At 40.7% G+C, this 288,358-nt stretch overlaps 2 protein-coding genes across 8 annotated transcripts in view; both read right to left on the reverse strand.

Annotated features, from left to right (window-relative positions):
* Positions 1-7,843: 7,843 nt before the first annotated feature.
* DGKZ (diacylglycerol kinase zeta) lies at positions 7,844-135,995 on the reverse strand. Of its 7 annotated transcripts, XM_083367292.1 has the most exons (33): positions 135,588-135,995; positions 102,968-103,066; positions 66,850-66,958; positions 66,106-66,201; positions 61,839-61,916; positions 61,362-61,418; positions 60,043-60,111; positions 59,472-59,543; positions 57,764-57,880; positions 57,450-57,521; positions 55,946-56,041; positions 55,766-55,848; positions 52,883-52,943; positions 52,154-52,267; positions 51,870-52,010; positions 47,827-47,905; positions 46,250-46,305; positions 45,574-45,636; positions 44,744-44,817; positions 44,505-44,616; positions 39,448-39,647; positions 37,903-38,003; positions 37,416-37,495; positions 33,894-33,938; positions 33,530-33,599; positions 23,749-23,789; positions 23,239-23,420; positions 22,057-22,088; positions 19,209-19,252; positions 16,832-16,952; positions 15,803-15,839; positions 14,817-14,916; positions 7,844-10,968 (listed from the first exon to the last, which is right to left on the reverse strand). In XM_083367292.1, the coding sequence occupies exons 1-33, from the start codon at positions 135,794-135,796 to the stop codon at positions 10,852-10,854; spliced, it is 3,027 nt and encodes a 1,008-aa protein (XP_083223418.1). In that variant the 5' UTR covers positions 135,797-135,995; the 3' UTR covers positions 7,844-10,851. The 7 variants fall into 7 exon arrangements, with proteins under 7 accessions (XP_083223418.1, XP_083223420.1, XP_083223419.1 ...); XM_083367294.1 differs by lacking the exon at positions 102,968-103,066; XM_083367293.1 differs by lacking the exon at positions 33,894-33,938.
* Positions 135,996-198,563: 62,568 nt separating this feature from the next.
* Positions 198,564-288,358, reverse strand: part of CREB3L1 (cAMP responsive element binding protein 3 like 1) — a 102,390-nt gene continuing 12,595 nt past the window's right edge. Inside the window, exons 2-12 of the mRNA XM_083349561.1 lie at positions 255,565-255,793; positions 248,616-248,776; positions 242,228-242,306; positions 235,705-235,862; positions 234,569-234,718; positions 229,920-229,978; positions 224,666-224,734; positions 214,340-214,439; positions 211,516-211,633; positions 201,084-201,348; positions 198,564-200,155 (exon numbers count right to left, since the gene is read on the reverse strand). Of these exons, the coding sequence (XP_083205687.1) occupies positions 200,119-200,155; positions 201,084-201,348; positions 211,516-211,633; positions 214,340-214,439; positions 224,666-224,734; positions 229,920-229,978; positions 234,569-234,718; positions 235,705-235,862; positions 242,228-242,306; positions 248,616-248,776; positions 255,565-255,793 (1,425 nt within the window). The 3' untranslated portion in view covers positions 198,564-200,118. The remainder of the gene's footprint in view (positions 200,156-201,083; positions 201,349-211,515; positions 211,634-214,339; positions 214,440-224,665; positions 224,735-229,919; positions 229,979-234,568; positions 234,719-235,704; positions 235,863-242,227; positions 242,307-248,615; positions 248,777-255,564; positions 255,794-288,358) is intronic.

Genomic DNA, 288,358 nt, shown 5'->3' on the forward strand with positions numbered 1-288,358 from the left:
ACATTTAGCACAAGCTTATTATCAACTCCCAATTCTGCAAGTTGAAGTCCACATAACTTAAAGTTCACAAGGCTGAGATACACTAATTGAATCAGTTTACTGTGGACTGAATAATTCAATGTTGGGAGGTGGGAAGAATTCCTAATCACTGTATAGTTAAGCTGGCCTTAACTAGGTTTGTGTGGAGCCCCTGGATCTTGCAAGATGTTGTGATAAACAAAACATTGCTTGTGTTTTTATCTTTGCACGCCATACAATACTAGCCCTTGCAGGTTTGCCATTGTTATAAACATTGTCAAATGTGGATTATGCAGGTTAGAAGTACATTCCATCGTGATTTTTTTCCCATTTTATGCAGAAGTTTCCTTGATCTGAAAATTATTTAAAAGTTTCCTCCACGGTAAAAAAAAATCTTGAGAAGGAGTGACCTGAACCATGCATAATTCTATTGGCAGACCTTTTGTTAGAGTAGATCAAAGAACCTTAGCAATAGAAGGGAATGTTTTAGCACTGAGACTGTTTACTTCTGAATGAAGTATGTAAAGTTTCTGAGTTATGATGTTTTTTTCTTGTCTTCAGGGCTTCTGCAAATGTTGAAAATTTAACTTTTGAACTTTCCAATTGTATATTTGGAAAGGAGCATATAGGTCAGGGGTGTCTAACTGCCGGCATGCGGGCTGGACGCGTCATGCCGCAACTGCACCCACCCCATTGCCGGCAATGGGGAAAAAGTCGTGATACATCGTTTGACACCCCTGATATAGGTTAATCAAGTACAACTCCCTACTAGATATAGGCCTCCAAAGTATCCCAGATAGCTGACTCTCTGCCTCAATTTGAATATATCCAGTGAAGTGGATATGTTTACTTCTTATAGTACTTGGTTCTGCTTCCAAATTGCTTACCTAACATTCAACCTGAATCTGTCCTCTTCAGGTTTCCATCATGTTTAAGGTACTGAACAATTCAGATGAAGTGTGCCTTCTATGTGTCTGGTTTTTTTTTAAAAAATGTATCCTTCCTTTATTTTATACAACTCAAGATAGTATACATAATGGTTCCACCTTCTATTTTCCCAACAACCACCAGCCTGTGAGGTGGGGTTGGGCTGAGGGCGAGTGACTGGCCCAAAGTCACTCTGTTGGCTTTCATGTCTAAAGGAAGGACTGGAACTTGCAATTTACTGACTTCTAACCCGCCACCATTTCCAGTTGCTGCATTAAACCAGCTTTTTAATCTTGTCTGCACAGGACTTGAAAACTGCTCTTATGTTTTCCCTCAGTTGTCTTTCTGGAGGGTAAACATACCAAGTTGCACTTGATAACTTTTTGTTTCTCGTCCCTCAGCATTGTTGTCCCTCTGTTTTGCAGCTGTTCTACTTTCTCTAGTCTAAACCTTTAAATAAATGTGCCCAGAATTGGACATAATTTGATCGAGGAGGAGCATGCGGACCTGGCTTGCATCACGGAGACCTGGTTGGGCCAGGCATCAACTTCCCTCCGTCCAGTGCGCTCCCACAGAGAGGGCCTCCTCAGGGTGCCTCCGATCAGAGAATGTCGATTGGTGGCCCCCAGGGGGAGGGCCTTCTCTGTGGGCGCGCCAGACCTATGGAACCGCTTGCCGGTTGAGCTCCGGATGGCCCCCGACCTTCGCTCCTTCCGGTGCGATTTAAAAACTTATTTATTCGAACAATCTGGCCTCGTTTGATGGGTTTAGGGTTGGATCTAATTTTTACATAGTTTTAAGCATTGTATTATATTGGGCATGATTATTTAATTCTTTTAATTTCTTTTAACTTTTGTATTTATATTTTGATATTTATGGCCCTGTACACCGCCCTGAGTCCTTCGGGAGAAGGTCGGTATAAAAATTCAATAAATAAATAAATAATAATAATAATAATAATAATAATAATAATAATAATAATAATAATAATAACCAAGGTGGAGTCTGAACCATGCAGAACAGAGTGGAACTATTCTCCTGATTTAGAAACTGCATTTCTACTGCTGCAGCCTAAAATTGCATTGGCCTTTTTAGTAAGCCTATTGAGCAGGGGTCTTCAAACTTGGTGTCTTGATGACTTGTGGACTTCAACTCCCAGAATTCCTCAACCAGTGTGCCTGGCTGAGGAATTCTGGGCGCTGAAGTCCACAAGTCCTAAAAGGGCCAAGTTTGAAGACCCCTGCTATTGAGTATCTTCTTTAGAAGACGAAGGATAGTTCCATCCATTCCACCCCCGCCCCCCCACCCAAACTAGGAAAGTGAAAGATACATCCTTTAAAGATATCCAGGATGATAAAAGGTAATTTTATCATTATGAAAAAGAAACATTGGAAAGTGTTCCAAGACTTGGGAAAACCACCTTTACAGCTTCATTGTGTGAAAGAAGAGACATTCAGCACTGATGACAGGATTGTTGAAATAGAATACTTTTTGGCTCTGCTAGAATAGCAGATGGGCCTTTTTTTTTTAAAGTGTAGTTTAATCCTGCAAAGTTTGAAGAAAAATAAGATACATATTCACAGTATATCTTACTTCAAATAGCATCTGTACGGATGTGCTATTTGTTCGGTGCAATGATTATAATAAGCCTCGGTTTCTGTATCCTGAATATGAAAAAGGAGAATTCTGATCTGTTTCTCTCAAGCCTATTATGCCATTCGTTTACGGTAACTTTTCCAGCCTTTAATAATAAAGCTGCTGGCAAACTGCCTTTCTGTGCTGATTAGCTTGGCTTGGGTGGTTCCATCTCTTTCCCTTCACTACTAATTTATTCACCATCCCCCCCACCCCCTAGTTTTGCCCTAAACCTCAAAAGTCTCCCTGGCACAATTTCACAGACTCTGCGGTAAGCCTTAGAGACGCAATGCCATGTTTGAAGACTGATACAGTTTTCCCTAGAGAATGCTTGCTGTCATACTATGAGAACAGAATTCCAACCTCCCAGTAATTGACCACAGAGAAAATAGAAAACCTGATGTCCAAAGTTGGGACATCTTTGCTAAGGTAAAAGTGGTTTTCCCCTTAGTTTCACAATACTTGCTTCATTCATAGCACAAGATGCACTCTTCCTTTCTTTGCCTGTTGCTTACTGTTCAGAACAGTGGTTTAGATTCCTTTATGATGATGTTGCCTGCAATAAATCAAGGGCTGCTGACTTCCAGGTGTTCTTGGTCACCAGAGATGGAGCAAAAAAGGAACCTCTTCTAGCTAGATAGTAGGGCTTAAGGCTTCTTCCCTGTTCCACGGAGTATACCTGTTTAACCTATTCATTCTAGTCAAAGTAATAATTTTCCTGGTTTTGTCCTCTGAATCCGGGCGCATAAGCTGATCAGCATATCAGCGGGAGGCAGCAGCTCAGAGGCTTTGAGAACAACCTAAGAAATGGAGAAAGAGTCCAGTGAGACCTGCAGAGGTGGTAGAGCTGGGAAGAAGCGAGGGGCAGCGCTGGCTTTGAGCCCATCCATAATGTAGCAGAGCTGAAGTCCATTCAGAAACCCTCCCTCCTCCATAGACTAGGCATGCCGTGCCAACTGCTGGGGCTCTCTGGCAATGTGAAAGAACACCCTTCCCAAGAGGAAGGAATGCTGGGAGACAGCCTGGAAAGCAAGTTCTCACAGTCACAAGCAAACAATCCAAGGCCAAATCAACCTGTTATCCTAACAAGAAACAAACAGAAATGATTGATTTTTTTGCTCCATTCCCACCAAAATGGCTTCTAGCTGTTACGTGGGACGAAAAGACACAAGAATGTGAAGCTTGATTTTTTAATTTAAAACAGGCTTGCATTTCAAATTCTTTCATAATGGCTTCATTCACTCTGCTGCAATCAATCTACTCATCAGAAGTCGCTTGTAGTTTGATGGAGCTGATTAGGGGTCAATCACTGTCAGAGACTAAAACGTGGAGACTAAAACATATGAAGAAGGGCTGCAGGATTTGGGTTTGTCTAGACTAGAGAAAAGAAGGACTAGGGGTGACATGATAGCAGTATGGATTAGGATTAGGATTTATTAAATTTATATGCCGCCCTTCTCCCTAAGGACTCAGGGTGGCTCACAACAATAAAAATTAAGAGACATAAAATACAAAAATTAAAAAAGAATTAAACAATGAATATAAGAAATACGGGACAATTTACACAATAAAAACCAAATTAAAAACCATGGTCAGTCCAGGCCTACTTGTTAGAACAACCATGTCTTCAGGTCACGGCGGAAGGATCGAAGGTCATGGGCCATCCGCAGCTCCGGAGGCAGTTCATTCCAGAGGGTCGGCGCGCCCAGAGAAGGCTCTCCCCCTGGGGGTTGCCAGCCGGCATTGCCTGGCCGACGGAACCCTGAGGAGGCCGACTCTGTGGGAGCGAACCGGGCGATGGGAGGTTGACATTGGCAGCAGGTGGTCTCGCAAGTACCCTGGGCCTAAGCCATGTAGGGCTTCAAAGGTAATTACCCCTTTATCATTCCGGTATTTGAGAGGTTGTCACAAAGAGGAGGGGGGGTCAACTTATTTTCCAAAGCACCAGGGGACAGGACAAAAAACAACGGATGAAAACTAATCAAGGAGAGAAGCAACCTGGGATTAAGGAGAAAGTTCCTAACAGTGAGGACAATTAACCAGTGGAACAGCTTGCCTTCAGACTTGTGGGTGCTTCATCACTGCAGAATTTTAAGAGACTGGACAATCACTTGTCTGAAATGGTATAGGGCAGGGGTGTCAAACTCAATTTCATTGAGGGCCGCATCAGCATTGCGGTTGCCCTCAAGGGGCCAGGTGGGTATGGCCTGGGTGGGCGTGGCCTACTGGGTGGGCGTGGCTAGAGTGCATATGGCTTACTGGGTGGGCATGGCCAGCTCTACATCGTTCACATCAAGGGTGCCTATGGGGGCCTGGGCAGGAGTGGGACAGATCTGAGGGTCTCTGGCAGAAGGAGGGTCTCTGGGCCAGGGCCAAGGCAGTGGGGGCTGTTCCCTCACTGTTTCCAGGATGGCTTCGCGGGCCACATGAAACCACTTTGCGGGCCAGATCCGGCCCCCGGGACTTGTGTTTGACATGTCTGGTATAGGGTCTCCTGCTTGAGCAAGGGGTTGGACTAGAAGACCTCCAAGCTCTGTTGTAATTGAAAGCAAGCAGAGGGCACAGGAGATTGTTAGTTCCCAGAATCTTTCTCTCCCCATGACAGGTGAGACATTGTATGATTTGGGGGCACAAGAATGCTTCAGAAATTGAAGGGAATGAGGTACAGACTTATCCACAACCCAGTGGTTACTTTGGACACCCAGTGACATTATCTGAAGTTGTGAAAGACATCCAAGAAGTCCTAGCCCTTGCATTTCTAGGGTTTAGGGGAAAACAAATCTAGTCTTGTTCTTATGTGTACAAGGAACAAGTTACATGGACTTTTCTGCCAGCCCTTACTAGTTAGTAAAGGAGCAGCAACTTCCATCCGTTCTTTAGAAGCCAATATTCTTTTCTCAAATATGGTGTTTCCTGACACCTACAGTGTTACAATCACGTTAAAGATTGAACAATATATATCATTGAAAAATACACGTATTAATACACATTCAACAATCTGGAGAAGCTAAAAGACTACACGTAGTCTTTTAGCTTCTCCAGATTGTTGAATGTGTATTAATGCCATGGCACGTTCTAAAATGCCTATTAAGCATACATAAGGTCAGCAGTGTGTGAAACTTTCTAGCACTGCAGAATTCCCCCACCACACCCCAGGCTTAATGCTAAACCAAGTACAAGACTGGAGAAAAGGAGGTGGGGTCAGGGTAGATGATCTTTAAAGCCACAGCATCTGTATTTGATTAAACTTTTAAGATGGAATGTGCAGCTACGGAATAGCAAGTCTTTTGATGAGATAGTCATGTCTAGGACACTGCTTTAAAGGGACACCTCAAATTAACATCAGGAGTTTTTCCTCAGAATATTCATTTGCCTATGGAAGTCAGGATTTTTATCTGCCTACAAAGGAAAAATCAAGAGGAAATGATGTATCACTCCCCTCCCAGTTATGAGTCAGCAAGTGAAAATGGAATAGAATTAAAAGCAGACCTCAACTTTGAAACCACAAATTCTTTAGTAGATAGGAACAGGCAGTTTATGGACGCTGTTGTAGAGCAAATGCCAAACAGGGTTGTTTTAGGGTTTCCAAATGAAACGTGCTGATTAAAAATTCCAAGTGATATTATGAACAGGCATTAAATCTGTGGTGATTGAAAAGGTTTATGAACGCAAGGCTGTTCTTTGAGGCCTGCAGCCCTGCCAGAATAAAATTGATGTTATAGCCATCAGGGAGTTTCTACAAAACTAATCACCTCAGTTAAGCAGAGACAGCTCCACCCACCCCACCTCACTATTGGGTGTTGAATTGCAGCTGTAATCTGAAGTAAATTGATACAGAAATAAGTCCTACTCAACCACATATGATTTATTCAAGAACAAAAATGTTTAGAAATCATATGTATAGAATGCAAATATGGGACACTCACACAGATATTCCAAGATGTCAATAAGGTTGAAGCTTTTAAAAGTTATTTTAAAAATGCATTCTTGATCATAGAAAAAACAAATCTTGGTAAAACTTTGTCCCTGCTGAAGGATTACCTGTTCTAAACATTTGTTCCTCTCTCTTTCATCAGTTTGAGTCTAGTACAGGGGTCTTCAAACTTGGTCCTTTTATAACTTGTGGACTTCAACTCCCAGAATTCCTCAGCCAGGCATGCTGGCTGAGGAATTCTGGAAGTTGAAGTCCACAAGTCATTAAAGAGCCAAATTTGAAGACCCCTGGTCTAGTATAACATCTAACAGAGGAAGGGCATTTCACAGGCTATTCTAGCACCCCCAAATCATGGCAAAAGAAGTAATGGCAAGGTAATTTGGGGCACAGTGCAATTTATTGTGTTCATTTTACATCAGCCTTTATTAATTGTCCACAAAATTGGAAAAGTGGTACATTCCTGCTGAATATACCACCTCATTACTCAAACCAACCTCTGAACCTTTAGAGAACAAAATAATGAGAAAAATAATGCATTCCACTTATCAAAAAAAGGGGGGAAGGGGCAGTGTCTGTCTGACCCTGACCATATGCCAACTCCTATCAGTGAGGATGGCAAAGCTGAAAAGGGAATGCTTTCAGTTTGATTGTCTGTTCCTAACAGCAACAGTATTTTTGCATTATCTAAGAAGGAATCCAAACAGGTTGCTGGGTCAGATGAGAGATCGAGGGATGTGTGTATAAAAGGATATACCACAGTTATTCACAGCATTTAAAGAAAAAACTGAAAATTTGATATGAATAAGTATGGATGACTCTATGCATAGGAATGAAGTCTTTAGGGCAGAAAATGAGCAGAGATTATAAACCTGCATTTCTGAATCTGGTTAAATAAAAGTTGCTATAAAATCTCCCTTTATGACCTAGGGGAGTTACTTCAACTGAAAAGGTTTTCCATTCCCGGTTCTTGAAATCCAGTATTTATACGACTGTTCTTCAAAACCTCAGGTCTACCTGAATGTCAGGAAACACCCCTGCCTCTATCGAGTTAGTACAAAACTCCATGTCACAATATATTATTAGTCTTCAAAGATACACCAACATAGTTGCTTTTTCTGAAACATCATCTTTTTCCTCCAGGAAGTCTTCTTGAGGTTCTGCTACTCAGTATGTTAAATGACCAAGTAAGCATACATTTTAAATTGGAATATTTGTTGGAATAGATACCAGCATCTGTGGTTCAGCACTGGTGCTGGAATGGAAGCTAAAAAAAAGTCATTGTCATGTCATTTTTTTTCCTTTTTACACTATTTGAAACATTAGTTAAAAAACAAAAGGTAAAATACCTGCTGAGCCCACTGCATCCATCTTTTGTGAAGACAAAAATTGAGTAGAGAGGCAGCTAAATTCATTCTGTGGTTTTCACCAATGCTTAAAAATCATTTCCAACACATAGGAATTGCAAAATAGGGTTAGCTACTACTTTTTCAGGGGGGAAAAAGGATATTTTTATTATAAAAACCATGTATGAGAAAGGGATGCACTTTGAAAAGAAATAAGAGAGGGGAAGTAAAATGTTCATCCTTCTATTTTAATGGCAAAATTCAACAAAACATTTAAACTGTCAAAGAGAAAGTCAGAAGCGTAAGCTTCCAATGTAGTTACATTAAAAACAAAAAACAAAAATCCAAACCCAAACAGTCAAACCAGAAGTGTCCTACCAGTCTGAATCTAGGAAATGGGAATCAGGTATTGCACAGGGGGAAAAACACTCTCAAACACACTCCTTCCCCCTTGGAGTAGAACAAGTCAAGGTTTGAATTGCACAGCAACTCAGCTCAGGACCACACACATGCACAAACAAACATTTAGAGATGAGGAAACAGTGTGCTTTTGAACTACCTGTACAAAGTTTAAGAAGACATATAAAAGGGAGGAAGAGAAGCTAGCAGGCCTATAAGGGCTATAAAACAGCTTGTATATAGAGGAATGTTTACAATTTTAAAAATCCAGAGCATGAGTCCCCCTAGTTTAGAGCAAAGCGTGGGGCATTCTCTTCGGTTGACCTACAATAGCCATCGTCATGCAGGATGGGAAGTTGCCATTATTGGCACGGCAGTTGGTTGTACAAGGCCAAAGACCTAGCTGATCCAACCATTTAGGCTTCATACGGTGCAGCTGTGAGTCAGCACCACCCTCAGATGCCCAAATGTTTCGGCTGTTCTCTGGAGAGGAAAGAAGGGGCAATGTCAAAGAGACGACAGTGCTTCTGATTTAGAACAATTCACATCTTGCCTGGGACCTGTGCTCAGAGCGCAGTCTGCTCTGGGGTATTATCCTTTGCTTAGTGCCACATTTAAAGGACAGGGACCTAACCAGATGGAAAAACCAAGCTCCCAGAGTGGGTTCAAACGGACACTTGGCCATCTTTTCAAGTTTCAGGTGCTATCAGAGATATTTAGTATCTCAATCTTAAAAGCATTACAGAAAGCAGGCAAGCTCAGCCTTGAAGGAGGACAAGCTTCCAATTTGTGATCCAGTGTCCTCCACAGAAAGCTACCTATTTTCCAACAGTTTGAGAACAGAACCCATAGCCTCAGTGAGATTTAAGAATTCTTGCCCACACTGGAGAAATAAATTATTAAAAAGCTTTGCTCCAGTTTCAGTCCACTCTTCCTGACCAATTAGAGCTCTCAAAGTATTTACTCTGAACTGTTCAGGTAGAGCAGCATGAGTATATGTTTGTAAACTCAACCGCATGACAGCTCGATTTCATTAAGTCCCTGGCTCTATCGAGTCAGTTGGGTATCAATTCAATCTATACACAGGTTGACTACGTATCACATTCTCTGAACATAAAGTGTTGGGAGGTTTTGGACTGCTTTATTTTAGAAAGCCCCCCCAAAATGGATGATGGGAGACCTGGGCAAACAACACATCTTAGGATGATAATTAGGATCTGCCTACAATCGTGCCCATAGGATTTGCTCATAGTTAAGTCTCTGCACCAAATTATTATCAATTGATGTGAGTATCCTGTTCCTGTGCGTGAGTCTAGGAACTAACTGCAGGGACCACTCTTATTTAGGCAAGGAATTAAGATGGCTGCACGGGAACTTTTCCCTTTATTACTACTACTGTCAGTACAAGTCCCTGGATCAAAGTGTGCCATTAGTGCTACTTGACAGGAATAGTTCCCTTTATATTGATATATACTCCTATCTCCTTAAAACGAAAAGGTAATTTCCATACTGATAACGCTTTATCCTTAAAAATGACAAGTACCAATGGCCTTTTTAGATGAGATCTTTCCCCCCCTTTTCAGCAGACTTCAAACTTTCCACACATATTTTGAATACAATTACAACCGGCTATTTCCTAAATCAGTGAATGTAAAAAGCAGGAAAAAAGGTAATATATGAGAATAGAAAGAGGGGGGAAAAAAGAAACCTGGAGAGGAGGCACTTTGCTCAAAACACTTAGTGCGGCAGTCTCAAAACTCAGCTTGCAGCAGCTTCAATTGGAGGGGGTGGGATTTGACCTGGTGTCCCCTGTTTTTACAAGATATATAAACATCCTTTACAGCATGGGGCTTGCAATACAGGGTCAACACAGTAAAGGGGGAAAAAAGGGAGGAAGAGGGATATATTGTGCTGAGAGGATGCAAACCAAGCCCACTGCTTGCTTTGGATACTTGGATTGCTTGCCAATGTGACTGTCGCCCAGAGTTTACACAAGTAATTGAATTCAGTGCCTGAATAACAAGAAAGGACTACAGTGAATAAACGCGGGTCTTTTCTGCATGCCTTCTCAAAAATTGTGCTAGCAAATTTCCAGTATAGAATATACCAAGACCATGGGCATTGCTACCGCTGTAAATATTGAGAACACTCACTGCTGGGAATCAGCAGAATCGGTGGGATGAAGCTTCAGAAGATCTAAAAGGGTTGCAGATGCTGCCTTTAGGGAGATGACACAAGGTTGCATAAGGGTGGCGTGGGGGGGGGGGGGCAGATATCTGAACTGGAGCTCCACCAATAGCTAGAAGGAAGTATTTTTCCTGCCTTGGGAGCAGCAACAATGAGGGTCAATAAAACTTGGAAGCAGATAGGAATGAAACATCGGGCAGCAGTATCCATCCATGGAATGTGGTGGTGGTGGGGGATGTGGCAGTCAGCATTGTTCAACACCCACTACATGAATAAATAACAGCACCGTGGCCAAGCCCAAACGAAAAGCTCTGGATCCTCTGTGTGATGGACCTTCAAAAAAAGGCTAGCCAGTTTCCCGTGCTGCTCGGTTTCTGTCCCCAGGAAAGGATGAAGGCATGCCGAGTGCTACACGGCCGTTTCCTGATCCTCCCGCTGGATCATCTGATAGTGCTGTCGATTTTCGAGGTAGGCAGCCAGGTCAGGATCATTTGCCTTCTCAGCTCTGTGCTTGGGCGTATCTCCCTGTGAGAAGATGAAACAAAAGTGGAGAGTGGAGCACAAAACTGTTTGATTGCCACAGAATTTCACTCTCCTCTTCGTTTTGAACTCCTCAACTCTCTTGTGATCCATTAGATGTTTGGCACATCTTAATGGTTGGCAGTCTGAAGGGTTAATAGTCTCACTTAGGATTTTAAAACAAATTAATTTGGGTATGAATGTGGAAAATATATTTGAAAAAAAATCATAGATTTGTAAATCATACTTACATAGCTATAGGCATTACATCACTTATAAAAGTGTCCAAGAAATTTGTAATTTAATTATGATTTTGGGCTCCATGTCACTCCACAGGCGCACACACACACACACACACACACACACACACACACACACAATGTTTGTACATTGGGGCAAGTCTTTGGAGCAAGAGACAAATGAATGCATAAAATGCATATTTCTCTCCCTTTTTGTATTACAGATGCACATACACAATAACAAAAAAAATAATAATGCCTCTGTGACCTGCCATATCAACTTTGAACTCTGTGACCTGTGCATATTATTTCCCATAAATAAGGATATCTATATTAGACACACCTACTGGTTATCCTAAGAAATCTGTATTCACATGCAGCCCTGAAAAGGAAAGGGCCCCAAATGTAAGGCTGTAGCTACATACACAGATTCCAGTCTTGCCTCAAGAGATATGGGAAAAGCCGTAAGACTGGAAGAGCCTGCCTGGATGGGAAGCTTTGGGGTTTCTGGAAGATTAGCAACCGACAGCTACATAACTCCTCAAGGGCCTGTTTGTATACCCACCCCATTCCTCTTACTGGATATTGGGGGGGGGGGGAAAGGGGGGTTAGGCTGTGTTTCCATATCCTTCCACTCCAAGAGTATAAACAGGGAAAGTGAGAAGTTTTGATATAGGCTTGTCTTTCTTGACTTCATAGTTTGTCTACTCATTCTGAGAAAGTATAAAGGAGTGTGTGTGTGTGGGGGGGGGGTTTGCTGGCTGGGTGAGGTATATGCCTGGGGAGGGCCCTGAAATATCATCTTCACAGCCTTACTAGTTCTCCTGATCCCCAAGGAAGCTCATATTTCTCGAACGGTACTGCAGCCATCTGGACTGTGTCCGCTAATGAACTGCTGCACTCCATAAAAACTAAATCTGTTAACAGTTTTCAGCCATGACTCCCCTCTCCCCACAGCACAAACTCTCCCTCCCTCTCATTCACAACCCCCACACTTCACCAGCATTGAACAAACATGCTGCTGAGAAAGGCCAAGAAAAACTGGCTAGTTGCCGCCTGTACTGAACGTCTCCCACTGTGGCCCTCACCTCCTAGCAGAAAGCAAGCAACAGAGGAAGGAAGGAAGGAAGGAAGGAAGGAAGGAAGGAAGGAAGGAAGGAAGGAAGGAAGGAATGAATCCTTCAGAAACAATGGCTAATTGTATCTCAGTGGAGCCACAGATCTCTCTCTCTCTCTCTCTCTCTATATATATATATATAGATAGATAGATAGATAGATAGATAGATAGATAGATAGATAGATAGATACTGACTGATGAAGACTAATGAGTCAGAAATGCATATCAGCCTCCCTAAATTCTTTGTTAGTAATTTACACACACACACACACACACAGATAGATAGATAGATAGATAGATAGATAGATAGATAGATAGATATAAACAGACAGACAGACAGACAAGTTCTTAGCTTCACTTCCTTCCCATTATTTACAGAATTAGAGCTGGAAGAGACCTTGGAGATCTTCTACTCCAACTCCCAGCTCAAGCAGGAGACACTGACTATACCATTCCAGAGAAGTGGCTGTCGAATCTCTTCTTACAAACTTCCAGAGTACCTGCGACTTCTGGAGGCAAGTCGTTCCGCTGATTAATTGTTCTGACTGTCAAGAAAGTGCTCCCTATTTCTAGGTTGCTTCTCTCTTTGGTTAGTTTCCATCCGTTGCTTCTTCTCCTGCCCTCAGGTGCTTTGGAGAATAGCTTGACTCCCTCTTCTTTGTGGCAGCCCCTGAGATACTGGAACGCTGCTATCATGTTCACCCCCCCCCCACACCCTCGTCCTTCTCTTCATAAGAAATAAGACATATCCCGTTTCTGCAAATTCCTACTACAGCCATTTTTCAAATGAAGAACAAAGCACACGCATGAAGCCATATACAATGTTCACACACAGGTACGACCCAGAGGTTGCTCCTTCACAATCTCATCATTAGCATCGTTCAACTGCCTGTTTTCTCTTGCAACAAGAATAGCAGCAGAGAAATCCCCTCCTTAAAAAATGCACAGAAACTGAACCTGAAGTCAGGTCTCCGAGGCATCCCCCCCTCCCCTGCTGCTGGAGATTGTGATCCAGTATGTTCCAGCCAGTTCACTATTTCGTTTAAGGAACAGGGAACAAATTGTATTTGACTCACGCGGGCATTGGTTCAGAAAGAAGGTTTGAACACTCTCACAACACAGTTTACTCTCTCCCTGCGTAGGCAAAATTAAACCATGTTATAGCACAAGCACTCAACAGTTGGCAGGAAGTTAGGAAGACACATTTGGAAAGGTATGGAGCACTGGCTCTAGCTGCGTTGCTGTTCGAGTCTTGTTCCAAATGCAGAAAAATATATTAATAAAATCACAGATTCAGTAGCTGTCAGGAGCTCAAGCCCCCAATGCAGGCACTAAAGCAGGGGTCCCCAAACACCAGTCCGTGGACCGGTACTGGGCCACGGCATGCCAGCAACTCGTCCTCACAAACAAGCCAAGCCCCATTGGCAGGATGCAGGCAGCACACAAAACCACGCCCCCTCCGGTCTGGGGGGGAAAACCTCTCTCCACGTAACCGGTCCCTAGTGCCCGAAAGGTTGGGGACCTCTGAACTAAAGCAGGCATTTAGGACTGTGAGGAAGTAAAGGGACAATCTTACTTTGCAAATTATTTTTCATAGTGTAATCTCACATGGAGCCTTCTCCATTTAAAGTGTTGGCCGTTCCAACTCTAATTCCAGCAACTGTTGTTTGGTCACATTAATGCTCCGTGGCACTGACCTAAAGGTTAGTGTTTAAGGAGCTGCCAGAACTTGCTACAAAAATCTTCATGCAGCTGGCAAAGGATTTTATTGCTTGTTTGAAATGCTCCGATGTTTTTATAGGCCATTAAGATCTACTCTAGCAAAATGAACTCACATATGATAGGCCAGCCATTAGGGTTAGGGTTAGGTTCGGATTAATTAGCATCAGCTTGACAATGCTGTTCAAAGTTGGAAAAAGTTACAGTGAGGCAATTTTGCAACAAAGTTAGGAAAAGGAAAGGGGGAAATGAGGTGTTCTGGATTTACATTTAGGGAAAAAAAACCTCTGCAACATTGGCAGCATAAGAGATCAGTCAAAACTTTTTGCCAAGCTGTTATCTTAAATGCAGCAGACAACCACCAGATCTATCTTCATCTAATACACAGGCTACTTTTCCTGCTGATTATAATTCATTTCCTTCCTGGCCAGCATCTTTTCAAGATCCATTAACTCCCAAGTGATGATGGGATTACAGTTTCCAGAATTCTCAACTCAGATGAATTCCAGTTCTGACTTTGGGAGAAGTCTGATTTACACATTTAACACAATTGTCAAGGGTAGCTAACAGTGTGTTAGTGGCACATTTACAATTCCCTAGACTGAAAAATTGATTAGCTAGCATGATAGGAAGTCACCGAGAATCATCCTTTCTTGTGGATGATTCTACTCCACTACATAAAAAGATTTGTTATTGATTCTGAACTCAGAAACTGAACATGTAAATTTCACTCCCCTTCATGTATTCCCAATGCTCCAATTGCTCACAAGAAATTTTACCTGCAAATCTGTTTTCATCAGTGAAGCTCCAGCCTCCACGATGTAATGGCAGATGGTCCGCTGGTGAAGTGCTGCAGCCTGATGCAAACTGGTCTCACCACTAACAGGAAGATTAAAATGGAGAACTAGGATCAAAAATACATACCCTCTTCTGCTATGTTTCAAAAGGCAAACAATACATAAAGTTTCGACACAGCCCTGGCTGGAACCAGGCTGTAACACAGGTTCTTGTATGTTAATGTTTGCATGGCCTTAGTAAGACATGGGGGACCAGTTCTTACATCAGCTAGGAAGAGAGGCTGAGCGACAGACAACAAAGAGGGAAAGTCCTCCCTAACAAGTCAGACGTAACATTTTCTTTTTTGCTCCCTGGAGACCTCAGTGGAAAGGGAAACAGCAACGGAATAGTAGTGAATGTGGCATTAAGCAAGGAAAGTTATGCAGAAACAACTGACTCTGGAGAGGGTGATTTACTGAAGTTCTTCTGTAATTCCCTTGCACCAGGATTCTCTGATGACCTGCAGCCTGTCCACCTTTTCTACAGGTGTAGCTGCTGGTAGGAAAATAAAGCTTCCACTGCTTCTGCAAATAGATCCACAGACACAATTCCTGTTTCAAATAGTCAGTTCTAAGTAGCAGAGAAAGCTGGAATTCTAGAGGACAGGGGTGACGAAAAAGAGTAACCTTCTACTTGTTTTTTTTTAGACGTGAGAATTTATGCTTACAACACAACCTATTCAGAATGACAGCTCTCAAAACCATGATCCCAAAGGACAGACTGCGAGGTTGAGCTATCCTTCTCTACATCCAAGACTGTTCCCTGTTTAGAGTCACTTGCTGGGGTGGGTGGCCATACAAATTTGAATGAATGAACGAACACATGAATAAATACGCAGGCACTCACAACTGGGTCAACTGGGGGGGGGGGGAAACAGTACACAAGTTCCCTTGTGATGTTCTGCCACCATAACTGAGAATGGACTTACTTTTCTTCTTCTGCCACATCCAAAATCTCTGCGGGAGCTGGAATAGAGAAAGCACGAGAGAGAAAACAAGATCAATCTGCATGATACGATCCACGCCACTATTTTCCCTGTCTACTATGGATGGAGAATCTATTTTCTTCCCCTTAGAGAGAAAATGGGACACACATTTCTCATAAGTACTGAAACCATTCTGCGAAATGCGCAACATTCATCTTCTAATACTTAGTATTCTAAATCTGCTTTTATATATTTTTGTATTTATTTCGTTATATCCCGTCTTTATTACTTTTATAAGTAACTCAACATACCTAATGCGCCAGGGTTCTTCAAACTTTGCCCTGTTATGAATTGTGGACTTCCAACTCCCAGTATTCCTCAGCCGGCGTAAGTTTGAAGACCCCGGTTGCACGCCTTCTTCCTTCTACTTTCCCCACAAGAGCCACCTGGTCAGATGATTTGGGCCGAGAGAGAGAGTGACTGGCACCAAGTCACCCTATCTGGCTTTTGTGCCTAAGGCAGAACCAGACCTCACCATCTCCTGGTTTCTTCTGTCTTCTAGCCTGGTGCTTTAATCACTAGATCGGCTCTTTTCACAAAATCTATGGATGCCACATTGCCATATTGATTTACACAGGTTCACTGATTCTCTCAGAAAATAAGAACATCAGAAAGCTGCTTTGTATGCCTATCTGCTCAGAGAAAAGATAACCGTCAACTGGAATAGTGAACAGCGCTGGATGAAGCTATGGGTTAACTGGGCAGGGATATTACTAGTTGGCTTTCTGGTAGACAAGTGTTCTGTGATTAGCCAGGCAACCAGTTTCTAATTGGCAAGCCTCAATTAATGTTTGAAGAATATCTGCAACATGAAACTTAAGGCTGAAGTCACTATAGCATTTTACACAGCCGTACAACACTGCAAGAATCCAAAATAAAAGTAGCATGTTGAAATCTATTGTTGATTAGTTTCTTACACCGATTAAAATAATCATAGCTAATAAGGTCATCCATTTTGCTGACCTGACTTACCATTTTCAATTATGTATTTCACAATCTCCTTACTCCCTGATTTCACAGCATGGTGAAGGACAGTTTGGCCCGTGGGATCACGCATCATCAAGTCTTTGCCAGCCTGGTGCAATTCTTTGAACTAGAGCAACACAGAATCACTTGAAATGAGCCACAATACAGACATTATTGAGGTAAGCCTCAATCAAAGCAATTTATACAACAGTTTAAAACAAGCAGCAACAAAAGGAGATTACTGGAAAAAAGAAGTTAACAGTTAATCACTTGGATTGTGGCATGAGCCAGAAGCAATTAAAAAGGCCTTTACAGCAAAAGGATGTTTCAGTCTCCCATTCAAAAGAGAGTATTACTGGATGTAATCAGAGGCAGCTGATCTGATATATTTAGAGAATCTGTGAGATAGTGTTCTTCTCTGCATTCACTGTTTCACATAAAAGAGTAAATTTGCAGCCAAATCCTATTTCTGTGCTGGTAACAGTGAGGGACATCTGGCTGATGGACCTAACCAGGTGCTATATCCATATCAAAAGCATTGCTTTATCATCCAAGAGAGTCCAGTGGCCAGGTCTCTTCTACTCTATTCACTGATTGCTAAATCTGGGTTAACTAAAAACAATTTCCTTTCACGTACGAATGAACAATATTATGGTGTAATCCCTTAGTTATTATACACCATGCTAAGATGATGGCTGCAATACTGTAACACACCGAACCACACATTATCCAACCCATTTCAGCCTGAAATAAGGTGGTATGCAAGCCCAATCATAATAACAGGATTGATCCTGATGCACCAGATTTACGAGGCCCTATTCTGATTTATAGGGGACGCGGTGGTTAGGACGCTGAGCCTGTCGATCAGAAGGTCAGCAGTTTGGTGGGTTGAATCCCGGGTGCCACGTAGCAGAGCGAGCGCCTGTTACTTGTCCCAGCTTCTGCCAACCTAGCAGTTCGAAAGCACGTAAAAATGCAAGTAGAAAAATAGGGACCGCTACGGTGGGAAGGTAACAGCGTTCCATGCGCCTTTGGCGTTTAGTCACGCCGGCCACATGACCACGGAGACGTCCTTGGACAAGCGCTGGCTCTTCGGCTTTGAAACAGAGATGAGCGCTGGCCCCTAGAGTTGGAAATGACTAGCACGCACGTGCGGGGGCACCTTTACCTTTACCTTATTCTGATCTATAACAAAAATATTGCCAATAGAATGTGAAAAATATTATCATTGCAGATCATAAAAAGCACAGAAGTTTACACAAGAGCTGAACTGAACAGCCTACTCATAAATTAGAAGGATCCAAAGAGTTAATGCTCTATAAATAGTAATTACCCCGTTTCATCACAATTCTTCCTGTCTTCTTATCCTCTATCATCTTAGAGGATAAGAACACAATTAAGAGACATTAATAGAGTAATCTGATGGGCTTTTATTTCTCTTTGTTGCAGCAAGCACTGTCTTAACTTACAGTTGGCTCAAGGAACCCATTCTAAATCTCCCTGTAATACAATGTAATAAAAATTGCATTATAGGTATTTCTGACACTGAATATAAAACACTGTGCCAAATTGCTCTGACTTCTGAAAGAATAGATACAGAGAGGACACCCGACATATTTCTAGCAGGGATCATTATGGACAAGTAGCTGGATTTAAGATTCGCACCTGAATTCAGCAAGATTAGTTAGTTCTGCTGAAGTAGTTTGGTCTAGTGGCTAAGGCAGCAGGCTAGAAAACAGGAGACTGTGAGTTCTAGTTTTGCCTTAGGCATAAATCTAGCTGAATGACCTTGGATCAGTCACTCTTGCTCAGCCCTAGGAAGCAGGAAATGGCAAACCAGTTCCAAAATCTTGCCAAGAACATTGTAGGGACTTGTCCATGAAGTTGCCAGGAGTCAAAACTATGGATCTGTATGCTTTTGTGTTAGTCAGATCCATACAACTGGAACTCATTTGAGTTCCTAGAAGTCTGTCATACAAATTGAAAGTTTTAAGTTGTAACTTGTCTAAACATCTTTATTGGAAAATTAATCACAGTTCTCCTCATATCTTCTAGGTGTCACAATAAAGCTCTGACAGAAATAGGAGGCCCTTAGTGAGCCTATTAGGAATTCACTGGATGAAAGGGCCACCTGGCTTAAAGGAAATTTGCACTGCTGCTGAAGGTTAACAAGCGAGCTGAAATCAACAAGTCACTTGGCACCACTAAGAGATTGGGAAGAGACTGAGAAGTAATGCAAATAGCACTGTTACATACAACCCTAAATAAAACCACTATGGATGATAGTGGTGTGGCATAGTTACTATTGCTGTGGCATAGCTACTATATTCTATTATATTCTTCTCAACTTTGCAGCTTGATTTTAACACAACAGAGCTGTTACCTTGGAAAAATTGTTATTCTTGGCAGCATCTATCAAAGCATCATCTGTAAAAGAAGAGACAGCAGTGTGCAAAATGAAGTAGTTGACAAAAAGAAGGCAAGACATGTGAGGAAGACAAATGCCAAAGAAACAGCAACTGGTGGGAGGGCTGACAATAATTTTGCTTGGGGACAGAAAGTGGCTAATGAAAACAGAGATAACTATCCAGAAAACAGTCATAAAATTACTTGTGAGTTTTGTGTACTGCTATGTTCATTAGGATAACTCTCAGTTCCATCAATTTCAGACAAGTTGCAACTCAAAAATTCTGGAGGTTTTAATCAGGAGGGGGAAGCCTGCAATTGTTATTCTTATTCAGAAGTAAGAACAGAATCCTAGTGTGAACAGGGAGAGAAAAGGCACAATGTTTTGCTTCTTGTGGAGATTCTGAATTGGATCCCTCACTATGCTTGCAATATACATGGGGGGGGGGAAGAGAATCTCTCAATTAACTGAATGGCAGCTTCATTCCTATGGAAACCTATAGACAGGACTTGCTCACAGAAGGAAGAAGAAAGTGATGGGAATCCCCGCATTAGGGCCCCCAATTTACATATTAAAAATAACCAACATTGGTTTTATGCATGCAAACTTTTCTGACATGGAACGTAGGCTCCATTGGGTGTGTCTGGAAGAGGAAAGATAAGCCCCCCCCAAAAAAAAATTTAGATGCAAAATATGTGTTGCTGTGAAGGCAAGATACGGTAATTTATACCAATTCATCATTTCCTGAGTAAATGTTCTTCTACTGTTTACATTTCAATAGAAGATAATGGCTTGAACTGTGGAGTCCTCGGTGCTCTCTGAGCTTGGTTGTTTGCTTGCAGATCCTGTTTACTACACAACTACAGTGCTAATGATAGTTCCTTGACTAGGGTATTGTTTTTTACTTGAGCTACCAAGGAGAAAACAGCTCCCCCACCAATATGGGCAGGATAAGCTGCTGTATATAAACAGGGAGCAAACCCCACATTTACTAGCACTTGTATTTTACCTAGTCAGATAATGGAATGTCTGTAAACAAATCAACCAAGCTCAGAGAGCCCCCAAGGACTTCATTGTTTAAGTTTCACTGCTCTTAGATACTCATTTTTATAGACATAGATGCAGTGCTTTTTTTGTAAAAGAAAAAGGTGCCGGAACTCACACACGTCATACAGCCCGCCTTGCCTACCCTACAAGGTTCCATCCAAAAAAGGTGCCGGAACTCGGTTCTGAGCGTTCTATGACCAAAAAAAGCCCTGCATAGATTTAGTACAAGGGATAAGACTTGTGAAATACTCTGATCTTCGCAGGTTGCTAGTATTCCGCTTTCTTTTTTTCCTGCAACTCCAAATCTCACACACAAACATCCAACCTAGTACGTAACTCGGATGGAGAGAATTTAAGAAACAAGGTATGGAGGAATGAAGAGGCTGCAACCAGGAAAGTGGAGGGGGGAGGGGAAGAGAGGGAGGAAGGCCACAGGATATGGGAAGAACAAAAATATTCAACGAGAGAGAGAAAACCGCATGACTCGGATCTCCAGTGTGAAACGCATGACGCCTCTTTAGGTGCTCACAATATGTCATGCTCTTCCCAAGGAAGACAAAGTCAAGAAAGAGAGTAAACCAGTTAAAATCTGTACTTTTCAGCTCCCTACTCAAAATGTCCTAAGGAGATACAGGAATGGAAAGCGGGATGGGGGAATAAATCACACAGCTTCCCAGTGTACAATTTTTTTTATGAAGGTATTACCTAGAAGGTTTCTATATTTGTCTTAAACCCCCTCCCCCACCCATGGATGACCAGGCATTTTTAAATTTGTACATTTTTTTTGTCTAAGCCTTTTTCCTATTGGCATTATCATTTGCTCTCCTGAGAAATAGGCATTTTATCCAACATGTCTTTTGTAACTGATTTACTTAAGGAAAGAACTTGCTCGATGCCATTAGGGTAGTCCTCAGGGCAGCCATTTTGTGATGGTTTTTTGGACACTTTTTTGGCTTTATGGCAGAAAAAAACCCCTGCAGATTCCTTTCATAGCATAAATGACTAGTCAGCATGAAAAGATGAGGAGAAAAGCTGAACAGGGAAGAGGAAAGCAGATGCCCTCAAGGAAATGGTACCTGGAAGTTGCCTTATCAATGGTTCATATTTTGAGGAATTACACTCTAGTCAACTCTAGGAAATACTTTTCATTTGTTCAACTGAAAGAGGCGCCAGACTGGCATCTGGCAGACCTTAATCCTGCTGCTTTTCCTTGCATCCCATGCTGCTACAGGTGGAAGATTAACTTTGTATCACTGTGACATTTTCTCCCAAATGTTGTGAGTTGAGGAAGGCAGTATGCAAAAGGTAATGCTTCTTGCCTTGGAAACAATCATCCAAGCAGGTGCTCTCCAGAAAGAATTCCCCAAGCAGGATTCCAGCAACTTTAAATTCCTGTTGCAGCAGGGATGAATAAAACTTTAATTTTTCTGCATTAGAGAACATTTGCATAGTGTTCTAGCCTGGCTTCTGCTTGTATCTTTGTAGTTCTGTAATGCTCTTATATCTAAATGTCACCAACCAGATGCTAAAAGTAAACTCTACTGCAAGCTGTACTAAAACACTCGTTTTCAAATCTGGACATATCCCAATGTGAGATCTCACCTGCATGAGCAAGCACATTGGTGATGAAACGTCTTTCCCCGAGTGTGAATATTCAAATAAATATAACTGGACACAGCAATGTTGCTTCCCACTTCCATAGATTGTATCAGTTATGCTAAAAAAAAGTTAGCAACCAATTATACTGCAAGTCCATATAGCGAACAAAAGGCCTCACCTTTAAGGGTCTGGCTGCTGTCCACTGCTGAGCTGGAAGAACAAAACAAGAAAGATTCAAAGCTAAAAAAACAGGTCCTTGCTATCCAAAGGCCCCCCCCCACCTTCTGTAAGAATTCCTCTCTATTTGCCTAGAATCAAAGAGACAGAAAAGGGAAGATCCTGCTGTTCCTACAAATCGGTAATTCTGATTTGTGCTATTTAAGGAATTAAGCCGTTTGAAATAAGTAACTGATCCAAGACGTTTTCAGGAATTCACATCTTCTATCTTGGCTTGTTCACCCAGTTTGAACCACCATGCCATTCTGTTAAAATTCAAGTAGATTTTCCAATATTCCAATTATTGAAGCTATGGGTATGGAGAGTAAGGAATATGACCTTGACGCATGTGCTGTTGCCCAGGCAAAAGGGACTAATACGCTTTTTAAAGTCCAGAACATTCAGATAACCTTTGGAAGTGGCTCAGGCTGACACTTCTGTAATTCACTGAACTACAAAAATGAAGAGGAGGAGGAGGTATAGCGCAATCAGACTTGCAAAATGTTGTTAGTACAGTCAATCTTCCCCTCCGCCCCGTGCGTTCCCACAGAGAGGGCCTCCTCAGGGTGCCTCCGGTCAGAGAATGTCGGCTGGCGGCCCCCAGGGGGAGGGCCTTCTCTGTGGGCGCCCCGGCTCTGTGGAACCAACTGCCGGTGGAGCTCTGGATGGCACCGGATCTCCGCTCCTTCCGGCGCGGGTTAAAGACCCATTTATTCGAACAAGCTGGCCTGGCCTGATGGGGGAACGTCTGGGTTTTTATGGGTTTTTATATTAACTGTTTTAATTGGGCAATTTATTTAATCTTTTTTTAACTTTTGTATCTCTATTTATATGCCCTGTTCACCGCCCTGAGTCCTTCGGGAGAAGGGCGGTATAAAAATCCAATAAATACAAATACAAATACAATCTCAACAGAGGTTGTTGTAGCCATCCTGTGGAGTTGATTTTATAGCCTGGTATTTCTAGTGGAGCTGACAAATAACACACACACACACCCCGCTATCCCAATCTGAAGATCCAACTCACAAAGACTGAATTCTCATTCCCCATTTTGTATAAAACCTTAAGCTATTTTTCCTTGGGGGTCCTTCCCTTAATCTAGCCTGGTCTTTCTTACCTCTAGTCCCCAAGCAGACAGCCTCACCTGGAGACTGGTGTAGACGGTGGCGAAATTGGGAGAGGAAGGTGTTGCTTTGTAGGTGTTGAGGGAACATCAACAAGGTCAGGCATGGCAGGAGATGTGCCCACTGTTTGAGTAAGCACTAGTTCTGGGTCTAACACAAACAACTCATCCTGGGAGATCTCTGTTACATAATTAAGATGTTCCTGGAATTATATAGATAAACAATTTTAGGGACAGAATTTTTCTACTATTATTATCTAGTCAGGACCTCAATCAATATCATTTGATAATATGCAGAAAACCACTACAATTGCTTTTGTTCTATATAAATACATCAAAAACAAAACGTAGCTGGAGATAATAACTATTTCTGAAAGTAGTACTGAATATTTAAAAAACAAATTAAAGCTAAGATATATGTAAAAAAGTCATATGATATTTTATAAAAAAGCATGAAAATATGCTTTTTTATTTTTTATTTGTTGGAGAAGCTCATTGTCCACTCTCTTTGGACAAGAAAGTAAAGCTCACCTGGGCACGGTCTATTCTATAAAAACGATCTGCTGTGGTTGCTGTAAAAGAAATACATAAGTTACTTGGTATTTATACAGAATTCCAGAAAGTTATTAAGTGCTTTCGTTCATTTTCTCAATAATTTAACTGATATTGTCTGCTAAGCTTGTAAGCCGCCCTGAGTCTTCGGAGAAGGGCGGGATATAAATGAAATTAAAATAAATAAATAAATAAAAATACTTCCCAATATATCTGTGTAGCAGAAATCCCTGGAATTTGCCTTTCCAAAGAGACAACTGAAAGATGTTGAATTCTGAACTCAAGGCAATATTCCATGATTGAATGCTGAATACAATAAGCCTGTCATATAGCGTCAAGGATGTTAGTCACTTCAATAAAACATGACTTACTACATTAAGGTAAACAGATCCAATTATTCTCTTATTTCTAGTCATCTTGCTTTTGAGTAAAAATAAAGAAACCAGCTTCATTAAAATGTGCTTTGTTTTTCTTGTTACATGGTTGCGTATGCTAAATATAGTGAGTTTTGACAAAATCTCATTCATTCTGATCCAACATATATACGTGTCATACTGAATATAAAGCTCACTTTCATATCTTGACATTTAAACTGATAGATTATTATCATCACTATCTGTTAATCAATGAAAGAATAATTAAAACTAAATAAAATCCGTTAAGTGCCAGGGATTCATGTTAGCAGGAGTTACTCCCATCTTTGACAGTTTAAGCGACATAAAAAGTTCCATGAGGAGTAAAGCAAGAACTGGCTGCTCCTAAATGCTCACATGCACATTTCTTTCTCCACCAAGATCAGTGAATGCATACACACGCACAATTAGTATGATGTAAGGGCACTCCGGCTAGCATTCGCATAGACCAGGGGTAGGCAACCTCGGCTCTTTTATGACTCATGGACTTCAACTCCCAGAATTCCTGAGTCAGCTATGCTAGTATAGACTTTCGGAATATGACTGCAACTGTGTAAATAATTTGCTGCTGTCTAATTTAAAAGGGCTATGATTTTCCAACTTTTCCAGAAGGTTCCTGACTCATTTCACCTAAGGCTAAGGTAGATTAGCAAGTAGATAGGACACAAGCCATGATACCAAGACAACTCTTTGGCATTGCTGGTTTGTAAAGAAAATATAGAGGTATTCAGTTTCCCTGTTTGGAGCCCTCCTTCTGATATGTTGTTGAACTTCCAATACATCGAAAGGACGAGAGAAGCACGTGGCTGAGCTATATGGAAATGGAGGGGAAGTGCTCACTCCCAATAGATCAGAATCATTAATACTCTTTAGTGCTATTGGGTGCTCACACCCAATAGATGAGAACTTTTGTTTTGCCTCCATGTGTCTGTATTAAGGCTCCGGGCATAGGAGAGCATTCAGCCCATAGGAACTACAACCCAGGTGACTAAATTTTGTTGACTTACAGAACTCCCTTTACTTCTTTTGGATTTTCAGAATGCCGTGGCCAAGCAGAGGTTGCTATGGCTGGATCCTAGAAAGACTGGGGAATTTTCTTTGGGAAAAGAGCAGAAGTGATGGGGAAGGGAGGGGAGCTCATGACACAAGCCAGAGCAGATTAGAAGACTGAAAGAGCCTCGTTTATCCTGTCCCGGGGAGAGATTTACAGTCGTGGAGCTGTTGATGAAGGCCAGTAATTCAACCATTTTAATGAGCCTGTGTTGCCCCTGAATACCACTCCAGCTTTTCCCCCCCCCCATGACACATTTTCCTCTTATTTGGAACATGCTGCTGGGAAACTGGCAGAAAAAGAGGAAATAATCTGCAGCAACAATATCTGGGAACAGGATCCTCATACAGGGGCACAAAAGGGATGGCCTCTTCTCACTGGGATCCCATAATCAGATGGGTCCCTGTGCCTGTATGTTGTGCATCAGGACTGGCAATTTCATTTCTTTATTTGGAACAAGATTATACAGTGATATACATTTGGAAGGATAGTTTTCTCTTATTCCTTGTGAATAAGGGATGGGCCGGAGTGAAGGAGAAGCTAAGTAATAACTGACCTACTGACACTGGCAGAACATTAGTATCTTGCGGTCCCTTGGGGTGTAAGAGCATAAGGCTCCCACCCTGGGCCACGCCTCCTTCACCTCTCGCGTCCGCCCATTTACCTCCAGCGCTCCTCCTTGGCTGGCTCTCCTCCACCCCCATTCTCCCTGGCCAATGGGACCCTTGCCCTCCACCCCGTGCCCTTTGCCCTGGCCGTTTCACAGAGGCACCCTTTGTCCTGGGCCTTTGGCTGCACGGGACAGACAGCCGCCAGCCAATCGGGTGGGTGGCAGGCAGAAGCCATGGTGCTGCAGGCAGGAGCCATGGGCGATCGCAGGGGCTGCATTATGGGGCGGCAGGCAAGCAGCATGCAAAGAAAATTAAATTTTAAATGCATTTAATTGGCAGGCTCGACTTCACAAACATATGATAACCATATGTCTCTGAGACAGACATTTGGTGATTTGGTTGTTTAATACATGAGATGAATGTGCCGGATAATGCGTCAGTCTCCTGCTGCCCCACACCAGGCCGCCTCCCCCTTGCAATGGCAGGAGGTATGCCGGCCCTGCCATTCACCTATTCACCCCCCCACCCCACAATCGGGAGAAGCCGTGCAGGCCCTGACATTCGCCTGCTGCCCCACAACACAGCCCCTGCAATCACCCACCGCACGCTGCCCCCTTGCAGCACCATGGCTTCTCTGTGCCACCCACCCGATTGGCTGGCAGCTATCTGTCCTCCGCAGCCAAAGGCCCGGGACAATGGGTGCCTGGGTGAAGGGCACAGGGTGGAGGGCAAGGGGCCCATTGGGCAGGGGAGGGCCCTGCTGAGGAGGAACGCTGGAGGTAAAGGGGCGGAAGCTCAAGGCGCGAGGTGAGGCCAAGGGTGGGAGCCTAAAGGTCTCATTCCGAGTTCCCTGAGAGAGTGGAGACAGAGGAAAGATTTTAAAAGTCCACACAAAAGGGAGGGAGGGAGAGAGAGAGACGGGCAGTTAAGAAGTATAAAAAAACAAACAAATGGAATCAGGAAAGCAGAAGAAATCAGCGAAATAAATTACTCTTTCTTTCTCTCTTACACACCTTGATTAGAAGGAAGAATATAGAATAAAGTTCAATCTACCAGTATTATATAAAAAGAACCTGTAAGACATGAATCTCTCCCAGTGTCCTCTCCTCAGCCTTCATTGCGGCCTGTCCATTTTTTTTTTAAACTTTCTGCACCCTCCAGTATCTATCCTGGTTAAATCCCACTGTATCGCATGTTGTCCCCGTCTATTAGATCTCTAGAGCTTTGTTCCAATTTCCCACTATCACCTTATTGAAGGGAGGCCCGGAGGGATGTGCTGTGTCAACAGACTCCAAAAACCATGCAAACTGCTCCCTGTGTGTTTGGGAACTTATTCCAGCTTTGCTACAGGGGGACAAAAGCTCCCATTGTCTGAGCCTGTGGGAGAGTCTCAGAGCCTTGCTTAAGCTAAAACCTTAAAAAGAGCTGAAGCGTGCTACTAAAAGTGAAAAGTACAGCTGAAAGCTTTAGGAAGGCCTTCAGGTAGGGGGCAAATTATAGCTGGGAAAGAAGTTGGAACAAAACTGTGTTTGTAAACAAGTTTCTGCTGTTCTGCCGAGCGCTTGGGAATTTTTGCAAAACACAGCTGGTTGGGTCACAGACCCAGCAAGGGGGAAAAAAATAATAGCAATGAAATCAATTGTTATTGCTTTGCCTTCTCTTGTCCCCCCCCCACCACCAAAAAAAAGCTATAATTGAATCTGATGCACAAAAGGTAACTTTTTAATGCAGCAAAATCATTGGTATTCATTGTTTCTGGGAATTCTTAGCTAGGTTATGGTGAAACTGCTTTATTTTCCTCAGCCTTTTCCTGTAGAGCCATCTGCTGGCCAAGGAGTAATCTCATTCAGGCATTCCCATTCAGTCCAACAGGGAAAAATGGCCACAGATGGCAACGGTGTAAAGTCCTCCCTCAAATTGTGGATAGCCAAAAGGCTCCGTAACTGAATGAAAATGAAGCTTGTTCAAGACATTTCCTTGAAGCCAAGGGTCTATTTTTTTTTTGAAACACAAAAAGCCTTCTTATATATGCTGTTAATCCAACTAAATGGACCCTGATATTTATATTGTAAAATGACACTGTTGTATATTAGTTCTTTTTTCCTTTTTATTTTTATTCAAAATATAAACCTTCAAAATTAAAAAAAAACTAAGAAAAAACACAAAACAAGACATTAAAAAAGTGCATTAAAGAAAGAAAAAAACCTTAACAAATTATCCCCCCAGTCGAATACTGCTTATTACAATATTAGTTTCCCACCCTTTGTAAAACTGCCCCCCAAATTTTTTAAAACTACTAAATATTTTTGCAAATCATTAACCTGTCATCTATCTACTATATTAATGTCAAAATAATTAACAAGAACAACAATAAAAAAGACAAAGTTTCAAAACCCTCTGTTAAGAAACTGTTATTGTAATCAACCTGTAGAAAATTTACCACATCTTATCTCTCCCAAATTGTCCCAAGAGTTAACAGTCCAACATGGAGAAATGGCAACATATGGCAAGGGTATAAAGTCCTCCCTCAAATTTTGGATAGTCAAAAGTTCCGTAATTGTATGAGAGTGAAGCGTGTTCAAGACATTTCCTTGAAGCTAAGGTTCTATTTCTCTGAAACACAAAAAGCCTTCTTAAATATGCTGTTAATCCACCTAAAAAATGGACCTTGATATTTATATTGTAAAATGACACTGTTGTATAATGACTGGCATTTGTTCTTTAATTCGGACCTAAGTCCGAACCAAGGAATGTCCTGAACCAAGGACATTCTACGAACAAAGCACAGGTTCTATTGCTCAGATGCAGACCTTCCCTAACTTGGAGTTTAAATGAATGGCTTATTCCACAGGTCTGCAACCCGCGGCTCCGGAGCTGCATGCGGCTCTTTCAGCCGTCTCCTGCGACTCCCAGTCCTCTGCCATGTGCAGTCCAAAAAAAAAAAAAAAAAAAAAAAAGTGGGACTAAAAAAGTTCAACCAATCAATTCAAATATGCAGGGTAGGTGCATATCTTGCCTTGGCTCCACTCTTCAGTCAAACCCTGTTCTGCGCATGCGTGCATGTACGCGCATGCGCACACATTTTTTGCAGCTCCCAGTTTTTCCTTTTGTGAGGGAACCGGTTCCGAGTGGCTCTTTCACTGTTTCAGGTTGCTGACCCCTGGCTTATTCCAACCTAGTAATCTAGAACTCAAATGATTTAGTGAATTGCAATGAGAGTAAAGTGAATTATGGCTTCTGGCTAATTACAGCAATGAGCTGGAAAGCTTACGGGACCAAACGTAAGAGTAGATTATTTTATGTTTGTAGATGTCTAAGCATTTTATGCAATACTTATAAAGAGATTTTGAAGCTGCCTCCTGCTCTGATGGTGCTATAGTACTTTACCATCCATTGGAGAGAAAAAGAGGTGGGGAAAGGGTGAGTGGGTTGTCCTGTCCATTTCCAATTCCGGTTTTGCTGCAGCTGGTACACAGATCGAGATATCCTTTCTTGAAACTAGTGCTGACCTCAGGCAAAAATATTCTCCACCCACTGAGTTTTTCTTTAGGCAAGAAAAACCAAATGCAGAGGTGGAGTATAGCTGGTACCTTGCTCAATAGTAGCAAGTGTGAGTCCTAGTGGACAATCACTTCAATATGAGCCGGCAGTGTGCTGCAGCTGCCAAAAAAGCCAACACAATTCTAGGCTGCATTAACAGAGGATAGAATCAAGATCATGTAAAGTGTTAATACCACTTTACAATGCCTTGGTAAGGCCACACGTGGAATACTGCATCTAGTTTTGGTCAACACGATGTAAAAAAGATGTTGAGACTCTAGAAAGAGTACAGAGAAGAGCAACAAAGATGATCGGGGGACTGGAGGCTAAAACATATAGGGAACAGTTGCTGGAATTGGGTATGTCCAGTTTAATGAAGAGAATGACATGACAGCAGTGTTCCAATATCTCAGGGGCTGGCACAAAGAAGAGGGAGTCAAGCTATTCTCCAAAGCACTTGAAGGCAGGACAAGAAGCAACGGATGGGAACCAACTAACCAAAGAGAGAAGCACCCTAGAACTAAGGAGAAATTTTCTGGCAGCTATAACAATTAATCAGTGGAACAACCTGCCTCTAGAAGCTGTAAATTCTCCAACACTGGAAGTTTTTAAGAGACTGGACAGCCATTTGTCTGAAATGGTATAAGGTTTCCTGCCTGAGCAAGGGGTTGGACTAAATGTCCTCCAAGGTCCCTTCCAACAACAACAATAACATCATCATCATCATTATATTATTATTATTATTATTATTATTATTATTATTATTATTATTATTATTATTATTATTATTATTATTATTATTATTATTATTTTCACACACCTACTTTTTAACACAGTATTTTTGTCCCCCAATTAGTGCATATAGATCCAGGATATCTATTAAGCATCTGTTCATGTCTTATGTTGCTCTCTAATCAATTAAACCAAATTCAGGGCTACCATATCTGAACTGCAAAAATCTAGAACACTTGATAATTTCAGAGATAACGTTTTCTGTATGTTCTCGTAACGACTTGGGATCATTGCAGTCCAAATGTAGCAACTCTGTTACCAAGAGCCTTTGTGGAGCAGTGGGCTAATGCCTCCTTAACTAACACCAGCTGCCTGCAATTAGTGCAGGTTCGAGTCTCACCAGGCTCAAGGTTGACTCAGCCTTCCATCCTTCCGAGGTAGGTAAAATGAGGACCCAGATTGTTGGGGGCAATAAGCTGACTTTGTAATAATGCCGCTTGGGGGCGGGGGGCGAAAGCCCTAATAAGCAGGCATATACATAGAATGAAGGCTATTGCTAAGCACATTGATTTGTGCTTTAGATTGTAAGCTGCCCTGAGTTTTCGGAGAAGGGCGGGATATAAATGGGATTTAAAACAACAACAACAAAAAATGTTAAATTTAACTACACTTATTCCTCCACCAACTTTTCAGCTAAAGTAGATGATGGAGTGTAAACTCATATTTGCATGCAGGGCTTAGGAGAAACAAAATTAGGCAGGATACCTAATACCATAAAAAGACATACATAAAATCTATAATCTCTCGCTAGAGAAAAAGGCTAAATTGAATTTAGCAGAGACAAGTGAAAAATTACTTGCTTAAAAATATAAAAATATGTTATATTGTATATGTGTGTATACTATAACTGTACACTGGACTTATATTTTTGTTTTCTACTTATGCATGAGAAACTGGAGTAGTATTGTGTTGCGTAGTGATGTTTCTGCAAAAAATAGCCCAGGCAGTTCAAGTACTGAGTTTAGTTCTTTAAGGACGTTTCAGAGAAACTGGATCAGATCAGATTCAGAGGGTGATGTCGATGATCAGAGGAGAAGAAACAGTTTGAAAATGCTGGTTAGATTTAATTTTAAGAATAGGCAATGGAGGGATATATGATAGTGTTCTTCAAATACCTACCAGCAGCACATCAAATGAAAGAAAAGTCAAAAACAGCTTTCTCTCATTCCAGAGTGTAGGACACGGAATAAGGAATTTAAGTTATAAAAACAAAAGATTGAGTATCGGGTTAAAAAAAATCAGAAAGGCTCAACTTTAAAAGTTTAGTTCCAGCAGGGGACAGCTAGCTGCTTCCTGGGGTTATTTATTTGTTGATTCTTGAACTGAGCAGGAGGAATTGCACTCAATAACTAACATACCACAGCGCCCCCACCCCCTCAATGTTTCAGTGATTCCTGCATTAAATCCTGAAGTGTTAGGGAGGAGGCACGAAGTTGGTTCCAGGCAGTAATATCTGCCTCTTTGAGTGAGGGTGTCTTCCCCACCGCTTTGAAGGAGGCGGTGGTGAGGCCCCTTCTCAAGAAGCCTGCCCTGGACCCAGCGATTTTAAACAACTATCGTCCTGTCTCCAACCTTCGCTTTCTGGTGAAGGTTGTTGAGATTGTGGTGGCGCACCAGCTTCCTCTGTTCCTGGAGGAAACTGATTATCTGGACCCGTACCAATCGGGTTTCAGGCCCGGGTACAGCACGGAGACGGCATTGGTCGCGCTGGTGAATGATCTCTGGCGGGCTCGGGACAGGGGTTGCTCCTCTGTCCTAGTTCTATTAGACCTCTCAGCGGCTTTTGATACCATCGACCATGGTATCCTATTGCAGCGTCTCAGGGGGTTGGGAGTGGGAGGCACTGTCTTGCAGTGGTTCTCCTCCTATCTCCTGGGCCACTCACAATCGGTGTTGACGGGAGGGCAGAGGTCTGCCTCGAGGCCTCTCGTTTGTGGAGTTCCTCAGGGGTCGGTTCTCTCTCCCCTCCTGTTCAACATCTATATGAAGCCGCTGGGTGAGATCATTCGTGGTTTTGGGGTGGGGTATCATCAGTACGCTGATGATACCCAACTTTTTTTCTCCACCCTGAACCAACCCAGTGATGCCCTCACCATGATGTCTCATTGCCTGGAGGCGGTCCAGGTCTGGATGGGGAGAAACAGGCTTCGTCTCAATCCGGCCAAGACTGAGTGGCTGTGCATACCGGCATCTCGGACTAACCAGTCCATTCCATCTTTAATGATGGGGGGTGAGGTGTTACCCCCCGTTGATAGGGCTCGCAACTTGGGCGTCCTCCTGGATTCGCGGCTCAGATTTGAAGACCTTATAGGAGCCGTGACCAGGGGGGCCTTTGCCCAGGTTCGCCTGGTACGCCAGTTGCGGCCCTACCTGGACCGAGATGCCCTGCGCACAGTCACTCATGTGCTCGTGACCTCCCGATTGGACTACTGCAACGCTCTCTACATGGGGCTGCCCTTGAGGACCACTCGGAGGCTTCAGCTGGTGCAGAATGCAGCCGCACAGGTTGTGATGTGGGTTTCCCGATATTCCCATGTAACACCTCTACTCTGCGAGCTGCATTGGCTTTCGGTTGCCCTCCGGGTGTGATTCAAGGTGCTGGTGATGACCTATAAAGCCCTAAATGGCTTGGGTCCGGGATATCTGAGGGAATACCTGCTGCCGGCATCAAGCTCCCTTCATCCTGTGCGCTCCCACAGGGAGGGTCTTCTCAGGGTACCGCCAGTAAAAGATTGCCGGCGAACAATACCCAGGGGGAGGGCCTTCTCTGTGGGTGTGCCGGCCCTTTGGAACCAGCTACCTGTAGAGCTTAGGACTTCCCCTGACCTTCGCTCATTCCGCCGGGACCTGAAGACCTGGCTCTTCGAGCTTTCTGGCCTGGACTAAGAATATTAACTGGGGTTTTAATTGTATTTTAATTGTTATTGGGGGTTTTAGTTTCAAGGTTAGTTTAATCACTTTGTTTTTAATCTATGTAATTTGTTGGACTGTTTTAAAAAACCTTGTGAACTGCCCTGAGTCCTACGGGAGAAGGGCGGTATATAAGTTTAATAAAATAAAAAATAAAATAAAAAAGAGTTCCTTCTATCTGGTGTGTACACACGAATAGCCAAAAAATGATCAGAGAAAGCAATTCAGAACAAGGGAACTTTCCAAAGGTGCAGCCGAATGCTATTAACTTCCATGTGAAAGAAAAATAAAATCCTATTATGGAAGCATTTTCCACTGCAGTGCCAGCATTAGTGGCAAGGTTTTCCCAAGATGGTAGCATGGGAAATCTTTAATCCAACAGTTTCCACATATTGATTGTAAAGTTTACGGATATTGAAATAACCACAGTCATATGTACTCACAGTCTAGGAAGCACCATTTGGGGGAGAGCTTCTGGCATGACAATGTCTTTGGTTTGACTCCATCTCCCTCCTGGATCAAAATAAATGAACAATAAAAAAAATAAATTGCCCTGTATTCCTATTTCGTCTAGGAACACTTACTGTCTCTTCTGTTTTCTTTTTCTTACCTATATAACCCAGGTAGACTCAGTGCAGAGATATTGTCAAATAGTATGGCATAGTTACTAGAGCATAAAATAGTACAGCTCAACAAACATGCCCCAAATATCACTGAACAGGTACTGATGCAAGCTAAGCACACTGTAGGGAAGCAGGAGAAGGAAAAAGAGGACTCACAGGTAAGGAGAGAGAAAAAGATACACACCTGAGGAAATAGATTCTGAATAGTGGAAGTACAAGAAGGGAAGTCCTGTGGAAAGGGAAGGAGCTGAGTTACCATAACAGTAATGAAGAACCTCATTAGAGATCCAGTTTTGTGTAGTGGTTAAGGTACCAAATTAGAAACTGGGAGACTTTGAATTCTAGTCCCACCTTAGGCACAAAACCAGCTGGGTGACTTTGAACCAGTCACACCTTCTCAGCCCTAGGAAGGAGGCAATGGCAAAACTTTTCTGAAATGTTGAAGGCAACCCGCCCCCCACCCCAATAAAAAGCTTGTATAGCTTTCACTGAGATTTGCAGGTGCATGTCATACCTTTGTTGAGCCTCAGTGGGTCAACTGTCACAAGTCATAAGGAGACTTTGAAGAGAGGATCTGACAGTAGAACCTAAGTGCTCAAAAACACCATCCCAGTAATTCAAGGACTAGGCTATCACAGTTTGTATAATATGTTTCCACTAAATGAACCACTTTCGTAACTCTTTTCTATAATAGTCCAACTATCTGGAGAAACTGAGAGATGTAAAGTTTCAGGACTTCACTAGCCTAAACGTCTGCATTCTTCATTACCTGGTTGATAATGATGCTGGTGATAAAGCCCTACATGGCATGGGTCCGGATTACCTACGGCAGACATGTCAAACACAAGGCCCGGGGGCCAGATCCGGCCCGCGAAGTGGTTTCATGTGGCCCGCGAAGCCATCCTGGAAACAGTGAGGGAACGGCCCCCACTGCCTTGGCCCTGGCCCAGAGACCCTCCTTCTGCCAGAGACCCCCAGATCTGTCCCACTCCTGCCCAGGCCCCCATAGGCACCCTTGATGCCAATGATGTAGAGCTGGCCATGACCACCCAGTAGGCCATACGCACTCCAGCTGCGCCCACCCAGTAGGCCACGCCCACCCTGCCCATACCCACCCGGCCCCCCGAGGGCAACCACGATGCTGATGCGGCCCTCAATGAAATTGAGTTTGACACCCCTGACCTATGGCAACACCAGCTGCCGGCGTCAACCTCCCTCCGTCCAGTGCGCTCCCACAGAGAGGGCCTCCTCTGGGTGCCACCGATCAGAGAATGTCAACTGGTGACCCCCAGGGGGAGGGCGTTCTCTGTGGGCGCGCCAGACCTGTGGAACCGCTTACCGGTTGAGCTCCGGATGGCCCCCGACCTTCGCTCCTTCCGACGTGATCTAAAAACTTATTTATTTGAACAAGCTGGCCTGGTCTGATGGGTTTGGGGTCTGGGGTTTTAATATGGCTTTTAACCAATGTATTAGATCGGGCATAATTATTTAATGTTTTTTAACTTTTGTATTTCGTATTTTGATATTTATTGCCCTGTACACCGCCCTGAGTCGTTCAGGAGAAGGGCGGTATAAAAATCTAATAAATATAAATATAATATAAATATAAATATAACCAAGTACTAGGCAAAGAATGAACCCAGAATGTAAGAGAGCGCAGAAAGAAAAAATATGGGGGAAAAATTTCAAAGAATACTTCCAACTTTTATTACAATAGACAACTTTACCCCTATAAGGTTAGAAACTTATTTCTTCATTCCATATCACTTCCCTTACTTATAAGCAAATGTATAAAGTATCAACTTTTCAAAGTTAGTGTCAGCAAAAAGTCCGTAACTTCACTTAAAAGTTTACTTACTTCACATCTGCCATTGCCTCATTGACATCTTTGAACCTATCCATATGGTCGGACATTATTACTAATACTGTAACTACTAATTTCTGGATCCTTTCTTCAAAATTCTTCTTGAGTATTTCCAATGATACAATGTTTTGTGTCAATCTGTAAGTACCAGTTAACTGACACCAAAAGTTGGCTTCCATTTTTTCCCCTTCTACTTAAAATCTTTAGTCACCTCTGGTGTTCAGTTTCTAAAATTATAAAGTTGTTTATCTTATGAACTAAGATAGTTCAAAACAATTCTAATTCTCATGAGAAGTTCTATCTTTTTTATAGTTTATTCTGAAATCTTATAGTTAAAATCAATATTCCAAATTTACTTACCCTTACTCCATTTGTAACTTTCTCAGATCAAAATCTTATTTAATTTTTACTGTTTATTTCAAATTCTGTCAGTTCTTAAGGTGGTAATTAATTTTTCTTTTATTCAGAGTTGTAGCTAAACTTACTCGACAACTTTTCAGATTTGTCATTTCAAAGATCTCTAACAATTTTAAGATGGTTAAAAGGCAATTGCCCCCCTCCCCACCAAAAAAAGAACTAGAAAGTGAGGCTTGTGAACTTAAGTGTCCTTTAAGCTATGAGCAAGTGTCTCATAAGTGTCCTGTGTGTTATGAGCAATACAGTTAATCCCTTTGTCCCCCAGGACTTAAATCTGGGGAAGATTGCTGTTCTATGATCTCCTCGTGAAGTGCCGCCATCTGGAACCCACGTAAGTGATCTCTTGTCTTCTCCTTATCTGGGAGGTTCTGAAAAACTGGTCTACTCACCTCCTGAAGCCTTACAATGGTTCTTTTGTTTCTGTCATGGTGTTCAGCTCTGTTATTACAAAGATTTTTTCAGTTTGCCATAACTTCCCCAGAAACCAGTGACCCCATCTGGATTTCCTACTCCTCATTTTATCCACATATTTCTTTCATCTGGGCTCCAAGATCACCACAGATGGGGACTGCAGCCAAGAAATTAAAAGACGCTTGCTCCTGGGGAGGAAAGCCATGGCAAATCTAGACAGCACACTAAAAAGCAGAGACATCACCCTGCCAACAAAAGTGCATATAATCAGGGCTATGGTCTTCCCAGTTGCAATGTATGGCTGTGAAAGTTGGACCATAAGAAAGGCTGAGGGCCAAAGAATTGAGGCCTATGAACTATGGTGCTGGAGAAGACTCCTGCGAGTCCCTTGGACTGCAAGGCGATCAAACCGGTCAGTCCTAGAGGAGATCAACCCTGACTGCTCTTTAGAAGGCCAGACCCTGAAGTTGAAACTCAAATAATTTGGCCACCTAATGAGAAGGAAGGAATCACTGGAGAAGAGCCTAATGCTGGGAAAGGTTGAGGGCAAGAGAAGGGAGGACAGAGAATAAGGTGGCTGGATGGAGTCACTGAAGCAGTAGGTGTGAGCCTAAATGGACTCCGGAAGATGGTAGAGGACAGGAAGGCCTGGAGGAATGTGGGGTCCATAGGGTCACGATGGGTCGGACACGACTTCACAACTAACAACAACATTTCTTTTATACAAATGGTATTTTTACAGCTCAACCCGAATTCTTTGCCAGAGCATGTGAGGAAGAATTCTGAATTTAAACAAAAATAAACCTCTTCCTTTTTTTCATTATGTACAGTGAACTGGGAACAAGAATATCTCCTTAGGTATTCTTTGCTTTTAACTTCAAAACAAGAAAATCATTATCATTGTGGAAGTACACATACCACTGAAGTAAGGATATGGGGGTATGCTGTCTGACAAGTCATTAAAGTGTAGCAAGATTGCACTTTCCCCTTACAATAGTTTTTCTAGCAACTCACCTCTTGAAGCCTTTCAATGTGGATCCGGCATAATTCCAAATCACTGTCTCCTGGAACCACGATAATTCCTAAAGGCACAGCTATAAAATAAAAAAATAAAAAACGCAATTACTTTTGCCTGCTAACCACATTTGTTATGACTGCTCAGTATCCAAGTATTTTACTTTGGCTTATAAGCCCCTAAGAAACTGCTAGCTCATCAACACTTCTGGGGAAAAAAAAACTTATGTGGAAAAATGGATTTACATTGTGGACTAAACGCTATTTCTAAAAGTGTGCTATTTCGCACATTCTGATGCAAGGCTTTTTAAAAAATATTCGTCTTATTCAGTGTGTCACAAAGGCCAAAAGAGGTCTTATTTTAACATTAGTCACTTACCAGCTATGGAAAGAAAGTAGGTACAATAATAAACAAACAGCTCCAAATTCCAGATGTTCCTGTAGTGTGCTTGGCCTTTCTATTTAAACAAATCCCCCAATTACTTACAGGCTTCTTTGAGTTTCTCCTTGTCATAATGAAGTGCCTCATAGTCATGCATGCCAATTCGGCTTACACGGATTCTTAAGCGTTCTGGAACTGGTTGCTGACTGAAAAGAAAAAAGCAAACGTGTTTGAAAAATTAGGGAGGATAACACTATTGTGTGCGAAAAGGAACTACGAAGGTGACAGGCAATATTTTCTAACAGCAGCAATAACCTCAATGTGTTAGGTTTCTAACAAACTTCTCTTAGTTGTGTACAAAAATGCTCAACAGCCGCCTGTTGCACACATAGTTCCATTCGGAGAGAAATGTTTAATAGCTACTGAAGAAAAACTCACCTGGCCAATGCAGACAGGCAGTAAAGCTATGTGCATTTATTTGTATCTACTGGGATAAGGCTAAACAGGAAGAGTAATATTGACAATCTACTACTGTCATTTTAAATGGGGGATCAGGGGAATGCAAGCTACTGTATATTTGCCCTCCAGAGAATAGGAAGTATTGCTTAAAGAGATATGTTTTTTTTACCAGACCTGCAATTTTATGTACTTTGAATGTACTCTATGACATAACTCATCCATCCCAAGAAAGAAGCTTCTAAGATTTCCCAAAATATGTAATTATCAATGTCCAGGCATTAGTAAAATTACTTTCCATTCCCTAACATATTCTGATAGTAGGCCAATGAAATAATTTTACTTCACCAGAAACCTATTTGTAACATACATGTAACATCCCTTTATCTCTTTAATAGGAATCTGGAACAACTTTGAATCTTCCAAATCAAATCTTCTGAGGAGAGCATTGTGATTACCTCCAAAGATTTTTGAATTTAATGGGTTAAGTAGAGAATTGTTACTGAAGCTTTTACAATATTGGCAGAGAAATTAATTCTCTTTGACATTTCATCATGTCTTATACAGCCTCCACCTAATGCTTTCAAACTTGTCATAAGAACCTATTTAAAATAAAGTAATGAACGTGGTGGCTCAGTGGGTTAGGACGCTGAACTTGTCGATCGGAAGGTTGGCAGTTTGGCGGGTCGAATCCCGAGTGCCGCATAGCAGAGTGAGCGCCTGTTACTCGTCCCAGCTTCTGCCAACCTAGCAGTTCGAAAGCATGTAAAAATGCAAGTAGAAAAATAGGGACCACTACGGTGGGAAGGTAACAGCGTTCCGTGTGCCTTTGGCATCTAGTCATGCCGTCCACATGACCACGGAGACGTCCTCGGACAAGCGCTGGCTCTTCGGCTTTGAAACGGAGATGAGCACCGGCCCCTAGAGTCGGAAACGACTAGCACGCATGTGCGGGGGAACCTTTACCTTTACCTTTTAATGAACACTCAAAATTACATTTAAAACATTGGCTAAAATTTCAGGGAGCTATAAAACTGTCTTGTAGCCTTAGAACCTTCCCTGACACTGATTCTTAAGACTTTGGGGTATGATAGAAATCCAACAGAAACTGTAGCAAAGCTGAATAAGGTGAACTGGTGAGACCTCCTCTCCTCCTTATAGCAAAGCCTGGGAGATCCTCCCTAGAGTACATACTCATTCAACAGAGGCATGGAGTTTCTCCTCTTGGTCTTCTGCACCATGTTTGCTTGGTTGCGCAATGAAATGTGTATGCAGGAAGCTCCCAGCTTGCAAGGTTCCCCATCCACTTGCATGGGGATGGCTTTGGATGTGGTAAGTACCACTTCCCGGCACTGGTGCAGCCGCTCTCCATGGCCACCCACTTGCAGTGCTGCCTAGAGACCAAAGAAGAGGGTGAAGTAAATGGACTACACATACTTCACTCTAATAGATAACATATAAACTACAACTGGGTCTCAAAACAGTTTCAGTGCAATCTATTCTGAAGAACCCTTGCACGCATACAGACAGTAGCACGAACAACCTGTGGCCTGAGAAACTCTCCCATAAAACGTAATGCAGGAGACATGAAATTTGTCATAGAATTATACAATTGGAAAGAAATGTAAAAGGACATGTAGCCCAATCCCCTTGCTCTTTGGGACATAATAAATCGCCTGCTTTGAGACAAGATTTTATTGGGGCTTAGCTCATTCCATCAGAAAGATTCTATGAATGTATCAGAGAGCTTGGCTTGCCTGCAGTTTCCACCCATTGACCCAAAGTAACAACAACAACAACAACAGAGTTGGAAGGGACCTAGGAGGTCATCTAGTCCAACCCCCTGCTCAGGCAGGAAACCCTATACCATTTCAGACAAATGGCTGTCCAATCTCTTCTTAAAAACTTCCAGTGTTGGAGCATTTACAGCTCCTGGAGGCAGATTGTTCCATTGATTAATTGTTCTAACTCTTAGGAAATTTCTCCTTAGTTCTAGGTTGCTTCATCTCCTTGATTATTTCCCATCCATTGCTTCTTGTCCTGCCTTTAGGTGCTTTGGAGAATAGCTTGACTCCCTCTTCTTTGTGGCAGCCCCTGAGATATTGGAACACTGCTGTCATGTCACCCCTCGCCCTTCTCTTCGTTAAACTACACATACCCAATTCCAGCAACCGTTCTTTATCTGTTTTAACCTCCATCTAATCATCTTTGTTGCTCTTCTCTGCACTCTTTCTAGAGTCTCAACATCTTTTTTACATCATGGCGACCAAAACAGGATGCAGTATTCCAGGTGCGGTCTTATCAAGGCATTATAAAGTGGTATTAACACTTTACATGATCTTGATTCTATCCCTCTGTTAATGCAACCTAGGACTGTGTTGTCTTTTTTGACAGCTGCAAATTTTGACATTGCTGGCTCAAATTTAAGTGATTGTCCTCTAGAATTCCAAGATCCCTCTCACAGTTACTAATGTTGAGCCATGTACCACTATACTATGTCTGTGCATTGCAATGCTGCAATACATACATCATTGGGAGTCATTGCTGCAGCTGACTCCCAATGGTATATGTATTGCAATATAACAATGATGTTCAGAAGTCTTAGCATTTCTTAGGCTTATACCTCCAGACACACAATGCAAACTCACACACTTAGGATCAAATTATCAAGGTGTTCTGCATTTTTATCAGAACCTTTATTAGGCTTTAACCCTTTGATCCCTGCTGAATCTCGATATGAATTCAGTGTCTAGCATTTATATTTTGCAATGGCACCTCTTCATGCAACATAAACTGCTAGCACAGGGGAATTTAATCTCAGTGGATTCCACACACGTGGATCTAATCTAGATTGGGTTTCCGGTGCTGACAATTTTCATTGCAAAATGAAATACAGTTGAAATTAATAGAATCTGTTTTAGCCATTCAAAATGAAAGTGGTCAAGGTCCAGTTCAAGTCTGGAATAGAGCAAGGGACAAAAGGTTACAACCTTTTATGTGTCATAGGAATAAGGGCATAACAACTGCAGAAAACAAATGTTCCATTGTTTTTTTATTAAAGAGTTTTACAAAAACAAGATTTTACAATATATCCCCAAATCCCCCCCCAAACCCGCCCACTTCCCCCCCCCCACTTCCCAGAGCTAAATACAGGATTATAGTTATAATAATCATATTCTAAATAAGAATTATACATAATATACAATTAACCAAATTCATAATGTGCTTTAACTCCCCTTTAACATAAATACATACAAAGTAACAATATCCCTCTAAAATCTACTCATAAGCTAAATGGAGCTTTTTAGTCTCATATTTATTCTGAATATAATCTATCCATCTCCTCCAAACTGAAATATATCTTTCCTGTGAATGATCTTTCAAGTAAGCAGAAATCTTAGACATTTCTGCAAGATTCGAAACCTTAAGCACCCACCCTTCTACAGTAGTCAAACCATCCCTCCCCCAACACTGTCCCACCAGCAACCGTGCTGCTGCCATCATACTCAACATCAAACTGGTCTCTTTAACATCACAATCTACAACAACACCCAACAAAAACAACCGTGGAGAAAACCCATCCTTCTCTTAAAAATCCCCTGAATGTTCCACCAAATTTCAATCCAAAAAGCTTCTACATTTCTACAAGTCCACCACACATGAAAATAGGTGGCCTCCAAACCACCACATCTCCAACACCTAGACTGCAAGTCAGGATACACGCTAGACAACCTCCCGGGATCCAGATGCCATCCACAAAACACCCTATAAAAATTTTCTCTTAAAAATTTTCTCTTAAGTTCTGAGCCTGAGCAAATTCAACACCTCTGACCCAAATCATCTCCCAAGTGTCCAACGAAACCGGCTCCTGAATATTTTGTGCCCACTCCATCATACAATCCCCAACCAATTCCGTTTCCGAATCCAACTCAATTAAAGCACTATATATCCTCTTTATATGTGCACAAATGTTCCATTGTTTACTCCTAAGCAGGATGCTGTCTGCTTAACAATAAAGGGTTGATACTTCTCTTACCTATTAATTATATTTTGTGATGACTTAATTCATCTCAGCTACTCTGGGTATAATCTGAGATGTACAGTACAAAAAATTTCTGTCTCGTCTCCTTGCTGTCTGATTACTCTTTCCCCTCTCAGCCTTTCTTCTTCTTGCTGCCCAAAGTATTGATCACAGAAAAGTTCTGTTTTCTCTAATGTGTCCAGTCTATGACTCTGTTCTTGCCAATTTATTATTACTCCTTCTGGTATTGACCATCTAAAATTTATCCCTTTTTTAATTAAGCATTTTGTCAGAAATTGATACTCCTTTCTCAGATCTCTCACTCTTCTTGGGGGGGGGGCAGGGCCAGCGCCGCGGCAGGACGACACATCTTTTGGGAGCTCTCGAAGGACTGTCGCTTTTCAGCTGTTTGGGGGGTCTGTCTGAGTTCCAGACAGATCAGAGCCGTCCTGTAGGGACGGTGAAGAGGGGAAGTACAGTTTGGCAGCACAGGAGGGATCGCAACCTCCTGGAGAGCCGACGGAAGGTTCCCGGACCAGCAGCTGTCAGACGGCCATTGTGAGCCGTCACAAGCCGGAGCGGCCACTTGGAAGATCTGGAAAGTAAGTTTGGAGGACTGCCTGGGTGAGACGATTGAGAGACCTTAAATGAGGACCCAGATTGTTGGGGGCAATAAGCTGACTTTGTAATAATGCCGCTTGGGGGGGGGGCGAAAGCCCTAATAAGCAGGCATATACATAGAATGAAGGCTACTGCTAAGCACATTGATTTGTGCTTTAGATTGTAAGCCGCCCTGAGTCTTCGGAGAAGGGCGGGATATAAATGGGATTAAAAAAAATTGCTGGAAATTGTGTGTGTGTGTGTGTGTGTGTGGGGAAATAAGAAGAATTTGAAGCCGTGGAGAAGTGGGGGGGGAGCAGACTTTTGAGCTGCTCCTCTTCCGGAGCTGCAGCGGTGGACAACAACGGAAGGCAAAAGAAGGCAGTGAATTAAGTATCTCAGCTGAGAATACTCTTGAAGCTTATGAAAAAATAAGGGAGAGTAGGTGACCTTGAATGACATCTGCTGGACTCACTGATAAGAAGTTTACAGAGTCTGTTTTTTAGTTTGCGGAATGGTGGATAGTTTTTCACTTTGGAGACCATATTTTTTATTTTATTTTCTTTTGGACTAAGGCATGGAGATTCTGAAATGAACAAAGAGCGTAACCTGTATGGATTATTTTTTTTCTCTCTCTCTTTTTTTAAAATATAAGGATATTTGGCTTTTTCCTTCTCTTTTTCATTCCTTTTCCCTTTGTTCTCACCTTTTCTTGTCACTGAAATTTTTCGTACATTATTATCTTATCTATCTATCTATCTATCTATCTATCTATCTATCTATCTATCTATCTATTTTTGTTGGAGCACATTTGAATTATAATACCCCATCAACATTTGGATTACAAACTACTGGAGAAAATGAAGAAGACTACAACACAACACTAATATCTAGTACAACAGCTGCCCTAATATCACAGAGTCCGGTGGCACAGAAATCACTGGACAATACAACGCAGCAAGAGAGATCTAACATGGAGTTGAAAAATATGATACTGGCTCTACACACAGACTTCAAAGAAGGGACTGGCAAACTAGAAGAGGACCTAAAAGAGGTCAAAGAACTGATGGAGAAAAATGAACAAAGGCCGCAACAAGCTGAAGAAAGAATTGAATTAACAGATAAGAGACCAGAGGAGATTGATAACCGACTTACATTAACAGACAGGAATCAGGAAAAAAATGATTATCGCTTTAGAGATGGACAGAGCTGATTATTATTTAAGATTCCAAAATGTTGAAGAAGAAAAAGGAGAGAACCTAGCAGATGTAATGGCGAGAATATTAGCAGAAGCATTGGAGGAAAGCAAGGAAAAGGTAATTAATGATATAGATGAGATATTTAGAATACATACTAGATACGCAACGAGAAATACTCTCCCCAGAGAGGTGCATATAAGGTTTACTAAAAAAGCATTAAGGGCAGATATAGTACAGAAGCTGAGAAATGTTAAAATAAAATACAAAGGAAGAGAGAGAGTGATTTTAAAACAAAAAATTTCTATGGTGCCTGTAAATCATGCTTTGATGCTCCCAAGGACTACAAAGGAAATAAACTAATGAATGCACTTCAGCAATATGGCTACTTAGGCAGACTGGTGTAAAAAGTCAGAATAGCTGGGCTTACTCACCAGCGAGGTCATGGTGAAGGCAATGACTTCCAGGCAGCCATCATCATGGCGTTGGGGTTCAAAGTCATGATGCTCTCCAGGGTTGCCCCAAGGCGTAGTGCCTGCACAGTACCTACACAGAGACGGGAGGGAGAAAAATGAACTGCTACAAATGAAAACACAGGGAGAGATTTAGGAAATTGGGAACGCAGCTTAAAAGCAATGATTTCTTTTGTCTGGCAATCAATGTAACAGCCCACCTTGGAATGTTTAGGAAGACGAGGCATTGAGGCTTAAGATCTTGGATCTTGGGAGTCAGATCTGTTCCATCGCACTGTTTTGTTTCATTTTTTTTAAAAAAAGAGAATAAGCAGTCAGTATCAAAGGCAAGAAGCAACCAGCCAAATCCCTATCCAATTCTATGGGACATCCAATTTTTTTCTTGCCTGAGACATGGCCTGGGGAATAATTTTTTCTCCCAACATTGTCTATAATAATCAACTTCATCAGCAGACCAAACTCATTATCTGTTCTGTACCAGCCTGCTACCGGCCCTGCAGAAAAGGCAGGGACAACCCCTTTACAAACGGCAAGAGGCTGGAATAAAGCCTGCCAAATTTATTAACATAAAACAGACACCAACCATGAAACAGGGGCTATGAAACAGGAACTATCCAAGCGGTTGCCTTCAGCAAACCAGCCCTCCCACACATTCCCCTTAAATACAGCTCAGGGCGTGGCCTCTCTCTGCCTCCTTCTGAGGTGCCCCATTGCCTTCCTCTGTTTACTCCTGATTGACTGCCTCCTGCGTCGGGCGTCCTTGAACAGGGCCAACTGTGGGACATCTTCATCCACGCTGTCAGGCTCACACAGCTGGGTCTCCACCAGGTGGGAGGGGCCTGGCTGAGGGCTCTGCGGAGCCTCAAAGCCATCATCAGCAAGCTCTTCAACACCCCCCTCCTCCTCCTCTGAGTCGTCCGACCCAACTGCCGAACCCACAGGCTGACCCTGAATCACAACATTATCCAAGCCAATAACTTTGTTTCTCCAATAAACTTGAAATAACCCATCCGTATCGTAATATACTCACCACCACTTTGATGTGTTTCGCTAAGTCTTTAGAGCTCCCCATGAGAAAATCAGAGAATGCTGTCTACAAATAGAAGAAAAATTGAAACAGTTCACCGAGTTGCCTACCTGCTTCTCAACAGAAAGGGAAGATTGAGAGGGCAAACTGATTTCAGTAAATTACCTCATTTTAAATCTCAGTGTAAATGACGGGGTAGGATATCTGCTTAAGTAGGAATGTTGCACATTCATTTATCCAACACTGCCATTTTTCATTTTGTTCTCTACTTCACAGATGGTACCTAGTCCCTATTTTACAGGATTTGAGTAAATTTCTAAGGGCATAATCAAGACCTATTCCACTTTCTTATATACACAAGCCAAATATCTCTCTCTCTCTCTCTCTCTCTCTCTCTCTCTCTCTCTCTCTCTCTCTCAGTACAGATTTTCAATGCAGATAAAGTATTCTTCCCCCCCACAGACATATATTCCGAAGGAAACCAACAGCACCTTTTCCCAACTCAATGTGTGAAGTGTGTGACTCCTGGTATTTCTGGGGAAATGAGATCCCAACACATCTGGAAGATGCCCAACTTGGGAAAGGCTGCTGTCTATATTCTAATAAATAACTTGGGGGGGGGGCATATCAAGAGAAAGGTAGAAAGTATAGACTGGGGCATGCATCCTAGTGAACTCACCCCAGCATAGAACATTTTATTCCGAAATCGACTGTTAAATTTCTCTGGATTGGCCTCTGGAGAAAGAAGTTAGTTATCCATTATTACGAGTCACCGGTTCTTAAGATTCTAAGTCCCTCCCACTAGCATTATATATATCTTTACTCTGGGAAAGCCATTATTTTTCTGAGCCATTGGCTTCCAATTCCTAATCACTTTCTCTTTCCCTCCCTCCCTCCCTCCGTCCCTCCCTGGTCTTCTAAATTAAATTACAATCTTTCTGACTTTAGCTTCTCCTTAGACCACAGGTCGGCAACCTGCGGCTCCGGAGCCGCATGCGGCTCTTTGAGCCGTCTCTTGCGGCTCCCAGCCGCCCGGTGCGCGCGCACCTCTTCCAACGGGCAGTGGTGCGCGCGCACCTCTCCAAATGGAGAGTGGCACCGCCCGTTTGGAGAGGTGCACGCGCACCTCCCCGAATGGGCGGAGGTGCGCGCGCACCTCCCCAAACCTTTGGAGGTGCGCGCGTACCTCCGCGCGAATGGGCAGCGGTGCCGCTCTTTGAGGAAGCTGCCGCGGCCCGTCTGTGAAGCTGCCGAAAGCGGCAGCTTAGCAGACGGGCCGCGGCAGCTTCCGCAAAGAGCGGCGCCCCTGCCCATTCCGAGAGGTGCGCGCGCACCTCTCCGAACGACCGGAGGTGCGCGCGTACCTCCGCGCGAATGGGCAGCGGTGCCGCTCTTTCAGGAAGCCCGCCGCGGCCCTTCTGTGAAGCTGCCGAAAGCGGCAGCTTAGCAGACGGGCCGCGGCAGCTTCCGCAAAGAGCGGCGCCCCTGCCCATTCCGAGAGGTGCGCGTGCACCTCTCCGAACGACCGGAGGTGCGCGCGTACCTCCGCGCGAACGGGCAGCGGTGCCGCTCTTTCAGGAAGCCCGCCGCGGCCCTTCTGTGAAGCTGCCGAAGCGGCAGCTTAGCAGACGGGCCGCGGCAGCTTCCTGAAAGAGCGGCACCGCTGCCCGTTCGCGCGGAGGTGCGCGCGCACCTCTCGGAATGGGCAGGGGCGCCGGTCTTTGCGGAAGCTGCCGCGGCCCGTCTGCTAAGCTGCCGCTTTCGGCAGCTTCACAGACGGGCCGCGGCGGGCTTCCTGAAAGATCAGCACCGCTGCCCATTCGCGCGGAGGTACGCGCGCACCTCCGGTCGTTCGGAGAGGTGCGCGCGCACCTCTCGGAATGGGCAGGGGCGCCGCTCTTTGAGGAAGCTGCCACGGCCCGTCTGCAAAGCTGCCGAAAGCGGCAGCTTTGCAGACGGGCCGTCGCCATCGGGCAACCGGGAACCGGTTCCATCTCATTTTTAAAAAAATGGCAGCCGCGTGCGTCCGCGCATGCGCAAAAAACCTTTTTGCGCATGCGCGTGCATGGACACACGCACGCGGCTCCCTCTTTTTTTAATTTGTGATGGAACCGGTTCCCAGTGGCTCTTTTTCTTTTTTAGGTTGCCGACCCCTGCCTTAGACAAAGTTGTAAGCATTTCTCAAGCAATCAGCCCAGCCCTCACATAATCTGCAAAGCATAAGCTTTAACGGTTATTAGACACATTGACATTTACCTCGAGATTCGTGGAATTCCAGTGTCACTCGAGCATCAAAACCAAGGCTGAAGTAATTGTTGAAGACATCAAGAGGGAGCTGAAATAGACAAACAGAACACTTAACCTAGGGCTGAAAGACAGAATGGGGTTTTTTAGTTGATATACAGATATTTGTATGGAATAAACAAAGCAGTTTAGAACCGTGGATATAAATCCTTACCTCCTTCATCTATTAGTCTCTTTCTGACATTTTATTGTATGATAATGAAATTCTGAATACAGAAACTTCTCTATGAAAATATCATACAATACCAAATCGCGTCTTCCTGAGATTCTCACAAAATTTTCAGAAAGATGCTTTAGCTCAGGGCTTTTCAACCTTTTCACCCATTGTACCACTTTTAGGATATGGCAACATTCGAGTACCACCAGTCGCCTAGCAAGGTGTCAAAAACTTGATGACCAAAAGGAAAAAAGTGATGAAGTACAGGTAGTCCTCGATTTACAACAGTTCGCTTAGTGACTGTTCGAAGTTACAATGGCACCGAAAAAAGTGCCCCACAAGCCACAGCCGAGCAAGACACCTGCCTGCCCGCCTGGCAGCGCTCTTCCTCCTGTCCGAGGTGTTCAATGTTGTGAGCATTTCTGTTGAGGATTGGCAGTGGGGGTGGGGTGGGGTGGAGTTTGGTTTTTATTCCCCCACAATCTGCTGGGTGATTGCAGCAGGTTTTGGTCACTTCACATGACCCTGGGACACTGTGACCGTCATAAATATGAATCAGTTGCCAAGCATCTGAATGTAAATCACAAGACCCTGGAGATGCTGCAACATTCCAGCTGAGAAGCGCCAGGATCAGTGCCAAGCTCCAGCTGGAGCCTGGCACTGATCCTGGCGCCTCCACTGCGCCCTGACAGCCCTGCAGTTCCAGCCATCTCTCGCTCAGGCTTGTGCGGTGCCGCCACTGGTTCAGCTCATTCCCCTCCCCTGCTACCACTTTTCTAGGATGGTCGTGTACCACCTGCCAGGTGCCAATGTACCACAGGTGGTCCTATTAGACCTCTCAGCGGCTTTCGATACCATCGACCATGGTATCTTACTGCGGCGTCTCAGGGGGTTGGGAGTGGGGGGCACTGTTCTCCAGTGGTTCTCTTCCTACCTCCTGGGACGTTCGCAATCGGTGCTGGCAGGAGGGCAGAGGTCGGCCTCGAGGCCTCTCATTTGTGGAGTTCCTCAGGGGTCGGTCCTCTCGCCTCTCCTGTTCAACATCTATATGAAGCCACTGGGTGAGATCATTCGTGGTTTTGGGGTCGGGTATCATCAGTATGCTGATGATACCCAGCTCTTCATCTCCACCCCAAACCACCCCAGTGATGCCCCGTTGCCTGGAGGCGGTTCGGGTCTGGATGGGGAGGAACAGGCTTCGGCTCAATCCTGACAAGACTGAGTGGTTGTGCGTGCCGGCATCTCGGGAAATTCAGGCTATTCCATCTTTAACCATGGGGGGTGAGTTATTACCCCCCGTAGATAGGGCTCGCAACTTGGGTGTCCTCCTGGATTCACGGCTCAGTCTGGAAGACCATATAGGAGCTGTGACCAGGGGGGCTTTTGCCCAGGTTCGCCTGGTGCGCCAGTTGCGACCCTATCTGGACCGGGATGCCCTGCGTACAGTCACTCATGCGCTCGTGACCTCTCATATAGACTACTGCAATGCTCTGTACATGGGGCTGCCCTTGAGGACCACTCGGAGGCTTCAACTGGTGCAGAATGCGGCTGCGCGAGTTGTGATGGGGGTCTTCTGATACTCCCATGTAACACCTCTACTCTGCGAGCTGCATTGGCTTCCAGTTGCCCTCCGGCTGAGATTCAAGGTGCTGGTGATTACCTATAAAGCCCTAAATGGCATGGGTCCGGATTACTTACGGGAGCACCTGCTGCCGGTGTCAACTTCACTTCATCCTGTGCGCTCCCACAGAGAGGGCCTCCTCAGGGTGCCGCCGGTCAGAGAGTGCTGGCTGGCGGCCCCCAGGGGGAGAGCATTCTCTGTGGGCGCGCCAGCCCTTTGGAATCAATTACCGGTTGAGCTCCGGATGGCTCCTGACCTTCGCTCTTTCCACCACTTACCTATTTGAACAAGCCGGCCTGGTCTAATGGGTTTGGGGTATTTTAATTAGTAATTTTTAATTATTTATTCTAATGGGCTAGTTCTATTTAAACTTATTTTTAACTTTTGTATATTGTATTTTTATTGTATTTTTATTGCCCTGTACACCGCCCTGAGTCCTTCGGGAGAAGGGCGGTATAGAAATTAAATTAATAATAATAATAATAATAATAATAATAATAATAATAATAATAATAATAATAATAATAATAATAATAATAATAATAATAATAGTAGTAGTAGTAGTAGTAGTAGTAGAAGAAAAGCCCTGCTTTAGCTGATACTTTGATACTCTAACTCACAGTGATTCTAAACAATGAGAAGACATTCTTAGGGCCAAAATAGCTATCCAAAGTAATGAAGAATTGGCAATAGCTTAAAGCATTTCCTCCTCTCTCACACACATGTGGTTTCTCCATTCACAATAGCATTCAGATGAATGGGTGGAGAGTTTAAATTGGGGGGAGAGGAGGGCATTCCCAGTGTCTCCGGCCCCTTGTCTCTCCCTTCAAATGTTCAGCCCTGGGTGCCAAGTACAGCGGCTGACTCTGAAATCTGGAAATCTACTTTATTACGGTTCTATATCACATGGAGAGCTTTATTTCAACAAAAGCATTCCTAGTATGCTGTCTTTCTGACTTTTCAATTTAGTTAGAGAGAGTAAGGGACAAACTTATTCTCTTCTTGGTAAAAAAAAGTGCTACGATCTGTTATCTGATTGATGTTATCCCAATCTTGAAAACCGGAGACATTTGGCTCCAGAAGCACACCAGATTGCACTGTAATGAACCTCTATACTTTTTCTGACGACAGTTTCAATTTATTATTCTGTATCTACTCTATTGATGTTTATAGCAGCTATTCAGTGGAGATATATTATTACCTGACACTGTTTCAGAGAAAAAGATTTGGGTATCGTCAGTAACTCTCTGTAAGCTACCTAGGGTGAAATAGGCGGCATACAAATTTGATAAACAAATGAATAAATAAAAAAAAACAGTAGCTTCAAATAAAACTTCTACATGGTCAGTGTGTTATCATTTTGACTGCTTATACCTGATCTAACTAGGAAATTACAGCTAGCCTCCCTACAGCTGAACACAGAACTAAAAATTCTATTCTTCTATTGGACTTATGACGAATTATGACAGTAAGCTACTCTATACCTAAGTATAATCATTGCGTATTAGAAGCACAAATGGCAGACCCTAGAGAATATTATCTATTTTACTGGACTTAGATTATGCTTATTGACCCATTTTCCACCCATTCTTTTCCATCTTCATTTTTAGAATTTACTTCGTTCTGTTGCCCTATGTCACACAGGCTCCAATTCATTAAAGTTAGCTAGGGAGCAAGGTATATTTTCTGTGATGTCACAGAATATTTTTCATTCAATTTAACTCATATGTAATTATACTTGACCATTATGGAATAAGTTATAATGTACAACATGTTGTGTGTGAAAGATAAGGTAAAGGTAAAGGTTCCCCCGCACATGTGTGCTAGTCGTTTCCAACTCTAGGGGCCGGTGCTCATCTCCGTTTCAAAGCCGAAGAGCCAGCGCTTGTCCGAAGACGTCTCCGTGGTCATGTGGCCGGCATGACTAGACGCCAAAGGCGCACGGAACGCTGTTACCTTCCCACCGTAGTGGTCCCTATTTTTCTACTTGCATTTTTACGTGCTTTCGAACTGCTAGGTTGGCAGAAGCTGGGACGAGTAACAGGCACTCACTGCTATGCGGCACTTGGGATTCGACCCACCAAACTGCCGATCTTCTGATCGACAAGCTCAGCGTCCTAAGCCACTGAGCCACCGCATCCCTTGTGTGAAAGATAGCTGCTGATTTATCTGGATATGACGTTGCTAATAACTTAGAGATGATAGCTTTGGGCTCACCTTATCTGTGGCTGTTTCATCCTTCTCTTCTGGATTTCCCTCAGGTTTGGGCTCCACTTGTAGATTCCAGCGATCAAGTTGCACAATTTCCCCCTCTTCTACATGAGACAGGATTTTTGACAACGGTTCATCAGTATATCCCTGTGGGTTGATATGTCCTCTGTGAGAACTGAGACAAGGTAATGGAAACAAATAACATCTCTTCAATCTACTTAGCTTCGTTCGCAGTGCTGACTTGGAACATAGCCAAATACTAAACTTGTAATGAATTGGCAAATTCTTACCCCGCCCCAGTTCAGTGTTCTTGCTAGGTCATTTCCTGTCCCCAAAGGCAGAATGGCCACAGGAGGTGGAGGATTCAGGCGTAACTGGTCCAAAATTGACAGGATCCATCCCACCTACTCAGCCAGGAAAGACATAACAGATTCAGACAGAATTTTTGCTGAAATTTCCTATGTCTGCTTAGTTACTTCAGCTGTTTATTGCATTTTTTTATATACATCCACAGGAGCCAGCCCAAAAAGTGTAAAAAGAAGAGCTACAAAAGATAGCAGGGTTTGTTAGTAGCTATGCTATTTGTTCAATTAGCCCAACAACTAACCAAAATCAATTAAAAGGAATCTTTAATGCAACTGTTGGTTTACAATTTAGACAGGGCTACAATTTAGACAGGACTGCAGGGCTGCAACATATTGAAATATTATATCCCCCAGAGGTTAAAAAGTAGTAGGCCAGGAGCTAATATAAACCAACCAGTATCAGAGACATATCTCATAGAAATGCCCATCTCTAATACATTGCTGAATTAGTACTTTAGGTAAAATGGAAACAGCTCAGTATCCTTGGACAGGTTAGCCCTGAATGTGTATGGTTGTATTAAGTTATTTGGTGGACAATTCTTCTCACATAACTCAATGTAACAAACTATCTGGATACTGATCCCGGTTCTAGCTACTGATGCAGATCTACCTTATCACAGCTTATCACACAGGAAAAGGGACATAGCCACTTACTGTACCATCTCCTCCACATGCCAGAATCCGTAAGTTGTGCACTTTACGATACAGCTCCAACCTGTACAAAACCCAGAGTGAGCATCACTTATATTTGTCTATTGAACCTTATTCCTTCCCCCCCACCCCAATTTTTTTAAAAAAATGTATCTTTACAATAATTCTTCAGCTTTGTCTCCATAGCTGAAAGAAGCTGCACACCCAAGTAATAAAAAAGTGAGTAACAGGGAGTAAAGGTTTGTGGTTTGAACTGTGTACGTTTTCTCTTTCTGGCTGTTAGCTTAATGGAATAAGATTTCTTTCCTTCCAAGGAGCAGAAAAGGGCACGGCTAGAAAATATATTGAAGTAGCTTACTTCAGTACTGGCTTAGTACTCCACGTTAGAGCACCAACTAGAGTAGGCAAGGGGAAGCTCTAGCGCACATGTCTGCAACCCGCAGCTCCGGAGCCGCATGCAGCTCTTTCAGCCGTCTCCTGCGGCTCCCAGTCCTCTGCCATGTGCAGTCCAAAAAAAAAAAAAAAATGAGTGGGCCTAAAAAAGTTCAACCAATCAATTCAAATATGCAGGGTAGGTGCATATCTCGCCTTGGCTCCACTCTTCTGTCAAACCCTGTTCTGCGCATGTGCGCATGTACGCACATGCACACATATTTTTTGCGGCTCCCAGTTTTTCCTTTTGTGAAGGAACCGGTTCCGAGTGGCTCTTTCACTGTTTCAGGTTGCTGACCCCTGCGTCTAGCGCAGACATGTCAAACTCACGACGTCACATGACGTCACGCGACGTCTTGGAACTTTTTCCCACTGCCGGCAATGGGATGGGCGCGGTTTCTCCGTGACGCTCTGGCCCGCAGGCCGGCAGTTTGACACCCCTGGTCTAGCGCAAAAGTCAGATGTAGTTTACAGACTAGCTGCTTCTAGTCTTCAGGGACTAGAAAAGATAAAATTCTACCTTTTTTTTTAAACCAACCCTGCTCCTCTCTCCTCAAAGGCATGTGCATGCAAGATATGACAGGAAACAATTGATCCTTGTCTCCCTTCTGTACATAATAGATTTCTTGGCAGCAGCAACGATAAGGGATGATTTAGTGTTTATCTGTTCCTTTGCACTGTCTTTCTCTTTTTTTTTATTAAAGAGTTTTACAAAAACAAAATTTTACAATATATCCCCAAATCCCTCCCACCCCAAACCCCCCCACTTTCCCCCCCCCCACTTCCCAGAGCTAAATACAGGATTATAGTTACAATAATCAAGCAGACTGTCTTTCTCATTGGAGCAGAAAGTAGAGAGCAGTAATTCTACGCTTTCCTCCTTTACGTAAAAAGGCAGCTCTTCCTCTTTACTCAAAGGAAAAGAGAGGATTTATCTGATCCTCCTTTCTATGTAAAAAACGATACCAGGGAAATACGGGCTTGGCCCAAGAAGAAGGGCTTCATGGGTCTGATTTTCCTCCTTACTCACTGGACCTAACACCCTCACCGTACATCCCCAAGCTCTCTTGAAGAGATCAGATTCATTCATACAATACTGTAGAATGGGGGACCTGGACAACTGAAAATTCAGCCCCAATGCTGGGAGAATTGAAACTCTTTTAGCTTGAATCACTCCACAGGATTGTTTATTTCTTCTTCTTTCTTTGACACCAGGGGTAGGCAACCTTGGCTCTTTTATGACTCATGGACTTCAACTCCCAGAATTCCTGAGCCAGCCATGCCACGAGTCATAAAAGAGCCAAGGTTGCCTTGTTCTTGTTGTTGTTGTTAGCTGTGAAGTCAGGTCCGACTCATCACAACCCTATGGACAACGTTCCTCCAGGCCTTCCTGTCCTCTACCATCTTCTGGAGTCCATTTAGGCTCACACCTACTGCTTCAGTGACTCCATCCAGCCACCTCATTCTCTGTCGTCCCCTTCTTCTATTGCCCTCAATCTTTCCCAGCATTAGGCTCTTCTCCAGTGAGTCCTTCCTTCTCATTAGGTGGCCAAAGTATTTGAGCTTCAGGATCTGGCCTTCTAAAGAGCAGTCAGGGTTGATCTCCTCTAGGACTGACCGGTTTGATCGCCTTGCAGTCCAAGGGACTCGCAGGAGTCTTCTCCAGCACCATAGTTCAAAGGCCTCAATTCTTTGGCGCTCAGCCTTTTTTATGGTCCAGTTTTCACTGCCATACATTGCAACAAGGTTGCCTACCCCTGCTTTACACAGTGTTTCCCCAAAAATAAGACTGGGTCTTATATTAATTTTTACTCCAAAAGACGCATTAGGGCACGGGTGTCAAACTCGATCGTGCCATGTGACCTATCGTGACATATTTTTTGCCTTTGCGGAGCTGGGTGGGCATGGCCTGTGCATGATGCATCCAGCCCGCGGGCTGCCAGTTTGACAGCCCTGCGTTAGGGCCTATTTTTTGGTTAGGTTTTATTTTGGGGAAAATACCATAATAAATGCATCTGTCTGGCTGACGATCTTAACTGTGGCTTATTTTGGGGTAGGGCTTATATTACAAGCATCCTGAAAAATCACTCTAGGGCTTATTTTCCGTTTGGGTCTTATTTCTGAGGAAATACGGTAGTAGCATTTTCCTCTTTAGTGGGCACTATTCAGTAGCACAGGAGATAGCATGACTGACAATGATTGAAAACCTCCATTTAAATAACTTCTAGGGGATCTCATTTTTTTGCACTGAGAGTTACACTCAGAAGTTCAACAATGTTACCTCATCAAGTACTCTTAAGATCATTTACTCTTCTAATTCTAAAGTGCCACTCTGTCTATTTTGGAAGGCAAAATGTAAATATAAAAAAATATTTTTCCAATAGTTTCAGATCTGTGTCAGTTGGACATGACAAATGGGCTTGGGTGAGGTTCAGGCTTTTAATTGTTACTCACGCTTCTTTGGGACCTCCCTGGCTGAGATCAAAAACCTGCCGAGGGTTGAGGTACCACATAAAAGACTGGAATATCTTTGTTCCCTAAAAGAATGGAAGAAAATAATAAAGGAAATCTGCCGAAGGAGGCTAACAGAAAGCCAATGGTATATGAGAAATAATATCAGGCAAACAATTTTACCTGATTCCCACCACTCTTGGGGTTCACAAACACAAGCAGAGGCTTCATGAGAGGTGCTGGAATGGGCTTGATAACAAAAGGTTTCCATCTTCCTTCCTAAAAAAGATGCCCTGAATTACAGAATGCCAAATGAAATCAAGAGGTTTTACCCATGGGATTTACACTGCATGCACGATGTTATAGTCACGAAATTCCTTGCACTTCTGAGAACCAAAAAAACAGAACAAATGCAAGTACTAGGTTTGACTAGGAATATGAACAATACTTGGGTTTTATTTTTGTAGAAAAGTTCTTTCTTGCCTTTTATGTCAAGGTCTATAAAAACAAGAACAAAAATCATGGAAATGATGGCGACCTAAGTTTCAACTACTGTACAGCCAGCCAGGCATCTACATTTCATAAAAAAACCCTGTTTTTAGCTTTTCTTTCGCCTGTCCTCTTTTGGGCTTCAAATCTCATTTGTTCTAAGCAATAAACAATTCCATTTGGATTCTCTGGAGTAAGAGAGCAAAACATCCATTGACCTTTACATCTGAGCGGAACTAGAAATATTTTTTAAAATGTAACAGCTGTGCTGGATAAGATCAGTCTTACCCAGTTCAGCTTTCTATGTCCAGATTAGTCAATTAGATATTGTAGGGATGCCTATAAGCAAAACATAAGTGCAGTGATGTCTGCCTGTTTTCCAGCAACCATTATTCTGGAGCTCTGTGGGGACAACATCTAGCCTTTGTAATCAATAACTATAAAAAAATCCTCACTACTATGAAAACATTTAGTATTTTCTGGAATCAAGACGCTATTAATCAGCTTCCTTTGTTGTTTTTAGTGCATATTTATAGGGAATGACTAATTTTTATCACTATCTGTAAGAAGGATGGTGCAGTTTTATAGCAAATCTGGAGGAAGATATTTCCTCTTTTAATATTTAGTATAATAACCGAGGAGTGATAACAGGACCCCATTATGGCTCTCAGCACTCTCATCCCAGCAAGGCCACTGATAGAGGCTACTGGGATGATAGTCCAGCAACATCTGGAGAGCCAGACATTATTCACCTCTGTGATCAATGGCATTGTCCAATTTGCTTCAGTTCTGTTGGACTGTTTTTCCTTAGTCTTTAAGAAAAGTTACTAGTCTGCAAATATTTTATTAGGGTCTGGCTGGGAGAAGACAGGCGGCAATTCTTTTCACTGAGCACAGAGGAGGAGGTATTCTTTTTCAATCAAGCTACTCACTTGCTTGGAGGGCTTCCAGATAGCCTCCTACATGGACTCATGGCCCGGGGATACCAAAGAAGCAATTTTGCAAATTAAAACGAATGTAACACTTCAGTATTAAAAAAAGTGCATTTTCCCATTTCGGTCTAGCAAATTAATGCTCAAAAGGACAAAAAGCATTAGCCAATTTTCTAGAATTCCCCCCCCCCAATTGCTCTTTTAGGATGGCCTGATCTTCATTTTGTTCTTTATATTCTTTCAAGTTCTCAGTCCTAATCTCTGACCTCAGGCCCCTTCTTGCTGGATTTTCGTTTGAAGGAAGTCCTTTTCTTCTTCTTACTTGACTTCAGAGGGTTCTAGAGAGAGAAGGGGTGGGGTGGGGGAACAGAAAGAACAAACCATGTAAATCAGGAGGTATTTAAAGTACCTCCTTCATATTCCAGAAATGTTAGGACTGCAATTCCCTGAATTTTGTCGGGAACGTTGAGAGTGTTATCCTTAATACATATGAAAGGGCCTGGGCAGGCCTAAGTACGGATAAAGGGACTTAGGGGAGAAATTTGCACAGGAATGAAGAAAACCTAAAATTGCAACATACTTGGGGATGACGGACACGCAAAATCCAGGTGGGCGGGATGACAACAGCAGCATGTGCCCCCAATGAACAGGGCTCTTCAATGTGCTGCAGCATGAAGCATGACACTTTACTGTGATACTGAAAAGAAGCAAAAGAACAGAACTGATTAAAAACCATCGCTGCCTCCGAGATATTGGGCTGGTGTTCTCCTGTAAGCAGAAAGGTTTGGAAATCAGGTTTAAGTGCTAGGCTTCTCATCCTAAACTTGGAATAAATCTCCTGGGACTTCATGGCTTAGCACAAATCCTGGGCCTAACTTGGACGAAAACTCTTCAGGTGTGGCTCAATTAGATTAGCGTATTTAGAACAGAGACAGTAATAAAGCTGTAACACAACAGTCTATTATCCACTGCTATGCAAAGAGATTTAAAAAAAGACTTCGGGAATTTTAGCTTGAAGTTTCTTCCTCCTGCCCTGTTGAATAACCAGAAACTTGGCTCAGTGCTTAGTGGCCTTGAAGTTTTTGAGTTGTTATACATTTGGCCTGGTCTGAGAACTAATGGTTCCTGTTTTGTCTGCCTGAACCTTTACAGGAAGACTGCTGAGATGGTGGGAAAGAGGGTACTATTTCAGGATGCTCGGCAGTTTCTTTTATATTTCCCTGTGCAGGAGTTACATTTCTAAATACACTCCTATGTCAAAGTATTAATATAAAAGGGAGCAATTAGCTCTGCATCTATCTATCTATCATCTATCTATCTATCTATCTATCTATCTATCTATCTATCTATCTATCTATCTATCTATCTATCTCTATCTATCTCTGCATCTATCTATCTATCTATCTATCTATCTATCTATCTATCTATCTATCTCTATCTATCTCTGCATCTATCTATCTATCTATCTATCTATCTATCTATCTATCTATCTATCTATCTAACATCTATCTCCACAAAAAAGTCTTGTCTTTTTCAAAAAAAAAGGGTTCTTGCAATTCTACATTTAGATATTTCCCACTATCAAACAAGCCAACAATACTCTTGGGAAATATATAAGAAAGTAAAAAGTGAGTGACTAGTTTCTGCACCTCAGATACTACAGGTAGTCCTCGCTTGCCAACTATAGTACCTCATTTAATAACTGTTCAAAGTTACAATGATTGGGGGGGGGAAAGCTTTGCGACCCATCTTCACATCTAGAAACATTACAACATCCTGTGGTCACGTAATCACCATTTGTGTGCTTGACAAACGGCTTTCAAGAAGCAAAGTTAAAAGAGAACATAGAAGTGAAATCAAAAATTGCCATCATACAATGTCCCAATTAATGACTGTGGTGATTTGCTTAATGGAAGCAGAAGTGAGTTTTTCTGTCTTGTACAGTCACATGATTTTTCACTTAGCAACTGTGGTGCTTAGCGACAGAGCAGCTGGTCCCAGATGTCATTGGTAAGCAAGAATGACCTGTATTTTAAATTCCCATTTCCCCCATTCTGAAAAGATGTGTTCTCAACATTGTTTTTTTTTCCTTTCATTTTTCTCCTTAAGGAGAAGAATTGCATTCAAGAATTTACCATGATAAAAGCATATACTTTTACATATACAGGTAAAATCATGGTGCACACACTAATAAAAATTTTCAATAAATAGCACATCGTGTTTTGGGGCAAATGGAGGCAGAGAAAAGGAGAATAATATTTTGGCAAACAAATGCACGCTGCACTTACTGCCTGCTTACACCAGGAACAGCTGATGGCTATAATTTCCTTGCTGTGGAAGGCAAATTTCTGCTGGAAACCCTGGACAGACGAAGAAAGAAAAATAACATTATTCATGTTTCCTTTTTCCTTTTACATTACAGTGAAAAGTATAAAGCCTACTAAATAATAATATTTTTGTATGTTGCAACAGATGTACATTAGCAAATTTAGTAGACAAATGTCTTTCAATCACGTTTCTGGAACTTCATGAAGGTTAACATCTGGAAACCCAATGATTCACCAATGAATTAGCATCGCGATCCAGGGTCGATGTAGTTAAACAGTATATTGGAAAAAAACTGATCTAAGTCAGAAAGATAATAGTTCATAAAACTCAATCACTTTGTATATATAGTATCTTTTTATTTTTATTTGGTAGAATAAAGAACATTATGCAAAAATGCAAGTCCAATATAGTTTCTCACCAACTCCATACTAGCTTAGCTTCTTTTTTTTTTTTTAAAAAAAACCCTCTCCTTTTCTCTTTCTCTAAATAATTTGATAAGATCTTGATACACATATGCACTGTATTTCTCACCTTTCCACATTGTCGACATTTCCCTTCTTGGCGTCTCCGGTGTACCCAATGATGCCGCACAATAGTAGGCTACAAAGGAGAGTTCAGGAAAAAAGAAACAAAGGAACAGGAAGGAATTGAACAGCATTCAGTACTGCTAAATGTTCTGGTAAGAGCTGGCAAATACAAACCAGCATTAGATACCATTCACAATTTGTTCATTTTGGGAGGTAGGGGAAATGTTGCATAAGTGATCTCAGGAATTGATTCAGGAAGATTGCTTTTGTTCTTCATCCAAGTTTAAAGGCAAACACAGCCTTTCCTATCAAGAATAGATGCTCCTCGTGTTTTTCTATCTTGTACTTGCAAGATGGTTACTTATACCAGCGTTTCCCAACCTTAGGAACTTGAAGATGCGTGGACTTCAACTCCCAGAATTCCCCAGCCAGCTATGCTGGCTGGGGAATTCTGGGAGTTGAAGTCCACGCATCTTCAAGTTCCTAAGGTTGGGAAACGCTGACTTATACTACACAGGCAGCACAACATGCTGGTCACATTTCCCCAGATGGAATGTAGTCCTATTTATCTTCAAGAAGCAAGGTACAATATGGTTTCTGCAAGTTTTAAACAGCATCCATCAAATACAGAACCATGCATTCTGTCAATATTGTTGATGAAACACTTATACAGCTTGGGAATTAAAACCCTGGAATAAGTTTAAAAATCAGAGTTAATGTAGATGAATAAAAGCTATCTAATGACTGAAAAAAATTCAACTGTTTTTGTGTCAAAGCTGGACTTATTTCACAGTCACTATTCTTATGAAGATCATACAGGTTATACTAGCAGAATATCAAGTAGAGGATTAATGAAATATTAGATTTATAAAGTAGTTTATTAATACTGCTTCAGTGTATGAATACCATAAGTAATCGTTCTAAAAATGAACAAATGTAATGACTAACCAGGTAGCATGTATTTATTCATTTATTCCTATAGCTGGTATCTTATTATTTTGTTTTTAAAAAATCTATCTATGACCATTACATATGCGATTTTTGGACCAGAGAGACTGCTTAGCACAAAATTTATTTCTTCTCATTATCTGGATATACAGATTCTCAAAGATAAGAAGGCATGCATTATAGTATCCTTTCTATGCCACAAACATATTCATATTTTATGTTCATGGAAAAATACAGCTTCAGACCTGGTTACAAATTCTCTGCTTCAAATTTAGGCCAAATATTTTAAACGCATTGGGATGAGGCTGCATATTTTTAAAAATCCCCCACTTTCAACAACGCTACAAAATCCTAACCAGTTAATGCATTTCTTACCTCCCGGATATTCCTTGATCCAGATTCTCTAAAGGAAGGCTTGCATCGGAAATTAATCTGAGGATTTAACAGAAGGAGGATTTAATCCTATGAATAACAGTCTATTTTTTGATATATATTTTTCCTGCGATTCCTCCCTTTAAATAGTTTCAATGAAAAAGTTAGCAGAAGAATATATGAAACTACAGTATATGCAGCTTGAATTTGTATAGCTCAGTATACTCTTCTCTAAATAGCACCAAGGCCTCCCAGTTCTCCAATCAGGATTATTTAACTGGTAACATCTAGATTTAAATAAATTTAGATTTAACTGAATCTAGGTCCTTCAGAAGACAAAACTAGAATCTAAGAATTAAAAACAAAAGAGTTTATGTCTTATGAATTTATCCGATTAGGCCAAATAAGTAGTTTTCAGATTTTGGTTGTGGAAAGATGGAATCAAATACAGCAGAGCATTTTTCATGATGATCTACTCACTTTTTCTAATTGTTCTATGCAGGGTGTGTGGACTACAATTTTGCAGGCTGCACATTTGCGCTTGGACATAGGTTTTTGCTGCAACAAAGGAAACATAATATTCATACCATCAACCCGCAGTGTCTGAGAAGATCGCAAATTATCCAAAAAAATGTTACGACAGAATAAATACCAAAATATACAAAACCCTTGAAGTTTAAAGCCATTTTTTTTTTCGTTTGCATGTTTCCATCCCTATATAAAGGCCAGGCAAGGAAGGCAGTGACTTGAGATATGGAGGGCAATGGCTTCCCCATTTCTTGATCATAATAAATCAAATAGAATTCAGGAAGAGGCAAACAAATCTGAATTAGACTGTAATCCCCCAATCAGAGACTTAATAAAGAGGTGTCTTGAAATATATTTTTATATATCTCTGCTGTGCGATGTCCAAAGATGTGTTTTAAGATTGTTAAGGAATTTGTTGTGCAGAGGTCTCCTTGTGCTACCAAAGAGTTGCACAGACAAGGAAGGGTACTGAGAGCAGCAAGAGTCACACAGTAAGAGTACACTGAGTTATAAAAACAAAAAGTAGTTTACTTTGAGGTGGTGTAAAAACAAAAATGCACAGTCAACAATAAACAGTCCAGGTCATAAACAATAGCAACAGTCCAAGTAGCAATCCAAACTACAAAGTCTTTTTACCGGTCCAGAGGTCAATACACAGTTCAGGTTACAACAGTAGTAAACCAAGAGCAGAGCAAAAACAGTAACAGTAGAGATCAGTGAATTCAGAGAGAGAGAGAAGCTACGTTCCTAGCTTCCTCTTATGGCCATGAGAACACTTACACACCCATGGGCCAATTAACAACTTAAAGACATAGCATTATGGTTAATATATTTTCAACCCAACATTGTAGGCTAGCACCATATGCCTAACAAAGATAGGTGGCCATAAAAGTCTTTTTGATAAATAAATACTTTCATAATTCTATTAACTTGGCTATAAACACATATGTCACTTTTCAAGCATCACAGAATAAATGAACAAATTGCAAACTAATTAAAACATTATGTGCATCAAATGAAGACTGTCAATCCAACATTAGACTTCTAACTACGTTTTCTCACGTTTTTCTTTATTAGGAAATCTTTCTTTTCAAGAATGTTCACTTTTTAAAAATTACAAAATGCATAGTACATATTTATTTTGCTTTGTATATGGATATGAATACAATATGTAAAATAAATTATTTGATTGAGGAAGATTAAGATCAAGATTGTGCAATAGTATGGAATTGTAAAAAATTGCTTCTGCTTTGAAAGAAAAGAGAGAGAAAAAAAGAGAGAGAGAGAAAAATGTCATCAAATATTCAGCAGAAAGCACAGTGAGATTTTGGGAGGGAAATAAACACTCAGAATTATCAACATATAGAATTATCAACAACATCAACAGTTATTAACAATATAGAATTATCAACAATTTTACACTCATTCAGCAAATGTTGGATGCCACAAACAAAATTTTAGTTTGGACTTCATTCCTAATAATGGACAGACTCTTGTTTTGAAGCAGCTGTGACAACTGATGTAATTAGGCAGATAATGCAAAGTAAATCAATTGTCTAAATTCATATTTAATGGACATTTGTCTACATCAGGCACTATTTCTTGCAAATGATTTGTAAAACTGAGGTTTTACTGTACACATTTATATTGATTCAGACAGGTGGACTGGTATACTAGCTCATCTAATCTCTAATGGACAGCAATTCCACCTTTAATCTTATTTATTTATTCAAGCTTGTTATAGTCACCCAACTCCAATAGACTCTGGAGAGCATACAAAACAAAAAAGAATCTATAAAAACAGATAAAACATAACAAAACAGCCTAGACTAATATCATCTTACAAGCAATAGAAATCAAACAAAACAGGCTCCAGAAAATACAATAATACATTAACTCCAGGCTGGGACCTAAGCCAGGTTTTAAGAGCTTTCTGTAACCCTAGGAGAAGGGGTGCTGTCTTTCCTAGAAGACACACACACACACACACACACACACACACCTCCCTATATAAGGAACTACTTTATAGTGGAGTAGGCTTTTTTGTTATTTGGAGCCTTACAATCATCATCATTAAAAAACAAGATTTCTTTCCAAGGGCTACAGGAATTTGACACATCACTAGACAAGGCAGATCTGAAATTTCTGGTTTACTGAGAAGGAAAGCTGAGGATATACTTGAGATAAATTCAGATGCTATTCTGGATTGTTTTTGGCATTGCACAGATGTGAATAGAATAGAATAGAATAGAATAGAATAGAATAGAATAGAATAGAATAGAATAGAATAGAATAGAATAGAATAGAATAGAATAGAAGCTGGAAGGGACCTTGGAGGTCTTCTAGTCCAGCCCTCTGCTCAAGCAAGAGAACTATACCATTTCAGACAAGTGACTGTCTACTCTAGTCTCTTCTTAAAAACCTCCAGTGATGGAGCACCCATGATTTCTGGGGGGAAACTGTTCCACTGGTCAATTGTCCTCATTCTTAGGAAGTTTCTCCTTAATTCCAGGATGCTTCTCTCTTTGGTCAATTTCCAGCCATTGTTTCTTGTCCTGCCCTCTGGTGCTTTGGAGAATAGTTTGATGCCCTCTTCTTTGTGGCAGCCCCTCAAATACTGGAATACTGCTATCATGTCACCCCTGTTTCTTCTTTTTTTTAGACTAGCCAAATCCAAGTCCCGCAGCCATTCTTCATATGCTTTAGTCTCCAGGCTTTTGATCATTTTGTTGCTCTTCTCTGAACTTTTTCCAAAGTCCCAACATCTTTTTTGTAGTATGGTGACCAAAATTGGTTGCAGTATTCCAGGTGTGGTCTCACTAGGCTTTTATAAAGCGGTACTAATACTTCTTGATTCTATGCCTCTGGTTATACTACCCAGGATTGTATTAGCTTTTTTGGCGGCTGCTGCACACTGCTGGCTCATAATTCACCATCTTCTAGCTCCTAGCAAGCTTACTCATGTTCCATCTCCCTGATGATATTCTGAAAAAGGCCACTGGTGCATCTGTGACTCTGTGATCTTGGATCTTAGCCTGGCCTGCCTATGCTAGTTTTTGCATTCACTAAGTCTATACAACATTTTTGTTTTGAGAGTTATCTTGTTAAAATAAAGGAGGGAAAATGGCTAAAAATATAATTAGGCTGTCAATTTGGAAGGAGGGAAGCGCGCTACTTTAGGGTTAGGACAACATTCCTCATGAATCCATAATGAGACAACAGTTTAGCAGATTCTGGCAAAATTTTCTCCATGCCAATTTCCTACTGAGGCAGAATTCCTCTTCCCTTGAGAGTTTTTGCGAAACTTCCTATGCAACTAAGACTGTTCAAAATCATACACATTCACAACTCATATAGAAAAAGGAAATTAAAACTGAAGATTTTATCAAAACTGTTCTGCATGAGGATTTTATAAACAAGTATTAATACTAGCATCACTTAAAGAATCGTTTCCTGTTTGGAGCAAGATGTCCGCAATATGCTGACAATTCTCAGTTTTATGTCTCCTTTCCTACTGCAAAAATAGGCTGCAACAAAGTTCAGAAAAGGTAGCTCATTCCGTGGATTTATTTCAAGCTTCAGGAGGATCCCTGCTTCCTTAAGAAGCAGAGTTGCAAAATGAAAGTCTTATTGGTTCCAGCACTGATCCTGAATGGCTGCGTATCAGCCGGATGCATCTTACCTTGCATGACTGAAGCCCAAGCTATCTACAGAAACAAATATTTCTGTAGAGACCTCTGTGCACTTTTGCCACCCATTTGGCAAGTCCTGCCACAAGAACAGTAACACCAGTGAGGAATTTGGCTTTTTTCTGGATGGGGAACTGTAGAACAAAGCGCTACTAGAGATGAAGGAGGCCCCTCTTTGCTAGCACTTAGGGAGCAGCTTAAAATTAGTTACTCATCCAAAGTGTTTAAGACTATTGTTATAATTTTGGAATTTTTTATTCATATGATATTTTAATAACTGTTAAAGTAATATTTTGTTGAATTGTTGTAAACCTTTCTAAGTCATAAGAGAGGTGTACAACATATAAAAGCCTAAATCAATTCAGTAAAATGAGCGTATTTCCTTTTTTTCGTGCATCAGTCTGATTACAACAAACAATTTCTGCGCTGTTTTAATAATTTCCATGTGTCTGATTCCTCCGCTAGGTGGTGATATAGTCTCACATACTCTTGAAGTTTACCAGACAGTGGCTATTTCTTACGAAACTTACCAGCATTTTTGACACACAGTTTTGTTCCCCCACATAGCAGAAGTCCCCAGAGACATTGGTTTCAAACCAGATGTGCTCCCCGTAAACTGCAGTCTCCTGAAAGACAGAGGCAATTTAGAAGTCCAGGCAAAATTACTCTTCGTTTAGAACCTGACCAGTTTTCCATCATCATCTACTCTGGTTCAAGGACTTACTTATTCTTAAGTTCAGCCTCATAATGAACTGGGAAGAGGCACGTTATCTTAGTTATACCAGGGATGCATCCATCAAGTGACACGTTATTGCAGCAGAGAAATGGGAATACACATGAACCACATGATTATGACACCATCATGCTTCGACTTCTCTATGTTGCCTTTCCTCAGGAGCTCTGGTGGCACAGTGGTTAGAATGCAGGATTGCAGGGTAACTCTGCCCACAGTCTAGAGTTTGATCCTGACGGGCTCAAAGTTGACTTAGCCTTCCATCTTCCGAGGTCGGTAAAATAAGGACCCAGATTGTTGGGGGGGCCATATGCTGACTCTGTAAACTGCTTAGAGAGGGCTGTAAAGCACGATGAAGCGGTATGTAAGTCTAAGTATTATTGCTATCTCAAGCAATCTGATTGTGAAGCATTCTGTGGTCAAAGATACTCTCTGCTTCTACCCTTAAAGGCCAACTATGTGTAAACTTGATAGTTGCAGCCAAGCTAATGAAAGAAAAACAACCCATTCTTCTGTTCTTTCAACCAAGACAGGAACTTACACTCCAGTCAACAGAGTTACGAATCTCCCTCTCCGAGTCACTTCTTAAGGCAAATGTGGGGTTTGGCTGGGCTACCATGTGCTGGAGACCCGACTTGGCAATGGCTTTTCTGAAAAACAAGAACAAGAGTGGCTATAAGGGCATTTTGTTCACACACAGCAGAACACATGCATTACACTTAAAACCTTGCTGCTAAATAAGGGCAACTTTAAAAAGAAGAAGAAGAAGAAAGAGTGCTCCACAGTCATGTATACCCAACCTGTTTAACTCAGCCACCATACTTTGCCACTGATTCAAAAGGCAGTATTTGGGGGAACAGGGAGCCCACCCCTTCCTTCAATAAATGCCTAGCATCTGATGAACTCTTGTGTCAGGAGAGTATCAGTGCGGCTTTATTAGCCCCATTCAGGCAGCTATTGGCTTCACTGGGTGCTACAACAGACTAGTACTAAAAAGGTTTCATTGGGTGCTGCAGCCTACCCATACAAGAAAGGCTTGTTCTGTGGGGGCTAGCCTCATCCATGGCTGGAGAACCTTGCTTTATCAGCCTCTTTTTCTTGAAAGACTGACTAGGCAGGATTTAAAAACTATTCCACATTTGTCTGAGTTACAGTATTTGCACGAGAAGGGGTTGTTTGGGCTTAAAGCTAGTTCTATTTCTCAATTGCTGACTGAGCTATGGGGTTTGTACCATACGCTTACTTTGCCCTTAACTAACTATAATAAGTGTGTTCTGTAAGCCCAACTCCCAGGAAAAAAAATTACTCCAGAGATAGAGCATCATTTTTCTCAAAAGGCAATTACTCAGGTTATAAGTTCCTTGAGAAGCTGAAGCAGAGTCCAATTTCTTGTTGTTTCTCAAGCACAAATATTTAAAGTTGATTGGTGGTGGTGGGGGGGGGGAGATGAACACAATTAAAAAGCTAAAAACAATAGTTAAGATTGCATGTGACTTTTAATTTCTAGTTTGATTTTTTCCCCTAACCTTGTAGTTTCCAGATGTCTAGACTATAAACTCCCAGCTAGCAGTCAATACATATGCAACTCTGGGAGTTGCAGTCCCATAACACCTGAAAATATTTACCAGAACAAGAAAATACTGTTTAAAGCAAGGATAAAGGCAGCTAGTAAAATGCTAGTCTCAGGAATGTCAGATTCAGATTCTTGTGTTATTGTGATTGGGCGGTTTAGTTTCTCATTAATGCATTCAACTCAAACTCTTTGGAAATGGAATTCAGCCTCCAAAATGAATGAATCTGAATGAGCATTCCTGCTGCCATAGTTTCTCCTCCCTACTCATTACCTCCCCTCCGCCCCGATCACCTCCACCCAAAGGGTTTTAAAACCACCTATAAGCCATACATACGTCAAAAGGGCATTGCAGCCTTCAGAGGAGTCACTGCCACAGCTGCTGAGGGCAGGATCCACTCCCAAGCATTTATGGGTAGTCAATGGCAGCCAACTGGTTCCGACAGGCACCTTCCACCTCCTGGCAGCCCTTTCAAACCTGCATGGCTGAAGCAAAGCACTTGGCTTGGGGGTTTCACCTGAGCACCGCCGCTGGTTGAAGTATCTGTAGCGGCCTTGAAGCCCGTAGGCTGCTCTGCTGTGCACAAATTCTGCAGGAAGGAGGTGGGAGGATCTGCGGCGCAAGTAATAAGGGTCTCGTAGGAAAGGTCTTAAATCAGGAACACGTTGGATTGGGGGAATGCTATACATTGAGCACTCAGTCTGCAGTTCCTTCTTTTCAAACTCTGCTCCTTCAGATCCTGAGGAGAGTGCTTCCTCACTCCAGTCACTGTCCACCACCCCATCTTTAGGGGACCCTGAGCTGGAGCTTTCAGTACAATGTGACTGTTTCCTTTCTTCTTCCTTGTACACTTGGATGAGACTGGCTAGCAGCAAAGAGGGCCCTATGAGATGTGTATCTATGGTGTGCACGTGGCCCCCACGCTTCTTCTGGACGGAGAATCTAGGGCTCATGCGAGGGGTGGTGGTACTAGATCGCCTCCGGGAACACAACCTACGCTTGCATGGGGAGACCAAGCAAGACATCCCTTGCAGCTGAGCACTGGATCTGCGCCGGCGTTCCACAAGTATGGTAGAGGGCAGACCTACCACAGAACGCCGCCTGGCTCTGCTGGCAGGCAAGGCCACCACACTGGTGCGTTGGGGCCCTGATGATGCAATCTTCCTCCTGAAGTGCTTTTTGAAAAAGGATTCCATGGAGATTAGGGGCTGTTAACAAAAAAGTATATGTTTTAAATGTGGGGCTCTCTCTTCCCATCTAACTACCTAAAGTACTCCTGAATGTCTAATAATAGATACTTCCAGACCTTCCGCTCCAGCTCCTCAATTGTTACAAGTATTAATCAACTTTTTAAAGCCATATACAGCTCTGTGTCAAAGAGCCAGCCACCTGGAGTTCTAAAACTCTCTGAACTGTGTAATACCAAGACAATGAGGCAACTGAACCATCCAGTTTACCATAAACGCTAAGGATGAAAGAAGCTATTACGGAAAGAGCTCTGAGAAAAGGAAGCTTAGTGGATACTTGAAATGAGAGAACTGTTCTGTGTATGCTAATAACATTGAGATTATCTACATGTGGTTTTTTAGAAGTTAGTGTTCAGATAAGCAGAGGTTGAGGTGTCAGTAATTCTCATAGTGAACAGATATGCTCATATACCACACATTTGCTTGTCTACTTTACAGATAGAAAGTAAAACAGATCCAAGTAAAATACAATCCTTTGACCTTGCATATAAACATACAACGAAAGCACTGACCCATCACAAAACCCATCACGAGACCCTCACTTGACACACCCACACCTGAAGCCCTTATAAACAGAACACTGACATCCGCTAAACTCAGCTGAAGATGTTACCTAGTCTGGTAATGAAACATTCAGAAACCAACCCACAAGCTCGGAGAATGAACCGTCACCCTCACTCTTAGACCCCACCTGTTAATTGGCAGACCAAGGTCTTAATACTGGAAGGCCAGAAGAGTGGTGACCTACCTCACTATTGGGAGTAAGATGATCCAAAGGGAAGGAGCAATGGCAGAGAGGCTCTTTTCCTAGATCCTGTCACTCAAACTGATTGACTGAGTGTCTATGGGGACTCTCAGTCATCCAGGTCATGGTTGTCCCAAAGATACTTTTTCAAGAAGCAACTGGACTTTCTTGTTTTTCTTTGAAGATGTTTTACTTCTCATCCAAGAGCTAAAGAAGTCCAGTTGCCTCTTGAAAAAGCACCTTTGGGACAATCCGATTGGGTGGGATGGGTCAACATAATTAGGATGAGCTGGTTCTTCAGGTAACCTGGTCCCATGCCACGAAGGGCTTTAAAGGTGATAACCAGCATTTTGAATGGGACCCAGAAGCAAATTGACACCCCATTTGTGTAGTTTTTTTAAATTTCCCTTCTCTTTTTTATTTTTTAATTGCTTGGGCAAAATGGAGAGAAATGTATCAGCTGAATCAGTTTTATGCCTTTCAACTGTACAAGAAAACCTAAATGTTTCCTGTTTAATGAAAAATAAAGCTCATTTTACAATGTTGGTATAACTAAAGTGATCTGAGACAAACTGGAAATGAGGCCAAGCTGTAGTGTGAGAAATCCAAGAAGCAACAGCCAAAATCCCTTGACAGTAAGGAAAGGAATAACAAGAATTCCAAACATTCAGACATATTCAATTTTATAAATAGCAATTCCACGACGCATTAGAACATCACATTGTGGTCAAAATGGACGATTGTATCAATGGTTCCTTTAGATTTCACGCGTTTCTAAGTTTTGAAAAATAGTACAAGTAGCAACTGGAGAATTCTCCATGTATATAAGCCTCTGTCTTCAGAGGAATGCCAGTATGGAAAAGACAATTACTCTTCCATACTCCATACTTCATATTCCAAGTCTTAAAAAAATAGTTTATCTACATTTTATGTTCGTTAAAACTGTCAGTTACACATTCTGAACTGAAAAATGTGGAGTATTTTACAGTAAATGAAGTTGACACGTTCTATAACATTTTGTAGAAAAGCAATCGAAAGATGTTACCTGACCACTCACGGGGGAAAAATAATTTATTATCCTTTGTTATTTGTACAATAGTTACAGTATATAGAAAGAGTGCTCTTCTACTTGCAGCTATTTTAGTGGCAGCACAATTCCTATTTCTGCTATTCTCTGGTGCAAGTCTAGGTGAGTATGTTTACCAGTAGTCTTTGTTTAGTGACTGCCTTATTTAATGACCTTTCAGTTATGATGGTGGTGATAGAGTCAATGGCATTCCATTCAGTTCTAACTTTGGGACCTGTTCTCACATTTATGACCCTCACTGGTCTTAAAGCAAAGGAAAGCTGAAATAAGATCATAAGCATAGCTGTGCTTTCATTAATGACTGCTTCACTTAATGACCAAGTTGCCAGTACCAATTGTGGTTGCTCAACATGGATTATCTAGTGTTTGGAAATTTAGAACCACTGCAATTGGGAGGACCTGCTTTCATCTAAATTCTGATAACTGTGTAGAAAACAAATTCCTAATAGGTACAAAAGGACACCCATATTTTCCTATTCTTGCAAATTCTTAATGACCGACACATGTATTATGGAATAATAATATTAGAACACAATCTATCCTGCTTCAAAACAGACTGTAATCCACAAAAGTTGAAACCATAATAAACATTCAGTCTTTCAGAAAGTACAAGACTATTAATTGGTTTTATGGTAACACAGCTGTTTTCCTTGTTGCCAAAACTGGTGATTAAAGCTAGCATTAAATATATATATATAAACTAGGAAGTAGAAATTTCTTTGTTGATTTTGTACAACTGTCCAACACAGCTGATTTACCAAACTGTAAAAAACAGATAATCAAAACTCAGTTTAAAAACAAGCAATTTTAATAGGAAAAATTCTACCTATTTACTTTAAACAAAATTGATACCTGGAACGTATAAAAATAAATAAATACATAGATTTCTGAGAATGCATAAAGCATGAGTTGGGGTTGAGCATTAAAAATAAATATGAGTTTTAAAATGTCCAAAAATGATTTCAGCAATCTCACTCTTGAGAACTGACAAAAGTTTGGCAATCTTCTGGAAAATATCAGGCATTAGACATTTTCATTAAAATTTTATAAAACAGTTTGTGATTTCATGGAATTATTTAAGGGTACTCTGAGCAAGTTAGTACCTAGATACTACATTGTCCAATCATGGCTTGGAGTGTTTGGTATATGTTTTAAAAAATCATCAGTAAACTAAGAATGGATAAAACTGTGAAGTTTCATTAGCCATCCCCACAGCCATGTGATCAAAATTGGGCACCTGAAAACCAGCATGTATTTATGATGATTCCATCAGATCTATGATGGAGTCATGTGATCGATCCCCTTTTGCAAGATTCCCAGCCAGTTTTAACAAGCAAAGTCAATGGGGGAAGTGGATTCAGTTAACAACCATGGCAAAAAAAGGTCATAAAATTGGGTACAATTCACTAAAAAACTGCCTGCCTGCCAGAGGAGAAGATCAGCCATTTTTATCTTCAGTTTTAAAAGGCAAATCAGCAGAACATAGGACTGTGAAATATTTTGTTGGCCGGCTATCAGAACCAAAGGACAGAAGAACAAAGCAACACATATGAAAACAAATGAACCACTCTTGCCACTAGTACACACAGGTGTGCTGCCACCTGTGCAAACCTATGCATTACTATGCACCAAACTCTAATTTCCTTTGCACTGCAAAACTGCGAATACAGCAGGTGCAAAAGTTTGAACAGCCTTTCAGTCACTGCTTTGCAACCCACCTCAGGTAGAATTAACTCCCAAAGATCTCCAGAAAGCTAACCGTCTTTCTAGTCTCCCTCTTACAATTTACCCCCCACCCCACCCCGGTCTTCCTTGCAGTCATGTTCTAGCACAGCAACATTCTTAGAGTAGGTCTCTGCGTTTGCAGGATGTTTGAGATTTCAGCATAGGCATTTATGTCTGGAGACTGTGAAGGTCACTCCAAAATCTTTATTTTTTTTTCTCTTTTAAGTACACGATGACTGCTTTTGAGATATGGTCCAGTCTTGCTGAAATATCCAACCTCTTTCCAGATTCAACTTTTTTACTGACTAGGAAATAGTAGCTTTTTGGATAGGTTGATATTTAGTTGAATGTCATTTTTCCTTCCACCTGCAGAATAGCTTTAGTCCCATTAACTGCCAGCCAACCCCAAAGTATAATCCAGCCATCCCTTGTGCTTAGTGATGGGCAAGGTGATCCTTTTTTCAATGCTTAATTCTCCCCCCCCCACACACACACTAAAATATATCTTTTGTGGCTGTAGCCAAACAGCTCAATTTTTGTTCCAATTGTTCAAGTCAATTTGTCACAAAATATTTCAGGCTTACCAAGGTTCTCTTTTGCATACTTTTGGCAATGATTTTTATGAGCAGGCTGGAAAACCCTTTTTTTTTTATAACTCTCCCATGTAGATCACTGCTGCATAAACAACACTCAGTGGTGAATATCAACTAAACTTTTCAGCATGTTGTTTACAATGATCTCTTCTGCAGAAATGAGCAGATGTCAAGCAGTTCTAGAGTTTTGTTGTTGCTGGGGTTTTTTTGGGTCTTGACTTCAACAGTTTCACATTAACATCAATTCCTTAACATGTTTCTCATAGCTGGAAATTGTTAAGATTTTTTTAAAAATAGACTTTCTCTGCTTTGTAATAATGAACTTATCTTCATACTCAAATGCTTAGAGAGCATTTAGGGAAACTTTGGTTGCTGAGTATTTGATCATCTATGGCAGACATGTCAAACACAAGTCCTGGGGACCGGATCCCGCCCGCGAAGTGGTTTCATGTGGCCCGCAAAGCCATCCTGGAAACAGTGAGGGAACGGCCCCCACTGCCTTGGCCCTGGCCCAGAGACCCTCCTTCTGCCAGAGACCCTCAGATCTGTCCCACTCCTGCCCAGGCCCCCATAGGCACCCTTGATGGGAACAATGTAGAGCTGGCCACGCCCACCCAGTAGGCCATACGCACTCTAGCCCCACCCACCCAGTAGGCCACGCCCACCCAGGCCATACCCACCCGGCCCCCTGAGGGCAACCACAATGCTGATGTGGCCCTCAGTGAAATTGAGTTTGACACCCCTGATCTATGGCACTGTATTCTGGCTAATTATAGGCTTCTCAAGTGAATAAACTTTTGGGTTCTTACTAACAGTATTTTAACTTAAAAACGCAATATTGAAACAACTATTCAAATTTCTGGACTTGCTATATTCACTGTCTTCTTACTTTGAATTGGCAAACTTTTAATCAAATATACAGAAGGATGTCATATTTAATTTTGTATGATTCAGAGGTTGTGTCAGCTTCTGTTGATTTAGGGGGTCACTCACTGTAATACACATTTTGATCAGGGGTGCCTAGGCAACTGTAAACATAAATATATACTAAATATCTGCAAAACCCTTAAACATTTCTGAGCTATTTGGTTTAGATGTTAAGTCAAATCAGGCCTAGTTAATACCTAGAAAGGAAACCACCAAGGAATACAAGAACTACGCATCATAGAAAAGTTGAAAAAAAAAAGCTTGTAAGCCGCCCTGAGTCTTCGGAGAAGGGCGGGATATAAATGGAATTAAAATAAATTAAAAAAAATAAATAAATACGTGAATGTGCCCATAAGATCAGCAACAATGGGCATGACTTGGCCTTATTTAATCTGCCTGCCGCTCTTAATAGCAATTCCACATTGCAAGAAAAGTGGCAGATAATGTTTATGCATTATACAATCAATCAATGTCTGTCTGTCTGTCTGTCTGTCTGTCTGTCTGTCTGTCTGTCTATCTATCTATCTATCTATCTATCTATCTATCTATCTAATGGATGAGCTTCTCATTTACAAACTGTATAACCATTTCTCTTATAACTTAGAATGTATTAGAGACTATTTTAATAAAATGAAAACTAAGATCTGGATAGCTAACTTTTTATGTAGACAACCAAAAACAAAGTTGGAATGTCAATTAAATGTAGTGGTTCAAAGATAAAAACCATACTCTCGATCTTAACTCTGGAATATTCATAATGCATACAAATCCACATTCATATTTCTATGGCAAATATATCGCCTTATTTAAAAGATGACTAAAACAAGCAAAAGGCTTTCAGTGTGGTTGCTGAAATTACTGAGTGAATGCCTTACAAAAACAAGTAAGTCTTTCATGTCAGCTTCTCATAAACAAGTTAGAATTCTTACCAAATTTTGCTACATCTGGTTAGCAAACGACAAAAAGCAAAACCCAAGCTTATTTATGATTAACTTTCCATATGAAAAAGACTTCTTGTTATGTTTTCCCTCTCTACAGAATTAATATGACAGAGTAACCTTCGTATATCTGAAACTGCAGTTATCGTGAATATTAGTTTGCATGAAAAGAAGCCATTAGGTGTCATTTCATCTCACCCAAAACAGCCTCCTCTCACATTTACTGATAATATAGCTTAATCCACAGGGCAAGTTTTTCAGCGGGAATAAGAATATTTACCTCATTTATTTTGGAACATCTGAATGGATCACATGTAAAAAATACTTCCAGTCACAGAAGCCTCTGAAGGCTCATTTCTGTTTTCTAGCGTTGCATTTGAAACCAAAGTGCCGTTCATCTGCTAATCATTCGATAATAAGCTTTATTAGTTGGACATGTTTTCTTGCAGAAGGATCCAGCACTGGCCAGTTTATATATTAAAAAAAAAGTTCCTTCCTTTTAGGGCTCTAACAGGAAACGTTTCTGCAATAATTGACTTCTTCAGAATCCAGTATCTGTTCCTTATTTTTGGAAGTCTGAATGAGGCCTGTCCCAGCTGAGAAAGTTCATTGCAGGTAGTCCTTGACTTACAATGGTTCATTTAGTGACCATACGAAGTTACAACTGCCCTGAAAAAAATGACTTAGGACCATTTTTCACACCTATGACCGTTTCAGCATCCCCAGGGTCACGTGATTTACATTTGGGTGCTTGACAGCTGACTCACATTTATGACGGTTGCAGTGGCCCAGAGTCACGTGATCGCCTTTTGCGACCTCCTGACAAGCGAAGTCAATCCGGAAGCCAGATTCACTTTACAACCGTGTTACTAATTAAATAACAGCAGTGATTCACTTAACAAACGTGGCAAGAAAACTTGTAAAATGGGGCAAAAGTCACTTAACAAATTTCTGCCTTATCAACATAAATGTTGGGCTCAATTGTGGTCGTAAGTTGAGGATTGCCTGTACAGTTCTGAAACATGTAATAGATGTAAACAAGAATATCCCACATCTAACAGTTAGAGCCAAGGCTCTGATCTATCCAATGCTTTCCTGTCAATACACTCCAACTCTGGAACTGTGTACAAGTCATCCGAGCATGGAGAATATTGTACATACTGTAGTAGCTCCTATTTATTCTTTAATCTACACTTCTATTTTTGGCTTATATTAAGACGAGGCTAAAGGAGAGTCCATTTCTCACTCTTGCCCATTTATTTCTTTGAAATGGGTTTCATAGCACAGTAGTGTAAAGGAGGAGCCTGGAGTTTATTTTACTCTATAGCAGGGGTCCCCAACCTTGGCAACTTTAAGACCTGTGGACTTCAATTCCCAGAATTCCCCAGCTGGATGGGGAATTTGGGGAGTTGAAGTCCACAGGTCTTAAAATTGCCAAGGTTGGGGACCCCTGCTCTATAGTATCAATTATAATATTCCCGGGATCCAGAAATTGTTAAAAGTACGGAACTATTAATAGTTGCTACTGTTGACACAAGGATATTACAGGCTTCCTTCACTATCACTGCCATCAGAATGCTAAAGAGGCCAACAAAGAGGCTTGGGAAGCGTATCCAGGGATTTCACTCCAAGTTTTACACAGTTCACATGCCAGAACTTTTTCGTTCACTCATGTTTTCACAGAATTACTCACTCCCATACCCTTCTGACATTGCAAGATGTCTTCTCTTATAGATGCAGCTGCTTCATCTCTCTGCTTCTCTATAAATATCTCCTTTTTATATTAACTGCGCTGATTTTAATGTTTATTGCAGCTTTTGATCTCATTCAGCCACTAAAGTATACTATATTTAACAACGTTCAGTTGATCAAAAGCACTGGGAAAACTGGAGGGTTCCCTTGCTACAGCTGCTAGGTCTTATCAAATGCAGCACGACAGATGAAATAGACTGTTTATGTCATTATGGGTAGGTAATCCTGTATTGCTGTGAGACATGGTGGCTTGGGAAGAAGTACATACGCTATTCACAGGGAATTTCCCTAACTCTTAAAATAATTTAGCACCTACTTCCCCTGTTACTTTGGTCTATGAGTCACAAACAACATGCATCTACCTGGCATGAGAACATGAAGCCATACATAAGGCAACATAAAGACTCCTGAACCATCTTTGCACTGATAGGGACATACATACATACATACATACATACATACATACATTTATTTAATTTAATTTAATTTAATTTAATTTAATTTAATTTGTATACTGCCCTTCTCCCAAAGGACTCAGGGCGGTGAACAGGGCAATAAATATCAAAATACCGAAATGCAAAAATTAAGAACAGATTAAACAATAGTGCCCAATACAATAAATAAATTACATTAAAACAATAATTTAAAACCCAAACCCATCAGACCAGGCCGGCTTGTTCAAACAAGTAGGTTTTTAGATCACGCCGGAAGGAGCGAAGGTCGGGAGCCATCTGGAGCTCAACCGGTAAACGGTTCCACAAGTCAGGCGCACCCACAGAGAACGCCCTCTCCCTGGGGGCCACCAGTCGACATTCTCTGACCGGTGGCACCCTGAGGAGGCCCTCTCTGTGGGAGCGCACCGGGCGGAGGGAAGTTGATGCCGGCCGCAGGTGCTCCCCAAGGTATTCCGGACCCATGCCATGTAGGGCTTTGTAGGTCATTACCAGCACCTTGAATCTCACCCGGAAGGCAACTGGAAGCCAATGCAGCTCACGGAGCAGAGGTGTAACATGGGAGTATCAGGAGACCCCCAACACAACACTCGCGGCTGCATTCTGCACCAGTTGGAGCCTCCGAGTGGTCCTCAAGGGCAGCCCCATGTAGAGAGCGTTGCAGTAGTCTAACCGAGAGGTCACGAGCGCATGAGTGACTGTACGCAAGGCATCCCGGTCTAGATAGGACCGCAACTGGCGCACCAGGCGAACCTGGGCGAAGGCCCCCCTAGTCACAGTTACTATATGATCTTCTAAAGAAACCTGTGAGTCTAGGAGGACTCCCAAGTTGCGAGCCCTATCTACGGGGGGTAATAACTCACCCCCCCATAGTAAGAGATGGAATGATCTGAATTTCCCGAGATGCCGGCACGCACAGCCACTCAGTCTTGTCAGGGTTGAGCCGAAGCCTGTTCCTCCCCATCCAGACCCAAACCGCTTCCAGGCAACGGGACATCACGTCGAGGGCATCACTGGGGTGGTTTGGGGTCGAAATGAAAAGCTGGGTATCATCAGCATACTGATGATACCCAACTCCAAAACCATGAATGATCTCACCCAGAGGCTTCATATAGATGTTGAACAGGAGAGGCGAGAGAACCGACCCCTGAGGCACTCCACAAACGAGAGGCCTCGAGGTCGACCTCTGCCCCCCCTGCCAACACCGACTGCGAACGTCCCAGGAGGTAGGAGGAGAACCACTGAAGTACCGTGCCTCCCACTCCCAATCCCCTGAGATGCCGCAGCAGGATACCATAGTCGATGGTATCAAAAGCCGCTGAGAGGTCTAATAGGACTAGGACAGAGGAACATCCCCTGTCCCGGGCCCTCCAGAGATCATTCACCAGAGCGACCAATGCCGTCTCCGTGCTGTACCCGGGCCTGAAACCCGATTGGTACGGGTCTAGATAGTCAGCTTCCTCCAGGAACAAAGGGAGTTGATGCGCCACCACGCTCTCAACAACCTTCGCAAGAAAGCGAAGGTTGGAGACCGGACGAAAGTTGTTTAATACAGCTGGGTCCAAGGCAGGCTTCTTGAGGAGAGGTCTCACCACCGCCCCCTTCAAGATGGCGGGGAAACTACCCTCACTCAAAGATGCAGATATCACCGCCTGGAGCCAGCCTCGTGTCCCCTCCCGAGCCGCATAAACCAGCCAGGAAGGGCACGGGTCCAATAAACACGTGGTGAAGCTCAGCTTCCCCATAATCTTGTCCACTTCCTCCGGAGTCACAGGATCGAACTCCTCCCAGATAACATCGACAAGACCACCCATGTCCTGATCGTCAGACTCTGCCCAGTCGGAGTCCAGACCGGTCCGAATCCGAGTGATTTTGTCCGACAGATGTTGACTAAACTCCTCGGCACGACCCTGCAAGGGCTCCTCCCTCACCTCCTGATTAAGGAGGGAGCGGGTCACCCTAAACAGAGCGGCCGGGCGATTATCTGCGGACGCGATGAGGATAGCAAAGTAATTAGACCTCGCCATCCTCATCGCCACGAGATAAGACCTAGTAAAGGATCTTAGTTGCAATCGGTCGGATTCAGACCGCCTAGATCTCCAACAGCTCTCTAGGCCCCGTCATCTCCCGGAGCTCTGCGGAAAACCATGGAGCCCACTGGGATCTGCACTGGGTCAGGGGCCGCAAGGGTACAACTCGGTCAAGTGCCTCTGTGGCTGCCCTTTCCCAGGCTTCCACTAAGGCATCCGCCGAGCTGTGAGCAAAGGAGGCAGGTGGGGACCCCAGCGCTGCCTGGAAACTCTCAGGGTCCATTAAGCGCCTGGGGCAGAACCATCTCGTTGGTTCAACAGGCCCACGACAGGGAGTGGCAAAACGGAAGACCAGCCGCAGGAGATGATGATCGGTCCATGACAGGGGCATAGCAAACGGAGAACCCCCACCAAGATCATCTAACCACTGTCCAGATAGAAAAACCAAATTGAGCGTGTGGCCCCCCACATGAGTCAGGCCCTGAATTACTTGCGTCAGGTCCATGGCCGTCATGGAAGCCATGAACTCCCGAGCTAACTCAGATGATCCTCCCAGGGATGGTAGATTGAAGTCACCCAAAACCATAATTTTGGGGAACTCAATGACTGAGCAAACATTCAAATTTGGAACTCTTAAGCAGCTAACCATAAAACCTCGACAGTTTGAGTGCGTGGCCAAACAACATGCATGTAACAGCCTTATGGGAAGTGGTAAGCAAACTGTGTTGCTAAGTGAAGATTTGTTAAGTAAGCTTTGCCCCATTTTACAACTTTTCTTGCCGTAGTTGTTAAGTCAATCATTCCATTTCTTAAGTAACATGGTCATTAAGTGAATCTGGGCTCAACTGTGGTTGTAAGTTCAGCGCTAACCTATAACAGAAAATCTTGAAAAGCAGGATTGTAAAACTACCTTTTAAAAGCACATAGCCTGATCCAGTTTGTAAAAATGTAGACAAGTAACAGACGACTGCAAAAGCTTAAAAGCTTTCTGCAGGTATTCAAAATGTACTCCATGAGGTCCACAGGAATTTTTGAGAGGCTAACAGTATGAATATGACCATGATCATCATCAGCAGCAGCATTTGGAGACAGGCAATTTTCTATCACTAGAACTTTCCCTCTTGATCAAGAATTCTGGAAGCCCAACTTTGTGTAACTTTTGCCGCCGTTTAGTAGTTATCTCTATTTTTGTAGACCTAATCTGCTCATATTATTCAAGGTACAGAAAGGAGAGCCAATCTGGTGTAAGTAATTAAAGTGTAGCCCTAAAAATCAGGAGATTGTGAGTTTTAGCCTCACTTTAGACATGAAAAAATGGTGGGTGACTTTGGGCCAGTCACTGTCTCTCAGCTCAGCTCACCTCACAGGGTTGTTGTGGGGAAAATAGGAGCAAGGAGTATACCTTGAGTTGTGTATGAAAAACAAAGGTGGGATTAAAATAAATAAATAGAAACCTACTGATGGACAGCATTTTATTTTCTTAATCTCACAATTGTTGGGAAATGCCCAGCCCAGGCAATGAGGAGAAATAAAGTGGAGATCACTGGCAAGTTTTGAGATCACTGGCAAGTGCAGCTGCAAGAGATCCAGGATTGATCTATCCTAGGCTCCATGGAACCTTATCTATCTGTTCCCAAGGGAAGGCAAGCAGATTCTTGTATTATGGGCAGAATTTAATAAAATAGTTAGCTTGAACTGTATAAATGTGACCCTGGTAGCTTGTACTGGACATAATTTTTTAAAAAACTTGGTTTTATGTCTATACATCTATATGCTCATGTTTATGCCAATATTTCTCAATCTTAGCAATTTTAAGATGCGTGGACTCAACTCCCAGAAAATATATATATATATATTCTTTTTGCATTTTCATATTCAATCTTTGTGCCCTCTGAATGCTGAAGACATCAAATAATCTTCTCAAAGTCTTACAAACAGTTTTTAATACAATTCTTTGCTTCTTGCTCGATAATCATAGCTTTCTTGAGTCTAAGTATCTTACTGATACTGATCTACAACCACAAAATATTAATACACTTTTGTTCTGCCATAGCTAGCACTGTGGAACTCACTGATGATCAGCTTCAATTGTCAAAACAAAATGGAAAGTATGGAATAACTGCCAATTCTGCAATTTCATTCCTTACAGATATACCATGAATATTATATTAGACTAGCATAAACTCTTAACTTTGATAGATATCGTTTGGCAGAACAGAAACATTCTTCACATTCATGCACATTCAAATATCTCACTGTTATTTACAGTTGGCAAAACTAGCTTTAAATGCAACCAGTGACGTATTTTAAACAATGCTATTTATACTGTTCCTCCACCAAAGTACTGCAAGAACTGATCAATTAAGCTGTATTGCATAGTCTACCTTTGAAAGAAGCATACCGGTAGCTAAAAACGCAAATCTCTTGACCTAGTGTTCAACAGCACCACGGAACATACAACAATAATAAAGGAGGAGTCCTATGAACAGGGAGCATATCCATAACACAACCAGGAGAGGGGCTCTGTTACACACTCAGGCTTAGGCACAGAACCAGGTTTTCAAACACTTCTGAAGTCAGAAGATTGGGGCTGATCTGATTTCGAGAGGAATCGTATTCCTCTGAGAAAGAGAACCAAAATTCTCCATCAGCTTTCCTACTGCCCATCACTAAGATTACCTTGCCTACAGCTACCAGATCTGGGCTGCAAAAATCTATACCACAACAAGATGGCAATATTCTTTTTGCCATTAAGTAGTCATCTGAGTTTTTGCAATCCATTATCTGGTGCTCCATCCCTGGCTATTACAAATATCTATGCCTTCTCTGTTGCAAAATGTGCTCTCAGAAGAGCATTGTACAGCTCAATCTTGATGGAATTTAGAAAGTCTTTGAAAATGTGGGCAGTATAATATTCTATGGATCTTGATTGTCATGTTAATATTAAGCCAATATAAATGATGTCTTCCATCTGATTCACAAAGTATTTTTTTCTGAGTTATTACAAAAATGCCCTCTGTTCCTATATTTTTCAGTTTGAGAGGAAGTCTTTAACCAGATTACTAAACATCACATAAACATAATTTCATGCATTCATATTTATATCTAGGCACTCTAATAATAAAACCTTAACTTAAATTATGAAATTTTGACACTGTTAGCATTAAAACTAATTATTTTGGGGCTTGAGTAAGTTGCCAGATTCAGCTACCCATGTATCATCATGAGGATTAAAACTGTCAGATATTCAAGTTAAATCAAATGTTGGTCTATCACGGGGACTCTTCATTTTGTTCTTTAGGAAACCTATAAATTTAAAACGTGAATGGTCTTGATGGGACAAAATACGGGCCAAATACAAGTATTCTGGAGACTGGGCACATGATTATGGTTACAGAGGCCATTTAAGTGATTCTACAAGCTGAAGTGCCACACCCATGCGGTAAGCTGTAATCATCATGAAAATCACTGTAATTTTGAGTTTGCTGGGTCATGGAAAAATGTTGCTTGATCCATGTCAGGGAGAAAACTTCATGACACAAAGAGTAGTTAACGGCAGGGCATGTAGCTTGCCAGAACCTATGATTTAAACATGCGTATCAGCTGTCCAAGACATTTCTGAGCTATCTTACATCCTCTTATTACTGGCAGAAAGTATCCAGGTTTTACCACAAAGCCAACCTCTCCTTAGTGTAACTTTGGAAAGACTGAGATATTTTTCAGATACTGTACCTAAAGTGGAACTTGAAAAATTTAAGACAGGTTAAAAAGAGGAGGCAGGCTGTCTAGAAATTGTAGCAACAATCTCAAGCAGGCAGACAAAGAATTTAACCTGAAGTTGAAATATTAAAAACACATTTCTGTACTGCTGGTTTCTGCCTTAGGAATATACACCTCTCCCCACAGTAAAATTAAGCATTCTCTGCCAGAAAGATTTTACAACTAACGTGTGGAATTTGATACGACAGAGGAAAATGATGATTTTTGAGGTTTCTTAGAATTCCCATCACAGAAGCTGGAGAGCTTGCAGGAAAGAAGTGGCAGTTGCAAGGGGGTCAAATTAATGACAGAAACCAAGAAAAAGATACAAACAAGTTTTGCTAACATGGGTTACCGAAGCTAAATCAGACTATATCCTGAAAAACTGCTGATGAGCCAAATAGGACATTAAAGCATTCTCTTCCTTACTGATAGTATCCAAAGATTTAAAACCTAATCAAGGACGCATAACGAGTTCTATCTGTTGTCAGCGTACTAGATTTTGTCTCACAAGTAATTTTTCGGGTTGGTGAAACATGCTGAAAATGCAGCAAGTATTTTAAAAAGCCAAAGTGAACTGGCTGATGATAAACTAAGGTCTTTCAACCGATACAGACAAAACCCCTTACACAGTGTATATAACTTGAAAGGCAAGAAAAATAATCCGCTATTAACTTTTAGTCTCCCTACATCGTAGAACATCATGACATGCTTAACAGGTTTGCTGTATACAACAAAAGTGACACCAGTTGCACCACTTCACGGTCATGCTTCATCAGCACTGGAAAGTCTTTTCAGAAGGCCAGGTTAAGAACCAGACAAACAAAATGCAGAAGACTCTTTTCTTCCCAAATGCAACAAGCAGCAAACACCTCCAACCAACGGGCACAAGCACAGTACCGCTCTTTAGTAGTAACACACCCTTTCCTGAAACTTTGTAAGCCATCATTGTTTACCCCCCCCAGGGATAACCTCTTCCTTGGTCTCAGATCACGGCTAAATTCCCTTGCTCCGGGGGTTCATGAAGCTACTTCTACTTCCTCACCCTTGAATGGCAAACCTAGCAAATAATTTTAAGCAGGGAAGGAGGAAGGAAGGAAGGAAGGAAGGAAGGAAGGAAGGAAGGAAGGAAGGAAGGAAGGAAGGAAGGAAGGAAGGAAGGACGGGCAGAGCCTTTACGACCTGATCCGAAGCTGAAGGAGAAATCCTGCAGGTGAAGAGAGTGTGGGCCACTGGAAGAGGACAGGCTGCCAGCCTGTGGAGATTCTGTCCTAGTTTGGAAAGAGAGGTCTCTGTTTATCCAGCTGCCTCCTCCCCATGCTGCAAATCATGACAGCTCTTTTTTAAAACAACCGAGAGCACTTCCTCTTACAGCAGCTACTAGTGAGGGAGGCTACCGCTACAAGGGGTGGGAATGGAAAGCCGGAGACGTGCAGCCCACTGATCTTGGCTAAGCTGGGGCAAACTGTCTTTTGCTGAATAAAGACTACATGCAAGAGCTATGCTACGTAAGATCAGATTAGTTGCATTTTGTCAGCTCCTGCTTAATACGGAAGCGCAAACAGAGAGGAGAGAGAGAGAACAATGCCACATACCCCAGAAACATGTCTTAACATACATGTCTGCAAACACTGCACATTGCAAAGGAAAAACCTTAATTCTCAGGACTACCTATACCCTAGGATTTTGCTCCCATGCTTTTGGGGTGCTTTCATCTGCCTGGTTTTGAAAGACTACACTGGAAAGTCAAAGGGAGGGGCATACAAAGTATCTGGAAGTGGGGGGGAAAAAACCTATCAAAAACTATAAAGGCAGAAATGGGAGTCTCCCTTAGCTAATTCTTCTTGTGTTACATATCTGCTTTTCCGCCCTATAATAGTCCTGTGTCTTGACCTGATTTTGCTTCAGCAAAAGGTCATCGTCCTGCTTCATTTCCCTTCTCTGTTCTCGATGACAGCAGCTACTCGCAAGCCAGGCTACTGCTGAAAGGGGCGGGAATGGAAAGTTTATCAGTGATGCCTCTTTATCTTGAAAATAGAGGCTGATAAATTACTCTATTTGGGGGGGAAAGCCCAAATAGCAACATACCCTAAATTTATTGTCCATTTTTTTTTACTGTGGGCACAACGGCACACTTCAAAAATGAAATTTAGTTGCCCACTCTCAAAGTAGAACACATACACGACACACACCTAATCATACTTATATACACATATGTAGAGACCCACACCCCTACATAAACATAACAAATAAATATTAAATACTGTCCATCTTGAATATATAACTCTGCTAATATTTTATTTTCTATTATCAGCATAAGCGATAGAGATGAACTAAGTCTAAACCATTGCAGCAGCAAACCTCCCCCCCCAACTCCAAAATTCCACGGAAGAGCATTAGTTTCCCGGAAGGCCTGGGGTATTTCCCCCTTCCCTTCTCTCTTCTGATGTTTCAAGTCATTTTTCAGGTTATTTGGGGTAGACTGGTTCATTTTTCTCAACAATGAAAACATGGATTACAGTGTGTGCCAGCAAATTCTAGGGAGGAGGGGGGGAGGTTAAAGGATAATTTGTAATAGATTCTATAGGGGTAACCCATCCTATGGTTGCGTTGGTTTTGAAAGACTGACATATTATCACAAAAGCTTTCTTGAATTATCATCCACTTCATCACTCAAATATTTATATGGGTAGATTTTTTTAAATATATGGATACATACATATTCTTTAAACATATCAAAGACTGTCACAAATTAATCTTGTATGAGTTTTATTTAGTAAAATGTGCACAAAAGTGTTCTCAAATAAGCTTTATTTTTCCTTTTTCCAACTTTTTTGCTTCTTTCTTCTTCACCGACAGGTATATTTTATCAGTGATCTTCTCAAAAGCTTTCCTCTTCATTAAATATCAAAAGTGTACAGACTTTTGTATTCTTTGATAAGGAAAAAAAAAACCCCACATAGGTCTCTCAGCACACGCGTTAACCTTTTAACTACACTGCTGAACATTCTTATATTTTTCAAAATCAGATGAATAATCTGTAGTGCAGTATCTAAATATTGAAGTGTCCTACTGATTACCCCATATAATTTTTTCAGCCTTGTAAGAGAAAACAATTCTTCACGCTACAAGTGTATTTGCTATGCATGTTGCAGCACTACAGTAATATATCCTGTTAACATATGCATGAAGTACAAGTGGGTCTTTAAAGAAAATGTTAAAATGCATCTTTCCCTCACAAAAAAGATTCCGAGTATGTTCCCTCCTCTCACCATACTGCTTTCAGAAAGGCACTGTTTTGCATCTGCTCTTAAATATTAAGTGTTGTGTAAATCTCGGGTGTCACATGGCATCATCGTTCATCTTACTATTTCAGTTCCCAGTTTCATATCCAATGCACTGAACTTGCTATTGGAGACAGTGGTCACACGCATGCGAATCTATCTTTATATGGACATATTTGGGGGGGTGCTAATGTGGGGGTGAATCACTGGATGTTATCATAGATATGTGGTATGAAATTCTGAGTAACCCTGAAGTATGGGCTGCAATCACATTTGTTCTAAGAATTAGTCAAGTGTCCTTTTGCAGAACAATCTAGCAAACAGAAGTTGAGTGGTTGGAGACAAATTATTACCCAGATTTTAAACACTTCATATTATTACCAGAGACATTAATTTTTTGGGGGGGCGAGGGGAGAAGACTGCTATGAAGTAGCAAAGACTTATTCAATTTTGCTGTTCATTTTAACAGATTCACCACAGGATAATTTATACTAATATATCTTACTATTTAAGAAAGGAAAAAGAGGAGGGGGGCTCATAAATTAGCTATGTGTAAAAAGCCACTATGCCAGACATGTCAAACACAAGGCCCGGGGGCCAGATCCGGCCCACAAAGTGGTTTCATGTGGCCCCCAAAGCCATCCTGGAAAGAGTGAGGGTACGGTCCCCTCTGCCTTGGCCCTGGCCCAGAGACCCTCCTTCTGCTAGAGATCCCCAGATCTGTCCCACTCCTGCCCAGGCCCCCATAGGCACCCTTGATGCCAATGATGTAGAACTGGCCATGCCTACCCAGTAGGCCATACACACTCCAGCTGCGCCCACCCAGTAGGCTGCGCCCACCCTGGCCATACCCACCCGGCCCCCCAAGGGCAACCACAATGCTGATGTGGCCCTCAATGAAATTGAGTTTGACACCCCTGCACTATGCAATGTTAGCTGGGTTAGTTAGATAATAATACGTAAACCTACCACAGCCTGGACAGTCTGTAAGCTGTCATTCTCTTCCTGCCATACCAAATATAAGATGGAGAAAATGTTAGGCAATTACCCTGGGCATGTTCCATTGATGAACCTGGGAGAAAACCTCATAAAGAGAATCATTAACCTAAGTAGAGAAATGGATCCAGGTCTAGAGCAGTTATCTTTATACAGGAATAAACCATTCCAGGTGAAGGTATATGAAGCTAGTAAAAAGCCAAAGCCATTTTCAAATCCTTAATGAAAGCTGCCAGTGCAGAATGCAAACAATTTTTCATATCCCAGCTAATACAGTTTCAGGAACATATTTTTGCTTATTAAAAAAAGGAAGTGTAAAAAAAGATATACTCTAGAGATTTTTAAATTCCTCTATTCTATATAAAATTTTATATACTTTTTGTTACATTTCTTTTCCTGTTACACCTTTAATTCTTCTTTCACTTGTTTTTTTTAAAAAAAAACTTTTCTTTTTCCATTATTTTGTATTTTATTAATTTTGGAAATTCAGTAAATTTATATTTAGAAAAGGAAATATGCTACAACCCAGAGAAATAGCAGACAGAAATGGTCTATTAATTTATTTAAATCATTTTATACTGCTTTCTGCAGGCCAGTTCACAATTGGTCTCAAAAACAATAAACAATTCTTAGACCTTAAGAACAGTAAAATAAAAAAAAAGTTGAGCTAACAGAGCTAACCATCAACAGAGCTAACCATGACAGCAAAACTAAACAAAAAAGCACACACTCAAGAATTAAAACCTCTTGTAAGTAAAAATATTATCAGCTGGTATCGTTTGTTAGGTGGCATTTGAAAAGTTTTTCAAATGGCAATACCACAGTAAGAATACCCTTTTCTTGTTGCCAACCCATCTCACCTTAGACAGACTTCAAGGGGAAAAAATGGGCTTCTAAATCTAATACAGCAGGTTAATGTGAGGAAAGATTTAATTAAGTTAGCAAATCCAAAATAATCCACGTGAATCAGTTTAGTGAAAATAAAATACATCAAGTGACATGCTAGTTGTATACAGGTCCTTTCCTGACGTTCATAAAAAATTGGACTGTAATTATCTCCTTCCCAATTCAGACAAAATCATTATTCAGATCCCATTTTTAAATTCTGACATAAAGAAATAAAACAGAAGATACTGGAAGTTCTGAGCAGACTTCTTATTGTCACTGGGACAGTTGTCTTGTGAGAAAAAAAAATGCATCTAGAAAAAAAATATCTCTGCTTGCTGCAGACTCTTGGGGTGACAATGAAGCAAGCGTCCCTATATAATCCACTTCGATCACAATTTAAATAACAAGAATAAGGATAAATGGGAAGTTATTTTTCATTTTCTTTCTGTCTCCTTTTCCATCTGTAGCATGTCTTTTTAGACTGGAAGCCTGAGAACAGGAAATGCCTGTCTTTTATTATTAGATAACCTGCTATGGAATATTTTTAAAGACATTTAAATATATCAAACCAATGCATTTTTCCCCCTTAAATTTTCTAAGCCAATTCTGTAACTCACACTACTTTTGCTTAAGGTCACGAGGAGCACAGGAAAAAAAGGAGGAGAGAGAATCGGATAGGCGAAAGCAAATTACTATCTCTCCACTCATCTTCCTTCCTCTTAGTGTCTCCTCATGATGTGTTGGCTGGGCCAACTGGGAATTCTGGGAACTGCAGCTGAAAACATCTGGAGAACTCTATGGAGTGCCATAACAATTCACAGAGTTATAAAATGGACTACTTCCATGCAAATTTCCCTGAGCATCTGGGAAGAAGAAAAGGTTTGTGAATATCTAGCAACCTGGTGAGCAACGTGACTCCCAAAGCTGGAAAAAGCAAGCGTTCACTTGACCTTTTCAGAGCCTCCACCCTCTTTTCCCCAACTGAAAGGTGATTATGCTGGGTAAACAGATCTGTGGTTGACTCATCAACATGCAAATTTCAGAAAGAGGTTTCCTGAGTAAAATGAAAGAAAAAGGATTTTTTTTTAAAAGTAAGTTGCCTCTGCCTAATAAAATTGAAAAAGTTATACTAGTAGAATATGTTTTTTCTGGTCAAAATAAATTGTAGGAAGAACAATTGGGAAGAGAAAGCGCATCCTGGCTATCAAAAGTTTTAACTCATAAAGCACTAATTGAATTCATGATATCCATAACGTTTTCAGTATGCAGGCATACCTCGGAAATATTGCTGGTTGTATTCCACTGCAATAAAGCGAATATTGCAAAGAAGTAAGTCACACAATTTTTTTTTGTTTTCCAGTTCATATAAAAATACTATTACTGCAGTTTATCAAATGTGCAATAGCATTATTTTTCAAAATTTTTTTACATACCTTAATTAAAAATATTTTATTGCTAAACATGCTAATTGTCATGTGAACCGTCAGTGAGTTGTAATCTTTTTGTTGATACTTGCAAAGAACAATAAAGCAAACCACAATAAAATAAAGTAGGCTTTCACAGCAGAGAGTTCTGACAAAATGTGATCCACTGGAGAAGGAAATGGCAACTCACTCCAGTATCTTTGCCATGAAAACCCTATGGACAGTACCAAAAGGCAAAACGATATGACGCTGGAAGATGAGCCCCTCAGGTCGGAAGGCGTCCAATATGCTACTGGGGAAGAGCAGAGTGCTAGTACTAGTAGCGCCAGAAAGAATGAAGCGACTGGGCCAAAGCCGAAAGGACGCTCAGCTGTGGATGTGTCTGGTGGTGAAAGGAAAGTCCGATGCTGTAAAGATTTTTTCTCCATAGGAACCTGGAATGTAAGATCCATGAATCAAGGAAAGCTGGACGTGGTCAAACAAGAGATGACAAGACTAAACATTGACATCTTAGGTATCAGCGAACTAAAATGGACAGGAATGGGTGAATTTAATTCAGATGACCATCAGGTATACTACTGCGGGCAAGAATCCCTCAGAAGAAATGGAGTAGCCTTCATAGTCAATAAAAAAAATAGGAAAAGCAATACTGGGATACAATCCTCAAAATGACAGAATGATCTCAGTTCGAATCCAAGGCAAACCATTCAATATCACAGTAGTCCAAGTCTATGCCCCAACCACCGGTGCTGAAGAGGATGAAATTGACTGGTTCTATGAAGCCCTACAGCACCTTATAGAACTAACACCCAGAAATGATTTAATTTAATTTAATTTAATAATATTTATATACCGCCCTTCTCCCTGAGGACTCAGGGCGGTTCACAGGGCAGAATAAAATACTAAATACAAACGTTAAAACAAGATTAAATAATTGCCCATATTAAAACAGTTGGAATCAAATTCTAAAGCATCAAGTTAAAATTAAAACACAAGAATAAAAACCCCACGAATCCCCATCAGGCTAGGCCGGCTTGAACAAACAGAAACGTCTTGAGATCGCGACGAAAGGAGCGAAGATCGGGCGCCATCCGGAGCTCTACCGGTAGCTGATTCCACAGCTCCGGAGCGCCCACAGAGAAGGATCTCCCCCTGGGGACCACCAATCGACATTCTCTGATCGGTGGCACCCTGAGGAGGCCCTCTCTGTGGGAACGCACAGGGCGCAGGGAGCTTGATGCCGGCAGCAGATGTTCCCTAAGGTACTCCGGCCCCATGCCATGAAGGGCTTTAAACACTGTTACCAGTACCTTGAATCTCACCCGGAAGACAACTGGCAACCAATGCAGCTCACGGAGCAGCGGTGTAACGTGGGAGTATCGGGAGACTCCCAACACAACTCTCGCGGCTGCATTCTGTACCAGTTGGAGCTTCCGGGTGGTCCTCAAGGGCAGCCCCATGTAGAGAGCGTTGCAGTAGTCTAGACGAGAGGACACGAGCGCATGAGTGACCGTGCACAAATCATCCCGGCTAAGATAGGGCCGCAACTGGCGCACCAGGCGAACCTGGGCGAAGGCCCCCCTAGTCACAGCTCCTATATGGTCTTCCAGGGTGAGCCGTGAATCTAGGAGGACACCCAAGTTGCGAGCCCTATCTACGGGGGGTAATAGTTCACCCCCCATAGCCAAAGGTGGAACATCCGAATAAACCCGGGATGAAGGTATGCAAAGCCACTCAGTCTTGTCGGGGTTGAGCTGGAGTCTGTTCCTCCCCATCCAGACCCGAACCGCCTCCAGGCACCGGGACATCACGTTGAGGGCATCACTGGGGTGGTTTGGGGTCGAAAGGAAAAGTTGGGTATCATCAGCGTACTGATGATACCCAACTCCAAAGCCACGAATGATCTCACCCAGCGGTTTCATGTAGATGTTGAACAGGAGAGGCGAGAGGACCGACCCCTGAGGAACTCCACAAATGAGAGACCTCGCGGTCGACCTCTGTCCTCCTGCCAACACCGACTGCGAACGTCCCCGGAGATAGGAGGAGAACCACTGTAAAACTGTGCCTCCCACTCCCAATCCCCTGAGACGCCGCAGCAAGATACCATGGTCGATGGTATCGAAAGCCGCCGAGAGGTCTAATAGGACTAGAACAGAGGAATATCCCCTGTCCCGAGCCCTCCAGAGATCATTCACCAGCGCGACCAATGCCGTCTCCGTGCTGTGCCCGGGCCTGAAACCCGATTGGTACGGGTCTAGATAATCCGCTTCATCCAGGACCAGAGGGAGCTGATGCGCCACCACACTCTCAACAACCTTCGCAAGAAAGCGAAGGTTGGAGACAGGACGAAAGTTGTTTAATACAGCTGGGTCCAAGGCAGGCTTCTTGAGGAGAGGCCTCACCACCGCCTCTTTCAAGACAGCAGGGAAGCAACCCTCACTCAGAGAAGCCGATATAACTGCCTGGAACCAGCTGCGTGTCCTCTCCCGGGCTGCATAGACCAGCCAGGAAGGGCACGGGTCCAATAAACATGTGGTGGTGCTCAGCCTCCCCATGATCCTGTCCACTTCCTCCGGAGTCACAGAATCAAACTCCTCCCAGATGATATCGACAAGACCGCCAGTGTCCTGATCGTCAGACTCTGCCCAGTCAGAGTCCAGACCGGTCCGAATCCGAGCGATTTTGTCCGACAGATGTTGGTTAAACTCCTCGGCACGACCCTGCAAGGGATCCTCCCTCACCTCCTGATTTAGGAGGGAGCGAGTCACCCTAAACAGGGCGGCCGGGCGATTATCTGCGGACGCGATAAGGGTGGCGAAGTGGTTAGACCTCGCCTCCCTTATCGCAGCGAGATAAGACCTAATATAGGCTCTTAGTCGCAATCGGTCGGATTCGGATCGGCTGGACCTCCAACCGCTCTCTAGGCCCCGTCTCCGACGCTTCATCTCCCGAAGCTCCGCAGAGAACCATGGAGCTCGACGGGATCTGCACCGGGTCAGGGGCCGCAGGGGTACAACTCGGTCAAGAGCCTCAGTGGCCGTCCTTTCCCAGGCTTCCACTAAGGCATCTGCCGAGCTGTGAGCAAGGGAGGCAGGTGGGGACCCCAGCGCTGCCTGGAACCTCTGGGGATCCATTAAGCGTCTGGGGCGGTACCATTTAATTGGTTCCAAACACCCACGGCGGGGGGTGGCAAAACGGAAGACCAGCCGCAGGAGATGATGATCGGTCCATGACAGGGGCATAATAATTGGAGAGCCCCCACCAAGATCATCTAACCACCGTCCAGATAAAAAAACTAGGTCAAGGGTGTGGCCTCCCTCATGAGTCGGTCCCGAAATTACTTGCGTCAGGTCCATGGCCGTCATGGAAGCCATGAACTCCCGAGCCAACTCAGATGACCCTCCCAGCGATGGTAGATTGAAGTCCCCCAAAACTATAAGTTTCGGGAACTCAACCACCAGCCCAGAGAGGACATCGAGCAGCTCAGGCAGGGCTGCTGCTGCGTGACTAGGCGAAAGGTACACCAGCAGCAAGCCCAACTGCGCACCAGGGCCGCATCTCAAAAAGAGAGACTCACACCCGACTATCTGAGGAACAGTGGCCTCCCGCGGACACAAGGTCTCCCTCATAACAACAGCCACACCCCCACCCCTACCCTGAGCCCGAGGCCGGTGCAGCACCCGGAAACCTGGTGGGCAAAGGTCAACCAGAGGAATCCCGCCCTCTGGGCCCAACCAAGTCCTTATCATCATGGGGGATTAGAATGCTAAAGTAGGAAGCCAAAAGATAACTGGAATAACAGGCAAGTTTGGCCTTGGAGTACAAAATGAAGCAGGGCACAGGCTGATAGAATTTTGTCAAGAGAATACGATGGTCATAGCAAACACTCTTTTCCAACAACCCAAGAGACGGCTTTACACATGGACATCACCAGACGGTCAACACAGAAATCAGATTGACTATATGCTCTGCAGCCAAAGATGGAGAAGCTCTATACAGTCAGTAAAAACAAGACCAGGAGCTGACTGTGGCTCAGACCATGAGCTTCTTGTTGCAAAGTTTAGGCTTAAATTAAAGAAAGTAGGGAAAAGCGCTAGGCCAGTCAGGTATGAATTAAATCATATCCCTGTTGAATATACAGTAGAGGTGACAAATAGATTTAAGGAATTAGATCTGATAGACAGAGTGCCTGAAGAACTATGGACAGAGGTTCGCAACATTGTACAAGAGGTAGCAACTAAAACCATCCCAAAGAAAAAGAAATGCAAGAAAGCAAAATGGCTGTCTGAGGAAGCTTTGCAAATGGCTGAGAAAAGGAGGGAAGCGAAAGGAAAGGGAGAAAAAGAAAGATATGCCCAATTAAATGCAGAATTCCAAACAATAGCTAGAAGAGATAAGAATGCCTTCTTAAATGAACAATGCAAAGAAATAGAAGAAAACAATAGAATAGGGAGGACCAGAGATCTTTTCAAGAAAATTGGAGAGATGAAAGGAACGTTTCATGCAAAAATGGGCATGATAAAGGACCAAAATGGCAGGGACCTAACAGAGGCAGAAGAGATTAAGAAGAGGTGGCAAAATTACACAGAAGAACTATACAAGAATGAGCTTAACGTCCCTGATAATCACAATGAGGTGGTCACTGACCTCGAGCCAGACATCCTAGAATGTGAAGTGAAGTGGGCCTTAGAAAAGCTGAGCAACAACAAAGCTAGTGGAGGTGACAGTATCCCAGCTGAGCTATTCAAAATCTTAAAAGACGATGCAGTAAAAGTGCTACACTCAATTTGCCAGCAAATTTGGAAAACTCAACAGTGGCCACAGGATTGGAAAAGATCAGTTTACATTCCAATTCCAAAGAAAGGCAGTGCCAAAGAATGTTCAAACTATCGCACCATTGCACTCATTTCTCATGCTAGTAAAGTTATGCTTAAAATCCTACAAGCTAGACTCCAGCAGTATGTGGATCGAGAACTACCAGAAGTACAGGCAGGATTTCGAAGAGGCAGAGGAACCAGAGATCAAATTGCCAACATACGCTGGATCATGGAGAAAGCTAGAGAGTTCCAGAAAAACATCTACTTCTGCTTCATTGACTATGCTAAAGCATTTGATTGTGTGGATCATAACAAACTCTGGCAAGTCCTTAAAGAGATGGGCATACCAGACCACCTTATTTGTCTCTTGAGAAATCTATATGCGGGCCAAGAAGCAACAGTGAGAACTGGACACGGAACCACTGATTGGTTCAAAATTGGGAAAGGAGTCCGGCAAGGCTGTATACTGTCGCCTTGCCTATTTAACTTATATGCAGAGCACATCATGAGAAAGGCAGGGCTAGATGAATCAAAAGTTGGAATTAAGATTGCCGGAAGAAACATCAACAACCTAAGATATGCAGATGATACCACTCTAATGGCAGAAAGTGAAGAAGAACTAAAGAGCCTCTTGTTGCGGGTGAAGAAGGAGAGTGCAAAACTTGAGTTGAAACTAAACATTAAGAAAACCAAGATCATGGCATCTGGCCCTCTCAATTCCTGGCAAATAGATGGGGAAGAAATGGAGGTAGTGACAGATTTTATTTTCCTGGGCTCCAAGATCACTGCAGATGGGGACTGTAGCCAAGAAATTAAAAGACGCTTGCTCCTTGGGAGGAAAGCCATGGCAAATCTAGACAGCACACTAAAAAGCAGAGACATCACCCTGTCAACAAAAGTGCGGATAGTCAAGGCTATGGTCTTCCCAGTTGCAATGTATGGCAGTGAAAGCTGGACCATAAGAAAGGCTGAGCGCCAAAGAATTGAAGCCTTTGAACTATGGTGCTGGAGAAGACTCCTGCGAGTCCCTTGGACTGCAAGGCGATCAAACCGGTCAGTCCTAGAGGAGATCAACCCTGACTGCTCTTTAGAAGGCCAGATCCTGAAGCTAAAACTCAAATACTTTGGCCACCTAATGAGAAGGAAGGACTCCCTGGAGAAGAGCCTAATGCTGGGAAAGATTGAGGGCAATAGAAGAAGGGGACGACAGAGAATGAGGTGGTTGGATGGAGTGACTGAAGCAGTAGGCGTGAGCTTAGATGGACTCCAGAAGATGGTAGAGGACAGGAAGGCCTGGAGGAACATTGTCCATAGGGTCGCGATGGGTCGGACACGACTTCGCAACTAACAACAACAACAAGGCTTTCACATGAATGTCCGAAAGCCACGGAATATGCAACTTTTTCAGTATCAAGAGGCGTATTTGGCCTTTAGGCAGTGGGCTTAAAGAAGCACACTCCAAAACTTGGAGGGATTAAGACAAAAACTATAATTTAATTTAATTTGATTTCATTATAGTTAAACATTTAGTAGAATTGCTCTCATATGTGGCATTTAATCATTTTCTTATGTCTTATTACAAATTACTGTAATGAGCTTAGGAGTCCTTGGGGGCCTTTCCAAGTAACACTGGGGCCTGCACCTAAAGAAGGAACTGATAGATAACCACAAAATTAATTCATGAGTTTACAATTAACATTTTTGAGAAATAGTTGGATTGAATTTTTCTTTATAAATTCATCATTTTATTAACCAGTGGAAATTAGGTATATTGTTAACATTTTCATTGGATCATGTTTTATTCAATTAGCCCCAGATTTTAATTCATATGTAATTCATAGAAAAGATGAAATCTGCAGTAATTATTCACAATTACATTTATTTGCATACTGACTTGACTGTGATCATATGGACTGTGCTCAGCACAATAGTTTAATAACCATAATTATATTCCAGCAGTAAAGTAATTTAGTATTTCCTGACTTTTCATGTATATACTAGAGTTCAAGAATTTATTATGGTCTTACCAACATGCTATTATTAATCGCCAATGCACCACAAATTAAGGAAGCACAGTTCGTACATACATTTATTATTGTAGGTACTTTTAATTTACCCCTATAATAAAGACCCCTACTATTAGAGGAGAAAGACAAAACAGAAATAATGTGCAAAGGTTGATGTCTCAACCTACTTTCCTTTTAGAAAGAACTCCATTTGTTATATTTTTATCCCATCTTTCTCCAAAAAACTCAAGGTGACATACATAACACCTCCTCCTCCAATTTCTTTCCACCGAAAGAAAAAATTCCCCCCAGGATTTACCTCCCAGGATTACTATTGTCTATCCCAGACATGTCAAACACAAGGCCCGGGGGCCAGATCTGGCCCACGAAGTGGTTTCATGTGGCCCGCGAAGCCATCCTGGAAACAGTGAGGGAACGGCCCCCACTGCCTTGGCCCTGGCCCAGAGACCCTCCTGCCAGAGACCCTCAGATCTGTCCCACTCCTGCCCAGGCCCCCATAGGCACCCTTAATGCGAACAATGTAGAGCTGGCCATGCCCACCCAGTAGGCCATATGCACTCTAGCCACGCCCACCCAGTAGGCCACGCCCACCCTGTCCATACCCACCCAGCCCCCTGAGGGCAACCGCAATGCTGATGCGGCCCTCAATGAAATTGAGTTTGACACCCCTGGTCTATCCAATGAAAGGAAAGGAAGCTAAGGAGAAAAAGGTGGGAAGAATAACAATTCCATAGAATAAGAATTCCCAATTAGAGCATTTGTGAACATAATAAAATATATTGGAGATCTTTTAACTTGGTGCTACCTTAGAGCATATTCATTCAGCTCCAAAAGGAAAGCATCACAGCATAGCACCAAACCTGGGAGATAATAAACTCGATATTAAAACCAACTGTTTTTTTTTTCTTAGCTGAACACTTTTCCTTAAAAATTCATTAATTCTTCAATTGCTCCTTAACTTTATTTAAAGGTTAGGAGGTAAATGTAAAGTTAGCCTTTTTTCCTAAAAAACATTCAGAAGTTTGTTAGAGACTAAAACTATATTTTCATCTCTTACAGCCCAAATCAGTTGTGCATGTTGGGAGAAGAAAAAAAGAAATTCACAGGACTTAACAAATGATTTCCTAAATAAATGCAAATTGGAAACAACTTCCCAGATATGAAGACGGAGGTGCCATTCTCAAAAAATGTGCAGGTCCCACCCAGGACAACCAGATATTGACAGCATACAGTAACTACAATCTTAGACAAAGGTAAAACAATCATATATGGTTCATTTGCATCAGACCTCCTACAGTCAAAGATACTGGCGTTGTTTTTGCCACAGTCCACATATGCAAGTAACTACACTGCTAATTTCATGAAAGAATTGGCCTTATTTTAGAGCATAAATAGGTGCAAGACAATAGCTTCAAACAAGCTTGGCTCAAAGGAACTGTACTTTTTATATAATATTGCTTTTTAAAAAGATTTAATTCAAGCATTCAACAAATATATTTTAATTATATGTAGCAGATGGAGAGGATTGTTCTGTGCTATTTTTATTAGCATACAGGATATGGCATAGCTAGTCACAGACTGTCTCTTTTTAATCCTTTCTCTTTAGTTTTTAAAAGCTGCCCTACAAATTGGATTTATTCTGAACATTTGGGATATATTCAAAGACGCTTTTAAGCATTCAAGTGACACTGTGCAACATATTATCTGTTCCACTGAAAATTTTCTGTTTAGGAAATCATTACAAGTGATAAAATCTAAGCAAGTAAGCAAATAAAAATCTAAGGCAGCAATTCCATGCATGCTGATTTGGGAGTTAAGACTTGTTCATATTCTATTCTTTAATTCTCTGAACTCTTATTAAAATTAAACTTAATATTGTACAATTAACACACCCAAGTAAAGTGATGGTGCCCAGTGTCCAAATATGTTTGTTACATGAATGTTCCATGTCATAAACAAATGTGTTCGTTCCTTTGGTTGTAACAGCAGCGAGAAAAAAAGAGGGCTCCAAACAGTTAACCTAAGAATAGATCATGTAATATATTTACATGTTTTAATCACTTCTTAAATTAAAGACTCCCCGCCTGATTAACAAGCAAGTAAACATTCAGAGTATTTGAACAATTTCTTATAATATAAATACTTGGAAAACTTGCATTGGCTAAATGTTTTAAACACCTCGGGAGTCATCCTCCATGGGGTAGGGAAGAAATAGGGCCCCATATGCACAAGATTTCTAAAAATCAAGTCAGTTTCTTGCTTTAGAACTGCTATTGTTATTCATATGCAACTTTAGTCAATAGATGCAGACTCATTCAACTAGTCCAGGGGTCTTCAAACTTGGCCCTTTTATGACTTGTAGACTTCAACTCCCAGAATTCCTCAGCCAGCATGCCTGGCTGAGGAATTCTAGGCGTTGAAGTCCACAAGTCATAAAAGGGCCACGTTTGAAGACCCCTGTTCTAAGACAAGCCTGGCTTGGCTATCTGGACTATCTGGACTAAGACCATTTAAGCTTAGCAACATAATTTCACACTCATCAAATATATTTAAGACAAGTGAGAAACTTTTCCTTCTAAGACAGGGGGTCTTGAAACTTGGCCCTTTTATGACTTGTGGACTTCAACTCCCAGAATTCCTCAGCCAGCATGCCTGGCTGAGGAATTCTGGGAATTGAAGTCCACAAGTCACAAAAGAGCCAAGTTTGAAAACCCCTGTTCTAAGACAAGCCTGGCTTGGTTCAACAGCACAACCGGATCACCTGCTAGCTAGTCTGAACTACTCTGAACTATTAAGCTAGAACAACACTTTTCGTTCTTGCACATCAAAGGCAGTCTTTGTGATCCTCAATACGTTCATTTGCTGTCCATGATGCTGCTGCCAGTACTTCAGTGAAGAGGAACTGAGCAAAGAAGCAGGACCAAATCACACATATGTGCATTTTGTTAAAACAAAAACAAAACAATCCTGTTGTGCAAGTATTCTCCAGCAACAGAAGGAGACTATATAGACTCTCTGACACTGATTTAAAAGAATTTTCCCCCTCCCCAAACTAACATTGGCATAAAATGTCTTTCTAGGCTTCAGCAAAATCCTAACAGTAGCTAACAGCTGCTACTAGTGCAGGTACTAGAGGGTTAACTGTATTGACCCTAATAACAGGGAGCTCCCAGGAGGGAAGCAGGCAAGTTCTCATTAATGGCTTCCCTTTTTAAATGAACTTCCCCCGAGAGCAAGGCTGAGTGTCACGGCAGAGGCTAATGAATAAATGCCACAGAAGGTGCTCCGCTCTACAAAGGAATTTGACAGTATCTTCCTCCTCTCTTCCCAGGCATTTTCTCCCATAGGAATCATTCTGACAATGACCTGACTCTATTAAATTAAGAAGAAACAAAGGAAGGTGTGATTTAGCTACGAATACTTGCAAGGAAACCATGATTAATGAAGTGAAATTACGGTATGTCATCCAATGCATATGAACTCACTCTCCCTCTACCATCTCATGTAGCCAAACTGGTGAAGTACAAAAAAACAAAAAAAACAAAAACAAAAAACAAACAAACACTGCTTACTAGAACACTATATGGTTGAAGACAACAACAACAACAACATCACTTTTGATATTAAAATAAAACCTAACCTGTCAAAAAGATCCATATAGCTGAAAAACATCATTTTCCCCCTAGTGTTTAAAATTCAGCATTACACCTACCGCACTATTTCTCAAGGCCCAAATAAGATGACTTTTATAAAGTCTTTGCCAACACGATATATATCCTCCAGATGTATTGGGACTGCAAATCTCAACATCTCATTAGAGTTCTGTATCATTGATTTTATTTTCTATTCTACACGCTGATGAAATTGCAACTCAAGCTTTCATACGACTTTTCCCCAGCAGCTTTATAACACAATAAAAAGGTAGGGCATAGAACGAAAAAATGCAGCATCGTACAATCCAAAGATCGTTAAAACAGGGCTGCGATTGAGTTGCAGCTGTCAAAAAGCACAGAATTATGTTATCAGAGAAAAGGTGATCCAGAGGGATTTATGATTTACAGCATCAAAAAAAAATCCAATGAGATGCAGAAGAATTAATACTCCCCTGTGCCCATTTCCTGGCATAAACACAGAACTGTTTCCATCATGAATCTTGTCTGGAAAGCAGATTGGAACAGATCTAAACCACTGGTTTCCTTCGAGGCTGCCAGAAGCTGAGATGCTAATTCTTTTTCCGGTTTGATACTGGCAGTAGATATCTCCACTAAAGATCTCTTTTTTCCAGTACAGATTTTAGCACTGGATTTTTTTTTAAAAAAAAGCAGGACTTATGGGTTTTATGAGACAAGCAAGTTTTGAGAAATATACCCTGCATATTTCACATAAGCTAAAAGGTAGCTAAAACAGTATGTCCACATCATGCCTAATCTGCATCCACTCTTTGCCTTGATTGCGCAATGGCATGTCCAAATGAATGCGATTTTACCTACAAAATGCAATGTACACTGGCTATAGTGGGCTTTCTAAAATTCAGTCAGTACAGTATACCTGAGCGTCTATGAAAAGATCTTACTTGCTAGCTTTGGTTAGTAGCATTCTGCTGATACTAGGATAGCAAAAAATGAGGATAGAGTTTCTACTGTCCTATTCACAGAAAAAATATTCTAATAATATTACACCGCTGTTTGGTTCTGCTTATCACAAAATTTCTATCATTTGTACCCTACAAATTCACCCTGCTGTCACACCTAGGGAAAATATCAGGGAGGATATGTGATTCCATAATGGGTTAGGGTTGGGGTTAGGGTTAGGATTGTTTGGATTTATTTATTTATTCATCACATCTCTACCCCACCGTCTAACCCACAGGTCTGCAACCCGCGGCTCCGGAGCCGCATGCGGCTCTTTCAGCCGTCTCCTGCGGCTCCCACTCGTCTGCCATGTGCAGTTCAAAAAAAAAAGGTGGGACTAAAAAAGTTCAACCAATCAATTCAAATATGCAGGGTAAGTGCATATCTCGCCTTGGCTCCACTCTTCAGTCAAACCCTGTTCTGCGCATGCGCGTATGTACGCGCATGTGCACACATTTTTTGCGGCTCCCAGTTTTTCCTTTTGTGAGGGAACCGGTTCCGAGTGGCTCTTTCACTGTTTCAAGTTGCTGACCCCTGGTCTAACCTAAGTGACTCTGAGCGACAACAAACTTCTCATAACATAAAACATAAACATAAGAACAAAGTTAAAACAGAATGAAAAACTGCTCAAGCCACAACATTCTGAACCAGTTGTAGCTTTTTGATATTCTTCAAGTGTAGCCCATGCATGTGCAGAGTACATGGCAATGTCCATATGGGGGAATGACAAAGTATGAGCCACTGAAAGAAGATCCTCTAGATCCAGGAAACGGTGTAACTACAGTAAAAGACAAATATGAGCAAAGGCCCTCCTTGCCACAATTGCCACCTGCTCTTTGAGCAAGAATTGTGAATCTAGGGGGACCTCCAGATGAGGCACCCGATCTGACTCAGGAAGTACAACCTCATCCACGACCAAAGATGGTAAACCCCAGATAGAGAGGACCTCCCTACTCAAAGCTACTCTGTCTTACCCAAATAGAGAGCAACAGGTTCAGATGAAGCCTGTTGTTCTCCATCTAGACTCCCACAGTCCCCCTGTGGCACTCCTTGGAGGCCATTCTACGGACAGTCCAAGTCAATAGAAGGTTGAGATGGAGGAAATGAAGCAATCAAGTCAAGATGTTTCTTTGACTAAGTGAGGTCCTGAATCTTGATCATTCTGGTTCAAGTCAAACCACAGAGCAGCATGAAAAACCTGATCCCACAAATAATAAAGCTCACTATATTTCAGTAAAACCAATATAAAACTTAATGACTATTAATAAATTTAATGAGGGGTCCCAGGTGCTCTCTGAGCTTGGTTATTTTCTTGCAGATATTTCATTACCCAAACTAGGTAACAACAAGTTCAGAGAGCACCAAGGATCCCTCATTTCAACCCTGAATTAACCCTTTTTTGGTTAATGAACTTAATGAACAGTATCAATGTAAAGATTAACCAAATGAATTAAGCATCTTCCAATAAAATATCCTTAACAATCAAACAATCAATCATGAATGCAAACATAATTCCACATTTAAAAAAATGTATGAGAGTGCACACATAAGCACACACACTTCAAATCTGCACTTTTAACTCTGGCAGTGAATACTGTTGTCTGACCCAAAAGCCAGCAAGACATGCAGAGTCCATAAAGCATCTTTGGATCCAAGCCCCCAATTAGTGCAGGTTCTAGAGAGGTGCGAAGCTTTGTTCAGCAGTAGTTGGAACTATAGATAGCAGCATTACAAAGCTTGGGCAAGCTAGTAAAAATACCACATACTTATATACTGCTGGCCTGTGCTTTATCCTGTGGACTCCCCAATGACCAGGTTGGCTGCCCTGAGGACAAGACAGGACATCCCTGTGAGACAGGTGGAGTCTGGGAATACAAAGAGATAAGTCAGCATAGCCAAGTCATGTCCCTCTTTATGACACACTCTTTTCTTTCTTTGAGCACATGCATGTATCCACACACAAACAAAATACAGGAGGAGTACAATTCAGCATATAATTCTCTTGTTCTATTCTGAATTAAAGCTAGTTGTTCCCTTTTCTAAATACCCCCCAAACGTTGTTCCCTTTTCTAAATACCCCCCCAAAAGCACTCCTAAACTAGGAGTGACCGACACCGGAGACGATAGGGCTACACTTCAACTGTTAATTTTGTGAAGTGTCAAAAGAGTCCATCTGTTGATATAACATATGGCCTTTTAATTTTGTTGCACTGAGAGTTCAGGATGAGAAAGGGGGCAGGAAGGCCCATCTGGTGCATTATCCTGGTATGTCAGAGGCCATCTGGTGCATTATCTTGTGAGGCTAGGCCAGAGGGGAGTGGGGAGCTACATGTGGCTGGGGGCTGCCAAATTGTTATTTTACCAAATAAGACCTCATTTGAAATTAATCTAGATATTCAAAGGATAACAGAACCTCCAAGTGGACTAAAGGCAAAAAAAGAACAGAATGGTTAAGGAAAACAAAGGGAAAAGGTAGCCCAGGACTAGTTCTGTCTCACCCACTGTTGACTTCAGTCCCATACACCAGTAGTCCCCAACCTTTGTGGCTTGGTGGACCCACTGGTGGGGGAGAGAGGGGAACCAGGCCACGTGAGTGGAGAGGCCGGTTCGCACGCTGCTCCACTCACGCTGTTTGCACAAGTGGAGCTACACGCATGCGTGCTGGCCTGCCACTCGTGCAAGTGGAGCGATGTGTGTTTGTGCATGCTGGCCCACTGGTCACACAGCCCAGTTGCAAATAGGCCATGGCCCAGTAGTGGCTGCAAGGAACCCCTGCCATACACAGCCTCCAATGGTTAATTATTCCCCCAAAGATATATGGCTGATATGAAAAGATTCCTCCTCCCTACATTATCTAGTTAATGCTTCGTTTTATAGTAGCCAACCATGATACCTCTGAACCCAGAACACTGATAATCTTATCCTGCTTGAATTTTAAAAGTATGTAAGCTTATGGTAGCTGGCGTAAGCAATTTCCCTATGCACTCTTAAGAAATGCTGCCTTTTATCTATATCAGTGGGTTGTTGTTATTGTTTTGCTACATGACCATACAAGACTCTAAACAGAAGTATTCATAGCAAAACACTAATAAATAGCCAGAAATACTATGCAAATAAATGGGATTGGTTTCAAATTTATATATAGTTCGATTGCAAATTACCCATCACAAGTCTGGGACTGAAGAAAACTTTAAGACTAATTAATCATACATTCCTGAACATTTTATTCCCAACAATGTACTGAAACTTGTATTTTCAAAAACTGGACAGAAAGTACTTAATAAGAAATGGTATTTTCTTCCGCTATCCCAAAGAATATTTTCCTCTTCTAAGCTGTTGTCTGATGAAGTGTGTTCGTCATACCGAAAGACTATATTTTTGCTCCATATTTATTGCCATGACACAATAACTGTAACCTGAACAATTAATCCAGTATGATCAACTAATATCCTAATTTAGCTGCTGAAATAGGCCACAAAGAACTCTTAATGTTTCTCCTTTGGGAAAGAATCCCAGCTGCTTTCTTATAAATCCAAACACCACACACAATGCAGTAGCAGTTAATAAAGTCAATAGGAAGAAATAGAAAATGCTTTTCTCACCACTAGGTGGAGGCATTTCCCAATGAACTGATGTTACTGAAAAAGTAACATCTTCCAGGGGATCTGTGGGCACCTGACCCAGATACCTCAGAAAAGAGCCCACAGAGGAATCGGGTGGCAAACTCTAATATGGGATGGTAAACTACCCCCCACCCCACCCCCAAAACTCTGATCATTACACCAGCTCCCGCTTCCGCTGCTTATTATCTGTGGCACAGATATTGATTTGTAACTGAAATACACTGGGACAAGCTCTCAGGCCTCCCACTGTATGAAGTGACCCTGAAGCATTGCCTAACTAACCAGAGCTTGTGCAAACAAAACTAGTGAGGCTGCTTTTGATCAACAAAAAAGTTCCAAATATAGAGAGAATTCTAGTTAAGACAACGGACTTTAATCCCAATGCTGCACTAAAACTCCCGTTGGAGTGAACTACGTTATCCAAATCAGATGGACATTAATAAGTCAATAAAATTCTCTATGCCATAACTCTCTTTAGTGCCTCAACGGAGATTGATGCCCACATCATCTATTTACCCATGTAGAAAGTAAAAACGTGCCAGTGGCAAAAATTTGCAAGAACCATTTGTTGTTGTTGCTGTTAGTTGCGAAGTCGTGTCCGACCCATCGCGACCCTATGGACAATGTTCCTCCAGGCTTTCCTGTCCTCTACCATCTTCTGGAGTCCATTTAAGCTCATGCCTACTGCTTCAGTGACTCCATCCAGCCACCTCATTCTCTGTCGTCCCCTTCTTCTATTGCCCTCAATCTTTCCCAGCATTAGGCTCTTCTCCAGTGAGTCCTTCCTCCTCATTAGGTGGCCAAAGTACTGTATTTGAGTTTCAACTTCAGGATCTGGCCTTCTAAAGAGCAGTCAGGGTTGATCTCCTCTAGGACTGACCGGTTTGATCGCCTTGCAGTCCAAGGGACTCGCAGGAGTCTTCTCCAGCACCATAGTTCAAAGGCCTCAATTCTTTTGCGCTCAGCCTTTCTTATGGTCCAACTTTCACTGCCATACATTGCAACTGGGAAGACCATAGCCTTGACTATATGCACAGCAAAAAAAGAGCTAAAGCATTTTTTTTAACCTGAGAATCAAGATAATATTTGGAGGCAGCTCAGGCAGAGACCTCCCTGATTTACTGGCCTATGAGAAAGAAGGGAGGTAAATGTGCAATCTGACTTTCAAAATTCTGTTGTAACCAAACTCATTAAAATGTAGTTCTGCTGTTCCCATGGAGTTGATTTTCTGGTCTGATCTACCTAGGTGGGGAGCTAACAGTTCACGAGTTCTTAAGAATAGTTTTCATCTAGAAATTAAAAAGCAGCCTTTGCAAATTAAGAAATGGGTGTATAGATAAGAGAAGGAAATGTACCATTTTGGAAAATGTTGTGACTTACTAGCTAGCATCAGGTTGCCCAGTTATCAGTGGAAGAACCAGCTCTAGGGAACTTTTTTGGTCTCTCCCAAATTCACTGAATACTTTTGGTTGCCTAAAGGGAAAAAAAATGTTATGGCACTCACAGTTCTAAGTTAACCAGTGCATAATGGATGCTACCAAAGCATTCTTCATAGAAAGTGGCGTGAGATGGTAAACTCTTTTAGCTACCATCCTTTTTTAGGACCCTTACAGATGATCCAATATTATGCTGCAATCCCACCTTTTCCTGCTGATTAACTATAGTTACCATTGTTATAAGATACCTCAGATATTTGCATAGAATCTGCCTTCCTTAAAGCAACAATACTGAGATGGTCAAATATGTGCTGTGCCCACTTCTGTGATATTATGATAGCACTGTCCCGTCTCCCTGTGGTAAGTGGTGATTTTATATTTAAATGCAGCTTACAGGGCAAGCTTGTAAGCCGCCCTGAGTCTTCGGAGAAGGGCGGGATATAAATGGAATTAAAATAAAAATAAATAAAAATATCAAGGGGAGACTTTACTGTCATCTGCTCATTATCTCTTCAAAGAATCACCTCAAAATCCAGTTAGCCAATTTTCAAAGATACTCAATTTCACAAATGAAGGCAAATATTCAATTTCCCTGAAAAAGCAGGTCCTGGGTTGAGAATTTCTCCGTGGAGGTCCATCTGCACTGAAAGTAAACAGCTGGAACTCCAAAGTATTTCTCTCATTGAGCTAACAAATATATCACTCTGTCAACTATCAAGTTCTATTAAATCAAAAAGGGAAAAAAACAAACTTTAGCAAAGGAAAGATTCTAAAATAAGACAATCTTCAATGAGTTGAAAAATCGATTGATATAAAAAGGATTTGAGTGTCTGTAGCCTCCTCTGACTCTGCAGCAGAACTGACCTATTTGAACTCCCAGGGAACAAAATCAACAGAATGAAACAAGAAGCATAATAAACTCTAAGGCTGTCAAATAGTTTCATATATAATGTTAAAATAAGGTAATGGGGCAATGGTCTCAATAATAACTAATTATGCCCTATACAGAACCATTCTGGATTAAGTTTTACACATACAGAATGGTTATGTTAACCAAATCAGCGATAACCTTGGCTGAGATTTTTTTTAACAAGTGAAAATCAATTAATTCAGAATCCAGAACAAGCTTGTTACATGAACAGTCACTATGGATTTTTTTTTCATTTTGTGAGGAAGAAAATAATTTAGATATTTTTATTTTAAGTAACTCTGAAACAGAGCTGTCATAATATTTTCCAGTATTTAAACTACAATAATCTGTCAACCTCAAAAGTTTTTCCTGCCATATGTGAGAAAAGTAATTATTTGGAATGCAGAACCCAGCTACTAAAGATCAGACACAATACTACTGTGGAGTGAGGGATCCCATTTGCACCACACTTTCTTTTCAATAAGTCTTCTAAAATCTGAATACTTTAAAGTAATAAACACCCAAAGGTTCACACAGATCTAAAAATACAAACTGACTTCATTATGTGCATTGAAAAGATACTATCTGATACAAGGCTGAGGAGTAAATTCAATATTCTGACATGCTCGTGTTGATTATGCGGAGGAGAGCCAATATGTATTATTTTGTGGAGGGCAATAGTTTTGAATTTAGTTTGCCTAACAGAGTGAAGACAAGGAAGAAAGAAAAACAGACACACTTAACACCCTTCAAAATCTTACCATTTGGGTTCCAGAGAAGGCCATAATCAATACTGGCTATTTTAAAACAGCTTTGTATTTTATCAGACAAATACTCTTTGAAAACAATCCTGGACAATATTGCTACCTTTTAATTGAATCCTGGACCCTCTACTCATAACTAAGAATAAACGTTCATTTTAGGGATGAACAACAAAAACAAAACATACTGGGGGGAAAAAAATTTCTGTAGAGATCACCAATTAGCCAGAAGTCTTAGTCTTTACGCAGTCTGCATTTGCTCTATTCTAGGTAAACATTTCTAGTTTAGTGCTCCTTGTTTTGCCTTGGTTGTTCATCCCTAAAATCTGCACTTGGCCTTATGTTCCAAATGGAAACATCATGATGTTCAGGTTAAAGTATTAGAAACCAAAGAAACCAACATCCCGGCCAACTCCAGCCATAAATGCTCACTGGGCCACCCTTTCTCTGTTCAACTCATACGACAGAATTTTTGTTATAGAGAAAAATAGGAAGAGGAATGCTATACACTTTAGAGCAGGGGTGTCAAACTCAATTTCATTGAGGGCCTCATCAGCATTGCGGTTGCCCTCAAGGGGCCAGGTGGGTAAAGCCAGGGTGGGCGTGGCCTACTGGGTGGGCGTGGCTAGAGTGTGTATGGCCTACTGGGTGGGCGTGGCCAGCTCTACATCGTTGGCATCAAGGGTGCCTATGGGGGCCTGGGCAGGAGTGGGACAGATCTGAGGGTCTCTGGCAGGAGGGTCTCTGGGCCAGGGCCAAGGCAGTGGGGGCCGTTCCCTCGCTGTTTCCAGGATGGCTTCGCGGGTCACATGAAACCACTTCGCGGGCCGGATCCGGCCCCCGGGCCTTGTGTTTGACATGTCTGCTCTAGAGGTAATAATAAAGGAGAATATTTGTTTGCTTGCTTGTTTTCTTGCAGACGTTTCATTACCCAAATGAGGTTACATCATCAGTGCTAGTCTAGAGATAATCCTCTAGGACACGAGTGTCAAACTCGCCACATCACGTGACATGTCGCAACATATCGTGATTCCTTGTGCATTGCCGGCAATGGGGTGGGCGCGGCTTCGGTATGATGAAACCGGCCCGCGGGCCGGCAGTTTGATACCTCTGCTCTAGAATGTAATCCTTGCTTAAAGGCCTGTCACTTGACAACAGTTTGAACTTACGAAGGACTTCCCAAAAGGTACTTACAACTCAGAAGTTCCCGTAGCTGCCCCGTTATGTGATTGCCTTTAGGGTGCTCGGCACCTGGGTTGCAACTGGCTGCATCAACAGTATCAAGGTCACATGAAGTGTTAGTACCACATGCAGCTTTGGTAAGAGCACACTTGGGATACTGCATCCATTTTGGTCACCACAATGTAAAACAAGTATGTCCAGAGAAGAGCAACAAAGATGATTAGGGGGCTGGAGGCTACAACATGCGAAGAATGGTTGCAAGAACTGGGTATATCTAGTCTGGTGAAGAGAAAGACTAGGGGTGACATGATAGCAGTCTTCCAATATTTGAGGGACCGCCACAGAGAGAGAGCAGGGGGTCAACCTATTCTCCAAAACACCTGAGGTCAGGACAAGAAGAAAGATGGCTTGCCTCCAGAGGTTGTGGGCACTCCATCACTGGAGATTTTTAAGAAGGGACTGAACAGCCATTTGTATGTAATGATATAGGGCAGGGGTGTCAAACTCAATTTCATTGAGGGCCGCATCAGCATTGCGGTTGCCCTCAGGGGGCCGGGTGGGTGTGGCCTGGGTGGGCATGGCCTACTGGGTGGGCGTGGCTAGAGTGCATATGGCCTACTGGGTGGGCGTGGCCAGCTCTACATCATTCACATCAAGGGTGTCTATGGGGGCCTGGGCAGGAGTGGGACAGATCTGAGGGTCTCTGGCAGAAGGAGGGTCTCTGGGCCAGGGCCAAGGCAGTGGGGGCCGTTCCCTCACTGTTTCCAGGATGGCTTCATGGGCCACATGAAACCACTTCACGGGCCGGATCCAGGCCCCCGGGCCTTGTGTTTGACATGTCTGATATAGGGTCTCTTGCTTGAGCACAGGGTAGACTAGAAGATCTCCAAGGTCCCTCCTGACTCTGTTATTCTGCATTGATGGCCATTTGCATGGTCCTGCAATCACATGACTTCAATTTACAACTTTTCTTGCCATAAAATTACCATCCAGAAAATGGCTATTGCAAACAATGGGCTGACTTATTAACTGTGGCATTTGCTTAACAACCAGGATGTTTGTTTAACAATTGCCACAAAAATATATGGTAAAATCAGGCTAGTCAGGTGTTGACCCACTTAATGACTAGCACAACTTACAACTGTAATTCCTGGCTGAATTAAAGTCAGAAGTCAAGGACTACAAGTATTTTGAGCTCTTGAACAAAGCTGGGATACACAGCTAACAATTTTTTTTAAAAAAAATCCCTTAGGCACAATTGTGCAATGTTATAGCTTTCAATTAAACAAATCATTTAACATTCTACTAGACATCTATTAAAATCTGCATTTATATAAAATCAGAATTGCTACACATTTTATGCTACACATAAACATTGATCTATTGTACTATAAATTCATTTATTCTGGCTAGCATATTGTCATAGTGCTTCTTTAAAAGGCTCCTGGTATTATATTTAGTACCTCCAGTTGCTCCACTCCAACAACTATATTCTGCACAATCCTTTGCACAAAGGAATATGCTCCACCCGCAAAGAAGGTTTTTTGAAAAATACACTCCTATAATTCTACAAATATTTCATTACAAGTATTTTTTCATAAGAATTCTTCTGCCAATTTACATAAAAACAATTTGTGGTAAAGAAATCTACGTAGCCTATGTACACTTGACAATTTTTTCGGGGGGGGGGGGGGTAAGGGCATGTGAAATTATTGTTCCTCTGGTGTAGGGGTGGGGAATGATGGCCCTTTTATGACTTGTGGACTTCAAGTCCCAGAATTCCTGAGTCAACCATGCTAGCTCAAGAATTCTGGGAGTTGAAGCCATAAAGGGGCCATTGTTCCCCACCTCTGCTCTAATGGGAAAAAAACAGCATTTCTTTCACAAGAGTCAGTCGATTTTCGGGGGGGGGGATTCTGAAAGTTTTATAGCCCCTTTCAAAGTTTACCTCTTTCTGGAATGTGATCACATGGAGCTGCTTCACAACAGCTGGGATAGATGCACAAGTGGTGGCAGCAGCTTTTCCTTGGGAAAGACTCAACTTATTCCACCTGTTTTTCCAGGACAACTCTGAATAAAGTAGGTCCACAATAGATTTTGGATTGGAAAACACTGAGTATGTATGTAGAAGACTGTGTTAGCAGTAAAATGATTAATGACAACGGGTAAATCAATAGCCCAAATAGTCACGTTGTACTAAAGAATCTGTTTATTCACACTGATGTACATTTAATAAACAGATGTTTCTTCTTCATATTTCATCTAACTTCCAAATAATTTGGAATCTTGAGACAAAACATGAACAAGGTAAAGGAGAAAAGAGTATGGAATTGAGCTATTCAGTGTACTAAACTCTAGTACTGTACTTTTAAATCTGTTTCACATTGCCTGTGATTTTTGATGATTCCCTAGACACTGCCTGTTTTATTTTGCAGCATTATGGACTAGGTAGAACTATTATTGTAAAATGAAAGCTGACATCTTCAGCAGATGCACTCTTTCTGAATCATTTTGCAAGGAGACAGCTCCATTTTTGTACACATATATAGACAAAACCTGCATATGCATCTCCTGTCTTGGGAATTAATCCAATGTGAAAGTTAAGCCGGACCTAAGAGGAATGCATTCATCTTCCTTAGCTTAACTGCACCACAGAACATTTAAATTGCGTATGTTTTCCCTGTTTAAAGTACAGATAGTCATTTAGTGACTGTTTGAAGTTACGACACTTTTTCACACCTTCGACCGTTGCAGCATCCCCATGGTCACATTATCAAAATTCAGATGCCTGGCTACTGTTTCATATTTATGACGGTTGCCATGTCTTGAGGTCATGTGATCACCTTTTGCGACCTTCTGACAAGCAAAATCAATGTGGAAACCAGATTACTGAACAACCAGGGTTACTAACTTAACTGCAGTGATTCATATAACAACTGTGGTTAAAAAAAAAGGTGGTAAAATGGGGCAAAACTCACTTAGCAACAGAACCTTTGGGGTCAAATGTGGTCGTAAGTTGAAGACTACCTGTCATAGCACAGAAAATGGAAGTCAGATGTCAGGTATATCCTCTTTGGCTAAAATGCTTACCAATGAACAATCTCACTGGAAAAAAATCTGGGGGGAAAAGGGGACTCTAGACTTGGACACTTTGTGCTCTGGAAAAGGCCTCAGCATATCATTTATCAGACTGTACTCAGCCAGCTTTGTGGCCATATTTATATTATGACTTATGTTTGCCATTAGCTGGCCCTGCCAGGAATAGCTTCAGAAGTGCATTTACAGCTCATCAGTGACCATTAGCAATGGCAGCAGATAGTCCGTAGGGCATATAGAAAGGATTTTAAAAAGTCTGCAGCAACAGAGTGCAGATATGAATACAAACGCAGTTTTAAAACTAGAATGCCCGATTATATGTGAATTTAACACATGTCTGCTTTAGCAATGGCCTTTGATCCTGACAATTGCTTTGGATGAAACAGAAATCTGCCCCTATTGTTTAGGAAGACAGCTCCTAAAGACATGGCAACAAAAGCCATTCAATAAACAGGAAGGATCCCACAAAACAGACACAGAATATGATTTTTAAAAAGATGTTCCACATCTGTAAATAAGGTATCTGTTCCAGAACAAACTGGGTGGTAATATCCCTGGAAATAGCATGCTCTGTAAGGTGATATTTCCCACATCAGCCAGAAAATATTGATGATAAATAGGGAAAACAGAAAAGGAACAAATACTGTAATTAAACCTACTGAGTAATGATAGGCACACTAGAAAGGAAAGACTCACCAAACTATATCAACAACATGTTGTACTAATAGATTACATAACCAGACTCTCTGCCTTTTACGGAAGGTGGCAAACAGTACTGTCCTAACAGATTAATGAGGGACAAATTAAGCAGCAGCAATTAGTGCATTTCCCTGAAATTTCAGGGAAATTTCATGAAACTGTTCTAGAGGCAAGTTCTGACAGATGGCTAAAACAGCAAGTCAGAACCTTTAAATCTAAACTTTTAAATTGCTTCAGCAATATTGGCACAACCTTCTTGTCAGAACCATGCAGGAGAATACCCCAACAATACAACGGTTCTACCACCTTTCTCCACTGATCTTGGTACCACTTGCACCACAGCAGGTAAACTAAGGCACTCTTTACGGTGACCTAACATCTGCACAGCATTTGTTGTTACAAGGGTCTGACAGGCAGGTTGCAATGAAATTACCATCCGATGATGGTTGTTATAATTATGGCCACCCATATATGCCATATAATGATCCTAGCCAGTTCACAGCAACTGCTAAAAACAAGAACAAAACCACCCTTCCCATTAGGCACCAGATCAACCAGACTGTTAGTCTCCTGACTCAACCCCATCCTAGCCCAGCCCTTGTGGGAAAAGCCAGGTTTTAATGGCCTTCTGGGAGGCCAGCAGGGTGGAGATCCTTTGAATCTCAAGCAGGAGCTATTCCAGAATAGCACCAATATTGTCAGGGAAAGCAAAAGACAAGTCACCTTTGAAAATGCAATTTATTTTTAGTCTTGATGTACCACTTTCTGCAGCAATCTTGCTGCTGCTGCTGCTTCTCTTCTGATGCCTCGTCAGTCTAACGACACAAACCAAATTGAAAATGAAAGAAAGTCAGCAGTGAATTGGAGGGACAGGGTAGGGGAGATGCCTGTAATTGAAAGCAACCAATGAGTGCTGCGGTGGGCTGATTCCAGTTCTTGCCACTCTGTTACCCTAGTCACAAGCAGCGCCATGTAGACGTATCCTTAAAAATGCTTTATGGGGCACTGTTAGCTGAGGTTTGGAAGGAACATGTGGATGTCCCTCAAAAACATTTCCACTCGATTCTTTATGAGAGAGAAAAAGTTATCTCTGTACTGGGTATATATTTATACCAGTGTCTTTCAACTGTGGCAACTTTAAGATGTGTGGACTTCAACGCACAGAATTCTCCAGTCAGCATGGGATCTTTCTTTGCTTGTAGTGCATGCTTAGGCAATGCAACCGAAATAAGCACAGTATTTTATTACTTTTACCAACCATAAGAGACAAGCGCTTGATGGAGCACATGGACAGATTTCTGCCCAGGACGTTCACGTAGCCATTTTTCTACATTTAACATTTTCCACTGCACATGAGTCCAGGAAAGGTTGTTGTCTCAAAAATACAAGTAATAAGGACATGTCACTGGCCAATCTGAAAATATCACAGGAAGCAGAACGAGAACATGTTAGGTGATATTAATGACCTTTTGGAAGGGGAAATGTTATTCTATAATAAAAACAATATTTTAATCCTATATAATGTAGAGAAGGAAAAAGTACCATCCTAGTACATCAACCTGCTTGCTATAAAATACATTTTATATTGTCCCATAGTACTAGGTAAAGCCAGTATTTTGTTCTACCTCTATTTGATTGAACACAAAACATATACCAGGTACGCCTATAATACGGTATGTCTGTGCATGTTTTGATAGGATAATTATGAATGTTGCACAACGGGTATTCAGACAAGCACTCTACAATGACAGACACTTATCAATGACACCTCCTGAAAAGTACATTTCAAAAGCTAATCCTTCATTAAGACAAAAAAATAATAATCAAGAAATGGAAAAACATTCTTTGGTAGGTAAACTAACAGCGCCTTCCATCCCAAAGAACCACCATTAGATTTATAGCAGCCATCCAGACTTTATAAGCAATAACTCTGTTTGAAAGCAGTTCAGTGAGTAGAAAAAGGCAAAAGGAACACAGAACTACCAGGTTTTATAGTCCTCACTATATGGTATTTATTTTCCTATAAATATAGGAACAGTCTTTTCTGTCATGACATCCCCACCCCTAGAATATCATCCATCCAGAGATCAAACCGGCGTTGTCCCTGTTGACCACCCCTGAAGACACGGCTCTGTGCTTGAGGCTGCAGCTCTGAGGGTGGAATGGACCCATTGCTTACGTTGGATGCTGGATTGTGGATTTTCCAGCTGCTATGGATTTTATATTTTTATACGCTGTATGTTTTTATTATTTTTTATATTATCAGTCGCCAGGAGTCACCTATGTGGGACGGGTGGCCATATAAGTCCACTAAGTAAATGGAACCAGCTGCCAGTGGAGCTGAGGACTGCCCCCGACCTCCGTTCATTCCGCCGGGGCCTGAAGACCTGGCTCTTCGAGTTCTCTGGCCCAGGCTGAGGATTAATTTTATTTTAACTGGGGTTTTTACTTATACAGGGATAAATTTAATTCTTTTTAAACTTGGTTTTTTAACTTTTGTATTTTGGTTTTTAATTACCCTGTAAACCGCCCTGAGTCCTCCGGGAAAGGGCGGTATATATATATGTAATAAAATAAAAATAAATAAATAAATAAATAAATAAATATAGCAAACGTTGAGAGAGAATTGAGAGAACTAATGGGATTTACTCAGTGCCGGATAAAAACTTCTCTTTCATACACACTCATACTCAGAGCACATAAAGAAGAATCCACTAATGCTGGAACACTTTTTCTATGTCAAAAATGGTTTAGTATTCAATGAATATCAAAATGTACTAATTCCCTAGGGGTCCTTGGTGCTCTCTGAGCTTGTTTTCTCGCAGATGTTTCATTATTTAAATTAAGTAACATCATCAGTGCTAAGTGATATATTACTTTCCTTTATTGGTACTAATTCCTCCACAAAAACTCTGCTGGTGATAATGCCAGAATCTAGCCAGTCAGATCATGATGATGATGACAACAACAACAACAAATTTGGCAGGCACCTTGGAGGCTAATCCCCTAGTTCCCTTTTCTACTTTTTGGGAGATCTTGAAATGGACAACAGCTTCACTTATAAATTGGATGCATGGAAGTTCCAGTTAAAATAAATATGAGATTTCCAGATAGTACAATTGTGCCCTAAATATATTGAACACGGAACTGACTAAATGGGATGCAACAGTGAACTTAATACCAAGTACAAAAATATTAGTAGGAAAGGATCTGAGGTAGAAGGTATCATTTTTCTCCAAAACATTTGATAATAGATCAAATTTATTATAAGTTCAGCCAGAAAATATACCAAAGGTCAGGAATTATATCAGAAGACCAGGAGATGACTAGCACAGTTAACAACAGTTCAGGAAATTGTTTGCAGAAAAGGCATTTCCTTAAAAAACCCACCCATATAATTGTTCCAATGAAGAAAACAAAAAGGAACATAAATATACAAAATAAAAGATACAATGATTATCACCACCAACAAAATTAAATATATAAAATCAGAAAATCAGCTAAGAAAATGATTAGATAAAATAAAATCATCAAGCAAAATGGACAAGTTCTGCAGAAGAAAAATCTACATAGCTTTTGCAAGGATTAAATAATAATTCTTTCCTGAAAAGGTCAGCAAGCCTGTGAACAACAGCGATCCAATAATAATTTTACATGAACTTTCAAAAGATTTTTGACAACATTTCTCAGTGCTGCCAAAGATTCTGGAACTAGTTTAGCAATCAGAAGAGAATTCTCTTATGAATTAAAAAAACAAAGTGCAGAGAATGCAAATGGTAGATTCTTGAAGGTTATAAACAATAGGTATCCAAGGATCTGAAGGACTGCATTATTACTTTATTTACAAATAATTTGGTTTTAGGGTTGAGCATTAAGATGGATATGCTTGGAAATGGTAATTTAATAAGATTAAAACAAAAGGATGGCAAAAAGCTCCAAAAGGATTATCTCTAATGAAGGAATATGTATTACAAAGCAAATAAAATTCAATATAAGTGACTTCCAGTTTGCTATCGCGGCTGCCACAGACGCTGGAAGGCAAGTTCCATCTTCCGTGTTCGGTTTCACTCTACTGGGGGACCCTGGAAAGGGTCAAAAGTCGCCCTATAGGAGCAACAAGCAAGGAGGAGACCCCACTTGATTGCGGTAAGGCAACAGCCCTTCTGCTTGATCCGGGGCAGCCCCCCAAACTGGAAAAGGAAAGACCGGCCATAGTAATATGGCTCGTCACTAGGCTGCAGATAGCCGAAGTCAAACTCACCACCAAGCACTTCAAAAGTAACACAGATGAAACTGGGTGAGATTATAAAAATTTTGGACTTAAGCATTTTGGACTTCTACTTTATATTTTTCCCTACAACAACCAATTTTGGAGCTTAGAAAAAGGACAGAAAGGGACAGCCAAAGTGATCAAGAACCTACATTAATTCTTTTATGATGAAAGGTAAGTATGTTAGGAAGCATTAAGTATAAAAAGTGGTACAATACTAGAATCAGGGATCGTTTAGTGGAATAGTGGGACATTTAGTATAGATATATACAAGTAACTTCACAGAGCACATAATCAAAAAATAAAATTGCTATTAAGGGATATAGTGATAAGTATCATCTTATTTGGCTTTAAAAGAGCTTACATAAATTTAGGAATGTATAGTAAAGCACTCAAGGAATACATATCATGATTACCAATGATAATTAGTAAGTATATGTTACATCTGGGAAGTAATATATTACCTCTAAAATAATGACATAATAGGTCACCTAGAATGATCTGCTTCTTGATAAATACAGGTAATCCTTGACTTACAACCACAATTGGAACCTGAAAATTCATTGTTAAGCAGTGCAATCATTAAGGGAGACATCATGACTGCATCTAATTTTACAAACTTTTTCACCCCAACTCTGCTACACCATGGTCATTAAGCAAGGCATCATATGACTTGACTTGCAACCTCCTGCTGGCTTCCGTATTGACTTTGTTTGTTCAAAGCCAGCTGGGAAGGTAGCAAATAGCAATTAATGTGAATGTGGCAACCATCATAAATACCTGCTAGCTGCAGGTGCCTGAATTGTGATCAGGTGACCACCAGGGATACTGCAGTGATCAGTGAGAATCGACTGTCATTTTTTTCTGTGCCGTTGTGGCTTCAAACAGTTGCTAAATGAATCAGAAGGATATTGCAAGATTAATTGTTGTTCAACAAAAGATACCTTCTACAAAGCAATTTTACACTAAGGAAAATGTTGTGGTTCATTCCTTGAATTCTGAAAGAGTCAAATGACAGAAGTGGCATTGTCCAGATCATTAGCAGATTTCCTAAATCATTCCAAATAATGGCTACTTACATATATTGTGTGAAAGATAACAGTATTGGGACTACCATTTTTTTTTTACTACAGTTCATATATTCACTGGCCTTGCTTGCTGGAATTTAGAAGAAGTGGCATAGGCTTTCATGAACTAAATGCCCATTTACACGTAACAGACTAGATCAAAGACCCAGACCATCAAATTTTAGTTGAGGAACTGGGGCAGATGAAGCACGCATGATGGATGTCTGAGGAATTGACTTTCACCCAATGTCTGATCATATTCAGAGCAGCAACCTTTAGGAAGGGCAGAGCTCCAGATTAACAGCCCAAGCGAAAAGGTATAAATTTGAGTTTAGTAATAGCTCACACAGTCACCTGGGAACACAAACACAAAAAGAAATTGGAGCTCCAGAAGAGGATAGCTGAAAGCTAAATATAGAACTCTCCTTAGAAGCTGTGCTCCTGTACATGAGAAACTGTGAGTAAAAAAAAAGGAAGCCCATGTATGGCATTTCTCCTCTAATCTTGTACCTGATACTAATGATTTCTTTTGGCTCAACCTTCCCAGCAAGGGCATGCTGAGCAATCTTCATATTCTGCAGAAAATATGTTACCATATGCAAAATTCAGCATAACAATCCCCAACTGTATGCACCCACAAACACACTTTTTCATTTTTAACGTATCAAATAATATTCTGGCTGGCAAATGTTAGTTGGTATTGTGTCCTAATAGCTAACATTCACGTACAGGTATGGATTACTTATCTGGATTACATAAATCACAACTGTCACACTTTCTCTTGTATATCCATAACACTTTGTAAACATTACTACAAATTCAAATTAAATTGTGTACAATATGTCACACTCTGCACCCCACTATGTTTGTTTTGCCCAATATTTTTATTTTTGTCCCAGCTACAAATACTCCTTATAATATTTAATAATAACAATAAAGTTGGAAGGGACCTTGGAGGTCATCTAGTCCAACCCCCTGTTCAGGCAGGAAACCATATACCAGGGGTAGGCAACCTTGGCTCTTTTATGACTCGTGGACATCAACTCCCAGAATTCCCGAGCCAGCATGTCTGGCTGAGGAATTCTGGGAGTTGACGTCCACAAGTCATAAAAGAGCCAAGGTTGCCTACCCTGCCCTATACCATTTCAGACAGGCTGTCCAGTCTCTGATTGTTATTCTTGTTCAGAATAAAAGATGCTCAGAATACAAAGTTTTTTAAAAAATATATTTCACTCTTAAAACAACATTATATATGTGCCATGACTGTCACAGAAACTTGACTCTCTGAAATTTAGCACTTCCACCCGTAAAAACGTAAAGGTTTCCTCTGTCCAGTTGTGTCTGTTCATCTGTTTCCCAACCGAGGGAGCAAGGGTTGTGCAAAGACACTTCTGTGGTTAAGTAGCTGGTAGGCAATATGCTGAGGCTCATGGAATGCTACTACCTTCCCACTGAAGTGTTACCTATTTATCTACTTGCATTTGCGTGCTTTCGAAGGAGCTGAGGCAAGAATGGGAGCTCCCCCTGTCACACAGAGCTTGGTTCTCGAACTGCCCACAAGCCCAGTGTCTTACCCATAATTCTCCTCAATAAATATTCTAACTAAAGCAGGTTCTACATTCTTTGTCCCAGACCAAGACTAAACTGCACCAAAGCTCATCCTAGAATCTGCTTTTAAAGATCAAAAAGTCCCTTTTTGTTTTTGCATGTCCAGAAAATGTCCACTACAAATTCATTTTAAAAAGTTATATGTTTTTGGTGATTTAGCATTAGTCTTGAAAAAAAATGTAGGCCTCTTGGCTTCACAAACTTAAAAGTTCTATCAATGAGGTCTAGAGGATTCACACAAAATATAAGCTTTAAGTAGTGTAGTGTAGTGTAGTGTAGTGTAGTGTAGTGTAGTGTAGTGTAGTGTAGTGTAGTGTAGTGTAGTGTAGTATAGTATAGTATAGTATAGTATAGTATAGTATAGTATAGTATAGTATAGTATAGTATTGTATAGTACAGTATAGTATAAATATAGCAATGCATATAGTCCCTGATCGTTGAAAGGAACAGAACAAATTACACAAAATTAATAGAAGAATTAAGAAATTACATTGAGGAATTCTGTAGAATTTAGCTTGATATACAATTTCATTTTTTAAAAATACCAAATACTATCGTACACATGCTTTGCTTTCCAGTTATCCAGTCTAGAACATGAGTCTTGTTCAATTGAATAACATGCCCAAATGATTCATACCATACAGGTCTCATGTGAATACAGATGCTGTAGTGTAGATAAACATCATATTGTGTTCAATATGGTGCTTTCTGAATTTCATATTGTTTTCTCCTTGTCAATATGGCCTATCATTAGCAACATATAATACAGTAAAGATGTGGATAGATGTTTCCTGACAGTTAAAGCTTAAATAGTTTGAATGCTACTTCAGAAGGAAACTTAAGTTATATTTACTTGCAGGAAGTGGTACTTTTCAGACTCTGCAGAAAATATAAGCAATATTAAATCACAGACAATATATAAGCTGATATAATCATATTAGAAAAATCTAATTGTGGGGTTTTAGGCTGAAATATATCACAGCATAGGGAGAAACCTGTTAATCAACTCTGAACACAAAAAGCAGTTCTCAATCCATCAATTAATCATGTTGTTTTTCATAAGTATAATGCATCAATTAGAAGATTCCTAAAAGGAGTCATTTTTTTTAAAAAAAACACTGTTCTCCACCCCATGTAACCACATTTTAGAACAAGCAAGAATTACTGGAATTTCCCTTTTTTCTCTTTTTGCAAGTCTGCACAGTTAACTCCAGTTTCATTTGATCAATGATGAACAATACCTATAAACTTCAGTTCAGTTCACAGATCATTACTAGATTCAGATGGCATTTGGCATCTTCTAATGGGTGTTGAGAACAGAAACTTCTTTGGATTTTGGTTTTTTTTTAACCACCAATGATTTCTCACAACTCTTATTTATTTCTCTTGCCAGAGTCTTAATTTGTAACCACAGATGACATACAAAGCTAATCCAGAATTTAGAAACTATAATGATCTGAGGGCAAGAAGGGAAAGTCCAGGTGTTTTGATTTATTTCATCTTTATTCTTGTCCTGTTCTCAAAGCCAGATAATAAGCTTGTAGATTAGGCTGAGAGTTTAATTTATTCAAGGCTGCTTAAGAATTTTATAGCAGAGAGCTGCACCAGGGCTTCCTATATTTTACAATACCATCTACTTTGAAAACATGAGGACAGATATATCGTATCTTAGCCTCTCTTAACCTATATGTTAACCATATCTGTAGGTTAACTCCCAACATTCTGAAGTAGTATGGCCACTATTGAGAAACCCAGGATTCGTATGTGAAGACTCTTCAGGTCAGAAAAGATTGCTATATTCTATTTTTTTTATTTCATACAAAAGATAAAATCCTATACTGTTGAAAACACGCTTTCTCTGCTTTTCAGTGTGCTTCTCTTGTATTAAGAATCTGAGAGAAGTTCTTAGATCTGCAGAAACCAACGTCTATCCCAGGGGTGTCAGACTCAAGTTCATTGAGGTCCGCATCAGCATTGCGGTTGCCCTCAGGGGGCTGGGTGGGTATGGCCAGGGTGGGTGTGGCCTACTGGATGGGCGTGGCTAGAGTGCGGTATGGCCTACTGGGTGGGCATGGCCAGCTCTACATCGTTCGCACCAAGGGTGCCTATGGGGGCCTGGGCAGGAATGGGACAGATCTGAGGGTCTCTGGGCCAGGGCCAAGGCAGTGGGGGCCGTTCCCTCACTGTTTCCAGGATGGCTTCGCGGGCCACATGAAACCACTTCGTGGGCCGGATCCGGCCCCTGGGCCTTGTGTTTGACATGTCTGGTTTATCCAATCATTAATGGTTGTAAAAGTTTCATAGTTTTATATCTTTATTGCCTTTCAATGCAAATGAAAATCAGTCCCTGAATTTCCCTTTTGGAAACTAATTTCCTTTATTCCTCACCTTCAGGATAACTGCGAAACTCGAATGGCAATTTTATCCTCACTGCTTGCAACTGCACAATTAGAAGCATTACTAAGTAACAACCCAGAGACATGCACTATGCATTTCCTTCAATCAGCACTGCAGCCAATTATTCTAACTTCCCTTCAGATAATTATAAGGTACAAAAATAGGCTTGTTGTCAAAGTGATGGAATCCAACTTACAGCAGCTCTGACTTCAGAGGAAGCTGCCTTTTCCTTTCTCCCATCTCCGTCTCCAGGGCAGAAAAAGAACAACTGATTTCCTGAACACTACATTGTAGAAGGCATATTTTTTTGCGGGCACCCTAGCTCTGGAAGCTACTGGAAGCTCTCTGTATTGGAGCATAATGCTCTTGTGGCAGTAAACTATATATGAGTCTGGTCAGGGATTAAAAGGCTCCTGATTTAAAAACAGTCAAAATCTTTTCCCCACAATGTTTCTGTGTCTACTTTCCGTCCTTGTATCCATTCTGTACGGGCAATGTTCTATGCATACTCCAGAATGTCATCTTCTAGACAACATATACCAGAATTACCTGGAGCTTAAATAATGCTTCAGACTGCCCAGTAACAGACTGTTCTTAATATAGCAATAAAAATGTATTATACTACTCATCTTACACATACAGTATATGGGCTCATCTCCTAATTTGATGCTTTGTACAAATTTTGCAGTATGGGGGTTAATAAAATCTATTATTATTATTATTATTATTATTATTATTATTATTATTATTATTATTATTATTATTATTATTATTATTATTTTGAAAGGAACCTTGGAGCTCGTCTAGTCCAGTGGTGGCAAACCTTTTAGAGACCAAGTGCCCAAACCGCAACCCCAAGCCCACTTATTTATTGCAAAGTGCCAAGGACGCATCAGCATTCTGGTGCCCTCGGGGGGGGGGCAGGGAGGCACCTCTGTGTGCCGCCTCTGGCACGCAAAACCCAAGGGTGCAAAAACGGCTGCCACTGCGCTGCACGGTGCAGATACAAGGCGCTGCACCACGCAAAAACGGGGCAGGGCTGGTATCATGCAGGCACTAGCCCCATCCCATTTGCAGCATGTGCACGCTCGTGGCCCTGTGTGTGCACGCATGCATGTAAAATGCTTCCCCCTCCCTTTTCTTCCAGTCCACCAATCGACAATGGTTGTTGACCTCTGCTCTGCCACCTCTACTCGAGCTTACTAGTTGGCCGCTTCGCCTCCTTTGTGTTGGGCTCCTGCTCTGGGTGGTGGCCTGATGGACCTGCTGCTGGCAGCGGCGGTGGCGCATGTGCCAACAGAGACGGCTCTAAGTGCTGCCTTTGGCACACATGCCATAGGTTTGCCACCACTGATCTAGTCTAACCCCTGCTCAGGCAGGAAACCCTATACCATTTCAGACAAATGGCTGTCTAGTCTCTTCTTAAAAACTTCCAGTGTTGGAGCATTCACAGCTTCTGGAGGCAGGTTGTTCCACTGATTAAAAAATATTCTGATAAGGTGCTTTTTAGTTATCACACAGAAAATCTCTATTGGTGTATTTATAAGGTAAAGGTAAAGGTAAAGGTTCCCCCACACATGCGTGCTAGTCATTTCCAACTCTAGGGGCCGGTGCTCATCTCCATTTCAAAGCCGAAGAGCCAGCGCTTGTCTGAGGAAGTCTCCGTGGTCATGTGGCCGGCATGACTAGACGCCAAAGGCGCACGGAATGCTGGTACCTTCCCACCGTAGCGGTCCCTATTTTTCTACTTGCATTTTTACGTGCTTTCGAACTGCTAGGTTGGCAGAAGCTGGGACGAGTAACAGGTGCTCACTCTGTTACGCGGCACTCGGGATTCGACCCGCCAAACTGCCGACCTTCTGATCGACAAGCTACTCTTATCTTTATCTTGATTAAAAGAAAAAAGTTATTCTAAGGAATGGTTCTCAGATAAACCCATAAAATTCCTGTGCATCAAAGCCAATGCAATGTTTTCTCCAGCCACATTCACTGAGTTTAGTACGCTTTACACGCTATGGTAGCTCACAGGGTTGATACACAGGAATTGTGTAACATGTTACAATTATGGTTTAACTAATACAAACACACAGTTCACGATGTAAGTACTTATTTTGTTGGTTAGCAAGCAACAACAGTTTTTTTGCTAAGACCTGAATGGACAAATGTTTTTGTAACATTAAATGTTATACAAAATAATTATCTCATAAGAAGAACTGGAACATTACAAACTTGTGTAGTTAAGTAAGCTCTTGTAGACTTCCTGCCACAGACAAAGAGATTTTGTAATGTTGTACTAGCCTACGGCAAACGAAGTTTTTCCCACAAGAAAGACCAAATGAAAGATACAAAAGAGACATGACAAGGCAAAGCATTTCATGTCCAGTACATTAAAAAACCTAACAGGCAAAGTAGATATGAAGACCTGATTCAGTAATGGATATGAGGAGGAAAAGTGAAGAAAGAAATAGAGGGGTTAATTTTGACGGCACAAGATCAAGCCTTAAGAAATAATGCATATGAAGCCAGAATTGAGAAGACAGCAACAGATAATAAATGTCACCTCTGCAAAGAAGCTGAAGAAACAGTGGATCACCTAGTTAGCAAGAAAATTGCATAGAATGACTATAAACAACGGCATGACAAAATAGCAACGAAAGTGCTTTGGAAGATCTGCAAGAAATACCATTTCCCTGCCAGCAAGAACTGATGGGACCACAAAATAAACGAAGTTAACAGACCACTCTCTGGGTGGTTTACAATGTCAACATATTGTACCCAACAATCTGGGTCCTCATTTTACCGACCTTGGAAGGATGGAAGGCTGAGTCAACCTTGAGCCCTGTCAGGAGGTAACTCCATGCTGTGGGAAGTTTGCCTGCAATACTGCTTTCTAACCACTGCACCACCAGGACGCTTCACTTGCACCCCAGTCACCCTCTAGTCCAGGGGTCCTCAACCTTGGCAACTTTTAAGACTTGGGGACTTCAACTCCCAGAATTCAACTCCCAAAGCTGGCTGAGGAATTCTGGGAGCTGAAGTCCACAAGTCTTAAAATTGCCAAGGTTGAGAACCCCTGCTCTAGTCGGAGTACTACAACATAAGGTTGGCCTTGAAGACCCTGCAGAAACTGTAATTGGTGCAGGATGCTTTGGATTAGGTAATTATGGAAGCAACTTAGTAACACCATCACTTCTGACTGATTACCATCTACATATTATTTGTGGCATAACCTGTCTCCATCCCATACATTCTCACAGGATCCTCTCTGAGGTCATCTCACTGGATTGGACCTAGGAAGCATGCCTTTTCTGTTGTTGAACTTGGTCATTGGGAGAATCCCCACCCCCACCCAAATATTTGGATGGCCCCTGACCCTGTTAGCATTCAAGAAAGCTTTACAAACCTGTCTTTTTCCCTGGGCAAATTGGGTTAAGATGATGATACACGTAATGAGTACTGGCTGTACTGTTGCTTAATATGTCGGTTTACAATTTTTTTTGTTAATATTGCATGGTTTTTACAATTTCCATATTGTTGATGGGAGGGAATTTATTTAGTGTACGCTATCCAAATTTGTGATTATGTCAGTTGGGTGGCAGATTTAGGTAAAAGCATGAATCAGGCAAGGTAGCATCTAAACCTAACTAAATTCCCCAGTAGATTCACTAAAATAATCTGCCTTTATTACTAGCTTGCCTATTTACTGTTAGGGCTTTGCTCCAGTCATAATTAAACCTATGACATGGAAGTAGTAATTGTTGTTATTGTTATTATTAATAGCCTAAATCAATCCATTGCAACATGAAGGATTCTTCAGTGAAGGTTATGGACCATAATCTGCCATGCTGGTCCAGAGCAGATTGGTAGATATATTTGTTTTCCAACTTTCCAGTCTAGGGTTAGGGCTAGGACAGAGTGACAACCAAAGAATTGACTTCCATGATGAAGCGAGGACTACAACCTGTATCTCCCCATCTTTAATCCAGTGTCTTAGCATTACACTACGTTGTCTGTCTTATGACTAAAAGGACACAGTTGTAATTCTAGATCAGTTTCTAAATACGATTTAAGAATTTTGGCTGGGTATTATTCTTATACATGCTGCCACAAACTTGTCCTATAAACAAAGCCTGTTACTTTCACATATCAATTAAATGTTACCTAATCAAGGCTAGCCACGGCCAATTCCATACATATACTAAGGTAAGGGACGCGGTGGCTCAGTGGGTTAGGACACTGAGCTTGTTGATCAGAAGGTCGGCAGTTTGGTGTGTCGAATCCCGAGTGCCGCATAACAGAGTGAGCGCCTGTTACTCGTCCCAGCTTCTGCCAACCTAGCAGTTCGAAAGCACGTAAAAATGCAAGTAGAAAAATAGGGAGCACTACGGTGGGAAGGTAACAGTGTTCCGTGCACCTTTGGCGTTTAGTCATGCCGGCCACATGACCACAGAGACATCCTCGGACAAGTGCTGGCTCTTCGGCTTTGAAACGGAGATGAGCACCGGCCCCTAGAGTTGGAAACGACTAGCACGCATGTGCGGGGGAACCTTTACCTTTACTAAGGTGGACTCACAGTCATCTGTGGGAAGTTGAGGTGCAGTCTGTGCTTTGAATGGTGAATGACTATAAAGGCTTCTGTAGATAACCACTGGAAATCCAGTGAACTTGCAAACCAATGTTTAGAAAGGGTGGAGTTCATAAAGATAAGTAAGTTAGAAAAATGTAGAAGAGTACGAAATAAAAGCAGAGAAGTTACATTTCCCAGTTGTGGTATTGGAGATATTTGCTGACAAGCAAAAGGGTTTATTGTATATTCTACCTTGGTAATTCAATCTGAAAAGTGAAATTATTGAATTGACAGATAATTCCACTGGAAATTCCCCCAGGCTGCCTTGTAAAATGCAGTAGTGCCTGCCGACTCAGTTGCCCATATAGAGTAAATGAACACGAAAATGAAAGAGAGATCAATTTTTTTATTTAAATACAGCTCACTTATTTGCATACCCTGCCTACACAGAGTTATTCTTTTCTCTCCTTTTTTTCTTCTTCTTCCTCTTCTTCAATTTTTTTTGGGGGGGAGGCTTTGAAACAATGTTTTGACACCCGCTGACTGCCTGTCCAAACCCTTGCAGTTTACTTGTCAAGACTTCAGAAGAGGTTTGCCACAGCCTGCTTTCTAGGGCCCAGAGAAAGGGAATGTCCCAAGGTCATCCAGCTGGTTTTATGCCTAAGGTGGAACTAGAACTCACTTTCTCCTGGTTTCTGGCCTGATGCCTTAACCACAGCAAACTAGCTATTCTTTATACTTGGCATTTAATCCTGGATATTGGTTTAAATAAAAGTACATCAATCCTCAAGTGAACATTCATCACCATTACAATTATTTTCTATCACTTCTTCTTCCTATCCTTTACTAAATAAGATTAGTATTTAGGATATTACTAAATACATAGTATTTACCAAGAATTAGGAAGTAAAAGCAACTTATAAAATAGTACTTCAGCCAGAATAAGACATAATTGGAGCTTAAAACAGAAAAATAAAATAAGATAATACAGGGAAGCACCTGACAACAAACATTCAAGTGTTACTAGTGGAAATACAATAAAGATATGGGAAATGTAACTCCTACATATCTTATCTTTGAACAGCAACTGTGAAATGCAAATGTAAGCTATCTATATATGATAACTCTCTAATACTCTCTTTTTATAACATTCACTCCCAGATTCTACCATTTTCACCCCCGTATATGAAACAGCATAATTAATTTTTTCCTTATACATCAGATCATAGTATTCGTAGCAAGTACACGGAGATAGCTGCTAGGTTTACCACATCAATGAGGCCTCCAGATGCTGCATCTAGGCTGCTCATCTCAAGTAAAAACAGTCACCGTCCAGACAATAGTGATCCTGATGTAAAGATTACAATCCAGAAACAAAGAAGACATTGCACAGCCCTGCAATAAAGCTACTGAAATTGGTTCCAGAGATTTGCTGGAAGAGGGATGCTAAATGACTGATCCATTAGAAGAGAGGCAAGCAACATTTTTGGCTGAGGAGCACAGCCCCTCCGAAGAAACAGTTGGGGTCATTTTCCGTGCAAGGCTGTATCTAGTCACTGGAGGGGCAGAGAATAAGGGGTTGGAAATTTGGCTTGTTATTTGCTCTGCATTTCAAAGGTATGTTCTTTATTTAAGATTAAAATGCAACATTTCCTTTTGAATGACTTTGAATGCAAGTTGTCCCTTTTTTCTCTCATTCTTTAAGGACATGTCTAGAACCACAAAAAGCAGCTGTACCCGAACCATCTTTGATTAAATTAGATTTACCATAAAACAATCAACGGCAGTCATAAGTACAGTATTAATTTAATACTTGTTAATTCCAACGGGGCCTCCAAGGAATTTAATCTGAATGCTACCTATCTATTCTAAAAGCAAACTTGCTGTATGAAACTTATTAAATAAATAAATGGAACATAGTGCAGCACATTCTAACAAGTTTTCTGATATGGATCATGTTATTAACATTTACAACAGTTTCTTATTTTGGAACTCTTTAGATAGCAAATCAAGTGGGAGGACTGGCATCTCTTCTCTTTCACACATCCTGTTCTCTGTCTCACCAGAGAGCTGAACTCATCTCTTGCAGACTTTGAAATTAGACTGAAGATCACAAGGGACTCACCCCTACATTAAAGAATCTTAATTGATCAACTGCATTTTAATCAAATAAATCTTCTGAGAACCGTATATAACTTGCTGAGACAAGTTACTTCACATTTATGCTATTTATTAGAGCAAATGTTCACTTTATAAAAATAAAATAAAATAAAATAAAATGGTACATTGCTCTTCTCTAAACATTCCCTTTCTGAAAAGTATTTTATAAGGAGATTATATCCAGCGTTGCATTCTACTGGAAGCAACATTTCAAGAGAAGGAAGTGGTGAATGATGACTTCCACCGTATACATTGGGGAAACAGAAACCGTTGGCTTCCATTTTCTAGCTCAGATCCTCTTCATCAAAGAGTCACAAAGTAGGTTGGAATGACTTTACTTTTCCTTCTACTCAAGAGATCAAAATGAAATAAAAGAGCAAATATGGACTACTCTGAATGCAGCATGTGCTTCTCTTGAGTTAGTATCAGGGTTTGGGGAGAGATGATGCTTGCAACTCTAGTAAGTGTACAGTAATGCAGCAAAAAGAGCCACTTTGGTGCATGTTTAAAGCAAGAGACTAGAAATCAGGAGACCATGAGTTCCAGTCCCAAATCCCACAAAAATTTGGATGTGAGGTCCCCTCTCACCAAATTAAGTTGCTAATAAATTCATTAGAAAGCAACAGGCTGATAGTACAATAGGTCTGAAGGTTCAGGAAGGTTACTCTAGAGAAAAATGGGAGGTAAAGAGGCTAAACCGTCCTTCCTCTAAGACCAAAGAGACAATTCAAATGCAAGGCCAAAGACAAAAAAGTTATGTGGCATAATGCCAGAGTAAGTCTTCCAAATGCAGCTTTTAATAGTTCCTGGCAATATTTTATTCACCCGACGTTCAAGTTGGAGGTTGCACAATCTTTCCTAGGAATAAAATATAACAAGATTGAATCACCCACAGCTGTTTGATTAAAGAATCACTATTCCCTTTTTACAAGTAAGCCCTTATAATGCTTTTTCTTACTACTAAATATTTTATGAGCTTTAATCATATAATCTAGGGCAATACAGAATAAAGGCAATGCGCACATGTACCCTTTCAGAACATCACACATACATCCGCATTGTTAACAAGCACTTTTGGATTTTCTAGGACTTACTATATATGTAACCAAGGGAACTCTAGGGCCAATGAAAAGGCAAATTAACCAAATATCACAATCCACTGAAGATTCCTTGCCTCAGCAGCCCACAAATATATTTATATCACTGCATTTTTAATGTTTTCATATATCACAATGGCAAATACACCACAGCCCTTCTTTAAATATCTGCTAATATGGTTACATATAAAAACTGGCCAACAGCCATCATGACTTTTATTCAAGCCCAGTCATTTGCCATAATATATCGTTGACAGGCTAATCAGATACCAGGGCACTGTTTTCTGGGTTCTAATTACATCCTTCAAGGCTGAAATTACAGCTCACTTCTAATCTTCTTCAATAGCTTCCCACACTGAGGTCCTCTGACAATGTAGTAAAATGGGACTGAAATTAAAGCAGCAATACCACAATGATCTTAAGATACCTTAGGTTTGCTTTCCATGTGCATAGTCAGAAACTTCCTATCGGAATACTACTTACTGAAGAATTTCAAGATGGAGCAAATTTTGCAGCTATGGATAAACAGAAAATACATTCCTCTCCACAGTTTCAGCTGGAATGAATAATATGAAAGTTCTTTTTTACATGAATGCAAGACTGGAAAGTATAAGATGAAAAGGCTAATCACAGGAAACAATATCCATTTCTTCATTAGAGTATCACTTCTCTTAAAGGTAAAGGTTCCCCCGCACGTGCGTGCTAGTCATTTCTAACTCTAGGGGCCGGTGCTCATCTCTGTTTCAAAGCCGAGGCCATCTCCATGGTCATGTGGCTGGCATGACCAGACACCAAAGGCGTACGGAACGCTGTTACCTTCCACCGTAGTGGTCCCTATTTTTCTACTTGCATTTTTATGTGCTTTCGAACTACTAGGTTGGCAGAAGCTGGGACGAGTAACAGGCGCTCACTCTTTTACGCGGCACTCAGGATTTGACCCGCCAAACTGCCGACCTTCCAATCGACAAGCTCAGCGTCCTAACCCACTGAGCCACCGCCATACTTCTCTTATTCTTAGCTAAAAGGCTAAAAAGATAAAACATTTTATCTTTACAGGTTGATTAGCCATAGTTCTTTTTACCTAGAATTCCTGTTTTTCCACGTTTCTCTCAAGCCATTTTAGACTCTCATTTTCTATTCTCACTTTGTCACCTATACAAATGAAGTGAGAAACAAAAGTGTTGTCTCCAAATTTATAGTGGATAAGGGAGCTACGTATGAATCTGGTTTGTCCGTTTTGAGATGCTGAAATACTGTATCTCCAGTCCTCAGTTCACTGTTTTGTCACCACCTCAGGTGTCAGGGGATAAAGCATGAGTTTTCTTTTTAGTCTTTTGAGCTACACTGTCTCAAAAGTTTGCAGTCCTCAGTCCTCAGCTTTCCAAATAGCCTATCTCAGCTGCAGAAATGTGTATCAAGGGGAACAGAAGTGACCTTGAGATCAGTCTTGTGAAATAGAATGTGTACTAAGATCTTCCAAGGCCTGAAAATTTTGCTTTTATTGTGAGACTGAAGGATAAAACCAGAGACAAATTATTAAAACAACCTGTTCCGCATTTGTCTTAACCCCCAGTTTATCAAACATATTTGCAGGCCACCTTTTAAAGGGGCTACAAAGGATTTCCACAATATCTTAGGATAAGAGCATTTCTCATATTCTTTTAGGATAGGGGTGTCAACGTCATGTGACGTGTTGCAACGCACCATGACTTTTTTTTCCATTTCCAGCAATGGGGTGAGTGCAGTTTCACCATGATGCATCCGGCCTGCCGGCTGGCAGTTTGACACCCCTGTTTTAGGACAATTTGTTATTTTTATTATAATTAGGAAAATTATACAGGTAGCCTTTGGTTAACAATCATTTGTTTAGCAACCATTTGAAGTTATGGTCCTTCACGAAGCAGTTGTTGGCCATCCTAGACCGTTTTTCTCAGGCCACATGTGTCCTTATTTAAATCATGTAGGGCCTTCCGCTAGGGTTTGAAGCCTTTCAAAGCCTCATGAGAAGGCCTCATGCTACTTGGTCTGAAGGCTTAGTGTAGGATGGCCAAAAGGGCAGATGGGGAGAGAAAGGCAGGTAGGAGGACTTGAAATGCTCCTGTGAACATAAGCGTGGGTGGGCTGCCAAGTGTTTGAATTTTGATCTTGTGATCAAAGGGGTGCTGCAACGGTTATAACTATGGGGGGGCTATAACTGTGGGGACCAAATGTTAACTATACTCATTCAGCCACATAACTAATGTTTTCTATTGCATTTAATACAAGTTGTAAAAGTCTTCAATATCAGAGTTCTCTTTATCAAGTACCAGCTTTCTCAAATAAGAAAGCATAATTGGTTTTAAACCTTGGCACAATTCTAACTTTAGGAACAGAAGATCTAATTAGTCTTGTGCTAATTATATCAGAAAGGATCATAAAGGAAAAATCTCTGTTCATTATCTTAACAAGCAATACTCCTAACTAGGACATACAGGGTTTAATGTGAACACCAGAGCAGCAGCAGTCCCAGTAAGAAATGATTCATCAAGGTCTCTTTTTGTATTTGAGTCAATATGGGTGCCCTCGTTATTTTCAGTCCCTATAAGATTAGCAAATTAATTGCTGGGATAGGAAGGAAAAGTCTCATTCTTTAAGAATTAGAGGTGGGAAATGAAAGACCTGTTAGGAATTTAAATTCTCCTAAGTATTCTCCACCGATCCATCATATAGGACAGGTTCTACTAGATTTGACAAGTTATGCTTACTATGTTTCTCAGGTCAGGTGCTTACTCTGGATTTATGCTATGCTAGGAAAAAATATAATATAGTCTTTACCCACCCAAATGCCTAATCCTCAATCCATTTCCACAAGTAAAGCTATTTACTAAATTTACTAAATGTGCTCTGTATGAGAATGAACAGTGAGATGAACCAGATTCACACCTTCAGGTTTATTCCTCAGAATGTTTCTAAAGTTTAGACTAAGCAAGTTTTTAAACAGTATTTAATACAAAAATAGCTGTTTGTCACATATTGCTATTTGAGTAGAAATGCCTTTAGCATAAGCCAAAAAATCAAGTCTGCCATGCCTTTCTTATTTCAAAAACAGCGTATTTATTTTGCACAAATGTGCCTTCAATGGCAGTCATACTGGGCAAGGGAAATTCTATAAATGTGTACACAAAAACATGGCACTGATTTACATGCACAAGAAAGGAGTTCAGTCCAAACCATCAATTCTAACAGAAGCAGCCAAACTGGCCTGCCTGTACTCTTCTGTTAAGGCTTTGGAGCTAGGATGTTAAGTGAGCCAGCCTGTTAGCTGATTTGTTTAGTTCCAGTCTCTGGATTGGAAATGAAATTATTTTTAGACATCCTGTACATTACCTATGTTTGGAGTTGCAGATTGAAGCACTAAATTCAATGGTAATTTTTGCCAAATGATAACAAGGCTCTAAAAGAGTGGGGATCAAGTTGTAATGCCAACTCCTCCACATTTTCATACTTCTGTGCATGTATTGCTGTGTGTTATATCAGGCCTGCATAAAAACTTGATGACTCTTTAAATATAGTAAATTTACAGCCTCTGCCACCACCCCAAACTACTCACTGTCAAGCACCTCCAAGCCTTGCCTCTCTGTTCTAGTGCTTCCTCTACTCCGCTAGCTGCTGATCGGCACTCCGGGTATTTCTTTGCACTCACAAGGATTTTTAATTTTTCCACATGGCCTCTTCCCCTCAACAAATTGTGCAGGCCTGGTATATGTGATACCTAAATACATTCTTGTATCCTTCTCATTGTCTTTGCTTGACTTTTATATTGGTTTCCATCTGTATATTCTGTCTCCTAACAAGCTTGGCTTACTTTCTTAATCAATCTAGCCTGCATGTGTTCTGAGTTCACCAAATGTTTTAAGCTTCTGTAAAACGGAAAGCCACTACCTACTGTGATTTCTTCCATGATTCCAAATAAACTATATGCACTGTGTGATACAATATATGGATTAATTATACTATAGACTTTGGCTATACACATTTTCAGTATATTAAGTACTGGTTCTTATATAAATAAAAAATGACATTTCCATAACATTTGGATTAGTGCAGCTGAGCTTTCAAAAACTTCCCATCATGGACAACTAACATTATACTTGTTGATATTTGCAAAAAATCCTTTCAGAGTGCTTAAGTTCCCTTCTCTGACAAAGTTTATATATTTACTGTAACTAACAAACCACAATGTTTTGATTTTAAAAAATGTAAATGCCTACTGCTACTGGCCTAAAAGCCAAAAAAAATCAAATTTATTTATTGTGATCCAAGACCAACATAATATTTCAAACTAAAGTATTATGAATTCCCTCAAACATTAGACTCTCTCTGTATAAAGCAAAATAATTTTAATGTTAAATGCCATAAAACTCCAAAAAAACTACCAAAAGAAATATAATCCAAATGTGATTGCCAGAAAGGTGGTTATAATGTTGAAAGGTATGCAACAGCATGGTCCAAGGACACACAAAAAAGATGCAAATACCTCAGTAATATATCTGGACACTCTTATATTTCCTTGTGCTACAGTGAGAAACAGACTCACACCTAATTCAACCATTTCCAAATTAAGCACTAACAAAACATTACCTTCTAGAATTTATACCTAACCTTGTTACTGGATTATTCAGTCATCTCCAATTTATATTTTCCATGATGAGTGTAAATAATGGGAATTGTTGATCAATTCATCAGAGAGCCCTCAGGTTGGGGAACCCTATCACCTGTCTTTATAAACACATCTTAATTTAACAGTAAATTGGGTAAAGAAGATGAGTAAGTGGGGTATGGGAAAGGAGAGGCAGACCCTGAATCTCACTGAAAGCTATTAACTATTTCCTAAAATACAAAAACACTCAGCCTATATTCCTGCCAAAAGAAAAACACCATTATCTGTTGAGATCAGAAAGCAAACCTCAGTCCAATGAAACAAAAAGAATTGGAGGGGAAAGGTGAAAAAGAATGACTACAGCTGACAAATTTTTACATTCCTGAACGATACAGGATTAGGGCTGTTGTTGTTGTTGTTTTGTTTTTACACCAAAGATAAAAAAAAGTGTGTTTCTCTCAAGCTGAACCATTACCCTTTTTTTTTGATACCTATTAACTACATTCAAAAACGTAGCACAGACAAGAATCCCTATTTCACATCTACGGAAATATAGTGTCTGTGTGCGAACGCGTGTTTTGAGGTACGACGAAGTAACCAAGGCGTTGTAAACCAAGCTTCATTACCTGCCTCAGATTGGAAACACCCGCCCATCGCAGTAATTGATACCCCCACGACTCAAAGACAGTACGTTTTGGACAAAACACTGAGCCACCAACTAGCCAAACCCTTTTATTCCACCACCTCAACATAGGGTCTTTTTTTGTGATTTGGCGTGTGGCGAACCAGGCGTTCGTGCGGCATGACCCTCCTACCCCCATTACTCTCGCAGACGCGCACGCTTTCAAAAGCGCGGGTCGCGCCTCTCGCTCACCTGCGCCCAAAGATCTTGAGCCCAAACCTCTTTTTGCTGTGCCTTCGTCCCAGCGGGGAGACCTTCTCCGACTCCGGGCACACGGACGTCTCCGAACTAGCGGTGGACGGCGAACTGGAGCCAGGGGGGGGAGAGGAGGAGGAGGAGGAGGAGGCGGCGGCGGCCCCCCCGCCATTCGAGCCCTTCTCGTTGACCTCGTGCAGCTCCATAAGCCCCGCTGGTCGCGCTTCTCTCCCCTCACCTGCTCGGGAGAGGACCAGGCATAGCCGCGGGACGAGCAGCCGGCGGGATTAAGCGCCAAAGACGGCGTCAATCTTTCGCTCGAGCGCAGGGATCATTGCTCTTGTAGAGACGGGCGGAAGAAGGGAAAGGGCTGCCCTGGCGCCTTCTGCCAGGGGGCTTCTCCAGGACGCCTCCCCTCAAAGCAGCCGCAGCGACCAGAGCGCCAAAGGCTACCAGCGTGTCCCTGAAGTGGGCGGTTGCGTGCTCGGCTCCGACTACCATGCCCCAGCGCGCCTCGTCGAGAAATTAGAGCCGCGCAGGAAGTATCAATACAAAGCAAGGTGAAGCGCCTAAGGACCCCGCATAGCTGCCCGGGAAGCTGCCTCCTTGTTGCTCTAAGAGGGGGGGAAAAGGCGGGCTAGTGGCTCCATCTGCCGCTCGCTCCAACGCCTTGCAAGACTCGGGCCCGGCCGCCTTCGTGTAACCGTCGTGTAACCGTCGGCCAGATAAAGAAGAGCCACAGAAGAAGAGCCGGAGCAGTAGACGCAGGGGTCTTCAAACCTGGCCCTTTTATGACTTGTGGACTTCAACTCCCAGAATTCCTCAGCCAGCCAAGCTGGCTGAGGAATTCTGGGAGTTGAAGTCCACAAGTCATAAAAGGGCCAGGTTTGAAGACCCCTGCAGTAGAGCGTTAGCTACAATTTTCCAGACTTACACTTGAGACGGCAGGGGTCTTCAAACTTGGCCCCTTTATGACTTGTGGACTTCAACTCCCAGAATTCCTCAGTCAGCGTGCCTGGCTGAGGAATTCTGGGAGTTGAAGTCCACAAGTCATAAAGGGGCCAAGTTTGAAGACCCCTGCTTGAGAGGCTTAGGAGAGAATTGGCATCAAGAGTTGGAAGAGTTGCCAGGCAAACGTAACCTTGACTGACCAGGTGGCCAACTGCTCTCCCGCATCTATTGCTTTGTGGTGTGCCACTCTGATAGGCAAGGAGATAGCATGCTTCTACTGCTGCCCTTTAAAGTGTGGAGGAACATTCATCAATTGTTGCACAGCAAGGGGATGGGGATATTGATGACTTCAGGTTATCTGGCTTCCATAAACTTGGCTTGTCTGTCTTTCCACCCAAGGTCAAACAAGATAAAATGCAGTGAAATGGGAAGATACCATAGCAAGAATTAGTCCAGAGAAAAGCAGGGCTGACTGCCATAATTTTGCAACTAGAGCAGGAGAACAGGCACCCACTAGCTTCTTGAAATAAGAAATAGTCTGGAAGCACCTTTTCAAAATAATATTATTACTGTAAAAGGCATAAGCTTCATCAAATGCATTGGAGTGACTAGACTGATGTAGGATTTAAAGGAATGGAGGAAAATGGGGGAACCCTAAAATTGTTAGCCTGAAAAGGTGGCTATCAGAGTCCTCCTAATTTTTGTTCATCATATATTAACATGATTTTGTTCTGTAGTCACTAGCTGCTGAGTAACCATTCTGAAGTGTAAGTGATAAACCAAGAAATGCCAGTTAATCATCCCTCTTGATTTTCCAGATACTGCAGTGAGAAAAAAAATGGGGCTGTTAACATCCTGTAGCATAAATGTATTTTAAAATATTGTTAACATGGATCAGCATAAACATAAGACACCATTCTTCCTCGAATGAAAGAACAGAGACCTGCTTGTCTCTCTTTGCCCTTATTGGAACAGAGAGAAGCTGGTATCAATAAGAGAGACAGCCAGAGGAGGCACAGATATGAAAGGAACTCAGAAAATAAAGTGCTAATGGAAAGTGCAAGCAGAAAGAAATAATTGCAATAGAAGATGGTTGATAACCACAAAGGAAGGGAGCGCCCATATTTCTAAACACACCTTGGATCTTACCTACATGTAACACGTACAAGTATAATAGGTAGCAAATGAAATAAGTTTTACATATCCTGAGTCTTGGTGTTAGAATAAGGGCATTGGGAAATACTTTTACATTAATATAGTTTATAACTTATGATTGAGAAGATAAGACCAACATGGTGGAGTAAGGAGGAAAAATTGGTATTGTTAAAATGGATTGTGCCATTGTTAGATGAGCACACAGCCTATATTACAGGAAAGGAAACTCTATTGAGCATTTTGAGTGCCTGAAGACTAGTGCTGTCAGACCAGCCTCTAATCTGGTCACTCCAACAGGGTACATTAAATGGATTATCATATAGTGGGAGTGGATGCCTAGCTGTTGAATATTTTTTTCCTAATTATATTGTATATTCTGGTTTCTACATTTCCCACCAAGTAGAATGCTGAAGATGGTCTGCTATAGTAGAGAATCAGTGCCTGCAGAGAATAAATAAAAGGAAACTAAAAGGAATTCTGTGTAACCACACAGCTTTTCAAAAACATCTAGCTATTACGTAAATGTAGACGCATTCTCAGCATATCAAGCAATATCACTTGAAATTACAACACCCTTTCAAAGAAGTTATTTTAAGATTCCGCAGCCAGAATCAGACGTGTTTCATTTTAAAGTAGAACATTTCGTAATTCTTAACACTACTATGCAAGATGTCATTGACATACTCTAAATTTCAGAATGAACATATAGATTCTAGACCAGACATGTCAAACACAAGGCCCGGGGGCCGGATCCGGCCCGCGAAGTGGTTTCATGCGGCCCGCAAAGCCATCCTGGAAACAGTGAGGGAACGGCCCCCACTGCCTTGGCCCTGGCCCAGGGGCCCTCAGATTTGTCCCATTCCTGCCCAGGCCCCCATAGGAACCCTTGATGCAAATGATGTAGAGCTGGCCACGCCCACCCAGTAGGCCATACACAGTCTAGCCATGCCCACCCAGTAGTCCACGCCCACCCTGGCCATACCCACCTGGCCCCCTGAGGGCAACCGCAGTGCTGATGCGGCCCTCAATGAAATTGAGTTTGACACCCCTGTTCTAGACAGTAATCCTTGTTAGGGATTTTGCTTATCATCATACTTTCATTCTAGATATTTTACTTTTCCAAAATAGATTAAACAAAATGTCACACTGTAATCCTGATTTCTCAACAAGAATACTGTCTTAATGATCAGCTAGGGTATCAGGGATTTTCTTTTTTCTTTTTTTTTAAATAACACCTGAACTGGATAGTAGTACCTTGGAAATAGATGTAACTGCAGTAATGGGTCACAGATACTACATTTAAGCTTTTAACACATCTTCCAAATCTCTGCACAATCCTACAGAATATGTTTAAAACTCACCAGATTGTTTTGAGTACTTCTCCCCTTAGTTATTTTGATTTATTTTGGTTTATTTTACTATTATTTCTGCAAACCTTAAGAATCATGATCTAACTGTGCTGGTATTTCCCTCTGATTTTTTGTTTGTTTGTTTAGATTTTTATTCCATCTTTGTTTTTATATAAAGATACTCCTCAACTTATTATCACAATTGAGCACAACATTTCTGTTGCTAAGTGAGACATTTGTTAAGTGAATTTTACCCCATTTTATGACCTTTCTTGCTACAGTTAAGTTAGTAACACGGTTGTTAAGTGAATCTGGATTCCCCATTGAGTACTTGTCAGAAGGTTGCAAAAGGGGATCACATGACTCTTGCACACTGCAACCATCATAAATATGAGTCAGTTGCCCAGCATTTGAATTTTGATCATGTGACTATGGGGATGCGGCAATGGTCATGTGAAAAATGGTTATAAGTCACTTATTTCAATGGCTTTGTAACTTCTAACAGTCACTAAATGAACTGTTATAAGTTGAGGACTGCCTGTACAATTCAAGGTGGCAAACCTACCTAATGCTCCTTTCTCCTCCTATTTTTCTGACAACCACCACCTTGTGAGGTGAGTTAGACTAAGAGAGAGTGGCTGTCCCAAATCACCTAGCTGGTGTTTCATGCCTAAGGTGGGACTAGAATTCAGTCTCCTGGTTTCTTAACCAGTACCTTAACCACTACACCAAAATTTTAGAGGTCTCACTTTTAGATCCATTTTTGCAGGGCCATACCAGTTGATTTTAATACTTGAAGAATGTTTCAATTTCTTTAATCAATAGGTCAGTCGAAAGAACAATACAGTGGAACTGAGGGCTAATTTCCCTATTTCTGCAGTATAGCTCCTCCTGATAATATTCAGAAAGGAATACATGTTGTTTATAATGTTCCTTTGTTATCATTTTTGGCTTTGTTATTACATTTTAGAATACAGTTCTTTTGGCCATCCACTCCAGTAAGGACTAATGAGTGTTCATTACACATAGTCTGCCAAGGCATTTCTCTGTTTAGATACAAATCTTCCATCTCAATTGATAATTATTCATCTCAACACTTCCAGTGTATTTACTTGAAAGATTTGGTCAGACCAATGTGTTCAAGGTAATCCTGATGGTCATACAATAAAAATACAATATTGTCTAATGTCGTTCTGTAGGCATGCATCACTCATAACTGCTTCTAGATTGTTGACTGCATGCAAGATGTGTTATAAGTGAATTATTAGCAAAATGCCCACCATAAATAGTATAGAGAATATTAAATAGTATGAAGCAATGGTCTGACTTGATATAAGACAGATCTTTACATCTCTAAAGCTGATAATCAGCAGGAACATCTTTGGTACACAGTTCATTCTCTGGGCTATGATTAGTACTTAGATCAAGGGTCTTCAAACTTGGCGCTTTTATGACTTGTGGAATTCAACTCCCAGAATTCCTCAGCCAGCCTGACTTAGATGATAGACAATCAGGGAATTCCATGTCTAGATTTAGGCTAGAATGGGATTAAGATAATAGAATTGCACTTCTGTTCTATTGACAAAAATACCCCCAGTATGAATATAACCAGGAGTCATTTTGAGGGCATCTTTACATTTTATTATAGGACTCATATCTTTTCAAATTACGATCCACAAAGAATGAATGGATATTACTTTCCAAAAGGCACTTGTCTCGATGTGATAAACTGGTAGGAACACATTTCTACAGCGCACTCTCCTGAAAAATGCCCACGTTGGGAAATCTGTGTAAGAGTACAGATACCACATCTGTGATACTTTGCCTCAGTGGACTAAAAAATGAAGAATCTTGCTGTTCTATGCAAACTATCATTGGCTATCAAACCCAACCAGCAGTTATAAATAACAAGATGTATAGTATTGAAAGTTTCTGCCATCTAGTGGGGAAAGTATAAGTTTACTACAGTAAGAAAAATGCTGCATATGGTATTATATTTTAAAACTCTATCTATAGTATAGATATAGCTGATGTTGTGAAAAGATGTGGTTGATTTAGGAGAATAGAACATATGTGTCTCAACAGACTACTGTAGAAAGATTCATGGCTTGTACCAGCTTCAGATTATGATAAAAAACCCTCTAATTACTGACTTCAAGTATACAGGTAATCCTCAACTTAACACCATGATTGAGCCTGGCAATTACTGTTGTAAGTTGTGATAAATGTAAAGTGGACTTGTAAACAGACTGGACTTGTTTTTAGAACCTTTTTTGCAGCAGTCATTAAGTGAACATGGCAGCTGTAAAGCAAATGCCATGGTTATTAAGCAAATGCCATGATCTTTAAGTGAGCACCATAGTCATTAAGCAAACTGGTTGTTCACTATGAGCTGCTTTTTTCTGAAAACCAGAAGTAAATGCTGGTTTCTGGCAAAAACATTGTAAATTACAGTCACCTGACCATTAAACACTGCAAATGGCCGTAAATGTGGGCTGGTTGCTAACCGCTTAAAATTTGGTCACATGACAGGGCAGCAGTCGGAACTTTGGAACTGGATTGTAAGTACTAGGGGGGGAATTTTTGTAATTTCAAATGCTTCCTAAGCTACTAGAGGTACTGTACAATCTATACTCTGACTCTAAAATGAGAACATTACAAAATCTTGTCAAACCCTTAGGTACTCCAAAGAAAAATACTCCAAACTTACTTACCCAGGACAAAACATTGCAGATAGGAAGAAAGGAGAGTAAAGTACAAAATCCTTCTGTGTCTCCTTCATACGTCTTTCCATTTGGGAATACAGTGGTTGGGTTCAACACATTGTGCTAATCATACTAACTAGGATCACACAACTTGCTAAGTCAGAACCAAGCAAACCATGTATAGGTGGTACCTTGCTCAACAGTAGCAACTGTGAGAGGGATCTCAGAGTCCTAGTGGACAATCACTTAAATATGAGCCAGCAGTGTGCTGCAGCTGCCAAAAAAGCCAACACAATTCTAGGCTGCATTAACAGAGGGATAGAATCAAGATCACGTGAAGTATTAATACTACTTTACAATGCCTTGCTAAGGCCACACTTGGAATACTGCATCCAGTTTTTGTCACCACGATGTAAAAAAGATGTTGAGAGACTAGAAAAGAGTACAGAGAAGAGCAACAAAGATGATTACAGGACTGAAGGGTAAAATATATAAGGAACGGTTGCTGGAATTGGGTATGTCCAGTTTAATGAAGAGAAGGGTGAGGGGTGACATGACAGCAGTGATCCAATATCTCAGGGGCTGCCACAAAGAAGAGGGAGTCAAGCTATTCTCCAAAGCACCTGAAGGCAAGACAAGAAGCAACGGATGGAAACTAGTCAAGGAGAGAAGCAACCTAGAACTAAGGAGAAACTTCCTGACAGTTAGAACAATTAACCAGTGGAACAACCTGCCTCCAGAAGTGGTGAATGCTCCAACACTGGAAGTTTTTAAGAAGAGACTGGACAGCCATTTGTCCGAAATGTTATAGGGTTTCCTGCCTGAGCAGAGGGTTGGACTAGATCAGGGGTAGGCAACCTCGGCTCTTTTATGACTCATGGACTGGCTCAGGAATTCTGGGAGTTGAAGTCCATGAGTCATAAAAGAGCCGAGGTTGCCTACCCCTGGACTAGATGACCTCCAAGGTACCTTCCAACTTGTATTATTATTATTATTATTATTATTATTATTATTATTATTATTATTATTATTATTATTATTATTATTATTATTAAATGTTGGGCTCATTGGCCATAAGTCTGAGCACTACGGTACCTGTATAAAATATCATTAAAAATATGTTTTTCAGCAATCTAGCGATGAGCTGGATTTTGCAGCCCTCTTCAAGAACAGCTTGTCCCACAAGGCAAGGGTATTTCCCATTCTTACAGCCTTCTGAAAGCTCAAAACACCTGTTTCAGAAAATCTTCTATAGATTTCCTAGTGCCAGAAATGATACGGGTTTTTTATAATTAACTGAAATTATCAACTAATTACATACCATACTACATTTGTTTTATTGCATATTATTGTTACTCTTGCATTAGTTATAGCTTTTATTCACCACTTAGAGCAGGCATGTCAAACTCGCAACATCACGTGATGTCGCACGACGTATCAGAACTTTTTCCCATTGCCGAAAATGGGATGGGCGCGGTTTCTCCGGCAGTTTGACACCCCTGACTTAGAGTCAGTTGACTTCAAGTGGTCTAGAAACTCATTCATTCAATAAGTATCTTGAGAATTAAATTCGAAGGCAGGCACATAAGGGAGACACCTGAAGGAGGAAGAAAAAAGGTACACTAGAGTAGTTGGACAAAATAGCAGTAAGAAACTTATGTAGACCACTGAGAATAGATAAGCTAAAAGGACTTATTGGCCCTTGCAGAAATTAAATCAAATACTCCTAGATGTGTCTTCTTAATCTCCTTAAAAAAGAGCAATAAAGAGGAAGTTCCAGAAGACAAAAGCCTTCCTTCATTTTCATCTATCTAATGCCAGAATGAGGAAATGCGTCTCCTGAGGACAAATTTGAATATGCTGTTTTATAACCGTAGTTCACCTCTTAAGGCTCTTGGCCTACAATTTACTAAGATACTTAATATCCTCGAAAAATGCAACATCAAACTGTAAAAATCCAATCAAATTAGAATTAGGGCTGAGTTAATGCCTTGTATATTACTTTGCAGTTTACCCAACAGCGGAATTATCTGTTTAAATATTTATATAGATTGTTAAAATATGGAGTGAAATTGAATGAAAACTACAGCCTGATATTACTGAAAAAACTGCTTTGCTTTCTCCTATTAAACTGCCATTTTAATCCTAAAATATTTCATTAGGCTTAACCAAATGACTTATTCTTATTATATTTGTACTTGCCCAGATTGTCTGGGAGGGTCCTCAAAGCCCTCCACTAATTCATAACTACTTTTGAAAATAACTATTGTTTTTGAAAAAATGTGCCATTTGCATGGACACTCAAGACTTCATATTTAGACATCTTCAGTGGATCATGGGATGTGTGTAAGTGAGAAAAACTACAGTACAGCGTGTTAGCAAATGAAACATGTTAAGAGAGTAATGAGAGAGACTACTGTATTTGTGGTTGGCTATTGAAAAACTCGTATTTTTGAAGGGGAGGCCTGTTTTATTTTTTAACTTTTTAAAATTGGACTCCAGCACTGTGTCTTGGTCCGTGGTTTTCAAAAATGGAAAACTACATGCACATCATGTTGTCACCCTATTCAACATCCCCACTATCTGCACTCTCCAAAAGAGGTTGACTTCACCTAGGAAACTCAACACCTGGTTCCTTGGAAATGACAGCAGTTTTTGCAAAGCTGTATTTTTTTTCAAAAATACAGCTTTGAGCACTGGGCTCCTTTCCCTTCCAGCCTTTATTACCACACAGAGGAAGGAAAGTTGCTTTGTGAGGAGGAAGAAGGCTTGTATCCGTAATCCATTCTCTACGGACACCGTGCATAAGGATGCTCTTTTGTAGCTTCAGCCTGGAATGGGGTCCTGAAGAAGGATAACACTCCAGCCTTTCCTGCCTCCCTTCCCTCAGAGAGTTTCTCTCTCTTCTCCCAAACACACCACATCCCACTAGGCTTCCATGTGTTAAAAGCCCTTCCTGTCTCCAGAGGAACAGATTGCCTGCTTGCCAGCCTGGCCACCCACTCTTATGTGTCCCGGCTGAACAGGCCTAACTTCCTACACGCAGCCGGCGAAGGGCCCCAAAGGGAGGAAGGGAAGGGAAGGGGGGGAAATATGGCAAGGCAAAAGGCCGCCTTTCCCTCCACAATAGCAGGATGTAAACAACAGCTCTCCCGTGCGAGAGACCAGGGCGTCAGCCCAGACGGCGAAAGGAAACCAGCCGAGGCCATCCCCGCCTAAAAGTACCTCGCAGCGGCGTTTTTCCCTGGGGGGCTCCGCGGAACATCCCAAGACCGATGCCACCACATCTGCCCTCCGGGGAACAGGCCCTCTTCAGAAGGATGAGGTCCCCCCGGCGTGCCTCTTCTTCCTGCCCCCGCGGATGGGCTCCGGAGTCATTTGCGGCCGAGCGGAGGAGCCTCGCCAGCTCCCTGCCATCGGTCCTGCAGCTCGGGGAAGCGGCTTTGTTCCCGCTCTCTCCCCGCCCGGTTCCTCTTTTTATGCGCTTCCTGAAAGGTAGCAGCAGCTAGAACAGCGTTTCCCAACCTTAGGAACTTGAAGATGCGTGGACTTCAACTCCCAGAATTCCCCAGCCAGCTATGCTGGCTGGGGAATTCTGGGAGTTGAAGTCCACGCATCTTCAAGTTCCTAAGGTTGGGAAACGCTGAGCTAGAAGCCCAAGACGGCCGCGGCACCACGCCGTGGAAAACATAGAGGCGCGCGCGCGCACCCCACACCATTACAAGCCTCGAGACTATCGGGAGAGAAGCCTCTTGCTCAAGCCCGGGCGAGTGAGAACAAGTTCCCGCCTTACGAGGCTCCGGGATGAGGGAGGGACGGTAAAGCTTCGTCCGGCGGAGGCAGCGGGGCAGCCGGGCCCCTCGCCTCAGCGGGAGGAAGGGCCAATTGCGAGAGGGGCTTGGTCCTGCGATGGCGCCACATTACACCTAAGCGCCGTCTTCCCCCAACAAGGCGCCCTCCAGGCATGGCCAGCCCACAGTTGGCGTGGCTGGTCTCGATGCTGTTCCCGGAGCTCAAGGCGGCATAGATCATCCTTTTTCATTTTCTCCCCAGTCCTTGACCCAACGACTTAAAACAGTGTCCAATTGGGAATGTTAAATCAGTTTAAATCTATACGTTAAATTACAGACTTCGTTGCAATAGTTTCTAAAGGAACAGAGCTGTCTAGCAATTGCAGTGAAAGGTTCCCACTCTCTCTCAGTGCATCTGAGAGACTAACATGCCCAAATGTTTGTTTTGTGAGCAGCAATCGTTTTGTAAATTATTTTATTTATTTTTATTTTTATTCCATTTATATTTATTTATTTATTTATTTTATTTTAATCCCATTTATATCCCGCCCTTCTCCGAAGACTCAGAGCGGCTTACAAGCTTAGCAGTAGCCTTCATTCTATGTATATGCCTGCTTATTAGGGCTTTCACACACACACACCAAGTGGTATTATTACAAAGTCAGCTTAATTGCCCCCAACAATCTGGGTCCTCATTTTACCTACCTCAGAAGGATGGAAGGCTGAGTCAACCTTGAGCCTAGTGGGATGCGAACCTGCACTAATGGCTATACCAGGGGTCAGCAACCTGAAACAGTGAAAGAGCCACTCGGAACCAGTTCCCTCACAAAAGGAAAAACTGGGAGCCGCAAAAAATGTGTGCGCATGCGCGTACATGCGCGCATGCGCAGAACAGGGTTTGACGGAAGAGTGGAGCCAAGGCGAGATATGCACCTACTCTGCATATTTGAATTGATTGGTTGAACTTCTTTAGTCCCACTTTTTTTTTTTTTGGACTGCACATGGGAGACGACTGGGAGCCACAGGGGATGGCTGAAACAGCCGCATGGGGCTCCAGAGCCGCAGGTTGCAGACCTGTGAGCTATACTGTTAATACTGTGGCTGTCATCAGTCACTTTTGTCATTTCACAGCCCCACCCAGATTCCGCATTACGTTTTGTGCATCTCAGCAAAAGAAATTTTCCCATAAATGTCTTAAGTTTTAATAGTAGTATCACAAGACTAATTAATGGTGTTTGCTGTCCTAAATTCTACTAATTTTATAAATAAAGAAAATGAATTGGAGAGATGACCAACTCAAATTCATTCAATAATTGTGGCTGTCTCCACATCTTCCAATATCAACATCAGCCAAAAAACAATAGCCCAAACCAACCCACTCAAATGCTATTATTCTCTGAGCTATTGTATATTTTCTATTTTCAGAAGAAGTAACCAACCCACTCAAAATGCTATTATTCCCTCAGAGCTACTGTATATTTTCTAACTTCAGAAAAAGAAGTGGAAGAGCTAAAGGAGAAAGACATATTTAGCACTGTATTTTTAAATTAATACATAACTTTGGGGAAGAGACAGCTGGATGGTGATATGGCAGAAGCTGAAAAGGCATTCACTCTTTATTCACATGGCGCTAAAGCAATTTTGAATTTTGAGGAAACCATCACAGTAATACAACATCTATGCTGGGGCACTGTTATTTCTGGAAAATGGCCAAAAAAATGTCAATGGTTGCAAACTGCAGCATTTAGAATTCAACTAGGAACTAGTTCTTCTTATCACATCAGTTTCGCAACATAGTAGTTTGGTTAGCTCACAGTTTCATTCTGAATTAAGTATTGCTTGCTCTTTTTTTCTTCTTCAAATGCTTTATTCCTCCCACCTAATTTTTTATTAGGGACGTGGTGGCTCAGTGGGTTAGGACGCTGAGCTTGTCGATCAGAAGGTCGGCAGTTTGGCGGGTTGAATCCCGAGTGCCACGTAGCAGAGTGAGCGCCTGTTACTCGTCCCAGCTTCTGCCAACCTAGCAGTTCGAAAGCACGTAAAAATGCAAGTAGAAAAATAGGGACCACTACGGTGGGAAGGTAACAGCGTTCCGTGCGCCTTTGGCGTCTAGTCATGCCGGCCACATGAACACGGAGACGTCCTCGGACAAACGCTGGCTCTTCGGCTTTGAAACGGAGATGAGCACCGGCCCCTAGAGTCGGAAACGACTAGCACGCATGTGCGGGGGAACCTTTACCTTTACCTTATCTTTCACACACAACATGTTGTACATTATAACTTATTCCATAATGGTCAAGTATAATTACATATGAGTTAAATTGATTGAACCTTTAATTTATTATTGTTAGGGACCTACCTGGATATTTGAAAGGTTGCATTCACTCATTTAAATTGATTAAATAAATAAATAAATAATTTGTTGACTGTTTGTACCTTTCATTTTTCAGTGCTCAGATGGGCTCTTGTTATATGTCTTAACAACAGTTATTCAGAGTAACACCAGGTTATGGAATTTTTGTCTCCAAACAATTCCTTATTTAGATGAAGTAATTTATTTCTATGTTTTTCTGTTTGTCACAATTGCTACCCATTGGTTTGGTTTCTGGTTATGGTTTTATGTATGTTTTATTGATTTTTATTGCCTTTGTAATATGCCGCTCTTTGAGAGTTCCCTACTGGACTCACAGATGCGAAATATACATTAAAGTGAAGCTTAAAAATATCTTCCGGCTTTATCTTGCAAACTTCACATAATGAAGATAAATTAAAGTGACAGAGGTAGTAGGTTGTAGTAGGTTGTGACCCCTGTAAATTTCCTACAGAAGAAAAATAGCACATGCTAGAATCATGTTATATGCCAAAAATTCCATGAGGAATTGAAAAGTATACAGCAAAGAGATCAGGAAAAGCACAAGGAGAAGTAATGGGAGGAAAGACTACACTGGCTGCTTCCAGATAACATAATCTGAATGTCAAACCACAGAATTTTATAACCTGCATGTTCTTTGAATGGCAATGGGAAAATAATAACAGCTATTTTCATGCCCAGAAAACGTTCAGGCCTTTTACAGCCCTTCTTCAGCTTTCATCAGCAACTGTCATTTATAATAACTGCTGATAGTCAGGCAATCTTTTGAGAAGTTGATACTTATTTTTATCTCTGGAATCCCTAGACGTAGGATTCACATATGTAAAACTCGAAAACACTATTGTTTTTTCTATGTTCCTGGATATTATAGACAAAAGACCCTTGTCAAAATTTCCTGTCAAATGAATCCCCATATCCCCGCAAAAATAAATCCAAGCTCTCTAGGTTTCTGGTAGGCACAAATTAGGATACTGTATAAACTGTATAAAGTTTAAAATCAAAAAGGTTTTTTCTGATCTTTTCACCATAATGTACAGCCATCATGTCAACAAAATCCCAAATACATAAGAATGAAGACAAATGAATGAAGAATGAATGAATAAGAAAGAAGTTGCAAGTCATGATGATCGTTAAATGAGGTGCCCATGTGATCAGCTCACTTAACAAACCCCATTTCCCCAATATCATTAAGCAACCATGTGGGTCATTAAACAGAGAAGGGGGATCTTGGAGTAGGGGAGGATCTGACAGGCCTAGTGGAGGAACAGATCCACACTGCACCAGTTCCCCTACTCTCACATGACCAGACATCCTCTAGAGATCCAAAAGTCATGTTGGGGAAGGAGAGCACACCATTCTGCCCTTCAGCTTCCCTATACAGTGGAGGCTGTGTGGCTCTGTTCCAGAAGCAGACGCCATTTTGGAAGAGGCTGCTTCTGCAATGAAGCTGTAAAGTTTCTGTTCTGTAGGAAGGCTGTGCAGCAAAGCACCTGCTTCCAGAAGGCTATCTATAGTACTGAAAAGGTAAGTGACCAATTGGTAACTGGGGATGGGGAGAAAGGGGTAGGATTCTTGGGGGTAGGAAGCAGGCCAGGGCTTACAGGGTGCTGCAGCAGACAAAACTTAGGGTAAGAGTTCTAAGTTCATTCAGTGCTATCACAGTTTCAAACCATTGCTGAACAAACAGTCATGGGCTACCTTTACACACTTGCATCAGACACATAGGAGCCTACAAGCAGCTGTGGCTTCAACCTTGGCTCTCCGAAGTGCTGGCACTGGCGCTACTGGTGCTCTGGCTCTGGCTTTGGCTAGGATGGGGGATCAGGGCAGCAGCCACAGTCTCTTTTGGATTCTCCTTGCTTCTCTGGATTTTAATGCTACGCAAGCAACATAGGATGGACATTTGGCTGGGATGCTTTTATTGCTTTTGGTGTATCCTGAGTGAAACCTCTTGTGGCCTGTTTTTTTTCTTTTAATCCACTTTCTCAGTTAATTTCTTTCTTATATCAGGACTTCTGTGCCCAAGTCTGTGCCACGTGTGAATGCAGTTTGAATGTTTCTCCTCTTTGGCAGTTATTAACCACCTGATTAAGTTCAGCTGATGCAGTTTATCTTAATTTTAGCCTTTGCAAGTATGATATCTCCTTTTATCATGACCCAATTGTCTCCTTTAAGGTCACTACATTGTCAGACCTTCGGTTTTGCGTCGCAGTGAGACGGGTGCAGGGACACAGGGCTCTGCCTCCCGTGTCTGATTTCACCCTGCTGGGGATCCGAAAAGGACCTAAAGTTGCCCCAGAGAGGCGATGAAGAAGGAGAGGACCCTTGTTGATTGAGGTGAGGCAGCAGTTGAACTGCTGGATCCAAGGAATCCCTCTAAACCAGGGGTGTCAAACTGCTGGCCCGTGGGCCAGTTTCATCATACTGAAGCTGTGCCCACCTCATTACCGGCAATGCAAAAAGAGTCATGAAGTGTCGCGACATGTCACGTCACGTGGTGAGTTTGACACCTGTGCTCTAAACCAACAGGCGAAAGACTGCCTTTAAGCAAGCAGAGAGTGGGAAGCTGCTGACAGCCAGAAAAAAAAAAAGCACAACCAAGCAGAAAAGCATCGAATCTGGAACTGGGTGACACTACCCCTCCTGCTCTATAACTTGTAAAAACCTTCTTTTAAAAAGATATCCCAAAAGCAAAGCAAGAAGGTGGGGGGGATTTTTCTTTCTGATACCCCTCCCTCTAGAAGTAGCAGCAGCTCAAAATGTTTGGGAGAAAAGAAGACAGTACAAAACTAACTTGGAAAAAACCTAAAGTTTTAAGACTATAAAAGAACTTCGAAAACTTTATTATTTTCTTTTTTTCTTTTTATGGAAACCATATATATAAGTGGACTTCAACTCCCAGGATCCCCCCCCCATGTGTTTCAAAGGGAAGGCCAGGAACTGGGTATATTTAGTCCAGGCAGTATATATATATATTTGTTTTCTGAGGTTTTCACGGGTGTTTGTATGTAGATCTTTGGTCATTCGGGTTTTTCCCCACGTAGAATTGGAGGTATCAGGGCAACATTTCGACGAAATCTCATCCGTCATCCTCAGGCTGGTGGCTTCAGCTTCGTTCTTCTGGGGGAAGTGTGTGGTAGTGGCTGTTTGTTCTTCTTTTTTAAACTGCCAGAGGGGGTGTGTTCTGTGGGTGGAGGTCTGCTCTGATTGGGTGGGGGGTTAGCTGTGTTCTGATTGGGTGGGGTGTGTTTTGAATGGGAGCTGTGTTCTGATTGGGTGGGGGGTGTTTTGAGTGTATGGGCTGGTCTCAGCTGCCAGCCTTAGACCTGAACTGGTGAGTTGTGCTGCTTTTGTTCAGCTTCGTGTTTGTGGTGGTGCCATGTTTTTATAGTGGGTGTCAGTTTGCTTATTGTGTGGTTTGGAGGGGTTTAAAGTGGCTGATGTTGGAGCTGTAGTTAGGTTTCTGTTTTGTGGTTGTGTGTCATTATCGTTGTGGGTTCGGATTTGCTTTTTGAATGGTTGTGTGGTGGTGATGTCATGTGATGTTATCATGAGTTTGGGTCTGGTATCATTCTTGGTGGTTGGGACTCGTCTGTCAATCAAGGCGGGTTTCCAAATGGCTGGTAGGCGAGAGGTATCATCTCGTTTGTTCATGCTGTGGGGGTGTTTTTCTATCTCGATGGCTTCTCTGATTATTCTGTTAAAATGTTCAATTTTGGTGATAGTTCTGGTTTTTTTAAAATCAATTTCATGTCCCGTGGCTTTAAAGTGTTGGAACAGGGATGAAGTTTGTTCTCCCTTTCTGAGTGAGTTCCTGTGCTCTTCAATGCATGCACTTATTCTTCTGTTGGTCTGTCCGATGTATGTGGTGGGGCAGGTGGTGCATGGGATTTCGTATACTCCTTGGTTTTCTAACCCAATTATGTCTTTGGGGTTTCTTAGGATGGTGGATATTTTTCTGTCTGTGTAGAATGCTGTTTTGATGTTGTGTTTTTGGAGGATCTTGCTGATTCTGTCTGTACACACACACACATATATACACACATATATATACCTATACCTATATACCTATACCTATACCTATATAACTATACCTATATACCTATACCTATATATATATACATATATACATATATTCTTATGTAAATTACTAACAAAGAATTAAGGGAGACTGAAATGCATTCAAACTTATTAGTTTTCATCAGTCAGCCATACCCTTCTGAGATTCGAACCTGGGCTGATTTCACATTAGGCAGTTGTTTTTACCTCTTGAGCCACAGGATCTCTCTCGCTTTGTTAGCTTCTGCAAGGGAAGATATGTGTCAAGAGGTAAAAACAAGATATGGAAGATATGGCTAAAACAGTTTTTATTGCTGAAAAATCAAGCTTTCATTGGCCAACTGCCAACGTCATCAGGATAGAGATGCTGGGGTGGGGAGATTCCGTTTATACTGTTGGTGTCTGCACTCTGCTCATGGAGCATGCTCAGATCTGTTTGTTGAGGTCTGCCGTATTTCTTTGAGTTGTCGCGCATCCATTTTTGGGATGTATTTGTCTCTGGGTATCTGTTGTTAAAAGTGAATTGGGGTGCATGAACACAAGCTTGCTATTAGAAGACAAGAACAACGTTCATAGGTGTGGACACACATGGCTACACACAACCATGCCTTTAATCTAGCATATACTAAATAGAGATTTTAAGAAATAAGTCCTGGTTGAAGATAGACCTTTCATGACATCTAGTGGTGGAATAAAGGAACAGCTCCAAGATTTTGTTTTTATCCAACCTGGAAGAAATGACCTTGGCTTGAAGCCCAGACAGGGATAGCATATTAGACTCTTTGATATGTCTGAGCTTCCTAACCTTGCAGATTGCAGCTGGAAAAGGGAGGCAAAAACTCTTTGGGCTCTTTTTGTCTCTATGATGGATTATAACTATAAACTACTTTAAAGGTGTCCGGCTTTTTTGGATTATAAATACCATTGGTGCTGCAGTGTTAAGAATTACTTAAAGAGGAAATTGGATTTCTGTATTTTTCTTGGAAGAGGCCTTGTGGATTACCAACTTGGAATAGCAAGATCTTGAGGAGTACAAACTTGGGCTGGGGTTTTTTGTGGGGTTTATTTTTGGATTTTTGGATAATTGGTGTTGAAAGACAAAGCTAAAACTGGATTATAGTGGATTATAAATTCTTTTTCCCTGATACTGCATCCCTTTTTTGGGGGGGAGGGAGTGAACTGGAGAAGAGACCCCTACTTTCAAAAACTAGAGACAATGGAAATCTGACTTGTGGCAACTCCATTTGGGGGAGTCCTTATGGATTACTAACCCTACATTCAGAACTTTGTGGATTACAAATTTGGGCAGAGTAAAAACTGTGGACCTTTGGATAATCTCTTGAAACAGGGACTGAAGGATAGAAGCAGACTAGAAGGTTTTCCTTTTTCCAGCTTCCCCTGTATGGGGAAGTCCATTGGATTATAAGAGACTACAGACAAAGAATGACCTATTGAAGGCAAATTTAAAGGATACATGGGAATATTGGTTGTAAGATTGGAGGGTTTATACAAAATAGAAAATAGGGGTATATACTAGAATTGAGAAAGCTTGTGAGAGTGGGAATAAAAAATGAGTGTTTCAAATTTAGCTAAAGTGAGCAAAAAACCATCCTCAGCTCCATTTTCCACTACCCCCAGCCCTGTCTATCAGATCAATTGACGTAATGCTACAGCAAGAAAAAAACAATACCTTTCAGAAGGATATGCAAATCACATTACAATGCATTCACGATGCAATTTCATCACTTAAAGAAGACATAAAGAGAAACCATGTAATGAGGTATTACTAAAAGCCAAATTATCAAATACATGAATAGATGTCAATATTATGCTAATACCCAAAGAAGACACAGACCTGACCCTGATAAAGAACTATAGATCAATATCTCTACTATATGAAAATTATAAAATCGTTTCTTCAATAATAGCAGAAAAACTAAAGAAATTCTTGATTGAATTTATACATTCAGACCAAAATGGATTTTTACCAAAGAGACAAATAAATAACAATTTAAGAATAATTCTAGACACATTGGAATATTACGAAAAGCACCCAGGGAAACAAATGGCTTTGATTTTTTTTGGATGCACAGAAAGCCTTTGACAATGTCAACTGGCAATTTATGATTTTACAACTAAACCATATGGATTTTGGAGAAAATTTTATGAATATAATTCAAACAATTTATCATAGACAAATGGCAAAATAATTGTGAATGGAGATTGCACAGAGAGTTTCAGTATTAAAAAAGGCACAAGATAAGGATGTCCATTATTCCCACTATTTATCTTAAACTTGGAAGTGTTGAACAGGAATGTTAGACAGGATCCAGAAATTAAAGGAATGGAGATAAAAGATGAAAAGTAGAAACTACAAGCATTCACAGATGACCTTGTATTTATATCGGAGGATCCGTTAGAGACAAGTCCTAAATTATTAGCAAAGATTGAAGAATTTGGAGAAATAGCAGGACTGAAAATTAATAGAGCGAAGACTAAAGTTATAGTTAAAAATGTCACAGATAAACAAAAAAACCCAACTATCAGTAAAAACAGACCTTCAAATACTTAAGAAAGTTAATACTTGGGGATATACTTAACAGCAAGATGTGCAACAATAAAAGAAGATAATTATGTAAAATTATTAAAACAAATAAAACTAGATTTGGGGAAATTGAAAAATCTACAACTATCAATCCTGGGAAAAATATTGACAGTGAAAAAGAACATTTTACCAAAACTAATTTTTTTATTTCAAACAATACCGATAAAACTTGACAAAAAAAATTCAATGAATTAAATACATCTACATTGAAATTTATCTGGCAAGAGAAAAAAGCTAGAATCAGACTAAAAATGTTACAAGAAGCAAAAGAAAATGGAGGCTTTGGCCTACCGGACTGGGTCTTGTACTATCAAGCAGCCTCACTAACATGGTTAAAAGAATGGATAACTCTTAGAAATAAAAGACTAAAAGGGCATGACCTACAACTTGGATGGCATGCTTTCCTATGGTATGGGAAAAATAAAATTCACAAATACTTTCAACACCACTACGTAAGAAATGCACTGTTTTTGACATGGGAAAAGGTAAAATCAAGAAGTTACATGAAAATACCAGGGTGGATTTCAACAATGGAGGTGTTTGACACCCAAACTTAATCAATTATGAGAAATGTGTGACTTATAAAGATATTTGGAATACTGATGGGAAACTACAAACTAAACAAGAATTGGAAGAACAAGGCATTGACCTATCATGGTAGCCACACCTGCAAATGCAAATTCGATATGAGAAATGTTATGTACTGGGCTTGTGGTGTTACACCACGTGCATTGCTGGAGCAGCTAACGGCTCCCCAGTAACCTAGACTAGCCATCTCTGGTCCTGTAATTGGCTAGCCCCAGGCAGCAAGAGTGGGTTCAAACCTATTGGCTGCTGCCTAGGGGCTAGACTATATATTGTGGCTGGTTGCAGCCCAAGCTTCAGTACAGTTCTAGCAAGAATAAAGAATGAGTTAACTTGTACTCAGCCTTCCTGCACCAAAGAGCCCACGACTTAACAAGAAAGATGCAAAACTATATGGTTTTTACAAAGACCAGACAACGTTAGACCACATACTATTGTCATCAGAAGACAAACTGATTAAGAAACTGTACAGCTTTCTGTTAAATTTAAAGATGGAAAATGAAGAAGTTAAAGAAACAGTGATAACTTGGGGGAAAACTTGAGCACAATGTAGAGCTAGAAAAATGGCAAAACATATGGGAAAGAAACTACAAAATAATGAGGGCAGCTACTTATAAAGAAAATGTATATAAAATGTTCTATAGATGGCACTTACCACCTGTAAGATTAGCAAAAATGTTTAAAAATGTGTCCAGCAATTGTTGGAAATGCAGACAAAATCCAGTCACGTATTATCGTCTTTGGTGGACATGCCCTAAAACAGGGGTCTTCAAACCTGGCTGAGGAATTCTGGGAGTTGAAGTCCACAAGTCATAAAAGGGCCACGTTTGAAGACCCCAGTCCTAAAGCAAAAAACTAATGGTCAAAAATACATAGGTGGCTAGAAAAGATTATAGGAGCACATGTAGACTATAAACCGGAATTATTTCTTTTAGGCATAATTTCAGAAAATTATTATAAAAATGTGTATACTTAATATTACATATATTAACGGCGGTGAGAATTATATTTGCTCAATACTGGAAAATGGAAAAATACCATGTGAAGAAGACATAATAAAGAAAAGCTTGGACTGTGCAGAAATGGATAGGCTCACATTGAAAATGAAGGGGGAGCAAGATTCAGAATACTTTCAAACTTGGGAAATTTTTTATAAATGATTAGAAAAATGGAATAAAGGGTAGGAATGGAAATTGTATTACTGTTAATGTTAAACACATAAACCGAGGCAATGTGTTGCTTATTAAATACTAAAGACTGTTACTATTAATAAAATATACATAAAAAGGTCACTACACTGCCTTGTTTTGTGAGCTTCTTCACTTACAAAATATTAGTTTCAAGAGCAGGGACACAGTACATTTTTCACAAGTAATCTTTCTGGTGATCTTCTGAGAAATGGGACAGTAAAGAAAACCATCTCCTATTCCTTCTGGTTCTATTATTTGCCCCCTGGCTGGGGTGATTTTTTGTGTTTTACTCTGGTCAAGGTGAATATTGGGTACTGGGCCCATAACTGTTAGAAATTCTGTTTTATTCTATAGAAATGGTAGCAGAGGATTATTATATAGCAATTGACAGCAGAGGATAGTTACGTAGCCAGACAGATCAAATAAAAAGTACAGTCACCATAGGCCTTGCTACTTAACAGTTTCAACTGTAACAGGAAACTCTTCTCAGAACATAAAGAACCATAGATTATAACCATAGAGGCAAACTAAACATTGCCATCTACTGGTTGAATAATTTTATAGTCATTGCAATACAAAATACATTCCAACATGTATTCCAAAAATAATAATAATAAGGGAATACATATACTCCAGACTAAGCTTCAGATCATTCTAGGGAACCTAAAAAATGTGTCCTCTATATGATGTGACAGCTTTGCTTCTAGTCCAATGCTTTATTTGTAAAACATCAAGAGAAGTAATAGTGGACTGAAGATGACTCCATAAGAGTGGAGGTGAGGACTGCAGTAGAATGAGGAGCTGGTGAATGGATCAGCACCTTGGAATTCCTTTCTGACGTAAGGCGAGGACCATGATTATCCATAAGTGCTCCATACAAAAGCTCTCCACTAGGATACTTTAAAAAGCTGGATTTTAGAGTGCTTTCAGAGCCTTTATGGGTTCAGGTTCACATGCTCCTTTCTTAATCTCTTCTGGAAATTGCTTGTTAATGGCTTGTTGGATATTTTTGGATATTAAGAAAGGCAAGTTTTGTTACAGCAGGAGGGTTTCCTTCTATCCTTGACAAAAGAAGTTTCATGGAAGTTTAAGAACTTGAAAAAATATTTTAAAAAATAAACAGTAAAACAGTAACTACAACATTGGTTTTCAAAAGTTATAAATGGATTCAGGAATCAGACAAGCTATTATAATTAAAGGAAAAGAGACCCATTAATACAGAATGGAATAAAAACATCTTAGTCTGGAAGAATAAAAAGATACCGTATTTGGAAACAATGTGCTCAGTATTACTCTTAAGATTATCTGCTATTATAAAAATGGATTTAGAGGAGGTTATAGAAGAGGAACAGATTTTTACTGAACAAAACAGAGAGGCTGATTTGAATATGGATCTAAAAATGTATTTAAAGTTACAAGGATGATATGGAAAAAGATGTTACACTGGATTTACAAATGAAAGTGACTGATCTCTAAAGAGGACACACAAATAATACATTAGAAGTGTCACTTGAATAACTTTCTTATTTTGGGTTTACAGAAGAGATGTGCTAAACTTATGAAGGTCTTTCTGAGAAGGGATAAAGGGAATAATCTTTTGAGGTACTATTTAAAGGGATTAAAGATCAAAATTCTTAAAAGTAAATGTATTACAAAGTTTATTGATTTGATCAAGACTAAAATATATATGTTGTTTCTGGTATCTTTTAATGGCCTTTTATTTGACTAGGAGTGAGGCCTTAAAGGTTTATTTATAAATAAGAGATAGCATTTGAGAAGAGATTTTTTGCTGTATTTTTAGACAAAGTGATAAGTTACTATGTTAAAAATAAAATAAAAGGAATAAAAATTTATTTATTTGATTAAGATTAAAATATATGTTATTTCTGGTAACTCTTAATGGACTTTTGCTGATTAGAACTGAATGATGAGGCTTTACAATGTGTTTATTGATAAGAGATAAGATATGTGAAGAAGAGATCTTTTGTTGAAAAATCAGAGAAGGAAATAAATTACTGAAGTTGTTTGTACTTGTCTTGATGGAAGGGGAAATCACACATCTCTGTGTGTGTGTGTGTGTGCACACACGCGCATGTGTATTCATTACTATTTTTCTCCATGTCAATTTTACCAAAAGGCAAAGAGAACAATAACAAACTGAAAGTGTCAGTTGTGCATTGAATAAGTCATTTTGGGCTATCCTGAACCATTCGCACAAAGCTATATAGATGTGTTCTGCTAATGCGTCAGCTTTAGAATTTCATTTGGGCATAAGTTGATTTTAACTATGAAGGAATATGTTATGGTCTCACTCTTTGAAAGTATTAAACTGCATTTTTATAAGTGAATTGAAGGGCAGGATTTCCATTTCTAACTATAACAACCAATAGTTAAAGACTATAGCACTGTGAAATGTTTTCAAGTACCCCATGTTATTCCAGCAATTACTGATATGGAAACTGCAACTCCAGGTTTTCCTTAGAGAATAGGAAATGGCTCAACTTTGATGCAGCCTGGAAGAACTTTATAAAACCCTAGTAAGACTACACCTGGAATACTGCAACCAATTTTGGTCACCAAACTACAAAAAAGAAGTTGAGATTTTGGAAAAAGTTCAGAGAAGAGCAACTAAAATGATCAAAGGCCTGGAGACTAAAACATACGAAGAACGGCTACAGGACTTGGGTTTGGCTAATCTAAACAAAAGAAGAAACAGCGGTGACATGACAGCAGTGTTCCAGTATTTGACGGGCTGCCACAAAGAAGAGGGTGTCAAATTATTCTCCAAAGCACCAGAGGGCAGGACAAGAAACAATGGCTGGAAATTGACCAAAGACAGAAGCATCCTGGAATTAAGGAGAAACTTCCTAAGAATGAGGACAATTAACCAGTGGAACAGCTTGCCTTCAGAAATTGTGGGTGCTCCATCACTGGAGGTTTTTAAGAAGAGACTAGACAGTCACTTGTCTGATATAGTATAGGTTCTCCGGCTTGAGCAGGGGGCTGGACTAGAGGACCTCTAAGATCCCTTCCTATTCTATTCTATTCTATTCTATTCTATTCTATTCTATTCTATTCTATTCTATTCTATTCTATTCTATTCTATTCTATTCTATTCTGTTCTGTTCTAAAACTGACATGTTCCATTTTTGACATTAAACAATAATAAAATTATTGTTTATCTCTATTCTGCTTCAGTTTTTTTTAAAAGATTGGATATTCTTTGAACTTGGAGACTTGAATATGGATCATTTCAACACAGTACTAAAGTAAGAATTTTAGCAATTATTTTTGGGAGATGCATGCTGTGGGACACTTTGGACATTTCAGTTTTTTGTGTAGCCATTATAGACAGTGATCATCCCTGAGAAAATAAATTCTTTTCTAATCCAGCCCTCTCTCAAGCCATCTTTCAAACAACCTCATTTAGGCTTCATGCAGTTACCTTATTACAGGTTATGTAATGTGACAGTACATATAACAGAATACAAGTCAGCTAGTCCAGACAACCAAGCCAGCAGCCACATGTTTCAGAATGTCTCATATGATTTCACTCAGGCAATCTGTAGATTTTTGTACCAATCCTCCCTGATCAAGACAGCACCAAGTTACAGCCAGTGGTTAAAATGTAATAACCAGATTGTTCCTTTGCTCAATTATACACCTTCAAATGCTGCATGGAAGAAGCAGTGCCCACCAGCTGGGAGGAGAAAGCACAGCCATATGCAGGATAAGAGAGCATACTACTAAGCAAAGGGCAACTAGCTGAATGAAGAGGTGGAATTGGCAGGAAGAGAGCAGAACAGAGATGCGCACCATGTGTTGGTTCCTGCATGTGTTCAGTCTCTTCAAAAAGTCTCATCCAGCCAAAGGAAGAAGGAAGCATTAGCAAGTGAAAACCATCTGTCAGAGTAGAAGACGAAAAACATGGGGGCGACTACCTCAAGTCATTCAGCAAACAAAACTGTCTGCAAGTGGGCTTAGAAAAGCTTCCTGGCAGAACTGCGTTGGCCCTGCCATGAGGAAGGGTGAGGGAGTTATCTCACACAACAGATGAAGGCAAGTGTAGATGGGGCAGCAGAAGCCGCCACCTGGCCTTTCAACTCTCTTGAAGGCCAGAACTACGTGTTCCATGTGGGCTGCTCTGCATCTGGCTTAACTAGCCTGGCTCTCTCAGTTTTCAAGTAAGAGAACAGCGCCTGGTGCTTTGTGTCAGTCAGTATGAAATACTGGGGTGGTTCTCCTACATATACTATACACTTGGGGTGGGCAATAGTTTGGAACAATGTGCTAAAAGGTGCTTCAGGTGTGCAGGATCATGAATCTAGTACAGTCTGAAACTTATTAAAGCAGCTACTATGCAATCCCAGGAAAAGATGCATTTTGTTTAAGGAATTGTAGATAAGCACTATATATGTGACCCCCACACTCTACAAAATTGGTTTGATTTCAGATTGTTGCATTGTAACACACCATATTCTACAGTACTTTCCTCCACTCGACATCAGTCACTTGTGCAGAGCAAGAGTTGGCCTTACTCATCGAGAGTAAGTGCTAGTGAAGTAAAACTAACAAGACTGGTAATGCTGTACATATTTCTATTGTATGTCAAGCTCTTCATGATCTACACAAAACCTGTAAAGAATATTTGCAGCTCAAGATTGAAATAAGGGGTCCTTGGTGCACTCTGAGTTTGGTCATTCTCTTGCAGATGTTTCATTACGCAAACTAGGTACGTAGATTTTGGCGTATAAGACTACTTTTCAACCCATGAAAATCTTCTCAAAAGTCAGGGGTCGTCTTATACGCCGGTGCTGAAAATTTAGGGACAGGGCTGGCTGGAAAACCTGGAGCGGATCTTCCATTTAGTCTGCGCAGGGAAAGCGGGACCAATTGGAGTAGAAGCTGCAGTCTGTGATTTTTTACAGGCTGGGGTCTGGGCGTCTTTCCTTCTAAAGTTGAAGAGCAGCTATAGGCAGGTGGGGAATGCAAGAGCAATTTGAAAGGCAGGTGGGGAATGCCGTAGCCAGAGCAGCTGCTTAGCTCTAAGGACACATTTGACTCAGGAACTGGGCGGGCTGGCTGGAAAACCTGGAGCGGATCTCCCATTTGGTCTTTTTTTTTAATCCCATTTATATCCCACCCTTTTCCGAAGACTCAGGGTGGCTTACAATTTAAAGCACAAATCAATGTGCTTAGCAATAGCCTTCATTCTATGTATATGCCTGCTTATTAGAGCTTTCACACACACACCCCACAAGCAGCATTATTACAAAGTCAGCTTATTGCTCCCAACAATCTGAGTACTCATTTTACCTACCTCGGAAGGATGGAAGGCTGACAACCTTGAGCCTGGTGGGGTGAGAACCTGCACTAATTGCAGGCAGCTGGTGTTACATAAGGCTCTGCGCAGGGAAAGCTTTAGAGTGAATTAGGAAAAGTGAAAAAGTGAATTAGGAAAATAGGAAACGGTTGCTGGAATTGGGTATGTGTAGTTTAACGAAGAGAAGGGTGAGGGGTGACATGATAGCAGTGATCCAATATCTCAGGGGCTGCCACAAAGAAGAGGGAGCCAAGCTATTCTCCAAAGCACCTGAAAGCAGGACAAGAAGCAATGGATGGAAACTAGTCAAGGAGAGAAGCAACCTAGAACTAAGGAGAAACTTCCTGACAGTTAGAACAATTAACCAGTGGAACAACCTGCCTCCAGAAGTGGTGAATGCTCCAACACTGGAAGTTTTTAAGAAGAGACTGGACAGCCATTTGTCTGAAATGGTATAGGGTTTCCTGCCTTAGCAGGGGGTTGGACTAGATGACCTCCAAGGTCCCTTCCAACTTATTATTATTATTATTATTATTATTATTATTATTATTATTATTATTATTATTATTATTATTAAGTTTAATCCACTTGCACTGTGTTATGTTTACATGTTTGATGACAAACAGCCTTATGTTTATAAGTGACAGTTTTCCTACTAAGTACCTGCATGTCATAAGCATTTGAATTAAAATTACCATATTAAAATCAAATCTGATGTTTTTTAATTTTTATTTGGTGTGCGTTGGAAGAGGGGTAGTCTTATATGGCGAGTATAGCCCAAACCCTATAATTTAACAGGAAATGTAAGGGGGTCGTCTTATACGCCCAGTCGTCTTATACGCCGGAAAATACGGTAACATTATCAGTACACAGTTGATGTTACCTAATTGGATAATGAAATGTCTGCAAGAAAACAACCAAGCTCAGAGAGCACCCTCTACACAAAACCTGTTAAGAGTGGGCAGAAAAGGCACTGTCCTGGAAACCAAGGCTACTACATTCCTTCTCAAAAGTTCCAGAACTTTCCCCACTTCTCTTTGAGTCTGAGGTAGTATATACTTTCCCTAAGTTGCCAAATTCCCTTGCTCCAGGTCCTGTTGGAACTATGGTAAGCTGAACTACTTTTAGCAAAGCTCAGGCGCTGGGAATACCTCCATATTTGCAGCAATGTCCACCTAATACTATGGCACTTTGATTTTCCTTGGATCATACTTACTTTTCACCTCCCCCAAAGGTAAATCTCATTGTTTGGAAAACACCAGTGAGTACCAGCTGGGGATGGGAATGCTCCCCTCCCTTAAATTGGAAACGTTATAGTTAAACAGTATTTGGTTCATTTGTCTGCTGTTTTATCTTCTCTTCACAGGTATGTACAGCAAAACCAATCTCTACTACTTGATGTGAATATTCATTCCATTGAGCCTGGTGATCAAATATACTTTAAATCCTGGAAAAATGACCCCCCTACAACCTAAGTAGAACTGCTCCTGCCAGCTGTTGCTCACTACCCACAACATATTGAAACTTGATGGGACCAAGCCATGGATCTATATCAAGATGAAGAAAGTTACTATTCCAGAAGAATTCCACCCACCAGAGGTGTCACCCAGGACTGGACTATTCCATAGAAACCATGATGTTTTTATTTAAACAAAAAAAAGAGTAAAATATAAAGGTTCTACGGAAAGCCTTTGGATAAAGTTGGCAATATTAACAACCATAGGGACTTCAGTGTGGACTTTAAATTTAGGAGCCTGGAGGGAAAAAGTTACTTCAGAACTGCTGACGAAATGGTTAAGAGTGCCTAACAATGCTGATTTAGGATATGTGTACATTTTCCACCAAAATCTGGAAAGGGGATGGTGTTAGAAGATATATTCCTTGATAAGGAATGGGAAAATATTCACTTAACAATTAGGAATTGCTCATGCTTACCCTATACAGGATTACCAAAGAACTATGCCCAAAATGCCACTTGCATAGAAAAGCCGCCCTGGGGCAACTATTAGAATCAAATTGTTTTACCGTAGCTCTGGGGAGTTGTTGGGTAACTAAAGCAAGATTATGCTTTTTTTTTTACCCCAAAAGTGGTATAGCAACCGAAAAGTCCACCTATGTTGGAGTTTATCCAAGGAGTTCCTTAACAGGTAACATCACCCTAAAAGAGATATGGCATTGTTCATTATAAGGGTTGTACAACTCCTACTATCTCTGCTGTGAAATGTTTCTTGCCCCATGGGGAATAAAGTGTACTAAACTAACTTATACAGCACAAATCATGTTTTTACAGTATGAATTAGCCCATCAAGCAGTCCAAATTGACATCATTTCAAAAGCCAGAGCCCCTTTTCTGGGACTTGGATATCCAGAACTGTGGTTGTTGGGTAGGTGACAAGCCTTAAAAATTCTACCTCATGGCAAATGCACTTGGGGTTTTGTGGTACCAAGTATCAGACTGATACCTGATATTAATACCTCCAGGAAGTGTAGGGATTGAAGATGGGTCTCAGCAGAAACAGCCCCAAGAAACCCCAGAAAGAAAGTGCAGATGCCTTTTGGAAAAGCACCTTAGGGACAACCATGACCTGGAATCTGGATGATTGAGAATCTCCATAGACACTTAGCCCCGATAAACTCATCTCATGGTATCCAAATAGAAAAACCATTGGCTGAGGACTAACACCCTCTATGGGTGTCATGTTAAATTACAGAAACATTTTAGCATTAGGAAACAGGACTGAAAGCATGTTCAAAGGAACCATCACAGCACTAATGAATCTAAATGAGGAACAGGCACAAATTTATCAGATGGTACTTCCGAACAGGCAAGTTTTAGACACTCTTTTCGCTGCCAAGAGGTGGGGGGGGAGAATATGTGCCATTCTGCATACTCACTATTGCACATATATTAATAACTCTCAGGCTGACATCAACAGAACCATATATGAAATGGAGGAGTTGATGAAAAATAGCTCAGTATCTGCGGCATCTGGCTTGTCAGATGTTTACTGGGCTTTTGGAATATCACCACATGCTCTGCTGGAGAACCAACGATTCTCCAGCATCTCAGACAGGACGGCGCCAGTCCTGCTATTGGTCAACTTTGGGCGGCAAGTATAGCTTCAATCCAATTCAAGGTTCAAGGTGTTAGTGATGACTTACAAAGCCCTTCATGGCATGGGTCCGGATTACCTACGGCAACACCTGCAGCCGGCGTCAACTTCCCTCCGTCCAGTGCGCTCCCACAGAGAGGGCCTCCTCAGGGTGCCTCCGATCAAAGAATGCCGACTGGTGGCCCCCAGGGGGAGAGCGTTCTCTGTGGGCGCGCCAGACCTATGGAACCGCTTACCGGTCGAGCTCCGGATGGCCCCCGACCTTCACTCCTTCCAGCGCGATCTCAAAACCTTCTTTTTTGAACAAGCTGGCCTGGTCTGACAGGATGGGGTTGGGTTTTTTATAATTAGTTTTAATTTTTAATATGTATCAATTACTACGGGCATAGTTGTTTAATCACTTTTTAATTTTTGTATCCTGTTTTTTATTATGTATTGCCCTGTTCACCGCCCTGAGTCCTTCGGGAAAAGGGCGGTATACAAATTAAATTATTAAATTAAATTAAATTAAATTGGTTAATACCATAGGGCCTGGCTATATATATTGAGGCAGGGTGAATCCAATCTCTCAGTACAGTTTCTGCTTAAATAAACTATGTGTTCGTCTGTACTCCTCTGCGTGTTCTCGTTCCTGCTCATCAGAGCCCACAACATAATATTTACCTTTGGAACTGACTGACATCTTGGCTCCCTAGCTTTGACTGGCTAAAATCCTTATTTTCCTTTCTAGTTCTCATTGTATGCCTTAGGATAGTTAGCTGCTGCTGCTGCTGTATTCAATGTTTACCTTTGATAGCCATTATCTTGAAGTCCTGTCTGCTTCAGAAGACAGATGCTAAAGTAATGGTACTGAACTCTTTCACTACTAAACATGATCCAAACTACCTTCTGGCCTTACAACAATCATCACCTGAGGCATATGACTCCATGGAGTCTCAGAGGGGAATGGGGTATTATGAGATAGTCTATTCATCTACTTATAAGTCAGGATATTTCCTCAGGTTCGATATAGCCAGCTTGCCAGAAAGAGAGGGAGGGGAGAACACACCAATCTCAGGGAAACAAATTGTAGATTAGAGTTATAAAAGGTGATTTTTTTTTCTTTTTATGACCCTGTGATCCTTGTATCAGGGTGGAGTCAAGGTAGACTGAATAGAGCTGAGCGTTTATTGGCTGGATGCCCTGCCTGACACCTACCTGGAGTTTACAGCAGATATTTTCTCTTTGTGCCCTGATAGAGAAACATCTGTCCGCTGCCTAGGATTGAACTCTCAACCTTCCAAATGGGGGCCGAGCATCTTCACCTCTAGGCCACAACTTCCTCAAAGTTATAAAAGGTGATAAGTAGTAAAAATAAATGAAAATAAAAATTGTAAAGAAATTGTTAAACCAACAGGACATGGAACCTGGGAAAACTGTCAGGATAATGGGACAATTTCCATGGATAGAAGTAAACAGAAAACAAGCTAATTGCAGACCCTTATCAACTCCTATGGTGGGGGTGGAAAGGCAGTAAGATACCTAATGATTTATGACTGTATATTCCTTTAAGGGAACTTGTTCTGTACTGTATAAAAGGAACTCAGATTGAAGAGGGCAACATGCTTGATTTGGAATCTATTCTCAAGTATCAATTATTCTGTACAGAATAAAGCTTCGCAAAGATGTTTATGTTTAGTGTAACTCAATTGGGCACACCAGGCTAAAAACCTCCAGCATTCCTGGGATAGCACTAGGAAGCCTGATTAAAATGATTTAAAGGGCTGATAGATTCAGAGAAAAGGATGAGCTAGAAAAACTATTAATCAACCCATACCTATAAAACATCTACCCTGCTCTGCTTGGCTACCCATGTGGGACCCAGAGAATGTGCTTTTGTAGCTCATCTCTCAGTCCATAAATAAAATGGCATAAGTTTCACGGTGGTCATAATGGGACTCAGGAAGGACACTAGCAGCAGAGGTTGGTCACAGCAGATGCATCACATCCCGGTCATACCTATACAAAAAATATGCTGAACCAATCAATAACATAAAAATACAGATACATATAACAGCATCAACGCAGCCTCAGAACCAATAAGGACAACAATAAAAAGTCTCTCCATCCTATCTCTTTGTCATGGGTAGGTTATTTTTAGTATACCATCCTCAGAGAATTTTAAAATCTGTAAGCCATTTAATATGAAAGAAAGCACATTGTGACAGCAAAATAATATCCAAAATGAGAAAGGAAATAGAACTACATTGTGGCTTGTAAATATAGTTTCTTCCAATTTAATAGAGTTGGCAGAGTTTTTTGAATCTGGAGTAAAAGTTTTATTTTGATTTGGTTTTGGAGTGTGAAAGACTTTTTTGCCCAGTTTTTAGAAATTTTATCTGGCTAAACCTGTGGTCTTTCTTGTAAATTAGGGCAGAGTTTTCCCATTCTCAAAAAAAGAAGAAATGCACTGGCAAAAAAAAAGTGATCGAAAGAAAGCATATATTTTGATATACAAAATATACATATGTTAATTTATAGTTAGCTGAAATATAGAAATAATTATAGTTCATATTAGATTTTAATGCAGTTTTCCAGATAGTAGCTGCTATAATGGATAATTTCAAGTCCTCCATATTTTCTTCATGTAATTCTTTGTTTTTAAACAGAAGAGGCATTGGGTGTCCTTTCAAAGGAATAGTGGATGTCTTCAAATAGGAGGGATAGCCATGTTAATGTGCTTTGTGATTTTAAAAAGAGCTATGTCACAATGTAAATTCAGGTAGGATTGGTTAACCAGTCTAAAAGTATCTCACAACAAGGCAGATCACAAATGTGTGACTAGTACCTCTCCTCCCGCCTCCACGTGCTTACACGTGACAAGGTCAGGATGCGGGGTCTCCATAATCACAGCTTCCTCTGTACTTCAGGGGGTTCTTCACAGCAAATTATTGCCAGATAAATTGAATGTGTAAGATTAGATCTGTGTTTCTCAACCTTGGCAACTTTAAGCTGTGTGAATTTCAACTTCCAGAATTCCCCAGCCAGCATGTCCACACACCTTAAAGCAGTCAAAGTTGAAACACATTGGATTAGAATATAAGTCGCATCTCATTTCATTGCATAATATTTCATTCTATTCCTTAATAAATGTCTTCATTATTTTGCTTCTTCTATGTCATCAAGGTTGCAGTCCTAAGGAAGGAAGAAATTTCACTGAACTCAAGAAAATGTATTCAGGATCTTACTGTAACAGAGATGCATAGCTAACAGATGCTAAAATGAAGTAGCAAGCTGTCTGCACTGGAAAAACACAAGCTCTGGAGTATAACTGAATCCTAAACATTTCCATAAGTCTAGAAAAGGAACTGGATTCAGTAAGGATGGATTCCAGATGGTTCAGGGACGGCTGGTTGCCAGTTTGAGAGAAACTGAGGCAGCGTTGGTGGTAGAGTTGCTGAAGTCCAAAGGACACAAATGGGATTCTGTTGCAATGCAGGTCTGGGGGAGCTAAGGAGCTGCTCTGTTTACACAAGTGAACTTTCTAGTTTGTAAATAAGATTAATATAGGGATGTGTTGAGAAAAGTGAGTATTGTCTTTATGATCTTTCAGGAAGGAGACAAAAACTCCCATTAATTCCTAAGAGCCGGAGTGTGGGAGATAGTTTTACAAATCACATAATTAAAGACCAGCCCACTGTAGGAAATACAGAGACAAAGCAGTGCTTGCAGCAGATAGCTGTTCAATCTTTGCTTGAAAACTTCTAGCAAGGGAGAACTCACTGTACCTCTAAGAAGTTGGTTCTCTTATTCTGGTCTACGGTTGTAACGTAAATTTGATTCGCCGATTGATCGATTCAACGATTGAGCTGCTCTTGCCATCTATATGTGTAGCCTCTTGAGGATGTAATCCTGTCTTCCAGAACTGTAGCAAATAAGTTAATGCCCTCTTTTATATGATGAATTTGGAGGTATATTAAGTGCTGACAACAAAGTGAGAAGAGAAAAAAATATTCTGTTTCCTGACCTGTTGCTAAATTTAACAACAACAACAACATGATATCTAGAAGGATGCTTCCAATCACACAGTTCCACTTTATATTGTCCATTCTGCCCATAGGGCACTAAAGTTTATGAAGAGTGATTGCTCCTGGCTGTGATTATTCAGTGATCTGGAAAAGACGCCATACATTGGCTCACAATGGATTCTTCTGTTTATTTCTACTTCATATTCTTCAGAGCTAAGGGCCAAACCACGTTTTACATATAGTGATTTTTCCCTGTTGTTTTTTTTAAAATGAAAGCAGCCTTTGGAGACTATAAATTTAACACTTTTTCTTCCAGGCTATTAAACTTCTTTTCTATGCACAGAGAGATTTTGAGGGGACTAAAATGCAGGAAATATCATATCTCATCACCATTATTTCACCTTGTGAATGGTATGTATGTGTGTGTTTAACTCAAAAGTGAGTTTCAAGCAACTGGTGTTCAGGAACATTTTCAGAGTTAGTTTTGAAAGATGTATAGAGTAATGAACTAGAAAGCATTGGTTCAAAGGAAAGGGAGATGGAAGAAAAGAAGAAAGGCAAGGCAAGGTGGAAGGAAGGAAGGAAGGAAGGAAGGAAAGAAAAAGAAAAGAAATAAGATAGGTAATAAAGAGAAAAGGAAAGGAAGATGGATAGGAAAAGGAAATCAACTCAGGGAAAGAAATGGAGAATGAAATTATGAGTATAAATGCCAAGGGACAAGGAATAGAAAGTAAAAAGAAGTTTGTTTCTAAAAAAAGAAAACTTGTGTTAAAAAAAGAAGAAAACTGCAGAGAAATTAAAGAGGGATGAAAAATGAGTTGGAAAAGAATTACATTAGGCACAGTAAGAGTCGGCCTAAGCAGTTGATTTTGCATGTCACAGAATAAATAATTGAGTGTGAATTACTGCTATTATCATTGAGATATTCTCTTATACGGTAACAAAAAGTAATTTCATTAGCCTGGAACACTCCATATCTTGACTGATGGGAAAGAAGGCTTACCTTAGACAGCAAAATGTCTTCAATGACCAACCCTAAATATGATAGAACTTAATAAAAGATGAAGGAAAGGGTCTTAGCTCTACATCTTGGAGATGTAGATACAACGTACTTATGACGAAAGGGAGAGAAATCTGCTTCCGTTCATTTGGGAGGTTTGTGAGTTCAGTTTTCATATTGCCAGGGGAGGTTTGGTGGTTTAATTTGATCATGTAACTTATTTACACAGAACATGTCTTTTTAGAAGATTATTCCTTTATTTCAGTTTTTAGCTGCCAAGTCCTTATAAGACAGCTTTCACTGTATGAACATAAAATTACAAAAAAATAACAAATCAGCAAAAAGCATAAAAATGATATAAGAGGCAGGGCAAACATAGCCGTAAAATTTACTAAAGAATAATAACATAATAAAGTGGGAGCAGAACAGCAAGTATCCTACTCCAACAATCTCATAAAACAGACAAAATAACACAAGTTAACAGCACAGTCCTATGATTTCTATTAAAATGTAAAATCATATTAATTCACCTGGTCTTTAGGTGTAGAAGTGCAGCCTGTTTTGAGGTTATGCATTTTGACTCTGATACTGTTTTCCCAACATTTTATCCATGACTTAGCATTTCAAAATTCTTGGACCAACGTGATAGCCACTAGATACGTTGAACTAGTACTTCATATAATTCTCAGTTCAAGGTCCTGCTGGCTAGAAATTTTAGGAATTCTAAACCGAGACAGCAGGAAAGTTTGCAGTTGCAAAAGACAATTATATGACATTATCTTGTTGTCTTTCCTGGATACCATTTCCCACCATTATATGGAGAAAATCCACCAAATGAATTTTAAAAAGGGAAAACAAGGGGATATCTCAGTTAAATCTGTTTTTGCTCTCTATCTAATTTTAGATCAATCTTTAGGCTGGCATGATAAAAAGTAAGAGTCTGAATCTCAGTTCAACTTTCTTTAGTTTTATGAAGTCCATCCATTGCGACCCCTACTCTATCCTTCTAATTTTGTAATGTACCGATAAATGACAATCTTGTAATATGTAAGAAAAAAGGGCCTTGAGAAAGCTTTGCTTCAAAGAATGGCATATATTTTTAGAAATGTAATATAAAGAAACAGAATTGGATTGCCTTAGTCCAGATTATTTTTCTAACTATCTTCCACAAACCCCAAAAAGAATTATTTCTGGAATCAGGTACATAAACATGAAACCTGCTTCATTCCAAACACAGCAGTTTCTGCAAAGGTTATTGCCAATAAACCTTGTAAATCCACTCTTACTAAGAGCTTTGGCTCTGGAAGCACTAAATATAACTGTGCATTCAACCCACACTCCACCCGCCTCAGACACCTCCACACACCACAGTCTGTCTATTTCTGGAAGAAATATTTAATTCCACCAACTTTATATATCAAAGGTGTTCTTTTTAAAGCCTTTATGTAAAAAGCTTATGCCATCCACCCCTTTTGCTAGCTGCTGATGCAGAACAGGAACAAATGAAGGTGGAACAGACAGAGGCTCAGCAAGTATTGTTCTTTCTTCTAGATAAGGCTCGTCTTAAATTGTTCTCCCTCAGTTGTGGCATTTGACAGGAAACCCATACACACAGTGGAGGTGTAGGGTGGAGTGCAGAGTGATGGGGTGGCAGGGGCAGCAGAGGGCATAGTGGCCAGAAGGGCAGAGATGGAGGAGATAATAATAATAATAATTATAATAATAATTATAACAACAACAACAATAATAATAATAATAATAATAATAGTAATAATAATAGTAGTAGTAGTAGTAGTAGTAGTAGTAGTAGTTGGAAGGGACCTTGGAGGTCATCTAGTCCAACCCCCTGCTCAGGCAGGAAACCCTATACCATTTCGGACAAATAGCTGTCCAGTCTCTTCTTAAAAACTTCCAGTGTTGGAGCATTCACATGTGACAGGAGTTGAGTTGTAAATGTGGGTGGGATGCCAAGTGCCCACATATTGATGCCATGCAAGAGCTGTAAATTCAGGTCCTTCCAACTTTTATGAAGAACAACCTAACTAAAAAGTTATCTGGTCCAATCCTTGCTTAATTATAAAGTGAGGGGCCTTGCAGTTGCTCACTAAGATGTATCAACTGTACTGCAAAAAGAGCCATTGTTGTAGTAGTGTAATAATTGAATCTTTGTGTTACATTTCTGTTTAAATTATTTCTTAATTAATTAATTCTAAATTTAGTATCTAAGTATTATTTCTAAATTTAGTATCGAAGCCAATACATTAATGTATGTTTGTAAAATGTGTGTATATGTGAGCCTTGTGAGGTAGTCCAGACAGAAAGCCTGCCCAGATGATCTAATTCTACTTTATTGTATAAGGTTGCATTGTCAGAATTTTGGAAGTGTGATGTGTATGTGTGCATACATACACACATACATACAGTAAATGTTCAGATGATGAGTAAATAACTATTGATCAGGGAGGACTGAGGGCATCCTAATAAGTCAAGAATCCGATGATTGTTGTATTCAGGGTTGGAACCACAAAAATGTACTTCTTATAACATGCTTAACTAGGTTCAGGTGGTGGTTGTTTCTGAATAATAAGAGTTGTTGAACTTGGAAGTTTATTGATCCTTACTCTTCCTGTGCTCAACATTAAGTCTAGAGGGGCTAGATGAAAAATGGTGCTGGATTTTCACTCCCTTTAGCCATATGAGAAGGAGGGTAAAATGTGAACAGAAATTAGTCTGAATTCACCAAAGTCCCTCTCACCCCATCCCACCCCACCCCCAGTTTGTCGATGATATAGTAGCCAAATGTCCTATGAATGTTTTCTGGACTGGATTGGAATAATAATAATAATAATAATAATAATAATAATAATAATAATAATAATAATAAGGAGGAGGAGGAGGAGGAGGAGGAGGAGGATAAGGAGGAGGAGGAGGAGGAGGAGGAGGAGGAGGAGGAGGATAAGGATAAGGATAAGGATAAGGATAAGGATAAGGATAAGGATAAGGATAAGGATAAGGATAAGGATAAGGATAAGGATAAGGATAAGGATAAGGATAAGGATAAGGATAAGGAAGTGATAGCCTGCCTGGAATGGCTGGGAAGACTGTAAATATGGTCCCCTACTATGCAGAGCCACCTCTGGGTCTACTCAGTGGGGAAGAGAGTGATTGGATTGTATCTTGGATGCAGGGCTTTGGAGACTGTGTAGGGCTTTGGAGAGTGAAATAACTTGTCGTTATGAACTCAGATGAAGTTCATAGAGCATATAGTAATATGTCCCTATTCTGCATATATTTTCTATGGAACCTGATTTTTCTGATAGCTGCACACAGGAGTACACTAAAAGTGTAGATCACAGACAGTTGTTCAACATCTTGTCTCTCTTTCATTTTCCGCATCTGATTGTAGGTCAAATATTGACAAAGATGCTAAGCTTTCCTAAATTATGGTTTGAAAGGCTATTGTTTCTCCTGTGTTAACGTACAGATTTGATTAATAACAGATACTCCACCGTAGACCAACACACATTGTATTCTTAGGGTATTAGAAACGGGCCTTAGCATCTCCAAATATTGTACGTTTTTTTGCATCATGGAAAGAAATGTTTGCATCTATTCTTAATTGCTTAAGAAACAAAGTTTGAACATTTTGTCCTGACTGACAGTTCAGTGAGTCACTCTCAACAGCTATCACTGCATTAATTATAACTAGGAATGGTTATAAAGGCATGGAGGATATCAGCGTGTTAGATGTTTTCTGGGTTACAAGCAGACACAAGATCACAGCAAACCAAGTATGTGCAGAGGAATATGGTGTGTGCAGAAGATTATTAAAAGGATCTTTGGCCAGAGAGGAAAAAGAAGAGGAAGCCAATATTCCGCTATACAAATAAGAGTCTGGACCTGATCCTATAGTTTGCAATTGTACTGCACCTCTCTTCTAGAGGACTTTGAATAATAAACACCAGCTGATGAATTCAGAATATGTAGCCTGTGTATCTAAAGTGACAATGCTACAAAAAAATAAAAATAAACCTACTCTCTTTTTTTTGTTAAGCCTTGATAATCTATTGTTCTGCATAATAGTCAGGCTAGAATGCCTTTACACAGCTTCAGAGCCTCCGTTAGCCATTTTCTTATGGGCAGGATTTTATGGCATTTTATCTCTCCCTTGTTTTAAAGTATTCCCCCCTCTATACAACTGCATATTCCAGAATGTTGTTTCAGGCTGCTTAATGGGGTTAATGACCGGGAAATCTGTCCCAGATTTCTATGGAAGATCACAGCTCCCTTGTTCTTTTACCGCTTTAACCTGAGCATCTTAAGCCAGCACTTAGGATAACAATTCTTTTAGGAGCCCCAATATAGACATGGGGAACCCGGCTGAAGCTGCTTAACCTCCTTTGCACAACATACATGATTCTGAGTGTAACGTGCCTTAAATGTATTTATTGATAGAATATATATCTTAGCCGGGCAGCAACATTCAGAGTAAAGTAATCAGCATTTAAACAATCTAAGCGATTAAAAACCATTTCCCCAAATTGAAACAGGGCAGCACCTAATTAAAATGCCAAGTTAATAAAAAGCCCAGCTGAATGAATATATGGCTTTTGTTCAATATCCTGAAAAATCAGAAGGCGGTTCTCAAGAATGCCTGATCAAACGCCTCAGTTACTTTAGCATTCATCCTACCTGTGAGTAAAAAGCTCAGGCTGGTCTCCGGTATGAGTGCAGCTCTGCAGAAAATTAGATCAGAGTTCAAAATACATACGTATTTGCTAAATGAACGGAATAAGGGAAATCTGCCCTGTAGAAGATTCCAATGTCAGCATAGCAAGCTTATTGTGTAAGGATGTGTAAAATGTACAACCAGAACAGCTTTTTCAGAACAGAGAATTGTTCTCTCTGTATAAATCTCCCCAGCAGAATTGGAAGTTATTAATAGATAAATGGCTACATGATAATAACCACAGAGAGTTGGTAGCGCAATACAAGTTTTTTTAAAAAAGATCACACTGGAAGTAGATTTAAGTTGTTTAAATGTAAGTATGTGTGTATATCTTTTACTCACAGTAAAGCAAAGAAGCTTGGCGATCTTTTTTAGTTTTCCTGATGAGGAATACAGCGACACTCAAAAAGTGTTCACCTTTTCACCTGCAGAAACTCAGGATGCAGCTTTGTAAGTCACATGAGCGGATTACTTTCTATCAGGAGAAATGAGGCTGTTTCATTTCTCCAGACTTCCCATCACACTTTGGGCTCTTCTCACTTGATCCCTCCAATTTACTATGTTGGTATAAAATGTGCAAGCGGGTTTTCTACACAGTATGTGCTTCCTTCTCCTTCATACAATCCAAGGGCACAGTACTGTCAACGTTTTGCATAAAACCTGTAAATGCATAAAAGGGTCACTATCCTGGGCCAAGAAATAAAGTGCTTTGCTAGAGGTGAGACAAACATGAGTGCATGGCAATCAGTGGGTCAGACCCAAATTAGTGCCAGCGGCCCTATCTCCCAAGAGACAAAAGCTCTGCATTCAGCTGTATGTAAATCCAGACTGGACATGAATGGCTGCAGGTGGTTTTTGCTTGTTCAGTCTCTCCTCCCCACCTCACTGAGGTTTTCTATTTACTAACTCCAGAAGTTTCAATACCCATTTTTATGACTTAAAAAAAGAGATGCTTGACACAAAACTAAGGAACACAGATAGTATGGCTGGAGGCTATTATCTCGATGTAGCCAACCGGTAGAATTTATTAGGTACTCTTAAATCTAGTGTATTCATCGACCTCTGTCATGATATAGAAAGTTCTCATTTAATATGTGTGTGTGTGTGTGTGTGTGTGTGTGTGTATGTGTGTTGGGGGGGATGTTTGCAAGATTAAATGACAACAGAGCTGTATGAGGTCAGCGGGACTTATTTCAGGAAAAGCCCAAGAGCATCAAAGATGTAAACTCTTCAAAGGAAGGAAGGAAGGAAGGAAGGAAGGAAGGAAGGAAGGAAGGAAGGAAGGAAGGAAGGAAGGAAGGAAGGAAGGAAGGGGAAGGGAAGGGAAGGGAAAGGAAAGGAAAGGGGGCCTGTTTTACTTTCAAGACCAACCCTGATCCCTGGGCAGGAGCTTACCTGTAGGAGACCTGCTTCCTGATAGCTAAATGCAGGAATTGGTCGTCCATCCCCGAGGACGGACCAGCTTCCGCTTCAGAGAGTTTCAAGGTGGGGCCCAGACTGGACGGCAGGGATTTCCCAGCTCCCAGGACCCTCCATTCGTCTCTGGCAAACCTGCGCAGGGGGGTTTTCACCTCTCCGGCTGCCCCTGCCGCGCCCTCAGCAACATCCCAGCCGCTCCGTCGACGGGGCGCTTCAGCCATTCTCTCCGGGCGGCTCTTCTTTGCGCTCGGTTTCTCCCTCCCGCCGCCGGCTCTCTCGCGGGGGGGCTCCGGTTGATCTCGGGCGCTTTGGGGCAGGTGGATCGGAAGGGAAGCCAACAGCCCGACGTCTGGCAGCCTTTCCCGGGGGAGAAAGCTCAGGACCGCGTCTTCGGCTCCCCTCTTTCGGGAATTTCCCGGCTCCCGGGACGGCGGAGGTGAAACCCACAAACTTAGCGTCAGAGGGAAGGAGCTCCCAGCGCCGTCTCTGGAAGGAGGAACGCGGAGGAGTCCTGCGGGGAAGGAAAGCTGAAGTTGAGTCCGAGAGGGAGCTGGGATGGACGGCGCGGAGAAGAAGAAACCCGAGGAAGAGCAGCAAGCTCGCCGGCCGGAAAAAAGGCAGAAAAGCTGCTACGTCTCTTCTGCCGGCGGTGGGGCGAGAGGCGAGTGCAGGTGGCTTGGCCGCTCCCAAGTCCCAACGCTCGGCTCCCGAGTCCGGAGCCTCCAGGTAGCCCCAACAGAAGAGCCAAAGCGGAGCAAGCGGAGCGCCGGCGCACGGATCCTGCAGCTCCGGAGACCGACCAGAAGAGGCGGGGGGGGGGAGAAAGAAAGAGGCGGGGGGGGGGGGAAAGAGAAAGAGGTTGGGGGGGGCGTCGCTGTGTTCACGCTGCCCAAGATTGCAGTGTCACCTCAGAGACACGCGGAAACGGGTTCTTAACCCTTGCCAGGCCAGCAGTAGATAGAAGGGAAGGCTGGAAGGAAGAAGGTTTGGGGGCTCAAGAGATAAGCCCTCCCGATCCAGGACGGGTCGGCCACCCCCCACCAGTGGCGTAGCGTGGGGGGTGCAGGGGGGGCCGGTCGCACCTGGTGCAACATCTGGGGGGGGCGCATTAGATGCATTTTACTTTAATTACATCAGTATTTTCATAACAAACAATACATGTGCTTAGGGGGTAAGGGTTTCTTTAACTAATCTAGTGGAAGAGACTCCAGTGCTAAAATCCACGGGTTAGGGGGCTCAAATTACTTGCCTTGCCCCGGGTGCTGACAACCCACGCTACGCCACTGCCCCCCACCTTCACCCCCCCCAAAAAGAAATCGGAATAGCGCAGGCAACACTTTTTGCCGGTTGCCCTCTATGGAGGCGAAAGTCGGACTGGGAAGCAGCGAAAGCGTACAGAATAACAGCGTGGGAAGGGGCCTTGAAGGTCATCTAGTCCGACCCTCCGCCTGAAGCGGGAGACGCTATGCCGTTTCTGACATACCGTATCTTTCAAAAATCCACCATACCTTTCCAAAACCTCGGAGCACCGGGGAACTGCCTGAGGATTGAAAAGAGGTGATTTGGCTCCCATCTTTAAAAAATTAAAAAAAAGGGATGGGGGGAACCAGATCCAGGATACTACAGACCAATCAGCCTAACATCAATATCCGGGAAGATACTGGAAAAGATAATCGGAAAAACAGAGCTGTGAACATCTAGAAACAAATAAAGCAGGACAGAAAGAGGATTGAGGCTTTTGAATGCTGATGTTGAAGACCTCTGAAAATATCACCCACAGCCAAGGAAACAAAACTGATGGATCTATGTAGTCCCTAAAGACCTGATGGCCCATCAACCAGCCAGGCAGCCATGAAATCCAGTTGCCCAGCAACATGGTGCGAAAGACAGCTGCTGAGTGTACTGGATCTAGGAAGAGGAACTGCTTTAAGGACCAGGTTGCTGGCTGAGAGTGGATGGCCATTCTGTTTTCATAATTGCTACAAAACGGAGATCCACAAAGCCTTGTCCTGCTCTTCTCCCAGGGATTTACCAGCAGACATTTCATTTCTGCCACTGTCACATCTTTGACCGATGTGATATCTTTCACATTAATCTCCCACTGTAGGGAGACTAAAGTGAAGAAGACAAGACTGACAGGTAGATCAGATCAGGAAACCAACTCCATAGGAAGATTAGAGCTATACTTTATTATGACAGGCTGTAGTAACGAAATCTTGCAAGCCTGATTGTCTTTGCCTCCCCTCCCACCAAGTATGAATCGGGGAGGAGCGTGCTTGGTCTCCTCTGAAGGCTATCTTGTTTCTTAGACTTAAAGAACGTTTCAGCCCTCTTTGCTTAGTTCCTCAAGGGCCTCTTCCAGACTCTCTCCAAATACTATAATTTTTTTTAATTTAATTTAATTTGTATACCACTCTTCTCCCGAAGGACTCAGGGCGGTGAACAGGGCAATAAATACCAAAATACAAAAATTAAAAACAGATTAAACCATAGTGCCCAAATACAATAAATAAATTACTTAAAAGCAATAATTAAAACCCAAACCCATCAGACCAGGCCGGCTTGTTCAAACAAATAGGTTTTTAGATCACATCGGAAGGAGCGAAGGTTGGGAGCCATCTGGAGCTCAACCGGGTAAACGGTTCCACTTCTTCGTCTGGAATAATATGAAGCCTGTTTGGAGAAGGACACTCAAAGAATTTTTTTTTAAAAATTAAGAATCCCAAGATTCATTCATTCAAAAGAAGAAATAGACTTTGGTAGGATATTGTTCATAATGAAATTTCAAATAGCACACTGCATTAGGGCTATTGGTGAAAAGGAAAGCTGGGCTTTGCAGGGCTTCTTCTTCTGCAAAACAAATGGCCTTCCTTCCTCCCTCCCTCCCTCCCTCCCTCCCTCCCTAATTTTTCTTGATCATCTTGCTCTGAAATCCAATTTTTCCTTAACTCCATGAACAATTCGGTATTGCTTGCTAAATGTGATTCTCTCCAGAGCTAATAGCCCAATAGCTCTTACTGAGCTTGCAGTGCGTAATATAGTTGAGCAACTGTCGGTACTTTTTGTCATGAAGATGGTGCCCATGGAATCACTGATAATCACCCATAATTAAAATAAAAAAGCCACACACCACCACCACCATACACAAACACGCTTCTGTGTAATTTCAGTTGTAATGTGTTCTTGCCTCTTCCACCTCCTTGTCCGTGTACTTTCATTTTCTAACACCAAGGAGCAAATGTTCATTTATTTTGCTTGATTATTTAAGGGAGCAAACAGATTTTGTTTTTTTTTAAAAAAAATAAGTCGCCACAATTTAATGTGTCCGGTAAGAAAGCTATTTACTTCCATTCTTTTTACAAAGCTGCAATTACTGTTATAGGACAGGGATTAGCTTAAGTGTAATTGCTCAAAAATGTTTCATATAAACCCTCTGATTTTGGATCAAAGGAATTATGGAGTACTGTATAATTTATTTTAAACCCAGTAGAGGTTTGGTGCCTATACTTCTCTGTCATTGCTCTTGTTTCCTTTCTCATGGACTCTTTCCACACTGGTGAGATGAAATCTTCCCCACCCATTTTTGAATTCACAGAAAATAGTGCCCACATGACATTGCCAAATCCTACCAATCAACTACTGCCTTTGTTCCCAGTTACTGTCATCATCTCACTTCCTTCAAATAAATAGTGACCAGACCTAGCAGATTTATACACCTTGAGGCAGCCTTAGACAGTCAGAAGAAAGAGGAAATAGTTACCTAATGATATCTGTCTTGCCATCCACATTAACTCTTTGGCTCAGGTAAAATATTTTCCAGAAGGGAGGCAGAGTCTTTACTGTCAACATAACCAATGTGATCGTGATGCATTTTTAGCACAAATTCTTATTTATGCAACCCAGGTTTTTTTTAACATCTTAAATTACATTATGGAAATAACCAAACTATTCTGAGTGATATTTATCTGAATCCAGCAAGTAATTAAATTCACATTTTGGGCTGAACTGAGCCATGTTGAACAAACTACATTTGCCGGGATTCACATGCTACACTAAGCTCTAAATTATAATTTACAGAGCACAGTGACTGGAGGTGCTCAGCATTGCCTGGTTAATACTTGGGTGGAAAAAAAATAGCAGGAAATGCATTCATAGCAGATTTAAAGGCCAGACTGGAAAATTTAAAGAAAAACCCCGGAAGAAGATAATGGCAAAATCATGATTACAAATGATCTCTGCCACAGTATGATTATCCCTTCTCTGCATTTGGGGGAGTGGGGCTCTTGGCAATCCCGCATTTATGATACATGCTGCAGTTTGTTGGGTATCACTTAATTAGAATTGCATAGAGCACTTGACCACTAAGCTCTCCTATTACTTACTAGTACTGTGACTTTTGTTTTTATATATATAAGGGACGCGGTGGCTCAATGGGTTAGGACACTGAGCTTGTCGATCGGAAGGTCGGCAGTTTGGCGGGTCGAATCCCGAGTGCTGCGTAACAGAGTGAGCGCCTGTTACTCATCCCAGCTTCTGCCAACCTAGTAGTTCGAAAGCACATAAAAATGCAAGTAGAAAAATAGGGACCACTACGGTGGGAAGGTAATAGTGTTCCGTGCGCCTTTGGCGTCTAGTCATGCCGGCCACATGACCACGGAAGCGCTGGCTCTTCGGCTTTGAAACGGAGGTGAGCACCGGCCCCTAGAGTCGGAAACGACGAGCACGCATGTGCGGGGGAACCTTTACCTTTACATATATATATATATATATATATATATATATATATATATATATATATATATATATATATATATATATATATATATATATATATATATATATGTTTTCTGAGGTTTTCGCGGGTGCCTGTATGTGGATCCTTGGTTTTTCGGGTTTTTCCCCGCGTAGAACTAAAGGTGTGGGCGCAACGTTTCGACGGAGTCCCATCCGTCATCATCAGGCTTTAGCTTCCTTCTTCTGGGAGAAGCATGTGGCTGTTAGTTCCTCTTTTTTAAACTGCCAGAGGGGGTGTGTTCTGTGGAGGTGTGCTCTGATTGGGTAGGGGACCAAGTGTGTTCTGATTGGGTGGGAGTGTGTTTTGAATGGTGGGTGTGTTCTGATTGGGTGGGGGGTGTTCTGAGTGGATGGGCTGGTCTCAGCTGCCAGCTCCAGAACTGAGCTGGTGAGTTGTGCTGCTTTTGTTCGGCTTCGTGTTTGTGGTGGTGCCATGTTTTTATAGTGGGTGTCAGTTTGCTTATTGTGTGGTTTGGAGGGGTTTAAAGTGGCTGATGTTGCAGCTGTAGTTAGGTTTCTGTTTTGTGGTTGTGTGTCTTTATCGTTGTGGGTTCGGATTTGCTTTTTGAATGGTTGTGTGGTGGTGATGTCATGTGATGTTATCATGAGTTTGGGTCTGGTATCATTCTTGGTGGTTGGGCCTCGTCTGTCAATCAAGGCGGGTTTCCAAATGGCTGGTAGACGAGAGGTATCATCTCGTGTATTCATGCTGTGGGGGCGTTTTTCTATCTCAATGGCTTCTCTGATTATTCTGTTGTTAAAATGTTCAATTTTGGCGATAGTTTTGGTTTTTTTAAAATCAATTTCATGTCCCGTGGCTTCAAAGTGTTGGACCAGGGATGAAGTTTGTTCTCCCTTTCTGAGTGAGTTTTTGTGCTCTTCAATGCGTGCACTTATTCTTCTGTTGGTCTGTCCGATGTATGTGGTGGGGCAGGTGGTGCATGGGATTTCGTATACTCCTTGGTTTTCTAACCCAATTATGTCCTTGGTGTTTCTTAGGATGGTGGATATTTTTCTGTCTGTGTAGAATGCTGTTTTGATGTTGTGTTTTTGGAGGACCTTGCTGATTCTGTCTGTGGTCCCTTTTAAGTATGGGAGGAGGGCTTTGCCATTTTCTTGTTCTCTGTCTTGGGTTTTTGTGGGTGTCTCTCTTCGGATTAAGTTGGTAATCGTGTTTCTTTGGAATCCATTGGCTGTTAGTACATTAGTGAGAGTGTGTAGTTCGGTTTTTAGGTGTTGTTCGTCAGCTAGGTGTTTTGTTCTGGAGATGAGTGTCTTGGCTACGGAGTTAATCTGTGCTGGGTGGTGGTGTGAGAGTATATATACATACATACATACATACATACATACATACATACATACATATATATATATATATATATATATATATATATATATATCCGTCTTGTAAGTTTATACCCTGTATTCAGCTCTGGGAAGTCGGGGAGGGGAGGGGAGGGTTGGGGGGAAGGGGGGGAATTTAAAAAATGTACTGTAAAACTTTTCAATTAAAAAAAATCCGTCTTGTGATAGTTCATTGCTTTTTCTGATTTTCTGGTTTTGCCCATCATTCACCTGATATCTCTAAACACCCCCCCTTCAATCTTCCCTCTCTCCTGTCTTATCTTGACTTGTCATTCAGCCAAACTCCAAGCTTTCAATTTCTCCCATGACTCAGCCCCACCAACCCCCAGACAACATTAATAGACTGCCATAACTGGTTTGCAAAAAACCATGTGACACCTAGATGGTAGCAAAGTGATACTGAAAATTCTATTGGTTTGTTCACTTGCCTTGTTTTTATGCTCCTCCAGTCAGAGTTGACCCCGAGCAGTTTATGTATCCAATACAGCACAGTAAACAGATTAAAAACAAAATACTTTAGAAAAATGTAATCTAATGCAATAGGTCCAGTTAACAACTGGTCCCATTCAATGAAGAACCAAAAATAATGTCTCAGATCCCAAAGCATGCGCCCAAAAAGCTAGTTGCTGTTCAAGAATTCAGGAAACATGGGCTGATCTAAGATCTGGGAGAATTTATTCATTTATTTGTATCCTGCCTTTATTATTTTTACAAATCACTCAATGTAGCAAATATATCCAACACACCTTCCTCCTCTTTCTCCAGAACAAAAAGCCTGTGAGATGGGTTTGGTTGAGAGTGTGTGACTGGCCCAAGGTCACCCAACTGGCTTTCATGGCAAAAGGAGGCCTTGAACTCATGGTCTTCTGCTGTCTATCTTGGTGCCTTAACCACTAGACCAAGGGTAGGCAACCTCGGCTCTTTTATGACTCATGGACTTCAACTCCCAGAATTCCTGAGTCAGCATAGCTGACTCAAGAACTCTGGGAGTTGAAGTCCATGAGTCATAAAAGAGCCGAGGTTGCCTACCCCTGCACTAGACCAAACTGACTATTCTGGAGGAGGCCATATTAAGAAGATCCTGCTCCATGGCCATGCAAACAACAAGGTAGCCTCTAGCAGGGAACCTTCTTTTCCAGATATTAATGGATTGGGAAAAACTCCTGGGAGAAGATGGACCCAAAGATATTCAGGTCCTGAGTTATGAAGGGTTTACAACCAATACCTTGATGTGCATCCAGATGTACACTAGTAACCAGTGCAGCACAACTGCTCTTGAAGCAGTGATGGTTAAATGAATAAACTGGACCCATAACTGCCTGAGCTGTTGGGATCTTAATTTCTTGCTAGTGGCTGTCCATTTATTTGCAGCTTCAATGCCCACATGCTGTTCAATGTATGAAACATGCATTCATCGAGTTGTATTGTGTAAGCCCAGTTGCAAGGGAATACTATGTATTCCGATTCAGTTTGAATTCTGATTTTTTCCCCCCCATGATCTGTTTTCCAGATCTTGTCACCCACCAGCCTAGGAAGGAATCTAAGCCTCTGTATACCTAAATTATTTAGCAGCAGCTTGATGGATGATGTCCCTTTGTGTCCAAAAACTACATCAACTTTCACCAAAGTAGAAAGATACAAAGATAGACAATGGTTGGATCCACATATTATACTAAGCCAGGGGAGCCATTTTGGCGGGTGGTTTCACATTTTGATTTTGTTCCTTTTTTTCCTCCTAAGGCTTAACGCATTTTTATTACAGGCTCATTAGAACTCCCCTAGAACATATTCAACAAAGCAAAGAGTGATTCCTTCTCCCATCTGTCCATTCCTCCTTGTGCTTTAGAGTTGGAAAAGGGTGGTGACTAGGCAACCTCACTACACTTTTGCCAGGTTTGCTTAAACAAGTTTTAGGAATCACAATCAGTTGTAACAGTCTAAACTGTAACCTAGGACTGTTGAAACATAACAGCTGAAAATCACTCAGCATACTAAACTAAGGCTTCTAAATCAGGGGTGTCAAACTCAATTTCATTGAGGGCCGCATCAGCATTGCAGTTGCCCTCAAGGGGCCGGGTGGGTATGGCCAGGGTGGGCGTGGCTAGAGTGCTTATGGCCTACTGGGTGGGCATGGCCAGCTCTACATCGTTCGCATCAAGGGTGCCTATGGGGGCCTGGGTAGGATTGGGACAGATCTGAGGGTCTCTGGCAGAAGGAGGGTCTCTGGGCTAGGACCAAGGCAGTGGGGGCCGTTCCCTCACTGTTTCCAGGATGGCTTCGCGGGCCACATGAAACCACTTCGCGGGCCGGATCCGGTCCCCGGGCCTTGTGTTTGACATGTCTGTTCTAAATACAGGCTGCAAAAAAAATGGGATGAGGACTAGATCATAGCGAAGACTTACACTGCTGCCATCTTGTGGTTGTCTGGATTTTTGCAGCTCAGATCTGGTAGTCACGGTTAAGCCAGAACCAGCTGGATCATATTGTGACTTAGCATGGTATGGAAACACAGCCAATGTCATTAGGCATTTATTTCAGAAGTTGTTAATCAGGAATTCTACATTTCAAATGCAAATTCATTATAAAAATTGAGTTTTTAGCCAGTAGATTTTAATCTGTTGCTTTGCAACCAGTGGGGTTGCAAATGTCTTCTGTAGTTACATTGACTGATTTTTTTTACTTAATCTGCTGCTCAGTGGAAAAGCTGCAAACGGAGTTCTGAAGCTGTAGGGTAAGCTATTTCCCCTGGGGTGGAAACCCCCATCCTTATTCTATTGTCTCTCCAGGGTTTCCCCTCTTGCCTGAAACCAAATCACTGCATTGCTTTGTCAGCATTTGTCTTGTTTCTGTCTGCTCTGAGGCAGGGCTTGAGTGCTTCCCCAAGAAAATATTTTCCTTTCCATGAAAAGCACACAGCTCAGGGGGAGATGGCGAATTAGGTTGAGGCACCAGCTGGCTGCCATTTTTGTGCTTCTCCCAATGGTCCTCTAGAGTCTAGAAGGAGAATTCTTGGGCACAAAAAGTGGGGCAGTGGAGCAAAAAAGCCTGCAAAAGGATACAGGAGCAATTTGGGCAAGGCACAGCCAATGGGATTCTTCATAGACTTCTCCCAGAAGTCCATGAGTCATAAAAGAGCCGAGGTTGCCTACCCCTGGACTAAACTGTAGTGGTTAGAAAAGGGAAAGCGTGGTCTTCGACCCTTTCTCAGCCATGAAATGTAAGGGTGACCTTGAGATGTTCACTATGACTCATTTTAGCTGGGAGATGGAGATGAATAATCTTGCATGTTATTTTTAAGTTCCTGATGGAAAGATTGCATTAAATGTCATGCCACAAATAGCCTCCATTATTATAATCTGCTGACAATAGTCAATAGAGGTCTGCAAAATTAATCAAGGAAGAATTGCTGGGTGGTGAAACCTACTGTCTAAAAACTTTTATCTTTTGTTTGGAGATGGAGAGGGGCAGCTTAAAAAGCCAGTATCCTTATTATGTTTGCTGTTGCCCAGAAGGGCAGTCTCATTTGGTAAACATCTGCCACAATGAGAAATCCAGTAAAAACTCCTATATTCTGGAAAACAGTTATTCCATTTCTACCAGGATGGACTTCTCTGCTATTGATGGCACAGTTCCCCTTGGCTGAGAGAGCCATCCATTGCTCAGAAATTTATTTCCAGGAAAAAGATTCCTGTCTAAACTAATATGTCTAGGGGGATATACGTATCTGAAAGTCACCATATCTTCCCAATGAGGAGCTGAACAATCTATCAAGGAAGGCAATTGGATTTATGGAATCATTTGCCGGTTGAGCTCCGGATGGCGCCCGACCTTCGCTCCTTCCGACGCGATCTGAAGACTTATTTGTTTGAACAAGCCGGCCTGGCCTGATGGGGGATGGGTTTAGGTTTTATTGCTATTTTAAATGTATTTTAATCTACTGTTGTAATTTGGGCATCTTGTTTAATTCTTTTTTAGTTTTTGTATTCCTGTACTTTTATATGTTTGCCCTGTTCACCGCCCTGAGTCCTTCGGGAGAAGGGCAGTATACAAATAAAATTATTATTATTATTATTATTAATTTGTCATGCATAGCTTGTTCCCTATAAACTTCATTATGATGATTTTGTCTGGTGCCATCTCTCTCCAAATGGCCCTCTGCCTACCAGGTCACACCTTGTGATATGTTACAGGAGCAGCAGGTCAAGAAAAACAACAACAACCCAGAGCTACTATCCTTCTTCTGCGCGTTTCACTGGTTTGAATTAACTGCTTGTTTATTAGATTTCAATTCTACCTTTCTAGAGGAGTTCAAGGTAGATAAACAGTATTTCCTCAAATTTTCTCCTCATATAACATTCCCATAAGTTTGAGCTAAAACATAAAGACTGGCCCTAAGCAACCGAAGGAGCTTGATGCTGGATTCCCTTAATACTAATGTAGTACCCCCTGAGATACTAGTTTGGTGTAGTTGTTAAGGCAATAGGCTAGAAACTAGGATATCACGAATTCTAGTCCCATTTTAGATTCAAAGCCAGCTGAGTGATTTTGGCCCAATCATTCTCTCTCAGCCTTAGGAAGCAAGCAATGGCAAACCATTTCTCAAATCTTGTCAAGAAAACTGCAAGAATTTGTGCATAAGGTTGCCAAGAATCCTTCTAATACTTTAGCCAATATACCATATATCAACCTTTTCTTCACAGACTCCCTTTAAAAGCCTTTTGTGGCCACGGACCATGGCCACGGAGCACCAAGACTTAACTCAAGATTTAAATCATAACATTTCTTCAAGCCTTCGTGGAGCCCCTTTGACATCACGCCTCCCCAGAGTTCCGCGGACCACAGATTGAGAACCACTGCCATATACAGTAGTTGCAGAAGTATCCTATTTAAAGGATACCTTTTTCATTAATTCAAATGAAGATTGTCTGCTGCAAAATACTGCTAAGCTTGTAAGCCGCCCTGAGTCTTCGGAGAAGGGCGGGATATAAATGGAATTAAAATAAATAAATAAATTAAAAAAATAAAAATAGCTTAGGAATCAAATTAGGAAAATTAGGGTGTGCACATCCTTTTTCTCCCCATGAAAACAATTCAATTGTTTTCGTATCATCCTCAATCCATGTCTAAGCCTTTTAAAATCCGTCTTTAACTATTCCGGGTTAAATAGGAGTCTGCATTTTAAACATATACCAAACAGTGGTACTTCTGCTGTGGTTATAATCCAACAGGCTTACCGGTAATCAACCATTAGGGTGGTTTCCAAGGTGAACCCTCAGATGGCATCTCCTGGCCATTTTAAGCTGGCACAGTTACTCTCCCTCCGTCCTTCTCTCCAAACCCTGGGCTTTGTCTTTTCCAGTCATTCTGCTTTAGGTCAGAGTCTAAAGTCTGGTTCTTTCCAGTTGGATTCTGTCTGATTCCAGGTGGCCAAGCTGATTCCTGACTCAGAGAAGAGCTACTGCTGCTGATGATGATCAGAGGGGGGCTATCCAGGGGAGCAAGAGAAAGAAAGAACTAGGTCTCTTGCTTATGCTGTTCTTCCCCATACCTCTCAAGTGTTGATTCCAGGCTGCTTTTGAACATGGCTCTAACTCTTTTATAATATAGCATTAAACCTGTGTCAGAAAGGAGTATAATAATCAGCTGTGCTCTAGCCTAAATGCTTTTCCACAGATGCATTTAAAGAGAGCTTGACACTTACCTAACCCCGGCAAACCATTGTTGTTGCTTCTGGTTTAAGTGTTTGTTAAACCTTGCTTACCTCCCCAGAGCCCAGCCCTTGCCATCATAACCAAGGAGAGCAGTTGATGAATAGTTTCCCCAAAGCTGATGGTGGAACAAAACAAAGCCGAGAGAACCCACCAGCCCTTGCCTTTAATGTGCCCTTGGCATCATAAAGGCAGAACCACTCACTCACATTATGCCTGAGATGCATGTTTTTTTCTGCTAGCACGAGAACTGGGTAATAGGATATTAAGGCAACTCAGAGAATGAGCTGTAGATGAACAGCAAATACTTTAATCTTTGCCTAAAAGCTGTCTTTGGAAGTTCTGTCTTTTATTTCTTTCGATAATTTTAATAAATTTTTGGTCCTTATTCTAATCTAAATGAAAGTGAACAAATTTTCACTTCTTATGTATCTTCTTGTTTTAAGAGATTACAACAAGAAATATACTTATTTCAGTTATAAGTATATGTAGATTCAGTTACAACGACCATGAAGCTGAAAGCTTAGCTCCTTATTTCCTTCTGTTACAGTTAGGAGTATGCTAACACCCACATTTAAGTTGCTGTTCTTTTGATTTTATCTGCTGATAGCATCGAACAGGATAAGGTGGTCTATAAATTTCACAAATACATATATTTAATTCAATTTGCTTGTTGTCTTGTTTAAAAATGGACATTTAAATATTTGAGATTGAACAAAGTTCAACAAATAAGAGTCAAACTGCTGTTGAAGAAAAGTTGATGTTTCTTTCTTTTCAGAACTTAATAAAATCAGAATACAATTAAACATACTCAGACGTGTTCTGAAAACAATCCCCTACAGCATAAAGCTGCCTAAGATTGTTTGCCTAGTAGTTGATTTATCTATCAGTCAAGACAACCAATAATTCAACCTTATCCATATTGGCTTACAAGTAAGTCTTAATAAATTAAGCGGGAATTTGCCCATGGCAAACTTGAAATCAGATTTCAGTCTGAATCTTGCAGCTGTAGCTTTGTTTCTAGTTCTCATTTTAGCACTAATTTTTTTGGCTTAAGTTTCACTTTCTTAATGTCTGCTTGTCAGGCTGCTGTTCATAAGCCCAGGAGGAGAGCCAATTAAAAAGAAAAAATGACAGTGGCAGTGCTGTCTGCCTCCTTTGAGGCTGAGCAATTTGCAACTGCTCTCAACCTAGTAGGAGGTTTTAAGAAGATTTGGACAAGAGGACCGATCAATACGGGACATGAGAAGAGCATTCCAGAAACTCCAGTCATCCCCTAAGCTAATTTTATTTCATTACCTTTTAAATAAATCCATTCTATAAGTGAATCTTTAAGAAATTACTGTTAGGCAAAACTATTCAACAGAAGAAAATAGACACATACAATATTAACAAAATAATACACATTCAGAATTAATAATTGTAACAGGAAAAATGAATTATGGACACTTATGTTATAAACAACTTCAAAACAAAATTAACTGTATTGGCTGAAAGTCATATTCTTTGCCCTTTTGTTTTAAAAAGAATCTAATTAAATATTTATCAAAAACAAATCAGCATCCCACTGCTGCAAATCAGATGCAAATTTTTCCTTCTAAGTTTGTTGGATAATTCGATTGCTTGATAGCCCCAAATGCCACAATTCTTGATGTCTTATTACTTAATTTGCAGCCAAGAGGAACATGCACATCTTATCAGTGTGATTGATGTAGTTATATTAATCCTGTTGAGGTTTAGCCAAAATGTGACAATAGGACAAAAACAAATCATATGAATTAATGTTATAGCTTCTGAGGTGCATCTCCAGGAGTGAGATAGATGCAACATATTAAAACATTTTTGTCTGATATATATGCAACAATTTTTTTGTACTGAGCTCATTTTATATCATAGCTACTAATGGTAAATTGTGTAAAGCAAGTAGCTATAGATTTGTCACGTGAGAACTTTCAAATTATTCTAGTCACACAAGTAATTAACAGATTCCATCAATTTACCATTAAAAAAATTCTGCAAACCGTTTAGAAACAGTCTTCTCATAATTAAATTAATCCAAAATCATCATGTAAGAGGTCTAGATTATATCTGCTGCAAAGCAAGCTGAGATGTTATTTTTAACTTGAGATGGTTATCTCACAATGTAAATATTTCATGAATAAAGAGATCCAAATTTATATCTCTGATTCAAAGCTCTGATTTATCCATGCTGGAGGTGGAAAGCTCTATGGGAGCTCAGGATAATCTCATTTTTTTCTCAGGAAGAGAACCTGTCTGTGAAGTCTAAGAGTTTCTCTGGGCTAATCCATAACATCATTTCATTAATGTCTTTTATCCTGTGACATTTCCTCTGACCCATGCACAACACACCCAAGAGCTAATTAGCAAAGCAACCAACAGAGAGCAAGGCATGATTCCAGTCACCTGGAGGTGACATTTTCTTTCCTTGATGTTCTTGCTGCAGTTGATAAAGGCCGCAGTGTTGATCTTAGAACAAGAGCTTTTGGAGTGGTACAAAAGACCTTACCAGATAATCTCCCTTCATTCAGGTCAGAGAAACAAATGTTTCAGGTGGAAACTGAGGATACCTGGGAATAGGGAAATTCCATCACTCAGCAATGGGCTGGGTTGCTAGCCATCCTTGGCAAGTCAGTATGAGATTGTTTAACAAAGGAGTTGGCCATTTGCAGGGTCCCTTCAAAACCTGGACTTGAAGTTAGCAAATGAAGTGAAATACACCCTAGACTTACAAACATTCATTTAGCAACCTTTCACAGTTATGACAGTGCTGAAAAAAGTTCCTTCCAATTGGTCCTCACACTTAAAACTATCATAGCATCTCCTCAGTTATGTGATCAAAATTTGGACACTTGGCTTGTGATGGACGCAATGGCCCAAGGTTATGTGATTGCCATTTGCAATCTCCCCACTGACTTTTGAGAAAGTCAATGGAGGAAGCTGGATTCACTTAGCAACCATGTGATTCACCTAACAACAGTGGCCAAACAGGTGGTAAAACTGAGCACACCTCACTTAACAAGGTCTCACTTAGCAACAGAAGTTTCAGTCTCAATTGTGGTCATAGGTCAAGGACTCTCTGTACAGTATGGATGGATGACCATGTGGGAATTACACAGAAACTGTTGAGGCTTAAAGTAGCATGTATTAGATCAACCTTCCTTGACTTGGATGTGTTATGACTATAATTTTCAGATTTCCCAGCTAGGGATGGAAGTTGTGACTTGGGTATTTGGTGATTTTTATGCGTAACAGAGTGAGCGCCTGTTATTTGTCCCAGCTTCTGCCCACCTAGCAGTTCGAAAGCACGTAAAACTGCAAGTAGAAAAATAGGGACCACTACGGTGGGAAGGTAACAGCGTTCCATGCACCTTTGGCGTCTAGTCATGCCAGCCACATGACCACGGAGACGTCCTTGGATAAGCACTGGCTCTTCGGCTTTGAAACAGAGATGAGCACTGGCCCCTAGAGTCGGAAACGACTAGCACACATGTGTGGGGGAACCTTTACCTTACCTTTTACCTATGCTGAAAATTGCAGCAATACCTTGTGCATTAAGAAAAATGACGCAGCTGGATTGGCACTTATTAAACAAACCATAAATAAAATGAACTTGCTGCAATTTCCTAAACAGGTTAAAGTTGTTTTATTTCAATGTCCTTTTAGATTCAGTCGAGTGATTGGAGGTGCCAATCTCAGGTTTTATTTGGGTCTCACCTTAGATTTTATGGTTAATATTTTTAAAGTTTAATGCTTTTCTCAATTTAGCTATTTATTATAGATTGTTTTTGTTTTTGTTTTGATATTGTATGTCACTGAGAATCCTTTGGGATCGGGATGAATTCTAAGTACTGCCAAACATAAATTTATATACACAAACCAATGAGCAAAATACAGGTTCCACATTAATAAGCATGTCTGGTTTCTTAGTATATTTTGGGAGTGACTGTTGATTACAGAATCAAAATATTACTAGCTTTAGCCAGTGAAATAACAGCAAACAAGAGAGGACTATCTTGAACTTCAAGGGCATGGATCAGCTTGAAAGTTTAATGTTGCCATTCATGATTTGGATTGGAGATGCCATTTCAGTGCTCTTGAAATGTCAAGTTCACTTCTCTCCAATCCGCCCTCTAACTTCTAGATCTAAACTGAGTGGAAGTAAAAAACACAGTTAAACTGCCTGGCAACCAGGACCCCATCACCATTTCAACTGGCATGTAAGTGGGAGGGAAATTGTTCCAGTGCTCCATCACAGTCACATTGCTTTTTAAAGAGGAAAATGAGTTAAAAATTAGAGGATTAGTCAAAAAAGATCAGAAATGGAATTGTTAGGAGGATTAGTTCTCTTCAACTGCAACAAAGATTTATTATACACTAGGGTTATGAATGTATTCTGAGTTAAAGGTTAAGGAAAGCAATTGCTTGAAGAGTGGAAAATTTACTTATTTGATTTCCCATTTGCTTTTTTAAAAAAGTTAGAAGAATAAAATACATGAATTGGGGTGGCGAGTTTGCTGGGTGACAGGAACCCAGTGATATCACAAATTATGTAGCCTGGCTCTGGCCAAAATGTTTAAAAACTAACAGAAACATCAAAAGGGGCTAATTCATCCTTTAAGCACCTCTTTTTCTTCTAATCTATCCTTCATTCTGCTGGTTGGGCACCAACATACGCCCTTTTCTTCTCTGTTCCTCTTTTATTTATTGTACTATTCCAAAACATTAAATATGTACACCTGTTCCAAGCACACACCCCTCAAAGATTAAACACACATTTAAGAAAGTTTAATGAGGTAGAATGGTGGTGCCAAATAATCTTAGTTCTCCCACCCACCTTTAAGCTCAAACACAATCTATTGCTAAGTTTTGAAATGGAAGCTAAATTGCACAATGAATTCATCAGAGGTAAAGTGGGTTGGCTGTGCCCACCATGGGCAATAACATTTGAACTGTATTCAACACCTAAGAGCTGTGAGGTAAGGGATATGATTATCTGTTTCCAGCTTTCAGCATTCTGCAGCATATAAGAAGTCAGACAGAACAGGATTGTCAAGCACCATTCCAAAAAACTTAGGAAGCTAAGAATAAAAATGTCTTAATGCAACAAAAGAACAGTGCAAAATGAAGGCGACAAGCCGAGTTATTGTGGAGCTAAGTAAGCACACAGAAAATTACTGCAGCTATATGATGTTCATTACCAAAAAATTTTTTAAAAATTGCCAACTGATCAAAAGAAAATCACCTGGCCTGCTTCTATGTCTTTAAGAGCAATATAATTTCTTTCTAGGGTAGGATGTGAAAATTTATCTGTGCTGATCCCTGAAAATTAAAGATACTGGAGCCAAATTCTTTTCAGTCAGTTGGTAATTCCTCTGCAGGAACCTAGCTGGAGTTGGAGGAGGAGCAGCAAAAAAAGTAAAGTATGATTTTGTGTGTTTTCATTTATTTATTTATTTATTTATTAATGGGATTTATATCCCGCCCTATCTCCCGAGGGACTCAGGGCGGCTAACAACAAAACATATAATAAGTACAGAAATTAAGATAAAAATAAAATTAAAATCATCTGTGCAATAAATTAAAATTAAAAATAAATTAAAAATTGTAAATATAATTAAAATGCCTGTCAGTCCAGGTCAGCCAGGTGGAAAAGGAGTGTTTTGAGGCCGCGGCGAAAGGACTGGAGATTTTGGGCCATCCGAAGTTCAGGGGGGAGCTGATTCCATAGGACTGGCGCTCCCACAGAGAAGGCCCTCCCCCTGGGGGTCGCCAGCCGACATTGCCTAGATGACGGTACCCTGAGGAGGCCTTCTCTGTTTTCATCCTGCAACCTTTATATTTCTCAGGAACGAGGAAGACAAAGTGGTGTCATGACCAAAGAAGTTAAGTGTTGAGAGGGAAGTGAAATAAAACTGCCCTTCCATCTGCTCCCATAAGACAATGTAAACACAAATCTTTGGCAGGATGAGAAGCCCTGCTCAGAATGTGAAACTCCCAGCTGACAGGGCAGTCACCAGACAACCTTTGAGTCCTGCCCTCGTGACAGCTGAAATCCTAATTGGGGAAATAATCACCAGATCATTCACAGGTGTGGGAGTTTGGCTTTGAAGGAGAAGCTGGCAAAAAGATCTTCCAAATTTTCACATGACTGCTGAAAATTGTTCCCCCCCCCCCCAAAGCCAGGTAATGTTTGCCCCGTGGCTTCTCCACAAGAAACCATATCCGCAAAATAGGATGGGTTTTCTTTTTACCACACTAAATATTGCAAGTATGAGGCACGTACTTCATATCTAGTAGGCGGTGCTAGAAACGTAATGATCGGTGGTCATGTATTTATGGGCAGCAGCTGATGCTAGGCTGTTGTGACTTTTCTTAGCCAGTTTTTGATTTGTGAATCGGGTATAAGCTAATTTTGTTCCTCTCTAGTATATTAGATGAAGGTTGAAAACCCCAAAACAGTTCTGTTCAGGAAACTAAGATTTAAGGCCCCTTCCTGCTATTTTCTCCTTGATCCTTTTTTTTTAAAAAATTGTGATCTACTTTTCACCTTTTTATCCATGGAATACTCATGGGGATGAACAATAAAGTAACATATAAACATTTAAACTCCCATATAAGGTTCATGTTAAAACAGATAGTTCTTTAGCTATTCTGACATAAAGTCCTTCCACATGCTCCAGTTTAAAGCCATAAATTATGTTCAATAAACAATTGGCAATAAGCGTAGTCCTTTCAACCTGGATACAACATGTTCCTGGTATCAAGCTTTGTTTGTTTTCTGGTGAACTTCATAAATCAACCTGATCCACAAACCAGCTTTTATTCTTCCTCTAGTAAATTTTGAGATGCCTGTAGAAACAATCCAACTTTGCCTATTGTGGAACTTTCCCTTAGCAGCACCTATAAATAAATGTGAGAATATTGCCTCTCCAAAACTCATTGTCTAGGTTTGTGTGACATAAATTGGCCAATCACAATTTGCACTGTGAAAATACAGCTTATGTAAATAATGTTCAGTGTGTCACATAAGCTTGAAGAATTGAGCTCATTAAACCACAGTTACTGTAGGCACATCATTCAACCACCGATACTATATGCAGCAGCACATGGAAACTGTAATGGCTAAAAAAAACCCCCCAACTCTGGATGAGGGTTTTTAAAAAAAAACCCTCTGGATGAGGGTTTTTTAAAAAAACCAAAACACATAGCACTTGAATAGTGAATTGGAGTGTTTGCATGTGAATTCTAGGAATGAGAACTGTTTGGATCTAACATTTGGGTGCAGGTAATAAGGGAATTGTAATGTGGCCTAGTGTTGACATTTCTCTCTATGTTACCTGAGATACTGGAGACTTTAACCAATGTAAATTTAAATTAATATGAGAGTGGTTAAGGTACCTGGCTAGAACTTGGAAAACCATAAGTTCTAATACCGCCTTAGCCATGAAAGCCAGCTGGGTGATCACCTCATAGGGTTGTTGTTGTGGGGACAATGAAAAGGAGGAGTATTATATATGTTCACTGTCTTGAGTTATTTATAAAAATAATAAAGGGATATAAAATAAATTTCTAGCAAGCAACTTAGCTAAACATATAAGACACAACTAAATAACAAATGGAGGACAATTATACTTTAAAACTACAGGTACTATGTAATGGAATAGATTGTAAATGGAACAGATTGCCTTCAGAAGTTGTGGGAGCTTCATTACTGGAAGCTTTCAAGAAGAGACTGGACTGGTGTAGAAATGGTGTAGGGTCTCCTGCTTGGGTGTGGGGGCGGGACTAGATGACTTACAAGGTCTATTCTATTCTATTTTGTTCTGTTCTGTTCTGCTCTGCTCTGCTTTGCTCTACTCTAAATATGAAAGTCTATGTTTAATTTTGGAATACCATTGGTGAAGTTTACAGTTTACACTAAACCATGGTTTTCTGAAGCACATTCCTGTTCATCCATTACACTAAAAATAAATTTGTTTACAAACAATAAGGATTGAATTCACTGCAAACTTATCTATTGCCTGGCAGTTTGTGACCATAACCTGTGTTGGTATGGGTTTATAAGGGATATATTAACCGGTTGACACAGTGATTTGGTTCATCTGATAAATCATACTATAGTTTGGTTTTGTATTAGTATACAGTGGTACCTTAGTACTTGTCATTAATTGGTTCTGGGAGGTGTGACGAGTACCAAAACCAATAACTGCCAAACAAATTTTTCCCAGAAGAAATAACGTATTAGTCACAAGGCAACTGACACTGACATGATCTAGCTTGCACATCAAATACCAAACAAACGACAAGTATTGGGCCTAAATGTATATATAAATTAAATTTATATATAAAGTACAGTGGCCTTTATCAATTCTTTGTTCTTGACAAAAACCTTCCCCAAAACTGTATATATTGCACTGAAATATGAATTAACATATGTCCAGCACATATGACCAGTACACCCTGTTTTCTGCAAGGTAAACTATGAATGTAACATCCCACAAAGATTGTACCTGCAGAGGTCTCAATGGTACAGAGCTAATAGAGGAAAGGGGCTCATCAGAAGGACAAATCCTCCTTAGCAGTATTTAAATGCTGTAGTGCCACCTGATTTATACCTATTGTAGTAACTCTTCTGCTGAAAGCTCATGGTAATCAAACATTTATGAAGCCAAATTAAAAATGCAGAACAGCTCTTATCAAAATGATTAGGGGGCTGGAAGCTAAAATGTATGAAAAGCGGTTGGCTATGTCTAGTCTATTGGTATGTCTAGTCTAATGAAAAGGACTAGGAGGGACATGATAGCACTGTTCCAATATTTGAGGGGCTCCTACAAAGACAAGGAGGTCAAACTACTTTCCAAAGCACCAATAAGCAAGACAAAAAACAATGGTTGGAAACTAACCAAGGAGAGAAGCAATCTAGAACTAAGGAGAAATTTCCTAATGGTGAGAACAATTAACCAATGGAATAACTTCCCTTCAGAAGTTGTGGATGCTCCATCACTGAAGGCTTTCAAAAAGAGACTGAAATGTTATTCTATTCTATTCTATTCTATTCTATTCTATTCTATTCTATTCTATTCTATTCTATTCTATTCTATTCTATTCTATTCTATTCTATTCTATTCTATTCCTATTCCTATTCTTATTCCTATTCTTACTCCTATTCCATTCTATATATGGAACTATATTGTTTCAAAAATGAAAGTGTCCCCAGTTTCCATGGCATGACCAAAGTTGATCTAAAGACATAAGAAAAAGTTACATTGTCCATGGGAAGCCAGCATGCTAAATTCTCTCCCCAGTTTACACTTGCTTTTTGAGATGTGAAAAACATTTTCTATTTTAAGAGAGCAAAAATTCAAAATATTTCTGCTGGAGACTGAGCGCCAATGTAGCCCAGCATCTTGGATTAGATCTGGAATTCTGTGGGGTTTCAAATGAAAGTTTCTAATTAATTGTGGTTCTTAATTCTGTGTGTTTTCATATCCCCGCAGACAAAGGGCTCTGACATGTATGACTATGTGCAGTTCTGTGAATATTGTTCATGTTAAAATTTATAAAGAGGAAGAGTGCCATTTAAAAAAAGAGTATTCATTATCATTACCAAAGCTTCCTTTTTCATTTGACCTTGAAATGGAAGAAATTAAAAATATGAACACCAGGTTATCATGCAACTTGTGAAAACAATCTTCATATGTACTCTGATTGCAAGGATTTGCTCACATTTTATGATGGAAAAAGCTGGCAGCATCCTCGAGGCTGTGATATTTTTAGATTAGTGGGTGTTTGGTGCTGAAAGATTATTTGAATATTTTGAAGCAGAATCTGCAAGTCTTTATTTGCAGGCCGAGCTTCTTAATTCAATATTCCTAAGATTGCTGTGGTGTTGTACCTTCAGAGAACAGCTCAAAAGATTTTGTAGTCTACTTTTCCACACTGAACTTTATAGAGCTCTTAGACACATTTGATTTCTTGAGAGATAATCTGTTATTAGTTATACGCCCACTTCTTCCTCCCAGGTCATGCTGCTATCACCAATGGGAAGCCAGTATTAATTGGAATTGCTGGGACAATGGGGTGAAATCCTTTTTATGGGCCTTGATAGAGCAGTTCCCAGAGGCAGTACCTGTTGACGACCCCTTTACCTCTTGTGACTTTTTCTAGACATAAAAAAATGTTTTTTTTAAAGCAAGCTACTCTGAAGTTTATACATTTTATTATCTGTAGCTCAGAGTTGAATTGTGGAGTATTGTATAGTCCCCAAAAGAACAAAACAGAATCAAAACAAGATTTTGCCTTCTTCCATTGCAAAGCAGAGCTAGTGCCAAAACGTTTTCTGTTGTTGTTGCTTTCCCAGTGACTAGAAAACATATTTTCGTTTGTTTTAGAAAGCAAATATCCTTTGAACATAAGACTGAAATTAAGTCCCCTGCAATATGACTTCTTCCATCCATTATATACAATATTATAGCTTATTATTACCAGGCTGTGGCTGCAGGACTGGAAAAACAGATTGAAGTGAGGAGCTGCTGTCATAATTTCTCAGTAATGCAAATTCTGTACAAGCCCCCAGAGAAGCCCTTTTAGCTCGGGTAGAAGACCTCTGCTCACTATGGGAGGGCATAGCTGTCACCATTCAGAGATAGATAGTGGGGCTACACAAACATTTACTAAACTAATAACCTCTCAGTTAAATAATGAACAATCTGAAAAACAGAGCTGATGCTGCATCTTTTTTTAATTTTGCTGCTTGAAAGCGATTGCAGAGCCAAGAGAAGAAGGAAAGAGTGATATATTAGAAACAAACAGGGCAAACATCAGTTGCCAGACTGAATGGAAACAGTATGTTGCAAAGAGAGGAAATCCACAGATGCAAAGCCCGCAATAACTCTTAATAAAATACAATACAGAAAATAGGACTTAAGGATCTCCAAAATACATTATCTTAAGAGTTGGCAATAATACAAAATAAAATTCATTATGTACAAACAATTTCTGCTTTTGGTCTCTGTACAACAATATGAATTTGAGGCACATGTGGACAATTCACAGAAGTTATGACTAATGGCAAGGATGTCAAAGATACACACTTTCTGAGAAGTGGTTCTTTATGCTGGTTTCAGATTTTTGAAGAAGTGGATACCTAGAAAGTTGTGGTGTTTGTCCTAGTGGACTTTAATGAAGAATTGCTGGGGAAAATTTCTGTATGTTGACTATTGAAATGGAAATCATTGTTGAACTATGCTGATCTATCTGTCCCAAATACATATATATGTATACTGTGGGGGGTGGGAGACATTGAGATGCCCACTATCTTTGGTTGAGGAGAAACATTTGTAGACATGGTCAAACAAAATTTCTTAGTCAATATAGAGACTGGTCCAGATGGCAATCTCATTTTTTAAAGGGAACAGTGTAAGATAAAGAAGGAACTCATTAAAATGGGCTGCTATTGGACTATTTGAAAGAAAAGCCAAAATTTTAAAAAAACATTTAACAAATATTAAAGATCGCAATGAATTTTTGAAAAGCTCCTTATTCTTATTCTTCAGACTGTGGTTCCAAACATCAGATAAAAAGACTGATTTTATTGATTATGATTTCTGTTCATGAGAAACACTTTTCAGAAGACTTTTTTTTTCTTATCTGGACATAAATGTGATATGTTCATGTGGTAATGTCATATTTGATCAGCAAAAGAGTATCTTTTTGAAATATCCTCTTAATTGGATATTTAATTGTAAAGTACACAACTATGTAAAAAACTGAACTAATCAGTAGCTAAACAGGAATGTTTCTGCTGACATAGAAACAAAAATGATTTGGGAACGATGCAATTGTGTGACAGACTTCAGTCCAGGCAAAAGCATAACCAGTGGCTATGGGAATCACAAGTGAGAATACATTAGAGGGTTGAGGTGCTATCCCTGATTATGGAAAATGTTGTGAAGCCTGACAGAAAGATCAGTATTGATACCGGGGCCTAAGTATGAGTGAATAAGTGACTCAAGGCCAGCTTGGAGATGTCTAGGTAGGGCATCTCCTTCCACAGTGCAAGCCTGTTCATTTTACTCAGAAATAATTCCCACCAGGTTGTATTTATGAGTCTGTTAGTTTAGACCTGTAATGCAACCCCCCCCCAAATCTTGCAATCTTAGCCATGCTTACTTAGAATTAAGAATGATGCTTACTTCTAAGTAAGCATGCAGAAGATTGCAATGCCAGTCATATCACTAGAAAAGGATCCTGCATCCAGATGGAAGAGGCCCGGAGAATTTGCAGCTGCTACAAATATTCAGCTGTGTCACTGGAGGTTCCATCTCTGCAGAAAAATAAAACCAAAACATTAGCCATTTATTTTGTCAACTCTAATTCCCTCTTCACATCAGTCAAAGACCTTTGAGTGGATTTTCCCTCAGCCTTGGTTGGATTCTTTGGCAGATTCTTTCAGTTCCTCAAAATACCTTGATCTCTTCCTTATTTTCCATTGTCCTAGTCTCACATGTAGTGTCAGATATAATATTTGCTACAGTCTGTCACAAATTGAATAGCAAAGGTTGTCTTTCAGTGCTATAACTGAACATATGTGTCTGCAAGGAGCCCCTAGCTCAATTCTTGGCAATGGTTAAAAAAGGGATAATTAGCAGGTGGCAGGAATAATAGAGGCTAGAGTTGGCTAGTAATTCCAGAGATTCTTTGGAGAAGGCCAATCTAATCAATCCGAAATATATTTAAATCATACACAACATGTGTCTATTCTGATTTTTAACATATTTTTGATAGACATTGAAAATTGTTCTCTGTTAATTGAGGTTTCCATACTCTATAGAGCTTCCTAGCCTGAGATTTTGGGGTGAATCAGATAATTTACAGTTGTAGAAAAAGAACAAAGAAATCATTCATTCTAGTTTGAGATTTTGTGGTACAGAGCTTGCCATAATGCATGTACTCAAAGTACCACGCAACTCCTTAATTGTTTCCGCTGTGGCAGATCAATAGTGCTACCCTGCTGGAAATTGAGAATGAGAAAGTCCAGCCTGTTCTTTATCTTTAATAGTAGACTGATTGGCAGAAGAAATGAGGAATGAAGGTTTTGATAAAAACAAGCATGATTAGCTGCTGGGGTTTGCAATCACTGCAATCACACATGGGGATTGGTTAAAATAGGGATTGGTTAAAAATGAGACAAATGTATTTGAGGCCTAGATAGGGATTAAAGTCTTGATACAAACAATCCCAACATTGCTTACCTCTCATGGAAACCTTCCTTGGAAGGAGTAAGAGCTGAGCTGGTCTGGTTCTGATTTGGACCTGTAAGATGGGTTTTGTTCAGATACTTGACTGTTTCACGAGCCACAGCCAGGGCACTGTGCACATCCGCTTGTGGCTGTTTCTCTTCTTCCCCGTTTTTTTCAGCTTCCCACTCTTCAGGATGCTCCACAGAAATGAAGGAGCTGTAGGTCTCCTCTAAGGAGCCCCTGTGCTCATCATAGAACAGCAGGCTCCGTGATTGGACTGCAGAAAAGAAGAGCTTCATTAAGCAGCAAAAACATGTTGCCCATTTATTTGCTATGTCTTTATACCAATAAATGTCACTCTTGTAATTTCTGCCTGTCATGAAACTTTATAAGAGTCAAGCTGCCAAATAATTGCCTAAGATCTAATCCAGTTTGGCTTATTTCCATTTTCTACTATATTAACATAAGGCTGTTCTATGAGATCCCTTCATGGATTACTGCCGCCTTCATGGATTACTACCCCTTCATGGATTACTGCCTTGTTGTGGTGAAGGGGCTTGCATAATTCAATGAAGCTATGAGCTATGCCGTGCAGGGCCACCCAAGACGGACAGGTCATAGCAGAGAGTTCTGACAAAACGTGATCCACTGGAGAAGGAAATGGCAACCCACTCCAGTATCTTTGCCATGAAAACCCTATGGACAGTACCAAAAGGCAAAACGATATGACGCTGGAAGATGAGCCCCTCAGGTCGGAAGGCGTCCAATATGCTACTGGGGAAGAGCAGAGGGCTAGTACTAGTAGCATCAGAAAGAACGAAGTGACTGGGCCAAAGCCGAAAGGACGCTCAGCTGTGGATGTGTCTGGTGGTGAAAGGAAAGTCCGATGCTGTAAAGATTTTTTCTCCATAGGAACCTGGAATGTAAGATCTATGAATCAAGGAAAGCTGGACGTGGTCAAACAAGAGATGACAAGACTGAACATTGACATCTTAGGAATCAGCGAACTAAAATGGACAGGAATGGGTGAATTTAATTCAGATGACCATCAGGTATACTACTGAGGCCAAGAATCCCTCAGAAGAAATGGAGTAGCCTTCATAGTCAATAAAAGAGTAAGAAAAGCAATACTGGGATACAATCCCCAAAATGACAGAATAATGTCAATTTGAATCCAAGGCAAACCATTCAATATCACAGTAGTCCAAGTCTATGCCCCAACCACTGGTGCTGAAGAGGATGAAATTGACTGGTTCTATGAAGCCCTACAGCATCTTATAGAACTAACACCAAAAAACGATGTCCTTATCATCATGGGGGATTAGAATGCTAAAGTAGGAAGCCAAAAGATAACCGGAATAACAGGCAAGTTTGGCCTTGGAGTACAAAATGAAGCAGGGCACAGGCTGACAGAATTTTGTCAAGAGAATACGATGGTCATCGCAAACACTCTTTTTCAACAACCCAAGAGACGGCTTTATACATGGACATCACCAGATGGTCAACACAGAAATCAGATTGACTATCTGCTCTGCAGCCAAAGATGGAGAAGCACTATACAGTCAGTAAAAACAAGACCAGGAGCTGACTGTGGCTCAGACCATGAGCTTCTCATTGCAAAGTTTAGGCTTAAACTGAAGAAAGTAGGGAAAAGCACTAGGCCACTCAGATATGAACTAAATCATATCCCTGATAAATACACAGTAGAAGTGACGAATAGATTTAAGGAATTAGATCTATAGACAGAGTGCCTGAAGAACTATGGACGGAGGTTTGCAACACTGTAGCAACTAAAGCCATCCCAAAGAAAAAGAAATGCAAGAAAGCAAAATGGCTGTCTGAAAAAGCTTTGCAAATAGCTGAGGAAAGGAGAGAAGCGAAAGGCAAGGGAGAAAAAGAAAGATATGCCCAACTGAATGCAGAATTCCAGAGAATACCTAGAAGAGATAAGAATGCCTTCTTAAATGAACAGTGCAAAGAAATAGAAGAAAACAATAGAATAGGGAGGACCAGATATCTTTTCAAGAAAATTAGAGAGATGAAGGGAACGTTTCATGCAAAAAAGGGCATGACCAAAATGGCAGGGACCTAACAGAGGCAGAAGAGATTAAGAAGAGGTGGGAAAATTACACAGAAGAACTATACAAGAACGAACTTACCGGTAACTTCCCTGATAACCACGATGAGGTGGTCACTGACCTCAAGCCAGACATCCTAGAATGTGAAGTGAAGTGGGCCTTAGGAAAGCTGAGCAACAACAAAGCTAGTGGAGGTGACAGCATTCCAGCTGAGCTATTCAAAATCTTAAAAGACGATGCAGTAAACGTGCTACACTCAATTTGCCAGCAAATTTGGAAAACTCAACAGTGGCCACAGGATTGGAAAAGATCAGTTTACATTCCAATTCCAAAGAAAGGCAGTACCAAAGAATGTTCAAACTATCGCACCATTGCACTCATTTCACATGCTAGTAAAGTTATGCTTAAAATCTTACAAGCTAGACTCCAGCAGTATGTGGATTGAGAACTACCAGAAGTACAGGCAGGATTTTGAAAAGGCAGAGGAACTAGAGATCAAATTGCCAACATACACTGGATCATGGAGAAAACTAGGGAGTTCCAGAAAAACATCTACTTCTGCTTCATTGACTATGCTAAAGCATTTCATTGTGTGGATCACAACAAACTGTGGCAAATTCTTAAAGAGATGGGAGTAACAGACAGTCTTATTGGTCTCTTGAGAAACCTATATGCGGGTCAAGAAGCAACAGTGAGAACTGGACACGGAACCACTGATTGGTTCAAAATTGGGAAAGGAGTCCGGCAAGGCTGTATACTATCGCCCTGCCTATTTAACATATATGCAGAGCACATCATGAGAAAGGCAGGGCTAGATGAATCAAAAGTTGGAATTAAGATTGCTGGTAGAAATATCAACAACCTAAGATATGCAGATGATACCACTCTAATGGCAGAAAGTGAAGAGGAACTAAAGAGCCTCTTGTTGCGGGTGAAGAATGAGAGTGCAAAAGTTGGGTTGAAACTTAACATAAAGAAAACCAAGATCATGGCATCCAGCCCTCTCAATTCCTGGCAAATAGATGGGGAAGAAATGGAGGTAGTGACAGATTTTATTTTCCTGGGCTCCAAGATCACTGCAGATGGGGACTGCAGCCAAGAAATTAAAAGACACTTGTTCCTTGGGAGGAAAGCCGTGGCAAATCTAGACAGCACACTAAAAGGCAGAGATATCACCCTGTCAACAAAAGTGCGTATAGTCAAGGCTATGGTCTTCCCAGTTGCAATGTATGGCTGTGAAAGTTGGACCTAAGAAAGACTGAGTGCCAAATAATTGAGACCTTTGAACTATGGTGCTGGAGGAGACTCCTGGGAGTTCCTTGGACTGCAAGGCGATCAAACCAGTCAGTCCTAGAGGAGATCAACCCTGACGGCTCTTTAGAAGGCCAGATACTGAAGTTGAAACTTAATTTTTTTAACAACAAAAATACTTTGGCCACCTAATGAGAAGGCTCTTCTCACTGGAGAAGAGCCTAATGCTGGGAAAGACTGAGAGCAAGAGAAGAAGGGGACGACAGAGAATGAGGTGGCTGGATTGAGTCACTGAAGCAGTAGGCGTGAGCTTAAATGGACTCCAGAAGATGGTAGAGGATAGGAAGGCCTGGAGGAATGTTGTCCACATGGTCGCAATGGGTCGGACACGACTTCGCAACTAACAACAACAACAACAACAATGAGGTCTCATCATTTGGCTTTAAAAAGCAAACCGCAAAAAGCAAGTCTCTTCCCCAAACCCCTTATTCAGGTGCAAAGTTTAATTCTGACCGTTAGTCTTCAAAAGGCATAACTGATAGCACAATTTGTAATAAAATGCTTTTTCTTTTTCTTTTTTACAACCCTTTAATCCCTTAATTCAGGATAGAGTTGGGGTGACAAAATGCAACTGAGCATTTACTGGCCGGATATCCTTCCTGATGCCTACATGGAGTTCACAGCAGGTATTTTCTCTTTACGTCCTGACAGAGAAACACCTGCCACTACCTAGCATTGAACTCTCAACTTCCGAGTGGAAGGTGAGCATCTTCACCACTAGGCCACCCTACTGCTTTATAATAAAATGCTTTATAATTATTTTTTAAAAATACAGATGATTTAATACAGTTTTCAGACAACTGATGGACTCAATGCCAGTAGAAGTGATGCCAGTGTACAGTGAAAATATATATGTATTAATTGCAGGTTTTACATTATATAATACTTACGTAAACAACATCCATGTTTTCAGATTATAGTCATAATCTGCAGTACTATATACACAAGGCTATTTGCTTGGTACTGTAAGGAGAATATCTATACCAACATCAGAGGTTTCTAGCATCTGATAAAAGTTATGCCTATACTATGGAAGAGCTATTTATTTAGCTCAGCAATACAATCAACTTTAACAAGAGTGCATAAGACAGACAGGGCTGGCTCTGCTGCTTCCATTTCTGAGATTGATATATAAGATTAGAATGAGGGGTTTTATTTTCCTTTACTCAGTGGTGGGATTCAGCCGGTTCGCACCAGTTCAGCAGAACCAGTAGCTAATTTTTTGTTGCCCGGACCCAAAATGGACTTCTGGAAGTGGCATCCTTACAGAGAACCGGTTGTTCACATATTTGAAGCCCACCATTGCCTTTACTTAAACATGAGTTTTTATAGGATATAAATGTATAAATGAAATGGTCATGTACACTGTTAGTTCATTTTGGTTAATCATTAGTATTACGGTGAACCAGATTCTTGGAAGAAAGTTAAAGTTTGAAGATGTTAATATTTTATTTTATTATACCACCCAAATACGGAATTTGCCAATCAAGGACAATGAGCTCTGGACATAGCATGCCTCTGCCTCAGATTGATAAATTTTATGATAAAGTCCAATCTGACATTGACAGCACAGAAATGTGCTGCTTATGGTTAGAAACTAGAATACCAAAACTGGAAATATTGAAGAAAGTTTAATTGGACTGTATGGTCCCAGAAAATGAATGAAGTAAGACTTTCCAATTTCTGTCAATCCAGTAATAGGACATATATGGATATACATAGAAATCACTGGACAGAATACATATGTAGAAATCAATGTACAAGGAGGTGGAAGAGTTGGGTTATAACAGCAGATACGTAGCCAGGGGCTGACTGCGTAAGAGATCACAAACTGCTCATGTTCGAGTTCCATGTCAACCTAAAGTAAAGTAAGAAAGCTAAACTAAAAGAAGCAAGCCAACCATTGTCCATGATAATGATCTTTTAAGGAAAACATCAGGAATTGCTTTGGAATCCTGAAACTCATTGATAGGGAACCAGAGAAAAACTGTGGAATTAGATCAATGTAATTGTTAAGGATGAAAAAGAAACTGCTGCAGCAGTTAGAACAGAGAAAATGCCAAGAAAACAAGCCAAAGGCAAGAAAGACAATAATCTCAGGAAGGTCCTTAGTTCTAACCAAACTGTGCCAGCAAACCTAGAATACAAACCAGTGTCTAGCACACAGGTCTGCAACCCACGGCTCCGGAGCCACATGCGGCTCCTTCAGCCGCCTCCTGCGGCTCCCAGTCCTCTGCCATGTGCAGTCCAAAAAAAAAAGTGGGACTAAAAAAGTTCAACCAATCAATTCAAATATGCAGGGTAGGTGCATATCTCGCTTTGGCTCCACTCTTCAGTCAAACCCTGTTCTGCACATGTGCGCATGTACACGCATGCGCACACAGTTTTTTGCGGTTCCCAGTTTTTCCTTTTGTGAGGGAACCGGTTCCGAGTGGCTCTTTCACTGTTTCAGGTTGCTGACCCCTGGTCTAGCAGATGGGAAGAGGTCTGTCTAAAAACCAATACTAAAGAAAAGAGGCTTCATAGAGTGTGAAAACAATCATAAATATCTTATGATGACATGCTAGCAAAATAATGCTTAAGATCATTCAGTGCAGATAAGAATTGTACATGGGAATGGAATTGCCAGAAATTCAAGCGGGCTTTAGAAGAGGCCAGGGAGCAAAAGGCATTATTGCTGATGCAGATTGAATAACTGAGACACAAAAACATTAAGAAGAAATTAATATATGCTTCACTGTATGTAGAAAGGCCTTCAACGGTGTCATCTATGTTAAGATCTGGAATGTGCTTTGGAGAATGTGAATCCCAACACATCTTGTGATCTTATGCAGAACCTGTACCCTTCCCCATAAGGCCAAACAGACTAGGTCTGGGTTGACAAAGGAGTAAGACAAGGCTGTGTACTCTCCCTTTATTTATTCAGACTATATGCCAAATGTACTGTATATGGAGGGTAACTGAATTGGAAGACAATTAGAAAATTTAAAATTGGAGGAACGAATATCAATAAACTGCATGATAAAGTTGTTCTGCAATATGCTCAACGTGTGGCTACCTTGAATAGAAATCACAACTGAGGCAAAATATGGCTACTATTTGGTATAGGTTATAGAGGTCATAGGTGTCTATACTGGAAAATCTGTACAAGATGTCAGTTGCCTGTCAGACACAATTTGAACCCCTGGTATTGATCTTTAAAATTCTAAAGAGCTTAAGATGGTATCTGTGCATATCATCTCCATCTGCAAACCTCCTGAGTTGCTTACATCCACAGAAGAAGCCCTTCTGAAGATATCCTAGCTGCCAAAATTTATCTGTCAGTTATGTTGGAGGGGGCCTTCTCTTGAGTGACTTCCAGGCCACAGAAAGTTCTCCCTTTCATACTCCCATTATTTAGGAAAATGTTAAGAATCCATCATTTAACTATTTGTTTTAATTGTTAATCTATTTTAATGATGCTAACTTTAACTCTACTGATTTTAGCATTCTGCATTTTGATTAATTGGTGGAAGCCACTTCAAGCACTACTATCTAATAGTAAGTAGAAAAGTAGATACGAATTTAATAATAAACAAAACAAGATAAGTTGATGTTTGAGAAAAATAAATGAAAAATTGGAACTTTATCACACACTCCAGACATGGATGAATGACTCTGAAAAAAATAATTTGGAACCAAAACCTCTGAAAGATAAGTTACCTCAAAATCTAATTATCCCAGTACTGGGCAAATTACAGTCCATTGGCCAGAAATGGCTCAGGATTTACATTTTTCCATTGTTCCCTGAAATCACACTGCTGAAATTTGGAGCACAATGGTGCACTTTGAGGGCTGCAATTCATGTGCGTAAGTTAAATAAGATTGGGAATAGGAATGGGAAGCTCTAGGACAGGGGTGTCAAACTGCCGGTCCGTGGGCTGGATGCGTCATCCTGAAGCCGTGCCCACCCCATTGCCGGCAATGGCAAAACCATCCCAATATGTTGCACGTTGTCATGTGACGTCGCGAGTTTGACATGTCTGCTCTAGGTTCCATATCTAATTCTCACTCCTAAACACCCCAAACCACCCAAAGTATTGGAATTGATGGAATGGCTGATGTTGATATGTTTTTCTGTAAAAAGTTAAAGGTCAGGTATGAGATCTGGGGGGTGGGAGCAAACTGCTGTTATTCTTGCCCTCTTCAACACTGTCTCTAAATTGCCCTCCCCAATTATTTCAGGTGATTATTCAAGTTATAGATTTTTTAAGGGTTGAAATAGGGGTGCTTTGCCTTACAAAGGCTTCCCCTCCCATTTGTATCCTTAAACAAAGAAACAAGAAGCAAAAAAAGGCTCTACACTCTTAATAATATGTCCTTAGAAATTAGAAGAGCAAACTTATCCAAATTAAGTCTTATAATCATTTCATTTCAGTATATTTCTGTTTTCCCTGAACGTTTAATTTGCCACTTCCATCTATAGGAGGGTGGGGCAAAGATCCCCTTCCTTCTCACTTTTGGAGGCTTTTTGCTTCCCCCCCCCCAAGAAATCAATTTTTAAGTAGAAGAGAGAAAATCACTGTTCTTACCCAGTTCCAAACACGTTGTTTACAGTCAGCTTAAAGTAGTGCTTTCGGGCTTCGGCTGCTTGTAACTTGGGCTAGACTCTGATGGTAGCTAGCCTTTCTCCTGCCAGTTTCTGGAGGGCTTTTCCCAAACTGATCAGATCGACCGCCATCTCTCACTTTCTTCCTTCTTTGTTACCTCTATGGGGCAACTTAAGGCCTATTTAGGGTCCCCTAGCAGGCAGAAATCAGCTGTAGGGTGCGGAGCCCCGTGATCCCTCAGCTGCTCACTACTGCGCAAAACCCTGGAGTGGGGGAGGCTCTGACAGGCCTAGTGCAGGAACAGGTCCACACTGCACCAATTCCCTAGCTCTCACATGACCTGTGGGGGAGGCATGGCACCAGGCAGCCTCTGGAGATCCAAAAATCATGTTGGGGAAGGAGAGCAGACCATTCTGCCCCTAAATCTGGATAAGTTTGAAATTGGTGGAATCTGTTAAGATTTTCCTTTTAAATCATGAAAATAGAAATAAACAATTGTCTATTACTGAAAAATGAAAGCAAAAATGAACTGGTGCTGACATCTAGTGATGGATGAAAATATACAACAGCAGTTGCTCTATTACAGGGATTGGCAAAGCCCAGGAAGAGATACCTGGTTTCTGGTGACTTTCAATGTCTTAATAACAGAACAGCTGTGACAAAAAAAGAAAGAAAGGAAACATTTTGGGCTATCTACAAAGTGAGAATCATAAACTCAAAAAAAGTTGACCTTTCTGGATTACAAATACTAACTCAACTGTGATTCTAAAGCTGTCTGCAGAAAAAGGAACCCTGACTTTTGGCTATCATGAAAAATCAGAGATCTGCAGAAAGAATGTACCAAGAAAAAACAAATACTTTCCAAAAGGAAATCTATGCTATATTGCAACTAATTCAAACAACAATGATCTCAAACCACAAGGAAATTAAAAATAACTATAAATAAATATAAATGAACACATCTCTAATTTAACTTTACAACACAAAAATTTTCAGAAAATAAAAATAAAGAGTGAGCAGAAAAAACAGACAATTGAATATGAGACTCCTCTGTCTCGTATTCAATGAGATTTTAAGATGGAATTTAACAATAGAAGGAAGTATGATTTAACCCAGAAGGAAAAAAAATTACAGGAAGTACTGGACATGGAAAAGATGACTTACACTCTAAGACAGGGGTAGGGAACCTTGGCTCTTTTATGACTTGTGGACTTCAATACCCAGAATTCCTGAACCAGCCATGCTGACTCAGGAATTATGGGAGCTGAAGTCCACAAGTCATAAAAGAGCCAAGGTTCCCTACCCCTGCTCTAAGATTACAAAATAAGTTTGAGGACAAGAAAAAAGGTTTGACAAAATGGATTCTTCCAGGAGAACTATGAGAACTTGAGAGACAAAAAATGATAAATAAAATAAAGAAAGAAAAGATTCTCAATGAATATGAAGGGGTGAAACCTTCCTATAAAAACCTCTTACATGTTTTGCCTTTTGTACTTGCAACATTCTCAAGATTATGGGAAGATTCTTTGATTCAGCGAAACATGCTGATCAGGAAAGATGTTTGGCAAAAAAAAGGCTAAAGTGAGAATTTAGAAACTAGATGATGGGATTTACCAGAGGGAATATTTAAAATTAAACATTTGTTTGAATATGGTTAAAGAAATAAAAAGATTTTGGATATAAATGAAGATTACTTTAAGAGGGATGAACCCCTCAAGTAACATAATATTTTTTCTTTCTTTTTTCTTTTGTGTTTTTTTTTGACATGAGAAATATAAAAATGTTGGGATGGTTTATATAAAAGAAATATTTTCTCCGTTTTTTTTTCTTTTTTTTAAGATATGAGAAATGTAAAAGTGTTGGGATGACTTGTATGACAAAAAAGACTTAAATACTTAACTGTAACTAATTTTGAGAAAATCTTAACCAGTAAGAATGCTCTGAATATTGTGGGGAATACAAATTTAAATAAGAACTTTGTAAACAGGATCAATGATGAGGCTACCAAGATGATCAATTAGAAAAGAAAATTTATATTGCTGTGGTTATTATTTGCAGAAACATGAGCAAAATGTTTATATTTAATTGTCATTTATTCAAATAATAAGAACTGTATTAATTTAAGTTGGCAAAAGAAAATATTATTGGAAGAAGAGAAAATCAAGCAAAGCCATAATATGGACTATAGAATTATAGAAATTAATTGTCATTGATTGTTTTTAAATACTAACCCAGACAACACGCTGTTTACCAAATATTAAGGTGATTATGTTAAAAATCAATAAAACATTTTTTTTAAAAAATAAGAAGAGCAGAGGGCCCATAGCTCAAACTTCCAAACTTTACCTGTTCCTGCAATACCATGATATATCTCTATGGACAAAATGAACCATGATGGGTTTATCCCTGGAAAAGAAGGGTTAAAGAAGCTTTTAGTAATGAAGGAAATGTCCACATTTGACTCACTTTTACTTGTCGTGTAAATATCTGGCGTCGGAGCTGCTTTTACTGTTTGTGATGTTGAGAATTCTGGGAGACATGGCATCATGGAGCCCAAAACCAGAACAAAGCACAGCACCAGGACCTATGGGGAAAAGACATAGTAGAAATATTGAGCACACTGACTAAATAGAAAGGACATTTGAAGAGATGAATATTAAGAAAGAGAAGAGCTGGAAATCATCAAAACAACTTTGTAATGGAGAAGTGACTATAACAAGGAAAACCCAGTCTCACCACTCTATTGAGCCATAAAGCTTACGGATTATTTCCTATGGGAAAGATGAGCTATAGATCTAATAAATGAAATATATTTATGGAAATTGATAAATTTCCAGTTTATGGATACATTTTTAAAAATTTAGATATTTGTGTTTACAAGAATTCTAAGAACAGATTTAAATTTGTAATCATTCCAGTCTATTTATCATGTGTGTGTGTGTGTGTGTGTGTGTGTGTGTGTGTGTGTGTGTGTGTGTAAATACATTCATAGGCTTTTCAAAATCATATCAGGCTTCCAAGAATCCTTGGTCAGCATATACAGTATATTTTTCATCCAGTCCTATAAGCTACATGCTATAGGTCAGAGTTCAGGAATAGTCCACACTCAGCCTGCCACTAAGTAGGAACTGAACATTTGGTCCACGCTACAAACTCATCTTTAGGTAAGAATAGGAGGAATAATATTAAAGACCTACTGAAAGCAATATTCTTTTACTGCTCATCTAGAATTGATATTCTCTCACCAGCAAGTGATATAGAGATGAAAAAAGTTTCATCTACTGAATTTTTGCCTATCAGGAAGATGTTATTTACAAGCCCAGAAAAATTTACCAGAAAAAGGAGAAAACTTTAAAGTTGTATTGAAAGGGGGTGGGGGAAGAGTGGGAGGGGGATTTTGGTTCGATTCATCGAGCCATAATCTTTTATTTGGTCACTCTGAATCTGCAGCACAGAGAATGCTTATTTGAAGCTGCCTTTATTTTTGCCAGAATGGAACAAAAGTAAATGATATTTTAAGCTTATTCAACTTTCATTTAAAACTGATAGAAAAATTGTACCATTATGTTTTTTTTACAATTAAATTTTCCTGTGACAGCTATAAAATGGATGTCAGCTTTTGCTATTTTTATATCAGAGGTAAGAGCCCATTAGCATTCATTAGAAAAATTCCTTGGTTTGGAGTGGGAAGCGGGGAGGATGAACCACACATTTATCTGATGGTTACAGGAAGGAACATTACTCATTCTTTTTTTTTATTAAAGAGTTTTACAAAAACAAAGTTTTACAATATATCCCCAAATTCCCCCCCACCCCAAACCCGCCCACTTCCCCCCCACACTTCCCAGAGCTAAATACAGGATTATAGTTATAGTAATCATATTCTAAATAAAAATTATGCATAATATACAATTAACCAAATTCATAATGTGCTTTAACTCCCCTTTAACATAACTACAAACAAAGTACCAATAACAATATCCCACTAAAATCTACTCATAAACTAAATGGAACTTTTTAGTCCCATATTTGTTCTGAATATAATCTATCCATCTCCTCCAAACTGAAATATATCTTTCCTGTGAATGATCTTTCAAATAAGCAGAAATCTTAGACATTTCTATGAAGTTTGAAATCTAACTCCACGTATGCAGAAACACCATAATTCAAGCTACATTTGGGGATTCAAAAATAAATATATAAATTCTCCTGATGTCTAACAAAACTTTATTCAAAGTGAGGATTAGAGGAAGAGGAAGCAGGTTGATCAGACTACCATCTAAACAAGTAAGCTCAAAATATTCATCCTTACTGTTCTCACACTATAATATTGACTTTACAATACTAAGGGCAATTTCACACTGCAGTCTATGTTGTTTGTCTCATGTAATGTCCTAGCTGTTTCTTAAGCCTTCGCAACGTGACTGAACTGATGCTTAGTCCAAATTGCAGCCAGGTGTTACCCTTTCAAGGCAATCCAAACACAAGAAGCACAACCATGAGTAGTAATTTTATCTTTATTGTAAGGTTGAATACAGGGGTCTTCAAACTTGGCCCTTTTATGACTTGTGGACTTCAACTCCCAGAATTCCTCAGCCAGTGTGCCTGACTGAGGAATTCTGGGAGTTGAAGTCCACAAGTCATAAAAGGGCCAAGTTTGAAGATCCCTGATATAGGGCTTCCTGACTGAGCAGGGGATTGGACTAGATGACCTCCAAAGTCCCTTCCAACTATTTTTATTATTACTATAGCCTTCACCACCATCCCTTTCCCACATTATGCCCTTGGACACTAACCCTTTCCATTCTTTTTTCCCCTTCAGATACCAAGATTTATATCCTCGGGATTATAAAAATTAGTCATTATCAACCAGCAGAGGTCAGAATCTGAGAGCTTAGGAGGAAATGGCCACCCTGGACACCAACCAGCCACTGGGAAAGAGGGGGCATAATAGATATTGCAGCCAATCAGAGTGGAGGCTGTTACTAGAACGGAACAAACTTTCAGACACCATCTACTCTGAAGGGCTTCAGATTCCCAGGTCAGAAAACAGCTGGTTTGATTTGAAGCTGGAAATATGGGTGAGGTGTACATTTGCAATGGACCAGGAATGGGAAGACAACATCCTTTTCTGCCTTCAGGAAGTGATGAACATCCTTTACTGCAATGGGTCAAACAGCAAGTGGGTAATCTGCCCTTAATTTTCCAAAATTTCAAAGACAAGATCACTGTGAATGAAAAATGATATGTCTACAAAGAAAGTTTAAAAAGGATACTATGTAGACCTTACCATCAGGCATGTTCCTGTCTGTGTAGAGGCCATTTTGTATGGCCTGGAAACCTTCCCTGCAACCAGAGATTGTAGCTTTTGTAACTGCTGCAGAAGAGTCCTAGAAATTAATTTTAAAAAATAACTTTTTCGTCATCAGAAGAAAACACATTAAAAAATTAAGAACTCTAAAAGTAGCATGTTTATGTCCTTCTGTAAGAAAATAATAATTATTTATTTATAATAATAATTATTTCTTTCTTTAATAGGTTTATATGGTTGTCTACCTCACAAAAGTGACTTTGGGAGACTAACAATGTGTTACAATAATTAAAAACTACTTAGTAATTAAAATAGTCTAAATACTTAAAATGAGCAATTAGTACAATAAACTATACAGCTGAAAACCATATATTATATATTTATTATTGAATACAGGAAAACCCTGGGTTACAGCTACTCATTTAGCAATTGTTCAAATTTACAAAGTTGCAGCATTGCAGTGTCCCTGCAATCATGTGACCATGATTTGGGCACTTGGAAACCAGCTTGCAATTATTATTATTATTATTATTATTATTATTATTATTATTATTATTATTATTATTATTATTATTATTATTTGACTTATATACCGCCCTATTCCCATAGGACTCAGGGCGGTTTACAGGGCAATTAAAACCATACATATGACAGTTGCAGTATCCTGCAGTCACATGATTGCCAATTAGGCTCTTCCCTGCCATTTTCAAATTCAGTGGAGAAGCTGGTAGGAGGTTACAAGTCACTCCCACAAGTCACTCCCACTTCCACTGGTTTTTTCCCCAAGGCAACCCTGGGTGACATGGGCACCTCCACCCACACTCTCTACTCCCTGCCCATGGCATCCATTTGCATGTAGCTCTTGCCAATCCGCTATAGGTCTTGCCTGCCAGGCTGCTTGCCTTCAGTCCCTCACATGAGATCCTTGCTTAATGATCTGCATGGTCTTCATTTATCAACAGCAACTGGAATTGCTGGGATTGCCATCACTAAGTGATGTGGTTGCACAACATTGTGCTTTATGACCATATCTCTCAGCAACATAAATTCCAGTCCATACTGTGCTTTTGTTGTAGAAGAATCTACTAATAATTCACATAGATAGGCTATCTCTCTCTTTTGGTTCTTTTGAGTTAATGTTAATACCTGACAACTGCCTAGGCTATTCTCTGCAAGGTTATTGTTTTTTGGCTTTATTTTTTTCCTAGGACTGAGAGAGTGACTGGCCTAAAGTCAGCCAGTTGATTCTGTACCTATGGTGGGATTAGAACTCAAGGCCCTCTATTTTTTAGCCTGGGGCCTTAACCACTATTTCAAATTGGCTCAACTAGATGGGGACTTTGGGAATTCCCAAAATGGAGACTTCTGGTCCAAATAGTTGATTTTTTTTTCCTGCCACAACTACCAATAGGAAGATTGGACTTGATTAAGGTTATGGTGTGCTCTTGGTAGAGAGATGTCTCCTTTGAGGTTTAATGATTAAATGATTTAAAAATGGTTTGACTGGCTGTAATCTGAATAATTCATCTAATAATGAATCATGGAATACAGTAATTTGAATGGGAAAGCTGGATACAATTTCAGAAGAATTACGCTGGGACATGCAAAGAATATTCTAAGTGGAAGAAAAAATACTAGAGACAAAGATTTGGGATTCTGAATGGAGCAGAGAGAGAGTCCAGAATTGGTGGGAGAATCAGAGAAGGTAATTACTTGTCCAGTAGATGGCAGTCATCAGCTATCAACAAAGTTATCAAACCTACTGAAAAGCACAGAACCTTTGTAAAACAGAATATCCTTCAAGCTTCCAGAGTCCTAGTATACTGTATCTTACTATAAAGTAGGACCAGAACCTGTTGAGCATAAGAGAAAAGCATTTACAAGAGCCACTGAATGAGGGCAGAAAGCACAAATGGAGTGGAAAAGCTCAAGCACAAATCAAGATTATCTGAGGGGGCAGATTCTGGATAAAAAAGTCAGAGTGCGAGACTTCCGGTGGCTCCGCGGCGACGGAGGGAGCCTTCCCGGGCTGCCCGCGGCTCAGCTGGTGTTTTTTCGCCCGAAACAGCGCCGATCAGCTGTTCGGGCGAATCTGAAGCCCCCTCCTCGGGAGAAGAGGAGGGGGTGAGCCCCCAGGTGGGGGTTGAGTTCGCCGGGGCCGCCTGAGCTTGGAGCTTGGGCGGCCGAAGGATTGAACTCCCCCGTAGCCTGGGCTGCTCCCAGCTGACCAGCGTCTCTGCTCCGGACTTTATGGAGCAGAGCCAGGCGTCTGCGACCATCCCTGCTTGAAGGAGAGACTATGAAAGGGAAAGAGCAGGCAGAGCAGTACAAGAGGGAAAGATGAAGAGATGATGAAGATTTTATTTTACTCTCAAGCTTGATGGACTTTGCTTAAAACTTAAAGTGAAAGTGCGTCACAATTGTAAGTAAAAGATGGCGGCGAAACCTCCCCCTAGAACTTTTCGGAGTGCTGGAAATTCTCCGGTGCAACAACAATCATTGCTGCAGGCGTTGCATTCTCCTGATGTATTGACATCGAAGGATCTTGAAAAACATACCCAGTTAATTTTGGAGTCAATGGGTGTTAAATTTCTACAGATGGAGGAGAAATTGGAGAAATTGGAGCAGAGAATGGAAGAAAGGATGGAACAGAAACTTAGAGAAATGAAGGTAGACATTTTGTCCTCAGTGCAAAAAGTTGCTAAATGTGTGGAGGTGCTGGATGATCAAGTGCAAGACTTGATTCAAAAGAATGCTTTATTAGAAGCAAAAGTATTGGAAATTGAAGATTTAAAAGACAAAATTGACAGTGAACAGAGCTTGGCCCAATTTTACCAGATGCAGTTTGCTGTGAGAATTAGAGGCCTAAAAGAGAATATTAAGGAAGATTTAAAGCAGCTGGTTTCTGAGGCTTTTGAGGGAGTATTGAACCATCCAGCATCTGAATTAAAACAAGGTATGGACAAAGTGTTCCGTGTGAATTTGTGGATTGCTAAACAGAGAAAGTTGCCTAGAGATGTGGTGGTTTATTTTGTAAAAAGGGAAATTAGAGATGAAGTTATACAAGCTGCCTACGATACCAAAGTTGTGATTGCTGGTCAACAAGTTTTGGTTTTAAAAGAAATTCCTCCAAAGATTTTAAAGAGAAGGAAGGATTTTATATTTCTTGTGCAAGAGCTCAAGCAAAGAGATATAAGGTTCAGATGGGAGATCCCAGCTGGGTTGAGCTTCATGTATGATGGCAAAAGATACTGTTTGAGTAATGTGAAGCAAGCGCATGATTTTTATAATAATGTCTTGGAAGTAACCCCATCAACACTTCTGGAAGCTGCAGAGGGATCTGGAGAAGGAGAACATCAAGAGGATGAAGATGCACAGATAGACGAGAAGGGTACAGGAGGAGTTCAAGCTGCAACTCTTTTGGATGATCTTAGAGAACAGAGGGTGACGCGTGCTGCCTTAAAACACTCAAAAAAGAAAAAAAAATAAGACCAGTAGAAATCTATGGAACTTCCACAAAATATTTATAGTTAAGTGGTAGTTGTGTTTTTTTTTTTTAAAAAAAAAGTTTTGGGATGCTATGTATGGTAATAGATTTTTTTTTTTTTTAATTTGGAATTAATGGACAACTTACTACAGAGGAAGAGGAAGAAAGTTCTGTGGGTTAATGTGGGTTAATTTGTGTAAGAACTATTTATTAATGTGCAAATGAGAATATGTTAAGGTAATAGTGAATTGTGGAAGAACATAGATGGGAATGATGCTAGTTTTTTTTTTATTTTAGTTTTTTATATATATTTAGTATTATTAAGGATTGGTTTACTATATACAAGCTAGAGAGTGATGGATTTTAGAGTTTATAATTGTTAGTATATGATTGTTTATGATTGCCTTTTAGATATATACCTTGTATTTTGCTCTGGGAAGTCGGGGGGGGGAGGGGGGAGGAGGGGAAGTGGAGGGGGGGAGGTAGGGGAGGGAGGAGGGGGAGGGGGAGGGGGGGAGATAGGGGGGAGGTAGGGAGGGGAGGAGGGAGGGGGAAGGGGTTTTTTTTTTAAAGGAAAATTGTATTTTATAAAACTTTTCAATAAAAAAAAAAAAGTCAGAGTGCATCTAAAATTGTATCTGTAGCACATTAAGCAAAACCAAGTTCACACTTGGTTTATTATTCACACTTTTATTTACTGATAGCATTTATATGGCCACTGAATCCAAACAATAAACTGACACAAACTCTGTGCAATGAGCAAAATATTTTTTCAACAACGCTATTAACAACAATTAATCAGTTATCAAAGACTTAAATTTATTGCACTCTTTCAGATAGGAACTCTCATCATCCTGACTCAAACACCTGAATAAGCCAAGATTACACCGCTTTTCTAAAGGCCTGCAGGACTGGACCAAGTGTTAGGGAGGTGTATGTGTGGGTGGAAGAGATTGTTCCGGAGGGCAATTGAGGTATGAGATGGGTAGACAGCTTTTGAGTAAAGGTGCTCCTGTAAATAACCCACTCCTGTATCATGTAGGACTTTATATGGAATAACCAGCACCCTAAATTGCATCAGAAACCTTCAGGAAGCCAATGTAAGATCACAAGGTGGTGTGCCATTGCATTGGTCGCACTGGTGAATGATCTCTGGCGGGCTCGGGACAGGGGTTGCTCCTCTGTCCTAGTCCTATTAGACCTCTCAGCAGCTTTTGATACCATCGACCATGGTATCCTACTGCGGCGCCTCAGGGGGTTGGGAGTGGGTGGCACTGTCTTACAGTGGTTCTCCTCCTACCTCCTGGGTCGTTCGCAGTCGGTGTTGGCAGGGGGGCAGAGGTCGGCCTTGAGGCCTCTCGTTTGTGGAGTCCCTCAGGGGTCGGTCCTCTCGCCCCTTCTGTTCAACATCTATATGAAGCCGCTGGGTGAGATCATTCGTGGTTTTGGGGTGGGGTATCATCAGTACGCTGATGATACCCAGCTTTTTATTTCCACCCCAGATCAACCCGGTGATGCCCTCGACGTGATGTCCCGTTGCCTGGAGGCAGTGAGGGTCTGGATGGGGAGGAACAGGCTTCGTCTAAATCCCGACAAGACCGAGTGGCTGTGCATACCAGCATCTCGGGTTGTCCATTCTATTCCATTTTTATCTATAGGGGGTGAGGTGTTACCCCCCGTAGATAGGGCTTGCAACTTGGGTGTCCTCCTTGACTCACAGCTCTGTTTAGAAGATCATATAGGAGCTGTGACCAGGGGGGCTTTTGCCCAGGTTCGCCTGGTGCGCCAGTTGCGACCCTACCTGGACCGAGATGTCCTACGCACAGTTACTCATGCGCTCATGACCTCCCGGTTAGACTACTGCAACGCTCTCTACATGGGGCTGCCCTTGAGGACCACTCGGAGGCTCCAGCTGGTGCAGAATGAGGCCGCGCGAGTTGTGATGGGGGTCTCCCAATACTCCCATGTAACACCTCTGCTCCGCGAGCTGCATTGGCTTCCAGTTGTCTTCCGTGTGAGATTCAAGGTGCTGGTGATGACCTATAAAGCCCTAAATGGCATGGGTCCGGATTATTTACAGGAGTACCTTTTGCCGGCGTTAACTTCCCATTGTCCTGTGCGCTCCCACAGAGAGGGCCTCCTCAGGGTGCCGTCGGTCAGGGAATGTCGACTGGCGGCCCCCAGGGGGAGAGCGTTCTCTGTGGGTGCGCCTGCCCTCTGGAGTCAGCTCCCTGTTGAGCTCCGGATGGCTCCCGACCTTTGCTCTTTCCGCCGCGACCTGAAGACTTGGCTATTCAAACTTGCTGGCCTGGACTGAGGGACTGGGATTTTAGATTTAAAATTTAAAATTTTACATTTTAGAATGTGTTTTATTGTTTAGGGCTACTTGGTTTAATTTATTTTAATTTTTGTATATTATGTGTTGTATATAGTGTTTTAATTGCCCTGTACACCGCCCAAGTCCTTCGGGAGAGGGGCGGTATATAAATCCAAATAATAAACAAACAAACAAACAAACAAACAAACAAACAAACTGTAGATACTGGATAGTCTCCAAGGGCAGCATCATGTAAAGTAAAAGTAAAGATAAAGATTTCCCCTGTCTAGTAGTCTGTCTGGAGTGGGTGGTAGTCATCTCCATTTCTTTGTCAAGGGAGCCAGCATTGTCTGAAGACATTTATGTAGTCATGTGGCCAGTATGACTATATACTGAAGTGCCCACAACGCTGTTACATTGCCACCGAAGTGGTACCTGTTTATCTACTCACATTTGCATACTTTTGAACTGCTAGGTAAGCAGGAGTTGGGGCAAGCAACAGGAGCTCACCCCATTGTGTACTGCCTAGGTCTCGAACCCGGGCTGTCAGCTTTCCAGCTGACAAGCTCAGCATCACATGGGTCCCCCACATAGGGTACATTACAATATCAAACTGGGAATGTCTACACTTTGAGTGACAGAGAACAGAGCTTACCAGTCCAGAAACAGATACAACTGATGCAAAAAAATAGAATTCTGCAAATATTCCCTCTGAAGCAGGAGTTGTGAATCTAGGAAGACTCCCAAATTGTATTATACTCCCAAATGAAACTATATCACATTTACCTATTGTCAGTAGGAGATTGTGTAGATGTTTTTCTGTATTTTATAAGCTATTACATGGTTTCATTTTCACCTTTCATTGGTGGCTAAGCCAATTCTGAGGAATCTTGGTATTTCCCCCCATTTTTACATGAAGTAGATATTTGAGTTCCCTGCATGCCTCTTAGTCCAAGCAAATTCCTTGGGCTGAGATGTTGTTATGTAGGACACTGTGCCTGTGCAAGCAAAGACCAATTCTAGGGAAGATAAAGTACATAGATTTCTCCTTTCCAGTCATTACGATTTGTAAGATGGATTGGACGGGCAAAAACAATAACCGGTGAGAGACACCCCCCACCAACACCTTGGGTTAAGAAAGATGACAAATTTATAAGGGGTCTCTCTTGATTCAGACTCAACTCCTGGCAACTAGATGGTCCCAACACTGTTATTTTTGTGGCAACACAAGTTCTTTGCCATTACCTTCTTCTGAAATGGCTTTCAACTTCCAATATAGTCTATAGTCCAGAGACCTTTGTGATCTCTCATCTAAGTACTAATCAGTTTTGATCTCACTTAGCTCTTTCAAACTTGCCAAGCTTGACTAGATGCTGTCATCTGCAGTGGCTTATCTTCTGCTAATATACATCTTCCCCCAAAAAAACCTGTCAGCAATTGATTCCCCAAATGGGACTATGCCCTTTTCTTGGCTGTCTGTGCTACGCAACCAGAGAACAAGTTCTCAACCAGCAGTCAGTTAACAAGGTCTAGGAAGGAATAGCACTTCCTCACAAGCCTCTAAATCTACAGGGATTTCTCTGTTTCCAGTGGACTCAGGATTCAACTGGTTGTCAACTCTCTCTTATTGACAACCTTTCCAAACTACTATTAAAGCAGAAGTTCAGAGCCTAATAAGTAAAATGAATAATAAAGGAGGAGCCAGATGCAACAGGAGTGCCTTACCATATTTTAAACTAAGAAAAGAAACACTTCCCTCTAAGTAAACCACCACCCTCTCCTAATATGACAGTTAGGTCTGGAAACTAAAACTGCCTAATAGCTGTGCTGGACTCTTCCAAGTAATGAGCTTTAGCAAGGGAATCAGGGCACATTGCCTTCCTGACATTTTTTCCTGTGTCCTTCAAATCTTGTTCTCCTTATCTGTTTTGTGCTCTTGGCTATAAGTTATGTATGGGGTAGGAGCAGTAGCTCTGCAGGTACCACCAGGTGGGGCTGTGCTGTAGCTGGATTGGCTGTAGAGTTTCGGTAGGAGATTCGGATGGATGGATTGGCTGGAGTGATACCTGGCTAGGTATATAAGGGGTCTTGGTAACCCCCTTTGTTCAGTACGTGCCTACCACTAATAAAGAGCTGTCATGCGGTACTCATCTGTTCCTTCCTTGCCATGCGGTCCAGAACCCACTACACAATATAAGTGGCTTTCCACAACTCTGGCTTATACCTATTTGACATTGGCACACATCTCGCCAGTGAATCTAATCCTTGATACATTTCAAATCAACTAGCAGCCAGCTGAGTTGACCTACCATGCAGAAGAGTGAGGAGGCTGCATAAGATTGCAGGTGTTGTGTGCACGTACATATGCAGTGTCTGACCACCAAACTATATTTCAATACTACTGGCAGAAGAGCATCCTCTGTATACCAAAGCCAGCTGGACAGTTTAAAGAGAGCAGAACAGTTCTGACTTTGGGTGCAATGCAGTAATGTGGCTTGGTGCAATGGAAGGCAGTCTCCTGCCTCAGTACTGAAATATGGTTGGACTCCTAATTATTTTGTAAATCTAGACTTGAGGAAGGAGCCAATTTGTCCTTCTGTTATGTAGAAAAAGGGGTTGAGTCAGTCTGACAGAGACAAGTGCCTAAAGATGCACTTTCTACTTGGCCCATCACCAATAAGGGCCACTTACCACTTGCTGAGTACAGGAATTGTTGATGCCCTATATCTCCCACTCTCAGCCAATCATAAATAAATCTCACCCCCGTGTTTCCCAGTTTCAGTTCAAAACTGCTTTATTCTGACCTAAGCCATCTTGAGCCATTCAGAATAGAAGGTTTGCTTCTCTTTTCCATTCCAGTAGCAGCCCCAGCTCAAGTTGGTGGCAGTGCCTGAGGTGCCTCTTTCTGCCCCACTGGCTGGTTGCTGCCTGGACAGCCATTTCATCTTAGGCTTTCAGTCTGCTCCGATCTCTGCTGGTTGGCAGTAGTTGAATTTTGATAATATTATGGTTGCTTCGCTGATTATTAAGTCAATGAGCTATCTTCCCCATTAGAAATCCCATTCAGGCCCTACATCTTCCAGTGAGTACTCTTTTACTCTCTGCCCAGGCTGGATGAAGCATGTTCCCATTACTTACCTGATCCCTGTCCAGTGCTCTCAGTACAGCAAAACTTTGTTTTGCTTCACTTCTGTCTCCTTTACTTTTTTTTTTAAAAAAAAACTTGTTTAAATGGCAGCATAGAAACAGGGCTTCCTTGCTTCTATGAAACTGGGGACTACCAGTTCTATCCTGGACCCACACAGAAGGAAAGGAAGGGAAGAACAACCTGTGGCCCCTTGCTTTGGTTTTTATAGCAGCAGAGTTACGATGGTACCACAAAGGATTATTGTTGATGGTGTTGTTTTAAAAAAGAGTCTGCTTTAGTATCAAGGGAGATCATGTGGGAAGAGAGATGAAGGCATCCATGGGTGCAATCATCTGGGTCTGGGAAAGCAAAGAGAAGGCACAGTAACTTGTGAGGAAGGAGTAATCACTAAAAGGAAGAGGCAGGTATTGTTAGACTGGTCCACACAGGTAGCCAGGTTTACCTTCCCTGCAAGGATGGTAAGAGCGACAGATGAGGTCTTGCCATAATTCCAATTCCAGTTCAGGCTGGAATTTCTGTAGTTGCCCTGAGAAAAGGCTGGAGGCAGCACACGTGAGAAACAGCGGCTGCAGGATATAATTGCCCTTAAGAGGAAACTGTCAGCTTAAGAATTGGTCTGGAAAGACATTTGTAGCAGAATTTCAGTGCAGTATTAGGGTTGGAATACACTCAGGAAATGTGCCTATTTTTCTCTCCCCCTGCTCCAATTTTTCAAAAAAGCAAATAAACCACAAAAGTTCAGTCCTGGCTGTCTCAACACAAAAATTCCTAAAACTTACTAACCAAATGCAGCTGATTCATTGCTGGGGGAAAAAAAAAACTAGAACAGAAGAAAACCAAAATCTGTTCCTGCAGCGTATTCTAATATCTGTCAAAAAGTAGATATGTAAAAGAAATATATATTGCAGATTCATTTGCTAGACAAATCAAAGAATGCATTAAATGGAATATCTTGTAGCAGGAGTGGATAGTGAATCTTGTCATATTCAACTTGAAATACTTCTGGCCCTGCAAACTATGTGGCAGATATAAATGCAAGTATAGGAGAGGTTATATGGAAATATGGCTATACTTGGTAAAACTGCATATCAACATGCATGTACAAGGAAAAATTAGATGTACATGTGTGAATATTTAAGAAAAGTAGGTATGCAGATTTTAAGACTGCTGTAACAATTACTTTCAGAAAACCTGGATGCAAGCACTACTGGTGTGGATTTAAGATAATCTGTATATATCATGAAGAAAGTGGGGGAGCTAAGTGATCTTTCTTCTCCTTTCTTCTGCATTCTCCCAACCCTTTTTCTCAACAGGACCTTTTGGTAAAGATAGGAACATTTGGGTTCTCCTCACCTGTTTGCATTTTCTAATGTCTCCACCTTTTTCCACAATTCATTATTCTCAGATGTATACGTTTCAACTCTGGAGAAGTAAAACAAAATCATGAATATGATGTACACCCACTCTACTCCAGATTCTAGTTCCTAAGGACTCAAAACCAAATAGGATATTACTTGTGTGAAAGCAATTAAAGTGCACCCATTTTGTTCTGTAAATAGAAACTTTGGGAAAGTCTGAGCAGGCCAGGGATTGTGGTGGGTGCGCATGGAGAGAATGGAGGATTTTAACCTGTTCTTTTCTCTGCCACAATTCTGACAAAACTGGTCTTTCTATTTACAATTCAAGGAAAGCCTCTATCAGACATGTGGTAACGGTTGTACATATCAGACTGTCTCAAAAGACTCCGCAATAATTATTACATTTCACTTAGAAAACCCTGAAGAGAAAACATGCAATTTTTTTAAAAGGGCAGTTTAAATAAAATTAATTCTAAATTACCAGTCTGCCTAGGCCCGGGCCCATTTTGGCCCCTCAAGAAATTACACAGCACAACCGCTGACATGAATTCCTCTTGCAAACCTGAAGGATTTTCTTCCAGGCCTTGCACATGGCCTGCTCATGGGAGGCCTTGTGGCTTACTTCTCAGCAAGACAACACCCACCATTTGCACCATTTGAAACTAAAACAGCAATTCTGGAGCAGTCATTTTGTTGGGAGTTTGGCAAACGGAGAAAAACCTAAACTTCTGTTCTACCCTCCCTCATAATCCCAAAGCTGTTCAGGCTTCTTTGGGACTCCTTGGGACTGCTAACATTTCTATAAAGAATTTGTGCGGATTAATTTCAACTGTGTGGGTAATATTATATCCAACTTGGTTTTAAGCATCTCTGTGATTGCTCCATGCCAGGAAACAGGCTCTATCTGATAAACGATTTGAAGCAGCTTAGCACTCTGACTAAAATACAGAAATCAGGGATGACCAAGTCATAAATCCTGGGTTTGTTCTAAGGACTGATATGTTGCCCTACAATTAGGAAACATCCAGGATGGTTAAAAATTGTATTAAAGATGACAATAAATAAAATAGCCAAAGATAAATGTAATTACACAAAGTCATGATGTCCCACTGTACACCATATGTAGAAAGAAAAGCAAAATTACTGTTATTGACTGCAGTACATTTTTGACGCCTTCAAAATTATTCACAATGTTTATTATATTTATCTTTATTATACGTCAGAAAAGAGACAATAATGATTAGTCAAAAGCCATTCAAGGAGTAAATAACACTCCTCCAAAGCCTTTCACCAAGAGAAGCACCCAATAGTAGAATAAAATCAATTCAAAGGCTCAAAAATGAATTTAATTCATAGGAACAAAAAAAAGACATTCAGCAGAAACTTTCACTGAGGTAAAAACAGACTTGAGTATAAATAGAGATGTGCCTTTTGATTATCCCCCCCTTTTTCTTTGTTCCATGTTATTAAATGAAGAAAGGGGAAAAGATTAAACATAACACAATAAACTAATGGCCATAGACTGTATTAACTTCTAGCTCTGTGTTAAGAAGGCTGTGTCCAGTTCTGGCTTCCCCATTTTAAAATGGACTTTAGAATGCATTCAGAGAAAATCAGTTATGATGGTGAATAGGCTGAAAACCAAATTCTATGAACTACAGCTAGTAGATTTGCACAGGTTTAGCTTGGAAAAGAAAACATTTAAAGCAAAATATAATCGCAGACCTCAAATATCTGAATATCTGTCATGCAAAAGATGGAACAGATTATTTCTTTCTCCAGGCCTGGAACAAGTGAATAGAAATTGCAAGGAGGCAAATTTCAGTTAAGCTTTAGAAGAAATTTACTGAAAGAGCTGTTTGGCAGCAGAAGTGGCTGACCTGGGAGGTGGTGGACTCTTCTTTGCTGGAAGGAATGAAATGGAGTCTGAATAGCCATCTGTTGGGGATGCAGCAATAGCATCTTGCACTGCTGACCTTGCATTGAGCAAGGAGTTGGATGACATGATGTTCAAGGTCTTTTCCAGCACTATGATTCCATGGATGTGAGCTGTAAACATCTTGGCTTCTTTCCCCCCTTTACTCAGCTATTTGTGTTGCTTGGGAAACTACATGCTAAATTCAAGGATTTTTGAAGAGGCCCAAGGAGAGTTCTTTATTCTCCATTTTCCTATCGATTCATTTGCATAATGTTACACAGTGAACTTACTGCTTTAAACTGTATTCTGAAACACACATCACATTGCTTTATTATTTATTAGATGCCTTTAATAAATAAAGCTGTTAAATTTATTAGTTTACGAAACTGGTGTACATTGTATATAACAATGACAACAAAGCAAACATGAATCATCACCAAAGAGGTAAAGGACAGAAAGGCTAGACATAATCTCAAGATGTTTATGTGACTAACCATAAATAAGTTCTGATTATTCCATGGCTGATGAGTTGCATAAATCATCGTTATGCTCTGATACAGCCTCTGAAATGTATGATACTTGGTAACATTGGGTGGCAGAATAGTTTCCAATCTTCAATGGAAGCAAAAAGAAAATAGAGATGTACAAATGAATAAATATACTTGTGGGAAAATAAAATTATTTAAAATTATTTATTTTAAATAAAATAAAATTTATGAGGAGATTCAGAAAGGGTTTGAGCTTGAGATTTCTCAGACTGGGAATTATAACAAGAGTGAATATTTTCTAATAAGTTGCGGTAATCTTTTCATATTTTAACCTACAACTTATTGTTGCTTATTAAATTAAGAATTATAGAATCATAAGGCTGGAAGGGACCTCAGAAGTCTTCTAGTCCAACCCCATGCTTAAGGCAGGAGCCTTATATTAGCCCAATCCAATGGTTGTCCAGTCTATTGTTGAAAACCTCCAGCGATGGAGCACCCACAACCCCAGGAAACAAGCTATTCCATCGCTTAATTGTTCTCACTGAAGAAAATTTCTTCTACCTTTTGGTCGGATCTCTCTTTGACAAGCTTTCACCCATTACTTCTTGTCCTGCTTTCTGATGCCTTAGAGAACAAGTCAATCCTTTTTTTTTTTGTAACAGTCCATCAAGTACTCAGAGACAGTTATCATGACCCCCAGATCCTTCTCTTTGATAGGCTAGATCAGGGGTAGGCAACCTCGGCTCTTTTATGACTCATGGACTATGCTGGCTCAGGAATTCTGGGAGTTGAAGTCCATGAGTCATAAAAGAGCCGAGGTTGCCTACCCCTGGGCTAGTTATACCTAGCTCCCTCAACCGTTTGTCATAAAATTTAGCTTCCAGACCCTTTATCATCTTTGCTGCTCTTCTCTAAATACTTTGCAAGGCCTCAACATCTTTTTTGTATAATGGTGATCAGAACTGGACACAGTATTCCAAGTGTGGACTCACCAGTGTGGTGTAAAAGTGGCACTATCACTTCTTGTTGTCTTGACGCTATCCCTCTGTTGATGCAGCCTAGGAATGCATTACCTTTTTTTGGCAGCTGCAGCACAATGCTGACTCATACTTAAGCAGTGGTCCACTAGGACACCTGGATGCCTCTCAAAGTTACTACTGTTGAGCAGTTTACTAATAGAATATTTTGGAAATCAATAAAGGGAGAGATGTCCTGAAGAGTTTTGCATTACAAGCTTGATTTGGAGGAGAAAATGAATACAAAGAAATTAATTAATGGGGAATAATATGGAGATGAAAGAAGATTGCCCACAGACATTTGTTCTGAATCAACCTAATGTCTTTTGATGCCATCCCCTTTCTGAATTCACAAGACTGATTTCAGCCCTTCATTCAAATAAATTTGTGTATTTTAGAAAAACTAAATCCTAGAAACATTTATTTAGTTGAACCTCAATGGTCCTTAATCTGAAGTCTTTATCTGTTTTTAAAGGATCCAGGTTAATGCGATATGGGATCCATGATCAAGAACTCCTATATTTTTTGTGCTTTTGTTCATGGAATTCTTTGACACAAGAGAAGTGCTAATAGATTGGAGGGGAGGAATTTCAGTGGAAAAAAATGACATTCAAGTAATGGCAGGCCAAGCCCAAGCAACGCTTCATTATTATTTTTAAATACTATGTGAGCTTTGTTTGTTAGATTTTTATCTTACCTTTATTTCTGGTGAAGTAAAGGTGTTGTACACACCTAATGCCCTGGCCTGCTTTTTTCTTCACAACAATCCTGTGAAGTGAGTTGGACTAAGAGAGAGTGGCCCCAAATCAACCAGCCAAGTCCTGTAGGAGTCCTATAACTACCGTAATGGTCTCCTGGTTTCTAGTCCAGTACCTTAGCGACCACACCAAACTGGCTCTCTAATTAGGCTTTCTAATTAGTCTCCCTTTTATTTTTATTCAGAAAGATTGATCACTCATGACACATTTGCTTTGGCTCAAAAAACTAATCTGTTTTTAGAAAGTTGTTTCTAATATATAATTTTAATCTTTTTGGCTCAAGTTTAAACCTATTACTTTTTAGATCCAAACCAGAAAAAACCCCATATCCTTTATTTTTTTTCTTAAGGCAAACTTTACATGGTGCATTAGGCACAACATATAATTTTGTCCCTGATTGCCAAACTGCCCTTTTAGTACACAGCTGGCTGCTATAGGTCATATAGCAATAGCACTTAGACTTATACACCATTTCATAGTGCTTTACAACCCTCTCTAAGTGATTTACAGAGTCAGCATATTGCCCCCAATAATCTGGGTCCTCATTTTATCCACCTTGGAAGGCTGGAAGGCTGAGTCAACCTTGAGCCATTTAGAATCATATTCCTGGAGTGAGCAGAGAGTTAGGCTGCAGTACTGCATTCTAACCACTGCACCACCACGGCTCATATAGTCTTTAAACATATTACTAGAGGACAAAAGCAAAAGGAAATGAAAGAAAAAAACACTAACAGGTCTTAAGGTTGCAAGATCCAATCTGAGTTGGTCACCGGGACCAGAGGCCAGCACAAGTCTGAAATCTCAGATCCTACTGACCAACTCAGATTGGATCCTGTGACATAATCCTGGAACACAAATATTTGTCTTCATTCACAGTCTTATGATTGCTACAGATGCAATAATGCAAGAAGAGGCAATTCTATTGGGCAGTAACTGAACCAAAACAAAGGCTTGTTTATCTATTAGATAATTATCATAGTAGAAATCCCAATCAAGTTCAAGAGAAACTAATGACATCACAAGCCTAGCATCAGCTTCCTGGGATCACCCAGAGAAAAGAATGGCTTACTTTTTCTCCAAGCACTCTACATATTCTTTCTTCTTTCTGCGACTCTCCTGTGCAGAAATCTAGAATGAAAAATAAAAATATTAGCTGCACTCACAAGAATAATTGCATATTCCGTAAATGTAGCAACCTATGGTCAAATTTCAGGCAACACAGGAAACTGTGAGAAGGATCACCCACAACTACACAGGAGTTCCCTTTGAATCAGGACTGCTGACCTTCCTCTTGTGATTTATGTTGCTGGACAAAAGAGTTGCTTGATGAATATTCGTATGGTTGACAGATTGTGGTTTTAGACCAGGAAATGGCATGAATTCTTTCCCATCATTAAAGTTCCAATTTAATTTGGGGGAGGGGGGTATTCTAAATTAAGACACAGGACATCTGTTTGTGGAAACTGTCTCTGAGGAAGGCTTTTTTAAAGCAGCTGCCAGGATACGTTGTTTGTGATTTAAAGAGATGTCATCAGGTGCAAAGTACACCCCAAAGATGCTGCAAATCATCTTCTCCCTGTGCAGCAATTGCTGCACAGATTTAAAATATAGACTGAAATGTTATGACTATGGTCAGGGCTGGCTCAGGATGTGTTGCCTGAGGCAAAACACAAAATTGTGTTCTCCCCAATACCACGTATAGAAGCCAATCCAAATGATGATTGACTATTATTTCAGATTGGTAGTAGTCCAACATGCTCTACCGTATCTGAGAATAACAATGACAATTTGGGGATTATATACCAGATTGCAATTCACCTGGCTCGGGCTTTGGCTTCTCCTGTTCGAGGCAAGTGCCTGACTTTGTCTAATGACAGGACCAAGTCTGTCCGTCAAGCAGCAACAGACCCTTATACTCTGCTGTTGATCACCCATAAATTGTCCCAATTGGCAGACAGTCTATTATATATGTTGTATGCATAAACGTCTAGGTTCAATCCCATTGTTAATTTAGCCTTTTTAAAAATATATTTAAAGATCTTGGAGATGTGCATTCAATCAGTACAAAGTGAGCTAGATAGACTAACAAAATTATAGAACTGTAGAGTTGAACAGGATTATAAGGATCATCTAGTCCAACCCTCTGCAGAGTTCAGGAGAATCAATTAATCCATGAAGTTGTTTGTCTATTCTTAAATACATACCTCCAGATATGGACCACCCACAAATTCCTTAGGTAGTCATCTGTGTACAGAATTTACTGTCAGGAAAATTTTCCTTATATTTAAATGAAATCTTGTTAGCTAGCTGCAGCTTGTATCTGTTATAGCTACACACAGGATTATTTTCTGTATAGAAGTGGTATGCCTCTCCATAGCATTTTGGCTGTTGCATTCTTGTACTGGTGACCATTAGCCTCTGGTTAAGCAATTTTAAGTCTGAACTCACATGACTTTTCTTATATGCATATGGTCAAGCTAAACATATGTTTTTATTTTATGCTTTTATATTATATGCAAAAATAAAAGTTCCTGCCATCTCTATTTTAAAAATTCTTTGAAACAGAGGTACTGAGGGAGAACTGGAAAGTAATTGCCAAACTGAATAGACAATAGTGTGATGGAGAGACCAATAGTTTGCTCAGCATATGCATATGTTATAGATTAAGTTGGATTGTCTACTCGCATTAAATTTCTCCATATTTGAATCATCTTCCTAATGCATTATTCTATGAAAGGATTGACTCTTTACTCCTAAACATTTGCTCTCAAGCTACATTGCCCAATCCAATATATAGATTTCTCATAATCTCTACACAGATCTACCTTGGGTGACATAAGTTGTAGTCAGCTCTAAGATATCTAACTAATACTGTGCAATATTTTGCCTGAGAGACATCTCATAAAGTTCCCACAATATTAGTATAGCACATTGCCTTCTGAGGTTGTGCCAGAACTTTATTTTAAATACATATTTATAATCAAGTCTACGTTATATTCAGAATGCAAATCAGCCTGCAGACAAATGACTGTAGCTTAACTTCTTGGTGGATCAGAATTGCTAAAAGAAGCTGAATCATTCTTTCCAGATGGACTGTACCTTATCTTGGAGACTATGTTTGATTCATAGAAAGTGACTAACACATGCTGTTGGTTCATGAAAACTCACATTTAGGAAGGAATCCACAATTATGGTTATGTGAATCAGTAAAAATCCTATCCAGTTTATTGTCTGATTTACTGACCACAATTGCAGTTTAATAAACATTTTTTTGCAATCTTTCAGGTTTTCCAGACATCCTTTCCCAAATTTAAATATTGCTAATAATGGTTCAAGAGTTGGGAAACTGAAATATTATTCTAGATGAAGACAATGGAAAACTACTCCCATACTGTTGATAAGACTGTTGGTAAGAAAATTAAATCTATGGGTCCAGATATTTGCCTGGAGTATCTTTACCTTTTTATTTCATTAGTACACTATTTTCAGCAATGCATTTTCTTTTCAAAAGTGTATTTTGTTTTTGCAGATTGCAGAAAAAAGTTAAATGTTAACTAGATTTTTAAAATATTTTTAATTAATGCAGCATAGTGAAATGGAACATTCAACTTTGCAGGTTTATCCTTATTCAGAATCAGTATTGTAGACATTTGCTTCTAAATTCACCTGAGTAAAAAATATTTAACAGGCAACTAGCTGATGGAATTAAGTTTAAATGTTGTACATTATGAATGCAAAATAAAACAGTAATATGAGGTAAATATTTCTTGATATAGTGGTATATTTATACTCTCTCCAAGATAATGTAATATATGAGCATAAGAAAGAGGAAGAAGAATTGGGGATATGAAAATAAAATTGTCTAGTTTCCAAAGCACATGGCAGTTCCTAGCAGATCTTTGTTGATTTCAGAATCTAAGTAGGGTTACCCCTGAATAATATTTAGATGCAGAACTCTCTGAGAATTCAGAACAATAAAAAATTCCAGAAGCAAACAGTGGCAAACTTTTTCTGTAATATTGCTATGAAAAGTGCATGAACACAGCCATAAGGAGTTGAGCTGGATTGGAAAGTGTCTTTTAGCATTTTAGAACAGTAGGGCACATAGGTGTTCAAATGTCATCAAACTGGTTATCTATGCCTTTTTTCCCAGTGTAACTCAGGAAATTCTATGAATATGTATATAAAATAGATGAATACACATCCAGAGTGAAGGACCATAGATGTAGCATAGAAGGAGCATAGATGTAGCAGTGTTCTTAAAGCAACAATTTTTCCAGGGAACACCTGGTTGTCTTCCAGAGGTATACTGAAATCCCAGATAAAGGTGTATTTGAGTTGAGAAGTTGCAGTTAATGCCTGCTTGCTTCACTTAATGATCATGGTGATTCGCTTAACAACCACAGCAAAAAATGTCATAAGATCAGGTACAGTTCACTTAACAATTGCATCACTTAGTGTTGGAATTTTTAGTCTCAATTATGGTCATAAGACGATGGCTACCTGTATTGCTTTTGAACCCAGTTCCATGCAGCCATGTGGGTTTATACATGTAAGCAATGTTGCAGTGATGGCAGATGACTTGGGGAAGATGTAAATAAATCTTGTGGAGTAGCAATACATAAATAAAGTTGGATGGGAAAAGAGGAATGATGAGTGAGAAAGTCATTTTTTTTCAGGGTATAAGTGTAGTTCTCTGATTGTAATAAATACTTTCTATTTATGTAACTTTCTAGGAGTTCCTATCCATCTGAGGCTTTTCTCCTTAACCGTTAGAACATTTTGTCTATTTAAAATAAAAGTACCTACCCAAGACAAGGAGAAGTAAGTTTATGGATATGAAGAAGCCTTATCTTGATATATATACACATACTTTACAGTAATGTTAAGATTTTTCACTACTAAGTCCCTGTTAGCTACTTTATTGTTTCTCCAGTCTCCATTTATTTCAGCTTCCCCTATGTTGAATTTTAGATTACAATCTCTTGAGGGATATATTTTCTGCAAGCAGTTTGCCCACTGATGACAGAGAGAGCAGAGAAATAGTAAGTAAACTGGCAGGCCAGTAGATAGATGATTAAAAGTCAATTTATGTTGGAATTCCAAAAATTACTCCTTCATATTCTTGATTCCTTCCTAAATTAGTAAGGCGGCTTTGAAAAGGTCAATCATTGCATGATTAAATATTATTGGGTGAATAGAAATCAAAGAAATACCTGCATCTATATTTAGATTTATATTTACATTTATATTTATATTTACATTTATATTTAGATATAAAGATATAAAGGGACGCGGTGGCTCAGTAGGTTAGGATGCTGAGCTTGTTGATCAGAAGGTCGGCAGTTTGGCGGGTTGAATCCTGAGTGCCGCGTAACAGAGTGAGCGCCTGTTACTCGTCCCAGCTTCTGCCAACCTAGCAGTTCGAAAGGACGTAAAAATGCAAGTAGAAAAATAGGAACCACTATGGTGGGAAGGTAACAGCGTTCCGTGCGCCTTTGGCGTCTAGTCATGCCGGCCACATGACCACGGAGACATCCTCGGACAAGCGCTGGCTCTTCGGCTTTGAAACGGAGATGAGCACCGGCCCCTAGAGTTAGAAACGACTAGCACGCATGTGCGGGGGAACCTTTACCTTTACCTTATATTTAGATATACCTCACCCCTGCCTCTCTTAGCACTGCTCTTTAGTAGTCTTGTATAGTTGGAATAACAGACCTTGTTCTTGATCTTTCGCCTTACTCTCTTCAGTGCTTTCTCTTCTGCTTTAGTCAAAGGAAGCTTGGTTGGGATGGGGTAGCCCTCAGCAATCAGGGTGCGCTTTTCCTCCTCAGTTAGAAGCAGGGGCCCTGAAGTCCCTTGTAGTTTCTGGGAACAAAAGCGAGAGCAAAAACCAATTTCCCAAGATATACATTATAATCTTACCCCAGTTTTTCTGTGCAAAGTAATGCATTGTCCTGCACTGTCAACATGAGCACAAGGGCTATCAAGGGATGAGAAAACAAGGACAGGGGGAAGGTATTTCTTGCACATTCAAGTATAACAGTATTTAATCAATTTCCAAAAGAATATATAGTAGCATTAACATCACAACATTTTAAGCAACACGGTAGTTTTCAAGGAGAGATCGAGCGGGTCTCCTGGACCAGAAGGTTTATTTTTAATTCCATTTATATCCCGCCCTTCTCCGAAGACTCAGGGCGGCTTACAAGCTTAGCAGTAGCCTTCATTCTATGTATATGCCTGCTTATTAGGGCTTTCACACACCCCCAAGCAGCATTATTACAAAGTCAGCTTAATTGCCCCCAACAATCTGGGTCCTCATTTTACCTACCTCGGAAGGATGGAAGGCTGAGTCAACCTTGAGCCTGGTGGGATGGGAACCTGCACTAATTGCAGGCAGCTGGTGTTACTTAAGGAGGCATCAGCCCACTGCTCCACCAAGGCTTCTTCAGCATAGACACTATAATCTTGTAGCTCAATGAATCCTGACTTTGAAGGCTTCCTCAACTAATCTTGTTTGCAGGTTAGGGTTTTTAGACTATCCCAGAACTATGGATAAATTACAGAATTTGGAATCAGTATTGATTCTGTGAAGCCAATGTGTAGTGCCAGCCTAGAAAAACAACAACAAAGCATAACAGGCAATTTGGAAAGCAGCAGCTGAGGTGACAGGAAAACCATACTTTGAATGCAGAGCAGAAAAATGCATCCAGAAGTTGTATTTGTACTCGGTGAGGGTGAATATAGACCAACAGTTTCAAATCCTGCCCTCCTAAAATGATTGCTGGGTAATGCAGGTAATGGGACAACCTGGCACGGCAGTTAAGCCTAACTCTTTTCTCTTTACTTACATGTGGTGCAGTGAGGAGAGGAGAAGAAGAGATTGCTGTAGAAGACCGAGCGGTGGGGCGGGCTGGGCTGGAGGGAGGCAGGGACCTTGGGCTCTGAGATCCATCACTGTCACTGCCATGGCTGCTGGGAGGGGTTGGTGGCATCTGCACCAAGTCATCTAAGTCAGAAAAATACAGAAAACAGGTTAACAACAGAGGTTGGTCATGGGTAACAGCAGAAAAAAGTTATTTGGTGAAAGAAGGCTACACATCTAACCAGTTCCAACTAGTTTGAACAGCAATCTGAACCTTCATTTGTGAGAAGCAGTATTCTTTTTGGGAAAAACAAAACAGGAGATCCACCTTCTCTTCATCATACACTAACATCTCATCATCGTTACTTACCAATGGGCTTTATTTTCTTGTTTTCATTTTATGTAAAAAAAAAGCGGCCTACTTCAACTGCCTAACTAATGCTCCAGAACAAGTGGAAACTTTCAGAGAGGTGGGCAGTACGGAAATGTGAAAAACCACCATTGTCCAGATAGGCGGGAGTGAGTCCCTCCTCCTGAGATGTGGCCCTCAGGTTCAGATAGGCTTGTTGCTTACATACCTGGCGCCCAGCTGTGTGGCAGCAGCCCTGCCCGGGCTGCTCAACACCCTCTCAGGGTTGGCGGTGGAGTTCCCCAGGCTTATAGTTCTGGGTGACTTCAACCTGCCTTCCCTGGGAGGGTCGTCGGAGTTAGCTCGGGAGTTCATGGCTTCCATGACGGCCATGGACCTGACCCAAGTAATTCATGGCCCGACTCATGTGGTGGGGTCACACTCTCGACCTGGTGTTTTTATCTGGACAGTGGTTGGATGATCTGGGAGGGGGTTCGCCAGCTATTGTCCCCCTGTCATGGTCCGATCATTATCTCCTGCGGCTGGTCTTCTGTTATGCCACCCCCTGCCGCTGGGCTGTGGAACCGACCAGGTGGTTCCGCCCCAGGCGCCTAATGGACCCAGAACAGTTCCAGGTGGCGCTTGGGTCTATACCCATCGCCCTCATTCACAGCCCAGCCGATGCCTTGGTGGATGCCTGGGAAAGGGTGGCCACCGAGGCACTCGACCGTGTTGTACCCTTGCAACCCCTGACCCAGCGCAGATCCCGTTGGGCTCCATGGTTTTCTGTGGAGCTCCGGGAGATGAAGCATTGGAGACGGGGTCTAGAGAGCGGTTGGAGGTCCAGCCGATCCGAATCTGACCGATTGCAGTTAAGAACCTTTATAAAGTCTTATCTTGCGGCGATGAGGACGGCGAAGGCTAATTACTTCGCTGCCCTCATCGCGTCCGCAGATAATCGCCCGGCCGCCCTGTTTAGGGTGACTCGCTCCCTTCTTAACCAGGAGGTGAGGGAGGATCCCTTACAGGGTCGGGCCAAGGAGTTTAGTCACCATCTGGTGGACAAATTCGCTGACTGGGCAGAGTCTGACGTGGAGGAATCGGACGGTCTTGAGCATGTTATCTGGACTGAGTTCGATCTTGTTTCCCCTGATGATGTGGACAGGATTATGGGGAGGCTGAGCTCCACCACCTGTTTATTGGACCCGTGTCCCTCCTGGCTGATTTATGCGGCTCAGGAGGAGACACGAAGCTGGTTCCAGGCAGTAATAACTGCTTCTATGAGGGAGGGTGTTTTCCCCGCCGCCTTGAAAGAGGCGGTGGTGAGGCCCCTTCTCAAGAAGCCTGCCCTGGACCCAGCGATTTTGAACAACTATCGTCCGGTCTCCAACCTTCGCTTTTTGGCGAAGGTTGAGAGTGTGGTGGCGCATCAGCTTCCTCTGTTCCTGGAGGAAACTGATTATCTTGACCCGTACCAATCGGGTTTCAGGCCTGGGTACAGCACGGAGACGGCATTGGTCGCGCTGGTGAATGATCTCTGGCGGGCTCGGGACAGGGGTTGTTCCTCTGTCCTAGTCCTATTAGATCTCTCAGTGGCTTTTGATACCATCGACTACGGTATCCTACTGTGGCATCTCAGGGGGTTGGGAGTGGGAGGCACTGTTTTACAGTCATTCTCCTCCTATCTCCTGGGTCGCTCGCAGTCGGTGTTGATGGGAGGGCAGAGATCTGCCCCGAGGCCTCTTGTTTGTGGAGTTCCTCAGGGGTCAGTTCTCTCTCCCCTCCTGTTCAACATCTATATGAAGCCGCTGGGCGAGATCATTCGTGGTTTCGGGGTGGGGTATCATCAGTATGCTGATGATACCCAACTTTTTTTCTCCACCCCGAACCAACCCAGTGATGCCCTCGCCATGATGTTCCGTTGCCTGGAGGCGGTCCGGGTCTGGATGGGGAGAAACAGGCGTCATCTCAATCCTGCCAAGACTGAGTGGCTGTGCATACCGGCATCTCGGGTTAACCAATCCATTCCATCTTTAACGATGGGGGGTGGGATGTTACCGTGAATCCAGGTAGGGTAGCCTGAATCTAGGTAGGGCTCGCAACTTGGGCATCCTCCTGGATTCACGGCTCAGTTTTGAAGATCACATAGGAGCCGTGACCAGGGGGGCTTTTGCCCAGGTTCGCCTGATGCGCCAGTTGCGACCCTACCTGGACCGAGATGCCCTACGCACAGTCACTCATGCACTCATGACCTCTCGGTTAGACTACTGCAATGCTCTCTCCATGGGGCTGCCCTTGAGGACCACTCGGAGGCTTCAGGTGGTGCAGAATGCAGCCGCGTGAGTTGTGATGGGGGTTTCCCGATACTCCCATGTAACACCTCTACTCCGCGAGCTGCATTGGCTTCCGGTTGCCCTCTGGGTGAGATTCAAGGTGCTGGTGATGACCTATATAGCCCTAAATGGCTTGGGTCTGGGATATTTGAGGGAACACCTGCTGCCAGCATCAAGGGAGGGCCTTCTCAGGGTGCTGCCGGTAAAAGACTGCCGGCGGATAACACCCAGGGGGAGGGCCTTCTCTATGGGTGCGCCTGCCCTTTTGAACCAGCTACCCGTGGAGCTTAGGACTGCCCCCGACCTTCGCTCATTTCGCCGGGACCTAAAGACCTGGCTCTTTGAGCTTTCCGGCCCAGGCTGAGAGTTTTAATTGGGGTTTTATATTTCTACTTCAGGGACTGAATTTAATCATTTTTAATTGTTTTTTAATTTTTGTATTGATGTTTTAAACACCTTGCAAACCGCCCTGAGTCCTACGGGAAAAGGGCGGTATATAAATCTAATAAAATCTAAATCTAAAATCTAAAAAGAAATAAATAAAAATAAAAACTTGCCTCCGGGTTTAAGATATATCCAGATCTTGGAACTAAATATGCTCGGGGACAGGGTCTAAGGGACTTTTAGGGCTGTTTCTTGGCAGTACTTGGGCATCCCTAGGGAAGGGCTAAAAGAAATCAAATTGGCAGGCAGAAACGTGCATTTGACATCCTACCCCTTTTGAACAGTTATGTGTGTCACATATACACAAAAAGAGGGCAGGGCTTCAACTACATGGTTACATCCACCATCTTCATTTATTTTATTCTCAGCCCCACAGATGTTACAGCTTTCCCAAGTGCTTTCTTTGATTTCCTTTACTGAGCTTTGATTATGGCTAAGATAAAATCAGTGAAATGAGGCTGATTTCCTTGTTTCTTCTTCTATCTTCTAAAAGAGGAAATTGTCTCAGAGGCACATCAGGAATTAGAGAGTTTGAAGCTTAAGTGGACTTTCCCTCACAATGGATAACAACGCCAATGGAGCTATCAATTACCTTTAATCAGTGCTTTTTTGTAAAAGAAAAAGGTGCCGGAACTCACACATGTCATACAACCCACCTTGCCTACCCTACAAGGTTCCATCCAAAAAGGTGCCGGAACTCCGTTCTGAGCATTCTATGACAAAAAAAGCCCTGCCTTTAATTCTTGCATTCATGAGGTATCTACAGTGTCTTTCAGGAAACCCTGTTCTAGGTCCAGTAGCATGTGATAGATATTGATGGCAAACTTGTATGTCTGTCTCCTTGCCCTGCTTCTTTTCTATCATCTACATCTCCACGTGGTCTCCACGGGGCTACCTCATGCACTTTCTTGAATTTATGCACAGGTGTATACGCAAAACATTTCTACTGTTACATCTATTCTGTTCTGAATAAGTTATATCCTTCAGTTGCTAGATTCCAGTCATGGGAGTTGTCTCACAAGTCTTTTGGAACAAGTTCTGCTATGTCATTTGCCAGAACGTGGATTTGTTAACTGCTAGTTCTCCCACGAATCCTCTAAATTTCCTGCTGATAGAAGATGGTGCTCTTGCTAATGCTTATATTATTATTGTTATTTTTTAAAAAAACACGCCTGTTTTGTTGGGATACATTGTGAGCCAAACATTTGAGAGAGTCTAATATTTTCTGTAAATTATTGTTTCCTTAATTGAATATGAATTTCCAGTACTTGGGTAGGACATTACATTTTTAAAGTAAATAAATAAATGTGTTCATTTGGCTAAACAGGTCCCTCTGTGCAGTGTTAGTGACTGCCAAGCAGAATTCTTGATATTGTTATCTTTCTGGAAATAAAGCTAAGATCTTTTTACCAGGCATATTAAAAACTGGCAGCGTTCATTATTATCCTTCCAATGACATGCAGCCAATATCTAATCCAAAAAAGCCAGAAAAATGCGGGCTGGGTTTCAAGTAAGACTACTGAATCTGGGCAAGCTTTTACTGAATTCATTTAAATCTCTGTCTTAAAACTTAACAAAGCGACTATGGTTTTTGTAAGGTGCTCAGCTATTGTAGTGATGGGAAGAATGTCATTTATGGAAAGACATTTCAACGTCTAATTACCACAGATTTCCACAGCTCTTTGCCTTCTAAAGAGATGATTATCTTCTGGTGGACTCAAGGAAAACCCTAACCTTTAAAAATTACAGGAAATGTTGACATTAAAAAAAAATAACAACAATCTACTAATTTTCACACCAGAAAGGCTGGCAATTTGGGGTTTTGAGCTATCTTTCCATATCATACAAAACATATACAATAGGAGGAGAAAGTCAAAGAACACACAAGGCAGACCCAGAAAAAGATGGACAGGCACCATGAAAGACACACTACAACAACATCAATTAAAAATGTTAAGGCTTCCATAAGAGCAAGAGCCAGAACTTTGTGTCCCTCGACACCCAAAGCAGTAAAAGAGGAGAAGAAGAAAGAAGAAGAAGGAAAGAGAAGATGGGGAGGAAGGAGGAGGGGGAGGAAGAGGAGGAGCCAGCTTTCCAACATGGCTGATCCTGAAGGTTTGCACTTCACAGACTTAGGCCAGACATAACATTGCTGAAGGGAAAGAATATGATTTAAAGTTTGCACTTTAAAATTATATCCAGAAAATGGAAATTGCTCCAATCAAATTGCTATGAAAGTCAACTGTCTTAAAAATTGTTCTTGCATTCTCTCAATTAACTATATGTAATGACAGGGCAGATATATGCTCCTATTCAAATGAGAAAGTCTAGTTTAATTACAATAATGCCTAATAGATAAGTTCATAAATTTTGATAGATGCTGTTGTATTGACCTGCATTTTATTTTCTAGAAATGCTGGCAAATATTAGTTAAAAGAAGATTAGAAGTAAATCTAATATTTCCATTGCTGATATGTCACGTCTTCACAATGCCACATACTCACAATGCCCATCACACCCTAGTAGTAGCCTATTTCAAAGAGATAGATGTAGGTGCTGGTTGCTACCTATAAAGCCCTACATGGCTTAGGGACAGGTTATTTAAGGGTCTGCCTTTCTCCCATAGTAATTGCCCAGCCAGTTTAATTCCACAGGGTTGATGCATTGTGGGTTCCTTTGATCAAATAGAGTTATCTATTAGGACCCCAGAAATTCTCCTTCTCAGTAGTGATTCCTGCCCTCTGGAATTAGGTTCCCCCTGAAATGGCTCCCACTTTCCTCTTGTTCAGAAGAGCCATGAAATTTCTTCACTCAGGCTTTTGTCAAAGGAGAGGGAGACTTCATATCATATCATCTGGTCTGTCACACCATATTTTATCATTGATCAAATTGACCAATTTCATGAAAATCAATCTTTGATTAAAATAATGCATTAAATTTGCACACTGCCAACTCTCTCCCAAAGATTGATTTAATCTTTGATTGATTTTATTGTAATTTTATGTTGTTTGATTGTTGTAAGCCACCCAGAGTTGTTGAGAGTTAGGCAACATGAAAATTTATCAATTATTTTAAGGTTGGTAGCGCAGTCAGCCAAATGTTTAAATTGGATTTGGCATTTTTATCCACTACGGTATTGCATAGTCAGCCAGAAGTTTAGACTGAATTTGGAATTTTTTCCCACCAATCCAGTCCTTCCCAAAGACCTGGGATAAGTTTGTTTGATGGTGTTAAAGGTATTTTAGCAGAATGTGCTTATATCATCATTATTATTATTTTGTCTGGAAGTTTATCCCAATAGCATAAAGGCAAGATGGTCTATAAAAATAATAATATGAGATTGGAGAGCACTGAAAGCTCATTGAGTTATCCAATTTTCTCACCGGTTGGCAGATTTAAAAATTGGTTCACTTCTGTAGGTTCAGCTTTGATTACAGGTTGGCTAGTCATTTCTATCGGTGCCTGTAAAAACAATTGAGAAAAGCATTGGGTTAGTGATTTTTTTAAATATCTTGCTTGGTAGAATCATAAATTTCCCTATGAGATCACATCATTTGCAAGGACTCAAAACATTGTTGCGTGAGGGAGATGGGCAGTGAAATTTAAACTCAAACAAACAAACAAAACATAAAACTGTGCTCTATCTTGTCATTTGCTTCTGGGGTCAGGCTACACACATCTCTCACGTCTCTTATTCTGAGACAATAGGGCTCCATACAAGGGTAGTGAGTCCATCGTCCTTCTAGAGATCACCTACACACTATTTTTACTATTCGTCTGTATATTATGGTATGTGGAATGGTAATAATCTGCTCCTTGCACCAACTGAGCCTCCTGGTAAAGAAAAGTGAACATCATGCAGAATTGATATTCTGCATGATGAAAGAGTGCATTGCACAGATATTGTTCCATGACTGACAGTCATTTTCCTACTATCTCCTTCCTGTCTCTAAAATGTCCACTTTGGCGATACAGAATACCCTCTACTGTTCACTGGATTTTCTGCAGGGCTATTTAACAGCTGTTTTTGATTAAAGGAGATGAAGAATTAACATGAAGAGTCATTAGTTCCCAGCTACACCAATGTGATCTTCTCTTTCCAGCTTTCTTTTCCCACCAAATGCCAGAGGTTTTTTTTCATTAAACAGATATATTTCACGCTGTCTCAGACTGTAAACATAGCCTGGCAAAGGAAGTTAATATGGTTTTCAAACACACACCACATAGATCTACATTTGGAAATCCAGGGAGTTTAAAGTTAAAGCAACAGAGGAAGTTTTGTGTACAAGTTTGATTTGAATGGTGTCCTTGTTTTTCCCCTCCTACTTTTATCCATAGTAAGTGAAAGGAAGATAACCCACAACTGAGTACAAATGAAGGGAGTTCTCTTACTTCACAGGGGAAAAAAAGAAGGCTGTAAAATATATATGAGAAACTGATTCTCTCACCTTTCAAAGGGCAGAATACAGTAAATGATTTTTATTGAATTGACACATAGTTCATTTTCTGAAACCTGTAGGCCCACATCTGATCAGACAAACCCTTTGAAAGTAATTCATTGGCAGCGAAACACAGTGGGAGGAAGTTACTACCCTATCTTTCAGGACATCCCTTGAAACACCACACTCTAATTTACACAAATTTAAATTGAAGTTACAATGAAGCATGTTGCATGATTGGAAAGCAAATAACAAGGAAAGGTATTTGGCGCTCCAGGTCAGAAGTTCTCAGATGCCTCTTGTTGACATTCCACACACGTTTACTGTTCCACTGGTCTTCTCAATAGGGATGGTCAATAGAAGGGGAGGGGAATGTTGTAAGCCACTTAGAGTAATCTAGAACCACGAGATGAGTGGCATATAAATAAATGAACAAATGAATGAATGAATGAATGAATGAGTAAATAAGTAAATAAATAAATAAATAAATAAATAAATAAATAAATAAATAAATAAATAAATAAATGTTTGTTGTACCATGGCTACTGAAAGTACTCAGTGTAACTCTGACTATGATTCTAAAACTGATAGAAGAGACAAAAGTAACAAAAGAAGGGGGAAAACTGGGAAAGAATGGTTGAAAAGACATTACAGGGGCTCTGATTTCTCATCTTGCAATATATACAGACCCTTTCCCAAAACTGGTATTTTCCAGATATCCTAGGCAAAAAGTTTCTAACTTTAGATTGCTATTCTAGGAGCTATAAAGGATTTTGCATTGACAAGGCTGTTGTGCTGTACAGTACAGTCTATACAGTAAGCTGGTGTACCTTAACAGTTCAACAGATGAAACGGCTTATAGGAAGATGATATAAGAAGGCCGATCCAATGTGTCTAAAATAAAATTTGATTTGTTTAAACTTTGACATTTCCATTTCAGCTTCTTGAATACTATCCTGGAATTATGCTCTTTGACAAGCATATTTGAAATATCAAGGAGTTGCTTCCTGAGGGGGAATGGCAGCCTCACATTCTCTGAAATGCAGAAAGCTGCTGCAGCTTTTGAAAACTGGATGGGAGATTTTTTGGTTGGCTTTTATCTCCCTGGACCAAAGGGAGATCAGAAGATTAACCACCTATGTTCCAGGCTGTTCCAGATGGCAGGGCCCTCTGATTAAACTGCAAATTCGGGTAGTTTTTTTGCAGCTAGATCCAGAAGCTGTGTTCTCAGGAGCCCTGGACATTCATCTACACCAGGGATCTGCAACTCTGACAACTTTAAGCTAACCAAGGAATTCTGGGAGCTGAAGTCCACAAGTCTTAAAAGTTTTGAAGGTTGCAGACTCCTGATCTACACTCATAATGGCAGCAGAGTCATTACAAACATTACTGCTTTGCTCTCCCTTCTCTTAGTCACTTTAAGAAGTAATCAATTACAGCTGAAGAAAGATTTCCTTTCACAACAAAGATAAGATTCTTTGCAATGAGTTAAATCTTCTTTTGAGGCTACAAGTATACAAGAGAAATTTTGGTTCATTGATCTTATTTAATTTTAATTGGCAAAAAAATCAATTAAAAGAGAATCTACTAAAGTTTTCAATGATTAAGGCGATGGTCTTTATTTTTTATCCTGCTATTTTTATTTTTATTATTTTTACTTTTAATGAAAGTGCTTTATACAATTCATTACTAAGTTGGTTAAAGAGAGTAGTCCAGCATGGAATGTTTGTTAATTATCTCTAAAGTTCTCCGTAAACAAAAGACTCAGTAAAGACTCAGATGTGACTCAGATTGTGATGTTTAGTTACCATGGAAAGTGCTGTTGTTATATTTTACCAAAGACCTACTCAGATCATCATTCTGTGAAATTGGTTTATAAAAAAGATATCTAGTCCTTTCAAATGGAAATTAAATGAAGTTTGCTACAGAAAGAAGTTGTTGAGAATTGTAAAAAGAAATTAAAATATTTTTTTGAAAATAACTTAAATAAAGATACATATTTGAGAATGGCTTGGGATATACAAATAAAGCCTTTATTAGAGATTATGTGATACAACATAATTTTGAAATTAAAAGAGAAAATACAAAAATTTGGGGGTGAAATAAAAAGAAAAGGAGAAGGAATCCTTCAAGGAACAAGTATCTCCCAACAAAGTAAGATTTTATAGCAACAGTTATCTATGTTAACAATAAGAGAAATGGAAATAAAACTGAATTATGCAGAGCAAATAAAATTTGAATTTGCGAATAGACCAATGAGATGGTTACATTATAAACTGCGAAGGGAAAGAAAAAAGAAAATGTTGATGAAATTACAAGAGCAAGATACTCTACTAATGCAAAAAAAAAAAATTTTTCCCCGATATTATTTTAATTTGCATAAAGGGCGTGATATTGTCTTGAAGAAAATAGATGAATGTCTTAGAGAACAAAATCTACCAGGGATTAGAAATGAACAAATAGAAATGATGAATGGACCTATAATGATAACAAAAGCTTCAGAAGCAATTAAAAAGAGTAAGCCAGGAAAGATGCCTGAACCAGATGAACATAGTAGAGTTTGCATTATAAGTGATTTGAGGATGAACTTTTACCACCTTTGCAAAATATAATGAATTATATTCTTCAGGGAGGCGATATACCAGAGACTTGGCAAGAGGCCAACGTAACATTAATACTTAAAGAGGAATAAAATTTGACCTGAGTAAGAAATTACAGTCCAATATCATTACTGAATAATGGTTATTAGTTGTTCACAATGATTTCAGCTGAAATATTTTTTTCGTAAGGTTCTGAAAGATATAAATTTTGGGAGGAATTTTATGCAATGGATGAAATCTATTTATGCTTCATAGATATAGCACAAAAATTATTAATGAGGATTTAACTAAAACAGGTGAGTTTGCTGTTTAGTTTGGATGATAGATTGGGTTTAGTTAAGAAATAAAAGGTTACTTGATTTAAAAGATAGAATATTATAATTTGAGATTTGGGCGGCATGGATGCCTATGGGATGATAAATCTAAGGTGAATATAGATTAAAAATTGTTATGTTATATTCTGAGATTACGGAATAAATATAAACAAAAGTTTTACCTGAAAATACCTTTATAATTTTCAGCACAAGAAGCATTTTATAGATGAGAAATAAGCAAACATAAATGGCTAGCCTACTGAAATGTTGATTTTTTTTCAAAGGGATTGTAAAATGAAACCAATGTTTCATTGTCAATGGTTTTCTTATGTGTAATTGACAGAAAGGTTTAAAGTAGATAAAAACATAAACATGTTATTGTTAAAAAGTATAAACAGTTGTTGAAATAGAGCAGGGGTGTCAAACTCAATTTCATTGAGGGCCGCATCAGCATTGCGATTGCCCTTAGGGGGCCAGGTGGGTATGTCCTGGGTGGGCGTGGCCTACTGGGTGGGCGTGGCTAGAGTGCGTATGGCCTACTGGGTGGGCATGGCCAGCTCTACATCGTTGGCATCAAGGGTGCCTATGGGGGCCTGGGCAGGAGTGGCACAGATCTGAGGGTCTCTGGCAGAAGGAGGGTCTCTGGGCCAGGGCCAAGGCAGTGGGGGCCGTTCCCTCACTCTTTCCAGGATGGCTTCGCGGGCCACGTGAAACCACTTCGCGGGCCGGATCTGGCCCCCGGGCCTTGTGTTTGACATGTCTGAAATAGAGTATTACACAGAAGACGAACAAGTGAAGGAATGTATAATGATAAAATATGCCAAAACTTTTCGCTATAGATTACAAATGGACCATTGAAAAAGTATGTGGTTGAAAGGATTGAAATTTACATTATGTTCTAGAATTAAAGGGAATTTTTATAAAATGACGTATCATTGGTATTTGTCACCAGAGAAACTGTCTAGAATATATACATGTATTTTGAACCTTTGTTAGAAATGTGAACAATATGAAGGGACATTTTATCATGTTTGGTGGACATGTAAAAAAGCCTAAATATTTTGTATACAAGTACATACATTAACTCAGAAGGTTTTAAAAGTTAAATTACAAATAAAACCAAATATTTTTCTGTGGATATTAATGGACAAGCAACTAGAAAAAAAGTCATGGAACTTTGTTTTTGTATGTGACAACTGCAGCAAGATTATTATATGCTCAAAAGCAGAAAGGCTGACAAACAGAGGAATGTTGATGAAGATGATAGAACTTGCAGAGATGGCTAAATTAACCGCTTTGATCAGAGGAAAAAAATGACATTTATGTTCAACTTGTAATGATTTGTAGACTTTTTCATGAAATAGAAAAATGTACTTAAGATTTGTGGTTTTGATGATTAGAAAAAAAAGAATAATAAAAAAGTGAGGTGGTTTTTTTTTGTAATCACTGATTAAGAGATAATTTTGTAATTGTACTTATAGTTGCTGAAAAGGAAATGGGAAATTTCTTCCTATTTTTTCTTTACAACTCATTCCATACTTTTGCTTTTTTTTCTTTTTCTTAATGCTTCTGTTGTCTGTGTTGTAAAACTTGAATAAAAAAAATATAAAAAAGAAAAGCATCTTTGAAACGTCACCAGCAGAAAGATTTGTATTTTTACAAAATAATAAAAATAAAGAGTAGTTCAATAGAAAAATACCTCTTCTTTTGCAAAATCACTAGCAAATGATGAAAAGGTTGGTTCAGTCATCCAGATGTATTGAACAATGACTCTTAATGTTCCCATGCTGCCTGGTGGTGATGGGAATTGATCAAATATATAATTGCAGCAGATTGGCATAGAACATTAGAAGTTGCCTCTCTTCTGAGAAATTGGCCATCTTGTAATTATTAAAATTATTCTATTTGAGAAGAGAAATAATTTGAATTCTATCTCAGATGTTGGCTTCATCCAGAAGGTTTGCATTATTTATAGACAAAACTGTTCTAAGCTAGAAACAAATGGGCTAGTTAACCTCTAGAACTTCTGCAGAAGATTCACTTTAGAGTTTCTATTTGGGGTGTATGTTTCCACTTACACTGATCATAACAATCCTGTCCACTGTTTGGACTAGCATCCCTAATAAAGGTAAGTATAGGTCCCATAAAATCTGCCATTTCTGAATCAGGATCAAAAGCCCTCTATCTAATTATCCTTCAACTGCCCACTTTTCTCTCTGCTATGTCACTTTTTAAAATGTGGTTATTTCAAATCAGCAGTGATTAAAATAAAGGCTACCTAGCCACTTTTTTAAAATTTTATTTTCCATCTTGTAGTAGTATTTTCCACCTTTTTGTTTAGAATGAAAGATGAAGAAATCAAGAAAAATGCCACGTTCTCAGGTCCAAATCATTCCAGATATTCGTGGTGCAACTCACCTCTTTGGGGGCTGGCAACCTTTGCAGTGGGTTAAGATTCATCATGGGAGCTGCATGTGTTGGCAGCTGAGTTTCAGGTATTTCTGGCACCATGTTCTGCTCCTGCTTCACCATGATGGAACATAGCTTGTGCTGGAGTGTCCACATACCATTTTCCAATTCTGAGAAAAGAAGCACATGACAGTCAGGTCATATTACCGTTGTCTATGAGAAGCACTGTACCATATAGTGAGGTGTGTTCTGTTCCACGACAGAAATAAGCCTGAAGGAACAAGGATTACAGCTAAGAAGCACCACAATCAGCTTTTCTTTGTTTCAGAATAGAACATATAGTCTATTAAACTCTAATACAGGGATATGATACAATTTCCAGGCCAAAGGCTACATTAAAGCCTTCCCAGCACAGCACATCCATTTTAGGCATTACGCCTCAGTTTAAATGATTTTAGAAGTTTTTTAAAAAGAAATGGGAAAATTCTGCAAGATCACCCAATCTTACCAGACTTCACCAGCCTCACCTGAAATGTCACAAGATCTCAAAGATTAAATCCAACCACATTTTGGCAATATTTAAACTTTTTTTAAAAAGACTAATATCACACAAGATGGTTGATCTCTCTTATATGAATCTGTTCTGTCAGGGTAGTCTGTCCTATACTGTTTATGAAAAAAGTATGTTAGTAGATTGACACAAGAAGTTTCTTTAAAACAAGGATGGACAATGTTTTCTGGGTTAGATTCACCAGGTCTAACTTTTTTTAAAAAAATTTTTTGCATGATTCTAGCAAGCCAGGGTGGGGTATTAAGGGTGAAAATAACAGCATTTGACCTCCAAGAAGCATTTTGCTCCCAACACATCCTTATTGTCCTATTTTAAACTCAAAAACAGTTTCACAGAAATGTGTTTATTTTGCTTCCAAATTTCAGCAGTTAAGAGTTCAGCCCATTTGCAGCACTTTGGGAGTTTAAGGGCAGAAATGTGAACATTTCATTCTTCAGAAGACTTTTGATCCTATTTTCATTCTTTTTTTCTGATTTAAGTTGAATGTGCACAGCTCCAATTCAGTCATTTTTGCCATCATCTTAGGTAGCATGATCTCAGAGTATTCTAAGATTACAAATGGAATATATAAAGAGGTTCTTGTGGATTTGAAGGGTTCACAACTGTATTAAGAGAGAAAAAGTGTAATGTTGCTATCAATCTTTCCTCAAAAGAGTAGAAATCCATACAGCAACTCTTATACAAATAAGGAAGTTCTTCATTTTGGTATACAGTATATACCAGTGATGGCGAACCTTTTAGAGACCAAGTGCCCAAAAACCGCCCTGCCTCCTGACTCGGCCCCGCCCCCTGCCCTGCCTGCTCTGCCCCCACCCACCCACCCACCTTGCCTCCGCCCACCCACCCACAGGGCCACCCACCGCCTTCACGGCCAGCCACAGATCACCCAGGCAGCCCTGCAGCACCATGGCAGCCACGCCCTCTGCCCATGCCCGGCAGCATCATCTGTGCACAATGGGGAGCAAGGGTGGAGTTTTGTCCCTGCTGCCCGGTTGCCATGTGCTTGGCTGAGCTGCTCTGCGCGGGCCACGCCTGGGGGCAACTCTCCTCCAGGGAGGCTGCTGGTGAGGAGGGGGCAGCAGGGGGAGGTGGGACTGGGGCAACAGTGCACGTGCCCACAGAGAGGGCTCTAAGTGCTGCCTCTGGCACGCGTGCCATAGGTTCACCACCACTGGTATATACTGTTCTGGAAAGTATACTTTAAGAAAACTAAACAGGTTCAGAAGAAAGCATAAAGATAACTCAGTATTACATAGGACAAGAGCAATACAGGAAAAGGTAAAATAATTGAGGTTAATTTGGAGAAAAGAGGAATGATAATAGCCCTCTTGAAATGCATGCATTAGTGTCACATACAGTCGTGTGAAAAAGTAAGTACAGTACATCCTCTTTGATAGGTAAAGGTAAAGGTTCCCCCGCACATGCGTGCTAGTCGTTTCCAACTCTAGGGGCCAGTGCTCATCTCCGTTTCAAAGCCGAAGAGCCAGCGCTTGTCCAAGGACGTCTCCATGGTCATGTGGCCGTCATAACTAGACACCAAAGGCGCACCGAACGCTGTTACCTTCTACTTGCATTTTTACGTGCTTTTGAACTGCTAGGTTGGCAGAAGCTGGGACGAGTAACAGGTGCTCACTCTGTTACATGGCACTCAGGATTCGACCCGCCAAACTGCCGACCTTCTGATCAACAAGCTCAGTGTCCTAACCCACTGAGCCACCGTGTCCCTCAATCCTCTTTGAACAATGTTGCAAAGAACAGCGGGCCAAAATTCCTTCACAACAATGTGAGAGACTGATAGTCATACTGAAAATGACTTTAAATTATTAAGTTATTGCTGCTAAAAAAATGCTTCTATAAGCTGTTGAATCATAGGGTGTACTTACTTTTTCACACATGGCTTCTTCATTTTGACTTTCTTTTTGTAAAATGAACGATGACATTGTGTAATATGTCATGTGATGTTATTCATCTGAAATTGTTTTTACCTACTTTAAGAACTGCTGAGGACCAGATGATTTTTACTATGTCCTGTTGTGTAAAACCATATAACTCAAAGAGAGTGTACTTTATTTTCACATGACTGTAGAAGACTATATAGTTCTACCAAGCAGGTTAGAACAGGAGCAAGTGAATGATGAGAAGAGCAATGGAAACAAATGGTTATGGTTAGAATGTATTTTAGAAACTACATTCACCTACTTTGATTTTTATCCAAGAATCAGAGAATGCAAGATATATCAGGCAGAAGAAAATCTTCAACAGGGTTAAGTTGTAGGTATAAAGTCTGGAAAGTTATGGCAAGACAATACTCCGAGAAAGCCTTTTTAATAGATATGTGATCCTTATATAAGCTCAGAAAGGATTTCCCCCAAAAAATTATAGCCCCAAAGGGTCAAAAAATGACTGTCTGATCCTATGTTAGGGATGTCTAGAATTCTGGCTTGAGCAATTTCTTTTACACACACACAGAGAGAGAGAGAGAGAGAGAGAGAGAGAGAGAGAGAGAGAGAGAGAGAGAGAGAGAGAGAGAGAGAGAGAGAGATTTAAATTAAAAACATTTTGTGCCCAAAGAAGTTCAAAACAGATTGTTTCTACCATTCTGTTTTGAGCTTAAAACAGTCCCATTTCCAACTCAAAATGTCTATTTCAAATTTGAACCAGGACTCTTTCAAAATTCCAAATATTTCCAGGATGGTCAGAATAACCCTTTCCTAAGTTGAGAGACTTATTCTGAATTTGAAGCAGAATATATTGAGCTCTTTTTTTTTTACTTCAAAACAGTTTGGTTATTCCTATTACATCGTTAAATATTTTGGGGATGGGAATGAGAGTTGTGAGTGCGCATGCAGTAAATGGTATCATTATAGCTATCAGAGAGCTGTTAATTCTCTCTGCAGAGAGCTGCATAAGGTCATTGTAGAGAGAAGAACTGTCAGAGAAAGCTCCCTTTTATCATGTCTTCTTCCATGCTCCTCCTTCCCACATTTCTCAATCTCCATTCTTCTGTGCTGCTGCTCAGAGCCATGGTGTTCTTATCATGCTCTAAAGAATTGCATTCCACTATGAAGTAGCTGGCATGCTGCTTCTAAAAGATGCAAGGCTGCGTCCGTCTCCAGTTTTACTGGTAGTTCCACCTCCTTAGTTAACTCTTTGGCTTAGAAAAGGAAGGATTTGGGAGGGTTTTGCACTAAGCACACGGCCCTTTATATTATACGCATTTATATTAACATCTAGAACAGAGGTCCCCAACCTTTTCGGCACCAGGGACCGGTTACGTGGAGAGAGGTTTTTCCACGGACTGGAGGGGGCGTGGCTTTGTGTGCTGTCTGCATCCTGTGGATGGGGCTTTCCTTGTTTGTGAGGATTGATAGCTGGCATGCCACGGTCTGGTGCTGGTCCACGGACCTGGGGTTGGGGACCCCTGAGCTAGAAGACTTTATAACAGAACGAATATCTAGAAGACTTTATTAACAGACCTCATAATTAGCACCTGGATATATAAATAGTATAGTATGCTGCATCATTTTCATTGCAAATAACCGTATTTACAGAATGTTAGATGTGAAGAAAACCGTGAGCAGGAACAAGAGGGAAGAGGAAGGGGGGGGGGAGGAATAGAATGGAATATCCAGAAACAAGCAGCACGTGACATTCTATGAACACTAGTGCTCCAGTGCTCCTTTTCCAGCAATCTTACTAAAATATATCTCTTCTAGATATTGAGGGGGTTTGGGAGAGTAACTGTCATCCCTCATCTATAGTCTGAGGTGAGATAGTTCGGTAACAGTTCTGCAAGGAGGCAGGATATTTTTTCGGAGCAGGACCAAGCAAGAATGACCTATGAAAAAAATTGTAGTGCTTTTGCCCCTTCTCTTCTTGATGTCTGGCAACATTCAGGCAGGATAATCTCTGACCGCTGTGGGGAAACATTCCCTGCTTTTATGGTTTTTTAGCTTTTTTTTTAAAGAAAGGTCTTTTTTCTCTTGTATATACTGAATCTGTGCCATTTCCTTTTCGGGCTGACGGTTGTCCTTCAACCACTCGGACACCCACAGGGTCCCACAAATAACAGGATCCTCTGCTAAGATTGTTCTAAAAATATCCTGTCATCATGAATCATCCTAAAATGAATTGTTTTAAAAATAGGTTTTGAAATGACTGTGCCTCTCCATCTCCTGCAGAGAAATCTGCTGGTAAAAAAGAAGCCCACTTAGGCCTCTACATGTGCCAATAAGCATTAACTATAAGCAGTAGCTTTCGTTTGGTCTACACCCAAGACAGAAGGATCAGGGAGGGGGTGCTGATTTCTTTGTATGCACACCCAATAATCTCAGGGTCCGTCTCAGAGGCCGCCCAGAGCTTGGCAGTGGGGAAAAAGAGGGTAAGTTGACATATTTTATTTAACGTCCTTTCCAGTGTGAGTATTACAAAACTTTTCAGGGCAATATTATAACAACAACAACAACAACAACAATAATAATAATATAGCAAAACAGAAGAGAAAGAACTGGAGAAAATCAGAAATACAAAGACCTACAAATAGAAGTAGAATGATTGTAATGAAAGAAAGAAAAGTTAATAACAATAGTAATAGGCTCCTTGTGTGCAATCCAAAACATCTGGAGCACCACTTGAATGCCATCAGCATTCAAAGTCACCACTAGCCAATTGCAAAAGGCAGCTTAGTTGGAAAACCTTACATCCTGCAACAATACTTTTAAGACTATCAAACAGTATCTGCCTATCCCAGGTCCTTGGAAAGGACTCAACAGGTGAGTAAAAATGCCAAATCCAGTCTAAACATCTGGCTGAATGTGCATTGAACCATAATAATAACCTCCATAGGTAAATTGCTCCATTCATATATAAATATTACTAGCATAAAATTATTTCTTGTATTTAAACAAAATTTAGGTATTTTTCCCCTAGTTTCTGTCTACAATGAAGAACAACTCCTGACTATGGCACCCTTTTGAGAATATGGAGCACTTCTGCCACTGCAGGAACCTGCAGCTATGATTATAGCTATTAATAAAAATGCCTGATTGCAGCTTTGCTAGTAGCTGTAATTTTACCACCAGAGCTTACAGGAGGCTTTTAAATGCAGAAGGAGTGGTGGCTTTGCTGCAAGATTATTTCTCTCATGGCAAATATAGCAAAAGACCAAATGAATCTACACAGCATCATATACTGAAAATGTGAATTCAGGAAGAGAATACTAGCAACTTCTCTTTTGGATTTTTGTTAGTCTAGGACTTGTGACAGCTCACCTGGCTCGTGGTGTTTGTATGGGGGCAATCGTAGATCAGTTTCAAACTCTTCAGAGATTGAGGAATGGAAACAGTGGATAGAAGGAACCAGAAACAAATCAGAATTAGTTCCCCAAGGGAACTAATTTATTTAGCATTGTTCGGTAAAAAAAACCAAACCTCTTTGGCAAAGAACACTGCTTTAAAATGTCTACAATAATGTTGTGTGAATAATGAGAGGTAGTGAGAGGTCAGTTTCTTGGACAATATCCAGGACTTAAATAGTCAGTTTTTATATTAAATGACAGTAAGCATTCTCCTCTCTTAAAACAGTGAGTTATTGGCTCTTTGCTATGACTCATGAGGCCAAAACCTGTGTTTTGTCTGTTTTTGAAGACCACGATGAGAAATTAAAGGTCAACTGTAGTATTTTTTATATCAGAGCCCAGCTTTATTTTTATTTTTTTAAGAAAAATCTCTATTTCAATTTCCTCCATTATTGCTGTTTTCAACAAGGGAGACTATTAAAAAGTGAAGTTTAGTTTCTAATTTCAGCTTGTTGATATGTGTATCACTGTCCGATGCATATTTATTCAAAGGTATGTCTTACTGTATTCAATTGGACTCACTTCCTAATTACCATGTTTAAACAGTTTAGTATTCCATTATTCCCCCCTCCCCCTTTCTTGAACTATCCCTTATTTGGTTTAAGCACAACCACTCGTCTTCCCCAGATAACTTGTGGGGCTTCCTGATAATACATTCCAAAGAGAGAGAATGTAGCAGGCAGATAAAACCAATATATATGTTTCCGGTCTGGCTCAACTCTTTTTCTATTTCCAATAGCTAACCGAATAATGTCAGCTGTCTTATCATTAGATGATTCAAATCAGTTAAAAACGTATTAGATTAAATGCCTGGAACCAATTTTAACTCTGGACCGCTCTTAATGACACAGGAAGCAGGGGCAGTTTGCTAACAGCAGATTGTCTGCTTTCAAGAGAAACAGCGCTTTGGAAGAAACACATATTGGACCTGCCTGTGTCAGTATCATCCTTTCTCTTTCACATCAGCAGAGGACATGATGCGGTTTGGGCATATACTTCTGGATCAAAGCCTTCAGGGTTCTTCTACTCACCACTGGCATTTTCTTCTGTCTTGACAGGCATAAGAGGGCTCTGTGGAGCAGAGTCTCCACTCAGGGAGTAGCTGTGCTCTGCCTGGATGCCAGGAGTGGGAGGATCCAGATCCATGTCCAGCAAAGGGTTCTTTTCCACCAGCATGGGGTCATCAAAGAAGCTGTTGAACAGTTCATTGGAAAAGTCCTCCATGTTCTCAGAGAAGTGGTCAAAGCTCTCGGAGAAATGCTGAGAAAGGAAAGAAAAGTGTGAACCACATCATCTCCATGAGAGACTAGAGGGCCTTCTACTGAAATGTATCCCAAGCAGACACACTGCAAGCCAAATCATTTGGATGAGAAAAAAACTATATTCATCTTTTATTGTTTCTGTTTTCACAGCTTCAGAAGAAACTAACCAGCCAAAATCCACAATGAAGTACAGGCCTGCCCATTTTCTTCACCTTCATTAAATACATTTTTATTCTCTCTGTATTCTGTCTGTTCCTACAACAAGCTCATGTTGTATTGAAATGCATTAATTGGAACACCAGAAATACAGGTTTGAAGTATATTACTTTCTTTTTACTTCGAAGCCTTTTAAACATATTTCCTTACAACTCTCATCAACTTCATTGGTATGTACACTGTGTTGGTGTTCATTTTTCAAACTATCAAAACATCTTTATTAGGTTTCTGTGTAGTGACAATGATCAAAGGCAGTGGCGTAGCGTGGGTTGTCAGCACCCGGGGCAAGGCAAGTAATTTGCGCCCCCTAACCCGTGGATTTTAGCACTCGAGTCTGCCGCAGGGAGCCCCGCATCCTGGGCGTCCGCCGCACCCCCCACCCACGCCTCCCCCGGGAAAAGGGGGAAGGTCCGGCATCCCCTCCCTCACGTGCGGCAGAAGCGCCGGGACCCGAGGCCGTGCCAGGAGGCGGGCGGCACAGCGGAGGATATACAGAACATTCAAATAGAAGGAAAATATGTGCATCAATAAGACAAAACCAGATTTACATATATTATTCCCCTCCACTTGAATATTCATAAATATATTGGAGCAATATTACTTTCCTTCCCTTACGAAGTAAGCCCAAAATTTATGAAGTTCTACTTCTATTTACAACCAATTTGACCTTAATCTACTTGGTAGATAGAGAGGCAAAGTAGTTAACAGGTGAACCAACAGCAAAGTTAAAATGTCAAAGCACTTTGTTAATAATCTATATTCTATTTTACTTCTATAAAGCCTCAAACAGCTTCTTATTTACAGTAAGTTACACAGTGCCTGCTCATTTCTGTATCTGTCAACTGCCCCACTCTGATAGTCAACAAGAGAAACTCCTGGGTTTATTTTTTCCTCCAAGAGAATACGGTACTGAAAAGCCATGTGGGTACAGAAGTGGGAAATCCAGTTCTAACATTTTGCTTGTAAAAGTCATAAAACAAATTCCTCCTTTCTTCCCTGGATCTCCCACTGTCCTTTCAACATCAATCAGTTGCATTTGAGTTGTTTTGAGAACGATCTCAGAGAAGTGGAGGCAATTAGAGCTCCCAGACCTGTCACTTGACCTAAAATTATTTTATTTCCTCCGAACATGGGAACGGGGGTGCCCAACCTTCCGGGAAACACCAGGATCTCCCAGGCGGGGAGCCGGGCTGCGCCAAGAGGTGGGGCTGCGGGGCAGGAGGGGGTCTTGGGGGAAGGATCTGAAGGGGATCGGAGAGCCGTTCGTGGAAGCCGCAACCCAGGAGGAGAAGCGAAGGCGCAGCGCTTCCCACGGAGCAGAAAAACTCGCGAGGAAAGGCGGAGACTCGGAAGGGGAGGGGGCGCAACTGGGGGAAACCCACCTGGCTCTCCCAGGAATCCCTCCTCCCCTTCCCGCCCCTCCTATTCCCTCCCCCTCTCGCGGCGTCCTTGCCCACCCGGCGCCCCTCCCCCGCCACAGGAATCCCTCCTCCCCTTCCCCCCCGGGGATTCCCCCCTCCTGATTGCCCTCCCCCTCTCGGAGCCTCCTTGCCCACCTGGCACCCCTCCCCCGCCAGGGGAACCTCCGCAGCCCTGGCGTAAGAGGCGTCGAGAGAACAGGAAGGGGAGATGGAGGGGCAGGAAGCTGGATTCCCAGCCCCCCTTTCTCCTCTCTAGGCGCAAAAACTCTGCGCTTAACTCCTCCGCTGAAGCGCTGCGGGGAGGGGCGACTGGGGCGCCGCCGAGCAATGCTAAAGTGCTCCAAGCGGGAACAGCAAAGGACCGTCACCCTTCATGCAAAGCCCCAAGACCAAAAACTAGGATCCAGATTGAAAAGGAAAGTTGCGTGTGCCAATCTGCACCTCTAAATGCAAATTAGGAATTCGTCGCCGAGCGCGCCCCCCCAGATGTTGCGCCCGGTGCGGCCGGCCCCCCCTGCACCCCCCACGCTACGCCACTGATCAAAGGCATACATACCTAAATTATTTTTTTATAAAATGCAGTTGGGGTATCATTTTGATATTCTCATAAATATAACTGTGAAATTAAATTGTTATATAAACCATTTTGTAGTTTGAGGATGGAACATTATTCATCATGAAAAGAGATGTTAAGGATTACTATGAAACTTATCCCTTCACTGCCTTTTTTTTAATACAGCATATCCATTTGTGGAACGATTTGTCATATAATACTTTGGAAAAACCTTGGCAGAAACTCATGCAGCATGATACTGATATTTATTCAAAATACTGTTCAGTATTAATACAGTACAAAGGTTTGTTTTATAATGTGATCCAATTCTATGTACCCTCAGTGCAGAGTGGTAACTTGAGAAGCAGACTGATCATTAAAGAGTCTTGAGCATCTTATTATACATGTTTACAATGAAAGCACATGTCACAAGTCACAGTAAAGTAGTGATACTTATAGAAGACATAAGAAGTCATACCTCTGCTTCAAATCATACTTTTAAAAAAGTGCATCCATTTCATACACATCGTTTTAGCTATGTCGGACTGCAACTGCTGTATCAGCAGTACAATTCTATTGAAATTCAGTGAATCATATTGTTTGCTTTTTAAACACACACACACATACACATCTATTGCATCTTCACTTTCATAAGTAATAAGAATCAAATTTAATTAAAAACTCTGTAATAATTCATAGCTGTGTGTCCACATAGATGCATCGTGAAAATAGCCTTCAGGGAAATCTGTCAATTTTCTCTTGGCAAAATCCCTTTTCTCCAGATAAAAAATGAAGATGAATGAAAACACTTTAAAAATGATTTTGGACACGCCCACTAGTAAAATTTACATTTCTGCTAGATTGAAATATATATTAATTGGTAACACAAGAAAACTAGAGTCTTTGAAAAAGGTGGTATAGAAGTATAAAGTTTATGGAGATTCTCAATTCAGATCATGGTTGTCCCAAAGGTGCTTTTCCAAAAGGCAACTGGACTTCCTTGGTTTTTTTCCTTGAAAATGTTTCACTTCTCATCCAAGAAGCTTCTAACGTTTAAAAGAGAATACAGGAAAAGAAATAAATATTACCAGCTGAATGGGAAGGGGACAATATTGATGGACCAAATTACAAGGAAAGAAAACCACTAGTGTAAATTAAGCCCCTCCCCACAATCTTCCTTGTTGGGAGGAATAAACATATTTTTCTGTTTCATGATCCTCGTATCTGAAAACGGTACTCCATACCATCCTGTGTGAATGATGTTTATTGCAGGAAACACTATTATAAACATTGTTATTTCTCTTAGCACTTATCAGTTATGGAAGTTATAGTTGTTTCAAAAGTTGTTTTCTTATCTTCCTTAGTTTTTTAAAAAATTATCTTACCAGGATATATTTCTTAGTCTTTTGCAATTTAAAATATGTTGCCATTATCTCTTCACTCAGTGACTAAGTTCTTCTGTTCCTCACATTCTGCTGAAAATTGTACCCCCTCCTATTCTGTTCACAGGACTTAGCTGTCATATAAAGAACAGGAACACTTTCACACTATGTCCAAAATCAATCCATCCATTAAACTTTAAATAATGCAAAACCTGAGGAACTTAGAAACAAATACTATATATTACAGACAGGGCCACAGAGATAACAAGAAGACACCTCTGGATGCATGTGAGTTCCAAGGACAGTTATTCCTGTTCATTTTTTAAATATAGCAATACATTTAAATGCCTGTAAAGAAATGTAACCAAATAAAAAGTACTATTTTTTAAATCTAATAGTTGTTTGAGCACAAGGTTATCTAATATCTGCAAATATTTGGCTTGTTGGCAATGTTTAACTTGATTTGGTCATACCTCAATGATTGAATAACTCACATTCAATAAATCAGAACAATGGTTGAAATATATATTAGAGGCTTCCAGTTCTGTTTTTGTTTTTTGTTTTTTTGTAAAATCTAGTCTTCCAGATTTTTTTTAAAAAAATCTTGAAGTAAACCTGAATCCCTATCTGGTAGATAGACTGGAAGCGCTACATTCTAAAGAATATTTGTCCCTTTGCAAAGGAAAGTAGATAATATTAAAATCCCATCCATTGGGGAAAAATTCTGAAGAGCTAAAGGAATCACTCACCTACATTTTACTAGGACATAATTCATGTTTGGTAGGTAGTTTTGGCCAGAAAGTGACCACCAGCTGGAAGGAGACACAATAAGAAATCAAATGTGTTTTTCAAGTTACATTATTATTTATGATGACGATGGTGATTTATTTATTTGTATTTACAAATAACTCAAGGTAGCAAAGATATTCAACATACCTTCCTCCTCTTATTTTCCCCACAACCTTGTGAGGTGGGTGGGCTAAGAGGAAGTGATGGGAACATATAGACTCCCGGTTTCTATACCAGCATCTTAACCACTTAGATCAGACTGGTTCTCCCATTTTTTCAATGAGATTACTGAACAGAATTCCCTTTCAGTTTGTTGTCTGCAAAACAAAAGGAACTAAACCAGGAGTAGGCAACCTCGGCTCTTTTATGACTCATGGGCTTCAACTCCCAGAATTCCTGAGTCAGCATAGCTGGGAGTTGAAGTCCATGAGTCATAAAAGAGCTGAGGCTGCCTACCCCTGATACTAAACTGTTTTCTTGCATCTTTATGTTTCCTCTTCTCCTCCATATTCACAGAAGCTCCACTTTCATCAACATATCTATGAAATGCTAGTTATACTTCTAGATTAGAAGATGTCCTTGTGGGTTTGGATGTCATTCCTTATCTATGGTGGGGAGGGAGGCACTCTAGATAGCATTGACTTTCATCTCTAACTCCCATCTTTGTTTTTCCATTCTCTTTTCTGTTATATACATACTTTTGCATACATACAAAACATAAGAAGAAAAGAGTTGGGATTCTTTCATTTTAGGATGTCTTTTAAATAATGTTAGGAGCTGTTCACTACAAACTTCTTTGGGACAGTGGTGGGATTCAGCCAGTTCACACCACTTTGGTAGCTAATTTTTTGTTGCCCAGGACCAGAACGGACTTCTGGACGCATCATTCACACAGAGAACCGGTTGTTCACATATCTGAATCCTACCACTGCTTTGGGGGATACAGGAACAAGATCTTCTAAGTATGTTTAAGCGGCCAAATGAGGGAGGCTGTTCAAATTTATAGTACGGCATTGGAGGAGAAAGTATTAAACATTTTCTCTGTGCTGTTTTTTAAGAAAACATAAATACACGCACAACATATGATTCCCTTTGGACAACAGTGAAAAGCTTCAGGGGCAATTTTCACAGATCAAATAACAAATTACTCTAATTCCATATCATCTGCAGATGATATCTAATGTGCATCAAATCTAAGATTGGGAGAGGCATAGGTCCATTTAGTCCAATATTGTCTACACCAGTGGTTTTCAACCTTTTCTTCACCACAGACCCCCTTTAAATACTTTTTGTTGCCATGGACTCCCATGACTTAATTCAAGATTTAAATCATAACATTTCTTCAAGCCATTGCAGACCCCCTGTGAGGACATTGTGCCTCACCCCAGGGGTCCACAAACCACAGATTGAGAAGCATTGGTCTACTCTACACTAAACAAGCAATAGTTCTTCACACTTCATATTGGTCTGATGGGTTTGGGTTTTATTACTGTTTTTATGTAATTTATTTATTGTATTTGGGCATTATGGTTTAATCTGTTCTTAATTTTTGTATTTTGGTATTTTAGTATTTATTGCCCTCTTCACCGCCTTGAGTCCTTCGGGAGAAGGGCGGTATACAAATTAAATTAAATAAAAAAAAATAAATATTACTGATCACATCCAATGCCTGTAGAAATTTGGGTTATATGCAAAAAATTAACTGTATTCTTACACCACACTTATCCAAGTCATGTAAATAGATGTTCACGCAGCATGCCTAGCTTTTTTCATGGCTTAGGATGAAACGCAAACCAAGCCTGTCCATTCCATTTACATTTACATGATTTAAATTGGTAACCTGATCATCTGAATGAAGTCATTATTTTCTGTAGCAGTGGATAACCTTGGAATTCTCTAGTGATGAAATCTGGAAGTTGTATGCTGAAATAGCAAGATACACCAGATGCTCCAGATATCATTCAACAACTGCATATTTATTTCAGATTTACTGTGCAAAAAATACATTTATCTTGAGTTGGTATTTAGAAAGGAAAAGCTGGTGTTAGAAAAGGAAATGCTTTAGATGATGACATAAAATGTTCGTAAGTGACAGATGGAAGCCAAAGAAGGCTAACTAATCTTCATGTTGCGATACAGTATATGATCTTTTTATTAAGCTATTTTTTAAATCTATAGCCATAAAAAACTAGTTACACTGGGTTACAATGTATATAAAACTTTAAAAAAATAATACTCCTTTTTCCAAGTTTCCTGACAGGTTGCAAGAAAGCTTTTCTGTGCGAAATGTAAGAAGTGAGAAACTTCACCTTCAACCCTACTGAGATTAAGCCTGATTGTTTCAGTTCACTCATTCTTGAGCTTTGGCAGCTCGTTAACTAGCTGACTTCAAGCCAATCATCCTCTCTCAACCCAATCTGTCCCACAAGGCTGTTGTGAGAAGGAGTGCTGTGTACAGCACATTGGGATCCTGGAGAAAAGGCAGGATGTAAATCTGATTAACTAAATATTTACATGAGAACAGTATATACGTACTTAGATTCACACATTGTTTCTTCAATGAGCTGTAATGGCTGGATACACGCATTATACTAACTAGAGGATAAAATGTGTCTTAGAAACCCAGTGGTTGAATTAAGCTAAAACAAAAACAAAATTCATTGCAACTAACAGCCAGTTACTGGCTCAGAAGCAGGAAGACTAATGAGATAAAATACCATCACACCTAAGTTTTACTCAGAACTAATGCGCTTGTTTTAAAAAATATGTTTCCCGTATTACAATTATATTGCCTGCCTTTTTTAAAGATAGCATCTTCAAGGAAAAGATAGGTATGAATAAATATTTAAAGTGGTGGTTTATATAAACTGCCAACAGGAGAAAAAAAGTACCCTTTTGCTGCTCTGATCTTACTTTTCTTCGGCACACACTAGTTCTTTGCTTTATCCCAGGGTGCCAAAATCCCTTCAGTCTTGCCAAGAAAAAGACAGAGGCAGGAGATGACCTGAACACCCCGGATACAGGCAAGCGTAAGTTCCTGTTCCAACATAAAGATCTGTTTGTTTTATTCAAAGACAATATCATTGTGTAAATAAATGCCAGGCAATAAGAAGGATGCAGAAATACTGGTATCAATGCCATTTACCAAACATCGGTCTCCAGCTTTGTTCTTAAAAGGATAAAGGGAGTGTAGTTAAAAAAAAAACTCTAGTTTAATATATACTCAGTCAATGGGACTATGACAGAAACCTCAACATGGAAATATTTATGCTTTCAACTGCATCTCAGTTGTCAGCATTGTGAAATCTTTCAAAATGCACACAAGAGAGATACACACAATTATTCAAACAGACTGAGTAGCTATGAATCTCAAATGAAACTATATAGAATCTTTAGGTTGCTCAAAGAAATTATCTCTACAATGCTTACAAGGAAGGCGACATCTAATATCAATGTTTAATCATGTTACTGTTTCTGAACATCAAATGCCCAAATTTATAAGATAAACTTATCATTTCTACTAACACAGTTGCTTACTTGTAAAAGGTTTATCTGTATTTTAGAAGTTATACATCTGATACAAGGCAATGGATTGTACCTGGGCATTTTTAAAAATTAATCTCTGCTAGTTAATCCACTGTAATGTGGTTTACTTAACATGATGTCATGAAAGTTGGAGAAGAGATAAAATGAAAATCTAAAAACAAAACAAAAATGAGAACATCTAGATTTGCTAACAATCTTTAATATATTTTATTTAGACTTTACCATCTTTCTATTTAGATGGATCAGGAACTCAAAAACCTGATTTGCAGATTTAAAGAGGATTCAGGAATGAGTTAAAGAATTTGGTCAGATAATTTGGATAGCTGTTTTGAGAAAAGTGTTCTTGTGAACTGGGAAAAGGTCTAATGGCAGTTCCAATATAACATGTTGGCTGGGAATTATAGGAAATGAACTCCAAGATAATACTAAAGCACCACCTTGGGAAAGGCTGCTGTATACATTCTTTGTCTATATTTAATGAGGAAAACTGTGGGAGAATAACATTTCTTCTATTTAGCAATCTAAAATATTTACTTCCATGGTGTATTGTGCAGTTAAAACTGGAAAGATGGGCAGAGAATCTCTGCAACATCTTCATCAACCTCTGATGTTACTTTTACATGAAAATGCCTTCTATTATCTCTAGCCTACATGGTTGATATATGACTGGCTGAAATGATAACAGCTCTAGTCCAATCAACACATTTGGAAGATGCTACACTGGGGAGACCTACCCTAAAATGTGAAAGAACATATAAACAGAAGGGTTTGATAGTATTTTTGATTGCTGTGACAGGGAGCCATGAAACTTAAAACCATACATTCGTTTTATACCTTGGCTTTTTTGTCATTTTATTTGTTTTGCCAAAGATAAAACTGAAGCTTGTTTGATTAACTTTAGAGCACGGGTGTCAAACTCGCCACATCATATGACGCGTTGCGATGTATCACGACTCTTTTTGCATTGCCGGCAATTGGGGGGGCGGCTTCGGTATGATGAAACTAGCCCACGGGCTGGCAGTTTGACAACTCCTGCTTTAGAGTAACACTAATGTTGTATTAAACTTATATACACTATAATTGATAGAGAACTAAGGAGGTAACCTATATCCAAATACAAGATTCAGATGCCAGAAAGATGGCCAAATTTTTCATACCCATCATTGCTCTTTCTAATATTTCAGTGGGGAAAAGTTCCAATGCTGGCATATTCACTATTTTATGTAAATGGTACATTATTCTACAAAGGAATGCTATGTGGTAAATCCACACCTTTTGTCTTTTAGCGGGAAAAAATGTTGGCCCCAAATTAATTGCTTACTGGAGTACAGTAAATAGTTCCCAACTACCACCAATTTGTTGCTAGGACTAACACTTGTTGAGCCATTCAAACATTAATTTCCATAATTAACTAATATGATCCCCCATGAAACAGCTTTTTGTAGGGTGGGACAAACCTACAGTATATACATAAGAGAAATATGGATGCTAGTGATGATTCACAAATTGATGCTGGAAGGTAATAACATTAAATCTGTAATATCCCAAATGAGTGCTTCATAGAAGATGACAAGATTTGTTATCTCTTGTCTTAACAGACAGAACCAGGTCAAATAGGCTTAAATTACAAAATAATAAATTTAACTGAATATTAAGGAAAAATCCTTGACAGAAAGCAGAATGGAACCAACAAGCTAACAGATATGAAATACCCTCAGAGAAGTCTTGAGAATGGAGGCTGGACAACCATATATTGGAATATTCTTCCTTTAGATTTCCTGAGGGAAACAAATGCTAAAGCTTGCGACTATCCAGGACCTCATATGATTCAAAGAGTCTGTGTTGTTGTGTCTTGTGATGCGTCACCTTCCTCAACTATGCCTTTCCCTTTTATCTCTGACCAAGTCCTCATTTACCAGATTAGTACTAAAACCACATATTGGTTTTAGTTTCTTCCTGGGTCCCACTCCAACAAGTAGTTTGCGTGCTTATTGTAGTTTATGCTCTGACATAAGGCATAATTATGGCAATTGCCAAAGATAGTATAAGGAGAAGACACTCTTGAAGGGGGAAAAAACACTCCTGGCACACTTCAAATCTGAAAATTCCATTTAATTTCAGGCAAGGCAACAGATGCAGGGATGAATCACAGTTTATACATGGAGGGGGTGAATCAAGGTTAAAAAGAGTTGAAACCTATTAGGCACACCCCCAAGTGAGATTACAGATCCTCAGCTTTCCTTTTTCTAAAAGCTTGTTATCTCCAATGGGTGGAGTTCATATTTCCATGCAAAACCATAATGACCTGTCAGTGACTCAAAATAATCAGCAAGAGTGCAAATCTAAAGCAATAGCACCCACTTCTTTATTATTCCTTATCTTCCTAAATATTACTTTCTAAATGTATCAGACTGCAACCTAGAGTTTTCCAAACCCCAAGGATGGCAAGGGGAGAGGAGTTAAGACCGAAATGTTACAAGGACTCAAGGTTGGAAAAGGATGATCTAGTGGAAAAGAAAAGAAAATGCTTATTGAGCTTGTAGCCTAAAACCTTTTTGAAAGAGGATACTATGCAGGATCTTCTCTGTGGTTTGAAAATATATTTTATGCAAAGATGTTATGCTGATTTAGTGTATAAACGTGGTACGTAGTACTTCTGCTTCATTACTGCTTAGGCAAATTTCCTAAATTTAAACCAGGAATTGCAAATTCTGGCCTCAGATGTGGCCAAGCTACAACTTCCAGCATCCCTCAGTATTCACCATTTAAATGTTTCATCACATTTTTGTTTCAATTGATAACATTTGGGGTTTTTTTTAATGTTTGAATCCATATGCATTTTTATGCTAGTTTCTCCTAATATGTAGGAGCTAGTTTTTTTTTCTTTAGACATATACGTTTTGCCAGCAATTCTTCCAATATAATGCTTTTCATGTCTGCTTTTACTTCATGCCTCCATTTTATATGCAGTTTTGGGAGAGGCAAACTATCTAGATTTTTTTTAAGAGAGTTCCAGTTCACACTGGGAAACTGGCTGAGTTAGTATAAACATGTGAATTGTCCCAAGTAGAAAAATCTTTTGCCACAGGCTTCATAGAGCAACAACTTTTCTGAGACTACACCAGCTGGTAAAGTATCATCTACCATGAGACAAATACATGTTGAGAATCGAACACCCTCTCTTTGTGGAGAAGGTTGCTGATTTTAAAGGATGGGTGGGAAAATTAGAAACATAGTGTAGGAAGTCAGCACCTCCCCCCAGAGAAGGAAATATCGGGGGAAATATTAAAAAGGCATATTATATTTCCCCAAAGGAATAATAGAAAAATTTTAGGAGAGGCAGAAATAGCCCAGTCTCCCCCAGGCAGAAACTGAGCAGGCCAGCTCTGTAGAAATGCAGATTTGATAATCCTGGGCCACCTATTCATAAGCAAAATGCTTTCAGTCACAGCCCCAGTGAAGCAGGACATGACCTTTAGGATGTAATAGCATTAACCCACCACCATTAGAATACCAAAAGCTCAGGTCAAAGTACGGGAACAGAAACAACCTCAAACAGGAACAACTCCAAACACAAAACTTCAAAAAGGTATAAACACCCACCCACTCCCAGCTCCAGTTTGTCAACCACCCCAGAAACATGCTGTCTCACTGAAGTTTCTGGTAACTCAATAAACAGAACCTTTCCTAAGCAGTCTCCATTTTGTTTATTCCCGGCTTGGACTGGACCCTGATGATTTCTCTTTGAACAACAGATTCCACATCTTCTGTATCTCCTCACTTTCACCAGTGTTTTGTTTATCTTTCTCAAACTCTTCCTCACTCCTTCTTCACAGTCAAGAAAAGCCCCATATGTGTTCCCAAAGCAACATTACTGAGGAGCAGTCATGGTGGGGACAGCCAAAGTTCACTAGCCCCATTGTGGGACTATGGATTGTCCCTTTTCCAAGTCAAAATTTCAGACTGCTCCTTCCAGTCAGCTGTCTCCCATGCACTGACTGAGAGATACGAGGTGTATCCCTTGCTACGACAGGTGGGAACCATTCTCTAAGCATAAGCTACCTTTAAACTCCCTAGGAAAATCTGCTCCTGTTTAAGCTATCTCATTCCTGGAGCAAGCTTGAAAGACTGCCAAGTGACGGCTGTGGCACCCGTTTTCCTTCTGGGATGCATGCAGGATCGAAAGAGGCCTCCTAACATATTTCCACCACATGTTCTAATTATTGCACCCTCACAACACACACACACACACAGAGAGAGAGAGAGAGAGAGAGAGAGAGAGTGAGTGAGTGAGTGAGTGAGTGAGTGAGAGAGAGAGAGGGGGGTGTTTTATCTCAGGAGTCTGGGTGAAATATCACAAATATGAACTATTCTTCAACATCTTTTAGATACAGCTTCCCTCACCACCTTCAGATACAGTCCTGATATTCCTACATTAAAATAAAAAGAGAGCAGCAAAAAACATTATGGCTGGATGGGAGCCCACATCCAGAAGATTTAGCCTCTCTGCAACTCAGAGGTTCTCCTCATGCTATCCAACTGTGCCAAATCGGGAGGGAATTCTTATAAGTTTTCCCTTTTCTTTTTTGGAAATATATATATTTTCCTTTTCTGCCTGCCAAGATAAATCTTCATTTCCAGCTGTGACATCTGTGTTTCCCTTCTCTCCTTTCAATAAGGAATGAACCTTCCCCACCACACTCCAGCTTCACAGTTGAGGTTTCCATTACTCTACAACAAAAGAAACAGCTCTAACTTCCACCCATTCTTTATATGCTTTAAAAGAAAAATGCGATGGTAAATTTTAGTGCTCATTAAACTGACAACACTAATAAGAGACAGGCAGTGGTGGGATTCAAATATGTGAACAACCAGTTCTCTGTGTGGATGCCGCATCAGGAAGCCCATTCTGGGCCTGGGCAACCAAAAATTAGCTACCGGTTCTACCAAAGTGGTGTGAACTGGCTGAATCCCACCACTGGAGACAGGCATCATGTGGAGTGGCTAAGCATAGTTTAGCCTGACAATGAGGTTTAATGTAGTTCAGCTCTTACTAGGAACTCCTCCCTATACTGTATTCACTCTTTCTTTTCCGGTTGTTTCATATTGTTTCTTCTTAATCAATATATATCAATAATTCCACATAGCAATCACATTACAAACCATTCTAAAATTAACACTTATAATGCTAAAACTATGGGACATGGGTGAAAGTAATGGTCAATACTGCAGAAGGATAACGTAGGTCATGATCATTTATGTTCTTCCCTGCAAGGAGATAAATATGACAGGCACAATACTCCATGAATGCATCGTATAGATTTTCATGAATGTCCACTGAAATAAGATGATGATACTGTAGGTTGATTATCTAATGTTCTTAATTAGTGATGAGATATAGGAACTCAAAAGGCAGAGCACCCATGATCAGATCTAGGCAACAGTCCCAGCCCCATTCAATTCACAAACATGGCTGTAATTTATAGATACGGCTGGCTAAACAATGTCAAATTTCCCACGAATTAAATATAAAACCTATTCTAAGTTATGAAGAAAAGACTTTTGCATATGGGCTGCTTGGAGGAAAGGCTGGATAAAAATGTAATAATAATAGTAAACTACAAACTAAATCAATTAATCCAGTGTTTCTCAATTTGTGTGAACTTCAACTCCCAGAATTGCCCAGTCAGCATGCTGGGGGCGGGGGGGGGGGAAGAGAGATCTTAAAGTTGCTGAGGATGAGAAACATCAGACTAATAAACAGCAACAGGCTAAATTCATGAGGAATACATGAGCCAAATGAATATTTTAGCCTTGAAACATGGGTGATATTCAGTTGGTTACATACTAGATTTATTTTTAGGAAGTGTTAGCCAAATTAATCTGTTGCAGCTAAGCTCTTCCTCTGCAAAACCTAAGGTCATCTACACACTCATTTAGAGTAAGTCTCTCACTGTTGTGCTGCGGTTGACACCCAGATAAGCATAAAAGTATAAGAAGACTTGTTCTTTCTCATTCTGGAATACAAAATACAGTATGATGGATTTCCATTGCAGAAACGCAGATCCCAACTGAATATCTGGAGAAAAATAAAAAGCTGTTTTACTGTGGAACCAATTACCTAGACAGATGTGGGTTCCCCTTCATTTGGTTTAAACAGAGATTAGATAGCTGCCAATCTAGGATATTTTAATTTGGGTTTCCACCTGAAGCAACATTTGGACTCAGCAGACTAAACACCCTCTTCCAACTTATTTGACCCACATTTCTGGACTTAAAAAATCTGGATGAATGAACCTTTATTGTCAAAGTACAACCATGTATACATTGAGATTGGCTGAGCCTCCCTTCGTGCCCCCACCCCCAACTTACAGTGACACAAACCCTCCATCTTATTACACCATGTGAGCTAATTGCACAACGCACCGGCCTCGCAAGTCAATTATACATAAAGTTTATAAAATTATTTCCCATTCAAAAGCCTAACAGCCCATGGATAAAAGCTGTTTTTCAGCCTGTTGGTACGGCTGGCTATACTCCTATATCTCCTACCCGATGGTAGGAGAGTAGAGAGATACTGTCCAGGGTGTGAGTCATCCCTGAGAATTTTCCTCACTCTTCCAAGGCAGCGAGCCCTGGCGATGTCATCCAGTGGTGTCAGGGGACAGCCCACAATGTCTTGTGCTGTGCTCACCACCCTCTGTAATACTTTCCTATCCGCGGTTGTCAGACCAGCATACCAAACCACAATGCCATACGAGAGGTAGTAGTAGTAGACCGGTAAAAGAGGGTCATAAGCCGTTGTTCTACCCTGTTCTTCCGCAAGACCCTGAGAAAGTGAAGTCTCTGTTGGGCCTTTCTGGCCACCTGGGTTGTATTAACTTTCCAGGTCAGATCTTCACAGAGGTAGACTCCCAGAAATTTAAAGGAGGAAACTGTCTCCACACAGCCCTCCCCGATGTAAAGTGGGGCAGGTTCCTCCTTTTTCCTCCGGAAGTCTAGCACCATCTCTTTCGTCTTGCCGATTTTCAGGTGCAATTTGTTGTTACAACACCATATGGATAGTTTTTTTTACCTCTGCCCTGTATGCTGTCTCATCCTCACCTGTAATAAGACCCACCACGGTAGTATCATTTGCAAACTTAATTATCGCAGTAGATGGGTCAGATGATACATAGTCATATGTGTACAAAGAGTACAGGTAGGGGCTAAGCACACAGCCCTGTGGCGAGCCGATGCAAAGCTTCAGGGGGGCAGACAAAGCAGACCCAACCTTCACTGTTTGTAACCGGTCCCTAAGAAAGTCTTGAATCCAATCGCAGATGGAGGGGGAAAATTTCAAGTCAGTCAGCTTCTCGATGAGAGTGCTCGACAAAATGGTGTTGAAAGCTGAGCTACAATCAACAAAAAGCATCCTGACATAGCTTCCAGGTTTCTCAAGATGACTTGCTACAGGGTGTAAAGCAGTAGCTATGGCATCGTCTGTCGACCTGTTCCCCCTGTAGGCAAATTGATGTTTATCAAAATCCAGTGGGAGGAATGTCCTGAGATGTTGGAGAACCAGTCTTTCAAAGCATTTCATGACTACAGACATTAATGCAACAGGTCTGCAGTCATTCAGGCACTCAACTGCAGTTTTCTTGGGGACTGGGACAATGGTAGCTGCTTTCAAGCATGATGGTACACATGACCTCTTGATGGCAACATAAAGGTAGAATCTTAGGCACCCCATTCTCACTTTTTAGTGGCTATCCAGAAATAAAGCTCTAGATTCAGTATTATCCCAAAACACATGGGTTTTATCAAAAAGATAAAATCCAATATCTGTTATACTGTCCACCTTTAAATTTCACTGCAGATCTACCAGAGGAAGCCCTATAAGTTAGGAATAGTTCAGTGTCTTCTTCTTTCATATCTCTTTTCCAAGGAAGTTGTATAAGAGAATAGTTATTTAAAAAATCCTGTCCAGTTCCTTGAAATCTGGAATCTCTGAGTGTCTAAAGACTCTGGGCTAACATTCCGACATTTCTGCCAGCAGCAAGAACAATGGGTAGGAAAGGGGGCATTTTTACATAATCAAAACCAATAGAGAAAAAGAAATATACTTCCCAGACAGGATCGAGAAATATTGTTTTCCTATGTGTTAAAAGTTTTTGAGAACCAGCAGTGGAAGATATGTAAATTAGCCACATTCTTCATTCTTTTACAAAAGCCACAAGGAGAGCTCACCATTCGTTTTACTGTAAATCATTTCCCAGTAAAAGAACTTTACCAGATTTGGGTTATGCAAAATCTAATGCTGAATCCCACATGTGCTGCAGAGGGGATCATTGACACAAAACAAAACAAAAAGGGAAATATTCTGAAAGCTGCAACATTCTCAGGAGCAAGTTTGAACAATTGGGTACTTGCTTGGACTCCCACCAGTATCTGAGGAAGACTTACCAATCCTTGCTTATCTGCTTTGCTTTTTTTGCTATGACAGGTCAATAACTACAAGTTGCCTTTTCAGTTATCTTTTGTTCCTCTTGATGACCATACAATCTGAGCCCAGAAGGCAAAACCTAGTAAAAGTGGGCATCACAAGATCTGAGAAACCGGCGTTCTTAATTTTGTCTTCATGCTATATTCTATTTGAGGTATAGATTTACTTCACCATTTTTGGGTTTATCAGTCCTATCCCAATATAAGTAGATATTCCTGTAAAACATGCTGAATTGCAATACCATCAAGCCCAAGAGCTCAATTTTTCATTGAAAGATTGAGCGATAGACCTTAGAGATAAATTACAAGTACAAATAGCTTTTGATTATTAGTTTTTCTAACAGCCAGACATAAGAGCCATTCAGATGGATTGTCAAGAAAAATAGTAAGACAGAAGCTTCATCCTATTGAATAAAGGTATACTATATAGCACAAATATTTTTAAAATGCATACCTAGCCTGCCTTTCAAACGCAGGATTCTTAAGGTGTCATGTATCAAATATAAATAAGTTCAAAAATAGAGTGGTGTGATCTATAAAAAACATGGTAAATGAACATTTTATTAGAAAACAAAAGCTTGACCGAATAGGGCTTTAAATATTGTATGGTAGAGAATTCTCATATAGGTTATTAATTCCTACTGGCTACAGATAATTCTTAAAATGTCAAACTCTATTCAGTCAAGCTTTTGTTTTCTGATAAAATGTTCATCTGCCACATTATTTTGGGGACTGTGGCCTTTTGGGGGGAATAAGAGAAGTAATTCCAAGCTCTTGTCCTGAACACCTTACAGTTCAATTGTCTCCAAAGCTGGTAAGAGAAAAGAACAAAACTGGCTGACAAAAGTAGAAGCTTGCAATTGCTTGAATCCCACCATAAAAGCCATGCCTGGAAGAAGCACAGACTGCCATAAATTAATCTGGAACAGAAATGCAAATTTGAGAATCCCCATCTTGGCTAGGAATAGAGAACACAAGGCTTTTTATGCTCAGAGGATAAATGAATTTTACATTCAAAAGGGGGGGGGGAAGAGACCAGAACTTTCGCTAGCGTAAAGGTTTTATTCTCGTTTGTGTGTGTAGTGAAGGGAGGAGCTACTTTGAATTTATTTATGTCTAGACAGTAGAGGGTGAAGATTGCTGTGAGGATCCAAAAGAAACAGGCCCGGGAGGAGTAAAACGGACAGCAGCAAACTAGGCAAGGAAAGGCCAGAGGGAACCAGAGAAAACAGAAATGAAGAGGTGAACTCCCTTAGCAGCCGGCCAATCCAAACGCCTGAAAAGGGTTAACTGACTCCCTAAAGAGACTTTCTAAAAGAAACAATAAGAAATCTATCAGCTTATTGGACAGTTCCTAGAATCCCTGAGCCAATGGGAAGGGCTGCCAGCTGAGAAAGATTTTTGGTGAGCCGATCAAGAGGAGTGCAGGGTTAGAATGGAGCAGGCTCTGCTCCTGCGTTTTTCGGGGCTGAGTTAAGGACCCCAGCCAGCTTGCTTTGAAAGCAGATCGGTCTGCAGATAACAAAAAATAATCTGAATCGCTCCGTGGTTGCTCCTGAAAGGCGGCGGGGGGGGGGGGCCGACACAAGAGTTGTAAGTGGCTTAGTAATGCTTTCTGCGTGTTCGGTCTGTTTGCTTTTACCGCAGTTACTTCTTGCTGCCTAGATTTTAATCTTATAATCAAGAGTGCGACTTGGAAGATGGAGAGAAAATGCACTCTTTTGTGCTACAGAATACAGGCCCTGCGGTGGGAGAGTGTTAGTAGATTCCATGCAGCATGGAGGCAAAAATGTCACAATTGGAAAAACGTAGTAGACAAAAGCCACTGTCAAGTGTTTCCAGCCCAGAGTCCTTCAGAAAACATTTTAGCCTGATCCACAATCTTTCATAACCCAGAGAAAACACAAGAATCACTAGGAGACCATCAGTATTGTAACTGAAAAAGCAGCAGAATGAAAAATTTCAACACCTGAATATCCTGGATCTTCTGGTATAGTCGTCACCCCACCCCACTACACAAAAATAAATTGCTAGTATCTCCCATTCGTGTTTTTCAGGATACACGTTCCTGTGCATTTGCTGCTTTGCAAGAAAATCTTGAGGTTGCCATAATGGGAACGAATACGAGGAGAAAATAAGATCAAAGTACACCCTGGTCAGTACCTCTTTACTCTCCTATGATACAGGAGTATAGCCAGCCGTACCAACAGACTGAAGAACAGGTTCTATCCAGGGGCTGTCAGGCTTTTGAACAGGAAATAATTCTATAATTTTATGTATGATTGACTTGCGAGGCCGGTGCGTTGTGCAATTAGCTCACATGGTGTAATAAGATGGAGGGTTTGTGTCACTGTAAGTTGGGGGTGGGGGCACGAAGGGAGGCTCAGCCAATCTCAATGTATACATGGTTGTACTTTGATAATAAAGGTTCATTGATTCATACAATCCTGCAAAGACTTCCTAGCCTCTTTGCCAAAATTCTTTTGTTGCATTTAAAACTCCCTGGAAAGGTGATATAATATCATTGCACTGTGATCTGTTTTTCAGCCAGACACTTTTCCCGAAAGCTGTGACCATGATTGCAGGTTGCTACGGTAGCTGGACCAGCAGGGCAGAGAGAAGTTTTAAATACAATAATGCATATAGGAAAAGACAGGCTGCAAGAACAGGATACTGAACCTCAGAGTTAAAATGAGGCAAGAGTTCTCACCAATGGACCACCTACAAAGTCATCAGAACCACAGCAAATCAAAGGTGAATTGCATTTTTCAGCAGCTTCAAATAAATTGACCCAGAATTGGACATAAATTGAACGAAGTAGGGAAAGCTGTTGAAATTCTTTTCAATCCCTTAAAAATAGCTCCATTCCGAACCTCGTGACCCGCAAGAAAAAGGAAAGGAAACTTAGAACAGAGAAGCCATTAACTTTTTCTAAACTTTGCCCAGTTGCTTCTCCCATTTTGATGCATGGGAGTGGCTGGAATTTTTCTCCAACTCTTAGCAATGCCACTCTGGTCATGTGGCAGGGTCTCAAGAACAGAATAGTTGATTACTCCCAATCACCTTTCCCGTAGGAATGTCTTAGGGATTTTTTTTTCCTCTGCAGCCTATTATCAAACTTGATTTGGGTTTGCTTTTGTTTTTTTTGCAAGCTTCTCTCCACATACCAAATTTGGTCCTTATTTTCGTTTGAGGACCAACTGAAAAAAATGCTTATGCTTGACTGCTTGCTTTATATTCAGCCTTTGCTTCAAGCTGCATATAGTATCGTACTTTTCTCCCAACAACTCTGTGAGGTAGGTTGGGTTGAAAGATAGTGATGGACTGTAAATACCCCAGCAGATTTCATAGATGAGACGGCTTGAACCTGTTTTCTCCAAGCTTTTTCCAGCTCCTTACTCACTAAGTTATGCTGGTTCTCAAGGTGTGATTGGTGGTTGTTTTCATTTCAGCCCCCAAAATGACTTATTTTCATACTTGAGGGCCTTGGCCTCCTGAGGCCCATAAATTTATCCTCTGAGTCATGTGGGGGTGGGGGTGAGAGTTACTGGGAATCAAGCCACACAATTAATACGGATCTACTAATCAGGATGTTGAATTTTTTTGCTGAATATTTTCAAACTTCCCCTCAAGTTCCTGAAGCTCTTAAGCTGAAAAGGTATCTATGTTATCACTTAGCTGATAAGCAGCTCACTACTAGAAGAACAAGTACAATAGTAAATCTGGCTTGTCGTAGGCATTCCAATTATTTTACTTCAAGTTAGAAACATTTTTCTGGCTTGCTCGCACCAGTAAATAAATGTTTAGTGTTAACACCAGTGAATGATACAAGCTGGCACTGCAGGGGGAAAGCATGTAGAGTTAAGCAACCAGGTCACAGTCTATAAACTTTCTCTAAAGATTATAATGCTAGCCCAATCCCCAAGACTTCAATTGTCATTGAAACTATTTTGCAGTATTTTATGCATTGAGTCATGTGCAAAAGAAAGCCAGATTAAGAATGCTTAGGCACAGCCTATTTTAGCTTAGAAGAACATCCCTTTTGTGCATAAATGCATGGCTTGTGACATCAGCAAAATAGAAGAGAACCACAGAGTCACAAAAATTTCTAATCTGATATTGGTAATCTGGATGGGCTGGATAGCAGCCTTTTAAAAACTGGGTCCTGATCATCCTATTACTGGTAAAATATCCAGAGAGAGATGGAGTCTATTACTCAGAGAGAAAAATGGTCAAATCCAGGAAAGCCTCTGTTCTTGTATCTGTCTCTGCTTCCAGGGCTATAAAGAATTGCTCTGTTGCCTCCTGCTATTAAGCAGTACTGAGGGCCACATTAGATATGAGTTTGGCAGAGTTGGAAGAAGCAATAGCTCTCCTGACTAAGGTTCAGCAACCAAGGAGGAGCAGTAGCTTTTTCAGCATGCCATTTTCTTGGTCTGGATTGTTTTCCTATTCCCAAAAGGTTACTATTTGCTCTGCATATTTTCTTCTTCAAAGCACATTAGGATCTTAGGGAGTGTTGAATTCCTATTTTGTATTATTCAGGGGCTATCTTTTGCATAATACCTGATTTGGAACCTCCGGATATTATATCTTATTTGGCAATATGGAGTTCAGTACTATTAACGAAAGACTACAAACTACCATCTCTTGAATGTAATTCAGTTTAGTCATTTTTTTTTGAATTCTGTATAGTCCAAGCCCAGTGTGGTTATTTTGACTTTCTCATGGCTTACAAATTCTGAGTTCTGTAAACCCAAAGTGGTGGCTAGTCCAGGTTGAAAAACATGGTCTGCTTAGACTTTAGTTAAATATCTGTGGGTAGCTCGAGAGGTGAGGATTAACATAAGTAACTGGATAAATCTCAGTTGGCTGGGATTTGTTCAATAGGCTCAGCTATTAACCAGTTACTATGACTGGGTTTGTAAAATGAGCCAAGGTAATATCAGATACTTACTATTATGCCCTAGATTAGCGTTTCTCAATCTTAGGAACTTTAGGATGGGTGGACTTTAACTCTCAAAGTCCCCAACTAGCAGTTATTCAAGTTGCTTAGTACAATGTGCGAACTTGGCATGGAATATTATGCGGTGTTTTATTTTGGACACCAAAGGGAATGTACATTTATCTGGTTTTATGCTATCCTATCAACTTTTTTCTATTGCAAGAACTGCAAATCTTCTTGGATTAATCATGGATAACACCAGGAAGAACCTATTTTTGTAATGCAGCTCCATTCAAAAGGCAGCTGGGTTTTGTTAAGTATAATTTACTAATCGGCAGTACAGATTGTCAGGGAATTCCCTGTAAATTTATTTCAAGTCCTTCCTCTTTGAAAGGATTTTATATTAGATACTGTATATGTGATGTTAATAGTGCTCCAGTTCCCTCTGGCTCCTTTGAGAAAGTTGAAAAAAAAACCTTGTCCATTCTTAACAGCTTTCGCTATTTATAAATGTGTATGGTTAATACGTACAAGACATTAATGTACGTAGTTCAAATTTCCCTCTTCAGGTTCTATCAAATATTTACCATACTCTGCGTTTTGCTTTTGAGGGGACTTTCACCCCAAACACTGGAAAGCTTAGCTCTCCTGTTCTACCACAATATACAGATCATGAAGAGTCTTGAGCCAAGAGTGAAGAGTTCTTAATATCTGGTTAATGTTCCCAATGCTCAGTGGACAAGCTGTGACTGACAGTCCCATTGCTCTCTCTGAGAAATTACAGGTAAAAGATGATAATCCTCTACGCTCCCCCACCCCACCCCAGTAGAGAAGATTTTACTTTTCCCACTCCCTTGCCTAAAGTAGCATGGGGAGGGAAGAAGCAGGACATGATCTGCAAATTTCTGTGTTGCAGAGATTATTTTTTGGGAGATCCAGAAAGGCACAAGACAAGTTTTTGAGGTCTTTCTCTGGAATCCTAATGGGGGCTACTGGATTTACCTCTTCCTTATAGGAGTGTTATATTTATCCAGGTAATCCTTGATTCACAATCATTAGTTTAATTTAGATTTAGATTTAGATTTTATTAGATTTATATACCGCCCTTTCCCGAAGGACTCAGGGCGGTTTACAGGGCATTTTAAAATCATACCAATACAAAATACAAAGTTAAAAGACAAATAAAAGATTAAATTATCCCTGAAAATAAAACCCAGTTAAAATTCTCAGCCTGGGTCAGAGAGCTCAAAGAGCCAAGTCTTCAGGTCCCGGCGGAATGAGCGTAGGTCAGGGGCAGTCCTGAGCTCCACGGGCAGCTGGTTCCAGATGGTAGGCACACCCACAGAAAAGGCCCTCCCCCTGGGTGTTATCCACCGGCAATCTTTTACCGGCGACACCCTGAGAAGACCCTCTCTCTGCGAGCGCACTGGACGAAGGGAGCTTGATGCTGGTAGCAGGTGCTCCCTCAAATATCCCGGACCCAAGCCATTTAGGGCTTTATAGGTCTTCACCAGCACCTTGAATCTCACCCGGAGGGCAACTGGAAGCCAATGCAGCTCACGGAGTAGAGGTGTTACATGGGAGTATCGGGAAACCCCCATCACAACTCGTGCGGCCGCATTCTGCACCAGTTGAAGCCTCCGAGTGGTCCTCAAGGGCAGCCCCATGTAGAGAGCGTTGCAGTAGTTACAATGGCACTGAAAAAAGTGAGTTATGACTGGTCATCACATTTAAAGCCATTGCAGCAGCACCAGCATGATCAGGCGATCAAACGTCTGGCATTTGGCAACTGCCATGATGGTTGCACCATTCCAGGATCATGTGATCCACATTTCCAACTTTCCCAGCTGGTTTCTAGTAGGCAAAGTCAATGGGGGAAACTGGATTAACTTATTGACCATGTGGTTCACTTAACAGCTTGCAATGATTCACTTAACAGTTGTGGCAAAAAAGGTAAAACAGAGCACAACTCAACTTGATCAGCGACTGTTTTCTCCTGGAAATAGAATCGTAGTTAGTATTATCCACTGAATTCCTTTCTGCTCAAGAGACTTGAGGACTACATGCTAAGCCATGACATGGGATACTTGTTTCTAGCTTCGTGTCTAGTGTTGTGTGAAACTAGTCCTTATGATCTGTTAGCCATAGTTTATAATGCTGTGTAAATTTGGCTAATTATGTTGGATCTATACCACCTTTGAGCAATCTACAGTTTAATGAGACATTGTGAGCATTAATACAATGATTGGAGTCACGCAATCACTAAGCCATTTGATTTCTTTTATTATAGTTTATTTACCAAGTTATAAACATGATTTATAAAGCAGAATGATTGGTTTCATGCAATGTGATAAACTAGAAACAAACATTACATTATGGCTTGGTGCAGTGTGTGAATGCAGTCTGTATGTAGTAACAGACCTAAGTCAAAGATTTGAGACTTGGCCCAGCAGTGGTATTTTTCCTGTTTATACAATATATCTAACTCGGTTAGACACTAACCCACTCAAAACGTCCCAAGTAATTCTATCTGTAGATGGTCCCATTAAATTTAAAATTGATTGTGGTTTTCTTTTTGAAGAACAGTATGGGAGGGCAATGCACCCTTTAAAAGTAATTCAGCAGGAGGCCTTGCACCTAGAATCCACTCATTCAAGTTAATACAATCTTAAAGCGATGGAGAGGGAAACAAACATCATCTCTACATTTGCTACTCAAAAAGTGCTTCCCTGTCATTTATTTAGGGCAGTATTAACTTCCCCTGTTTGTCAATAGGTTCTGAACAAAGCATCTTTCCAAGGTAAAAATAAGTTAGTCAGGAGACTTATTACACATATTGTCAGGTGCAAGAAATCAGGAACCAAATGAGTACAAGTTTACTTGATCCCTCCCTTGGGCTCAGCCTGGTTATCTCCTACACATATTCCTGTATGTAATGTAAATTGGGTCAGAAAAAATGTCTCATTGATATTTTTCAGCTTTATTTGTGGCAGATATTGAATAGTCTTTATTCTCAGGGGAAACTTAGTCAGAATTAATAATGATAAAAATTACTCAAGATTATATCAAATCTTTGTGGCCACAATAACCAAGTCACAATCAAAAGGAAAGAAAAAAAACCCAATAGCTTAAAAAAGTGAAGGGCATCAGTGAAGGTGGCGGGCACATTTTTTTTTTTGCAAGCCTTAACTCAATTTCCCTTGGTGCAATTCATCATTGTTACATGGATACAGTGATCACACTGACAAATTTTATTAGAAGGTACAAACTACAGCTACAGCTCACTTCAGATGCAGACTTCATCAGCTGTGGCTCATGAAAGTCTGTGCCCTTTAACAAAATTTTGTAATCTGAAAAGATGGTACCACTTTTTGCCAGTATAAATTAACATGGTTCTTCTCCTACAATAACCACCTGGTAAAGCTCTATAGTGAAGCAGTAGGCGTGAGCCTAAATGGACTCCAAAAGATGGTAGAGGACAGGAAGGCCTGGAGGAACATTGTCCATGGAGTCGCAATGGGTCGGACACAACTTCGCAACTAACAACAACAACAACAAAGGTCTATAGACTTTCTTGTTCTTCTAATCTTTCACTGTTTTCTCCGCTGTCTCAACCCTAACCCATTATATGTTATAGGGACAATCACTCTCTCACAGCCTAATTGATTAACCCCTACAGCAGTTCCCCAACCTTTTCAGTTTTATGGACCAGTGGTGGGGGGGGGGAGAGGTGATGGTTCCACATGAGTGGAAGGCAAGCACATGCGCACATTTCCATTTGCGTGGGCAGCAGTTAAGTGCACGAGCAAGCTCTCATCCACTGCTTGCGCAGGTGAAGATCTATGCTTGCCAACTGCTTCCGTGACCTGGTTCAGAATGGCTCATGGCCCAATTGAGGACTGTGGCACAAGGGTTGGGGTCCCCTGCCCTACAGGATTTCTGTGTGTGGGGGGAAACTGGAAGGGGTGCGGTGTGTACCATCTTGAACTCTTGGAAGAAAGGCAGGATGTATATTTAACAAATAAAATGAACTACCTAGGTCCGACCTAGGACAACCTGGTCATACCTCCCAAGATAGAAATACTTACACAAATGGCACTGGGTGTGTGTGACAAAAATAGCCAGATGTTGCTAGCAGTAACTGCATCCTAGAATCTGGAGTAATGATTCATTATAATCGTGATTCATTATAGTCACAGTGAGGGCAATTGAACCCAGAGAACAAATGAATTAGGTAGGCCCAGGATGGGGAATTCTGGCTTATGGGTCTATTTTCCCACTTCCGCCAAAGTTTCTCCCTCTTTTGCCCCCGCTATCTTCTGTGGCAAAAGCTGCACCCCAGCCAAAGGGTTGGTTTGTCAAACATTGTTCTGATCCGGTTACCCCATGCTTTCCCTGAAGATGTAAAGTAGGGAATGCTCAAGACTGGATGTGGATGGGTGTTTGCAAGCATAACTGTTGAAGGAAAAAGAGGGTTCAAAGCATTTCTATGGCTTTGAAAGGATTCCTCCTGGTGCTACAAGATATCCTTCAGGCTTTGAGTTTTGCCCCCCTTTCCCCCCCTCCACTGTGATTCTCTGAGCTGCTATAATCTCTGCAGGTGGATATGTATTCATTGAACCATTCAGTTGCTCCCCCCCACTAATTTGGCCTAGAAGTGCTCTAGAATAATGTCACTATATATTACATAAGAAGATAAATCTCTAGAATTGTGATTATAGTTCGGAAATATTCTGCATTGGCTTGTCTTTTATATTTTCATGGCTTAACTGTCTCTTGAACTGGGTGTTTGTTATATATCTTCTTGAAAGGGAAGGTATGATAATAAAATATCACATAACTTGCAGGAATTTTGCAGAAAGTAAAGATCAGGCCGTACATCCTCCTTAAGACATAATACCAAACAAGCTAAGTGTGTCCAAGCAGCTTAGTGTGACATGATAATTGCTGTCATCTGCCCAGAAGTCAGAGAACAAATCCATGAACAAAGTATATCAAATCCTGGCTTAATTCTTTGGTTTTTTTCTGATGCATGAAGTCAGAATGATTATATATAATGCTAAGCTTAGCTAACCAAGCAGCAAACAATTTATTAGCAGCACATTCTTGAAGGAGGAATCAGGATATATCTCCTGCTCAAAGACGCTCTGGTTGAACACCTAAATAAACACACACCAAAGATTTTTAAAAGCTCACCTTTTCTTCATTTTTTCTATTCCTTTATTCGCTTTCTTTCTTTTTCATCTAAGTCATCTCTTTGGCTAGTTTCTTGCTCTTCATAAATATATACATATTTTAAAATTTATTTTCATGTTTTAATCCACTTGTTTATCAGGATTATTTTTCTTTTGCCCTAATCTCAATTTACTTTTTCACTTTTAGAGGTGGGAACATATTGAATTATTTTTTGATTAGGAGATAAAAGTTGCTCCTTCAAAAACAATAAATTGCGCCTCTTGGACCCAATCCTTAACATCATGAATATTACTATTTTTTCCAATTTCTCCAAATAAGAACGTATTGTTATTTTTATGTTATCTTCAAAGGTTTATTTAAATCAGCAGTTTCCAATTTCTATTAAATAATTGCCACTATTCAATTATTATCTGTATTCCATAATGTATTTGCATTTTATAATACAATTAAACAATTAACTTGGGAAAAAGTACTCTTGAGAATGAATAAAAATGCGTATTTTTCTGAGCAATTGATTACTTTTAGACATATTGAATCTATTCACCCAGTGATGAAGCTTTTTAAGTAATTCAGTAATATCCAAGATCTTATTTTGGGGCACACCTCAAGGGTCACTTTCTCTTCTTTGACTAACTATTCAGTCAATTATGAGATTATTGTAGGATTACGGTACCACAGTACCCTGGCCTTTGGCTACTTCCCTAACTTCTTAAATTGATAATCAGAATTTTGGACAGAGGAGCAACAGTTAGATTTCTAATATTAAATTACTTTTAATGAGCCATTGAAATTCCACAGCTCTGGAGAGGACATTTTAGGAGTCCTCCTGGACTCTTGGCTCCTGCTTACAGCTGGCGGGAACTCTAGTTGGGAGCAGAGCAGCTTTGCCTTGATTTGGCTGGTGCACCAGTTATAAATCTCCCTGGACCAGGATGCAATGGTGACAGTAACTCGCATCCTGTTCCCTATTTGGCTGGAGTACTAGAATGCATTTGAGATGGGGATGACTTTGGAAATGATTTAAAAGTTGCATCTGGTCCAAATGCTCTAGCTTGGTGTACACAGCTAGGCAGATGACTTTGGAGAAGAAATCAAAGACCATTAGGGAAACACCAGGTGCAAAAGAAAAAGTCCAGAATAGAGGAAGAACATTGCAAGGAGACTCAGACTACCACCCCCAACACACATACACACAGAGACAATTCTGAGTCCGGAGTATAACAGGGAGGGTTTTGCTAAGCAAGTAGAATCTGTTTTGTTCCATTGAGTCTTTGGCCCAAAATGTAAGGGTGTCAGCCATAGATCCTGCTTAATGTATTATACAATTGTCCATTGTATGATCGTATTGTTCACTTATGGTTTGAGTTTGCTGTATATTTGTTTCAGATTTAACATTTGATATCCTGAGTCTATTAGGCTTATAGTGAGATCAAACTATTATATATTTAAAAAAACCCCTACAAACAAACAAATTGAAAAATTCAAGTTACTTTTGGACGTATGGGGAAGGCTGCATAGTACATCACTGTTCATTGTAGCATCTGCATGTTCCTTAAGAGAACAGTGCATGGATCCAAGCAAAACCTTCAAGACCTATAATGTGTCTCTCTAACTTCTCACAGTAGTCATGAGTTTATCATAGTAGTGGTCTTTGTGATACACACTGGGAGGAGAGGACGAGGGGAGACTTGACAGCCTCGACCAGCATCGCCATGGCAAGAGTCTTGTACATGAAATGACAACAGTGGAGGAGGAGTGCTTAGGAAAAAGTGATTAGGACAGCTGTTCTTGATTCACGAGGAACAAGGGTGATTGCCTCACTGTCTAATATTGTAGAATTAGAACAATTCCGTTGACCTGGTCAGTCAACCAGAAGGGATTAGATTTAGCCCTAAACAGACCTAGTCTTGTTTGGAGTTTATGTCATATAAATATTTTCCAGATAGTTAGTGGTTCCTTCCAACAACTGTACTAGAGATAAACTTCCAGAAAGCTCATTAAAACAGGATTCCCCCCCCCCCAGGCATTGTCTCAGTTCTTACTCTCTGCAGTCACACAGGGGATCAAGGTGTAGAAAAGTAACCGAAGCAGATAAGGGATAAATCCATCCCTCTGCCCATGGTGGCACCAACTGTGATCTTGCCAATATGCATTTTCTATTCCCTAGGGAAAAACACACACACACACACACACACACACACACACACACCAAAAATAAAAAGAAAAGCAACAGCCTCTTTTACTGGATCTGGGAGAATTTTGAGCACATCACTGATTGAGTCATTTTGTATCATTTGCTGGCAGCCACAACAGCCTGGGAAAGATGACAGCTGGGTTGTTGCAAATATAGCCTAGGGCAGGGGTCGGCAACCTCGGCTCTTTTATGACTCGTGGACTTCAACTCCCAGAATTCCTGAGCCAGCATAGCCAGCATAGCTGGCTCAGGAATTCTGGGAGTTGAAGTCCACGAGTCATAAAAGAGCCGAGGTTGCCGACCCCTGGCCTAGGGGTATTTGTAACTAGCCATGATGACAAAAGTGATGCAGTGTATGGTTGTCATGGTTCCGATACCAATTAAAAGAAAGCGAAAGGTAAAATGGCTATAGTTTCTCAATTGTCGCAGTGCTGACAGTGGCGTTTTGCTGTCACAGTAGAAGTTATGCTCTACTGTACTGTATTTGTGTGGTGATGCTCCCTTATTTAATACCTTTTTCAATCATCCAATCTAAAAATCATCAGTTTAGCTCTTTCCATTTTCAGCAAGAAGTCCATAAAAGATTTAATACTCTGCAAAATTACTTCTTATTTTATCTTCTGTTGTGGGTACTTCGATTTATCTTCATTTTATACAAATATAATAATCTTGCTGGCCAACAAAATAGTATTCTTTTTTATGAATGTATCCATCATAAACAAATATATCCTTCCAGAATGGTTCAGCAGTCTTCTCCTCCCTTTTATAACTTAATTCCCTTTAATAATAAATATTTTTCTTTATTTTAATTTTGTAATCCGTAAATAGGCATTAAAAAAATAAGAGGTTTTTTTTCATGACCATAGCCTGAAAAATTACTGCATACTTTTGTATGAACATGATCTTTCCAGATCTTCACATTTCCCTTCTTTTCCTACTTATCTCTTTGTTTAACACAGTCAGCCAATCAACTTCCCTAACAAATTTGAACATTTTTCTTTCCCACGGAGCTATATCATCTCTTTCTTTAATTTGAAAAACACTTTTAAATAAGGCAGTATTCCAAATAGAACTAGTCCACGTTTTAACTTTCTTGCTCCAAAATCCCAATAAACTTTTGCATTTAATTCTTTTTAAATCTTTGTAACTGGTTCCTACCTTTTTTTTTTACTTTTAATCTTTCCTGAATCAAAAGTACAGTCACCCAGGTGCCACTAAGTGCTCTGCTGCTATGGAGGTCTTTTTACATTCTGAATTTGCTCCACTTAAACATACATTAGAAAGTGGATCCGGCAGACTCAGTGCCCTTTAAATAGGCTTTGCACAAGGCTGTGGACATAGTGTTTTCTTCCATAGCTCCTAGTGCTCTATTTGTAGGTCACCCACAGGGTAACTCCAGACGCTCTGGGCTTCCTTGCAAAAAACTGCTTCCTCGGAGCTCATGTGGGCAACCTCATGACTTCTACTGTTCCAGAGAAGCCCTGTTAGCTCAGGCATATGACCCTGCTGTCATTCTGTCGTCTCTGCATTATCCCTGCTGTTTTTGGAGATCTCCTGTTTTGCCATGTTTCCACCTGGAAGTTCAACTGTAATGGTTTACATCAGTAGAAGGACTATGGATACGAAATAAGGAAATTGGAAAATTTAACTTGGTTGGGGATTAGTTTGAGTTACTGATTCAAAATTACCTAGTGGAAAGGAAACTGCTTTCCCTTATTACTTATCGCAACAATAAATACAAATACTGAATATGCACATATACCCATAAAACCCAGTGACCTGAAACCATAGAAACTGTTTCAAAGAATAGTGGTGCTCTGACAACAATGCTAGCTTTATGCATGCCAAAAATATTGGAAGCATATGCAGTACAAATCTGTTTGCAATACAAATATTCTTTATATCTTTATAAGCCATTCCTTATTATATACCTTAATAAAATGTAGATCGAACTGTCCAACATCCACATTTGCAAAGATACAACAAGGTACCAGAGGTCTGTATATACATATACATATACACATATATACATACATACATATACATATACATATATATTCTAGAGTTACTTGTCTTCAAGCTGTGGAGATACACACACACACACACACACACACACACACACACACACACACACCTTGAAGACAAGTGACTAGAATAGGGATGAGAAATATTTTGACTTTCTTTCAGCTTGCATTTGTAGCTTATTTAATAGTGACACAGAACTCAAGCAGACATACACAATCTTTTTTCTGCCTTCTTTTCCCCATGACAACAGTCCTGTGAGGCAAATTGAACTGTGTTTTCATGATTAAAAGTGGACTGGACTTAGAGAAATACGGTTAGTTGTAATAGGGTTAGGGTTAGGTTGAGACGAGTCTTTTTCAATTTGGTGCCCTCTGGTTACATTGGGAAAATAGGTCTGAATAGACTTAAATCTTAAAATAATAACTAAATGTGAATTCTCATAGAAAAATCAGATTGTGTGAGACATTCCTTATCTTATTTTGACTCGTATAAACTTAAAAGAAGCTTTGTAATACTTATTATGGATAGATTTTGCTTTATTTCCATTGAGCACAGTTTAAAATAGGTTTTAAATAATTTCCAATGGAATCCAGCAGGCTCTTTATTATGTTCACTTTTCCTTCTTTCTCCCGCTTCCAAAGATGTATACATAATTAACTGTACACCTTGGGTTCAATTTCTGGAGGTTTTGAATGGTATTTTGGAAAGCTAAATCTTGGACAGCAGATGGGAAAGTATTTTCAAGCAGCAGCTGACATGTCAAGCTGATGGGGTGTGGTTCTTGGTTTCATTATCACTTCTCTCTCTGGCCCCCAATCATTTCTGAACATCTCAGAAATTACTTTTAAAGGAATCTTACTTTTATTATTGCTGCTATTTCTGTCAGGGTTCTGCTTTCTCCTTTTTCTCTTCCATCCAGCTACAGAAGGGGGAAGGATGTGCATTTACCTCTATTAATATCAACCAAAGCAATGACTCAATCTCCTTGGCTCATTTTCAGCAGAAGGGCTTTTTAGCCAGAAGCTTTCAAAGAAGACTTTCCAAGGTTATTCTGCTTTAGATCCAACCATGTATTCTAGGTTAACAAGATCCAGTTGGCGAATCTCACATGTTGTCCTTCTGATTTGTATAATGGAAAAGGGTAATTCCATACCAAGTATGGGTTTTGTTTCTTGATGTTCATCCCAGTTTGCTAATTGAATTTTTTCCCCCTCCTGCTTCAGGTTGACAGGTCTTTGGATGGGTCTAGGAAGAAATAGTTTACCAGGCAATGTAAACAACTGAGAAGATACATCTTCTCTGCCACATGGATATGGCAAAATCTTATAATCTTCCATCAGGAATGAGATGGGTGCATTTCTCTATTTATTAAGAAGTACTGTGAGTTGGCCTGAAGCCTGCCAGAGTCATGCCCAACTGTTCTATGTTCTTCCTGGAGAGTCAGAATTCTTCCTCTGAGTAAACATGTAACACTGGCAGTTACTATGGAGCAGTCAAGTAATCATCAACTGTATCAGCAAGAAATCAAAACATTCATTTCCCAATACACACGAGCCATCAAGGGTAAGGAAGAAGAGAAGGATTCCAAGTTGGATGATGGAGATTACATCATTATGGATAAACCCATGAGCCTGTCTGGCTGAAACCATGCCAATAGACCCAGATGATTCAAGAGATTACTACATGCATCTCCATCTGTTGACACTCTTTCTTCTCCAGTTGTTCTCTCATAGCCTCCTTTGCCTCTTGCTTATGCTCCTTTTGAGAAATCATTTTAACAAAAAGATGGAGCTGAAACACACGGGGTGGTAT

This window comes from Vipera ursinii, assembly GCF_947247035.1.
Source record: "Vipera ursinii genome assembly, chromosome: 1".
In the NCBI taxonomy this organism is placed as follows: domain Eukaryota; kingdom Metazoa; phylum Chordata; class Lepidosauria; order Squamata; family Viperidae; genus Vipera; species Vipera ursinii.

What these genes read in the sequence shown, in the direction of transcription:
- DGKZ (XM_083367289.1), bottom strand. Translation starts at nt 69,075, where the DNA reads ATGGAATCCTTTTTCAAAAAGCACTTCAGGAGGAAGATTGCATCATCA. An exon ending in GGCTGCAATGCCCTTTTGAC is followed by an intron (nt 66,959 to 68,215) that starts GTATGTATGGCT and finishes CTTGTTTTTCAG; the next exon opens with AAAAGCCATTGCCAAGTCGG. An exon ending in TTCAGAATCTATTTCCTCAG is followed by an intron (nt 33,600 to 33,893) that starts GTGTGTATCTTT and finishes ATTTTGATCCAG; the next exon opens with GAGGGAGATGGAGTCAAACC.